This window comes from Lampetra fluviatilis, chromosome 37 (genome assembly GCF_964198595.1).
Source record: "Lampetra fluviatilis chromosome 37, kcLamFluv1.1, whole genome shotgun sequence".
Taxonomy (NCBI): domain Eukaryota; kingdom Metazoa; phylum Chordata; class Hyperoartia; order Petromyzontiformes; family Petromyzontidae; genus Lampetra; species Lampetra fluviatilis.
The window spans coordinates 6,536,215-6,768,150 of record NC_136311.1 but is presented as its reverse complement, the minus strand read 5'-3'; the positions used below and the strand labels follow the sequence as shown (position 1 = coordinate 6,768,150).

At 49.2% G+C, this 231,936-nt stretch overlaps 3 protein-coding genes across 4 annotated transcripts in view; 1 reads left to right on the top strand and 2 right to left on the bottom strand.

The window, feature by feature from the left end:
* Positions 1–13,845: 13,845 nt before the first annotated feature.
* On the bottom strand, positions 13,846–137,439 carry LOC144945299 (uncharacterized). Of its 2 annotated transcripts, XM_078873708.1 has the most exons (15): positions 136,053–137,439; positions 131,620–131,742; positions 126,755–126,858; positions 41,485–41,546; positions 33,142–33,301; positions 32,448–32,492; positions 30,511–30,609; positions 21,414–21,584; positions 21,195–21,281; positions 20,773–20,816; positions 19,767–19,829; positions 18,263–18,298; positions 17,609–17,644; positions 16,346–16,436; positions 13,846–14,283 (listed from the first exon to the last, which is right to left on the bottom strand). In XM_078873708.1, exons 1-15 carry the CDS (start codon positions 136,244–136,246, stop codon positions 14,171–14,173), a joined length of 1,428 nt encoding a protein of 475 aa, XP_078729834.1. In that variant the 5' UTR covers positions 136,247–137,439; the 3' UTR covers positions 13,846–14,170. The 2 variants fall into 2 exon arrangements, with proteins under 2 accessions (XP_078729834.1, XP_078729835.1); XM_078873709.1 differs by lacking the exon at positions 13,846–14,283 and having other exon boundaries at positions 16,386–16,436; positions 19,775–19,829.
* Positions 137,440–149,230: 11,791 nt separating this feature from the next.
* On the top strand, positions 149,231–201,739 carry LOC144945298 (protein yippee-like 1). The gene is made up of 5 exons (XM_078873707.1): positions 149,231–149,689; positions 156,768–157,146; positions 191,465–191,508; positions 195,017–195,125; positions 196,571–201,739. The coding sequence occupies exons 2-5, from the start codon at positions 157,030–157,032 to the stop codon at positions 196,661–196,663; spliced, it is 363 nt and encodes a 120-aa protein (XP_078729833.1). The 5' UTR covers positions 149,231–149,689; positions 156,768–157,029; the 3' UTR covers positions 196,664–201,739.
* Positions 201,740–221,608: 19,869 nt separating this feature from the next.
* Positions 221,609–231,936, bottom strand: part of LOC144945421 (glutathione hydrolase 1 proenzyme-like) — a 15,814-nt gene continuing 5,486 nt past the window's right edge. The window contains exons 5-13 of the mRNA XM_078873938.1: positions 231,880–231,936; positions 230,802–230,962; positions 228,916–229,065; positions 228,218–228,351; positions 227,499–227,686; positions 225,964–226,091; positions 224,222–224,334; positions 223,444–223,557; positions 221,609–222,136 (exon numbers count right to left, since the gene is read on the bottom strand). The exon at positions 231,880–231,936 is cut by the window's right edge and continues 136 nt beyond it. Coding sequence (XP_078730064.1) covers positions 221,990–222,136; positions 223,444–223,557; positions 224,222–224,334; positions 225,964–226,091; positions 227,499–227,686; positions 228,218–228,351; positions 228,916–229,065; positions 230,802–230,962; positions 231,880–231,936 — 1,192 coding nt within the window. The 3' untranslated portion in view covers positions 221,609–221,989. The remainder of the gene's footprint in view (positions 222,137–223,443; positions 223,558–224,221; positions 224,335–225,963; positions 226,092–227,498; positions 227,687–228,217; positions 228,352–228,915; positions 229,066–230,801; positions 230,963–231,879) is intronic.

Below are 231,936 nucleotides of genomic sequence, written 5' to 3'. Positions count from 1 at the left end.
ACCCCCCCCCACGAGCCCCAGGAGCGCACAAACACCAAAGTGGCCACCACGCACACACCACACCCCTACAGTATATGACACACACTCACACTCATACAAAGGACAAAGACCCCCCCCCTTCACCCCCGTGTAGCCTACAGAGAGTGCTGGTTAGCGAGCGCCTATTAAATGAGGGTGGCGGTGGTTTGGTCAAAACCACGCCCGTCCGCCTTTGTCTCCCACGTGCTGATAAGGGGTTGTTGTTGTTGTTGTTAACACAGCGCACTCACTAAGCCCCCAGCACAAGATTGATGATATGATAAGATTGATGATATATCGGCTCGCCACTGACGTTACCCGCGAGCGGGAAGCGAACCGCGGATTCGCCGGGTGCGTTGCGCAATGCGCTATACACCGCGCCTATACAAAGATAAAGATCCTCCGTGTAGCCTGCACGGGGTGTTGGGGCAAGTGCCGGAAGAGCGCACGAGGTGGGGTGGTCGTCCTCACGCCCGGCCGCCTTTGTCTTCCCCCTCCCCCCTATACAAATACAAAGATTCCCCGCATAGCCTGTAGGGGCAAGTGCTCTCAGCGAGCACCTATGAAGGTCGGCGCGGTACACGAAGGGGGGTTGTGGGTGGCCAACACCACGCCCGGCCGCCTTTGTCTCCCCAGTGGCGCTGTTTGCTACACACCGCACCAGCTAACTCATTTGAATTTGAGTCGACCTAGGGGAGGAGAGGCCCCAGTAACCGGTTCAGATAATCGTCACCGGCGTTGGTCCCGTGAGCGGGAATCGAACTGGGGTCGCCGGTTTCGTAGCGCAGCGCGCTAACCGCTGCGCCACCGCTCCCCCCCACACACACACAGATACGCGAACTACTACATGATATATATACTTCAATACGGTGCTACATCAGCTCTCCCCTAACTCCTTCCAGTCGCCGTTATCTAGTTGAGTAAAACTACCGCAACCCACCCAAGAGTTGAGCGACTTAAACGCGACGAAATGAACGCATGACAATTAAGCAGAACAATAACGAGACTGCAGCCACCGCCTATCCGCCGACACGCGCGCACAATAACGTACAGTCGAGAGGGCGAGCGGCATTGTTTAATTATTGAATGCTCCGAAACGCGCGGAATAGTTTATTTATTATTTAGTTCGCCGCGCTGTCCGTGTGGGGGCAGGAAGGGGTTGGGAGCGACGTTCATTTTCGAGAGACGCGCCCACGAACCCCTTCATCCAGCAGTGGATTGATCGTGGCTGATGATGACGACGAGGCCCCCCAAAATCAGCCCCCCCCCCCTTTCAACCCTTCAACCCCTCCTCTTAACCCTCTAGCCCCTCCCACTTTACCCCTCTAGCCCCGCCTCGTTATCGTCAAGTCCCTCCCCTTCACATTCTAGCCCCCCCCCCACCCCACTTCAATTTTCATCCGTTCTCAATGATCTTTAAACCAAGTGGTTCTTAAACCTGTACTGCAGCCTTGCACCTTCTTGGTTATTAATCGTAAAAAAATATTTAATGTTTAAAAATACAGAGGTTTGATGAAACAAAGTGGTTGTAACGTACGTGCGTAATTTGTCTTTGGATTATTATTTACCTTCTAATTAATCTGGCACGTCTCGCACCCCCAGAAAGGGCATCTCGCAGCCCATGTTAAGAACCACTGGTTCTTAATTGACAGACACCCAGCAACTCATACGCAGTACGCATGGCCGGCACGAATCTACCCTGCATTGGACAAATTAGTTTCGTCATCGCCAACCATAATCTGCCCAGTGCTTGCATCATCATCATTACCCACTCGTAAAACGTATTGCAACGGACTAACGTTTTGGGCAATTACCGTACATGGATATTGTTATATATAAATACGGTGATTACTGAGCGAATGCAATTAGTGCCGAATGGGTGGACTGGTCCCCATCATGGCAATGTGGAATTTCCATAATTGGCCCAGTTCCACCTAAAGCAGTTCAGCACTGCCCTGCTTTCGTTTGAGCGCTAGGGGGTTGGGTGCGGAGAAGTGGTCATGGTTTGTTTTTTTGGCATTCAGGATGTACATGTAAAATATGGTCCCTGCATTGAACTCGCATTGACCAGCGTGGTGAAGTACGATCAAACAACTCCCACGACCGACCGGCAGAGCACGTGGAGGCCTTCATCTGGCAGTGGATTGACAAAGGGCAGACCATTTAATCTTTTTTTTAAATAATACAATACATAATGCAGTACAATATCATGTACGTCTGAGTGATTTATTATTTACACAACGACGCTCATGATTTTGTTGAGGGTGTTTTTGTTATCACAGATCTCTCAATCCGCTAATGGGTGAAGGCAGGGGGTCGGTTACGCGGTGTTGTTTGACCATACTTCACCACGCTGGTCAGTGCATGTTGGCGGTGGCCCGTACGGGTTCAGACATCATCAACTCCTCACGACGGCTGGGAATAAGAACCAAGGTCACAACGCAGTCGCATAACCACTGCGCCACCGCTCCTCCTCCTGTGATTCACGCACGCGCCATTTACGAAAAGTGCTGTAATTATACTAAATCGTGTTGTTTTCGTCGCTTAATTTCCGGGTGAGAAATTAAGGAGTGGGTTACCGTTGACAGCGCAAGAGAGTATTTGCAAAGGTCGCAGCAGCCGCTGCAGGCAAGAATACAGTGCAAATATGATGATAACGATGTTTTTTTTGTATTGTTGAATTTGGTGTGGGGAGGTGCGCGCGCGCGTGTGTGTGTGTCACAGCGTCACACGTGCACCGCCTTAGGGAATGTTACCACGGTAGGTGAGGCAGAGAGAGGATCACTGGTGTGGCGCTCGGAATAAGCTACACTAAGCAAAAGCATGGTGCCTCAAGTAGTTGAAGGGGTTCCATATTAAATTTCGATTTAAAGCTTTCGTGACTGCAGGGATTCATCTTCTTGGTTCTTTTGGTAAAGTCGCGTAGAAGGGAAATAATAAAATAATAAAAATAAAACATGTCTCCCCGACAGACCTGGTCTTCACCTGATGACGGCTGCTTGCGTTGTGGCCGAAACGTCGTGAGAATTATTTTATTATGTTTTATTTTATAATTTTTATTGTTTCCATTCTACGTGACTTTACCGAAAGAACCAAGAACAGGGTTCCATAATCAACGATTTTTGGGTTTAGATCGCGTTATTTATAAATGTGTCGTAACCCTCCACCACCCGACACGGCCAATCAGTAAAAAAAAGTGTCACGTTGACAAAAGACAAATAGTTCACTGCTTTAGCCTATATCAGCTCGAACTCAAATCCGAATTAATGTGAAATTTTCATTAAAAATAAAATGAATGTCAAATCCTTTTTTTGCCTGCACCTGTCACATGTTACGACAACTGTCTCGTACGTATATCTCATCTCATCTCATGACGTATCTCTACTTTGACCACATTCCTCTCATCTCGCTACATCGCCGCCCCTTGTAATCGTCGGTTACTGGTATGAACCTCCTGGTTACACCAGCCCACAGGGGATTATTGTGTCCGTCCGTCCGTCGTGCAGGGAGGGGCTGGGTGGGGATGGAGAGGCTGGGTGGGGAGGGGAGGGTGGGGAGGGGCTGGGTGGGGAGGTTGGGGCTGGGTAGGGAGGGGAGGGTGGGGAGGGGCTGGGAGGGGAGGGTGGGGAGGGGCTGGGTGGGGCTGGGTGGGGCGTGGGAGGGGTGGGGCTGGTTGGGAAGGGGCTGGTCACCCCGTGGTGTCCTTAGAAAACTCAACGTGTAACCTACTCACGCCGGCTTGTGCCCGCCCTCACAGCCGGGCATATTTGCGGAATACACCACGCCGCCGTTGACCCTGACCATTGACCGAGCAACCCAACGTTCCTACCAGCTCCCTCGGCAGGAATGTGTTATCACTCGGTGTTTAGATGCCAAAAGGAGAGGAGGAGGGGTCTAAACTAACTTCTGCTTTAAGCGCCACCAATCGGTGAGCACCGTCCATTGGAGGAAATTGTGGAAAATTGCTTCGTCGCTCATCGGATTCCTCGAGTCTAAATAGAGATTCCGATTCTGAGAACACGGGAGAGACACGGCGCGAGGTGGGATCATGAGAGGGAGGTTACGCGCGAGAGACGATGAGACGGTGATAGCGATCCAACTTCCGGAAGAGTTCCTCAGATCCCTACGCTCATGATGCAATGGAAATGAATCGTATGCATGGGTATCAATTATTTACGATTTTTTTTTATGTTGCACAATTTCCTGTACTGTAATTGATTCACGCGTGACCTCTTCAGCCACTGGAGGCGCTACGATCATCACAATAGTAATAGGTTTTTACCCTTTTAAACTGGTACAAAACTGACACCTTTATTCAAGGCATCATGTTTGCAATAACCACAACACAAGTAGTCAAAAAAGCAAACAAAAAGAAGCAACTCTGATAATGATAAGTGCATATTATTATCATTATCAGAGTTGCTTCTTTTTGTTTGCTTTTTTGACTACTTGTGTTGTGGTTATTGCAAACATGATGCCTTGAATAAAGGTGTCAGTTTTGTACCAGTTTAAAAGGGTAAAAACCTACTACTATATTTTGCCACTGGTAAAAGAGATCTCATAGTGATCATCACAATATTAGAGGAAAGAATCGGTCCTCAGATCCAATTGCAACCCCGAATCTTGATTATTAATCGACGGGTAAAGTAGGCAAAGTTGAAATGTTTTTAGAACTTGGCCGAAGTATGCTTTTGCTTTCGTGTTTATATGTATACAGTATGTAACTATGTAAATGTATAATAGAAGTGTGATCTCAGAGTTGACATTTTATTGTTGCAGTTGCTGCGTTGGCAGTGGTGCAGAAGCAGAGCCGGCCCAGCCACTAAGCGACCCTTGCAATTGCAAATGGCCCCGTGGCCAGCAGAGGGCCCCCTAGAGTCACTGCTAGCTAGTGGGTGAAAAAAATCATACATCAAAGGGGCCTCCAACCAAATTTTGCTTAGGGCCCCCAAAGGTCTAGGGCCGGTTCTGTGCAGAAGCACAAATAACAATAAATACTCAACACGCCAATAACACTGGCCTTACAAATATGTTTCATATAATTAGATAATAGGCGACGTTTTCAGACTACTGATTTATGCGCTCTGAAAAAGGGCCATTGCCCGAAACATCGCTTATTGTCTAAAATATTTAACTTTTCAAGCCACGGTGTTATTGACGAACGTGTTAAGTGTTTTGTTTGAAAATTGCACTTGTGCACCACTGCAAACGAAGTGTTCTCCAAATAACGAATACAATTACATATAATTATCCTTAGAATGTGCTAATACCCCTGCGCCCAGGAATAAATTCTGCTTTGTGAATATTAAACAGCATTTAGTCGATGGAATATGAATCACTCGTTAATGTTTGTCCTGGTCGCGAGTATGCTACTTTGTTTTTATTACAGTGACCTAAGTCTCTCGTAACGCGTCCTATCTCGTTGGATCTCGGAATCTAAGCAGGCCTTGAGGCTGGACAGCGCTCGGATGGGCGACCACCGTGCGTGCATAACAGGTGCTATAGGCTGCTTGCTGCTGCTGGTGGGTGCTACGTCGTGTGCGGCAGAGGTCTGTGCAGCAAAGTCAATCGTAGCATTGGACAGCACTCCCATGCTCGCTGCTTTCGTCAACGCGCATCGACCAGCGTGGTGAAGTATGGTCAAATGGCAGCCCCCACAACTCGCGCGGCGTCAGGGGGGAGGCTCCCCCTAGACCGACAAAAAGTGGCCCCACGTGTACGTCGCCCGCCTTCATTTTTTAAAATCCTTTATATTAAGTTCACTTGCTTGCTTGCTTGCGCGCTTACGACCGTGCAAATATTTCGGTAGTTTTTTAACCCACTTCCCGTGATCCAATCGAGCTGACATTTTGCACACAGACTCGTTGTGCGTGACAATTTATTTTCGTGAAAATTTTTTTCCAAAATTTTACACTTTTTAGGAAAAAAAATATATATATTTAATTACCAATTGCTTAATGGTGGCAGGCAATCATCTGACCCATAGGTGGCAGCCATCTCAAGCCAGAGGACGAGAGGACTCTAGCCGCCACGCATATAAAGGATTTATAGTGAAATACTTTGTTTTTACGGCATAATTTTTTTGCCACGCGTTACATTTCGTTTGGCAAAGAAAAAAATACAATAATCTTTGACGGACCAAACAACGCTGTATTTTTTTAGACGCGCGAGGTGGCCGAGCGACGTTGACACTGGGCCGCTTGGTGCGAGTGGCAACGGGGAGGCAGCAGGCAAGTTGACGAGCTCCTTCGCAAAGCCCTGAACCACCCCGCATGGCGGCCACGCTGCTAAGAAGCCCCCTGACGCCGCCGCCGCCACCGCTGCTGCTGTTGTTGTCAAGGGGACGGCGCGAGGAGGGATTGAGACCTAGGCGCGGATGCGCGATGGGCACGCGGGCACTCGTCTCTCTGGGGGGTTTGGGGGGGGGGGGGCAGGTGTGGGGGGAGTGGGCCGGGGGTGGGGGGGAGGATGTGGGTGCAGGGGGGGGGTGAATGAAATGGGTAGCGAGGGCAGGGTGGGTTGGTGTGGGAGAGAGGTGCGTAGGTGTGTAGGGGAGGGGGCAGGTGTGGAGAGAGGGGGGGGGGCGTGTGTGTGGAGGAGTGGGGGGTAGGTGTGGGTGGAAGCGGGGGCAGGTGTTGGAAGGTGTAGGGGTGTTGGAAGGCGTAGGTGTGTAGGGAGAGAGGCAGGTGTGTAGGGAGGGGGGCATGTGTGGAGAGAGGGGGGGTAGGTGTGGGTGGAAGCGGGGGCAGGTGTTGGAAGGTGTAGGTGTGCAAGAGAGGGGGGTAGGTGTGGAGAGAGAGGGGGGTAGGTGTGGAGGGAAGGGAGAGGGAAGGGGGGGGGCAGGTGCTGTCGGACGTAGGCTTGCAGCGAGGGGCTGCATATGTGGAATTGGAGGGGGGTAGGTGAGGAGGGTATGGTGAGGAATTGGGTGGGTGGGCCATGTGTGGGGGAAGGGCAGGTGTGGTTGTTGAGGGGGTATGTGTTGAGAGATCGGGGAGGAAGGGAGGTCAGTGTAGGGGTATGGTTTACGTATGGAAAGAGGGCGGGGGGCTGGGTTGGTGTTAGAAGAGAAATGCTCGCGAGGCGTAACCATCGATATGAATCAATGAATCGATGCCTCCTTGACGAACGCCCCATCAGTGACCGCTCTCACATCCCAGTGCGCCGTCTGAAAAGCCCTCAGTCAAATCGCTTAATTGTAAATCTGACTCGTGCTCGTTAGCGCTGTTATTTTTATACGTGCGGCATGAATGACCTCCTTCATGCTCAAGGTCACTCACCCAGCACAGTGCTTACCCCCCCTCCAACCCCCCCTCTCCCCCCATATAATTTACCAGCAATCTTAATGTCACTTTGATCGATTTTGATTGCTTGTCCTGGTTTTTTTTCCGGCCTGCCATCGACAAACAGGTCCCCTGGCAGAGATGAGTCGGCCCCCCCATAGGAATGTAGAATTTCCATCAGGGCTCAAGCGCAACTTTCCCACGCCGTTGTCAGAGACGTGTGCATTGCATGGTTCAACCTGACATGTCGAACTCCTCGGGGAAAGAATGTCGGCAAATATTGAATTCTCAAAGCCGAGTTGAGTGCAAAACCAAATTGAACGTTGCGTTTTTTGTGTGAACGGAGCCGAGTCGATCATCTCACTGCACTTAAACATCCGATGTCATCATGGGCGGCTGGAACCTGGACTCGAACCCAGGTGGTTCGTGGTCTTCTTTTATCGCGTGGCTGATGTTGATGTACAGCAGTGTTCATCAATAATTTCCAGAGGTCGGCGGGAGGAGGGGGGAATCTTCTTGGTTCTTTCGGTAAAGTCACGTAGAAGGGAAATAATACAATAATAAAATAATAAAATAAAACATAATAAAATAACTCTCACGACGTTTCGGCCACAACGCAAGCAGCCGTCCTCAGGTGAAGACCAGGTCTGTCGGGGAGACAGCGTCTCGTTAGGGCTGTTATTTTTCATTCAGACTCTGTCTCCCCGACAGACCTGGTCTTCACCTGAGGACGGCTGCTTGCGTTGTGGCCGAAATGTTGTGAGAATTATTTTATTGTTTTATTTGTATTATTTTATTACTTCCCTTCTACGTGACTTTACCGAAAGAACCAAGAAGATGAATCCCTGCAGTCACGAAAGCTTTAAATCGAAATTTAAGGAGGGGGGCACTTTCGCCGATAAGACATCAGTGTGAGGACCTCCACACCGCCTGCAAGATGTGTTTTCGCACGTGCTGTGTATTGTCTGGGGTCGTATGTCAGGGGCCGCGCTAAAGGCCACCAGGGGACCCCAGTGGCCCGCGGGACTTGCAATGAAAAATCACTGAAGTTGAGCAACAATCGGACTTTTATTTTGAGGTCGCCAAGCCAGAAAATCGTGTCAGGAATACATTTCAAGCTCTGACCACTGAGCCATCTCTGTAACCTTTTTTTAATCTTCACCCTTATTATGTTTCTGCATCTTCGAGCCCACAAACCCCGTGACTGCGGCCGCTCGGCTCTTCTTTATCCATGAGCTTCTACGATTCTCTGCCTCTTCTCTGTGTCACATCCACGCTCATCAAATATCATTCCACCACGTCCTCCCAGCGCACCGTCGATCTCTCTCTCTCTCTGCTCCGTCTACCCTGCACCAATGGCAACTCCATAGCCCTTCTCATTTCACGCTCCTTGTCTCTTTTTAATTCGTGCCCAAATCATCAACGCCTCGTCACCCTTGTCTTCTCAAGAATAATAGTGACCCCTTTTCCTTAGAGATTCACGACATCTATCCCAGCATTCTCATCTCTGCCCTTTCATGCCACTCTCTCTCGATATATATTTTCCCAATACCATCTTTTGTATTTGCCACACTTGACCAGTTCCTGACTTGCAGAGAAAACCTGCGATAATGCATGGAGCCGGATTGAGAAATTGGATTCATAAAAGTACAATTATGAAGGTGCAGCCCTGCAATTGCCTACTCGTGCCACAGCTGGAGGAAGGGCTTCAACTACAGGGAGCACTCCGCAAGAGAGCCTATGCAGAGGGAAAGTTGGTCTACTCTCCCACACTGGCCAGACGTCTTGGAACAAGTGAGAGTGCCCACATTTCACCCCACCACCTGCCGATCGAACTTAACTGTGGTGGGTGGGTGGGTGGACAGAGGTGGGTGGTGGAGGGGAATTTAAAAAAATTGCCCCATTTTTTTTTCAGTCGCCGCGCCGAGAGATTAAAATTGAACCGGCCACCTCTGGATTGCAAGTCCTTTGCGTTTACCATTCCACCACTGATGCAGCATGTGCTTGTTTTTTTAAATATGTGAAATCAACCTCACGAAAACCGGTGCAAAATCCAGTGGGAGTCATGGTAATTAATTAGAAAAAGAAAAAAAACCCAAAAAACAAATCTTTAATTCAAAGTCTACAATAACAGCAACAATAATCACAGAGCTCACAAACGAGTCGTAATTGAACAAGAAATTATGACCTTAAAGAAAAATGCAAGTACAACAACAACAACAAACAACCAGCCGTTATTTTGAGATAGACACAGCAATGCAGTCCCAAGCCAGTTTTCATGATTGTAAAACATAATACAGGGAGACTCTTGTCAAATCTTGCTGCAAAATATTACCACGTGATAAGCCACTTTGCCGAGCGATCATTCGTGACCCCAAGGTCGCTTCTGAAAACGAAGTTAATAGTTGAGTGGGCTTTACCTGGTAAGATAAACATTGTTTAGTTTTAATCTTGATTTGAAGCTTTCGTGACTGCAGGAATCCACACTCTTTGGTTCTTTCGGTAAAGTCACGTGGGTAGAAAAAATAATAATAGATCATGACATTTCGACAATCAGCTGGCCGTCAGCAGTCCTCCTGCCGTGTGTTTGTTTCACACCTGATGATGGTTGCTTGTGTTGCCATCGAAACGTCGTGATCTATTTTTTATACCTACGTGACTTTACCGAAAGAACCACAGAGTATTGTTTAGTTTTATTTGTATATATTTTAAAGTGATTTGTTTACCTTGTACTGTGCACTCCTATCCTATGTTTCGTATTGTTTGTTGTTGAAACTGTTTGACCCGCCCCTACTGGACATCTATGAAACAGAACTTTAAAGCTCGTTGGATTCCTCCAGTATAACTAAATATTCTGACTCTGATCCCATTCAATGTTGGTAGGAGGGTGGCACGCGCGTGGAATGATATTTATTGTGCGTGTGTACATGCACTCTCTACACATCGGAACCAGATTGAATCACGGGTCGCTCAAACACGGACTCGAACCCAGGTTCTCAGCGATACTGGCTGGTCCGTCTCTGACCTCTGGGCCACTGGGCCACCACGAAAGGCCAGTTTGATATTTACAGGAACATATTTGAACTGCTGCCAGATTACCGTGAATCGATGTTATTTCGGTAATTACATTTAAACTACTTAGGGAAAATTATGCATAAGCATGGATCATGTAGCACTTTTCAACACGCGTTTGCCTTTGGAGGTATTTATAACAATAAATATCAATAAATACCTCCAAAACGCACCAAGAGTCCTTTTGTACTGGATGGAGTCTGCAATTTTTTGGCAAGCCCTTTTATCAATGAGGTAAGTTTGTAATAGGGCAAGCCCTTTTATAAAAAAGGCCATTTTGTAATAGGGCAAGTCCTTTTATCAATAAGGCCAGTTTGTAATAGGGCAAGCCCTTTTATCAATAAGGACAGTTGGTATTAGGGCAAGCCCTTTTATCAATAAGGCCAGTTGGTAATAGGGCAAGTCCCTATCAGCAACACAATTTTGAACGAGAGTTTTGGTAACATCATCGTTACAGGACGGGATGAATGCGTAAATGCTTTGAAACGAAGTCGTTTTTGTTGTTGCTGTTGCATTTTCGCTTAACGCCGATGTCGTGTGCACGAAGCGGCATTCAAATTTAAATAAATGCGCAGCTCCGTAGCTTCAAGTTAAAACAAACATTGAAAAAAAATCAACGTGTAAAAATATTATTGTACAAAAAATTATTACGAGCACCAAGAAATTGTATTTATCAAAAAACACACGTCCCTATACTGCTTGATGCACATTAAATTCACTTCCCACTTGCTATACGGCACAATGTCGCATATCTGACTTTGCTCGGGGACTTGAGGTATAGAAAGATAGTGAACATCAAAGAGAGAATGAAGGTTGTTCCCCTCCACGTCTTAAAACACGGGGAAACGCTCGACTGTGCTTTAGAAGTGACTGAACAATCGCGAGATTGATTTGCGAACGTCTTACCTTAGCAAAATCTCAGCGAGATATAAAGTCAACTGGAATATATTTACGCGGCAACAAAAGCCAAGGTGTATATGAACCGACACGTGGGGCTTCGAATGTTGGAGCATGAGACAATCCGATGAACGAAAAATTAGCGACTGCTCGCTGAGACTACAGAGGAGAGGTTTCTAGACTTCAGGAGCAATGAGGCGCGGCGCAGTGAGAGAACGACTGGGGCATGGGGTGACACTGATCCAAGAGAGAGACTTCTCCGGTGGTTTGGAATGGATCTGGAAAGAATACCGCAACTTGGCGTTACACTACAAAGACAAAGACCCCCCCGCGTAGCCTTGACGGACTGTTGGGGCAAGTGCTGTTAGCGAGCATCTATGAAGGCCGGAACGGTACACGAGGGGGTGGGTGGCCAATACCATGCCCGACCGCCTTTGTCTCTCTAGTTGCGATGTTTACACCCCACATCAGGTACTCATTTCAGGCTGAATCGACCTAGGGAAGACCCAGGACCGGTTCAAATAATCGTCACTGGTGTTGGCTGTGAACGGGAATCGAACTCGGGTCACCGGGTTCGTAGCACAGCGTGCTGACCGCTACATATTGCTCACACACGCATGCGCACACGTACACGCATGGAGATAAAAACTAAACTATCTTTTTTTTATTTTAACGGGTAAGGCCCAGTGAGATATATAGCTCTGTTTCAGTAGCGTCCTGGCCAAAAATGAAAGCTAAACGAAGTGGATTACGATGTGGAAATGTACAGCAGCCATATACTCCAAAAGGCATGTGTCTAAACGTGAAGGGAAGCCCTGGAGTAAAAATCCACGCGACCACGGGGAGAGAGACATAAAAACTCCAAATTTACAGCAGCAGGCGTCAGGGTCGGGGGTCGAACACACGACCTCCTGCACACCCGGCGAGGGAGTTAACATCTCCTAGCCACCGCGGCACCCGATATGTAAAGCAACGGAGGGAGAGCAACGGTCCGCTGAATTGACGGATATTAAATAAGAATTCAGAACAAAATAAAAGTGCGACACAAGGGTGGAGGAGGGCGTGAAGCTGGCGTGAGACAGGGAGGGGGGGGTGGAGAGATCTCATTCGGCTTCATCGTCTGAACACGAATAGAGGACGGGAACTAGAGACGAACAAGATCGAAACATGTCAGTAACACCACGCTGATATAAAAAAAAAATCCTCCACTCGGCGTGGGCGGTTAATTGGACAGGATGGATAAGAGGATCAGATACGCGACGTTGCACCGTTAACCGTGTCGCCAACACGAGCGTCGAACATCATCACTGCCACGGCGGAATCCTGTGGACGACCTATCTAGGGGGTGATAAAATATATATACCGCTTTGTGGGATGTGAACAAGTGACCGTCCTATGGAGAGACTGACCCCTGCCATGGAAACGTGGAGTTCCCACAGCTGGTCAGGGAATGGCAGTGTAGATGATCTGGGATGTTATGGGGACATAATGGCGGGGTCACTACACGCGCTTGGCATTTCTGCCCTTAACCGTATTATCTCTGCAAGGCGAGGCAAGACCGGCTTAGTATTAGGGTTATGCTGTGGACAGACCGGCCCTTGCCATAGGAATGTGGAATTTCCACTACCGGCGAAGGACCATCAAGAGAGAAATGAGCAGAGAGATACAAGACATGAAAACATCCCCCATACAGCCTTAACAGACTATAGGGGCAAGTGCTGTTGGCCTTTGAAGGCCGTGGACCAAGCATGTACAGGAACTCCTCTACTTAAGAACGAGTTACGTTACAGAGTTCTGTTCGTAAGTCGATTTGTTTGAAAGTCCCAACTTTACCCCTGTTTATTCCAAACGTGATGTTACGGCGTGTACTCTAAAAGTTGCATAATGTCCCGTAGATGTTGATGCCACTGGCTCTTCATGTTCTGTAAATACAGATGCAATCACCGCCATCTATTGCGCGGCAGTTGAACTTACGACTCTCAGTCCGAACAGGCAACTGGACAAGTTTCAAATCAAGATCAATTCAAGATTGCACAAGTTTGTTCGTGTCTCTGAAAGTTCGTAAGTAGCGGAGTCCCTGCACACACTTCATCCAGCTGACATTTGTTGGTAGCAATATGCAAGGGGTTGACAGAAGACAGCCACTATTATCAACCTTCTGCTTGGTCTGCTTGTTCCTACCCTTAACTGAAAACCTAGTGCCCCCCCCCGCCCCCATCAAATATTTATTCAATCGGGTTTCTGCCTCTCGACTAAAGGGCAGCATTGCCCCCTTACTCCGTGCCTCTTCCCCCGTTTAGAGGCAGCGCTTCGAGCCAAGTGGGGAGAGTTTTACAGCCATGGGCCAAGTTTGTCACCGAATGGTTTTCCGAGTCGCTGGTCGCGTGCAGTAGGGTGGCACGTGACTCGTAGTAGTAGCCAGAGCCATAGTGAGAGGGACACTGGATGTGGTGTACAATCCCCCCCCCACATCACCCTCCGCTAAGAACATACAGCTGTCAATTTCACCTTCCCCACCACTCCCCAACCCCCCCCCCCTCCACACCACCCCTGCCCCATAGCTAAGGTTGCCACCTATGAGGTCCAAAAAAAACCGGGATGTGTCATGGGAATGAGAAGAATATCTCACAATACCGCGAGAGGGGAGAACCACATGTAAATGCATTGCCTTGCGCTGTGTACCACTATTATTATTATTCGTACTGTAACTACGGAACTGAGACTTTTGATATCCCGGGAAGGTTTACATAGTTCCCAAGGACAGCAGCTACCTCCAAAAATGAGGATAATCCTGGGAAAACCAGGACAGGTGGCAACCCTAACCCGTAGCGCGCAAGCTCCAGTACCGGGCCTGCCGTGGCCTTTCCAGTTTTTTTTTGTGTTTGGTCGCGCCGCGCGGTTCAGGCCACCGAGGTCGCTTGTCCGGGCGTGCGTGGAGCCACCCTCCTCCTCCTGAGCTCCAGGAGACGACCAGCGTCGACTCCACCTTCTGCCTCACCGGCCGGGAGTGGCTCTGGATGTCCCGGTGGCGAAGGGGGGGGGGCAAGAAGGAAGAGATGGGGGATTGGCAAGGTCAAAAGGTCATTTGCAGGCAATGCCATAGATGCCACTGTACCCACCTTCCTGCTGCTCGATGAAGGTTTTCCCAACAATCCAGTGTGGTCATTGCTCACGGGTAATCTCTCCTGCATGCACGACCGCCGCCGTTCGGATACGAATTCAATCGGCGCACACCGCACGCGCCCGATGGTTACTAAACGTGCCCCGCGTGCACGTAAGAGGGTAGCCCCGATTCAGCTTGAGAGATGTCGTGCGTGCACGTGTGTACAGCGCTCGCGCGTCCCACGTGACCCAGAGAGTTGGACATCTGTGAAAACGATCTTCGCAGCTCCTCGGATTCCTCCAGTACGAATACATATTCTGATTCATCTCCTTGGTTCTTTCGGTAAAGTCACGTAGAATGGAAATAATAAAATAATAAAATAAAACAAAATAAGATAATTCTCACGACGTTTCGGCCACAACGCAAGCAGCCGTCGTGAGAATTATCTTATTATGTTTTATTTTATTCTTTTATTATTTCCATTCTACGTGACTTTACCGAAAGAACCAAGAAGATGAATCCCTGCAGTCACGAAAGCTTTACATCGAAATTCATATTCCGATTCTTAGTTCCTCGTGAGAATCGTGGGACGCGTTTGGCGACCGCCAGCGTGCACGATTGTGAGGACTGGCGCTCGGGGAACCTTGTGCCAGGGCCCGTCGTCATCACTGGCACTTCATGGATTTTACCCCCCCCCCCCCCCCCGCTGACATGGACGAAGGCCTCCCCCGCGATCTGCCAAACGCCAATCTCGCACGCCGCGGCCACCGTCTCGTTGAAATCGCAGCCTGCGACGGTCGCCCGCTGCCACCAGGGGGCGCTCCCGCCTCGCGATGCATCGGCTATCAAATTCTATTCTATTATTTCGCATTGATTTCGCGCCCTCTTCCAGGTGCGCTTTAAGATGCAATCCGACGGTGTTCAGTGAGGAAGGCGATGGAATGGGTGGAGGGACAGGGGCTGGGAATGGAGCTGATGTTGCAGGGGTATGCGAGGCGGAATAAGGTGGAGTGTGATGGTGAGTGAGGGTGTCTGATGGGTGCAGCGTGAATGAGAGGCAGTCGGGTATAGGGGTCGTGCGTGAAGTTGAGAAATGGGCACGGATGAGGATAGTTGGAGGGTGATCCTAACCTGAACACACAGGTGATCTCAGCCGAAGGCACAAAGTGATCTCACCTGAACTCACTGGTGATCTCGCCCGAACTCACAAGGTGATCTCGCCTGAACTCACAGGTGATCTCACCTGAACTCACAGGTGATCTCACCTGAACTCACAAGGTGATCTTACCTGAACTCACAGGTGATCTCACCTGAACTCACTGATCTCGCCTGAACTCACTGATCTCGCCTGAACTCACAAGGTGATCTCGCCTGAACTCACAAGGTGATCTCGCCTGAACTCACTGATCTCACCCGAAGGCACAAAGTTATCTCACCTGAACTCACTGATCTCACCTGAACTCACAGGTGATCTCACCTGAACTCACAAGGTGATCTTACCTAAACTCACAGGTGATCTGACCTGAACTCACTGATCTCACCTGAACTCACTGATCTCGCCTGAACTCACTGATCTCGCCTGAACTCACAAGGTGATCTCGCCTGAACTCACTGATCTCACCCGAAGGCACAAAGTTATCTCACCTGAACTCACTGATCTCGCCTGAACTCACAAGGTGATCTCGCCTGAACTCACTGATCTCGCCTGAACTCACTGGTGATCTCACCTGAACTCACTGATCTCGCCTGAACTCACAAGGTGATCTCGCCTGAACTCACAAGGTGATCTCGCCTGAACTCACAGGTGATCTAACCTGAAAGGCACAAGGTGATTTCGCCTGAACTCACAGGTAGCCTCACCTGAACTCACTGGTGATCTCGCCTGAACTCACAGGTAGCCTCACCTGAACTCAGTGGTGATCTCGCCTGAACTCACAGGTGATCTCACCCGAAAGGCACAAGGTGATCTCACCTGGCCACACCATCTCCTCCAGTAGAGTCACGCGACGCAACAGCAGCTGAAACTCGGCCTGTAGCTCCTGGAAGGCCTGCCAGCCGTCGGACTGTTGAGGGGGGGGGAGGGTCACAGTGTTACATTTTCTTAGTCAGCATTCTTATTTCACGTCAATCTCAGTCGCACCTCCGATGAGAACGGTTGGCTACGTACGGCGCGAAAGAAGTTCAATGTGCAGTACGACGACAACCTGGGTGCAATTCTAGCCAAGTCTGTGGATTCCATTGACTCATTGCTCTTTCTCTGACGCAATTCTGAGTTCCGATTTTTTTCAAGAATCGTTTTTTAAAACGACAAAAATCACCCAAACACATTGCGGCGAATGCAATTGCTGCAGGGAGCATCACATGAGCCCAATAAACAGACAACATTAAAACCACATATGTTGACAAAACGCACCATTATAGCCAACTGGAAAGAGTCACGTTCCCCCAACACTGCAGGAATGGTCCAATAAATTGTCAAAGATTGCTGCTGTAGAGAGCGTCTTGAGTGCACAACTAAGGGGCAGGGAGGAAGCTCACCACCAAACACGAAACCCCTTCACTACCTCTCCTCCAGTGGGCATGGATTCTTAAGAGCATTCACGAGGGCATTTAGGCACCCCCCTCTCTCTTCCCTTCTTCTCCTACAGGGGTATCAGAACTTAGGAAGGCACCGGGGGGTTGTAGGGTTTATTTAAACATGCGGATTTTGGCAGGTTTCCATTGCACCGTAATCCGTGGGTTGTGCTGGTGTCACAACCCCCTTTCATATCACGTGTTTATCGTTTTTTTTAATAATAAAATACTTTGGGACAAAAAAAAACCCGACATATAATAGAAACTAATACACTCTTGAAAACTCAGGTCACTCTTGCAAATGAGACTATGCTGGCCTCTTTCATTCTCAACCGGGTTAAACAGGTGACATTGACGTGATAATTTACAACTCTTTGCCAATCCACAAGCAGTGCCGGTCATGGTGGGGTGAGGGGGTTGATTGACCAAATGTCACTATGCCGGTCAGTGCAAGTGTTGAAAAATGGGGTGTCAAAGAACGTTTCGAATATCGCTCGGCACTCATGTTCCAACATCACTGACATCTGTAGCATTAGAAAGAACCGATTTAGCCAAACATCCCAGGCAGGACTTTGCTAAGCACGAGTCTCGAGACGCGGCAAGGCTTGCCTGGACAAACGAAGGATTTAAAAATGATACAAACAATCCAGGTTCCACTCACGGACTCCCCCTTGCTCCCTTTCGCTCCAGTGTCACCCTGCACAACGAGAGAAACACAACGCCGATTGTAAAATCTGACAACGCAACACCGACAATAACGCCATGAGCGGTAGTCACAGGCTTTGTAATTGGCCGGTACTCATCGACATTTAAGGCTTCTTAACAGAGCAAAGCTCTCTCTCTCTCTAGCTCACTCGCAACCCCATTCACCGCCAGCGTTGCGTTGTTCACACGCGGCCCACACCGGAGCATTTTGACTGCTTGTGTTGTGGTTATTGCAAACATGATGCCTTGAATAAAGGTGTCAGTTTTTTGTACCAGTTTAAAGGGTAAAAACCTACTACTATATTTTGCCACTGGTAAAGGAGGTCTCATAGTGTAATTGTAGTGCGTATTTAATGTGGCGCTGCACTCTGATATTGTAGGAGAAAACATTTATTAAAAAGTCTATTTAATTAAGTAGAACGTGTTGTCTATATTTATTTAAAGTTGCACATTTTGATGCGACGTCACATTTCTCAACCCCCCCCCCCCTTGTCACACATCGTCACAAACGTCTGACCCCCCCCCCCCCCAGGTGCGTGACGTCATTTATGGACGTCCCCTAAGAGACAGACTGAAGCCGAGAGAATGGAGGTTATTCTTTCCTCTGTACCTGGGGACCACGCGATCCTCGCTCTCCGCGCTCCCCCTGGTGGCCGAAAGAGACATAGCACGCTTACAAATCTGCCGGGCAGCTTCACCGAACACGTGGTGTGGGATGTGAGGCTATACCATATCAGCATTACAATACTCACAGCCAAAATTGTGAATCTTAAAAGACTTTGATCATTTATGCCAATGATAGTTATACCAACGGTCATTCATAATTGGTGAAAGTAATGCGTCATAACAATGACACAAATCGACGTTAATCGGTGTCAGAAACTTGCACACGAACAACGATGAATGGGACGACGGGTGGAAAAGTGCGCAAAGATGCAAAGGGAGAAGCGGCATGCTTGGCATTACACTGAGAAGACTGACGGAGACAACACACGGGGTCAGGAACAAACATCAGGTCAGAAATATATTGCTCGGCTAAGTAAGGGGGGGGGTCATGCTCTGAACAAGTCTGTGCAGGATTTTGCTGCCGTGTTTAAGGGCCATGTTGGTGAAAAAACAAGAAGAGGCTTTATCCCTTTCTGGCAATACAACAGGCAGGAGGGGCAAAGATTTTCAAACACCAAATACAGACACATTGCAAGGCATTTAGTCTGCATTAAGCACGCATACTTGTGACGACACATGCAGACAAACATGCTCTGGTGTAATGTAGTATGGGCTTTGAAACTGAGAGGTCTACACCGGCGTCAAATCAGAGAGGACGCCAAAAGGCGAACAGCAAAAACCACAAAGCAAGTATCGAAGTGTTAATAGCTCGGCTTGAGCAATGATATCTATGGGACATTTTTGCCAGTATCACAACTCATGAATAAATAAGAAGTGTTTATCCTTTCTGGCAATACAACGGGAGGTATTCTTGGTTCTTTCGGTAAAGTAGAAGGGAAATAATATAATAAAAATATTTAAACAAGAACAGCATTTATTTTATTTTATTATTTCCCTTCTATGTGACTTTACCGAAAGAACCAAGAATATGAATCCCTGCAGTCACGAAAGCTTTAAATCGAAATTTTACAACAGGAGGTGTTGAAATGTTCAACCACCAACTAGATAGCTATTGCAAGGCATCCTTTTTGGCGTTCTCTGGCCTGACACGGGTGAGACGAGGGCTTAAAGATGGCTGTCTCTGGCGTAAGCCAATCAGTTTCGAAGACAACGCGTTTATTTTTCAGAGCATGTTTGATTGCATGCTTTGTTTTACGCCACAACTGCGTGTGGTCGATGCAGGCTTGATGCCTCGCAACAGGGATATCAATTTGGCGTTCGAACATTTTAAAACCTGTTTTATTGCAAGAAAGGTTAAAGCCTCTTCATAGATTCTTCACCACTGTGACACTGCACTGGCAAAAGCATCCCCGTAGATAGAAGGGCCATTGCCCGAAATGTTCCCGAGCACAGTAAATATTTTTTATCATCTTTGGGGGGAATCGGTGTCACGGACGAATGTGTTAGGGTGACCGTATGGCACGGCTACTACAACGACTACTACACACCAGCTCGCCTTTCTCTCCCCTAGGTCCCAGAAGCCCAGGTCTCCCCTCCGGCCCTGGGAGACCCTGACAGAGGCGAAAGAACCAGCACGCGCGGTCGTTATTCTCGCGGGCGCGATAAACGCTCGGTCACCAGGGAGAGCCCTTGCTGAGAATCACGACTCTCTTTCTGGAGGGTCCTGCCGAACCTTCACAGCAGGCGGCGATGCTGCTGCTGCTATGGGCGTAGACATCTGCGTGTATGAGATTTGATCCTTGTGCATAATTAACGTACAGCGTTGTGGGATGCCGCTGGCATGAATGACGCTATATAAAATGATGAAACAGTCATAACGCGAATTGGATTTCACGCGAAGAATATATCAGGGAACAATTCTAGATTTGAAGCTTTCGTGACTGCAATGATTCATATTCTTAGGTTTTTTCGGTAAAGTCACGTAAGTAAAAAATTAAAATTAATAAAAGTAAAATAAAAATAAAATAAAAATCACAAATTACGGAAAAAACCCTAAGAACATCAGAGAACACTTTTTTGTTCATAACAGACGCGAATTGGATGTAACGCGATTGAGTGAATGGAACCGCGTCGCGCGAGTAGTCGTACGGCTGCCTCGGCGTAGCAGCGCACAAGACGGGATGCTGCTGGATGCTTCTAGATGCTACCCACACGCCTCAGTCTTTGTTCAGCCTGCGTACGCATCTCGCGTGCTATCGCGGACTGTGATTTACTCTTTATTTTATATTTTAAAAGGCGTTTTTTTCCCATAACGCAGCGTTCTTCAGGAACGCAACTACCGCTTTGTAGAAGAACAGACATTATTATTGCGGGCAAACCCAATTTGAGTAATTTACTGCAGATTTTTTAAAATTGATATTCAAGGGTTCTGGTGCAGTCACTCGAGGCGTACAGTCGATGATTACCCCCCCCCTCCCCGGTGCCCCCGCCCCCCGCGCCCCTCCCTCCCCCGCCCACCCCCTAACCCCGAGAGAAGGGGTCAAGGTCACTCACATCCCTCCCTGGGAAACCACGAGGGCCCTGGGGACCGGGATCTCCTGTGCACACAGAGGCAGAGTGGGGAGGGGGAGGGAAGATAAGAATCACAATGTAATCTTGACTTAAAGCTTTCGCGACTGCAGGAATTTATATTCTTTGGGTCTTTCGGTAAAGCCACGTAGATAGAAAATAAATAAATAAAAATACAAATTTATATTTGTATGTAAAAATAAAATTGTATTTATTTATTTTTCTGTCTACATGGCTTTACCGAAAGACCCAAAGAATAATCACAATCATCAGATAATGACAACGATGATGATGGTGGTGGTACCGGTGTTGAAAACAGTGGTGCGGTAAGGATGATGATGATGAAGAAGATGATAGCAGTGATGGACTGATGATGATGATGTTGATTGTGGTGACAGGTGATGTACCTGGGGGTCCGATGGGTCCGGGGGTGCCGATGGGCCCCACATCCCCCGCTCGTACCACGTCAGCGTGCACGTGGGGGAGGCGGCTCCCTGCCGAACAGTCACGTGACGTTGATCAATGAGCTGCGTGATCTATTCGACGGATTTTTTTGTTTTTTATGAATTTTTTGAATTCGTGAATATCGAACGCAACGATTGACCGCGTCTCCCGCGATCACTTACTCTCTCCTCGAGCCAGAGCCACGTTCTGGTTGCTCGACGTGGGACTAGAGGGTCCAGGAGGTCCGGGAGACCCCGGGAGTCCGGGGGGGCCGGGGACCCCTATTCCTCCAGGCGGTCCCACAGGACCCAGCCCACCGGTGGGGCCGGTTCGCCCCGCCACGCCGGGCCGGCCTGCAATGCAACAGCAGAACGAGATGGACACACTGTCAGTACGTTACAGCGAGCGCCGTGAGCGGTGTCCCAGAAGGGCAATGTTGTCCGCTCCGTCTATATATTTATTTTCGTGCTTAAATCTCCAATAACTGCCAGAGGTGACGCAAGACACATCAGACGCGCGCCGCGACCGTTGTCAGTGGCAACTCACGGGTACGGGCTGAGGAGGGTAAAAAGATAAAGGGGCAGCCCTGCAATTGCTTGTTCATTCCACTGCTGGTAGAAGCCTCCCCCCCTCGCCCCACCCCCCCCGACAACTAGGGGGCGAACCCTCAAGGGTAATTGGTCTACTCTTCCACATTGACCAGACGTTGTTAAAAGAGGTGTGTGCACCCCCCACACGTTACCCCACCACGTGCCATCTCTTGTGGACCGGCGGGACTACTCATTTGTAACCGCTGGGTGGTCAGAGGCGGAATAAACTCGCCCGGTGTTTTCAAACTGCCGCCCCGGGGAATCGAATGGGAACGGGCGATCCTCGAGGATTGCAACATCCAGTGTGGCTAAACCATCACGCAGCGGGGTCCTTCATTCCATAATTATAAAATATATATATAAAAGCTGAGTCGACTGGGACAATATGTCTCATCTACACGAGAGATATGGTGGTGGTGTGGGGGGGGTGAAACGAAAACGTGGCGGGTTCATAGAAGAAAACGCAGTGAACGCAGAGAGATACAAAAAACCGATGGAAATGTAATAAAATGAAAACTTACGTGTTGAGAATATCCGCATTTGATTTGCATTACTCGTGAACAGGGACGCTGCCGTGGTGTCATGGCTAGCACACGGGACTTGCATTTCGATTTCCCGGCGCGGCAGTTACCCCCCCCCCCCCCCACCACCACCACCACCACTCCGGCCCCTCCACCCCGACTCTGTCCACTCCAGAAGTACGGAGGGTCACCCCGCAGTTAGTCCATGTGGGTAACTCCCACCGACTCCAAGACGCCCGGGCAGCGTGCAGGAAAGAGTAGGCCAAATACCCTTCGGCGAGGGCTTCTCTATGGGCTCCAGAGAAGTTGAAGGCCCTTCCGGTAGCAGGGGCATGAGCAAGCAGCTGCAGGGCAGCGCCTTTACCTACTTGTGAAACAATCGATCGATGCATGTGTCGTGAGCGTAGGAATCAGATGAGGTTTTTGTGCGTCTTTTGAAATCGACGATGAATCGATGATTCGTCGCATTCCGACCCGTGACGGAATAAAAACTCTTGTAAAACCGTGCCATAATTAACATCGAGAACTCGATCTACGGAACACAGAGTACGTATGTTTTTGTTTTATTTGTTGTTGGGTCAGCCATCTGTGCGCAGATGTGCGACCATGTGTTTATGAGCGTGTGTGTACGGGCGTGTGCATGTGCGAGCGAGGGTGTGTTATATGTATGTGTGTCGGTCTTCGCCACCCACCCACGCCCTCGTGTGTCGTTCCGGCCTTCATAGGTGCTCGCTAAGAGCACTTGCCCCAACAGTCTATTAAGGCTATACGGGGGGTTTTTGCCTGTGTGTGTGGAGGGGGGTGTAGCGGTTAGCTCACTGCGCTGCGAACCCGGCCACCCGAGTTCCATTCCCGCTCACGGCCACCAACACCAGTGACGATTATCCGAACCGTTTCTGGGCCACACGCAGATCGACTCAGCCTCAAATGAGTACCTGGTGCGGTGTGTAAACATCGCCACTGGGGAGACAAAGGCGGCCGGGCGTAGTGCTGGCCACCCACCCCCTCGTGTGCCGTTCCGGCTTTCATAGGTGCTCGCTAACAGCACTTGCCCCAACAGTCTACTAAGGCTATATGGGGGATCTTTGCCTTTGGACGCGGATTTATGTGTGTGGGTGTTTGACATTTAAATTAGCCCTCGATTCCAGCTGCCTAAACAGCCAATAACGACCCGGCAAGGCAAAAGGACACTTACTCTCAACGTTTACTCAAAATCCACACACACACATACACTCTCGCGCAGAAACACACGTACACAGACCGGCACACTTGCACAGATGCCCGGCTACATTTGTCACCCAGAGTAACGATGTTTACACACCGCACCAGGTACCCATTTAAGGCTGAGTCGACCTAGGGGAGGCCCGGGACCGGTTCAGGCATTTTGGCAGTGAGCCAACATATCCGGCTTATAGCAGTGGCCACTCTAAAACACAAAGACAAATATCCCCCTTTAGCCATAACAGACTTTTGGGCAAGTGATGTTAGCGAGCACCTATGAAGGCCGACACGGCAGACGAGGGGGTGGGTGGCCAGCACCACGCCCGGCCGCCTTTGTCTCTCCAGTGGCGATGTTTACACATCGGCACGAGGTACACATTTGGGTCTGAGTCGACCTCGTTGCGACCCACACACACACACACCCAGCCATGCACAGAGCCTTGATTAAACATTCGTGACCTGTAACATGCTGGCGTTTTGCTACCTCATTCGCAATATCCTGTGACCGCACTTGACCGCCATTGTTCACTATAAACACGCAATTTGCCTAATTACACGCATTGCTTACATTAAATAAACAAATGATTGGACGTGAAAAAAAACCACACACACACAGACACGGAGGTCCACTCTCCAAACACAACCTCTCTTTAAAAAAAAGAAAAAAAATCCGTCGGTCGTTCTCCGGACCCTTTCTATTGCCTCTTCCCACACACTCGGAGACATTGGCCCAAGCGTAAGCAGCAGGCACACGTACAGGTAGAGACGAGGTCAAGGGGCAGCCCTGAAATGTTTTGCTCATGCCACTGCTGGCGGATGGGCCACCAGCTAGAAGGGAGTTCTAGTTGGTGGGTATTTTTGGGTGGCAAGTACCCGCACTCTGCCACGTACCCACACTTTACCCCACCACACGTGACCTTACCGATCGACTTAACCGAGGTGGAAGGCGGCGCGGGGTCTGGGGGGTGATATAAATAAAAACGTCGCATCATTGTTTCGACTGCCGCGCCGGGAAATCGAATAGAAACCGCGCCCTCTGGAAATCAAGTCAAGGAGCAGAAACCATCAACCACGCGAACTGCGCTGCATCGTCGCAGCAGCTTGTGGCCAACAATTCGAAAACCAAGGCGGTGGTCACCGCATCGCGCGCTTCCAGATGCGTTTCAGCGGCCCGTCAGCAACGCGCTTCCCCTCCGATAACACTGGTCAGCACACTTTTTCTGGCATAAGGTATTGCAACGGTTTTAAGGTATATCAAATATTGCATTTTCAATAAAAACTGCAGAAGAAAAATATTAAATAAATGTGGATATCTACATAAAATTATATTATAAACACACTATCCTAAAAATACAGCACCATATTTTAACACTAAAGCAGTCACTGACTCACAACAACTTGCAATCATAAGTGACAGAGTTAATTTCGGGTAAAATCAATTAAAATGGGGTATGCCGATAGTATAAAATGAGATGTGATAGAGCAAATCTGAGATCAGATTTGGAATCAGCACCCTGAAATTAGTCTGAAACAGCTGCAAAAGTCCAGGCCAGAATTTTTTTTTTTGTTGACCAGTGTATTAGGAAGCCGCTGCAGCTACGCCCTTTGAAATAATCGAGATCGAAAACTGACTTCTTCAGAACTACCGACTGTCTTTAGTTTGTTGTCCTTACCCCGGCACCTGCGACGAGCACGGTTGCCTACGTACGGTGCGAAAGAAGTTCAACAAACGTACATACCAAGCCCGGCTTGCTAAATCATGACACTGTAAATATTGCAGTTTGGATTCATCGTGGGACAGAAATAAAAATACATGAAAATTCTGAAATGATAAATGAACGGTCGCTCGAACGTGCAACCGAAAGTTTTGTCGGATCGGCTGGCGGGGCAAAAGCACTGCCCGGGAATGCTCGCGAAGCAGTCGTGGAAATTCCACATTCCCATGGCGGCATCAGGCCGCTCTTGTGCATGCTGTGAAGGATTGTTGTTGTTAAAACAACAGCAGCAGCAGCGTCGTGGTGGCTGTTGCACGCCAGGTGTGGTAATTGAATCCCGGCATAATGGTCCTCTCCCGAGTATAAGCAAAGTCAATAAAAGCTTCTAAAGCCCCGACTCTGCACCCCACGACAGCTAGACTTAATGTCGTCCCTGTTAATTACGCCATTCTTAGGACCACTTATGCCCAATTATGTTTACTTTGTATAATGGGCCATTTCCCCTATCGTGTTAGCACACGGACGTCTACATTTGCGCGCGCGCGTGTGCGCGTCAGTGGTTAAAGCGCCACGCTGCGCTACGAACCCGGCGACCCGAGCTCGATTCCCGCTCACGGCCACCAACACCGGCAGTGACGATTATCTGAACCGGTCCTGGGCCTCCCCGAGGTCGACTCGGCCTCAAATGAGTGGCTGGTGCGGTGTGTAAACATTGCTACGAAGGAAACAAAATGCGGGCGGGCGTGATGCTGGCCGATCTTTAAATAGGTGCTCGCTAACAGCACTTACCCAACCAGTGTTAATTAAAGACTACACGCGATGTGGTCTAAGTGGCGTTGACGTTACCACGGCGCTTGTGCCAGGCTAAGTGCACTTTGAGGTCACGCGACGTGTCGAAGGCTCGCTGGCAGGATGGTCAACGGGACCAGACCCAGGTGTTATGGGTTGACTGACTTGCGATGACTTTGGCAGGGACAACGTACACAACACGAGACAAATACTCCCCGTGTAGCCTAAGAACGGGCTGTTGTGGGGAAAGTAGCGCAGATACCGAGACGCGTGTGTTTTTAAAGAGTGGAAAATTACGCAAAAGTAAGGAGGGCGGATTACGTTAAATCCCTGTTTATTTTTCCCATCTCGTTTCCCCCATCGCTCTCTCTCACTCTCACCGTCTCAGCCGTCTCGCCTCCATCCCTACCCCTGTGATGTGTGGGTGGTGGTGGTGGTGGGAGCTCGGGGTTATTGGGCGTCGTTGAGCCGTGACCCGCTCTGAAAACCGCACCCAGACCGCGTGGTCGTCACGGCGAATATTGCACGGAGCGAGGTACAGGGCACAGGCGGACACAGAAACGGCAGGTAGCAGATACAGACAGGTGGATGGACACACAGGTGGGCATACAAACGTACAGGCAGGCAGACAGACAGAAGGACAGGCTGACGTACATACAGACACAATTATAGATGGACGGACGAACGGATGGACATGCAGATAGACAAATAGACAGACAGATGGACATAATACGGATACACAGACAGACAGGTGAGCAGGCAGACAGACACAGTGATAAACAGATGGACAGACTAAATGATGGAACAATAAACATCACAGTAAATGGACAGAGCAGACAGAGACGAGACAGACAGACGTATGGATTAACAGACAGCCAAACAAAGACGGACACAAGTTTGTCTGACGTGGGGCTCGACAGAGCGAGAGAGGTGCGGGCAGCACATTCGACTAAACTCTATAACTCATTACCCCACCTCTATCGTCCCACCCGATTATAATTTGCATGTTGTTGTTTTTTTTGTAGAGTAATAAATGCCGACCACTTTAGTACCCGTCTCGGATCTGCGCTGCTCATGGCGAGGATTGCGATTCACGTCGGAGGGGTCAAGACTCTTCATCCAGGAACTTTTTGATCAAGAGACCCAGTGTGGAGAGACCCAGTGTGGAGATACCCAGTGTGGAGAGAGAGGCAGACGACGCAGAAGAAGACAGGAGAGACACGGAGGCGGAGAGAGTGGTAGATGTATGCATTATATGTTGAACTTCTTTCGCACCGTACGTAGCCAATCGCGCTAATCAGAGGTGCGGGGGACGAGGAGAGAGAGAGAGATAAGTGAGACACAAGCATTTTGGAATTGAGTCGGAGACGACAAATCACAGCCAAGCAGAGACACCGAGAGGGTGGAGACACAGAGACACAGATAGGGTGGTGGGTGAGACACGGGGATTACGAAGTGTCATTCCTTACTCCACCATCGTATGCCCTCGTCTTGCCGGGCTAGGCAACAGAGGCTTAATCAACAGTGTGGTGGGGAGGGTCCCAAGACAACAATAGCGTCGTCTCTCTGTGTTGGAGAAAGCTTGTGGAAATGAAATCATTGTACGGCTATTTGTGACGCGCATAATGTAGTTGGCGTCGCTCGAAATCCCGGGGGCAGTAGTGGGGACTTTGAGGCAAAGTCTATTAATAATTATTTGTAAGGCGCCTTCCACTAATGTCTCAAGGATTGACTGCTGCTACTGCTGCTGCTGCTGAGAATGTTCAGCAGCAGCAGCAGCGGGGAGACGGTGATGATGTCCGCGTCCCAGACGGCCGGGCTTGCCACGGAGAAACGACGCCCGGCAGTGACCATGGACCCGGCACTTGGTGTACAGAAGACGAGGAGGAGGAGGTTGTGGTGCAGACAGGGGGCAGGAGTGCGGAGAGCAACGATGAGTGGCAGTGGCGGTGCTGGCCCTTGGAATATGTATGTAGTGTAACAGCGCCGGCTGGTGGACAGCAGCGGCAACTGCGGCAGACGGAGAGCGCACACGCCGGTGAGGGCGTGCACGGTGTGTTGGCAGAGCGGAGGAACTGGGGCAAGGGTCACGGAGGACCCTGTCTGGAGGCCCCTGGAACCTGCTGGTGGGTTCGAGAAGGGAGGCGCGGTCAGGGCGGAGCCAGGCCGCGCTGGGTGGCATAAAAGGAGCCGAGAGAGGGAGCTCAGGGCTGCCGGTTCTGGGAGTGGACTCGTCTCGCCGTCGCTGCCGTCTTCGCTGGATGTTGCGCGGACAGATAGTTCTTCTTGGTTCTTTCGGTAAAGTCACGTAGAAGGGAAATAATAAAATAATAACAATAAAACATAATAAAATAAAATTATCACGACATTTCGGCCACAACGCAAGCAGCCATTGTGGCCGAAACGTCGTGAGAATTTTATTTTATTATGTTTCATTTTTATTATTTCCCTTCTACGTGACTTTACCAAAAGAACCAAGAAGATGAATCTCTGCAGTCGCGAAAGCTTTAAATTGGGACAGATAGTTGTTGGCCATCTCGGTCAGCGCCATCAGTGTTAGACGATGAGGGTTGTGGTCAGGCTAGGCAACTATGGAGAGTGCGAGGACGAACCTGTGAGGTGTGGACTTGTTAAATAAAGAAGGTGCCTCCTGGAAACCCTTGTCTCCGAATCACTGGCACTACACATACAGTATATCGAGGAGGTTGTGAGTCGCTCTGCTACTGCTGCTACTGCTGCTACTGTGGAAAGTTTTACTGTGAGCTGTCACCCCTTGGTAAATCATTTCGCCTCCTTTAAAACAAAAAAAACTGGCTCGGTGCTGCTCAATATTCGCAACCATCCCAGCCACCTCGTAAAGTCCAGTTTCTAAACAGAAGGCGCCCTTCATAAACACTCGCCTGGTGTCTTGTCATCACAAGCCATTGGGCGATGTCACATGGCCACAAATGGCGTGGCTGATTGTATTTATATAATAAGATACATCGATCGCGAGGGCGAATTCTCCGTTCGCCTTGTCAGCCTTCATAGGTGCTCGCTAACAGCACTTGCCCCACCAGTCTGTTAAGGTTATACGGAGGATCTTTGTCTCTGCGTGTTCTTCTCTTTCCCTCTCGACTTTCTCTCTCTTCCCTTAGGTCCCGTCCAGTCCAAACACTTAAATGGAAACAGAACTGGTCCTGGCACCGCTAAATGTGCGTACGCATGTGTGTGGGCGGGCGCGTGCAAACTCGCACGTGTCTCTCTGTGTGTGCTGTGTTTATGCAGACGTTCGTATGTTACGTACTGAGCGGTATACACGTGTGTATGTGTGTAAGTGTAATTACATGTTCACCCCTTGACACGCGGGTCCGTCCCACGACTTCCCGCCAGACAGCCTTCGACACTTCACGTGATAGTCTAAAAGTGTACCGAGGCTGGCGCAAGCACCACGGTGGTGATGTCACCGCCACTGAGTGGCGATCGGCGGCTGCTGTCGTGCGTGTCAGGTGTGCGTAGCTTAGTCCCGGAATGCGCACGATGCGTTCACGGGTGAGTTTTCAAATTGTGGGAAGTCAATATTTGGTTGTCGAATGTATGGAATGGCCAGAGCCACGAGAACGTGGAATGTCCACCATTGGCTGAGGACCACACTCCATCGCCCACAAAGTTCACCTTTTGAGTTTGTCTCCGTCAGGGTAAATGTTGGGGTTCACATTTTAATTATGTGAAAAAAAATTTGTCCAAGGTTAAACGTTCTGAAAGAATGTGGCCTATATGAAGACATTTGGTGTATATTTTATGTGCCCATATTTCACTTTTATAGACTGGTATAATATAAATAACTTTTCTGGGACTACTTGCTGACCGAGTGAGTAACATCATCATCATCATCCTTGTCAGCAGCAAGAGGATTAGTTATCGTGTTATTCCAGGTGTTGAGAGACCAATAGGGATAATTTATAACGGCCATAAATATTCAAACAATGATCAAAACGAAAACGTAAACCAGACCTTTAAAAAGCTTCCAAGCGACCCAAGGAATTACATAAACTGCTGCGAAAATAAACCATTCGCACAGCAAAACCCAAACAAAAGCTTAGAAACGTCAACAAAAACAGCCTCACAAACAAACATAAACACAGGCATCCACTCAGCCAAACAAATATCCAAACAACCGAACTGGCTGCCAAAAAGTTAAACACTCAAACGTGTGGACGACCGTGGCGTGCAGTTTGCGGCATTGTACGACTCTTCGGCGCGATGTCCGACGTTTACGCTCCGCCTCCAGCGCGTGCAGCGGATTCAGTTCCAGCGTGCGGCACGAAACATCGGGCATCGCGCCGAGCGAGGGGCACGTGATCAACACCAGAAAAACGCTTCGCAGGGTTACGTAAGCATCCACACAGACAGCAAGACAACAAACACGCGCGCACGCGCACGCATGGACGACCACACACTGGCCTGTGGGTCCCATGGGTCCTGCTTTTCCACGGGCCCCTTCGGTGCCAGGTCTCCCGGGAATTCCTGGGGGTCCCGCTTGTCCAGCCGGTCCAACAGGGCCTGAAAGCCAGGGTCAGGGTTAGGTTGGTGTGACACGGGGAGACAAGGAATCGTGTTGATAGTGGCGGGGGCTGTTTGTGTGGATAGGTCGAAGGGCTGTGGATGGGGGGGTTGTGGAGGGGAGGTGGTGGTCGGAGCCAATTCAGGCATCACGTGTGTGTTGAACTTCTTTCGTCCCTTACATTGCCAACCGCGCTCAAAAAAACAGTGGCAAACATTTGGCTCACTGTCGTTAGCCATGGCATAGAATCAAACTCGGATCACTGTGGTTCACAGTTCAGTGCTGCCAACCATCGCCTCTCCCCACAACCCCGGCCCCCATCGCACTCTTTCTCCCCCATCAGCAAGTCTCCTTCTAATGATGCTGATAGCCACAATCGGGCCAATTATTTACCCAGGAAACCCCCAACGTGTAGGCAATTTCAAAATTAATTCGTGAAAATAAATCACGTGTTAATCTTCAATGCGGCATGCATGGGAGGCCCTGCTAAGAGACAGGCAGACAGGGCGCGTGCGTTCAACAGCGATTCCAACGGGACGAACGAATTCCTCCGCTAATGATGATGATGATTTACTACAGCAACTGGCAGCCACGAGACACCGAGCAATGAAATTCGGTTCGGTCCACTTGCCTATGTCTGGCGGCTTTACAAGATTACTTTTTCCCCTTCTCCCCTACCCGTTCTCGACTCCTGGATTGTTAGGAGAGTTTTACTGCTCTCTGTCTGGCGGGCTATCCACTTCCCCCACCACTCACTCTCCCACTCAACCACCCTATCTACCCACCCTGCAACCCTACCCACCACCACTGCCAGCTCTAACCACGACCTCCAACGGATAACGCCCAAATTATTGTCGATCCCATCGCATGTCCAATATTAGTCAGCTTATACTGGACCGTAGGATAACATAGCTGAGCCATCCGATTATTTGAGTAATCGAGTACTCTAATTGTATTAAATCGGATGACCACGAGAATAGTTGGGGAAAAAATCTGATCCCATGGTGGCCGGGGCTTGGTGACATCATCGGCATCATCAGCTGACCGTGGCACCATCGGGGGTTTCCTGCCTTCCAGAGGCGAGGAGGTGGCGAGCAGCCACCGCTTTTGTTGAAAGGCATGCGATGAATCACCGATAAACAAAGCGGAATAAATCAGCGGACAAATACGCCCCCTTCACATATGGCATCGCTCGGCGTGAAGAAAAACAAAACAGTGTATATATTTTTTTTTTTACAAACCATCAGTCGCACACGGCCTTCTTGGGAGTGCATATCTATTTCAGCAGCATTGGTTCAATCCGGGCAAACTCTGGGCCGGTTGTGACAGTCAGTGTCTCATCATTAGCAGAGTCAGGCTCGCCTGAATCAATGCGGGTGAACTGGCCGATCTTACAGGCAAAAAACCCTCCTCTATTTACAATATGGTACCATAAAAAATTCAGTTAACGGCCATTTTACCTCAATGAATCAACTTAATCAACAAACAGTCCAAGCTTGAAGCTATATATTGGTCACATGTGACCGCCGCTCAGGATACTGCACACAAACAGTGGCCTTGTTTATTCTTCATGATGTATTACACAGAAAGATAGAGAGACAGTCATCGACAGAGAGAAACGTAGGCCTCAAGCCTGGACTTGAACAGGGGCGAAGGGAGTCGACGTCACGAATGGGAGTCCCAGACTGGCGGGCAGGTCGGCACTACAATAGTGAATGTAGCGGCCCCTATTAGTTTAAGGGCTCGCACACGAACCAATTACATATAACGAATATGAAAATAGCCGATGATATTATTTAATCGAAAATGAATGTTTGATGGATTTAACTTTTCTCACCTTGCTTCCCGGGCTGTCCGGCCGGTCCCCTCTCCCCTTGGAGCCCTGTGGGTGCACGCGCGAAGACACGCCACGGATCAATGAACGCATGTACCACGTGTCTTACATTAGTTAACAACTTTGTGCATAGTTCGGCAATTGTTAATTTTGGGGCAGAACACACAAAACTGAATCTGACCAGGTGGCATTGTTCGTAGCACAGTGCTCTATCCGCCGCACCACTGCTATATGGACGCAGAGACAAAGATCCCCGATATACATATCCATACAGACTACATCATTAGATCTCCTTTGCCAGTACCCAAATATAATAATAGGGTTTTGTCCCCTTTTTCCCCAGTTTCAAGGACAATGCATATATTATCATAGTATGTTTTTTGTTTGCATTTTGACTGCAAGTATTGTGGTTAATGCAGACATGAATCCTTGTAAAAAGGTTTCAGTTTTGTTGCCAGAAAAAAGGGGAAAACCCCTATTATTATTCCATACAGACTGTTTGGGGCAAGTGCTGTTAGCGAGTTCCTTGACGGCCAGGGCCGGTTCAGATGTCACTCGCCATTGATGTCAGCCGTGGTCAGAAATCGAAGTCAGTCGGCACACTCCATGGCACAGCGCGGTAACCCACTGCACCGCCGTCATACGGTACCACGCATCACAAACGCACGCGCCGCGCGCATACGCGGACGCTTCTGACCTTGAGGGCCAGGCAGCCCCATGGGCCCTTGCGGGAGGAGAGACCCGAACGCGACCTCTGCCGTGACCTCAGGCCCGTGGGCCCCTTGACCCGCGGCTTCGGCCGGGAGCTCGTTGCTCGAGTCCCCTGCCGCCCTGTCCCCCGACTCCATCAGGCGCACCTGGCGGAGGGAGATTTGGGGGGGGGGGGGGGGCGGCGGACACGGCAACGTGAGCCGACGGAACCAAACCCGCAAGCAAAGCGCGCGCGCATTCACAGAACCCACTCGACCCTAGCGTTGCATACACTGGGTTTACAATTACACAGGTGATGAGAAATGGCGATGGTGCCGGGTTGACTTAGGCCTTAGGGGGTCTGTGAGAGAGCTGTGTGAACATATTTTTTAAAAATGACTTTTAGAGGTGGCTGGAGTGGCTCAGGGGATTCGAGGTCTGAGCACCGAGGCCTGTGCAGCTGAGGTCCTGGGTTCGATTCCGAGTTTCGGCCACCCGTGATGACACCACCAAGACATTGTGTTGGATTGAAAGGGCGAAAGAACAAGTTCAGAATACGTATAATGAAAATAATAATAATAAAATAAATAGCGACATCGCAGAGGTGGAAGTAACGCATACAGAAGACTGACCACGGCTCATTTAAAATCGCTCTCATTCTCCAAATGTGTGCTCCAATCAAAGCACTTCCTTCTTGCCAGAATATTTTCTAAAGCCTAGTGAACATAGACAAAAAAAACCCCATCACAACGAATATCATCTTCGCATTTTACTATAACGTATAAAAAATCAGGTTCCTGTGAGCACTGAAGGATTATGAAAAGAGCGTCGTGAACATGACAGCTGTCTCCTAATTTCCCGTTGCAAAGCAACAGCAGCTTCTCTCCTCGTAATTGTCAAAATAATTCCTCCCTCTTTGACACACGTGGCACGACATCCGAAAGCGTTCGTTACTGGTAGGAACCTCCTGGTTCCACCAGCCCACAGGAGATTATTGTGTCCGTCCGTCCGTCGTGAATCCAAAAATGGGAGGGGTGTGGCTGGGTGGAGAGGGGAGGGTGGGGAGGGGCTGGGTAGGGAGGGTGGGGCTGGGTGGGGGGTGGGAGGGGTAAGGCTGGGTGGGGAGGGGATGGTCACCCCGTGGTGCCCTTATAAAACTCAACGTTTAACCTACTCACGCCGGCTTGTGCCCGCCCTCACAGTCGGTCATATTTGCGGAATACACCACGCCGCCGTTGACCATGGCCATTGACCGAGCAACCCAACGTTCCTAGCAGCTCCCTCCGCAGGAATGTGTTTAAAAGAGAACCCACGGATATGTAGATACCTGTGCTGCTCTTAGAGTGGAGACTATCTCCAGTAGGAGAGAAGATATCGGCTGAGCGAGATCCCGCAGTGCCTTGGAGCAGGGGTCGTGAACAGAAACAACAAGAAGAGCCATTTCTGTTCGAATTCGGTAACACCCCCCGCCCCAATATTTCAAGAGCCACAGTGCACTGTGTGTTGGATACGAGAGACGGTGGTGTCCTCAATAAATACCGGTCACGAGGCAGTCCTTAACGAGCCCCATGCGGATCCATAGCCGCAGGTTGCAGACCCCTGGGTTAGAGTACATGCTCAAAATCACGAGTTTGGGATTTTAGATTGGAAGTTTTCGCGACTGCAAGGATTCATACTCTTAGCTTTTTTCGGTAAAGTCACGTAGGCAAAAAAATCCAATAGAATTTTATTTATTTATTATTATTTATTTTTTACCTATGTGACTTTACCGAAAAAAACCTAAGAGTACGAGTTTGGGTGTTCGATAAAAAAATGTTCTATCAAACAAATATCAACTTGGGGGCGGGAGTGGGGGAATATGTCAATAGCGGCTGTGAAATGAAAAGACTCGCCCCTGGCAATGTGGAATTTCCACCGTTGGCTCAGCGTGAGCCATTAGCGTGACCTTTGTTTAAAAAGGAGGGGAGGGGTAAGGGGGCATAACTCTGTGAGGGCACGGCGCGGTCAATGTTAAGTAAACTTTAAACAAACGTTTAACGTACTCTGGTGCTTTCGGTAAAGTCACGTAGTTAGAAATAAAATAAAACAAAATAAAACAAACGTTGAACGCTGAACAGAATGAGTGACGATGCTAAACTAAACGATTTTTTATTATTTTAACCAGGTAAGGCCCACCGAGCAATGCAGCTCTTTTAAAACCAGCGACCTGGCTATCACAAACGAATGCTCAACGAGGTTGCTGATAATTGTTTTTTTACCCTTCTATCTGGCAACAAAGCGGACACCTTTTTACAAGGAGTCATGTTTGCATAGACCGCAATACCTGCAGTCATAATACAAACAAAAGACATAACTCTGATGCAGGTATTGCGGTCTATGCAAACATGACTCCTTGTAAAAAGGTGTCAGTTTTGTTGCCAGATAGAAGGGTAAAAAAAACAATTATCATATTTTTACTGGCAAATGAGGTTCCCATAGTGAGGTTGCTGATGCCATCATCACGTGGACGTTTATGGCGGCGGCCAAGATGCAACCCGATGTTGTCCATCCAGCAATCGGCTCTCGTGCCCTGTGCTGTACAGGAGGCCGCCACTGCTGATAAATATTTCGAGAGTTTAGAAAAGGGGGCCGCTGAACCTTCAGCAGGGCGTGGATGATGATGGGGGGGGGGGGGGCTCAGTCAATGGTGGTACCAGCTCATTGGGGGGCCGGACCTAAGCATAAATGAGTTTTTTGGGTGCGTCATGTGACAAACAAACAGTCTGCTGGGAAACAACGCAACTTATATTAACTTGCGTTTCAAGTTTCAAGTTTATTTATTAGGTGTAGCCCCGTGAGCCATGTGGCTCTTGACTCGGGTGCAACCGCAACAAACAAAAACATGGACACAGAACATCTTAAAATGACGACACGCAAAACGAATGCTCAGCGTAGTGGCTGATATCATCATCGGCGGTTTTTGGCGATTATACCGACGTGTGAAATAACAAAGGCTATTGATTAATTACAAATATTTGTAAGTGTGCCATTAGAATGATGGGATTTCTGTATGTATTTATTGACATAAGGATCTGAGTTCGAACTGACATTTATTCGTTTTTTTTAAATACATCTGGGAACCCCTTTGTTTACTTGGGGCCCTAAGCTTTTGCCTGCATTCCTAGCGCCACACCAGTGATCCTCTCCCTTACGTGGGTGGGGTGGTCAGGGATTGCGAACACGAGACGAATGATGTAAACTGTTCAGAATCAGAATATTTATTTGTGCTGGAGGAATCCGTTGGCTACGGCCATTCGACGTCTGAACATTCGCAGACGCAGGTCAAGTCGGACTGGGTGGCCGTCGCTGCTTCTGCTGCTGCTGCCTCACTCGCGTGGCTGTCGCTAAACCGCGTGGCGATGGCAAAAAACGACGACGCGCATCTCACCGCACGCGCGATGCAGCCGCCGCTGTCTCTGCGGTGCGCTGGGGGAGGTCTCGCAACAGACGTGGAACGGTTCAACTCCCACCCCCGCCACCCCGCCCACACCCCACCACTTCCACCCCACCACCCCCGCCCCACCACCTCCGCCCACCACCCCCACAACCCCCACCCCGCCCCCCACCCCCACCACACCACCACCCCGCCCCCACCCCACCACACCCCCACCCCACCACACCACCACCCCGCCCCCACCCCACCACACCACACCCACCCTACCACCCCCCCACGCCGCTCCCCACCCCCCCTAACAAGCCACCCCGCCCTCCCCCACGGCACCCCCCCCCCCCGTCCCGAATTAGACGATTTGCCAGAATTGTCATAATTCGCAAGAATGTTTTTTTTCTTTCATTTACACTGCGGTTATTGGCGAGCAGAAGTGATTCATATTGTTTTTAAAATGGTAATTATTGTTATTAGTATCATCATAAAAAGCCGCTCAGGGGTTGACTTGGTTCAGCGTCTTTCCCCGCGATGCCTTAAAGTTTGTGTTCAAGTAGAGCCTTTCAGTTCAATAATACAAATACAAATTAATATTGATTATATATAGAAACCTTTTGTTAATCCACTGTTGGATGAAGACCTTTGAACCAACAGTGTCAGTCACGAGGGTTTGTTGGACCATACTTCACCACGCCGATCAGTGCGAGTTTCTGATCGCGGGTGGACACCCACGACCGTTTTGGATACCGCTGGAAATTTGAACTCTGATCGCCGGGTTCAGAGCACAGCGCACTAACCACTAAGCAAACCGCTGCACCTCTGTACTCATTACTCGCAGCGTATACAAATGGAACGACGGCATCGATCATTTCGCGCGAGATTTGATGCACGCGGCAAGGGCCGAAGAAGAATCGGCGTTATTCGCAATGACCACGGGGGAACCCGCTTGCATATAGCGATCAACATCCAGATATCACCCACGGGCCAATAATGATGTCGGGTACCATCATCACACATTGCCATCACTTCCTTCCTCCTGCCTGATCCGGCAACTGTCACACAGTCGACACCCAACCTCTGAGGATCCATTGTTAACGCCGCCTGGCTTCAGGTCTTCCCCTTCGCCGCAAAACCTCCGGGTGCTACTGCAGCTCCGGTCTCTGGGACCTGCCCCCCGCCATCCTGGAACACGTTGTCCCACCCATCACAACCTCCGCATCCTGATTGTAGCTTTAAAATTGATTCCCTGTCGCATCCTATTTTGAAATTCCATGTCGAAGCACTCTTCACTTTTCCTGCCACCTTTGGAGGATTACAACAACAACAAAACTCAACTATTAAGAAAGTGAAGAATAATTAATTTTAACAAAAATGTTTAAATGTTCTTTCGAATCGGTCAAATAAATGCAGACTTCCACTCACACATAAACGAACGCACCCACAACAAGATGAAGACCGCACTGAGACGTCTTGATGCGCACCTCCGATTAGCGCGGTTGGCTACGTACGGTGCGAAAGAAGTTCAACGTGCATACGTACTCTTGAGGACAAGGTCTAATCACAGGTGGCCAACCCAGAATCTTAGCGGTGTCCGATTAACGCTCGAACCACCCGGTCACCTAGAAATGTTGTTCAATCCATTCGAAGGATTCACATTGTCCGACTGAACTGACGTGGACTTACGTTTTATTTTTTATTTACTTGGGACAATGATGCGTTTGGCCAAATGTGACCGATTAAACCTCTAATGTAATGAATGGGGCAGTGAATGTGAATAAAGGACTTTTTGAAAGCCACAGAGCCACACTGCCGGGCTGTGTTTACTCCACTGCTCGCTAGCGGGTAGTATAATCAATATGTTATTGTACGTTACGCCTAAGTTCATTCAAGCAGCAACTTCATAAATCACACGCACGAACACACGCGCACACGAGGCCTGTAAAGATGCCTCGGTTTAACTGATACGGTTGCTTTGAGACGCTGCGGATTTTAAACGCCGTTTGAGCGAAAATCCTCGAATTCTTATTCAAATAAATGTTGACGCTCACGACATATGCTTTGAATCGTTCTTGCAAGCAACGATTGTCTGTCATTTCTGCAAACTATATGCACATGTATGTACTTATAATATAATGACCCTTATGATAGTTGTTGTTGTTGTTATTATTTTGTGTTCTTTACTAATATAAACTCAGCTCGTGTGCAGGAGCGAGGTGGACTGTCACACCGCAGGATTTGTGAGAGATGGTGGCGGCTTGGGGTGGTCTTATCCCAGCAGTGGCATGACCTTGGCTAATAAATATGATACTAATATCACGAGGCATATCAACAAACACCAAGACACTGATCCCTGCCCCCTATAGCCTGAAAAAATTGTTGGGGCAAGTGCTGTTAGGGAGCTCCTATCATGGCAAATGCGGCACACGAACGGGTGGTGTTTACACACCGCACCAGGTACTTGTTTGAGGCTGAGCAGACCTAGGGGAGGCCCAGGACCGGTTCAAATCACCATCACTGGTGTCGGCTGAGAGCGGGAATCGAACTCGGGTCGCCGGGTTCGTAGAGCGAGTGCACAAACGACCGCTCCCCGACTATAAACACACACACACTCTCTCTCGCACACACGCGAGCACACAAACACGTGTGCACACAGATGTCTGACCCAACAACAACAAAAAAAATAACACGCCCTGTGTTCCGTAAAAACGAGTTTACGATGTTAAATTATGGGACCATTTTAGAAGTGTTTTCTATTGCCAGTCATGAGCATTTAATAGTGCTTCGATTCATTCTGTTCTCATTAAAATGTACACACAAACTTGAATACTCAATTGCATATACAAAGGCGAAGATTCCCCGGCTAGCCTTTAACAATCTGTTGGGGCAAGTGCTGGTGGAGAGCACCGATTTCAGGGCCGGCCAAAACCTCACCCGGCCACCTTTGTCTCTCCCCCCCCCCATGTTTATGTTTCACACACTGAACATGTAAGGCTGAGTCAACCTAGGGGAGGCCCACGGCCGGTTCAGATATTCGTCACCGATGTTGACCGTGAGCAGGAATCGAACTCTGGTCGCCGGTGTTGCAGCGCAGTGCGCCAACCACTACACTACCGCTACCCACACACGTAAACACACACACATACAAAGACAAAGTATCCCCGTATTGCCTTAGCAGACTGTTGGGGCAAGTGCTCTTAACGAGCACCTATAAAGGCCAACACGGTAGCCAGCACACACACACATAAATACCCAAACACATACACACGCCCACACACACACATAAACACTCAAACACATACACACGGACACATAAACACCCAAACACATACACACACACACAAACACCTAAACACACATACACACGCAATAAACACCCAAACACATAAACACCCCAACACATACACACGCACACATAAACACCCAAGCACACACATACATAAACACCCAAACACACATACACACGCACACAGATAAAGTCACCCCCGTCCGGTATAACCAGACGGGCTCTTGTGGTAAATGCTGTTAGCGAGCACCTATTAAGGCCTTAATAGGAGTGGCGTTACTTACACCACGCATATACAAAATCAAACACACACACACGTGCATACAGACACATGCACGAATGCACAAACGCACATAAATTCTCGCAGATGCATCGCCCGAGATTTGAGCCGACGCTTGCCGGGTGTTCGCTGCAAAACTTCCGCGTCCGAACAGAACGACGCAGCATTTGCTCTGTAACGGGCGCCATCCATCAGCCTGGAGCCTTGCTTCAGTTTTTTTTGTCTCGAGACGAGGCCCTGGGTTTTGTCAAGAAGCTCTCTGCTTCGTAACTTGTTAAGCCAAACGTTGAGCAACCCCCCCCCCCACACCCGTGACTGACACGGGGCCTTCGTCCAGCAGTGGATTGACCAAGACTATTTACATCGCCGTTGAGATCCGGGTTGCGTTGGAACGCTGCGTAAATCCGAATTGAAACGCACTGCATTGTCCGGAGGGAATGCCACCAACCAGCCATGGCGGTGCTAGAGGAAGGAAACTGAAGGACGTGGAGGGGGGGACTGGCGTAGGGGAGGAGGAGACACAAAGACAAAGATCCCCCGTATAGCCTTCAGCAGGCTGTTAGGGCAAGTGCTGTTAGCGAGCAACTATGAAGGCCGGCACGGCACACGAAGGGAGTGGGTGGCCAACACCACGACATTTCTCTCCCCGGTGGCGATGTTTACACAGCACACCGGGAATTCATTTGAGGCTGAGTCGACCCAGGGGAGGCATAGGACCGGTTCAGATAATATAATCGTCACTGGCATTGGCCGTGAGCGGGGCTCGAACTCGGGTCGCCGGGTTCGTGAGCGCAGAGCGCGAACCGCTACCACGACCGCTCCCCACGAGCACAGCAACCCTGGCAATAGATGGGATGATGATGATGCTGCTGCTTGAGGTTTATTGATCTAGCAGCGTCCTTAAGAGAGGCTGGACGGGAAGAAGAAGAAGAAGGTACTGACGTGGCCATTAAGGTGTTCTCCAATCTACCAATTTAAATACCAGTGTAAATACAAAGGCACCAGCAATTGCGCAAGCTCTGCGATCCTTAATACACGAACGTTTTCAGCCAATGAATGAGTGCGCATACAACAAGTGGGAAAAAAACCGGAGGACCCGGTGAAAACCCACGCGTGCGAGGGGGCAACGCTCTATCCCATGCATAAGGGGCCGGTGGAGATGAGTCCACAATTTTGCCCTGCCACCTTCTCTTGGCGAGCCGTGGTACGGGCTCCTCCACGATGCCCATGGAAACGAGGGAGTTGTGCAACGTTCGTATGATCCAGCAACCCTAGCTGCCTTAGCAGTGCACCACCACTCCCGCTCGGCTTTCGTAGCAAAGCCCCACCATGTTTTGTGGTTACGACCTTCCTCTGGGCTCACCTTGGCCTCCATGTCCTTGAGTTTGCTCGTCAGCTCGGTGAGGCGCTCGCAGTCCATGCACCCTGCATCGCACAGCGCAGGCACAGGAGGAGGCATTGAGACATCTGAGAGGTTTATTTTTTTTTTATCCGTTGCAAAGTGATATACTTTTTGAAATTCATAATTCGAGAATGAAACGAATAACAACACAGTCGCGGTGGCCGAGTGGCTCGCGAGTTCAGAGCGAGGAGCCGGCACCACTAAAATGCTGGGTTCGACTCCGGGGTTCGGCCACCAATGAGTGCTCCCAAAAAAACCAAACCCATCGCCACTTAATTATACAACAAATTATAAATCTAAGAATTAAATATGCGTCTGGCTGTCACGTGACGAACTTTGCCCTCATATGGCAAAGCGGGTGGTAAGGTTATGCCATTTACTGTGTGGAGCAGGGGTCACGTGAAGGAAATCTCAGAGGTAGCTCTGCAGTGTCCACTTCTGCGGACCATCCTCTAACATAAGGCGTTGCACTGCTTTGCGAGCAATCCGCATGGATGCTGCGTCTCGTGACGCATGATGTTGACGGCACAAGTTGGGATTATAATTGGGGCTACACTTACATCAACAGCACAAAACAGAGCTTGCTGAATCGGGACAGATTCCTTAACTGTTATCTGCTGCAAGTTACACGCTATGGTGTGCGAGACAGGCCAAGATCACCTAAACTGGGCCCACCTCTGAGCATCAGTTGGGCCACTGAATTGCTCAACTGCAATCGCCTGCAACTGCTTCGTCCACATCTAAGTGAGTAGTTGCGCAAAAGGGCAGTTAAACGGCATGCTCATGATCGTAACAACCTATCCTAGTTCGCAAACATTCCTCTAATTTTGTATTCAGCAGATTGCCGCTCGACTGTCGAGTCTGTATTGTAAGCAACTGTTTGCCCAACTGAGACGTCCACGTGCAAGCGATGCAGTTGCGTGCAACCGAGTTGTGCAACTGATCGCTCCGGTGGGCACCCGGCTTTGAAAGATTTAGTGTCCGGGAAACGCCGGTGGAGCATTTACAACCACGGTGTCTGAGGAAAGCCAGGAGCACTTCGAACGTCCGCGGCTGGCAAATCCGTTGCTGTTTGTTGCACTCGGAAATCTCTTTAACACGTGCGCACGAGGCCACTGCAAGAGCCGTTTTGATAGTGGATTTAGTCCAGAAGGTTGTTTTACACAGACCGCTCACCGCCACGGCCCACTCGGGCCCACGCCGGCCATAAAAAAGTCATTTATTTAAGAGCGCTGACACACGCGCACGTGAAACACATTCATTGCTTTGTATATTTTTCGAAAACAACGTTCGGCTGGCCGGCTGTCTGGCCGCCTGGTCGGCAGACTGGCAGACTGGCCAGCAGCCTAACGCCGCTGAATTTTGTCCGAAATGTATCTGTCGCTTGAGTGTTCCCTCACACCGACAAGAAACAACACGTTCACTAAACAGCGTAGCGAATTACGAGCGATGAAAGTGCCTGCCGCTCACGTGGTCGCGCTGGCAGCTGATATGGGCCGTTAATATTTGGGCAATTTCTCTCTTATTTGTCCGCGCAAAGATCTCGCTGGGTCTCGACTTTGTCTGATGTGAAGTCACCCCGGGGTCTAGACTAGAACCTGGCGCCCGCATCTCTAGCGACACCACCAGGTTGGCTCTGCGTGCCACGAGGATGTGAGGATAGTTGCGCTCAAAACTGCAGGTCGGAGCAGATACCATGTTACCAGCTGCAGGGTGCAATCAGCTGGTATACACGTGGTGCATCAGCTGGTATACACGTGGTGCATCAGCTGGTATACACGTGGTGCATCAGCTGGTATACACGGGTGCATCAGCTGGTATACACGGGTGCATCAGCTGGTATACACGTGGTGCATCAGCTGGTAAACACGTGGTGCATCAGCTGGTACACAACGGGGTGGATCACACGACGTGGATTAGCTCGCACAATTATTAATACTACTTGCGTCCAGCCTGTACGCACATTTCTGTCCAATACGTTTATCATCGTCTATATTCTATAGAAAGTGTTTTAATCGGTCACTCATATATCTTCTTTCCAGTTCCCCCCCATTAGCCGTATATATTATTGTCAATTTGGTTACGGTTCCTATCATCCTAGCCTTTTTTCGTGGATGAGAATAGGTCACTTAGAAGTTGGGGGAAATGTATCCTCATATCTGTGTTTATCCACGCTTTACGGATACACGGACTCATTTGGGTGCATGGTGATGGGATGTTAACTCCCTCGCCTGGTATACAGGAAGTCGTGGGTTCGATGCTGACTCTGACTCCTGTATGTTTGGAGTTTGCGTGTCTCTCTTCCCGTAGTCACGTAGGTTTTACTCCAGGTCCTCCTGTTTTTCCCTCCACATTTAGAATCAACAACGCGCGTTTCGAGTATTTGGCTGCTATAAATGTCCACATGCTAAGCCACTTCGTTGAGCTATCATTTGTGGCGAGGTCGCCTCTGAAAAATAGCTATGTAGCTCAGTGGGCCTTACCTGATAAAAAATATTTGTAAAGTTAATAGTTTAGTTGTAATTTGTGTTGATAAATTAGATCACAGGATTCACCCCAAACCCACCCACACCAATCTCATGAAATCGGCGATCTTTCACTGAATCCAACTCTACCGTATCTAATTCAGCCGCCTGCCGACTCTAACCCTTCTATAAATAAACACTTTCACCCTCAGTTGGAGAGCGTTGACAAAATATCTGGCTAATAGATCTGGCCTTCGCGCACAGCTGTTCCGCCCGATACCTGCTTAATGAGACGAGTAATCAACACAGCCGTCTCACACTCAGTGACAGCATGAACAAAACATCCCCAACTACTTAGGACGAAAACTATATCACTGGTCAATACACTTTTTCTGACATAAGGTATTGCAACGGGTTTAAGGTAATTTTGGGGTGCTGATTCCAAATCTGGCATCAGTTTTTGTCTATCACATCAGGTTTTTGAGATATCAAATATGCATTTTCAATAAGAACTGCAGAAGAAAAATATTAAATAAATGTGGATATCTACATAAAATGATATAATAAACACACTATCCTAAAAATACAGCACCATATTTTAATACTAAAGCAGTCACTGACTCGCAACAACTTGCAATCATAAGTGACAGAGTTAATTTCGGGTAAAATCAATGAAAATGGGGTATGCCGATAGCATAAAAATGAGATGTGATAGAGCAAATCTGAGATCAGATTTGGAATCAGCACCCTGAAATTAGTCTAAAACAGCTGCAAAAGTCCAGGCCAGAAATTTTTTTGTTGTTGACCAGTGTATATTTTTTATTTTACCAGGTTAGGCTCATAGAACTATGCAGTTCTTTTTTATTAGAAGCGACCTGGCCACAAACGATAGCTCAATGAAGTGGCCTGTCAGCGCGTGGAAATTCATAGCAGCCAATTTCTCTCAACGCCCGCGCTTCTAAATTCGGAGGGAAAACCGCGGAGGTTTCGGAGAAAAAAATCCACGCGACCATGGCGTGAACACGCAAACTCCAAATATACAGCAGGCGTCAGAGTCGGGATCGAAGCCACGACCTCCTGTGTACCAAGCGAAGTAATGAACATCGCGCCACCCAGAGTGGCAGGAAACTCCTGAAAACGAGTCTTGAGATTCTGTGAGGCTTCCCTGGACACAACCTCTGTAGCGCGAGATGTTTTTAATGCGGTGGGGGAGGGGGGGGTCGACGAGAAAAGTGGGGGGGGGGGGGATTGGGGGCAGAGGGAGGGAAACTCAGGGTTGGTCACGACCCAGTCAATGTTAAGCAAACATTTCAAAAACAATGTTAAACTCTAAACAGAATGAGTAACGATAGGAGTTGCTTTGGTCTACGGGCACGCTGCTCTGGTTCTCACCCACTGTGTGTGCGAGGAGAGGCCTAAAAAAACACCCCGCCACCGGTGATTAATATCGTTACAACAGTTTTTGACTTGACTCTTTAAGAATTTAGAATGGAGGGGGACGCTGATAATTCATCAGGATGGTGGTGGAAGGGGGGGGGGGCTCAGTCCCCTCCAGCCCCCCCCCCCCCCGATGCTACGGGCCTACCTGGATAAACTAAACAACTTTAAGATCGAATTATCTCGCCGTTTAAACGAAGATAGACTCTTCTCGGTCGGGCGGCCCTGAGCTTGGAGAGGACATTCCACATTCCGATGGCAGGTGCCAGCATGGTAAAACATAAACCCATGAGCAACAGTGACCTGACAAAGCTCTTCCTCCAATCTCAATACACTCACTCGTTTGTAAACCTGCACCGTTCTCCTCTGTTAGACATCGAGCCATCGCTTTCCCTACATTCAATCACAAGTTGAGGATACACTCGGAGGGTCATGAGGATTCAGGGGCAAGACAGGACCTATGAATAATAAGAATAACATTTGCATTCATACGGCGTGGCTTAAATGCCTCAGCAATTCGAACGTCCAAAGGGCACCCCCCCCCCCCTCAGTGGCAGCTGTCGCTGTGCGGCACAAGGTGATACCTTCCACCCTCGCTCCTGTAAGCGTTCAACGTTGGGTCAACGTTGTGGTGGGGGAAGGGAACGGCAGAACCGGCCTTGCAAGCGGGCCATGAGCCTCTCAAGTAGGGCTTAATATTTGCTGTTTTTATGTTACCAGGTAAAGCCCCCTGAGCTATGTAGATCTTTTTCAGAAGTGGCCTGGCCAATAATGATAGCTCAACGAAATGTCTTATCACGTGGAAATGTATAGTAGCCAAATACTCTAAACGCGTGATGTTGATTCTAAATGTGGAGGGAAACCCGGAGGATCCGGAGAAAAAAATCCACGCGACCACGGGGAGAGAGACACTCAAACTCCAAAAATACATATTCTTAGGTTTTTTCGGTAAAGTCACGTAGGTAAAAAAATTAAACTACATGGCAGAGGCTCTGTCTCATATGCAGAATTTTGTTATGTAGGCTAGGCGTAGTCACAAACCGCACCTCTCCATAATAAAGGCTCAGTCATTTGTTATGTAGTCTATTCATAGTCTCAAGCCGCACCTTACCATAATAATAACAAGTAAACCCGTAAAAACAAAGTTTTTCACTCTAAATCCTATATATGCGTGGCGGCTAGAGTCCTCTCGTCCTCTGGCTTGAGATGGCTGCCACCTATGGGTCAGATGATTGTCTGCCAGTATTAAGCAATTGGTAATTAAATATTTAATTTGTTTTCCGTAAACAGTGTAAAATTTTGGAAATTATTTTTCACGAAAATTAATTTTCACACACAACGAGTCTGTGTGGAAAATGTCAGCTCGATTGGATCACGGGAAGTGGGTTAAAAAATGAGCGAAAGATTTGCACGGTCCTAAGCAAGCAAGCGAACTTAATATAAAGGATTTAAAAATATATTCACCTGTGGAGGACGCGGGGATCGATCCCGCGACCTTTGGCATGGGAAGCGAGGGCGCTACCAACTGCGCTACTCCGCCACGGCCTGTGGAGGGGTTACGCTCTGGGCTCCTACACTGTGACGTTCAGCCAAAGCCATGAATGAGTTCTATTTGAATAAATGTGAAATACTTTTTTTTGCCTAAAAAGTGTAAAATTTTTGAAAAAAATTTTCACGAACATTAATTGTCTCGCACAACGAGTCTGTGTGCAAAATGTCAGCTCGATTGGATCACGGGAAGTGGGTTAAAAAACGAGCGAAAGATTTGCACGGTCGTAAGCAAGCAAGCAAGCACGCAAGCAAGCAAGCAAGCGAACTTAATATAAAGGATTTAAAAGTGGGCCGTTCCTGGCCCTTCCCCCCCCTCAACCATTATATATACGGAGTAGTATCTCTTGTAATCTCTCATTTACTTGATACAGCTGTCGGGCTGTGACGGTTCCACCTGAAGACGGAAGCTTGTGTTGCCTCCGAAACGTCGTGATTTTTATTTTTATTTTACTTTTATTAATTTTAATTTAAAATTTTTACCTACGTGACTTTACCGAAAAAAACCTAAGAATATGAATCCTTGCAGTCACGAAAGCTTCAAATCTAGAATCCAAGAATAGAGCAGGCGTCAGGGCCGAGATCAAACCCACGACCTCCTGTAGACCAGGCAAAGGAGCTAACATCTCGCCACCGTGGCGCCCCTTAACTTAACTAACCTAACTGAACTATTTTTTTTGTATTTGACTAGGTAAAGGCCCACTGAGTTATACAAGTATGTATCAGAAGAGACCTGGCCACTAATGATAGCTCAACGAAGTAGCTTATCATCATGTGGGAAATTCATCGCAGCGTAAATATCCTGAGTAGCATCACCTCGTTGGGGAGAATCACAGGCGGTCGACACACAGCCGCGGCCTGTATGTATGTTGAACTTCTTTGGCACCGTACCTAGCCAATCGTGCTTATTGGAGGTGCGGGGGAAGGACAACAAACTAAGCAGGAAAATAAGTTCTAGAGAAATGCGTGGGGGAGGAAAAGCGAGTTTGTGTGTAGGGGGGGGGGGCTGCCGTTGCCATCTTGTGGGGGGCACGGGGCTAGCTCGGGGTAAAACGCAGAACAGTTTTCACAAAACGAGAGATGGGGCAACAAAAACTGACGGGTGGGGGGGGGGCTACAAAAATCAAATAATGTTTTTTTTTTCTTTTGTTGTGGCGGCCAAATTTTCTCTTTTCCGCCTCCCGTGGCGGAAACCCCCAAAGCGCCCAGCAGCGCTCCCTTCAAGGAAGAATGCTGAGAGATCGTTGGACTTGTGTGTGTGTCAGGGGGGACGTGTGTGTGTGTCAGGGGAAACGTGTGTGTGTGTGTGTGTCAGGGGGGGCTTGTGTGTGTGTGTCAGGGGGGACTTGTGTGTGTGTGTGTCAGGGGGGGCGTGTGTGTGTGTGTGTCAGGGGGGACGTGTGTGTGTCAGGGGGGACGTGTGTGTGTGTGTCAGGGGGGACGTGTGTGTGTGTGTCAGGGGGGACGTGTGTGTGTGTGTCAGGCGGGACGTGTGTGTGTGTGTGTCAGGGGGGACGTGTGTGTGTGTGTCAGGCGGGACGTGTGTGTGTGTGTGTCAGGGGGGACGTGTGTGTGTCAGGGGGGACGTGTGTGTGTGTGTGTCAGGGGGGACGTGTGTGTGTGTGTCAGGGGAGGACGTGTGTGTGTGTCAGGGGGGACGTGTGTGTGTGTCAGGGGGAGCGTGTGTGTGTGTGTGTCAGGGGGGACGTGTGTGTGTCAGGGGAGACGTGTGTGTGTGTCAGGGGGGACGTGTGTGTGTGTGTCAGGGGGGACGTGTGTGTGTGTGTCAGGGGGGACGTGTGTGTGTGTGTGTCAGGGGGAGCGTGTGTGTGTGTGTGTCAGGGGGGACGTGTGTGTGTCAGGGGGGACGTGTGTGTGTGTGTGTCAGGGGGGATGTGTGTGTGTGTGTCAGGGGGGACGTGTGTGTGTCAGGGGGCTCGTGTGTGTGTGTGTGTCAGGGGGGACTTGTGTGTGTGTGTGTCAGGGGGCTCGTGTGTGTGTGTGTGTCAGGCGGGACGTGTGTGTGTGTGTGTCAGGCGGGACGTGTGTGTGTGTGTGCAGGTGAGGTAATGTGTGGTGCGGAGTGTGGGCAGCGGTAGCACAACAGTTTGCGCGTTCCGCTACGAACCCGGCGCGCCCGAGTTCGATTCCCGCTCACGGCCAAAAGCGGTCACGAAAACCAACGTGGCGTTTCCGCCACTGGCTCAGGACTCTGAATGTACGACGAGCAAGAGAATCACTTTAAATCTGAGTCTAGAGCGGTATATACACACACGCTAGTGTGTGCTGCGTGTTTAAAGTATATAGCGTGTACCGTGTGGCATTGAGTGCCGATAATGTGTGCTTCTTAGGGGCATATTTGCGGGCTATAAGACGACTGCGTGTGTTGGAAATGTATATATATATTTTTAATAAAAGTGCCTTTTCACATCGAAATACCTCAGTGCGCTGTATACGTATTTATGAATGTCCACGCATATACGAAGGCGTGTGCCTCATTTGCCCATATCAATACGGTGTTTGTGTATGTGGCTATGTAACGTGTATGGCTCAGACGAAGGTATTTAAGGGGCCCCCAGTGGATGGCATGCTCTATTGACCCACCCTTGTTACTGACAAGTGTGAATATCAATACACTTCATTTCAATTATGTACTTCTTTCAAAGCACACACACACACAAGGTCCTTCACCTGGGCTGCGGTGCCGTTGATACAAATTTGGTCCAGTGTGTGTCTGTGAGTGTGTGTGAGTGTGTGTGGGTGTGTGTGAGGGTGTGTGTGAGTATGTGTGAGTGTGTCTGTGTGTGTGAGTGTGTGAGTGTGTGAGTATGTGTGAGTGTGTGAGTGTGTGTGTGAGTGTGTGTGTGAGTGTGTGTGTGAGTGTGTGTGTGAGTGTGTGTGTGAGTGTGTGTGTGAGTGTGTGTGTGAGTGTGTGAGTGTGTGTGTGAGTGTGTGTGTGAGTGTGTAAGTGCGTGTAAGTGTGTCTGAGTGTGTAAGTGTGTGAGTGAGTGTGTGTGAGTGAGTGTGTGTGAGTGTGTAAGTGTGTGTGAGTGTGTGTGAGTGTGTGTGTGAGTGTGTGAGTGTGTGTAAGTGTGTGTGTGGCTGCTACGCTAACCAACACGGCCACCCGGCCGCCAACACCGGTGACGAATATCTGAATCAGTCCTGGTCCTCCCCTAGGTCGACTCAGCCTCAATTGAGTACCTGGTGCGGTGTGTAAACATCACCACTGGGAGACAAAGGCGGCCGGGCGTGGTGTTGGCCACCCACCCCCTCGTGCGCCGTGCCGGCCTTCATAGGTGCTCGCTAACAGCAGGATCTTTGCTGCGTGGGTAGTACGTATGTATATGCTGCTGGTGCATCCATTTGTGTGTTTGCGTGCGCGTGTACATTCGTGTGTGTGTGTATGTGTGCGTCTGGTTGTAATAGTCTGTCAAGGCTACACGGGGGACCTTTGTCTTTGTGTACGTGCGACGCATCCTCTTGAACCACGAGCAAACTCGCAAAGACAAAACCAGCAGAACACCATCACACGATACGATCTTGCGGAGGCCAAAAACGTCCCTGCCAACACGCAAAAAATGTTGTTCTTATTTTTATTTGGCCTAAGCGAGCACCTCTAAGAGCGAAGCTCCAAAAGTCGCCCGCAAACAATTTTTGTTTTGCTTGCCAAAAAAACTCACACCGTAGTTCTCAACGTTGCGTCGTCCAATACGTTGCAGCGAGCCAAAACTCGAATTTGCAAAGGTTGTGAATTAAACAAATGGTTCTGGCGTCCCATCTCAGCTGGTCATCACTTCCGGGGTCATTAAATTTGAGTGGACCACCTATTTATTGGGAAGCACAGTGGATGCATTGACCTCCCTCCGCAACCTTCACAATTGGACGAATGGTCACATTTCAGGGTCACGATTTTCAGGATTAGTAGGTGCGCTTGTGACGAGGGAAAGGGGCACAGAAGAGAAGGCGGGGGAGAAAGAACCGATTTAAAATTACTTTGTAATGTTGCTGCTGCTGCTGCGTTGGCAGTGGTGCAAAAGCACAGTCCAACACATTCGTCAAAAACAACCTTTCAACATGGAGTCTTCGACATTCAGGTTTTGACAACTAACCAAAACCAATTAACATAATTGCCCACGTGACGACTTCAATGGTTTGGCTCTGTCGGGTGGTGGAGGCCTTTATAGGGCGGCCTTCTTCATTGCAAGGCGGCTCCTGGTGGCCTTTAGTGCGGACCCTGACGTGCGGCCCCCGACAAGACACAAATGGTCAACACCACCCCCCATCATCATCATTGTCGTGCTGCTGTTAAACCCAGCAATGGTTTCAGGTGTGTGGCGGCACTCACACACTGATGATGGCTTATCGGCGAAAGTGACCCCCCCCCCCTTTCTCTGAAAATGAGTGAAGAACACTGCTTTATTGTATGCAGTACCTACATGACGTAACACAAAAATAAACGAATTGTAATTTTGGCCATAATAAATATGCACACCCCATATTAATAATACTAATTATTATTATTTAACCAGCAAAGCCACACTAAATCCAAGGACTATTCTTACATTGTTTTTTTTCTTAAACCACTTCGCGATGAGTTGTTTATTCTCCACGTTGCGGGAAACCGAAGCGCCCGAAGAAAACCCACGCACGCGAGGGGACAGCGCTCGATCCCCTTACAGATGGAAACAGGGTGGAGATTATCCCAATTCCTGCACCGCCTTCTCCTGGCGAGCCAGGGATACGGCACCTCCTCGACGTCCACGGGAAGGAGGCTTCACAAGTGGGACTCCGTGAGATGATAGCGCAATAGTCTGAGTCCGTAATTGGCAATAAGTAACGGCAAAGCGGTTATAAGTGACTCACAGAATTGTGCGCAGTTGCGTACACAGGACACGACTTCCCTGAAGGCATTCACCTTCAGCGAGCGCGATGCCGATCACACAACGCGGTTCGAATTCGACCCTCGATCTATGGCTGCGCCATCGCCGCACAGGCGTCAAATAAAAAGCAAGGGACGAGTCCTTACTCACTAACAACTCCTCTATCATTTTTCATTGCTGGAGGGGTTGCCCCCCCCCTCTACCTGAAAATCCTGGCTCCGACATTGTTCACAACCATCTGTGCTGTGATCTACAAACTCTCGCTGTTGCCTCCGCAGTGCTGGATTACAGCCAGTCACGTGCAGCAGCATGGCCACCATCACCAGCAGCAGCAGCAGCAACCGCCCGGCTATTACGGACGGGTTTGGCAACCCTAAGACTGATTCAGACATCAGTCACCACTGATGTTGGCAGTGGCCAGGAGTACAATTTGAAGCCGCTAGATTCACAGCACAGCGTGCTGACCATGGCACCACCACTGCCCCTCCCCCCAACGCCCCGCCTACCCCCCACCCGCCCCCACCCATCAAGGCAACCTTCGGCGTGTTCGCGTCTGAACGTTGGGACTCATCAATCAAGCGAGCGCTCGCACGTGCTTTCACGGTCGCATCGGAAATTAAACCCCCGCCCTCCAATCGCAGCTGAGCGACCGGCCGCTCTCAAATCACGAGAAAGAATAAGAAGAAAACGGGGGGGGGTAGAGAAAACGCGAGACGTTTCTTCAAAAGCAGAGCAAGAGATGCATCGAGCGATGGTGCGGACGTTTCAGCCCAGCCAACGTTGATGTATGGGCCGCGGGAGTCCCACTGGGGGGGGGGTTCATCCGAGTTCCCGACTGCTTCTCATTTTACAAATTCCCGCGGCGTCCGGCCAAGGCGAACGAACGAAGCCTGCGATGGGCTGCGGGGGATGAGGAGGAGGTGCTGGCGGCGAGACCTGACTGACTGACTGACCTGGCTGACCGAATAAGCGGTTGGCTGGCTGACCGGTTGACCAGCTGACTGGCTATCTGGCTGATCATCTGACCGGCTGATTGACCGTCCGACCAGTCGACCGGCTGGTTGACTGGCCGACCAGCTGGTTGGCTATATGACTGACCGGCTGACCAGCTGACTGGCTATCTGGCTGATCAGCTGACCGGCTGATTGACCGTCTGACCAGCCGACCGGCTGGTTGACTGGCCGACCAGCTGGCTTGGTTTATGACTGACCGGCTAACAAGCTGCCCAACCGACTAAACTTGCTGACTGGCTCGCCGATTTGCTCGTCAGCTGACTGGCTGACGACCGGCCGACCGGTCACGTGAGCCGCGGGTCCGTCTGGCCGAGGGCTGCCGGGAGGAGGAGGAGGTGGGGGGGGTGTTGATCTGCGGCGCTGTGCGATATGCGCCGACGCCGGCCTCCCGCTGCGCGGAGAATGGCAGGAAGAAAAATGCGGCCAAAAGTAAAAAAAAATCTGAAAAGGCTGTGCGGAGTTATGATGAGCGGGGTGGGTTGTGCGGGGGGGGGGAAGGGCTGGGGGTAACCAGGGGGGGGGGGGGCGAGCTTGCCAGCCAAGCGAGAGTTTTGCCACTGACCATAACGCGTTTCAAAGAATACTCGAATCAAGGCCGCAATTATAATATATTTTTGAGCATATATATTCAAATATGCTCAAAATGTCCCCCCCCCCAATATATTGCTTTAAAATAGATTTCTGTTTATGTGATTGTGGTTATGGTTGTACTTTATTAATCCCTAATCTCTGCCATTACATACAATGAAACAAGAAAAGGTAAAAAAGAAAAAAACTGAAATGTAATACAATACACTATTAGACATTATTGTAAAAAATAAATATAAAGTCCATCATATGTGTTAGTGCATTGTTTTTTATTTTTTAGGCAGAAAATGGTAGGAAATGAGTTTACAAATTTAGATTTTTTTTCTGGGGGGGGACCCCCAGACCCCCTGGAAGACTTGCCCCCCCCCCCAATGTTGACTCCATGGCTACGGCCTTGACTCGAATCCTCATTATCTAGCCAGCCACCCACTATTACAGCCACAATCCTAGCCACCCGAGCCACTACGACGTCCACTACTACTACAAGTCAACAAGCCAAGAGTGGCAGCCACACCCCTAATCGACGAGAATCCACTGTTTATCATCATCATCATCATCAAACGTGGGGACATATTGTTGCAGGCAAATATTGTCCTCTGAACGCGCGTTGATTCTAAATATGGAGGGGAAAAACCGGAGAAGCATGGAGAAAAATTCCACGCTTCGTCAGAATCTTGATTTGAAGCTTTCGTGACTGCAGCAATCCATACTCTTTGGTTCTTTCGGTAAAGTCACGTAGGTATAAAATAAAATAAAGCATGATCTGCTGCTGAGGCAGGCCATGCTTTACCCCCCTGATGACGGACGCTTGTATTGCGCCGCCCGAAACGTCGTGATTTATTTTATTTTATACCTACGTGACTTTACCGAGAGAACCAAAGAGTACGCTTCGTCAGGTTCCGGGATCGAACCTACAGCCTCCTGGGCACCCGGGCGAGGGAGATAACACATCACCATCGCGATAACAAACGTCTATAACCGACGTGGTATTGGGAGGCCTTCATCCAGCAGTGGACTGAACAAAGTGCTTGAGAATTTATTTATTTATTTTATCATCAACCCCGCTAGCTCACGAGATCGGCAGGCAACGTTAAAGTCTCATCTGGCAAAACATAGCATTTAATTTAATAAATAACATTAACCCCCCCCCACTCCCTCCACTCCTAACAACCCACCCCTCTAACCCCCCAACAATAATAAGACACGCATACACACACACAAAATTATATTAAACACGCACGATCCCTAACATTTGTCTGGGTAATCTGAGAGCTTATGTTGTTGTTGCTAATCCCGGGGAGAGGCCGAGCCAGCGGAGAGTTTCCTCGCGACGCTCCGAGCAAGGACCACGCGGAGCTCACGCGCAACGAGAGTTCGCTCAAAGTTCCATTGCTAAAGTTCCATCGATAAAAGTTCCATCGCAAAAAGTTCCATCGCTGGGAGTTCCATCGCTGCCTCCCTCCAGATGTTCTGTCTACGTCAGGCACGTCCCATTTCCTCCAATTCCCCCCCCCCACCATCACTTCGGTCCGATGGGAATCACGAACCCACGATTTCGATGTAAAGAATCAATAACGCATTTTTGTTTCGCGGTATCCCCTTGTGCTTTGTCCGAACGGCCTCGTTCTTTAGACCTCAGTACTGAGCGTCTTAAGGGTCGTTGCTGTTGTGCGTTGCTTTTGTACAGAGTGGTCCAGATGTCTTGTGACACCCCCCCCCACCCCGAATTCAATTCTCTAAAACGTAATATTGTTTAAGCAAGGTGTATTTGAAACAGAAATGAACATGCAAAGGAAACACGAAAATAGGGGCTAATTAATTGGGGGGGGGGGGGGGGGGAATCACAAGACATCTGGACCACCCACAACTTTCTTGTCTCATCTGGGATGTTTTTGCTTGTACGGTCTCATTAGTACAGCGCTGACTCGCTGGTATGACGCTGTCACTTCCGTATCGCTTCCTCTCATCTCCTGTGGTGTCTCTTCTGTTCAACGCTTCGATGGAGGCTAATGATGATGCATCGGTACCCGTATCTGGTTCACACACACACACGGCCGAGCGCCTTGACACTGAACAAACGTTACGCCTAAATGCCCGAAATCATCTGTGCGGGAACAGAGAACAAACGAGAAAACGAAAGCGAGCGAGCGAGAGAGTGAGTCCAGATGATGGCGAGATCACCGCGAATGTTTTGTAATGAGCAGCCATCAGTCTGGGGAGACCGGCTGCTTTGTCTTGGGTTCGTGGCAGATTTGTTTAATCCCCGGGCCTGAGATTGAGGCGAATTCCGACGGCCCGCAGTCTCTCACATTTCAGCCCACAGCCTAATTGGCCCTCACATTTTATTTGCTTTTAAGATCCCTCCGATTCACCCTGGTGGCTCCGCTGTTTGTCGGTACTTAACGACTCAAGACGGAGGGTTGCGAGTTCAGATTATGGTTCAACTCAGCTCAACACCACCACCACCATCATCATCATTATGCCCCAAGGTCAGGGTTAAGAGGTCATCACGGCAGATGTCGTTGATGTCATCACACCTCAACCAGCGCTTCCTTCTGCCACAGCCTATAACTGGTGCCCAATTGACGTCAGAGCCAGCAATATTCGACCACGACTGGACGTTTCACGATACAGGAAAGCCTCCTTATTGCATTTGTCTCTCCTCCACTTCAATAACGGTACGCTTTGCACAACCCCAACGGCCGCACGGCCCTCTGGGAGGGCAATCCTATCAGTAGTGTAGAGGTGTAATTGTGTAGATGTATGGGCACGGATGGGTAACAAACACAAGGGGCGTGGTTAGGGCCGTACACAGAGGAGGTGCTCACACCGACGTCCGCACCTGCATCCCCCACGGGCCCCTCCCGGGGGCCGAGTGCTATAAAAGGTGGTGAGCCGGAGGGCTCGAGGTCGAGTGTTAGCTTTAACCAGCGAAGAGTGAAGACCAGCTAGAATAGGCCCCGGAGCTCCCCTGGCTCGCTGTCCTTGTCAGGACCGACCAGGGCAAGCCGGTGGCGTGGCCCCGAGAGCCCAGACTGACGTTCTTATAAGAGCCGGTCTGGAGACTCAGGGTGCCGGGATCCCAGCTTGACCAGGGCTGGGATAGGTAGCCTCCCCTAGCTCCGTAGTGGAGGACTCGGGCGTAGGTTAGCGGGGTTAGATGTTGTGTCTCCCTGTTAGAAGAGTGAAGGGGACGATACCCCTCTAAGTGCTGTGTGTACCCGTTACTGTACACAAGTTGGTATTAATAAATAAGTGTGCCTCCGACCCCGTCGTCCAAGCCTCCTGCAACTTACTACAGTAGCATTGGTTCAATGCAAGCAGCAGCTCTGAACCGGTGCGGATGGACATTCAGTGCCTAATTCTAGATTTGAAGCTTTCGTGACTGCAAGGATTCATACTCTTAGTTCTTTCGGTAAAGTCACGTAGGTAAAAAAATGAAATTAAAATTAATAAAAATAAAACAATAAAAATCGCGACGTTTCGGAGGCAAGACGGAAGCTTGTGTTGCCTCCGAAACGTCGTGATTTTTATTGTTTTATTTGTATTATTTTTTATTTAATTTGTTTACCTACGTGACTTTACCGAAAGAACTAAGAGTATGAATTCAGTGCCTAAGACATCAGCAGAGTCAGCCTTGCTTGAATCAGTGCTGGTGAACTGCACGATATTTACAGGCAACGTTCCAAGATTAACATAACGCTGCCTCGCCATGTTGTATCTCTGCTCATAAAACTGTCAAGTGCCGCATCTCTTTACGTAAACCATCAAACGTGCGGCCCTCAGGGAGGGCACCTTATCAGCAGCGAGAATATGCTTTTGATAATTCCTTGTAATTTATTTTGTTTCACGTGGAAAGACACAAACTTGGGAAGTTGCTATTTCACATTCTCCCGCGGGCCACTCTGCAACGATGCTTGTGTGCCATGCCTCTCCGACCGAAGCTGTGCCCAGGCATCTCACAGTCGAGTCGCATGTTAGGGGAGTAATCCCGAAGACGCAGATCGCCTTCGAGGTGCTGATCACGCTGAGTGGAGCTGATTTGTTTCATTAACGGTGGGGATGGAGGGGTGGGGGGGTTCTGTTTGGAGTGGTGGGAAAGACACTAAAGTTTCCATCTGAGGATTCACTTTCGCAGAGACGAGAGTGTTCAGTTGGGAGGCGGGCAGCTGGGCAAGCGCAGCCAACCAAAGCACATCGTTAGCCGCGGGCCTAACGCTCACACTTAACCCTAGCCAACCACAGCACAGGATTCATTGTGGGTCTAACACTAACCCTAGCCAACCACAGCACAGGATTCATTGTGGGTCTAACACTAACCCTAGCCAACCACAGCACAGGATTCACTGTGGGTCTAACACTAACCCTAGCCAACCACAGCACAGGATTCATTGTGGGTCTAACAATAACCCTAGCCAACCACAGCACAGGATTCACTGTGGGTCTAACACTAACCCTAGCCAACCACAGCACAGGATTCACTGTGGGTCTAACACTGACCCTAGCCAACCACAGCACAGGATTCATTGTGGGTCTAACACTAACCCTAGCCAACCACAGCACAGGATTCATTGTGGGTCTAACACTAACCCTAGCCAACCACAACACAGGATTCATTGTGGGTCTAACAATAACCCTAGCCAACCACAGCACAGGATTCACTGTGGGTCTAACACTAACCCTAGCCAACCACAGCACAGGATTCATTGTGGGTCTAACAATAACCCTAGCCAACCACAGCACAGGATTCACTGTGGGTCTAACACTAACCCTAGCCAACCGCAGCACAGGATTCACTGTGGGTCTAACACTAACCCTAGCAAACCACAGCACAGCGTTCATTGTGGGTCTAACACTAACACTAACCCTAGCCAACCACAGCACAGGATTCATTGCGGGTCTAACACTAACACTAACCCTAGCCAACCACAGCACAGGATTCATTGCGGGTCTAACACTAACACTAACCCTAGCCAACCACAGCACAGGATTCATTGCGGGTCTAACACTAACACTAACCCTAGCCAACCACAGCACAGGATTCATTGCGGGTCTAACACTAACACTAACCCTAGCCAACCACAGCACAGGATTCATTGCGGGTCTAACACTAACACTAACCCTAGCCAACCACAGCACAGGATTCATTGCGGGTCTAACACTAACACTAACCCTAGCCAACCACAGCACAGGATTCATTGCGGGTCTAACACTAACACTAACCCTAGCCAACCACAGCACAGGATTCATTGCGGGTCTAACACTAACACTAACCCTAGCCAACCACAGCACAGAATTCATTGCGGGTCTAACACTAACACTAACCCTAGCCAACCACAGCACAGGATTCATTGCGGGTCTAACACTAACACTAACCCTAGCCAACCACAGCACAGGATTCATTGCAGGCCTAACACTAACACTAACCCTAGCCAACCACAGCACAGGATTCATTGCGGGTCTAACACTAACACTAACCCTAGCCAACCACAGCACAGGATTCATTGCGGGTCTAACACTAACACTAACCCTAGCCAACCACAGCACAGGATTCATTGCGGGTCTAACACTAACACTAACCCTAGCCAACCACAGCACAGGATTCATTGCGGGCCTAACACTAACACTAACCCTAGCCAACCACAGCACAGGATTCATTGCGGGTCTAACACTAACACTAACCCTAGCCAACCACAGCACAGGATTCATTGCGGGTCTAACACTAACCCTAGCCAACCACAGCACAGGATTCATTGCGGGTCTAACACTAACACTAACCCTAGCCAACCACAGCACAGGATTCATTGCGGGTCTAACACTAACACTAACCCTAGCCAACCACAGCACAGGATTCATTGCGGGTCTAACACTAACACTAACCCTAGCCAACCACAGCACAGGATTCATTGTGGGTCTAACACTAACCCTAGCCAACCACAGCACAGGATTCATTGCGGGTCTAACACTAACACTAACCCTAGCCAACCACAGCACAGGATTCATTGTGGGTCTAACACTAACACTAACCCTAGCCAACCACAGAACAGCGTCCATTGTGGGTCTAACACTAACCCTAGCCAACCACAGAACAGCGTTCATTGTGAGTCTAAGACTAACACTAACCCTAGCCAACAACAACACAGCATTCACTGTGGGTCTAACACTAACCCTAGCCAACCACAGCATTCATTGTGGGTCTAACACTAACCCTAGCCAACCACAACACATCATTCACTGTGGGTCTAAGACTAGCCTTATCAGCGAGGAGGAGTTATGTTTACTGTGGTTGACAATAATAGTTGTGGTGGTGATGTGGATTATAGTAAAGATTATAACTGCAGTGATTATTGCAGCGACAAGTGGTGACTATGATTGTAGCGATTATTGTGATAATGGTTCATGGCTGTGGTGTTTGATATTCACTAAAGTGATGAAAAGTACTGGAAATGACTAATGATAACGATGACGATGGTAATGATTGTTGTAAAACAATGGTGATTGCAGTGATGGTGATTGTAATAATGGTTGGTAATTGTAGTGATGATGATTTTACGATTGTAGTGATCATTATGATGCTTATAGTGATACATGATGATGACGGTGATGATTACATCGTTCATTTTGAACGATTGACACTTCATATCATTTCTGCTTCTTTTCCCATCGACAACAAATGTAACGTTACTCCGTCGACTGCATATGGAACAACGCACGTGGCAGTCTGAATCCTCCCAAATTAATCCTCACACATCCTCCATCTCTCGAGAGGCCGAGCAGGGCAGGAAGGAGATAGCATTAAGATCCAGAGAGATATACACGCACACACGCACACAGAGAGAGAGAGATACAGAGACACAGTGTAAGGCAAGGACAAAGAGAGACATAGAGACACACACAGAGTCAAAGAGAGGGAGAGACACACACATGGACACAGATAAACACAGAGACAATTAGAAAAACAGTCGAAGATAGAAACAAAAGCAAATATCCCCCGTATAGCCTCAACAGACTGTTGGGAAAAGTGCTGTTAGCGAGCACTCATGAAGGCCAGCACGGCACACGAGGGGTGGGTGGCCAGCACCACGCCCGGCCGCCTTTGTCTCCCCAGTGGCGATGCTTACAATGCACCAGGTACTCATTTGAGGCTGAGTCGACCTAGGGGGAGGCCCAGGACCGGTTTAGAAAATCATCACTGGGTGTTGGCCGTGAGCGGGAATTGAACCCGGGTCGCCAGGTTCGTAGCGCAGCGCGCTAACCGCTTCACCACCGCTCCCCACAGAGACAGGCACACACACATACAGAGACACACACATACAGACACACACACAGAGACACACACACAGACACACACATACAGAAACACAGAGACAGACACACACACAGACACGAACAGGGAGAGTTAAGGAGAGAGCGAGAGAGTGGGAGCGGGGTGCTACGTGGGTCACGGAGTCGTCTCGACAGGGCCTGACAGCACGTCACTCACCGAGCACGACACAAACAAATGACACAACAACACAAACAACACGTGCTGCCAGCAGCCCAGGGGATTGAGGAGAGGGGGGATGCAATTTCATAATCGGTACAGCTCATCGTGGGAGCTTCTTCGAAGGTCAGTTTCACTGCGTGTTCTGTGAAATAAATTTTTGCCCCCCCCAACTCTTTTCCTCCACCCCCCCCAACTCCCAGTGCACTATCGGCGTCATGTTCTTGAGACAAAGAATCCATTTAGCAATCTCGCAAAGTGGTTTCACCCCGTGTGTGTGCGTGTGTGTGTGTGCTTCAATGAATATGCCGGCAAAGAGAAATGTTTCACAGGGATTTCTCCGGAACAATCCTGGCAAGGGCCTCGTTATTCTTCACACGGTAGAGTGGGGGGGGGGGGGTGCCCCCCCCTCACGCCCCCCCCCCAACCCTCGGGGTCCCCCACGATCCCCCCACTCCCGCGTGACAGTCGCCCCATGTCTTGTTTTACATCATCAGAGCTTGGAAATTAGCCAAATCGCTTCGAGATGCTGCCGTTGGCAGCGGTGCATAAGTACGAAAAAAAGTCACGATAATTTTAATGAAAACCTTACCACGTTCGTCAATAACACGGCGGCCTTAAAAGGGAACACATATATAACAGGCGACGTTTCGGACAATGGCCCCTGTTCATGGAAGTGTTATCGAGGGATGTGTCGAGATTCCTTGGAATTCGGTCTAATCGAGCGCAAAAACAAAGCTGAACATGATGGGAGTCTCGGGTGATCGGGCCGTGAACATCAACTCGCTCCACTCAATCACAATTGACAATAGACCGGGGTTCGAACCCAGGCCCTCAGCGGGTGCCGGCTCCGCGTCTTTCACCTCTGAGCCAATCGGCCACCTCCGCGGTCACCCCGTTAAAAATGTTGCAAAGTGCACAAAGACAAAGATCTCCCGTATAGTCTGTGACCGACTGTTGGGGCAAGTGCTGTTAGCGAGCACCTACGAAGGCCGGCACGGCACTCGAGGGGGTAGAGGTGGTCAGCAACCACCCCCGGCCGCCTTTGTAGAGTCTATTCACACACACAAACAAACGAATATCTTACGTCTGGCTTTCTAACAGCAAAACTATCGGAGTGGTTTCGTATCCTTAGGTGTCATCAGCAAGCCCCGCAGTGTGCTGTATCTCAAAGCGTATTTCACATGACAAGGGACGCAACATTAAAGGTAAATTTAAAACACAAAAAAATCTTCACCAAAAAATGTCGCCCCATGTCCCAAAATCAAGTGTGGGCACGAGTGCTGTGAGGGAGCACCTATTAAAGGTGGGAACGACACGTTCTGTCTCCCGAATGTTGACGTTTACTCACCACACCAGCTACTCATTTCATCACGTGTGTGGAGCGGTTAGCGCGCTACCCTGTGACGGTGATCCCCGAAGTCGACTCAGCCTCAAATGAGTACATGGCGTGGTGTGTAAACATCGTCACTAGGGAATCAACCGAGTTGGATGCTCAGGTTTTGTTTCTTTGTTCGGATATCACTTGCCATTGCTGTGAGCTGCGGCCAAGAATTGAACTCGGGCGGACAATTCCCTAGAGCAATGCACTAACGAATCACTTTGCATTCGCTCCACGGTGGAGAGATGTTAACTTCCTCGCCTGGTATGCAGGAGGTCGTGGGTTCGATCCCGACCCTGACGCCTGCTGCTGTATATTTGGAGTTTGTGATGTCTCTCTCTCCCATTGGTCGCGTGGATGTTTTTTCTCCATGTGCTCCGGTTTTCCCCTCCAAATTAGGAATCAACATCACGCGTTTCGAGTATTTGGCTGCTATAAATTTCCACGTGATAAACCACTTCGCCGAGCTCTCGTTTGTGACCAGGTCGCTTCTGAAAAAGAGCTATCGGGTAAAATAAAAAATAGTTTAGTTTTAGTTTAGACGTAGTCACTCACACAAACTCACTCTCACTCGCACGCGGTAAAACATTCTCTCTCATACATAAACACTCTCTCACACAGTCCATCAAACTCTGTTTCCCACACACACTTTATCTTGCGCGCAGAATTTCTCTCCGCACACACGCCCTAGCCTAGACACGCGCTATCTCTCTCACATAAACAAAGATAAAGATCCCCTATGTAGCCTTAACAAGACTGTTGGGGCAAGTGCTGTTAGCGAACATCTATCTATGAAGGCCGGAAAGGCACACGGAGGTCGGGGTGGTCAGCACGTAAACACTCTTGCACACAGACACACACACAGTCTTGTACACACACTCACACATACAAAGACAAAGATCCCCCGTATAGCCTTACCCATTGTTGAGGCAAGTGCTGTTAGCGAGCACCAAAGATGGCCGGAACGGCACACGAGGGGGTGTGGGTGGCTTGCACCACGCTCGGCCGCCTTTGTCTCCCGAGTGGCCGTGTTTACACGTCGCGCCAGGTACGGCACGCACAGTATGGACGTGCCTTCGTCGTTTCGCTAATAACTGGAGATCCCAAGGGTCTCTGATGCTTAGCGGCAGCAGCAGCAATACCACCACCACCACCGCCACCACCAAAAAGACAAAGATCCCCCGTATAGGCTGTAACAGACTGTTGGGGCAAGTGCTGTTCGCGAGCACATATGAAGGCCGGGACGGTACACGACGGGGTGGGTGGCCAGCAACCACGCCCGACCGCCTTTATCTCCCGAGTGACGATGTTTACACACCACACCAGGTACTCGTTTGAGGCGGAGTCGACCTAGGGGAGGAGGCCTGGGACCGCTTCGGACAATCGTCGCTGGCGTTGGCCGTGAGTGGGAATCGAACTCGGGCCGTCGGGGTTCGCACCCCACACACGCACACACACTCTCTCTCTCTCTGTCACACACACGCACACTCTCTCTGTCACATACACACTCTCTCTGTCACACACACACACTCTCTCTCTCTCTGTCACACACACACACACTCTCTGTCACACACACACACACTCTCTGTCACACACACACTCTCTCTGTCACACACACACTCTCTCTGTCACACACACACACTCTCTCTCTCTCTGTCACACACACACACTCTCTGTCACACACACACTCTCTCTGTCACACACACACTCTCTCTGTCACACACACACACTCTCTCTCTCTCTGTCACACACACACACACTCTCTGTCACACACACACTCTCTCTGTCACACACACACACTCTCTGTCACACACACACGCACACACTCTCTGTCACACACATACACGCACACTCTCTCTGTCACACACACACACTCTCTGTTACACACACGTACACACTCTCTCTGCCACACGCACACTCTCTATCACACACACACTCTCTCTGTCACACACACACATTCTCTGTCACACACACACGCACACACTCTCTGTCACACACAAACACACACTCTCTGTTACACACACTCTCTCTCTCTCTGTCACACACACATACACTCTCTCTGTCACACACACACACTCTCTGTCACACACACACGCACACTCTCTCTGTCACACACACACACACTCTCTGTCACACACACACGCACTCTCTCTCTGTCACACACACGCACTCTCTCTCTGTCACACACACACGCACTCTCTGTCACACACACACGCACTCTCTCTCTGTCACACACACACTGTCACACACACACGCACTCTCTCTCTCTCTGTCACACACACACAGGCTCTGTCTAACGGAAATACAAAAAAAAGTATCCTCTTCCGTCAGATCGCCACATGGCTCGATACGAGTCATCGCAGACGTGGGGTGAGCGCCACTGTGGCAGGAAGAACCACCGGGAGAGAGAAAGAGACAAGAGAAGAGATGCCACTGAGCAGAGTCGAGTACCATCCGCCTGGACCAAGCTGCCACAAAGGCCATGCTCGACGCATCCATTCCAGTGGCGTAGAGCCACAGCTGAAGCCGGCAGCGTCATCCACGGTGCGGCGTGGAGGTGGCGGTGCAGCGGGTCGCGCACGGCGTTCTGAACCCGGTGACCTCTGAGGTTGTTGATTCTCCGCCACGGCGAGTGATATATGAACGGGTCCCGAGCACTTCCTGGGCCCCCCCCCCCGTTCCCCGGTTTAGAGAGGCCTTCATCCAGCAGCGGATAGATCATGGCTGCTGCTGCTGCCGATGATGCTTCAAACCACCAACCCAGTTGCAGCAACGTATCCGCTCTCGAGCGAAAAATCTGGAAACTCGAACATCGGCGATGCTGGCCACGTGGGACGTTTTGCTTCGGGTACAGATCCTCGCCACCGGCTATCGATGTCCTGGACAGTAACGGAAGCTCGCTCGTGGCCAAATATATGAACACACGGAAAGTACAACGAACACCGAGATTACAGATTTGAAACAGCAACAACAATAACAACAGAAGCCTCCCTGCGGTGGTGGTTTAGACGAGCGATCATCAACATTTGTTCCAGCGGTCGTCACCGATCGTCAACCTTACGGCCGTGGAGTTTCCACGCACGGTCTGGCACCTGCCCTGTGAAGGTGGAATTTCAACCCACTGGCCGCATGGCTGTCTAAATGGACCAGCAGTTTTTTACACTATGAGATCTCTTTTACCAGTGGCAAAATATAGTAGTAGGTTTTTACCCTTTTAAACTGGTACAAAACTGACACCTTTATTCAAGGCATCATGTTTGCAATAACCACAACACAAGTAGTCAAAAAAGCAAACAAAAAGAAGAAACTCTGATAATGATAATAATATGCACTGTCCTTGAAGTTGATTGGTCCACACCCGAGACGGCTTTGTGCCAGTTTAAAAGGGTAAAAACCTACTACTATACTGGACCAGGAGTGTTCACCCCAATGTCCAGTTCGGGCGTTGAGATAAATCGTGTTGCTGGACGTGGCTTTGGTCGCGCAGTTGCCAATGCCGGGAGGGGAAAGATGGCGCAGTGAGGAAGGGTTAGAAAGGGTAAAGATGACAGACACACGGATAATTCCATACGTAGGCTGCCACAAACTCCGATTAGCACGGTCGGTTACGTGCGGTGCGAAAGAAGTTCAACATACATACGACGTACCCTACGTACATTCGTCATTGGTGTTTTCTTGGGGGGGGGGGTGGGTGGTGGTTAGATCGTGCCGTGTATGATGTCAACAAAAAATAATTGTAACCCTCCACCACACAACGGAGCCACTCAAATCAAGTTCTCACGTGGGGGCAAAAGTGCCAATTGATGTCCCCCCCCCCCCCCCCCAGCAACACGGAGGAGGATCGTTGAAAAGCAAAACCAAATGCAGGCAACTTTATGTCCGACGTTTCGCTCGAGATTACAGTGAGCAACGTTAGGCGTAGACGAACGCTCAGGTCTCACGTGACGTTCTGCCTCACACCACCCGACCCACAAGAAACTCGTTACGAACCAAACACGCGGTTGAGCAGACAGACAGACAGACAGTCAGACAGACAGACAGACAGTCAGACAGACAGACAGACAGTCATTCCTCAGGTGGACGTACAGAGAGACACACACGGATGGATGGACGGACAACATTGAGTAGTTAGCAAATCAAACAGACGGATAAGGATTCTGGCAGGACGGACGGGATAGACATTTAGCACGCACGAACACACTCGCACGGACACACGTACACTAACACGTGAACACACAAGCACACACGCACACATACAACACTGCTCCAAAGGCTGGCAGCCCCATAACCCACAACTTATTGGCCTTTGGCATTGAACTCAAGAAGAGAACGAACCAGACCGTGCACTGCAACTCGCTCGCCACAACGCTCGGCGACTTGGGATACCACGCACCATCAAATCCTCCAACCCGACATCCTGCAACCCTCAGGGTTGCCACCCCCCGAGCAACAAAACACCCAGGACACATCTTGGGAAGAGGGACAATCTCACACTACAGGATGGAAGAAGGGAGAACTGCCCGTTAATGCATTGTCTTCAGCGTGGTGTCGTGATTATTATTATTATTGTTATTACTACACCACTGACAAAAACCGGGACTTTTAGTGTCCTGGTAAGACTCATAGATTTCCCAGGACAGCAGCTGGCTTCTCAACAAAGGAACGATCCAGGGAAAACCAGAACAGTTGGCAACCTCGTGTGCCCCTTCTCAACCACTCCTGGGTGATTAAAGCCCTCCGTTGGATAATATTTGAGCTTATCCAAGGGGGGCTTAGTGGTGGTGGCGGTGGTGAAGAGGGTGGCGGTGGGGCACTGCGTCGTGCGTTTGGCATCTTTAAGACCGAAACGGGAGGAATTCTCCATCTCTCTGGCTGTCGCCTGATGCGGCTGGTTGTAATTACCGGCGAAGCGTCGTACTCCAATTGTGAATGTCGTGGGTTTACTCTCCAACACACCGGTGTGCTGTGCAAGTAACTAATTGCCATGTTTTGTTTACGTGACGAACCTTACTAATTTGCTTTGTCGGGTGGTGGCGGGTTTAATGGCACATTCGTATTTACGCGATCAAACCCAAAAAAAAACCTCTATTATGAACAATAATATTGGTCACGAAAGCCTCCTGCGTGTTAAACAGGCCCTGTCTTCATGTCTCCCCCCTCTCTTCGTGGCTCGGCACCTGGGCCACTCTGACCTATGGGCCCCGGTGCAGTGGCACCGCCTGCACACTCAAGAATAACTAACGCCGCTGTGGTGGCATGCGTCGGGATGATTGGTCGGTACCACTTTGGGTAGCAAATGCTACGAGCACCCACTTCGTCGGGCAGTGTCTGTCCACCATGGGTGGTGTGCACCATGGACAATATCCACCACGAGCTTAGCGTGCATACTGTGAATTTTATGCACGAATTTTATATTTTGCGTTCAAATTCTCATATCACGTGTTTCATATCGCGTTGATTTTTTTCTCTCTCTCAAAAATTATATTCTTACACACTATTGTACCATTTAATGACAAGTTCTTCATAATCAGCTACCTCGGGGACATTGCTATCATACAGATTCGTAATCTAGAGCCAAAATGCTTAGAGGAAATCATTGGTAACATTTGCCACCCGCCGTGGTACCAATAAGCCATGTTCGAGCGATCGGCTCAAAGACTCCGGGAAGGAGTTTATGGGGAACCGGGCCCCTTGATTGCAGCATAAGTCACAGTTCAACTGCTGTAGCCAATTAGAGGGGAATGTTTGAAAATCAGAGCCTAATATTTCTCCAGGGTCTCTGGCAGACTTGAGAAAATACATAAATATATAAATGGAAACAGTAAAAGTATTTTTTAAAATATTTTTTTTTCTCGTGAATAAGCGCTGCCGGCAAACGAAGGGAGGTGCCTCTCGCAGCGGGGGGTCATGTAAACCCGCGTGGTCATCAAACATTCGCCTGCGGTGCGTTTGGTGCCGGCTTCGCCGACTGCTATGATTTGACCGATGGCCCCTTGATTTAACCGGGTGGGGAGAGCCCAGTGAGATCTGTGAGTCGTTTGGCAGGCAGCTGACGGGGGAGAAGGAGGGGGGGGGGTTCTTCAAAAATTGCAAGCTTTCAAAGTTGGGCCTTGCATCGATAATAATAGTAATAATAAATAAATTAAACCTAATGGCTTTTCATACTTTGTATATATTTATATATTTTTACGTTTTTCTGGCTGACTGGCCTTGTATCAGTAACAATAAATACATAATTCGTTGTGCGTTTTTAGACTTTATTATTATTTTTAAAGTTTTGCTGGCTCACTGGCCACGCGCCGCCCAGCAACGCAGAGAGGAAGGGGGGTGGGGGGCGCGTGTTGGGGGGGGGGCATCGAGGGGAAGTGTGGGTGGGAGGTGCGTGGGGGGGGGGGTATGCGGGGGAGGGGTTCGGGTGGGGGGGATATGCGAGAGGGGGGCACCCATGGGTGGAAAGGTGGAGACGTTGCTCCCATAATAATAATCATAAAACCTGTTCATAAGACTTTTGGGAATATACGGTAAAAGTATATAGGATCGTTATGAATATGCACATTTTTTTTTATTCTCATGGTAGCACCTTGTATGATTATTCCTATTGCAAGCCCAGCCTCGCGGCGTTCCAGGAAAACATCGGAGTGAGAAATTAAGGCCCGGTCGCAAGGGTCTCTAAGGTTCACCGAACGGTTCTGGACAGGATTTGACCAATAACCCCATAAATAACCGGTGTTGAGTTGAGTGTGAAGGGGCGGCTGATGGTGTTGCAGTGAAGCAGTGCACAGATGGAGGGGAGGGGGGGGTAGAGGCAACATCTGGCCAAGGGATAAATGGATGAAGGGGGTGAGGGAGTTGATGGAGGGGGGTATAGCATCAAGGGGGGCATGGGGTGGGAAAGAGGTTTGCGTCAGCGTCATCATCGTCGTCGTCATCAGCCATGGTCTGTCCACTGCTGAAAACGATCAACGGAAATGAAATGATTCCATGAGAAGTTCATCTCTGGTGTGAGCTCAGGGGAGGTTAAAATCTCTCACGCGGTCCCCCCTTGTCTCTCAAGGAAGAGGGAAGGGACCTAAAGAAGGAACCAAGGGAGCGTGCCGCCCCCCCCCAACAAACCAGCCGTACCCCCCCCTCCCCCACGCCTCCCTTAACACCACCAGTTCTGCTTCGAGATTCAACACCGAGTTGAATCAAACCTCCGAATGTGTGAGCGTTGGAAGCCGTGCGTGTTTTCCAAGCAAAGCAAAGTCCGCTGGAGAGAAAATATTATTGGATCTCACCTCCCAGTGAGGGCTTCTTACAGATGGCTGTGAGATTTATATATATGTGTGTGTGTGTGTATATATATATATGTGTGTGTGAAGCACACACATATATATATGCACACACACACACATATATATATGTGTGTGTGTGTATATATATATATGTGTGTGTGTGTATATATATATGTGTGTGTGTGTATATATATGTAGTGGTGATACGCGCTGGGTGTATATGTCGTGTGCCAGCGCGTATGTACGGGTGTGTGTGTGGTGACGCGCGCTGACGGGGAGGAGCAGGCGTCAGTGCGCGGGTGGGGGTAGTGCTGCTGATTGGCTGTGTGCCGGTGACGCGCGCAGAGGGAGTGATCGGGTAGCAGCGCGGTGTGATTGGTCGGGGAGTGGAAACACGCGCTGAGCGGAACCGGATCGTAGGGATAGCGCGTGGGGATTGGGTAACTGAGGAGCGGTGCCGACGTTGAGGTCCGCATCCGCTCCGTCTCCCGGGAAGAAGGGGTATATAAGGTGATGCACAGAGGAGCAGGGGAGAAGTGGAACCATCTAAGAATGAAGACGAAGGTGCAGAGATAGAGCCCGGAGAGGAGAGTAATGGAGAGTAATGGAGAGTAGAGGAGAGTAAGGTATAAGTGTGTAGCCAGCGAGAGAGAACGGTCTACACGAGCTGAGTAATGTATAGTGTGTAGCCAGCGAGAGAGAACGGTCTACACGAGCTGAGTAATGTATAGTGTGTAGCCAGCGAGAGAGAACGGTCTACACGAGCTGAGTAATGTATAGTGTGTAGCCAGCGAGAGAGAACGGTCTACACGAGCTGAGTAATGTATAGTGTGTAGCCAGCGAGAGAGAACGGTCTACACGAGCCGAGTATGCATACGGTGTAGCCAGCGAGAGAGGAAGGTCTACACGAGCCGAGTATGCATACGGTGTAGCCAGAGAGAGAGATGCAAAGTCTACACGAGGCGAGGGAGGCCGCGCGGCTTAATTCGCGGGCTCGCCAAATTGCTAATGAACGGTTGCGGGCACGGAAGGTGTCCATGCACGAATGGAAACCAGGTGACAGGGCCTGGCTGCATTGCCCTCAGGCACCCTTGGCTACGTCGCCTAAATTGTTGAGACCGTGGAGGGGACCCGTGGAGGTCGTGCGCGTTGCACGGCCCCAGTGCGTTCAGATAAAGTGGGGAAAGCGCCGGTGGTACGTTCACCCCTCCCGACTGAAACCGTTCTCGCCTCCATATGGCCTCCCCTTGTGTCGTGATGGCCGGGCGTGTGACGTGACCGGCGACCCAGAGGGGGAAATGTCTCTGCCTGATCCACACGTATTTTCGCCTGATCTGCTCCCAGGTGTCTCGGAACTGACAGCTGCCGATCACCGGCGGCCGGATCTCCGCGGCGGGGCCGGCCCTTTCAGGCCCGTTCCGCGCCGTCTGGAGCAGCCGGAACCGCCGGACGGTCGTCAGTGTCCCGCCCCATACGATGGACCAGCCAGACGGACTCGCGCCAGGTCGTGCTACTTTGCATGACCTGCCTCGTGAGGAGTCGGGGCAGTTGGAGCGCCTCGTCACTGCGTGTAGTCGCAGGGACGTGGGGCGCGTTCGTTTCGAATTTGCTCGTATCGTGTTATTGTTGACTTTTCGGGTTCATTGTCAATCTGTACATAGTTATTCTTGTTGTTGTTGTTGTTGTGTTATGTTACGGGGCACACTCGGGGGGTTACGGGGTTTTTTTTTGTTGGTTGTCGTTTTATCGTCGCGGTTGGTTGTTGTTAGCAGCCGGGCCGGCTGCGAGCTATGTGGGAGGGGGTGATGTAGTGGTGATACGCGCTGGGTGTATATGTCGTGTGCCAGCGCGTATGTACGGGTGTGTGTGTGGTGACGCGCGCTGACGGGGAGGAGCAGGCGTCAGTGCGCGGGTGGGGGTAGTGCTGCTGATTGGCTGTGTGCCGGTGACGCGCGCAGAGGGAGTGATCGGGTAGCAGCGCGGTGTGATTGGTCGGGGAGTGGAAACACGCGCTGAGCGGAACCGGATCGTAGGGATAGCGCGTGGGGATTGGGTAACTGAGGAGCGGTGCCGACGTTGAGGTCCGCATCCGCTCCGTCTCCCGGGAAGAAGGGGTATATAAGGTGATGCACAGAGGAGCAGGGGAGAAGTGGAACCATCTAAGAATGAAGACGAAGGTGCAGAGATAGAGCCCAGAGAGGAGAGTAATGGAGAGTAATGGAGAGTAGAGGAGAGTAAGGTATAAGTGTGTAGCCAGCGAGAGAGAACGGTCTACACGAGCTGAGTAATGTATAGTGTGTAGCCAGCGAGAGAGAACGGTCTACACGAGCTGAGTAATGTATAGTGTGTAGCCAGCGAGAGAGAACGGTCTACACGAGCTGAGTAATGTATAGTGTGTAGCCAGCGAGAGAGAACGGTCTACACGAGCTGAGTAATGTATAGTGTGTAGCCAGCGAGAGAGAACGGTCTACACGAGCCGAGTATGCATACGGTGTAGCCAGCGAGAGAGGAAGGTCTACACGAGCCGAGTATGCATACGGTGTAGCCAGAGAGAGAGATGCAAAGTCTACACGAGGCGAGGGAGGCCGCGCGGCTTAATTCGCGGGCTCGCCAAATTGCTAATGAACGGTTGCGGGCACGGAAGGTGTCCATGCACGAATGGAAACCAGGTGACAGGGCCTGGCTGCATTGCCCTCAGGCACCCTTGGCTACGTCGCCTAAATTGTTGAGACCGTGGAGGGGACCCGTGGAGGTCGTGCGCGTTGCACGGCCCCAGTGCGTTCAGATAAAGTGGGGAAAGCGCCGGTGGTACGTTCACCCCTCCCGACTGAAACCGTTCTCGCCTCCATATGGCCTCCCCTTGTGTCGTGATGGCCGGGCGTGTGACGTGACCGGCGACCCAGAGGGGGAAATGTCTCTGCCTGATCCACACGTATTTTCGCCTGATCTGCTCCCAGGTGTCTCGGAACTGACAGCTGCCGATCACCGGCGGCCGGATCTCCGCGGCGGGGCCGGCCCTTTCAGGCCCGTTCCGCGCCGTCTGGAGCAGCCGGAACCGCCGGACGGTCGTCAGTGTCCCGCCCCATACGATGGACCAGCCAGACGGACTCGCGCCAGGTCGTGCTACTTTGCATGACCTGCCTCGTGAGGAGTCGGGGCAGTTGGAGCGCCTCGTCACTGCGTGTAGTCGCAGGGACGTGGGGCGCGTTCGTTTCGAATTTGCTCGTATCGTGTTATTGTTGACTTTTCGGGTTCATTGTCAATCTGTACATAGTTATTCTTGTTGTTGTTGTTGTTGTGTTATGTTACGGGGCACACTCGGGGGGTTACGGGGTTTTTTTTTGTTGGTTGTCGTTTTATCGTCGCGGTTGGTTGTTGTTAGCAGCCGGGCCGGCTGCGAGCTATGTGGGAGGGGGTGATGTAGTGGTGATACGCGCTGGGTGTATATGTCGTGTGCCAGCGCGTATGTACGGGTGTGTGTGTGGTGACGCGCGCTGACGGGGAGGAGCAGGCGTCAGTGCGCGGGTGGGGGTAGTGCTGCTGATTGGCTGTGTGCCGGTGACGCGCGCAGAGGGAGTGATCGGGTAGCAGCGCGGTGTGATTGGTCGGGGAGTGGAAACACGCGCTGAGCGGAACCGGATCGTAGGGATAGCGCGTGGGGATTGGGTAACTGAGGAGCGGTGCCGACGTTGAGGTCCGCATCCGCTCCGTCTCCCGGGAAGAAGGGGTATATAAGGTGATGCACAGAGGAGCAGGGGAGAAGTGGAACCATCTAAGAATGAAGACGAAGGTGCAGAGATAGAGCCCAGAGAGGAGAGTAATGGAGAGTAATGGAGAGTAGAGGAGAGTAAGGTATAAGTGTGTAGCCAGCGAGAGAGAACGGTCTACACGAGCTGAGTAATGTATAGTGTGTAGCCAGCGAGAGAGAACGGTCTACACGAGCTGAGTAATGTATAGTGTGTAGCCAGCGAGAGAGAACGGTCTACACGAGCTGAGTAATGTATAGTGTGTAGCCAGCGAGAGAGAACGGTCTACACGAGCTGAGTAATGTATAGTGTGTAGCCAGCGAGAGAGAACGGTCTACACGAGCCGAGTATGCATACGGTGTAGCCAGCGAGAGAGGAAGGTCTACACGAGCCGAGTATGCATACGGTGTAGCCAGAGAGAGAGATGCAAAGTCTACACGAGGCGAGTGGAGAGTGTAGCAGAGGCGCAGAGTCTACACGAGGCGAGAGAGGAGTGTAGCCGAGGCGCGGAGTCTACACGAGGCACAGAGAGCCGGCAGCACAGAATCCAGAGTCAAGAGAAGCGCATTGTGAAGAAGAGAGGCCACGCGTTGTATTGTTACAAGTCAAGATTTAATAAAAGAAGTGTGTTCCCGTCAAGGAGTTTCCTGCCGTCATTTTCCAATACTTCATATATATGTGTGTGTGTATATATATATGTGTGTGTGTATATATATATATGTGTGTGTGTATATATATATATATATGTGTGTGTGTATATATATGTGTGTGTGTGTGTGTATATATGTGTGTGTGTATATATATATATGTGTGTGTGTATATATATATATGTGTATATATATATATATATGTGTGTGTGTATATATATGTGTGTGTGAAGCACACACATATATATATATGTGTGTGTGTATATATATATATGTGTATATATATATATATATGTGTGTGTGTATATATATATGTGTATATATATATATATGTGTGTGTATATATATATGTGTGTGTGTATATATATATGTGTGTGTGTATATATATATATGTGTGTGTGTATATATATATGTGTGTGTGTGTGTGAAGCACACACCAAACAAGAAAACAATCGCTCGTGAACATTAGAATGGAGTCAAGAGGAATGTTGTCTTAGCCGTTGAATTCATTCGTTCCTGAGCACTGTGTTTTTATTTCATCATTATCATTATTAACGTAAAGCACATTGACTGGCCTGTTTGTACTCTATGATACCAATAGCGTAATTGAACAAACACAGAATTGCGGATAGGGATGCTCATTGGTTCGGATTCTAATAATAATTAACATTCTTCTTTCAATCCACTGCTGGATGACGGCCTCACCAAAGCCGTGTGGCTCCCCTTCATCCTCCTCCCCGACGACGCTGGTGATGGTGGTGGAACCATCAATCGCTTCAGAACATCGACGCCGACAGGATGATGCGCACATCGCCACCGTAATTGTAAAATTTAAGACGCGAGCCACAGGAGTGCGACTGTGGCGATGCAAACCAAAACTATGGACCATATTGTAAACCCACAGAGACACGGAGATACATAGAACCCTGCAGAGATGCGTGAAGCCACAGTCGTGCGATAATTGCCACGCAACCACAATTATGGACCACATCGTAATTCGCTCTCGTCACCGCTCCTTCATTGGAGGATGAATAGGAAAACGACACGAACTCTCTCTCTCTCGCTCTCTCTCCTGAAGCTCTCTCGTCGTGGCCAGGACCAGCAGACCTCGACACGGACATCGAGAATCCTGAACGCATCGCTGCTGCCATCATTCGCAAGAGGAGAAGAGAATAGAGTGGCCGAGCACCGGGCAAGGTGGTGGCGAGTTGTTAACTACCTCGCCTGGTGTATACAGGTGGTAGGTTTGATCCTGACCCGGACGCCTGCTGTATATTTTGAGATTTCACGTTCTTCCCTCGGTCACGTGGATTTTTCTCCAGGTCCTTCGGTTTTTTCCCTGCCACATATAGAATCAACATCACGCGTTTAGAGTATTTGACTTCTAGAGATTTCCACATTGATAAGCCACTTGTTGAGCCGTCATTTGTGGCCAGGTCGCTTCTGAAAAATAGCTACCATAGCTCAGTGGGCCTTACCTGGTAAAATAAAAAAAATAGTTTTAGTTTAGAACTCGGACCACCGGGTTCACATGGCAATTTTAACAAGTGATTTTTTTCTGTGGAGTATATATTAGTTTAAATCACACCGATCTGGTCGTGTGTGGGTTTAGTAACCTGTCCTGTCCCTAAAAGGGCACCTTGCGGTTAGAGGCAAAAGCTAAATCTTAGGGCCCCAGGAACTGAAGGGGGGCCCCCTCCCAGATTAATGAAAAAAAATTGAGGTGCATCAAATATCGACTCAAATTCATCCTTAACCCTAATAAACAAAACAGGTTCCTTAATATAGAAAGCAATTTCATCTCATCTCTACCACGTCTGCATCTCTCATCTCATCTCGCTACATCCACATTTTCGTGCACGTTTCTCAATTCTCACTCTGCATCTCCATCTCTCGTCCATATCTCTCCCTCCTCTCATCTCACCGCGAGTTTGTCAATTTAAAGGAATGAGTCGGTGGGGGGTTTCAGGGCCCCCAATGGGCCAGCTCCACCACTGATGGCGGGCCAGGCCGTGGTGGGGCGTGGGGGGGGTCACAAAGGCGCTGCTGTGTCTCTAGCCCCGTTGCCTCCAGCACCATCGCTCCCCCCCCTAATAGGATTTCAACCCCGTGTTTATTTTTCTTTGCTAGCGCAGAGTCCCCCCACGCGCACACAGCCCCCCCCCACCCACCCCCACTCACCCCACCCCCCGTCTTCTCCTCTTCAAAGGCGCCAACTTTTTAAATTCGCCGCTGCGAGAAGAATGTCGGTTGTTTTTGTTGTTGTTTTATTTTATCTAACACGTCGGTTAACGGCTCTTTGTAGTTTCGTGTTGCTTTCGAAAGTCCACAAAGTGCGTCGCTATTAATTTTGAAGAGCGTCGCTGGGGCGGTGGAAAGTCCACGTTCCTATGGCGAGGGCGCGGGGTGACGGTTGGCGACGCTCAACTTTGCCAATCCGAAGGTCGCCAATTCGATTCGATCTCCCAGCGCGGAAGTTGATACAACGGTGGGGCAACTTATCTTTGGTTCTTTCGGTAAAGTCACGTAGAAAGAAAATAAATTAAATAATAGAATAGGACGTTTCGATTGCAACACAAGCAATTATCATCGGGTAGAAAACAAACCTAGTGAACTTAGAAATACAATGCAATCCAACACAGAGAGTCGGCTAACACAACAGTCAGCACCTCACCTGGTTGATTACGTTCTTCCAAAGATTGCTAAATTTGAGAGAGTCTCTGTGTGTCTATGTTGTGTGTCTCTCTCTGTGTGTCTCTGTGTGAGTCTCTCTCTGCTTGTGTGTCTGTCTGTGTGTCCCCGTGTCTGTGTTATGTCTCTCTCTCAAATTTAGCAATCTTTGGAAGAACGTAATCAACCAGGTGAGGTGCTGACTGTTGTGTTAGCCGATTCTCTGTGTTGGATTGCTTTGTATTTCTAAGTTCACTCGGTTTGTTTCTACCTGATGACGATTGCTTGTGTTGCAATCGAAACGTCGTATTCTATTACTTAATTTATTTTCTTTCTACGTGACTTTACCGAAAGAACCAAAGAGTAATTCCTGCAGTCACGAAAGCTTCAAATCAAACCGGGGGCAACTTTATTAAGTGTCCACCCGCCGCTGTCCACCCAGCAGCATACGGTAGATGGGTGATGGGCACGTGACGCGTGGTGGGGTAAAGCGTGGGTACACTACCATTTCTTCCAAGACGTTTTGGGTGGCGCTCATCATTCTCGTACAGCCGTTCATACAGCATTTGGTGTCGGCCGCCGTGAGCGGTAATGATCGAACTCGGCTCGCCGGCTTCGTAGTGCAGCGTGCTCCCGTAATCGTCTTAACAGGACCTTTGGGAAAAAAGTGCTGTGAGCGAGCGCCTATGAAGGCCAGCACGGTACACGAGGGGGTTCGCTGGTCAGCACCACGCCAGATCGCCTTTGTCATCACATACTAGGTACTCATTTGAGGCTGAGTCGACCTTGGGAAGGTCGAGGACCTGCTCAGATAATCGTCACCGGTGTTTTTACATGAGACTACCACTCCCCCTAAACTCAGATCACACACAAACACGCGCTATACAAACACATACGTACATACAAAACCATTACACTAATTGCACCTCCATATTATGCACACACGCACACGGTGCCATATTTTCTATGTCGACCTTGTAATGTGGGACCGCATCAACTGACTCACGCGGGATTTAAATACAATCCCAGAGAGCGATTTTTCTTTGAGCTCAGAAAATTATTCTCATTTGTATTTAACCCCACACAAAGACCCCCCCCGTATAGCCTTAACAGACTTTTAGAGCAAGTGCTGTTAGTGAGCACCTATGAAGGCCGGCACGGCACACGAGCGGGTGGATGGCCAGGACCACGCCCGGCCGCCTTTGTCTCCCTCGCAGCGATGTTTACACAACCGCACCAGGCTGAGGCTGAGTCGAAATAGGGGAAGACCACGACTGGTTCAGATCAGCATGGCTTGCTACGTACGGTGAGAAAGAAGTTCAACATACGCGCATATGTATGATGGTGTCGTGAGCGGGAATCGAACTCGGATCGGCGGGTTCCTAGCATAGCACGGCAACCACTGCACCACCGCTCCCCAACACACACACACACACTCCATACGTGGCACGGCATATGAAAGGCGTTCGGCTTAGTTTTATTTTGCCAGCTTCGTGATGGATTCGGACCCAGTCGGCGGATCGTTTTACGCACTCCACTATTTATTGTTTTGTTCGAAAGTAAAAAAATAAAGTTAAAAAAAGAAAATACGTTTTGCTCCACACACAAGCCAACGGCGGCAGGGAGGACTTTAGTCAAGGTCACGGGAGGCAAAGTTTCGTTCGGGGGGGGGGGAGGAAAATGTAGAAGGGATGGAGTCTGGGATTTCAAGTTGCGGTTGTGGGGTGGGTGGAGATCTTAACTTCGCCAAACGACCCCCCCCCATCACTCCCTCCACACCGCCCCCAGCTCCCAGCCGGGCCCCATTCGCCTCTACCCCTTTAGCGTTTGTTATAAAACGAGACCTGCCAACGCTGTGATATTCCAACCAAGGCTGTGTAATTAAGGGCGTGTAAGACCTGTAATTTCGGGCAGAATGTTTATTGTTGGAGCGGTACCGTGCGTCGGAAAACGTGCGCAAAGAAAATGAAAATCTCGGCAAAACATTGGCCATGTTAAAAAAATATATACAAAAAAATAAAGCTATGTGTTCATGCAGTATGCACACGTACAGGCCTGTTGTTGTTGTTGTTTGTCAATCCACTGCTGGATATGACGGACTTCTCGGCGCTGCGCTGCGCTTCGAGCCCATCCACCCCAGTTCGATTCCCGCTCCTGGCCACCAACACCCCAGTGACGAATAATCTGAACCGGTCCTGGGCCTCCCCTGGGTCGACTCGGCGTCAAACGGGTACCTGGTGCGGTGTGTAGTCATCGCTACGCGTGAGACAAAGGCGACTGGGCGTGGTGCTGGTCACCCACCCCCTCGTGTGCCGTGCCGGCCTTCATGGGTGCTACTCGCTAGCCGCACTTGCCCCAACAGTCTGTACGCGGGATATTTGTCTTTGTATTGTGAGTGAAGTGTGTGTGAGTGTAATGTGTATCTGTAATGTGTGTGTGAGTGTAATGTGTGTGAGTGTAATGTGTGTGAGTGTAATGTGTATGTGTAATGTGTGTGTGTAATGTGTGTGTGTCATGTGTGTGTGTGTAATGTGTGTGTGAGTGTAATGTGTATGAGTGTAATGTGTGTGTGTAGTGTGTGTGTAGTGTGTGTGTAATGTGTGTGTGTAGTGTGTGTGTGTAATGTGTGTGTGTAGTGTGTGTGTGTAGTGTGTGTGTGTAATTTGTGTGTGTAGTGTGTGTAGTGTGTGTGTGTAATGTGTGTGAGTGTAATGTGTGTGTGTAATGTGTGTGAGTGTAATGTGTGTGTGTGTCATGTGTGTGTGTGTGTCATGTGTGTGGGGCGTTCCACAAGGCAGCACGTGCGCTGCAGAGACGTAATTAACACCAGATGTGGAACAGAGCTCGAGTGAGTGAGTTATCGGGTGGGTTAATGATGAAGTGGCCGGGGTAGTGAGTTATGGAGAGAGCGAGGTAGTGGACATAGTCAGTGGTAACGTGAGTGAGCAAATAAGTGAGCGATGGAGGGAGAGAGCGAGTTAGTGAATGAGTGAATAACGGAAGGAGTTCGTGAGCGAACAAGTGAACTATCGAGAGAGTGAGTTCGTTCGGGAGCGAGTTAATAGATTGACGGGGTGATGAGGTGAGTGAGCGTCTGATTGAGCAAATGAGTACGTGGTGGAGAGAGTGAGTTTGTTGAGACGGCGAGTTGCAAAGTTGGTAAAGACGTGAGTGAGTCGGTGATGAAAACAGTGAGTGACACACCGTGGCAGATGTGTCTCGCGAGCCTCCGAGTGGAATGTACAGCAAGTGGATTGGACGGTTAGAGAGAGAGAGCAATACGGAGTGGGCCCTTGACCACTCCGTGTGGACCTTTGAGTCTCACACCCCCCTTCATGCCTCTGGGTTTTTTCCTCCGGCTTCTCCCGTTTCCTCCCGCATGCCAAATTCTCATTACTGCGACTGGCCAAACATCCCGATGCAGGACCCTCCTGAGACTCATTGAGGCTTTTGTGGATAAATAGTGGCTTAACTCGACATTTACTTTTCTATTTCATGTACGTGTGTGATGTATTTATGTGTGTACACCATGTGTGTTTATGTGTTCCTTATTTATGTCCGTCTCGACGTATCTTAGTGTGCGTACACACTAAAATACACCCAGACAGACGTACAAAGACCCTCCGTATAGCCTTAACAGACTGTTGCTGTTAGCGAGCACCTATGAAGGTCGGCACGGCACCAGTGAAGTTTACACATCGCACTAGGTACACATTTGAGGCTGAGTAGACCTAGGTGAGTCCCTAGGACCGGTTTGGATAATCGCCACTGGTGTTGATAGCCGCGAGAGGCCGGGTCTGCAGCGCAGTGCGCTATTCGCTGTGCCACTGATCCAAAGACAAAGATCCCCCGTATAGCCTTAACAGACTGTAGGGGCAAGTGATGTGAGCGAGCACCTATCAAGGCCGGCACGGCACACGAGGCGGTGGGTGACCAACACCACGCCCGGCCGCCTTTGTCTCCCTAGTGGCGATGTTTACACATCGCACCAGGTACTCATTTGAGGCTGAATCGACCTAGGGGATGCCCAGGACCGGTTCAGATAATCGTCACTGGCGTTGGCCGTGAGCGGGAATTGAATCCGGTTCACCAGCTTCGTAGCGCACACACACACACGCAGGAGCTACAAGGAAGGAAGGGGCTCTAAGCCCCCCCCACCCACGACCGCCCTAGCTCTAAGCCACGCGTGGCCTCACTTTAAAGAGATCGCAGGGTCATTGAGGACCCGCCGGGACTCACGTTTGACCTTCAAGGGAGGCCCAGACCAGATCACCACCACCACCAGCACCACCTCCTACTACTACACACTGTAGCCATTGTGCCTGGCGAGCAAACAGATGTGTCGTGGCAAGAGTACGGAACGCGAGGCGCCCCTCGATATCATCCGCCCGTCGTGGAGTATCAACTCGCTTCAAGTCAGCGGGGTTGACACGCAGACGTCACCGCGATGCATGGACACGCGGGCGCATCTTCGTGCTGCCGCCGAGCGCATTTACGCACAGAACAGCAGCCGCATCAGATGCGAGTGGTTGCTGCTGCTGTTGTTGTTGCAAAAAACCCGAGTGGTTTCGTGCAAAGCTGTTCCATTCATTGACTCTGCCACGACCACGAACTCGGACTTATTATTCAACCAAAGCATTCGCGTCGGTGTGGAGAATATAAAATCACAAACTATAATATGAATCACAAATATCAATACTCTTAGGTTTTTTGGTAAAGTCACGTAGGTAAAAAACAAAATAATAAATAATATAATTGAAAAAATAATATAAATAAAATACATTTCAATTATATTATTTATTATTTATTTTTTACCTACGTGACTTTACCGAAAAACCTAAGAGTATGAATCCTTGCAGTCACGAAAACTTCAAATCTACAAATATCAATCACAAACTATAATATAAATCACAAATATAAATGACAAACGATAATATGAATCACAAATATAAATGACAAACGATAATATGAATCACAAATATAAAATCACAAACTATAATATAAATCACAAATATAAATCACAAACTATAATATAAATCACAAATATATAATCACAAACTATAATATAAATCACAAATATAAATGACAAACTATAATATAAATGACAACTATAAATCATAAACTATAATATAAATCACAAATATAAAATCACAAACTATAATATAAATCACAAATATAAAATCACAATCTATGATATAAATCACACATATAAAATCACAATCTATAATATAAATCACAAATATAAAATCACAAACTATAATCGGCAGGCGATGCATCCCCTTCCCATGTCCGTCCTGCCACTTGAAGAACGAAACATCAAAGTGTCGCAGCAGCATTGATTCAAGACAAGCAAACCCGGCACCTGGTTTCGACATACACACACACACAGCGTCTCGTCAGCAGCAGAGTCAGGCTTGCTGGCGAGTAAAATGCTTGCGAAATGCCACTCTCATTCAATTAGTAGTAATTCTAAGTGTCAATGCAACGATGCATTGATAATTATAATTAATCTCGCGACACAGACACAGACATCACATCGCCGGTGCCTGAATCGCCTCGACTCGCACACTGTGTAGATGTTAACGTTCAACGTTTTACCCGTGTCACGCCACGGCAAGAGACACACACACGGCCAAGGATACAATGCATGGAAAGAGAGAAATAAAGAAACGGGAAATGGGAAGGCGGGGGGCCGGGACGGAAGTCGCCAGGACAGACATAGAAGGAAGAGGGCACGGCTCGAGATGAGCAGCACGGAGAGAGAAAGCAGCAGGAGGAGGAGTGGCGGTGCAGGAAGAGGAGAAGGATTGGGTGGTGGTGGTGGTGTTGGTGGGGGTGAGAAGGAATAACCGAGTCAAGATATCAAGGGACGAGAGGGTGATGATGAGAGGAGATGGAACAGAGGGAGAGGGAAGGAAAGAGCAAGTAGAAAGCGAGCTGCACGGAGCAGCGTCTGTTTTCGCAGAGGGCGGGGACAGGCGAGGCATTCAGAGTGGGGGTGGCCAAGCATAAGTCACGTGATTTACGGGACAGGCTTGAGCCGATTTAGATGTAGCTTCGAGATGTTTTCACGTCATAGCTTTTCGTCAACCCTCCAACCACTAGAGGCGCTAGCTACCACTCACCACAGTGTTCATAGAGTTAGTATCATAAGAATAAGTAATATTTAAAAATACTTCTTTTAAAACACGCTTTAATGAAATGTACCGTACTCGTAATGGCAAAACTCCAGGAAGTGGCCCCGAAGCTTGCCATAACGTAAGGAACCGTGGTGATTTACAGCCAACGTCAGTTGAGCGTGGACAATTAGAGCCAAGGCAAAACATAACATATTAAAAAGATGGTTTAAATTATTTTTTAAAACATTTTTTATGATCATCAGTATGACATAAGTATACGAAGTTTGCAGTCAATACCACATTGGGAAGTGGGTTAAAATTGAGTTACAAGATTTGAGGATACGACAACAACAACAGAGTGAGTTAATAGAAAGCATGTAAAAAGATAGTTTAAAAAAGTGTTTTATGTTTTATGATAGAATATAGTATTGTCATCAGTATGACATAAGTATTCGAAGTTTGCAGTCAATACCACATTGGGAAGTGGGTTAAAATTGAGTTACAATATTTGAGGATATGACAACGACAACAACAGTCAGAGTGAGTTAAATACAAGCGTGTAAAACGAATCCGTTCGGAACTCTTGCAGAATTAGGGGCTCGCGGAATGTTACATCACAGAACCTCTTCTGAGCTCCTTTTTGAGTGACCTCTTATCCACACTCGGGGCGTCGCACTTTCCCCACACACCCCGCTCATAGAAATGCCCATCACATGTGGCGAGATATTATCTACCTTGCCTGGTATACAGAATGTCGTGGGTTCGATCCCGACCCTGACGCCTGCTGTATACAGGGTGCTTCAAAAATGTTAACACTTCTATGAAACCATCGTTTTTCATGAAAAAATTATGGATTTAAACACTGTAACACGATGACAAATGTATGTTAATCATTGTCAACGCATGCCTGGAATCTTCTCCAGGTGGTCGGAGGCACATTTCTTGTGGTATTGCTGCAAATTCTCGGAAGTGTTAACATTTTTTTGAAGCACCCTGTATTTGGAGTTTGCGTGTCTCTCTCCCCGTGGTCGCGTGGATTTTTCTCCGGGGTCTCCCTCCACATTTAGAATCAACATCAGAGTATGTGGCTGCTATACAGTTCCACACGCGATAAGCCACTTCGTTGAGCTATCACTTGTGACCAGGCCGCGTCTGAAAAAGAGCTACACAGCTCAGTAGGCCTTAATTCTAGATTTGAAGCTTTCGTGACTGCAAGGATTCATACTCTTAGGTTTTTTCGGTAAAGTCACGTCGGTAAAAAATTAAATTAAAATTAATTAAAGTTATTATAGATTTAAAATAAAATAATAAATCATTACGTTTCAGAGGCAACACAAGTCTCCGTCATCAGGTGGGACCGTTACAGCTAGATTTACTGTATCAAGTGAGGCAAAAAATTTCAAGATACAAGTTCTTAAATACAAGTTAAGGGGGGGAGGGGGGAGGAGCTTATCTGAGTGTGGTAGCCAATGAATGGAACGTATTGGGGGGGGGCGGGGCTAAAAGAGAACAACAGGTCACATGCTAAAGGTGCACATGGTGCTAGAAGAGAACGACAATCATTAGGCCTTACCTGGTAAAATAACAAAAAATTGTTTAGTTTCGTTTAAAGCGACGTTTTCATTGTAATTCCCCGAGCCAAAACTGAGCCAAATTAAGTTAAAACCCCATACGTTTAATGCGATGTGATTTATGTATTTTTGGCGCAGTGATTGATGACCGGGAAGGGTGGGGGCTGGGACCGTCCACTCGCTCCACTCGAGAAACTCTGGTGTTTAATCACCATAGGTGGCCAAAATCCACGTTCAAATCCAAGATCTCAGGGGTCCCGTGCTGGCTCAATGATTCGGGTCCTAAGTCACCCAACCACCTTGCCTCTGGGACGCTTTTAATATTGGCCGATGGGAGCTCTAAAAAACTCAGAAAGCAAAAGGCTCTCGCTGGGCCCACAGAGAGGATCAACTGGCGCAATGCGTCACGTGGTCTGGTTGGGTGTTAAAATTTTCATTTAGACTTTTACGATGTTTCTTGTCTTACATTTATGCTGCTGTCAATCCTTTATTTCGCTTTACGTAAGCAGGAAAGCTTCGATCGGCATTAGGGCTATCGGGGTGTTGGGACGAAATATCGATTCGTCGATTCAAATTGATTCTCACGCGTCGAATTGTGCGTCAGAATGATATGTTATTAAGAGGAGCCATTGGCCAAAACGTTACCTATTATATATTTCCCCTAAGGCCACAACACAGTGTTATAGACGAATGTGTGGAGTTTTTAAAAAATTGTTATTTGTGCTTATGCACGACTGATAATTCGGCAGCGGCAGCAGCACCGGATGATTTGTTTCATCCTATAGCAACTAGAGGCGCTACTACAGTGCACCACAATGTAAAAACAACAACCGATTCTTGCTTGGATCGACCCAGGATCGTGATAATTCAACAAATCATTAGTAGGAGGAGGTGGGGTCAAATCGGGATAGGCACTCGTTAACTTTGTCCGGGTCTGTCGAGGTCAGCGACGCGTTGGCGAGATGTTAACTACCTCGCCTGGTATGCAGGAGGTCGTGGGTTCAACCCTGTGGTCGTGTGGATTTTTCTCCAGGCACTGCGGGTTATCCCTCCACATTTAGAAACACGCGTTTAGAGCATTTGGCTGCTATACATTTCCACATCATGATAAGCCACTTCGTTGAGCTATCATTTGTGGCCAGGTCGCTTCTGAAAAAGAGCTACATAGCTCAGTGGGCCTTACCTGGTAAAATAAAGTAAAAAGTTTAGTTTAGTTCCGTAGTGTACCTCTAGCTATGGTCATGGCTACTACGAGTGACGTGTCACCTACTGCAGTCTCACCAGCGATCCCGAAAACATTAAGTGACAAAATTAAGGCCCCTGGTGACAGGCCTACTTGTAAAGGCTGTATTTTTAAGTGAGTCGATGGTTTTTGGGCGGGGGGGGGGGAAGCCTTCATCCTGCAGTGGATTGATTCTGGCTGATAATGAAGATGATGAGGATTTAAGCGAGCCCTGCTTGTGTGTGTTTTTTTAACCAAAAATAATGCCCTTTGTTTATCCGTGAAAAAAAAAACAACCCAACCACTGAATTCTCAAGACAATTTTTCAGGAAGGGTCCCGCTACATTGGGATTGGGGATTTTTCCCCTTCCAAATTCCCGCACGGGGAAGGAGGAATATTGAAAACTAATCGACAATCTTGGAAACGATCTCTCCCAGGCAGGAGGGGGGTGGTGGTGGTTTTCTAGGAGCGGGGCAAAAAACAAGGATCGGTTGATTTTGTTTTACTGCTGAGAGGTTTAACAAAGGCCCCCCTCTTGTTTACAGCTCTCAGAGGGCCTCAACTTTCTCCGAAATGATTTTAGCCGAGAAGCGAATTTGCTGAGAAGACTCCGACCGCCTCGTTTCACCCCCACCCCGCCGCTCCCAAATAAAATGAGACGTTAAACGCGTTCTAAAACGGGAGCCGGTGCATTTCATTAAACGAGTGGCAAAGAACTGGGAAAGGTCATTGTTTTATTGTCGTTTCTGATTTCACATCCAGATGCAAGGTCTCCTCCCGTCTCTCTCTCTCTCTTTCTCTCTGCCATTGATTAAACGAACAAAAATGTTGCAGGTCTTTGTCGATCCACCGCTGGATGAAGGCCTTTCCCATGCCACGCCGGTCATGGTTGGTGGTGGCTGTGGTCGGATAATACCTCGCCACGATTGTGTGTGGTTTGTTGAAGGCTCTGGTGGCCGTCGTGGTGGTGAGAGGGGGCTCTAGGACGAGCTAGTTGAGACATAATGTGCGACTCGTGTTAGCCACGGCCGTGACTCGAACTTGCGTCTCGAGGTGTAGAGTGCAGGGCCCGAACCACTGCACTCGCCACTGCTCCCCACCGGTACACCTATACAGATAAAGTACAGAGACCCCCCCCCCCCGCCCACTGTGTAGCCTCCATAGACTGACGGGGCAAGTGCTGTTATCGAGCACCTATTGAGGCAGCACGACTATCGACTTTAATTCTAGATTTGAAGCTTTCGTGACTGCAAGGATTCATATTCTTAGGTTTTTTCGGTAAAGTCACGTTACCGAAAAAACCTAAGAATACTATCGACTTTGCGGTGGTGCTTCACCAGTGAGGATGTTTGCACGTCGCACCAGGTACTCATTTAAGGCTGAGTCGCCCAAGGGGAAGCTCAGGGCCGCTTCAGGTATCACTCGCTATGCCATCGCCGGTAATGGAACTCAGGTAGCCTGAAGATTCGGAGAGTTGGGTGCGATAGATTAATGGCGATTCCTGCCACCCGTTAGCCGCAGCGAGTCGTCTCGCTCCGTCGCGGCGACTTAATTATCGCGATCATTAACGTGGAAAACGTAACGTTGGCTCGCTTCCGCTGGGAAATTGGAGAGCCTCTTTTTAAGTTGAATTGTGGAGCAGGCCGACCGTTCTTCCGTCTCCAGGAAGCGCCGTTGCTTAAACCAAGTCGCTCGAGCCTAAGGCCATGTAAGCTCGCGACTAGAGCGAGATTTTTTTCTACAACATTTATCTACAACTGCGGAAGAACAAAAAATGCACCCGATATTAGCGCCAAACATTAAGATGCAATGTTTCAGCACGCCGGGCTTGAAAGCCAGAGGATCGACTGATCCACTCAATCTCCCGGCGTGGGAAGTTGAAAGCAACGGTACAGGGTTCTTAAATTCCAAAAACCCCACCACCTCTGGTCGACCCAGCAGTAACAACATGGATATCACCATAGTTACTCGATCGGCAGGTCACGCGTGTGGCGGTGGTGGTGGTGTTGGGGAAAAGCGTGGGGTACTCCAACATCTTACAAGGAGTCTGGATAGTGTGGAAGGGGACGCCAAATAACCCTCGAGAGGGGCTCTCCCAGAGCTTCATCACGTGGAGGCCCTCCCGCCCGCAGTCGCGTGAGCCAGCAGTTGTCAGTAGAACCACAGCGGCATACCAGATGATTACAAGTCTACCGTGCCAACCGTGGCACCACAGCGGCATATCAGATGATTACAAGTTTACCGTGCCAACCGTGACACCACAGCAGCATACCAGATGTCAAGTCAGTGAAAAGAAAATCAATGGCAGGTCACGTGTACTTTTGTGAAGAGTTGGTATTCTCGCAATATATAAAACAAAAATACGGGTTTCGTATATTGTGTACGGAATCAACAATATTTTATTTTGTTTTCTTAGGAATACGTCCACCGTGGAAATGGAGTAATGCCATCGGCTCGTGTGTGGGTGCTCAGGTGGATCATTATTAAACCCTTTCCCATTCCGAGACGTCTGCATGTTGCAGGGTGGGTCCCGTTCACTGCTGAATCTCGGAACGCACAAGTGGTCCATGGTTCATTGTATTTAGAGATGTATAGCGCCGCTGCTTTTAAAAACATTTTACTGTATTCACCGCAGAGAACTGTAGCGACACGACCGCACTCTAAGACAGCTGGTGCTAGACTGTGCCACAGGCCCTCCCGCATGGCCTTGTGGGAGCCTCGGTACCGGTGAAGGTATTTTATTTTATGATTCCGCTCTGATGACGTACACACACACACGTACGCGGGAGTGATTGTGAGCGGCTTGGGAAGGCCTTCATCCAGCAGTGGATTGACCATGTCTGTTGTTGATGATAATGATGTTGAAAACAAATGCCAGTTAGCCCATGATGACCACCCCACAAACACAAATTCCACACCCCGGTCTAAATCTAGCGTTTATTTATTTATTATCTCTCTCTCTCGCTTAAAAAAGGGGGCATAATTTAAAAGAAAACAGAGACCAAAGCAGACACACCGCCACCACAGCACCCACCCACCCACCACCATCTCAGCTGACGAAATTCATCTCAATTAGCGGCGAGCAAGGCACGTGGCTTGCCGCCTCTTGCGAGTGCGGCGTCACAGCTCCATCACAGCCGCGCGCTGTGTCACGCTCCGTCGAGGGTGACATTCCCTCACCTCCCATCAAGCCACACTCCCCACTCCCCCCACACACACACACCTTATTGAGGCCATTCGTTGGAGTTGTTTGGAAAGAAATTGCTTAAAAGCTCCCTCCAGCCGCCGTAGTGTGTGTGTTGTGTGTGTGTATCGTGTGTGTGTGTCGGGTGTGTGTGTCGTGTGTGTGTATCGTGTGTGTGTGTATCGTGTGTGTGTGTATCGTGTGTGTATGTATCGTGTGTGCGTGTGTGTATCGTGTGTGTATCGTGTGTGTGTATCGTGTGTGTGTGTATCGTGCGTGTGTGTGTATCGTGTGTGTGTGTGTATCGTGTGTGTGTGTGTGTATCGTGCGTGCGTACGTTTGGCGGTCGTTGCCCGCCGTATTGGGAGGAGAGGGGGGGTCAATGAGGTCACGTCGTGCGGAGAGAAAATTTTTGTTCAAATGGGTGGTGGTGGTGGGGGGACAAAAAATTGGGAGCAGATTTAGTGTTTTCTTTCGAGGTCACTGCCCCTCGCCGCCGCTGCTGCAGCAACAGCATCGGCAGGAACAGCAGCAGCCGCAACAGCATCGGCAGCATCGGCAGCAACAGCATCGGCAGGAACAGCATCGGCAGGAACAGCAGCAGCCGCAACAGCAGCAGCAGCATCGGCAGCAACAGCATCGGCAGCATCGGCAGCAACAGCATCGGCAGGAACAGCAGCAGCAGCATCGGCAGCAACAGCATCGGCAGCATCGGCAGCAGCAGCATCGGCAGGAACAGCAGCAGCAGCAACAGCAGCAACAGCATCGGCAGGAACAGCATCGACAGCAACAGCATCGGCAGCAACATCATCGGCAGCAACAGCATCGGCAGCAACAGCATCGGCAGCAACAGCATCGGCAGCAACAGCAGCAACAGCATCGGCAGGAACAGCATCGGCAGCAACAGCATCGGCAGCAACAGCATCGGCAGCAACAGCATCGGCAGCAACAGCATCGGCAGCAACAGCATCTTCTTTGTAGAACTCTGATGCTAATAATGAATGGGGGGAGACTAATGGGGGGAGACTTGTGTTGCCTCCGAAACGTCGTGATTTTTATTGTTTTATTTTTATTAATTTTTATTTCATTTTTTACCTACGTGACTTTACCGAAAGAACTAAGAGTAAGAGAATGAATCGGTGCATTACGCAGCGAGGGCTACGCTGCTGCACGTGGCTGCCTGTAACCCAGCACCGTGGAGAGGCAGAAGCGAGGGTTGGTGGATCACCTGCGCGGACGGACAGCGTGTCGTGCGGAGGCAGAACTCGCTTCTCTTTGCCATCGAGGTGCAATACTCCGGGCTCGTCACGGGGCTATTCGTTGTCGCTGCCCGAGAAGTTGTCAGCTGATGAGTCAGACGGCGCACGTCACCCACCGCATCATCAAAACGACACTCGGCTGCCCAAATCTCCTCCGCCCCCTCCCCACACACACAGACCACGCAAAGACACGGATCCCCCGTATAGCCTGTAACAGACTGTTGGGGCAAGTGATGTTAGCGAGCACCTATGAAGGCCGGCACAGCACACGAGGGGGTGGGTGGCCAGCACGACGCCTCGGCCGCCTTTGTCTCCCCGGTGGCGATGTTTACGCATCGCACGAGGTACTGATGTTTTTAAGGCTCAGTCGACCTAGCGGATGGTCCCGGACTGGTTGAGACAACCGTCACCGGTGCTGGCCGTGAGCGGGAATCGAACTCGGACCACGCACACACACAAGTCGCACTAACCAGACGCGCTCCTGTGTGATCTCTATATTTACCCTCCTTCTCGCTGGCAGCTGCATGCCCACTGCTGTCAACAAAGCCCCAGCAGCGAGAGCCATTCTACCACGTGCAGTCAGAGTCACTATTAATGAGTTCTAGATTTGAAGCTTTCGTGACTGCAAGGATTCATATTCTTAGGTTTTTTCGGTAAAGTCACGTAGGTAAAAAAATTAAAATTAATAAAAGTAAAATAAAAATAAAATAAAATAAAAATCACGACGTTTCGGAGGCAACACAAGCTTCCGTCCTCAGGTGGAACCGTCACAGCACGATAGCTGTATCAAGTGATACAGCTATCGTGCTGTGACGGAAACTTGTGTTGCCTCCGAAACGTCGTGATTTTAATTTAATTTTACTATTATTATTTTTTTTACCTACGTGACTTTACCGAAAAAAACCTAAGAATACTATTAATGAGCTTTCTTTCTTTACATCCGACTGTTGGACACAGCCCCAGAGGTCCAGCCGCGCCATGCTGTCCGTAGCGGGGTGGCTCAGTGGTGGTGAGATGTTAACTACCTCTCCTGGTATGCAAGAGGTTCGTGGGTTTGATCCCGACCCTGACGCCTGCTGTATATTTGGAGTTTGCGTGTCTTTCTCTCTCTCATCATCAGAGGTGTGGACTCGAGTCATGTGACTTGGACTCGAGTCAGACTCGAGTCATGAATTTGATGACTTGCGACTCGACTTGGACTTGCATAACAATGACTTTGTCCCACCTATGAGATGTGGACTCGAGTCATGTGACTTGGACTCGAGTCAGACTCGAGTCATGAATTTGATGACTTGCGACTCGACTTGGACTTGCATAACAATGACTTTGTCCCACCTATGCTCATCATCATCACGGTGGCTAGGAGATGTTAACTACCTCTCCTGGTATGCAGGAGGTTCGTGGGTTGGATCCCGATCCTGATGCCTGCTGTAAATTTGGAGTTTGCGTGTCTTTCTCTCTCTCTCTCATCATCATCACGGTGGCTAAGAGATGTTAACTACCTCTCCTGGTATTCAGTAGGTTCCTGGGTTTGATCCCGATCCTGACGCCTGCTGTATATTTGTAGTTTGGTGTTTCTCTTTCTCTCATCATCATCACGGTGGCTAGGAGATGTTAACTACCTCGCCTGGTATGCAGGAGGTTCATGGGTTGGATCCCGACCCTGACGCCTGCTGCTGTATTTTTGGAGTTTGCGTGTTTCTCTCCCTGCGGTTTTCCCCGCTACATAAAGAATCAACATCACGCGTTCAGAGTGTTTGGCTGCCATACATGTCCACGTGATAAGCCACTTTGTTGAGCTATCATTTGTGGCCTGGTCTCGTTTGAAAAAGAGCTGGTAAAATAATAAAAAATACTTTAGTTTCGTAACACGAGTGTCCTTGCAACAAGAAGGTCCTGGGTTCGATGTCTGACTCGGGCGCCCTTTCCGTGGGAAGTTCGTGTGTGTCCCCTGCCCTGTTCTACATGGGGCTTCTTCCGTACTCTGTGGGGTTCATCCCATAGCTGCAAATATAAATACTAAACTAAACTCCTTACTGAGGTTTCCAGTTTTTTTTTTCCTTCAGAAGCGACCTGGCCACAAATGACAGCTTTAACAAAGCCACTTATCGTGTGCAAATGTAGAGCAACCAAATCCTCTGGGCGAAGACCCGGGGGGGTGGCAGGCCCAGGACACGCTGCTGCTGACGGGACGACGTCGCTCGGCTGGCCTGGGAACGCCTGGGAGTTCCCCAGGAAGAGCTAGAGTCTGTGTATAGTGTAGTGTATAGTAGTGTATAGTGTAGTGTAGTGTATAATGTAGTGTATAGTGTAGTGTAGTAGTGTAGTGTATAGTGTATTGTGGAGTAGTGTATAGTAGTGTATGACAGTGTACTGCATAGTGTAGTGTATAGTGTATTGTATAGTAGTGTATAATGTAGTGTATAATAGTGTAGTGTAGTGTAAAGTAGTGTATAATGTATTGTGTAGTAGTGTAGTAGTGTATAGGAGTGTATAGTGTTGTGTATAGCAGTGTATAGTAGTGTATAGTGCAGTGTATAGTAGTGTATAGTGTAGTGTTTAATAGTGTATAGTGTAGTGGATAGTAGTGTCGTGTATAGTATAGTGTATAGTGTAGTGTATTGTAGTGTATAGTAGTGTATAGTGTAGTGTATAGTAGTGTATAGTGTAGTGTGTATAGTAGTGTATAGTGTAGTGTATAGTAGTGTATAGTGTAGTGTATAGTAGTGTATAGTGTAGTGTATAGTAGTGTATAGTAGTGTATAGTGTAGTGTATAGTAGTGTATAGTCGTGTCTAGTGTAGTGTATAGTGTAGTGTATAGTGTAGTGTATAGTAGTGTATAGTCGTGTCTAGTGTAGTGTATAGTGTAGTGTATAGTAGTGTAGAGTATTGTATAGTGTAGTGTATAGTGTATATTGTATAGTAACGTAGAGCTAGAGTCCGTCGCCAGGGAAAGGGAGGTCTGGACCACCCTACTCAACACGCTGCAGCCACGACCCTCCCCAGGACAAGCGGATTGAGAAACTAACGAACTCTGAACGCGTGCCGCCGATTCTCAATGTGGAGGGGGGAAAAACCGGAGGACCCGGAGGAAAAATTCCGCGACCACGGGGAGAGCATGCAAACCCCGCGGCAGGCGCGAGGGTCGGGATCGAACCCACGACCTCCTGTATACCAGGCGAGGTAGTTAACATCTCCTAGCCATTCTAGATTTGAAGCTTTCGTGACTGCAATGATTCATATTCTATAGTTTTTTCGGTAAAGTCACGTAGGTAAAAAATGAAAATTAATAAAAGTAAAATAAAAATAAAATAAAAATAAAAATCACGACGTTTCGGAGGCAACACAAGCTTCCGTCTTCAGGTGGAACCGTCACAGCCCGACAGCTGTATCAAGTAAATGAGCTGTGACGGTTCCACCTGAAGACGGAAGCTTGTGTTGCCTCCGAAACGTCGTGATTTTTATTTTTATTTTATTTTTATTTTACTTTTATTAATTTTCATTTTAATTTTTTACCTACGTGACTTTACCGAAAAAACCTAAGAATATCTCCTAGCCACCGTGGCGCCCTATATCGTGACGATTCATCAAACCGACAGAGAGAGAACGTGGTGGTGATGGTGGTGTTGGGGGTGGGGGGCATATAATCACGACAGCCCTGATACAGACAGACACCCCGCAAGGGACGCTCGTTTTGAGATGTCATTCACGCGCATTTGCGTAGAGATCGCGGGAACGTTGGAGCCGGGTACGTGCCCCCCCCCCCCCCGACGGTGGAAACCAGGGAGGAGAGTGGCAGTGGCCCTCGGGAATCGAGTCGAGGGTTTTCCCGAGGCAATGAACCTGTCCTCTGACTGCGTTGACATTCCCGACAGCGCCGAGGTTTGAACAAAGGCATCCTTTCTCCTCCGACTTGTAATCACTGGGGTACACGCACTGCACACACACACACGGACTACGCAAAGACGCAGGCCCCCCGTATAGCCTTGGCAGACCGTTGGGGCAAGTGCTGTTAGCGAGCATCTAATGAAGGCCGGCACGGCACGCGATGGGGGTGGTTGGTCAACGCCACGCCCGGCCGCCTTTGTCTCCCCAGTGGCGATGTTTACTACACACCGCATCAGGTACTCATTTGAGGTTGAGTCGACCTAGGGGAGGGAGGCCCAAGACCGATTCAGATCATCGTCACCGGTGTTGGCCGTGAACGGGAATCGAACTCGGGTCGCCGGGTTCTAGTGCCGTGCGCTAAGCACTGCGCCACCACTGATCCCCATTGCACAATCGACACACAGCCTCACTTATACCCGTGCACAATCTGTACAATACTGTATAGCCACACGTACACACATGGAGTGTATACACACACACATATATACAGTCTATGTAGCAAAGACAAATATCCTCCATGTATCCTTTAACGGACTGATCGGGCAAATGATGTTAGCGAGCACTTATGAAGGCCATCATGGCAAACGACTGGGTGGGTAGCCAACAAACGCCACGTCCGGCCGCCTTTGTCTCCCCAGTGCTGATGTTTGCACACACCGCAATAAGCTCCACATCCTTCTGCATTGCATCAGCTCCATCTATTCTCTCCCCCGTGCCGTGCCCGTTTAGCAGCCCCCCTCCCCTTCTATCCGGCCAAACAGAAGCTGCTTGGTCGTGCGGTGGCTGGGCATGCGCGGGCTACGTGACCCAGCCTCGCCTGCCGGAGGAGCTCACTGATGACGGGACCGTGTCCAGATCTCCGATGGGTCTGTGAGCTCCTCTGAAATCCAGGCTGGTTAAACCCAGGATGAATGTTTCACTCCGGCGCAGATTTTTCGGAACCACAAAAATCGCCCGTATAGCCTCTAACAGACTCTTTGGGCGAGTGCTGTTAGCGAGCACCTATTAAGGCCGGCACGGTACACAATCCAGTCTCGTTAAACCCAGGATGGATCGTAGGCAATCCAGCCTGAATGTTTCAAACCGACGCAGATGTTCAAGAACCACGCACACATACACACACACGCGCGCGCAACCCCTCCACACTATGACCTAACCCGTGTCAGTTTAGCACACATGCTGCATCAACTAATGCGCAATGGGTTGTGTTTTCTGGCACAAATACAGCCAGTATGAATATCCCTCATCCTGGGATTACAATTCAACCCTAATCACGAGGACGGGAAGGCTGCGATGTCTCTCTCTACCCACCCCCACCCCCATACCTCACAACCAACAATCGATGAGCCGTCGCGATTCAAGGGGGGGGGGGGGTCACAAACTAATTGAATACATTTTTTTGGAGCGCCTCTACCGGCTGGAGGATGACCACGATGACCTCCATCACACAGCAACGAATGCGCATCGGATTACGTTGGTTCTCTGCACGAGTCGGATTCACGCGAACAATCGTGAGTAATGAGAATCGACATTCAACGGTGAATGCATGCGACGTTTCACCACCAACATAGCGACGTCAAAGACTTTCGTCGTTACATCGGTGGCGGCTTCAACAACCCGCACTCGTGACGAGCGTGGGGAAGTGTCGTCAAACAAACTCACCCATGACCGATATGGTGTGAAGATGCCCTCCTCCAGCAGTAGATTGACAAATGAGTGTAAAATAATAATCATCAGAAATAAAATTCGTATTAGCTTAACATAACTCGAAACAACGAGGCACAACCTTACCCCAAACCCTAACGTTTCATTCACAACGAGAAGGTCAAAAGGTCACATCCTGGTCAGGGTTCGACCTCGGTCCATCCTTCCTCTGCCTTGGTAAAATGAGAATACTTTTGTTGGTGGCGGTGGTGGAGGAGTGGGGGTGGGGTGGAGTCAATCGCGATTGTCCTGTGGGTATACCGGCTCCTGCCACGGAAATGTGGAATTGTAATTTCCTGGCTTGGGAGATGCCGAAAGAAATGAGCGCCGCCTCCAACGCTCACTGGAGCGAGGCGAGGCACCAAGCGAGACCCGCATTGATGGCTTCCTTTGTCACGGCGTTTGTTATGGCGCAGTGGCAGGCGTGTGTCACTGGCCATGCTGTGCTGATGAGCTCTTACGGCAGCGAAACCCTCCTTTGGTGTCTCCCACGTTGGGGCAAGTGGCTATCGAAGGCCTGCGACCTGAGTTTTTTCCTGCAACAAAACATGCGCTGTCTTTCCGACAGACATGTTCTTCACCTGAGAGGACGGCTGCTTGCGTTGTGGCCGAAACGTCGTGAGAATTGTATTTTATTATGGTTTTTTTTATTATTTTATTATTTTCCTTCTACGTGACTTTACCGAAAGAACCAAGAAGATGAATCCCTGCAGTCACGAAAGCTTTAAATCGAAAACATGCATTTATTTGATTTCAAGCGGCACAATCCTGACTCAAGAGGTCACGAAATCGATCAAGATGGTTGTACTTTAGCATTCTATACCTCGTATTGTGTGTGTTGTCTACATTTGGCTGCTAGGAATTTCCACACGATAAGCCACTTCCTTTGTGCTATCATTTGTGACCAGGTCACTTCTGAAAATAAGCTATATAGCTCAGCGGGCCTTACCTGGTAAAATGAATAATTGTTTAGTTTCATATGTATGTATGTATCTTGAAAATATTTTGTATTCATCGACATCTTTGAACAGTGATTGTGATGTTTCTATCTTCTTGGTTCTTTCGGTAAAGTCACGTAGAAGGGAAAAAATAAAATAATAAAAATTTAACATAATAAAATACAACGTGATGTTTCTAACTTGCATCTATTCTTGAGGTCAGTAGTTCTTGCCCTGGGGTGCACGCACCCCCTGGGGAGCGAGATGCCCTTCATGGGGGTGCGAGGCATGGCCAGATTTGTTTAGAAGGTAAATCATCAAAACACAAAGTAAGCACGTGCACGTAAGTTACAACTACTTTAAATCTTGACTTAAAGCTTTCGTGACTGCAGGAATTCAAAGAAAATAACAAAAAGTAACAAAAAAAACTACGACGTTTCGATCGCAACACAAGCGATCGTCATCTTTTCTTCCTGACGTCGAACGCTTGTGTTGCGATCGAATCGTCGTAGTTTTTGGGTTATTTTTTGTTATTTTCTTTTGATGGCAACACAAGCGTGCGTCATCTTTCTTCCTGATGTCGAACGCTTGTGTTGCGATCGAAACGTCGTAGTTTTTTTGGGTAATTTTTTTGTTATTTTCTTTGAACCTATCTACGTGACTTTACCAAAAGACCCAAAGAATACACCTACTTTGTTTCATTAAACCTACGTATTTATTAATATAATATGTTTTTTTACCGATTGAGAACCAAAGGAGTGCAAGAAGAACCACTGATCTAGACCCGTGGCTGTTAAGAAAACCAAGTGTGGCTGAGCAGGATACATCGCTAGCAGGGGGGGGGGGGGGGGTGACGGCCGGTGGTCGAGCCTAACTACAGAACGGCAGCCAAAGGAGGTGAACTCGCCCGAGGGAGTGCGGAGCGCGGAGCTGGGGGGGGGGGGCCTATCCACCACGGAGATGGAGCGACAAAATCAGCCTGGGCAAGATGTCACCCGATGGGATGAAGTTAAGTGCTGTGGTCGAGAACGACGGTGAAATGGCAGCCCAATGACGTCCACCGTGCAGATGCAGCTACAAAATCGGCTCGTTTGCTTTGAGCACAAATTGTGTGGCTTGGTGGGACATTCTTCCATCAGTAGATAATGGCTAATGATGCTGCTGCTGCTGATGGATGATGATGATGATGAGACATCTCCAAAGCGGCAATCATAATCCAAGCTTAGTGTTTTTTTCGCTTGCTGTGAGTAATACATTCGGTTTAGATAAAGGGGATCGGCTGGCGGGCTGATCGTTTTATCGTCAAGAAAGGAACCGTTAATTATCAAACGCCCCCCCCCCCCCCTTTGCATTGACGACACAGAAGAGAGAGAGAGAAAAAGCCTCAAAGAGCACGTGCGCGCGGACGCGGGGGCCGCGTGTTTTCCGTGCTCATTACGGAGGCCATTCATCTCAATAACCAGACGCAGGCACGCAGCAACGCAAACAAATAAACTCACGGAGCAGAATGCTACGTAAATTACAAAACAATTCGGCGAAAACCGAGATCTGAGCCGAGGGGCCCGCCGGAGCGGTGCAACAAAAAATAAATTAAGCGAGATTGCCCGTAATTGAATTTCGTCCCCTTCAAATGATTTCGTCAAAAAATTTGCAGCGGCGTAGGGGAGCGGGGGGGCGGAAGGGATTCTGGTTGGAGGGGTGGGGGAGAGACTTAGTGGCGGTGGCGACGGCTGTTTTCATTTAAAGGCCCGGAGAATGGAAAAAAAGCTCAAGTGAGGAAGGACCGCCCGTAATTGTTCTGAGTTTTGCACAAAAAAACACACGTGGACGGCATCAAAACATGGGCGCGGTCCTCGAGCCTCGCCACGCTCGGCCACGGCGTGACCGGCGTGACCGGCGTGACCCGGGACCCATTAACGCAGCGGCTTTAGGGGCAACAGCAGCAGCGGCAGCAGCAGTCAGCAGTCCAGGGCCTCGTATTTAAAGTGGCACTTCCCCACCCCCCCCCCAAAAAAATATATTTGTGAAATGCCAACAATGTAACTGTGCAGCCATTCAGTTTCCTGCCCAGGCCACCGCTAGTCAAAGCGCCTCCACTGGAAGAGTCTCTCGAGAGGGAACTTTGGCCTACTCTTCCACCCTGGCCAGAGGTTAGGCGTGCTTTGCTTCACGTCACACGCGAGCCTGCGGTGTAGTCATTTACACCGCTAGGTGGGTAGAGGAAGGAGGACTTTTTTTGTTAAATAGCATCGTTGTTTCAACTGACACACCGAGAGATTAAACTGGTGAATTCTGGATTGCAAGTCCAATGTGCTAACCATTACACCACGACAAAAACCCAATATATGTGCACAGCTGTATAACGATTGAAACGCAATACTGTATTTGTAGCACGGTGATAAATGCTTTCGGTAGTTTTGGTAATGAAAGCCATCGCGTCGCTATGTGCATTACCACCGGTTATGTGCCAACACAATTAAATCGTTCTGTTCGTTTTAACTTTGATTCTGCTTTACAAGTCTTCAATTAAATTAAATGAAAACGGAACTGAAATAACCCAGGTGAATAGCAATGGAGTGTTTGGCATTCGGCATGGGTGTTTATAAAACAGTCGAGGTGAAGGAGGATTTTAATGCACAGAGAGGGACCCCCCAACCCAATCTACATAATCCTTCCCAGCATGCAGCAGTCACCGACAGGTAACGTCACCAACCGGGCAAACCCTGGGCAGTCGAAATATTAGCATCGAATTGGGCATAACCCTAAATATTTCATGACCACACACACACGCACACACACGATTCGGTGCCACGTATCGCGACCAGAAGGTTCGATTTTAAATCCGTTGCGTCGTTGCACGAAATTGCAGCCCCGGGCCACCCTCCTCCTGGTCCTCTCTAAATCGCATGCGCTGCGTAAATGTCATGGTCAGTAAAAATGTACACGTTCCACTCGTAGATCGTAGTTGGCACAATGCTATTAGCAAGTACCGAATAAGGCCAGAAATGCACTCGCTGGGGGACGTGCGTGGCCTCCAACGGCACCGCTGCACCGACGTCATCGCCAGTGGTGATGTTTACCCGACGGTGGCAGGTGTTCATTTGAGGCCGAGTCAACCTAGAGGAGGCCCAGAAGCGGTTCGGTGCCATGTGATGTCATTTCACGGACGGCAATGGAAACCCGGGTTTCGCGGGCCGCGGGGCAGTTGTTTGTGTTTGTTTGCGCAAGTCGCTTGCTCCGAAGCGATGCGTTGAAAAGTGGCCCAAATATGGCGAAGATTGTTGAAAAGAGCGCTCAGTTTAACACGTAGTAAGCTTTCGCGACCAATATCATCCACAATAGAGGTTTCTTTGGGTTACAATCTGGGTACGACGTTTCGCCAGTAATTACAACTGGCTTCATCAGGCGACAGCCAGATTTGTGGAGAACTGTTTCGTTCCTTATGTCGAAACGTAGATGTGGTGACCAGACTTGCGCGCTCTTCTTGCGCAAGGCGGACTTCTCCACAAATCTGGCTGTCGCCTGATGCAGCTGGTTGTAATTACTGGCGAAACGTCGGACTCAGATTGTAAATGTTGTGGCTTGGATCTTCAACACACCGGCGTGCTGCACTAGCAACGAATTGGCACGTTCTGTTTACGTGACAACCCTTATTAGTTGGCTGTGTCGGGTGGTGGCGGGTTTAACGACACATTTATACAGTTACGCGATCTAACCCAAAAAACCTTTATTATGGAAAAAGTTATGTTAGCGAGCGCCTAGTCTGGCTGGAATGGCACATCTAAAGTTTGTGTGGCCAGCACACACAACAAAGACAAAGATCCCCCGTAAAGCCTGAACGGACTGTTCAGGCAAGTGCTGCTAGCGAGCACCTATGAATGGCGACACGGCGCACGAGGGATGGGTGGCCAGAACCACGCCCGGCCGCCTTTGTCTTCCTAGTGGCGACGTTTAAACACCGCACTGGGTACTCATTTGAGGCTGAGCCAACCTCGGGGAGGCCCAAGACAGCTTCAGATAATTATATAATCGTCACTGGTGCTGGCGTGAAGGGCATTCGACCTCGTGTGGTGGAGCGCGGCGCGCTCGGGCACATCCGTTTAGTTCGCACGCAGAAAATCTGTCACAACTTGACTCCTCTCCGCCTCTCTGTAGGCACGCGGACTTTTTGCACCCCCCCCACCTGAGTACGTACGCTTGACGCACCCCCCCCCCCTCTCTCTCCCGAATCCTATAAAACGGCTGATATTTAATATACGAAGAAACGACCATTGATAAATAATATTAACATGTTTAAGCAAACAGATAGTCCACCAACGGCTGCATTATTATCGAGGCTTCACCCCCCCCCCCGTTTCCTATGCGCACATTGTCAGTAGACCCCCCATACGCAAGCGTACCAATTTGGGTTAACACCCCCTTCCCCCCTCCATACGTAATTACTAAATGGATGGCCCCCGAACTGCTACACTACCGCTCCCCACGCTAACACACACAGGCAGGCACACACACACAGAGAACACACACACAGAGAACACACAGAACACACACACACACACAGAACACACACACACAGAACACACACACAGAACACACACACACAGAACACACACACACAGAACACACAGAACACATACAGAGAACACACACACAGAACACACACACACACAGAACACACACACAGAACACACACACACACAGAACACACACACACACAGAACACACACACACGCAGAAGACACAGACACACACACACAGAACACACACACAGAACACACACACACAGAACACACACACAGGACACACACACACAGAACACACACACAGAACACACACACACAGAACACACACACACAGAACACACAGAACACATACAGAGAACACACACACAGAACACACACACACACACAGAACACACACACAGAACACACACACACACAGAACACACACACACACAGAACACACACACACGCAGAAGACACAGACACACACACACAGAACACACACACACAGAACACACACACACAGAACACACACACAGGACACACACACACAGAACACACACACACCGAACACACACCGAACACACACCGAACACCCCACTCCCACCCCCACCCGCTCCTGAACCGAGCCACAATCACCGCAGAGCGGCACCGCAACGCATCACCCCCAACTCCACCTCCCACCAGCCCCCCTTACTCCCCCATCACACTGCAGCCCCCCACCTCCCACACTGACGCCCAGCTCCCCCTACACGTTCATCCCCCCCCACACTCACCGAACCCCCACTCCCTACCCCCAGAAACTCCCCCACACTGACTGATAGCCCCCCCCACCACACCGACCGCCCCCCACCCCCGCACCTCAGCAATGCCTTTCTCCCCAAACAGGCGCTGATTGTTTTCCGACGCGTCGCAAAAAATTTGCGGAGCAATTTGCGCTCAAAATTTTTTTTTTCATTAATCGCGCGCCGCCTTCAACAGAGAGGCTCTCCCACCCACCCCCCTCCCCCCTCTTCACGAAGGCGGCGTGGCCGAGTTCGGGCTGCCGGGCTCGGAGCGGGCGAACGCAACCGGCGCGCTGGGGAGAAGGAAAAGTCGCGGGCCTCGCTGAGCTTTCCTCGGCGTTGTTATTGCGCGCACGGATGCGCGGATTTGGCTTTCGTGGGGTGGGCGGAGGGTGTTAATTTATCACGGCACGCACACGTTTGTGCAGCAGAAAATATTGGTCGCAATCGCCCTGCGTAATGAATACAGGGTGCTTGAAACAAAAAACAAGAGATGTTGATATTTCTGAGAATTTGCAACAACGGCACGAGAGATGTGTCTCCGGGCTCTGGAGACCACCTGGAGAAGATTCCAGGCAATGTGTTGACAACGATGGCGAACAAGTGGAGACTCATTATGAGACCTCCTTTGCCAGTAGCAAGATGTGGTAATAGGTTTTTACCCTTTTACTTTGCAACAAAACTGACACCTTTATACAAGGGATCATGTTTGCATTAACCACAACACTTGCGGTCAAAATGCAAACAAAAAATGACAACTCTGATAATGTATGCACTGTCCTTGAAATTGATTGGTCCACACCCGAGACAGCTTTCCTTAGAGCCTAGTCTCACATGGTGTTGGACCAGATGACGCCAAAAGGCGCACAACTCAAAGACAACGCACCATCAGAGTATTGAGAGCTCGGGGTAAGCATTTACATTATGAGACCTCTTTTGCCAGTAGAAAGATATAGTAATAGGGTTTTACCCTTTTACCTGGAAACTCTTTTAAGCAATTGTCATACATTTATTATTTTGCAGTGTATTATCTGTTCTTTTTCCATTAAAAACGATAGTACCATGCGAGTGTTAACATATTTTGAAGCACCCTGTATAAATGCGCGTCTATCAAATAGGTTTAAAAATATACATACATTATATATGATATTGGTCGCGAAAGCCTACGTGTTAAACTGATAAATACACGTCTGTCTGTGTGTGTGTGTCTCTCTCTTTCTTGTTTGCTCTCTAACCGCCGAGGGCAGGGGAGAGCGAGCGAGCGAGTAGACTCGGAGACGATGAGCAGGCCCGGCCAATGCGGCTATTGGGGAGGTGAAGCAACACAAGGGGTGTTATTGTTGGCTGCACCGCCAGGCACGCGGTTAAGGCCTCCTAGAAACAGTGGCGCCCGCACTCATTGCGCTCGCTTCGCCAGGGTCGCGAGTTTAAATCACGGTCGGAGGGCGCGCGGGGAGGGTGTGGGGGCGGCGGGGAGAGATGTTGACTGCTCTCCCTGCTGTCTTTTATTTAGAGGGGTCAGTACAACACCGTGCTGATCTGTGGTTTCGTTACAGCGAACCAGAGGTCGCAACCGGGTACCCGATACCCGTACCCTACCCGATACCCGGCTACCCGTACTCGGCCGGGTACGGGTAGCCGTTTGCGACCCTGGTGCGGCCGGGTAAGGGTACGGGTAAAGAATCAAAACCCGTTTGCGACCTCTGCAGCGAACTCCGGTCATCCCGCAGCAGCAGCAGCAGCAGCAGCGGCTTTTGGATGGGCATCGAACAAAGACGGCCACCGCATCGCGCGGCGCTTTCAGATGCGCTTCTGCGACCGTCTGGAACGCTCTTCTTTCCGATATTAGGAAGCCACTGGAGCTATGCACTTTTAAATCGTCTAGGTTGAAAACTAATTTCTTTAGAACTGCTTTGTTGTGTTTAGATTGTTGCCCTTCCCCCGCACCTCCGATGAGCATGGTTTGCTACGTACGGTGCAAAAGAAGTTCAACATACATACAAATACCAATAATTACGTGAATAACGCCGCAATTATGAATGGCGCAGAGCGCGACGGAGTTCACCAAACCCAAACCACGGAGCACGTAGCAACACCGCTCACTCGCCCACTGCGATCATTTGCCAGCAGCGATTCAGAAGAATCCCATCAAGTACGCGTGGTTTCAATCTGAGGATTGATCAATCACGGGCCCGTGTCACATCTCACACAAGTTCAGCAATTGTTTCGAAATTGACATATTCAATTAGAACTATCAGGAAGTTGTGGAGCCCAGTGTAGATGTAATGAGGCCACATTCTAATTATCAGATGTGGATTTGGAGTTTGCATGTTCTCCCTGTGGTCGTGTGGATTTTTCTCTGGGTTCCTCCAGCTTTTCCCTCCACATTTAGAATCAACGTCACGCGTTTTGAGTATTTGGCTGCTCTAAATTTCCACGTGACAAGCCACGTGGTTGAACTTTCATTTGTGACCAGGCCGCTTCTGAAAATGAGCTCTATAGCTCAGTGGGCCTTACCTGGTAAAATAGAAAAAATGAATATTCTTAGGTTTTTTCGGTAAAGTCACGTAGGTAAAAAATGTAAATTAATAAAAGTAAAATAAAAATATTTTACCTTTATTAATTTTTATTTTTATTACTTTTATTAATTTTAATTATAATTTTTTACCTACGTGACTTTACCGAAAAAACCTAAGAATATGAATCCTTGCAGTCGCGAAAACTTCAATTCTAGAAAAAATATATAGTTTGATAGGTTTAGTTTGAGCTTTGCTGCTGCCACTACCGCCCATTCGTGTGCTGCGTCAGTGTTTTGCTCGCTTTTCCGCGATCGTTCAGCGTTACCTTATAATTGTAAATGATTCAGCCCACGGGACCTTGACGATGGCCGGTGAAAGTTCACCGAATCCTGTTTCCTCACCGTGCACCGTTCGTGTACAAAACATTTCGGTTGAGATCGGAGCGTCGCACACTCCGTAATGTGTTCCTTTGTCAGCGGTTTTCTTCTTATTATTCTGCCGTGTGGGTTTGCTGCAGAATCACAGATGTATTACAGGGGAGTGGCAAGTTGTCCAAGGTTCACGTGAAGGGTCTTTAGCCAATTCACACGGAGCCTGAGGTCGTGCATAGATTCTATACCTCCTCCGAATGAGCGGGAGAGGCGCGCATGCAGCGATGAACTGAGGAGGTCTGGTCCATTTATTGTGACGCTTTCGCAGTCACACAGAGTGTTGGTGGGCGGGGGCAGGGACGGGACTGCTTTGAATCTTCCACTTAACGGAGAAGCTAAGCGCAGCGACTCTGAGATGTGCGGATTGTCAACGGTTGCGGCTCACAGCTCTGAGCTCTTTGCGTACCGTGCCGACTCCCACAGTCCATTGCGGTGGCAACCCTTTGCGGTTTCGCGTTTGAGGTTTTGCAGCCGATGCCTCGTGCGATGTGCAAACGTTGGCGTTGTTGGCGTTGTTGTTGTTGGCGTTGTTTGTGTTGTTGTTGGCGTTGTTGTTGGCGTTGGGGATGCGCAATGATACAACGGTCCGTGCGCTGATTGAAATTTAGCGCGGTCGGGGATGTGGAACGAGGTCGGCTTATTTCTTTAGCGGATTTTTATTCCTTTAGAAGACATCGCCAGCGTTTTATTTTTCTTGAAATTAGTTTTGTTGTGTTTAATTCAAAAGGTTCGGTCATTCCACAAGATGTTGAAAGAATTTGCCGCCAGTTTCTTAAGTCGCTCACCCCACCGCCTCGCAAGTGGTTAGTCGATCGGCAGTTCGCGCCGATGGTGGTGGTGGTGGTGGTGGGGTAAAACGCGTGCTCTCCAACCTCTTCCAAGACGTCTGGGCAGTGTGGAAGAGTAGGCCAAACATGCACGAGAGGAAGCTCTCGGGCAGTTGTCGGTAGCACGGGGTGGGCGACCTCACGATTGCAAGTCGATTAAAAAACTAATTTCTTTAAAACTCATAACAGAGGGTTTTTTTTATTTAGATCGCGTAAATGTATAAATTTGTCGTTAAAACCCGCCACCACCCGACACAGCCAACTAGTAAGGGTTGTCACGTAAACAGAACGTGCCAATTCGGCACTAATACAGCACACCGGTGTGTTGGAGAGCCAAGCCACAACATTTACAAACTAATTACGACGTTTCGCCAGTAATTACAACTAGTTTCATCAGGCGACAGCCAGATTTGTTCTTCACCTGAGGACGGCTGCTTGCGTTGTGGCCGAAACGTCGTGAGAATTATTTTATTATGTTTTATTTTTTATTATTTTATTATTTCCCTTCTACGTGACTTTACCGAAAGAACCAAGAAGATGACTCCCTGCAGTCACGAAAGCTTTAAATCGAAATACTACCTCCTTGTCAATAAACCGGCGCAAAAAGCCCTTGCCTGGAATTCTGCCTCCCTAGTCTTCATTCACCACGCAGCAGTCGTGTCGGTCCCCTATTGGTTCTTTCGGTAAAGTCACGTGGGTATAAAATAAAATAAATCACGACGTTTCGATCGCAACACAAGCGGTCGTCCTCAGGCGGAGAAAAATCGAATCCAGCAGTGGAACTGCTGAACCAGCGAGAGAGCTGCTACAACAAAGTTATATACGTGGCGATGGGCAAGCAAGCGGGGTCTGAGCTGGAAAGGAATTCCGTCCACGGACGCAAGCACGTCAGTTGTGTTAATGGGGGAGATTAGGGAGAGAGGGATTCGGGAGGGAGATTAGCATGAATGAGCTTCCGTCGCCGGATAAGAGCATCATGCCCGCATATGCGCACAACAGCAGTGTTAATGGGAGATTAGCGCCCTGAGAGTGCAATCCAAAGGACGTGAAAAGTCGTATCGGTCCTCGGCTAACATCTGGCCCGGCACCCCCTCCCCCCAAGCCCCTCCCCCCAAGCCCCCAAGCCCCTCCCCCCTAGCCCCTCCCCCCTAGCCCCCCCGCAGGCAAGCAGGGCGCACGCTCGGCGCTGCAGGGTGCGGTGGATAAATAAACAGTGGGGGGGGGGACGTGAGATCACGGCCGGTGATGCGGGGGGTAGGAGGGGGAGGGGCGATGTCGTGTTATTCTCCTGGTCGGTGTTTACCTCTCCTATACTCAGCACCCCCCTATCGCGGTGTTTGTATTTGGTTGTTGTTGCTATAACGTTCTGACGCCCCACGCGGACCCTACCGGACGTGTGTGAACAAAAGCGTCGTAGCCCATCAGATTCCTCCCGCAGTATAAACGCAGTTTTCTGATTGAGTGCCGGATCGAGGCGGGGGCTGATGAACCGCCCGGCAGATGAGGTTTTCTGTTTGTTTGTTGGGCGGCCCGCATTCAAAACGACCACGCGATTTGTCCGTCCGTGCGTGCGTATGAATGCTCAAGGTGCACATGGCCTGGCACAGGCGTCGTGGTGACGTCACCACCACTTAGTGGCGAATGGCGGTTGTTGTTGACGTATACTCAACTTCTTTGGCACCGCGCATACAGCCGACGTGATGAGCACAGCGGTCGAAAAGTGTCTCTCTCCGTCTGCCAGTCGTGTGCACCCGAGGCCGGATTAAACAACACGCGCGAATGAGACCTTAGGCCCTCGTATGTTGTAGGCCCTCCTTTAGTTCCATGTTGAAGTAAAAGCTAACATTATAAACTAAAACTATTTTCATTTGACCAACTATAGACCCACTGAGCTACTACACGGCTCTCTTTCAGAAGCGAACTGGCCACAAATGATTGCTGAACGAAGTGGCGTATCACGTGGCAACGTGTAGCAGCCAAATCATCCGACCGTAGGTTGATTACAAATGTGGAGGGGGAAAAAACCGGAGGATCAAGAGAAAACCCACGTGACCACGGGGAGAGAAATAGCATGCAAACTCCAAATATACGGGCGTCAGGATTGGGATTGAACCCACCATCTCCCGTATACCAGGCGAGGTAGTGAACATCTCGCCACAGTGGCACCTGCGGATGTAGAAGCCCAGGTACTGTAATGTGACCACCGGATTATCGTTGATCTCAGAATTACAATGACACTTTTCCACAGCGGCTAAAGCTTGGGGGAAATCGTGTTTTATTGTTTGAAGAAATTGGTGCAGTGAAGGATTAATGTTTGATGAATGTACCTTGAGTCGAATACATTTGTTCATTGTACTTAGATAAATAAATGTTGGATGACTTCATACACATTTTGCAAATATGTAATACATACTTAGGCCCTATTTGTACACATGTGTAGGATGGACTACAACAGGAAAATTAAAAGTGTGTTGTCCAGAAGAATGGAATGAACGGGAAAGAGAAGAAGACCCAACAGAGAACGGCTTGATGACGACAGACGAGATTGGTGCCATAAAGAAGTGGCACTACTTGAGCACATTGGCGCAAGACAGAAGAAAGTGGAAACATGACGAAATGTGCAGTGGACACCTGTAGGATATCTGTCCATGGATCCTGATGATGAATGCCCTTCCCTCCTATTAGCATCATTATACAGGAGGGAACATGCGCCCAAGAGGACCTTCCCCGTGGAGATGGAGCCATGAGATCCGCCAGCGTGCAGCAGGCGCCGGCTGCAAGATTTTCGCATCGCACGGCCGCGGCGGATGACGCAGCGTCTTTGGGAGTCCTTCATCCAGCAGTGGACCGATCGTGGCTGACACGAGCCCTACATTCAGCCATAACCACACTCGCCAGCCAAACACGAGCCCCGCGTTTGCCGCATGCCCAACAGAAACACCGGCGTTTATTTTTGTTTTGTACACCGGGCCCACACATTACCCTGACCGTGCCAGGCAACAACGCGCACCGCATTGCAGCCCGCCCACGCGCCACGCAGCTCCGCCGGCCCGGGAAACAAGAGTCCATTTAGCTGTCGCACACAGTGTGTGCTGCGTGAGACGACGGAGAGGGACGGAAACAAGAGAGGTCCTTATTCTGATAGGGCGCTTTGTCCGACGAGCAACAAAGCCCAGGGTTTTGGGAGAGCGACGGCGCTCGGTTAGGGGGGGGGGCATCTCGGACGGCGAGCCGAGGAGGAGAGTCCCCGTCCTGTTTTTTTTATACAAAAAAAGTTACCGCCCGCGCATCGCAAGCGGCAAGGGTGAAAAGCGAGAGGCGGAACGTGATTTTGTGTAAAAGGCCACACACTTGGTTGTCAATCAAGGGGTGCGGGGGGGGGTGAGAATGAAGAGTTGTGCCAGAGATTTAACTTAAGCCAAGATATGAGAACTTACCCTATAGCCACTCTAGCCCATACACACCCCAGTCCAGTGGCATAGTAACTACATGATCAGCTCAGGGGGTGCAGCAATTGGTTATCTGCCCCCGTCCCCGCCAATATTTTATTGTGACTTAAATGTAATCAAAACGTGGAACGTAAATTAAAGCATTTTCATTAAAAAATGTAAATTTAATTCGCGTTTTAGATACGTTTGTGTTCTTTCACACCGTTGTTGAAATCAGATCTCATGGTGGTGGTTGTCAAGGGAGCACCAACTCGTATTCTTGGCTACCCTGGGGGCCCAAGGCACCCCCTGCCCCCACGCTCGCTACGCCACTGCCCCAGCCACAATGCGGGCCTCTCGCTCCGACACAGGAACTGCCAATATCCCCGAGCTTGGTAACCAGGCTCGCCAAATGGACGCTAGCTCTCAGCGACGCTTGCCAACCGGACCGTAAGCCATATAACCCTCGCCACCGTCTAACCAGACACTATCCCCTACCCTGACCATACCGACATCCATCAACTGGAATATAACCTAATTCTAGATTTAAAGCTTTCGTGACTGCAAGGATTCACACTCTTAGGCTTTTTCGGTAAAGTCACGTAAGTAAAAAATAAAAATAAAATTAATAGAAATCATAATAGAAATAAAATAAAAAACCACGACGTTTCGGAGGCAACACAAGCTTCCGTCTTCAGGTGGAACAGTCACAGCACAATTGCTGTATCAAGTAATACAGCAATTGTGCTGTGACGGTTCCACCTGGAATATAACCCTCATCCATACCACCAGCCAACTCAGACTCCAGTCCTTCCACTAACCCGAACTAGACCGGTCAACCAGAATCTAGCCCTACCCTTAGCCACGCGAGCTAACCGGACACTAGCCCTGCCCTCTAAACAGCAACAATCATAACTTTATACATGGCTCTGTACCACTGATCCTGACCCGAGCCTACTTCACCCAAACTCCTTTTTCTTTTTTTTATTCGAAATTCACTTAATTTTGTGGGGGTTTATTATTATTTTTTAACGGTGACCCCCCCTCCCCGATTCTCTTTAAATGCATTTTGCACTGCTTCGACTGGTGACGTTTCGTTATCACATTTAGCATACCCGCCAGAGAAGAAAAGCGGGCAGATAGAAGGTGCGAGAGAATGGAGAGAACGGGAGAGAACGGAGAGAGAGAGAGAAAGAGAGAGCGGGTTAGAAGGGCAAAAACTAAAAAAAATAATTGCGAGAGAGCGTGAGCGAGCCAGCAGGGTTGAGAGAGAGGGTAAGACGTGGGTTGGATTTTTTTTTCGTCCTTGCGCTCGAGAGGAAATTTAAAATTAAAAACCGCGTGCTCTCTCCGTTTCGGCGGAGTTCCAGGTTTCAGAAATTAATAAATCGGCGGGTCGGAGCGTGCGCCCGTTGCACTCATTCATTCACTCAGCCGCTCACTCAGGCGTGTCATCGGGAGGTGGGGAATGCGGGCCGTGAGTGCATCGGTGCTGACACAAAGGGGGTATACGATAGCAGACTCGCAAAAGACCACCCCCGGGACAGAGGCTCCACCGCGACCTGGCCGCAGCTGTTACGGTCGCTGCCGCGGCTGCGGCGATGCCGCGATAACATCGTGCGAAGTAAGCCCCGCGACAATCGCGTCGCCGATTCGTAAAAAAAAAATCGTGATTGCCTTTACTCGTTTAATATTCTTTCATTGAATATTAAAATTCCTGAACGAATTATATTTCGTGACAATTAAAGTGATCAAAGTCCACAATTATAATTGAGAATCAACTTAAAATATATATATTTTTGCAAATACCAATTAAATGTAGTGGTTTGTAAATACAAAAAACACGTCATCTCGAGTAATGCAACAGCGTGATGGTCACATGACATCGTCGTTTCTTGAAGTCCATTGAATCATCCCTTTGCGTAACTGGCAAAAGCCCTAAAGGGCGCGGGGAAGCGTGCAGAGAGGGCGCGTGTTCGGAACTGCACGCAGAGACGGAGCGGAGGACGAGGACCCAGGGCCTTCGAGAACACCAGCGGGGCTGGGGGTGGGGTGGGGAGTCGACATCGTGTTGAATTGAGAGAAAAGTTCGGGCGCTCGGGCAGAACGTGACACCAAAAGGGAGATCGAAAAGGACGATGGGAGGTGGCAGCCGTCGGAGCGATGAGATCTGCCCGTGCGCAGCGACGGCTGCTCGCGGAACTGCGTTGCATCGCAAAAGCCACAGAGAGAGAGAGAGAGATAGCGGCGGCAAGGTTGACGCCTTCCTCCAGCAGTGGATTGGTCGTGACTGACTGACTGACGAGGATGATTATGAACATTCAAAACATTACCGCACCATTGTCTCGTTTTGCCCGGTGTATATTTTCGTCACATCCCTTGCTCCGTCAGCTGCTGCCCCGTGACATTTCAACACCGTCTATTTCAACACGCACGGTTATTATTATTGTGACCATCATAAAACCCAGGCGTAGTGGTGGCTACGTGCCTGGAATCCAGCGCTGGATCGCACGGACATCGGCAAAGACATGGTCATTGCGGATCGTGAATCCAGGTTTCATTTTGTATCGATTCGGCTCAGTCGTATCCGGCAGTCATTCAAAGTTGATCGGGCAGCCATCCTGAAAATATCGATTCATTACGATCCATTGGCAATCATTGGCAATGGATTAATTGGAAAGCGAAGACTTGGGATCGAGTCGTGGTTTGACCCCCCTCCCCCCTTTATTTGATTGGCTAAATATCAGCACGATCGGTGATTCCATCACAGTCCGCTTTTATTGTTACCACAATAGTCCACATGTCTGGGACCCGGAACCCCTCATCCCCTCATCCCCTACGAAAACTGAGCCTACTAAAAAAAAATTGAAACTTTTTTTTGTATGATAAAAAAAAATGTAACCAAGACATCTTCTTCAATAAATAGATTTAAATTACAAGGACACGCACAATGTGTATACAAAGAGGCAGAGTCATGGTTTTCTTTTTCATAAGGTGAGAGAAATTAACACCGGAGATTAACTTTTCGAGATTTTTTCCCATTGCAAAATTAGCAATAACATGGTGTTTCTCTTCAACACAAACAATCTCATTCTCGATAGAGAGCAGTGCCAATGGGAGACAAGGCGGCGTTGTCGTCCTAAGCATGAACCAAGCGGAGTGACATCGGCCATAATAGTCACATGGGGCAACAGCAGTACCAAGTCATGCCGAGAGCAATCATTGAAGGACTACGGCGCAGACGTGCCTAGGGCCTGCAAGAACCTTGACGCAGTCCTGCCTCCCCCCACTTCCTGCCTTCCATGCGGACCTTTTAACTACCGCCAATTAGCACATCCACGGCGTGGGGGTTAATGGGGTTAATTTGGGGCACTCGACGGAGATTCCGTGACCCCGCTTCACCGCCCCCGCCCCGCCCGTGTGACGTGAACCGGTCATTAGCGAGCCGGATTCCTGCTGATTTGTTATAGAGCGACGGCTCCACCTCACCCACTGCCCACCCTCAACCCACTGCCCCCCCCCCCAACGAGCGGGTCATTCAGAATTCGGCTTTGGCTTCCCGTCGAACGGCCGTGGCACCACGGTCGTTCCCGCCTCACATCAGGCGCAGAGTCGTGAGAGGTATTACGCGTTCAAGTCCCAGATCGGGATCGATTCGACGAGTCATTATTATGATCATTATACTGGTAGGAACCTCCTGGTTCCACCAGCCCACAGGAGGTTATTGTGTCCGTCCGTCCGTCGTGCATCCAAAAATGGGAGGGGTGGGGCTGGGTGGAGAGGGGAGGGTGGGGAGGGGCTGGGTGGGGAGGGAGGGGTTGGGTGGGGAGGGGAGGGTGGGGAAGGTGGGGCTGGGAGGGGAGGGTGGGGAGGGGCTGGGTGGGGAGGGGCTGGGTGGGGAGGGTGGGGAGGGGCTGGGTGGTGAGGGTGGGGCTGGGTGGGGGGTGGGAGGGGTGGGGCTGGATGGGGAGGGGCTGGTCACCCCGTGGTACCCTAATCACGCCGGCTTGTGCCCGCCCTCACAGTCGGGCATATTTGCGGAATACACCACGCCGCCGTTGACCCTGGCCATTGACCGAGCAACCCAACGTTCCTACCAGCTCCCTCCGCAGGAATGTGTTTATTGCTGCTGTTATAATTCCATCCGTGGGTCAGTTGCGAAAGCCAAGGCGTTAGATATCACCATCGCATCATCACGACGGATCGTCGTTGTGATGTGCCTATCGATGCCATCGACCGGTTGATGTGAAGTTCACGATACTCGCATCGAAGGGTTCGTTTGTAGAACTCGATGTTTTTTTTATTCGTAAATGTTGCTTGGAACGAATAGTTCTCACGTCACGCCTGCAGCCACTAGAGATCCTGATTTTCACTAAAAAGCTTAACAGCAAAAAAATACTCTAATCGATTATTGTATGCAAGTATGTTGAACTTTCGATTTAAAGCTGCAGGGATTCATATTCTTGGTTCTTTCGGTAAAGTCACGTAGAAGGGAAATAATAAAATAATAAAAAATTCTTGCTGTGGTTTTCACACCTGATGATGATTGCTTGTGTTGCAATCGAAACGTCGTGATAATTTTATTGTTTTATTTTTATTATTTTAGTATTTCCCTTCTACGTGACTTTACCGAAAGAACCAAGAATATATTGAACTTCTTTCATACCGTACGTAGCCAACCGTCCGAATCGGAGGTGCGGGGGGGGGGAATCGTCATCCTAAAATACAACGCCTTCATTGAATCCCCCTTGGATCGATCTATCTATGATTTACTCTTTATTTATTTTCAGTCTCTGTGTGTCTGTGTCCGTCCCACAGCGGGGCAGGTGTGCGGGGGCGGTGGTGACGTCACAATGCCATCTACGTGATGACGTCACCCGAATCCCACAGCGTCGGCGTCACGGGATACGCTATCAGACTATTCTACAAAGTATTTAACATTTATGTAACAACTAAAAAGTTTTGCTCGCTGGCTGGCTGGAGGGAGGCGAGGATGGTCACGTCCAAGCCACGTGCAGGCTGCTAGCGGTTAATATCTGTGCATGCCCGTCACCGCTCCACATGCAAAGTGTGGCAATGCCGAAGCGTTTGGGCCGATACTGAATGTGTCGCTAACGTACCGAACGCGTATTGATGTTTTGTGTGTGTGTGTGTTTTGGACGATGCCTGGTGCTGGTTACGTGGATAAAACAATTAAATAAGTAAATCAAACGGAGTCCGCTACTCTTTCTCTCTTCTGCAGCGTTAGTCGCTGGTGGTCTTGACCACAGCCCTCTCTCACGCGAGACCACGTGGTTTTTTTTTGCTCTGAAACCAATAAAGCCGCAAGCTCCCTTCCACGCGCGTTTACCACAATTACCCAGACTCCGGATATTTTATTACGAAAGTTACTACAATTACCATTAGCGGGCACCATCACCATTATCTCCCTTCACATGTGTTTCATGATTCATCGTCGTCGTCACCATCATCGTCACCATTGTCGTTTTCGCTCTTCGCGTTAAAAACCGCTGACAGCCAGCGGCAAAAGAGCGTTGAAGCGAAGCTCATCGCCCGTTCACGTACCCTGAGGCAGTGGTGGAAATTCCATGTTCCGATGGCAGGGGTCGGTCTCTCCGAAAGGCAAACCGCTATTGATTTGTTCCGCAAAGCGGTATCTATTTTATCGACCCGGCGGGATGATAGGCCAAGCCAATCGCCAGCCAGGATTTGAACTTTCAGCCTTGCGATTGCTACCGCCTGCTCTGCCACTGAGCCACCAGCGATGCTTAACCACGTGGTTTGGTCAATAACACCGTGGTCGTAGGGGGAATAATATATAATATGCAACGTTTCGGGCAATGGGCCTTCTTCATAACACATAAAGAGGGCAACTATGGTTGTTACGAGTGAATGGGTGGACCAAAACTTGCTCCACCGCTGAGCCACCCGGCCTGGCTTTCATCTCGAGAATATTGACACTGATGCCCTTTGTTTACAACAATGGATTTTGTGGCACTGCCCTCTGCTGCCCATCACATCGTAGCCCGTGTGGCATCGTCGTCATGATCGTCAAGATGAACTTATTTTCAATCCCGGCACCATTCCCATCACGACCGCTTTGACCTTTCGCCACCCCCACCTACTCCTCCACCTTGATCATCGCCATCAGCCTGGCGAGCACAACAAAGCGCACGCCAAGCAAGTCCCAGGAGGCGCGTTAAGTCTCGGGGTCACCGCTTGCGGTGTTTATCCTCCGGAGTCTGTTTTGCATTAAGCGCCGGCGGTCACCGAGCATTATCGAGCCTCGGACAATCCATCTCTTCCCCCCACCGCCCCCCGCTGAGACCTCTCTCCCTCACCTTCTCTTCTTACGTTTTTGTTCACCTCCACAGCATCGTCAGTAACCGCACGCTGCCCTGTCCGCCACCGTGCCCGTGCACAATCGTCCCACTTGCTGGTTCCCATCCTTTTCTGACTTCCTAACCTCCACCCCCCACCCCTCTTAGACAAACTCACACGACAACGCTCGCGAGGGGGCATGACCCATTCGGTTACGACGGCGGCCTCGAATCATCTCACGCACCAAGGGTCGGGGAAGAAAGCCGGCTCGAGAGAGCCGGAAGAACCAAAATTGAACTAATAAAGTCCAGGAGGCAGAAAACAGCAGTAACGGATTAAAGGCGTTCGCGGTTGAGGAACGTGAAGATTCTGTCTCTCTGCGTGTGACGTGAAAAAAAGTTACGATGGGTCAAAATGAAAAAAATATAAATTTTTAAGAAGAAACACACGCGAATGTTTTCGATCTGAAAAAAAATTCTAATTCAAAGCGGAAGAAGAGGAATTTCGTAGAAGATTTTTAGGATTCAGACGTTTTCCAACCCAACCATCACCATTATTATTACGAGCAAAGCGCACGTCCTTTTGCACGTGACCGCCCGTACCTCCAGTCAGCCACCCAGAAAGCCAGCCAGCAAAACCTTGTTCTAATACGGCCCTCGAAATGATATGATAGCGTATCCTGCTGTGGAATGCGGGTGACGTCATCACGCAGATGTGCGCGGTGACCTCACCGCCGCGCACCCGTAACTTGGCCGCGCCAGCCAGCCAGGAATCCAGGCATGACATCCAGCCAACGCACTTTTTTTTTGTTTCTAATATAGTATGACGATTATTATCATCAAAGTGTATTTGCACGGATGGTTTCGCTGGGAAATGTTTACTTGCCACAAAGACAGCCTTTGAACACTGAGCTGCAAATATCGGTTGCTATATCGAGCAACGGGGCAGTGCTCTTCTTTACTGCCTGCCCTGAGTCAGTGATAGCCATTTCACATTACTACGACAGGGTGCCAGTATATCCAATCACTGCTGAAGTCCCCAAGTCGTTACTTATTTAATTGAACACGGAGGGTGATAATTATGACAATGATAACATTGGTCAACACACTTTTTCTGGCATAAGGTATTCCAACGGGTTTAAGGTAATTTTGGGGTGCTGATTCCAAATCTGGCATCAGTTTTTGTCTATCACATCAGGTTTTTGAGATATCAAATATTGCATTTTTTATAAAAACTGCAGAAGAAAAATATTAAATAAATGTGGATATCTACATAAAATGATATTATCAACACACTATTCTAAAAATACAGCACCATATTTTAACACTAAAGCAGTCACCGACTCGCAACAACTTGCAATCATAAGTGATAAAGTTAATTTCTGGTAAAATCAATGAAAATGTTGTATGCCGATAGCATAAAAATGAGATGTGATAGGGCAAATCTGAGATCAGATTTGGAATCAGCACCCTGAAATTAGTCTAAACAGCTGCAAAAGTTCAGGCGAGAAAAAAAAATGTTTTTATTGTTGACCAGTGTAATGGGAGACCCAGACTGGGATTTAAACTCGTAACCGTCTGGCTGATGGAGGAGCATCCTGGAACAACTTGACTAGCCACGTGATCTCATTGTCCAGAGGGTAAGTTTTTGTTGAGAGAGAGACGATCGAGTGGATGAAAAAAGTGAACTATTAAAGTTCATTTGGGAAGTCTTTCAATGATGCACTGTCTTTTTTCTATCGAGCTAATGTCACTTGTGGCAGAAGGGTCTTCACTCGGGAGAATCCAAAATATCCCCCCGTCGAGGCTATATATTTCGATATATATAGATATGTGTGGGTTATCAACTTTTACCAGGACATACCACAAACGTGCCTGCTCTGAGCGCGTGGTGCTGACCCAGGCTGGGTGATGAAAGGGAGAGAGGTATTCTGGAAAAAAGCTCCTCTGTTGTAGCGACGGGGGCGGAGGGAATTCGGGAGCTTTGAACCTGACACGGAATCGCGGTCTCGCAGGGAGGATCAGAGTCGGGCTGAGCGAACGCTCCGAGGATTTTTATTTAGAGCCGGGGGTCCTCAATTATAGTTGCTGGGGGAAGATGGGAGACGCTCTGTGGAAACTAAAACCTCGCCATGCTCCACAGCTCTCTCTTTCAAAATAAAATCCTACTCCACAATTGTATCCGCGCTATTGGCGTCAAGCCATGGGACTATGAACTCTGGCAGGGCAGAGAAGCCCTTCGTGTTATAGAACCGCCCACGGAAGCGGATATCACAGATCCCTTTTCAATTATCGCTTGTTAACGCAGGCGGTGGCATGGCAGCACCTGTCCAACTACCATGCCGCTGATGGTTATGTTCGTGACATGGCAGTCAAACCGATAGAATTTTTTTTTTATCAGAGCTGGCTTTTAGTCAAATTCCGCGCAGGGCCAAACTTTACGTATTGGCTTTGTTTGTGCTGAGACCGTCAACTCGCTTCACTTGAGGTACCCGGTTTAATCAAAGGCAGTGGCTGAAAGCTGGATTCGAACCCAGGCTCTCAGTGGTGGCGGCTCAGGGCTCTGACCTCTGACATCTGACCCACCCGACGGCCACCTCAGCCTTTTTCCTCTCCAGTGCCTCTTCTCCCTTCGCGGAGGTTGTTGACGATGCATCTCCACCTCTTCACCTGCTCCGTGTCAAAGACCCAAGCACTACCAATCTATCCATTCCCTGTCTTCCTCTCATCCTGACCGCCCCCCATCTGCCCGCACGCCCGCCCTCTACCATTCCTGTAAACAGGACAACCCTAGCCCTGACGCGAGAATGCAGGAAAAGGCTCTTTTTTTCTCTCCCCCGGCACAAATTGCCATTACCCGAGGAGTGGGTTAGAGAGGTCAAAGGCGCAGCCCCTGCAATTTCCCTTCAGGGGCCACCGCTGGCAAAACGATCTCTGCTCAGGCGGGAGCGCTGCAGTGCCCTCGAGAAGGTCTGTTCGGCTGCTCTTCCACGCTGGTCAATTAGCGACGTGACTTGACCAACGGTCGCCCCGTCACCGGAACCCCCTCCGGGCCAGGTTGACGGGTGAAGGAGAACCGGTCCGCGCAGGTAAAGGCGCAGCCCTGCAATGTCCTTGGTCACGCCAATGCCAGCGGAAGGGCCTCCCACTTTGGAGGGAGCTCTAGCGGGAGCACCTTTGGAGGGTATGTTGGGCCGACTCATCCACACACCGCCAGAGGTCTTGGATCTTGCAAGAGGTGGGGAATACCTATAACTTTACCCCGTGGGGGAGGGGCTATGGGGAGGGGGGTGGCAGGGAGTGGCGGTGGCGGTAGGATTTAAGAGACTTGCCACGCGATTAACCGGCATATGCGAATTTTCCCATGGATCGGAATCTGCGGCACTCTGCTAGTGCGGCTGATGCAGCGATAGCGCCGGTTTCTCAAAGGAGATCTCGAAGCTGCACGCTCAATTCAGAGCAACACTTTTTTTTTTGCCGGAAAACAGTTTTGAAATAATTAGCACAGATCCGAACCGAGATGCCAAACTCGCCACGCTGAGTCCACGGCCATACAAACTGCGCCACTACTTGTCCGGGCACACGGCAACGTTGTTGGCATTTTGTAAAGGCGGCTGCGCGCTGCTGATGATGCTCAGTGAAGTAAAAACCATTGCACTGTGTGTTGCCGTTCGGGACCCTGAGCCCTGAGGTAGAGGTGGAAATTCCATCTTCTAGTGGCAGGGGCCAGCATATTAACCCATGGGCCAGAGCATAAATGGGGGTACCCCTTAATGTAGCAGATAATTGGTATTCCCCAATTGTTTACATTACTTATAACAGTGCATTATTGGATAACCCCATTCCTTAGAAGAGAGTTTTCGCACAATCATTTTATCTTTGACACTGGTGTAACCGTCCACCGCATCAGAGCATCAACAGGCCTCTGCACGCAGATCAAATTAAAGACAAGCCACAGTGGTACAATTCTGGCTATGCAACCGAAACCGTGGACCACATCGTAAACCACCGTAGTCTGTGCCCCTTCAATAGAGGAGTAGAGAAGCGACACGAACTATCTCTCTCCTGAAGCCCTCTCGTGGCTAGCAGACCTCGACATTAGCATCAGGCTCCTGAACGTATTACCATCATACACAAGAATGGAATCGCGAGATGTAGCTGTTATTGGCCACGCAGTAAACACATTGGAACCACGAAAGAGATGTAATCTCAGGTGGCACCGATGCTCATGGACCTTTATCTGTAAGACAACTGCTATTGACTTCCCACAAATGTGGTGCTTCGTTTTTATTCTACGCCAGAGCGATGACGATGAGCGGTTCACTCCCAAACATGATTTGAATTAATAAATTCCAACTAAAAGACAAAACATTCTTCCACCTTTGCTGCCCAAAAGAAAATCTAAATGTATGTTAAAATGGTTTCCCTGCTCAAACGAGCACTGGTTAGCCCTCACCAACATCAATGCTGGAAAATCCACATTCGCACGGCGAGGACGCATCTGTCCACAACGCGATCGTCAAAACAATAACGCTCAGCCACATCAAGTGATGCACACCGATGTAATCCCCCTTAACCGGCATATCTTGCCCCATCGACATTCCCAACTCTAAAAGCAGCATGGCAATCTCCCAGCACTATCAATACTCTCCCCACCCCGCCTTCCCACAGTGGCCACATTACCACAAAGTCCCCCCCCCCACCCGCTCCTCTGAACTGGGAGAGTGTGCACCATCTATTCCCGTGAGACCACCGCTCAAAACAGCCGCCCCCGGTCGGCCAGCTCGTTAGCAAAATCGCCGCGACTCTCTCGGGGAAACGGGGAAATCCGTCACGTTAATGGAGACAGGTCGAGGAGGAGGAGGAGGGCTCACCAGTTAACCCCGTGAATTCCACCTCCCCTCGTCTCCCTCTCGCACCATCTCCAGCCTCCCGCCTTTGCTCCGGTTTGTTTTGTCCTCGTGATTTTGTAATTCTTAGCCTTTTTCTCTCAAACCATTTATCACCCGTTAACTCTCTTCTTTAAAAAAAATAAGTAAATACATTTCTCGCCACCCCCCTCCCACCACTGCCCCCCCCCCACACCCTACATCTTAGCTCGGTAGTGTTTTTTGGTTGTTGTCGGACCCTCTGTCCCTCCCTGCCTTGCGTCGCCGTCCGGCTTCTCCCGTGTGGCCTCGGCTCGCTCGGCCCCCCGAGGCGACGCTCTCGAGCGCGGCGCCACCGCCGCCGCTACCGCCACCGCTCTCCGTGTTTAAAAAAAAAGGGGGGAAACGCCGAGACTTTCAGCATCAATCAACTCCGAAGAGGTTTGGAGTTTTTTTCTTTTCCCGCTCTCTCTCTCTCTCACTTAAAAGTGGCATTCTGCTTTAACCAAAAAAAAATCCTTGGAGCAGGGCTCTGCAAGATGTCATTTTTACGACGGGAGATTTGTTTAACTTACCAATTTTTTTTATTTCCCCCCCCCACCACCACCCCGTTCATAAGTTGTCCGTCACTTTGCCGTTTGTGTTTGCACGACTGACGGACCCCGGTGGTTGGAGCGCACACGGCTTGAGACGTAACAGGAGGTGGCAGTACAGCAAATAGGTTGCTGAGCTGCATCTGTCGAGGCTTATCGGCGATGCGCCTCTTCGGAAGAGGCAGCAGCCACTCGTGGGTGCTGTGGGTATCTGCACTTGTGGTGGGGGTTATGATGCCCCAATGGGGGGAGGGGGGGGGGTACCCCTTTTAATTTATAAGCTCTGATAGAGAGATGACAGACGAGACAGGCAGGAGAGAGTAACAACGTGACGTGAGAGAGCGAGAGTGGTTTGGAGGAGAGACGAAGGTTGAACGAGGTGAGAGGAGAAGGGAGATTGCATCGGTCGACAGCCAAAACGCTTCCCAAATAAATGTAGTCCAACTTTACTAATTATGGGTCACTGAGAATGAAAATGATGCTTAAAATTGTTGATCGGCTCTAGTTTTCAAGATATGCTACTGGGTCAGTATCTACGACCCTTGATTTGGAAATGGCAGAGGATAAGTGAGTTACATTTTGATTTAAAGCTTTCGTGACTGCAGGAATTCATATTCTTGGTTCTTTCGGTAAATTCATGTAAGAAGGAAACAATAAAATAATAAAACAATAAAATTCTCACGACGTTTCGACTGCAACACAAGCAATCATCATCAGGTGTGAAAAACACAGCAAGAAAATTTGAAAAAAAGTGGCGGTTTTTTCATAGATAAGTGAGTTATGAAGGGAAGGGACCTCAATTTCAACCAGAAATGACTAAAATACATCTTTGACTAGATCTATGAATAAATATATGACTGGGTTTGGACAGTACTTGCTTATTGAGAAAATCATGAATGATGCAATCTGAACCTGGTATTGCATCATACATCATATGAATTGCATCATGTCATTCCTAGAAGTCATGGATGATGCAATCATATCTAGGCTTACATCCCTCTGCTGAACAAATTGCCCTATATCAGCTCTAGAAATAATGCAGTGTCGTGCTCTCTTATTTGTCAGTTTTTGATTTTGCAAAGGGACCCATTTCTGTTTAGCGAAAGTGAGCAGAGAGATACCACGTACTTGTGTCAACAAAGCAGATAACTTCTGCAATGTTTGTGGTGAAGTGACTTTTGCGTCACAAAAGCGCAGTATAAACCACTATAGTTAAGAAAACCTATCACCTTTATTTTGGCTGTAACATTGGAGATCAGGACAAAATGTGGGCCCCACCACTTGTTGAATCAAGGAAGATGTTGATACCACCCTTACACATAAAGCTGGGTCTGATGAAGAACTTTGTCAAAGCCATGGACAAAACACAAGTAGCTTTCAAGTACCTCCGTGGAAAATGTCCAAGGTTAAGTGAAGCTGAGATAAAGGAAGGTGTCTTTGTTGGTCCTAAGATTCGTGAACTTCTTCGAGACGATGAATTTGACAGTGCACTTCGTGGCAAGGAAAATACGGCATGGAACGCCTTCCAGTTAGTGGCAACACATTTTTTCGGAAACAAGGCAGACAACTTCAGGGAGTTGGTGGGAAACCTCCACAAGGCATACACAAGCCTGGTTGCAACATGTCACTAAAGATACATTTTTTGCACTCTCATCTATATTTTTCCCCACCGAACTGCGGAGCAGTGAGCGACAAGCATGGCAAGCGATTCCACCAGGACATTGCAACAATGGAGACACGCTATCAGGACAAATGGAGCCCATCAATGCTTGCAGACTATTGCTGGACAGTGACAAGAGACGCTCCGTTTAATGAATACGAGAGACAAGTCAAGAAGCGCTGAGTAGACACTGAACAAGGACTAAACTACGTACTTATATATACATCATGGTTTTTTGTCTTTCGTTTCATAATACATTTGATTTATTTTACCCTTTTGCTGATTTTAAAGTGTTACATGAACAGGACAGGTGACGTGCTATCATGTAAAGCAAACATTTTACAATTTATGAGTCAAACTCTACTATCTACACAATATACATAGACGTCAAATATAGAAACTTAACTCTCTTGGGAACAGTAGCCAATCAGTCGTTTTAATTGTCATATTTAAATTCAGCACATCAAAATCCATAATAAACAACACATTTCATCTCTGAAGCAGACGATGTCTAAAAAAATTGGAGACCAGTGTTATCACGGGCAGGCATGAGAGGAATTCATTAACTTGTAAAATGTTAATTACTCGTTCTGGATTTCCTGCGATTTAAAATCTCGCTGATGATTGGATGACCCCTCTTCTTGGTTCGTTCGGTAAAGTCACGTAGAAAGACCTGTTCTCCACCTGAAGACGGCTGCTTGCGTTGTGGCCGAAACGTCGTGAGAATTATTTTATTATGTTTTATTTTTATTATTTTATTATTTTCCTTCTACGTGACTTCGCCGAAAGAACCAAGAAGATGAATCCCTGCAGTCACGAAAGCTTTAAATTGGATGACCCCTGTTTTTTTTCTCTCTTTCTTCACAAATCCGTGGGCCCTTCAGCCGTCCGGGAACTCTTACGCTTTTGTTTAGTTTGCTTCTGCCTAGCAAAACACCCCTGGGCGTCTGGATGCCCTGAAGATTGTTTTAGGCAAGGGATAAAAGACGCCCGCGGCGTTTCGTACGAAAATCACAAATATGTTTCCGCGATTGTTTTATCTCTCCCTTCTAACTGCATCGACGACGGCGCCTTTAGATATCGCCGTAGCGCACGAACCGTAGGTACCGAACCACTCTTATGAACTCCGGGTGAGATGACAGAAGAGTTACAGCCACGGGAGGGACGTGAGATGCGGTGAAGGGATGGACTCGGAGTCACGTGATGTAGGCGCCATGGTTGCAAGACGTTAACTACCTCGCCTGGTGTGCAGGAGGTCGCGGGTTCGACCACCACCCTGACGCCTGGTGTATATTTGGAGTTTGCGTGTTCTCTCTCTCTCTGTGGTCGCGTGGATTTTTTTATCCGGGTCGTCCGGTTTTTTCCCACCACATTTAAAAATCAACATGTGCATTCAGAGTTTATGGCTGTTGCTATACAGTTCCACGTGATGGGTCGCTTCTGGAAAAGAGTGATATAGCTAAATCGGGCCTTACCTGGTAAAATACAAATAGCTTCTATTTTACGTGGGTGTCGGCCATGTTTGAAACTTAACCAATTATTTGGTGATGCTACCGCGTTCATTGACAGTCGCGCCCACAATCTCAAACGGCAGCAGACCACAACATCGCCCCAATTCATGACATGACTTATTTCTTCCCAACAATACATCACATTTTAAAAAGTAGAGTCATCGACGTTTTCAGATTCGTGTATGGCATGTTATCGGTTGGTCGTTTGGCAAACGTATGTTTCCATATAAAAAAAACAATAATATCCACTCTTATTTTTGCATTTAATTTTTTTGGAAAATTATTAATAAATTCCAGTTTTCCCTATGGACCGTTCCCGGCTCAGCTACACACACATACACTCACACACGCAACAACAACAACAACCGCCATTCGCCACTAAGTGGCGGTGACGTCACCACGACGCTTGTGCCAGGCCATGTGCACCCTGAGGCCACGTGAAGTGTCGAACGCCCGCTGGCAGGAGGTCACGGGGCAGACCCAGGTGCCACGGGTCGACTGACCGAGATGACCGAGACGACTGGCTGATGCACCACCTGTGCCCCCTACTGTGCCAACTTGCTGTGCTTTAGCCACCCGGCGCTCCGCTCGTTGTTGTGAGCGTCGCTCCTCTGCCCTCCGTTGTTGCTGCTGGAGGGCGACTGCCTCCAACTGCCCAGTAGCGTCCTTCACGAGCCTCCTCCACTGAGGCCGATCTTGACACCGCTGGTACCAGTCATCGGCAAGTCCACTCAGCTCCACGTCCTCCTGTACCACATCACTCCATCTCTTCTCTAGCCCGTGCCGCGCCCGTTTAGCCCCCTCGATCCGGCCGAACAAAAGCTGTTTAGGCATGCGGTGGCTGGGCATGCGGGCTACATGACCCAACCACTAAGTGGCGGTGACATCACCACGACGCTTGTGCCAGGCTATGTGCACCCTGAGGCCACGTGAAGTGTCGAACGCCCGCTGGCAGGAGGTCACGGGGCAGACCCAGGTGCCACGGGTCGACTGACCGAGATGACCGAGACGACTGGCTGATGCACCACCTGTGCCCCCTACTGTGCCAACTTGCTGTGCTTTAGCCACCCGGCGCTCCGCTCGTTGTTGTGAGCGTCGCTCCTCCGCCCTCCGTTGTTGTTGGAGGGCGACTGCCTCCAACTGCCCAGTAGCGTCCTTCACGAGCCTCCTCCACTGAGGCCGATCTTGACACCGCTGGTACCAGTCATCGGCAAGTCCACTCAGCTCCACGTCCTCCTGTACCACATCACTCCATCTCTTCTCTAGCCCGTGCCGCGCCCGTTTAGCCCCCTCGATCCGGCCGAACAAAAGCTGTTTAGGCATGCGGTGGCTGGGCATGCGGGCTACATGACCCAGCCACTAAGTGGCGGTGACATCACCACGACGCTTGTGCCAGGCTATGTGCACCTTGAGGCCACGTGAAGTGTCGAACGCCCGCTGGCAGGAGGTCACGGGGCAGACCCAGGTGCCACGGGTCGACTAACTGAGATGAGTGGATGATGCACCACCTGTGCCCCCTACTGTGCCAACTTTCTGTGCTTTAGCCACCCGGCGCTCCGCTCGTTGTTGTGAGCGTCGCTCCTCCGCCCTCCTTTGTTGTTGAAGGGCGACTGCCTCCAACTGCCCAGTAGCGTCCTTCACGAGCCTCCTCCACAGAGGCCGATATTGACACCGCTGGTACCAGTCATCAGCAAGTCCATTCAGCTCCACATCCTCCTGTACCACATCACTCCATCTCTTCTCTAGCCCGTACCGCGCCCGTTTACACCCCTCGATCCGGCCAAACAAAAGCTGTTTAGGCATGCGGTGACTTGGCATGCGGGCTACATGGCCCAGCCAACGCAGCCTTGCTTGCTGGAGGAGCTCACCGATGGAACTTTGTCCAGATCTTTCAAGGATTTGTGAGCTCCTCACACAAATCCAGCCTGGTTAAACCCAGGATGGATCGTAGGCAGGCCAGCCTAAATGTTTCTAACCGGCGAAGATGCTCCATTAGGGGGGTCCACGTTTCGCAAGCATAGAGAAGGGAGGGAATAACCGTGGCCTAGAAGACCCGAAGCTTCGTGCGGAGCGACAGACCAGGTAGCTTCCACACAGCGTTACGCGCCCGATGAAAAGATAATGCCGCTCGACTGATTCGGAGTGAGACGTCTGCTGTTAAACCTACACACACGCACACACAGACACAACAACAACCGCCATTCGCCACTAAGTGGCGGTGACGTCACCACGACGCTTGTGCCAGGCCATGTGCACCTTGAGGCCACGTGAAGTGTCGAACGCCCGCTGGCAGGAGGTCACGGGGCAGACCCAGGTGCCACGGGTCGACTGACCGAGATGACCGAGATGACTGGCTGATGCACCACCTGTGCCCCCTACTGTGCCAACTTGCTGTGCTTTAGCCACCCGGCGCTCCGCTCGTTGTTGTGAGCGTCGCTCCTCCGCCCTCCGTTGTTGTTGGAGGGCGACTGCCTCCAACTGCCCAGTAGCGTCCTTCACGAGCCTCCTCCACTGAGGCCGATCTTGACACCGCTGGTACCAGTCATCGGCAAGTCCACTCAGCTCCACGTCCTCCTGTACCACATCACTCCATCTCTTCTCTAGCCCGTGCCGCGCCCGTTTAGCCCCCTCGATCCGGCCGAACAAAAGCTGTTTAGGCATGCGGTGGCTGGGCATGCGGGCTACATGACCCAGCCAACGCAGCCTTGCCTGCCGGAGGAGCTCACTGATGGGACACACACACACGCACACACACCGGTCCTCACCATCTTGGCAGCGTTTTCCCGTGAAGCCGGGGCAGCAGCGCCACTCCAACACGGACGCGAGGCGGTACGCGAGTCGGTACGTCGGTCGCACCGCGCTGCGGTAGCTGCCAGGACGACACACACACACACACACAAAGATAAAGATCCCCCGTATAGCCTCAACACACTGTTGGGGCAAGTGCTGTTAGCGAGTAGCACCGATAAAGGCCGACACGGCACACAACGAGGGTGGGTTGCGAGCTCGACGTTTTTTACACACCGCACCAGGGGAGACCCAGGACCGGATCAGATAATCGCCACCGGTGTTGGTGGCCATGAGCGGGACTCGAACTCGGGTGGCCTGGTTCGTAGCGCAGCGCTCACCGCTACACCAGAGCTCCCCACACGCTCACAGACGCGGGTACGGGCACACACGCGGGCACGCGCACACACACACGGGCACGCGCACACACTCGGGCACACGCACACACGCGGGCACACGCACACACACGCGGGCACGCGCACACACACGCGGGCACGGGCGCACACGCGGGCACGCGCACACACTCGGGCACACGGGCACCCACACACACGCGCGGGCACGCGCACACACACGCGGGCACGGGCGCACACGCGGGCACGCGCACACACTCGGGCACACGCACACACTCGGGCACACGCACACACGCGGGCACACGCACACACACGCGGGCACGGGCGCACACGCGGGCACGCGCACACACGCGGGTACGCGCACACACTCGGGCACACGGGCACCCACACACACGCGCGGGCACGCGCACACACACGGGCACGCACACACACGCGCACACACGCGGGCACGCACACACGGGCACGGGCACACACACGGGCACGCACACACACGCGGGCACACGCACACACACGGGCACGCACACACACGCGGGCACGGGCACACACACACGCACACACGCGGGCACGCGCACACACACGCACACACACACGCTGGCACGCACACACACGCACGAAGATAAACAAACTGATTCTCCCCCATAGCCACTGGTGGCTATGGTCCCAAGCAAACTCGGCAAAAGCGTCGGGCCCCAAGCAGTTTAAGTGGATTTATTTTTGGATGAAAATGGGATGCACAAAATATCAACTCGAATGCAACAAATCCGATCCTAATGAGCATGAGGCAATTATATAGTGTTGTTTAAGTTTAATCATACTCTCTATTTTGTTAATTATACTATATAATTGCCTCTTGTCGACATCTGTCCCATTTCACTAAATTTCTGTCTCATCTGCATCTCTCTTCTATCATCTCATTACACTTTTCTTTTGTTCACATTTCACTCATCTCACTAAAATATGAACTAACGGCCCAATGAGTCATACAGCTCTTTTTGAGAAACCACCTGGCCACAAATGATAGCCCAACGAAGTGGCTTATCATGTGGGAATTTATAGCAGCCAAATACTCTAAACGCGTGTTGATTCTAAATGTGGAGGCAAAACCCAGAGGATCCGGAGAAACATCGACCACAGGGAGAGAAACATGCAAACTCCAAATATACAGTCGTCAGGGTATAGAAACCCACGACCTCCTGTATACCAAGCGAGGTAGTTAACATCTCCTAGCCACTGTGGCGCCTAAATCCCGTGAATCCATCCCCTCACTCCATCTCACGTCCCTCCCCTGGCTAGAACTCTTCTGTCATCTCACCCGGAGTTCATCAACTGAATGAGAGGGCCCCCAAAAAAGTAAAGTCTGCTTTAATCAACCCCCAATAGGCCCATCAACCACCACCGACAACTTTAAATATCCATGCATATAGATATACACACTATAGCAATTGGGTAAGTGTTGTATTTGATCCTCAAGTGCTGTAATTGTAGCCAACACTACACCCGGCCTCCGTTGTGTCTCCAATGCTGATTGTTTACGCAACGCTTCAGTTACTCTTTTAAGGTTGATTCAGCCTTGGTGAGGCCCAGGATCGGTTTAGATCATCCCCACTATGGGGCCGTCCATAAATGACGTCACGCGATTTTGGACGATTTTTTGACCCCCCCCCCCTTCGTCACACGACGTCACAAAAAGTCAGACCCCCCCCATCAAATATGACGTCACAAAATTCTGCCCCCCCCCCTCCCCCAAAACCATATTTTGAAAATAAAACATGCTTCAAATCGCTTTAAACTATTGTCATTGTAGTGCGTATTAAATGTGGCGCTGCACTCTGATGTTGTAGGAGAAAACATTTATTTAAAAGTCCATTTAATTAAGTAGAACGTGTTGTCTATATTTATTTAAAGTTGCGCATTTTGATGTGACGTCACGTTTCTCAAACCTTCCCCCCTCGTCACACATCGTCACAAATGTCTGACCCCCCCCCCCCCCCAGGTGCGTGACGTCATTTATGGACGGCCTCTAATGGCTGGGAATCAAACTCGGATCACTGGTTAATAGCGCGGCGTGCTAACCACTACGCCCAGGCTCCATCCACAGACGTTTTCTGTTTCAGTTTCACTTATTAGGTATAGCCCTGTTAGCCATTCGGCTCTTGAATCGGGTGCAACCGCAACAAACACAAAACTAAAACATGAACAAGAAAACATCTTAAAGTCAGACATTTGTGACTATGTGTGACGCGGGGGGGGGGGGGGTTTGAGAAATGTGACGTCACATCAAAATGCGCAACTTTAAATGAATATAGAAAACACGTTCTACTTAATGAAATCGACTTTTTAATAAATGTTTTCTCCTACATCAGAGTGCAGCGCCACATTAAATACGCACTACAAAGACATTTACGATTTGAAGCATGTTTTTTGGGGGGGGGGGGCAGAGCTTTGTGACGTCATATTTGAGGGGGGGGTCTGACTTTTTGTGACGCCGTGTGACGAACGGGGGGGGGGTCAAAAATCGTCCAAAATCGCGTGACGTCATTTATGCACGGCCCCTACGGCAGAATAAGATGGAATGTGATGGTGAGTGACGGTGTCTGATTGGTGCAGCGTGGATGAGAAGCAGTGGGGGTTTGGTGAAATGGGCATGGATGAGGATAAGTGGTGGCAGGGGCAGAGCTCTGGTGGCAGGACAGTTGAGCCGATGTAGGAGCACGGCGTAGGGCTGGGGGAGAGATGTGGCATTACGCACACATAAAGCGAGGCTTTGGAGCTGGGTCAGGAATTAGGGTCGTCTGGGGAGGGTATAAAACAAAGTAACCATCATTGCCGCCCTGTGTCGTCACATCTCGGCAGCTCAGTAACGTTGATCCAGGCTCGTGCTTTGGTGGGTGTGGATGGCTTACAAATTTGCGCGCTAACTTCAGATGTAATGGGCGTTTACAGCAGCAGAAGGCAGTGCGGTAAAACTCATTATCCTGTCCCCCCCCCCACCACCACCTTCACCAACCCGCACAGACCAGACCGGTGAAGTCTGTTCGAATAAGCCATCACGACGACAGGCACGGCGCGCGGGGGGGTGGGGAGGGGGGGGGCTCGTCCAGTAGTGGATCGAACTAAACAGGCGGTGCGCGTGGCAATGTACCCACACATCATAGGGCGTGATCGAAACGACCTTCGGTGGGTAACTGAAACAAACGAAATTCCGATAGTTGTACAACCATTACGGGGGGGGGGCGCCCTCTAACAACGGGAATGCAGCAACGCCCCAACTGAGCATGCCCCCCGCCCCCCGCCGCGCGCCCCCCTTCTCAAAATAGCGCGGAGTAACTCAATGCCTTGCAGACCCCCGTGTCTTTCGCGAACCCCGTGTGTGCGCGCGTGCGTGCGCGTGCGTGCGCGTGCGTGTGTGTGCGTGCATGTGCGCGTGTCATCTCCTGCCGCTAACGAACCGCCGAGTTTTTATTTCCTGGCATCGAAAGGGTGACGGCGGTGGCAGGCGGCACGGCTGCTTAAGAATGTGGCCGCTACGCTCGCTCCAAATGCGAGAGACGAGTGAGGGGGGGGGGCTAGAAAATCCGCGCAGAGGATGGAGCTCGATTCGAGCCGGGAGATTGTTCTCAGCGTCACGGAGTGTAAAACCATCGCCACGTGGAACTTCGGTCGTTGTCCTCGCGGTAGCAGCGGGGACTTTTGGTTGGACCGCCCTCGAACGAAGATCCAGTAGTCACCGCATCGCGCGCTTTCAGATGCGCCTCTGCAGGCCCGTCTGGAACGCTCTTCCTTCCGATATTCGGATGCCAATGGGGCGATGTCGCTTTTAAATGGTCTCGATTGAAAACTCGCTTCTTTGAATCTGGCGTTTTGTGTCGAGTTTGTTGTTCTTCGCCCCGCACCTCCGATTAACGCGATTGCAAAAGTACGGTGCGAAAGAAGTTCAACATGCCGTAGATACATCTCCACGGTCAGACTGGCTGCTGTGTTTCGCTAACATCGCCCCCTCCTCCCTCCCCCACCACCTCAAGTTCCTATATTAACATTGCTCTAGTGCAAGTATAATAGCGCTGTTTATTGCTGGCCGCTTAGCGTTTGGGTCTGTGCTCACAGACATACATTCATAGATCGTAGCCCGTGTGAGGCAGAGGAGCGAGCAGCTCTCAGCACGTGGTTGTGAAACGTCAGACGTCACACCAAACGTCACGCGCTTTGGCACGATCGTTTTTTTTTTGCCATCCTTAACCATTCCGCGGACTTAAAATATCTGCATGTAACCCGAGGAGCAAAACGGGCAAGGTTCTACGCGTCTCGTTGAATGTATTGCAATGCCTGTGTCAGCACCCTTCCTCTCAACCTCGGAAAATATCCGAATCTAGAGCGAACGGCGGCTGCTGCTGCTGCTTTGATGCCGCGGCGCGTTACAAGTTGACGTCGTCGTTGTTTTTGTTGTTATTGTTGTTATTGTTGTTATCGTCATGGTGACCCGCTGGTGAGCTCACCTGATCTTGGGGGAGCATCCCTTGGCCCAGTGGCAGGGGTGCAGCACGCGCCGCACGTAAACCTCGGTGCCGTTGTGCACGGGACACGGAACCCTCCTGCTCACCGGGTACGGGCACCAGTTCCTGTGGCGAGCGGAGAGGCAGAGAGGGTCACGGTCGACACATAACAAGAGAAACCCTTCAACTGTTTTACTTGAGCAGGAAGGGCTTATCGTCACGTGGAAATGTATAGCAGCCAAATATGATAATTGTTTTTTTTACCCTTTTATCTGGCAATAAAACTGACACCTCTTTTTTTTACGAGGAGTCATGTTTGCATAGACCACAATGCCTGCAGTCATAATGCAATATGACTGCAGGTATTGTGGTTTACGAGGAGTCATGTTTGCATAGACCACAATACCTGCAGTCATAATGCAATATGACTGCAGGTATTGTGGTCTATGCAAACATGACTCCTCGTAAAAAAAAAGGTGTCAGTTTTGTTGCCAGATAAAGGGGTAAAAAACTAATTATCATATTTTTTACTAGCAAATGAGGTACCAATGATGCAGCCAAATTTTATTCGTGGTTCTTTCGGTAAAGTCACGTAGATATAAGTTTTTTTTTACGAATTTTTATTTTTCATATAAATAAAAATAACAATAAAATTCAAGAATATGAATTCCTGCAGTCACGAAAGTTTTAAGCAAAAAAAATTCAGCCAAATACTCGAAACGACATGTTGATTCTAAAAGTGGAGGGGGGAAAACTGGAGGACCGGGAGCAAAATCCACGCGACCACGGAGAGAGAGGAACACACGCCAACTCCAAATATACAGCACTCGTCAAGCTAGTTAACATCTCGACAGCGTGGTGAGATGTTAAGAGTCCGGCTTGGGCTGGGGGCGAGGGGTTGAAGGCTCAGGGGTACGGAGATCTCTCAGCCACCATCGCCTATCCTCTCATCGGGCGACCAATAAATCACGCCGGCCACTGTCAGTGAGGACGTGGGATGAGGTCATACACAGGCGTAACAAAATACAAAAACTCCACACGTCCGTCACCAACAATGTGGCCTTAAAAGGGTGAGTATATAATAATAGGTGACGTTTCATGCAGTGGTCCTTCTTGATAGCCTGTAAATAAAGATGCCAGAGAGAGAGAGAGATAATACGAGTTGGAGACTGCACTTTTACACCATGAGGCCTGGCTAGAATTAAATTTTAAAAAAATTTCCTAACAGTTTTTTTTTTTAAGTACAAATACGAATAAGTGTATCTATTCGAAGCTATTTGAGAGACGCAGCAGAGGTCTTTACGGATCAACTCAAGCAAACTCCAGCTGTCCACGGGATAGGGTCATGGTCAAATATGTGGATCGTGGGATGAGGGCGAGGTGCAGGATCACGGTAAGGGCTGTTGCCAGGATCGGTGGGACATGTAAGCAGCATGTGGACAAAGTAGTCAGAATGTCCTCGATGGATGCCAGTGCCGGTCCCACACTCGCCTACGACTGCAATGCAGCGTAGAGATTTGCACAGCAGCGTCTAACTCTGTGATCGTGTCACAAGACGATGTCTGCAAACAGTGGGTGGTGTTTATGTTCTAGAGGGGGGCGGGGGCAAGCGGTTCATGGACAGGAAAGAAGAAACCACTGAAGATGTTGAGCCTGAACGTGAGCAGAGGTGACAGGGAGTCGACATAATGAGACTATATTTAATGGTGCTGGAGGAATCCGATGAGCTATGAAGCTATTTTTTCACAGTCGGGGCAGGGTCAGAACGTTACAACAACAAACAACACAAAAAACACGATAGGAGTGCAAGGTAAAGAAAAAGATAAACAAATTACTTAACAAATATATAAATACAACTTTTTTTTATTTTACAAGATAAAGCCCACTGAGATATTAACTTAAATTTCAGACGCGACCTGACCACAAATGATAGCCCCAACAAAGTGGATTTTCGCGTGGAAATTTCCATCGGTGCATGTTTCTAAGTGTCCAGAGGAATGGAGTTCAAGACACCCCCCCCCAATACAATTCGCTATCAATGTTCTGTGCTGCCACTGTGAGTCTTCATTTCCCGCTACCCCAACCCCCGCTGTCCACCCAGCAGTATAAATGAGTTACACCAAACATTTCATCGATCGGCTGGTGGGCTGGAGAAGAGATGGACTGACGCGGTACAGGAGGACGTGGAGCTGAGCGGACTTGCCGAAGACTGGTACCAGCGGTGTCAAGATCGGCCTCTGTGGAGGAGGCTCGTGAAGGACGCTACTGGGCAGTTGGAGGCAGTCGCCCTCCAGCAGCAACAACGGAGGGCAGAGGAGCGACGCTCACAACAACTAGCGGAGGGCCGGGCGGATAAATAGAGAAAGTTGGCACAGTAGGGGTACAGCTGGTGTGCATCTAGCGATCATCTCAGTCACCCAACCCATGGCACCTGGGTCTGTCCCGAGACCTCCTGTCAGCGAGCCTTCGACACTTCACGTGGCACCTAGCCTGGCACAGGCGCCGTCACCGTCACTTCGTGGCGAATGTATTGGTATTGGTGGGGTAAAGCATGGGTTATCAATCCCACCTCTCCCAGTGTGGCAGAGTGGACCAAACAACCCTCTTTAACGCTATAGGGAGTAGAGGGGGGGAGGGGGGCCTCTGTCAAGCGAGGGACCTTCCTCAAGCAGTGGCGTGTGTAAGGAATTGCAGCGCTGCACCTGGCCTGACTTCACTCCCTGCCATACTTACCGGGACAACACTGACACTTTTGTTGCACTTTTTCGTCATTTATTTTTGACCCAAGGAATCGAGGGCAATTACGCAGCGGAAAAGGATCGAATGTCCGTCACGCCGCCTCCCGCCGTCAGCCAACCCACGCACGCACCCACCCTCTCTAGCCCTGTGGTTATTCCTCACGGTCAGTGCAACAGGTGTGTGTGTGGTGTACTAATCATAGTAGGGGAGCGGTAGTGTTGCAGTGGTGGATATCGCTCTGCGCAATGAACCCGAGTTCGACTCCCGCGCACGCGGCCACAAACACCCAGTGACGATTATCTGAACCGGTTCTGGGCCTCCCCTAGGTCGACTCAGCCTCAAGTGAGTACCTGGTGCGATGTGTAAACATCGCCACTGGAGAGACAAAGGCGGCCGGGCGTGGTGCTGACCACCCACCTCTTCGTGTGCCGTGCCGGCATTCATAGGTGCTCGCTCACAGCACTTGCCTCAAAAGTCTGTCACGGCTATACGGGGGATCTTTGTCTTTGGATGGATGTTGGTGAAACAAATGCTGGCGGTGATCGCGATGGAGATAGTAATGGTCGGTCGGTGATTGATGGGAGCGGTGAAAGTTTAGCGGAGGCCATAATGGTTGCGGTAGAAACGGAGCTTCTAGTGGAAGATGATGATGATGGTGACGGAGGAGATGGTGATCAAGAAGATACAAGTTGGTGGTAGTGGTGGTGATGATGGCGATGGTTATGAAGTTTACAGTGGCGATATGAGCGGCGGTCCCGAACTATAAAGCTTTTAAAAACAATGTCCCAACAATGGTTCGGGCACCTGGTAAGGATCTACCGGGTAGTAGTGGATAGTGGTGTATAGTGTAGTGTATAATGTAGTATATGGTAGTGTAAAGTGTAGTGTATAGTAGTGTATAGTGTAGTGTATAGTAGTGGATAGTGGTGTATAATGTAGTGTATTGTTGTGTATAGTGTAGTGTACAGTCATGTATTGTGTAGTGAATAGTAATGTATAGTGTAGTGTATAATGTAGTGTATAGTGTAGTGTATAATAGTGTATAGTTGAGTGTATAATAGTGTATAGTGTAGTGTATAGTGTAGTGTATAGTAATGTAGAGCTACAGTCTGTCGCCAGGAAAAGGGAGGTCTGGACCGCCCTGCTCAACACGCTGCCGCCACGACTCTTACCAGGACAAGCGGACTGAAAAACGAACGAATTTTTTTAAAACATCAATGCATTTTTATCTGTGCGGAGTGATGATTGCGATAGAATGATGATTAGTGTCGCTTCCTTATGTCTCAGCTGCTGAGCTGCTGCAGAGTCGATCCTCAGACCCCAGAGTCAAATGATTCCAAAGCCACTCCAACCTTACGAGGTGGCCAGGAGATGCCAGTAAAACAATGGATGTTTAGACACGTCTGTTTTGAGGCTTAACGTTCCAACTCGTATCGTCGACACACTAACTCCGGTTATTATACCTCGACACTTTCTCACCTTGGAAATTCTCTCTCATCTTCTTGGTTCTTTCGGTAAAGTCACGTAGAAGGGAAACGTCGTGAGAATTATTTTATGTTTTATTTTTATTATTTTATTATTTCCATTCTACGTTACTTTACCGAAAGAACCAATGAGATGAATCCCTGCAGTCACGAAAGCTTTGAATCGAAATTTGACTCCAACCAACTCGCGCATCTCGACGTTCTAGCGCTTACCCGCTGCTCGCCGTGGGCAGCATGGATCGAGGCACCGCGAGCTGGCCTCGTGCCCAGGGCGAGCGCTGTTGTTGCGCAGAGGTCGCGCCCCACGGGAGCCGATGAGGAGGAGGAGGCTGCGCCCAGCAGCAGCAGCAGCGCAGAGCGAGTAGCAGCAGCGGCAGCGGCGGCACGAGAAGAGGCGACCCCATCATCTCCCTCTCCTCCCTCCTCGTCGTCTTCTGTCTCTTCGTCTTCCTCCTCTCCTCTTCTCCGCTGATGTTGCTCAGTCCCCCCCACCCCCTCTTCTTCTCCCGATGCTCTGCCGCCTCTGCTTCCCGTGTCACTCCTCCGCGGCGTGCGACTGCGGCGCCCTCGGTACGCTCCGAAATGCAACGATCAGGCTCAACGGTGCCACCTCGGATGTAAACGTAAAGCCGTTCCTCGGCATCAACGTCAGCCACGCGCAGGCGACGGAGGCTCCTCTAACGTTGCTCCTCGCCCAACCTCCTGCTCCTCCTCCACTCCTCGCTTGCTCTTCAGCCTCCTCCTTCTCCCCTCCACTGCTGCACCTCTTACTCTCTCTCCTCCGCTGCTGATCTTCAGCCTCCTCCTCCTTCTCCCCTCTCCTCCTCCACTGCTGCACCTCTTCCTCTTGCTTCCTCTTGCTCCTCTCTCCTCCGTTGTCGATCTTCAGCTTCCTCCTCCTTCTCCCCTCTCCTCCACTGCTGCACAGCTTCCTCTTGCTCCTCTCTCCTCCGTTGTCGATCTTCAGCCTCCTCCGTCCTCCCTGCGCTCAGCCCATGAGCATCACTCCGCTGCTGCTGCTGCTGGGGACGTGCATGCGGCTCCTTACGTTGCGCTGTCGTTTAGAACAAAGCGGCGACTCGTGTAAGAGTGAGAGTCTGCGTGTGTGCGTGTGTGTGTATACGTGCGGGTGTGTGTGAGTGTGGGTATGTATTGTATGTGGATGGATGTATGAGGGTTGCTTTGTGTATATATATTTGGGGGGGGGGTTCTGTGTGTGTACGTGAATGTGTGCTTGAATGTGTGTGTGTGTGGCCTGCGTTTTTGTGTGTATGAGATTACGTGTGTTTGTTGTGAGCATACGGGTATGTGTGCGTGTGTTTGTGTGTATGTGTGTACGTGTTGTCGCTAACAGCCCAACAGTCTGGTCAGGCTATACGGGGATCTTTGTTTTTGTATGTATATGTGTGTGTGTGTCTGTATGTCTATGTGTGTCTATATATATGTGTGTGTTTATTTCTACTTCTGTGTTTGTATGCTTGTGCCGATGTGTATACATGTATGAATGTGCGTGTGTATCTGCGTGTGGGAACCCAGCAGAAATCGCGAGCTACGGTTAAATCTGGAACACGCCGTCGGGATCAACTCTGCATCTGTTGTGAGTCGCTGAGCACACGAGGTTTAATTGTGCCCCCACCTCCCCTTCCTCCTCAGACCCCCACCCCATCCACCCCATCTCCTAGGACCCCCCCCATCACCCACTCTGAAAACACAAGGCGACAGAGTTCGGGGCCAAGTTAGGAGGGAGGCACTGACGATCCACAATAGGCTGTGTGTGTGTGTTCGTGTGTGCATTATGCACCGTTAGCGAGCACCTATTAAGGCCGCGTGTGTATTAACCATTCAGAACGACGACGGCCGATGGCCAACCACACTGATGCTGTACTGTGCGGCTGTGGCAGCCAAGGAATGGAACGCGTCTCACAGGGATCGTCAGCCGAGGAGATGGAGCGATGAAATCACTTCGTGTCCAGGTGCGAGGTGGATCAATTGTCGGGTTCGTGAGAGGTGGCAGCGACTTGGGGTCTTCATCCAGCAGTAGATTGATTATTGCCGACAATGATGTGTATTACCAAGACAAAGACCCCCTCCCCCCCCGTGTAGCCTTAACAGACTGTTGGGGCAAGTGCTGTTAGCGGACGACTATGAAGACCGGCACGGCACGCGAGGCGGTGGGTGGCCAGCACCACGCCCGGCCGCCTTTGTCTTCCCAGCGACGATGTTTACACACCGCACCAGATATTCATTTGAGGCTGAGTCGACCTCGGGGATGCCCAGGACCGGTTCCGATTATCGTCACTGGTGTTGGTGGCCGTCAGCTGGACTCGAACTCGGCTCACCGAGAGTGTAAGCGCAGCGCGCCTTCTGCTCCGCATGCGCACACAACTTGGCACTCTCTTCGACTTGTGAAAATGCCCACCTGCAATCAATGAGCAGAGCCGACTGCGCGATATGTATATACTGCCTGCGTTGCTGCGTGTGTGGTGGCGGGGGTGGGAGGAGGGCACGTGGATGGCATCAGAGGGCAGTGAACCCCAGTAAATATGCAACACTGGAGCCAACGTTAGCACGTGGTTGGTCCATAACATTGTTCCCGAGGTTTCGTATTTGCTGGGAAACGAAATCCATTGTTGCACCGATTCGTGCACGCTCCCGTACCTGCTTCCCGCCTTCACCAACTCGCTCTGACCGGCGTGGCAAAGTGTGGTCAAATAATCCCCCCACGACCTGCACTGCCTCGGGAGGTCCCCCATCCAGTAGGTGGATTGATTGACAGACATGGACTGCATATTGGACGTGAACTGGTCTTAGCAGGGTCCGCCAAATTGCCATTTTCCACGACGCACCACGATTACATGATCGCATCAGGTTGACCCACTCACCTCCGTTCAAGTACACATTGAATAGTGGTGGCACGCTGCACACGCGCCTGATGATTGCTAAACGCGTCTCCACGTGCAGGGCACTCGCGAGGCGCATCTCAGTTTGACGCGTCTCTGCGTCACGTGGGGGGGGGGGGGGTGTTGTTGAACAATCATCGGGCGCGTGTGCAGCGTGTAATGACGCACGCGTCTTCCATTCGCAAGAAGGTAACTTTGCGACGTTACGCGGTTGCGCAGCGAGCAGGTGAAGACGTTTCGCGATCGACCCGGGGAGACGGTCGTCTCGAGGTTTTAAAACTTCGTCTTTGGCTCAGCGATGACCCCTGGCGGGCAACCCTCCGATGAGACTCGAACGACGCTTGAAGCGTCCGACATTCATCCGCAGACAGTACATTTGGCATCCCGATGGTTCGACTTCGTCACAAAACGTGTCGACGGTGCGTCCGCGCGCGCGAGAGCGGTCCTCCTGGGGCCTGAGTGGCCGAGTGCGAGGGAGGAGAACGGCTGCGGCGGCAGATCCGTGGGGACACCGTCGACCCAGCCTCGATCTCGATGCGCAAACTCCTGCGGACAATCCCGAGGTTCAGATGGCGGTCGACGGTCGAAGTGAGGACTGCGACCCAGCCCCCGTAATCCGTGGATCAAACAAATCACTCGAGACGCACGTGTCTGGCAGCCAAGAGGAGTTTGTGGGAACGCCGTCGCGAGAGGGGTCACAGTTCTTGTGATAACTGTTTCATTGATTTTATGGCTTTATTTTGGTGATTTTCGAAAAGTTGTTTGGTTTGGCTATGTTTGTTTGTTGTAGTACAGAGTTAGACTGATGGCCTTAATCTAAGTTGTCTTGTGGTTGTTGTTGTTGTTTGACTTGCATCCCACTGGGATATTTGCACAGGGTTGGTGTACGGTGATTTTTCTGCAATATTTAGCTGTCTTTTCTTGGATTTTCTGTTTGCATATAGTCACTTTAAGATGTTTTTTTGTTCATGTTTTTGTTTGTTGCGTTTGCACCCGATTCAAGAGCCGAATGGCTCACAGGGGCTATACCTAATTAATGAACTTTGAACTTTGAACACGCTTGGCGCGACAGCTCCTTCGCTGACCATGCGCGCGATGAACGAATGAATGAATATTATCCGCATCAAAGAAAATACAGTTTATATTTATATATATACACACGCAACTATTGTTTTACACGTCTCGTCAAGCACAATGCCTTCTCAGAGTGCATAGTCTCAGCAGCATGGTTCAAGACAGGCAAACTCTGGACCAGCTTCGGCACACACGGTGCCTCATCGGTAGAGACAATCAACGAGGACAGCGTGGCGTCCTGTACATAGTTGGTACCTCGTCTTCTTGGTTCTTTCGGTAAAGTCACGTAGAAGGGAAATCATAAAATAATAAAAATAACATAATTCTCACGACATTTTGGCCACAACGCAAGCAGCCGTCCTCAGGTGAAGAACAGGTCTGTCGGAATGACAGCGTCTGAAAAGCATTTTCAAGAACCAAGAAGATGAATCCCTGCAGTCACGAAAGCTTTAAATCGAAGTTGGTAACTCGTTTGCAATTCAAGATGTGCCCTTGTTGGCTGCAATGTAACATTTAAACTACACGTGAAATAAATGTTTTAATAGCAGCTACCGCGCATTAAACTTAATAGTTCACCTTTTGATCCACTTGCACTATGTACTCTATAAAGAAAAGCCGAGTTTTTGCACCGTGCTATTTTGTGGGGTAAGCTTTCGCCAGGATACCCCATTAAAGCACAACACGCACAGCGAGCCTGGATCGCTGTGCGTTATCTACAAACGGTGTCGGGGCACAACAAATTAACGCTTTAACTAATACACTGGTCAACAACAAAAGAGAATTTTTTTCTGGCCTGGACTTTTGCCGCTGTTTCAGATTAATTTAAGGGTGCTGATTCCAAATCTGATCTCAGATTTGCTCTATCACATCTCATTTTATACCCCATTTCATTGATTTTACCCGAAATTAACTCTGTCACTTGTGATTGCAAGTTGTTGCGAGTCAGTGACTGCTTTAGTGTTAAAATATGGTGCTGTATTTTTAGGATAGTGTGTTTATAATATCATTTTATTTAGATATCCACATTTATGTAATATTTTTCTTCCGCAGTTTCTATTGAAAATGCAATATTTGATATCTCAAAAACCTGATGTGATAGACAAAAACTGATGCCAGATTTGGAATCGGCACCCCAAAATTACCTTAAAACCGTTGGAATACCTTATGCCAGAAAAAGTGTGGTGACCAGTGTTCTAGCACTAGCGTTGGCACACACCACTATTAACAACATGCCATTGTGCTTGAGGCGGCGTGCTCGGTGCCAGATGCCCTCTCCTCACATCCCTTATGCCACAGCCCGTGCCGTGGCTGTAAACTTGAGCTTGAATCCTAAATGGACTAATTAATAAATAAATTGTCAGATACAGTTATGTTTATTTTTTATATACTGTCTTTTTTAAGTCGCGTGTATGTGACAGTAGGAGGTTACGTTGCCTGCTTATTTATTAATGTGTTACTTTTTATTCTGTGTGGAGTGTGTACTTTTGTGTGCTGTGTGTTTGTCAGATTTGGAATCAGCACCCCAAAATTACCTTGAAACCGTTGGAATACCTTATGCCAGAAAAAGTGTGCTGACCAGTGTTATTTATTTTACCAGGCAAGTCCCACTGAGTTATATAGTAGCTCGTTTTCAGAAGCGACCTGGCCACAAATGCTAGCTCAAAGAAGTGGCTTATCTTGTGGAAATGTATAGTAGCCAAATACTCGAAGCGAGTGTTTCTAAATGCGGAGGGAAAACCCCGGAGTAGCTGGGGGAGGGGGGGGAATCCACGCCACCACGAAGAGAGAGAGACGCAAATTCCGAATATATGGCACGCGTCAGGGTGGACATGCAAACTCCAAATACTGTGCACAGGCGTCAGGGTCGGGATCGGGATCGAACCCACGGCCTCCTGCATACCAGGCGATGCAGATAACATCTCGCCACCGCGGCGCCCCGCCAAATGTTTTCACCGTAAATTCGTCGTCCGTCTAAGGTTTAGAATGAGAAATGTATTTCCCGAGTAAATCCCCGTAGACCTAGGAAGCCCTTTTTCTCAAGTGCGACTTGGCCGCCGGCAGACAACATCAAAGCATTACTACAATGACAGTTCACGGAGGAAGAGAAGGGAGCCGGGGGACTTGGCCGACAGGAAAGAGCAAAGATGAGTGCTTTGCACAAGCGAGGGCATTCTCCTGCAAGAGACAGGGACATGTCTCTCGGGGGCTCTTACCTGGCTAAAGCCAAGCACGGATGCGTTAAGAGCATCCAGGCAGTTTTGTATTCTAACAGAGGCTTGGGGTTGTTATTACACGTGGCTCCGCATTACTGAAACATCTGGATACTTGAGTAAGAGCGTGGAATTGTGAAGGATTGTTGTGAAAACGATATAAAGTAGACTAAACGTGCGATTCATTGGCTGTTGAAGAGCGGAGGTACAATGGTTAATTCGTTGCGCCATGACTCCAGCAACCCGAGTTTTAATCCTGGTCATGGATAACATCCGTGGCCGGTGGCATATTGAAAATTACTGAAATTTGTTGTTGTGTTTATAGTAAGTTATATAAACATTAACTACAACATTCAAAATTATGACAACTCCCAACCCGTGAGCAGTCGTATCGCTGTCAGAGAGTTTAAGGGGGCAATGTAGATACATCATGGGATCTCCTTTGCCAGTACCAAAATATGATAATAGGTTTTTCCCCTTTTTTTGTCAACAAAATAGGTGTTAAGATGTTAAAACACAAAACTGAAACCTTTTACAAGGAATCATGTCTGCATTAACCACAATGTTTGTGGTCAGAATGCAAACAAAAAACATACTTTGATAATATATGCATTGTCCTTGAAACTGATCGGTCCACACCAGAGACAGCTTTCTTTTGAGCCTCGCCTCAAACGGTATTTGGCGTCCTCTGGTCTAACATATATTATCAGAGTATGTTTTTTAATTGCATTCCGACCACAAGCATTGTGGTTAATGCAGACATGATGATTCCTTGTAAAAGGTTTCAGTTTGGTGTTTTAACATCTTCACACCTGTTTTGTTGCCAGAAACAAAGGGAAAACCCTCTTATCAAACATAGATACGTTACAGTGCAGTATCACATGTTATGTCATCTATAAGTCTCCACAAATTAAATGTAATGTAAGTTAATTTAAATATTACAGTCATCCTGTATTGTGGTGAAGACACTACGGGGCTCACAATAAGCGCTGGGTGCAATACTCAGTCCTCGCCACAAGGCGGCAGTCATGAGGTCGTGGGTTCAAATCCCACCTCCGTTATAACTTATTATTTTTTCACTTAAACAATGTGATTTACTTAGTGGTTTGTTGCAGTGTTTAACAGCATGATAACATTAAATATATAAATTCTAAAAGTATTTAAACTAGATGTGTTATATAATAATAATAATTGTATGCAGCATCGGGCCGCGGGAAAGGTAGCAGTTATATAGCCGGTTATTTCTAACTAGCCCAGGCTTAGCCCTTTGCCTTGTAATTATGGGGCTTCCCGCCTGTTACGGGAGCCACCAAATTCGTAACTTGCAATTAAATAATAATTAATTATATTAATATTACAACCCTCGCCACAAGGGGGCGGCAGCAGTTAAGAGGTCACGGGTTCAAAGATCCGCGATAATGTTTGTATTTATTAATCATATTTTTTAAATTAAGTTTGTCATTTGATGCAATTCTTATCAGCGTGGTTGCATACGTAAAAAAATTTTAAAAGTATTGACACTGAATGCGTTATTGTATTTAAAAAAAAATGTTTTAATGCATCAACGGTTTCATGATTACTGAGAGCAATATTCGTTTCAAGGTTACTCCCTCTGCCAAAGCTTTCATGTGCAAAACATACACACACGTACAGTATAACATGTTACGTCATGTATAAGTCTCCGCATGTGAAATCTAAGTTAATCATTTCAAATTTACAGAAATCCTTTGCTCAGAGTATGTGGCTGCAATACATTTCCACATGATAAGGCCGCTTTGTTGAGCTATCATTTGTGGCCAGGTCGCTTTTGAACAATAAGTGAACACCTCAGTGGGCTTAGCCTAGTAGGATGGGGATGGTGTCGTGGTGTATTTGCACGTGTTTGGGTGATTTGTTTACCTCTCCTGCGCTTTGCACTCCTATCGTGTTTGTGTATTGTGTTTGTTGCTGTAACGTTCTTACCCGCCCCTACTGGACATCTGTGAAAAAGAGCTTTATGGCTCATCGGATTCCTCCAATATAAATACTCTGGTTCTGATAAGTGCAATACTCAACCGGCGCCACAAGGTGGCGGCAGCCAAAAGGTCGTGAGTTCAAATCCAACCTCCGTTATTAAAATATAATTTAATTATATTTACATAGTCATTTGTTGCAAGACGTGTAATTACGTAAAATAAAAATGTTTTTAATCCATCAACGATTCCATGATTACTGAGAGGAATATTAGTTTCAGAGTTACTCACTATATGAAAGCTTTAACATGCAATACATACACAGATACGTCAGTACAATATCACACGCCATGCCATGTATAAGTCTCCACATATGAAATGTGGTAAGTTCATCATTTAAATATTACAGTAATCCTGTACTGTGGTAAGGGGCCGTCCATAAATTACGTCACGCACCTAGGGGGGGGGGGTCAGACATTTGTGACGATGTGTGACGAGGGGGGGGTGAGAAATGTGACGTCACATCAAAATGCACAACTTTAAATAACTATAGACAACACGATCTACTTAATTAAATAGACGTTTTAATACATGTTTTATCCTACAACATCAGAGTGCAGCGCCACATTAAATACGCACTACAATGACAATAGTTTAAAGCGATTTGAAGCATGTTTTATTTTCAAAATGAAAAAATGGTTTGGGGGGGGGCAGAGCTTTATGACGTCATATTTGAGGGTGGGGTCTGACTTTTGTGACGCCGTGTGACGAGGGGTGGGGGTCAGAAATCGTCCAAAATCGCGTGACGTCATTTATGGACGGCCCCTAAGACACCACGGGGCTCACAATAAGCGCTTGGTGCAATACTCAGCGCTCGCCACAAGGCGACAGTCAAGAGGTCGTGGGTTCAAATCGAACTTACGTTACATGTAGTTTTTCATTTTATAAACAATCATATTTACTTCTTTGTTGCTCTGTAAGTAGCCAACCGTGCTAATCGTAGGTGCGGGCTCGAAGGTTGTCGCTGCCATAGCTGAATAGAATACCAGGCCTTGAGTTGCCCTCTTTTTAACTTTTATTACTTTTCGATTTAAAGCTTTCGTTACTGCAGGCATTCATCTTCTAGGTTCTTTCGGTAAAGTCACGTAGAAGGGAAGTAAAAAAATAATAAAAATAAAACATAATAACATAATTCTCACGACGTTTCGGCCACAACGCAAGCAGCCGTCTGAAGACGCTGTCGCCTCGACAGACCTGGTTTTCACCTGAGGACGGCTGCTTGCGTTGTGGCCGAAACGTCGTGAGAATTGTTTTATTATGTTTTATTTGTATTATTTTATTACTTCTCTTCTACGTGACTTTACCGAAAGAACCAAGAAGATGTTATTACTTTGTTTAAATATATTACAACCCTCGCCACAAAGTGGGCGGCAGTCAAGGTCGTGCGTTCAAATCCAACCTCCGTTATACAACTTCACGAAATAAACAATAAAATGTACTTTGTTCTTTGTTGCAACGTTTATCAGCATGACAGCATGAATAAAAAATAGCTAAAAGTATTTCAACAATATGCATTATTGTTTTCAAAATATTCAGTACAGTCAATGTCTTTAAACCCCGGCTTTTTGAAATTTTAATGAAATTATATTCATATATTAATCCTATATTTCAGAAAATACAATACTTTTTATATTTTAATACTATGTTTTAAACTTGTTCGTGAACAATATATCTTTATTTACTTGGTTTACTTTGTTTAGCAATGCGTTTTTGTCGAATTTTTATTCTTGACAAATCTAGCCGAGTTAACATGCCAACGTTAGACCAACGTTGTTGTACGTATCGAAGTTGAATTTCTTTACAGGATTACAGTGATAGTGGAACAACGTACGGTGGTTCTGCGGTGGCTAGGAGATGTTAACTACCTCGCCTGGTATACAGGGGGTAGTGGGTTCGATCCCAGACCCTGACTTCTGCTGTATATTTGGAGTTTGCATGTTCTCCCTGTGATCGCGTGGATTTTTCTCCGGGTGCTCCGGGTTTTCCCTCGAAATTTAGAATATTCGTGCCTTCAGAGCATTTGGCTGCTATAAATGCCACGTGATAAGTCACTTCATTGGGCTATCATCATTTGTCGGCAGGCCGCTTCTGAAAACGAGCTATACAGCTTAGTGGGCCTAACCTGTTTAACACGTGGTAGGCTTTCGCGACCAATATCATCCATAATAGAGGGTTTTTTTTGTTTAGAGCGCGTAAATATATGAATGTGTCGTTAAAACCCGCCACCACCCGACACAGCCAACTAGTAAGTAAGGGTTGTCACGTAAACAGAACTCGTCACAAATACAGCACACCGGTGTGTTTGAGAGCTTATGGAATGGCCTAACCTGGTAAAAAAAATTGTTTATATCATGGGACCTCCTTTTCCAGTACCAAAATATGATAATAAGTTTTCCCCTTTTTTATGGCAACAAAACTGGTGTCAAGATGTTAAAACACCAAACTGAAACCTTTTACAAGGAATTTTCAAAGAATGCATATATTATCAGAGTACGTTTTTGTTTGCATTCTGACCACAAGTATTGTGGTTAATGCAGACATGATTCCTTGTAAAATGTTTCAGTTTGGTGTTTTAACATCTTAACACCTGTTTTGTTGCCATAAAAAAGGGGAAAACCTATTCTCAAAATTGTTTATAATTTAGTTTACAGTGGAAGCAACGTTCAACAAACACACGTCCCTGTCATAGGAATGTGGAATTTACACAAATAGCTTGTGATAAAATCACATTAGCACCCACTCGTTTAAGTTATAACTCACTTTTAGTGCATACTGTATACTGTTTTTGTTAATTGTATCGATACCAAACTTAAACACGAGATGGCAATCACGCCCAACTTACTCAATACCAGAGCTTTGCCGCCACGTGTTGAAGTCGCTCGCGATTGGTCCAAACGTTGTCAGCCGCTCATTGTTTACATCACGTGACAGCCGCTGTCATCGGTAATGTCTAAAAAAATCACTATATACATACTTAATCATTGTTATCTTCTTAGATATAAAATAAACATAGCAATGTTTGACATGAAGACTTTAAATATTTTGTCCTGATCAAATTATTGTTTTCTCCCTTCATACCACCAGCAAACGTTTACTCAAGATCTTGCATTCTTGGCACAAACAGATTTTCCTAACAGCTTATCCTTTCTCGAACGCACGTTGTTTAATTGATTATACGGATGTAATCACGCCTCCTTACCAGGAATGTAGCAATGCATTGAGACATCATCGACTAATATTGATTTTTGTTTACGATCGTCATGATACATGTCCATGTTTTACTGATGCGTGTATATTTCATACATATACACGCATCAGTATGTATATGAATGAAATTCTGTTTACAAGCACTGTGAAAAATATTGTTACTGTACTGTACTTAAATTGGGTTCTGCGTCGAGTTATTTGGCACATTCATTTTGTGTGAATGCTTCCAGCAGCGGATACACAAAGGGCTGATAAATCATTACCATCGTCAAATCAACCGATGTCTACGTGCACATCCACCCACCATCAACACTAGATGGTGCCAGCCCAAACTACTGTCGAGAAAAGAAACACTCAATCCATGTCTTGATATCACTAATCATCAGTTCGTGTGAAGCTGCTTGGTGGATTGTTACATCGCAGCTAGGGTCGTGAGGTGTCACAGTGGCTTTGGGTGAATGTCCAGCAGTGGATAGACCATGGCTGAAGTTTACGGCATTGGTGTAACCATCAAACGCATCAGAACATCAACAAGCCGATGTACATGCCTTCAAAAATGGAACTTTAAAGACGCAAGCCACAGTGATTGTGGCAATGCAACTCTAAATGTGGACCACATAGTAAACCACTTTTACCTGCGCTCCTGCAATGGTAGGAGGAACAGCTAAACTACACCAACGCTATCCTTGCTAGCAGAACTCTACATTGGCATTTAGCTCCAAAACATATTGCCATACGGAAGAATCGAATAGAATCCAGCGGTTGGAATGACAATGGCTGTAAATCATTACCAGCATCATTACAATCTGTGTCGTCTTTTTACATCAACATACACGCATCAACCACCACCACATGTAGCCAACCTTCTCACTACTACTACAGTAAAACAATACATCCAATTCATTATATCACTAATCAGTCCGTGTGGAGGCGATAGGTGTATTATATTATTACATCGCATCTAGCTAGGGTCGTGAGAGGTCATGGTGTCTTTGGGTGAACATCATCTAGCAGTGGATTGACCATGGCTCTTGATGATGCACATGCTGATTGCCACAACTCTCATTTCCAATTGACAACATCTGGTCCGTGAAGATGAAGTCTCCTTTTACCAGCAGTGGGATGACGAAGGGGGGCTGTAAATCATTACCACCATCACCATCATCATTGTAAATATTGTGAGTTTATTCCTCCAATACACCGGTATGCTGTAGTAACTGATTGGCACCTTTTGTTTACTTGACAAACATTACTAATTGATTGTGTCGGGTGGTGGCGGGTTAACATCTCGCACGGTGATGAGATGTTAACTACCTCGCCTGGTATACAGGAGATCGTGGATTCGATCCCGACCCTCTCACGCCTGTTGTATATTTGGAGTTTGCGTGTCTCTCCCTCTCTCCTCACCGGGGTCGCGTGGATTTCCCCCTCCGCTTTTCTCCCTCCACATTTAGACTCAACATTACGCCTTAACGAATATTTGGGCCGATGTCCCTTTCCACATAACGATAAGGCCACTCCGTTTGAGCTCTATACATTTCGTGGCACCAAAGTCGCTTCCGAAAGAGAGCTACATAGCTCAGTGGCCCTTAACAACACAAAAAAAACCTTTATTACGGACCCATCATCACACGAACCCTTTGTCTCTGTGCATCCCAGCCCATCAACCACCACCAAATCCCACGTGCCCCCCCATCTGCTTTACAGCAATCAAAACACAATTCCAAGTCGCTCGCTTCTGATTGGCCACTGCCGCACGCTGCTCGCCCTCCTCTCTCGTCGCCGATTGGCCGGGTGGGTCGCGCACGTGGGAGGGGTAGGGGGGGCGAGGCCCCGCCTCCTCTCTCGCCGCTGATTGGCCGGACTGGTCGCGCACGTGGGGTGGGGGCGAGGTCCCACCTCCTTCCTCGCCGCCGATTGGCCGGACGGGTCGCGCACGTGGGGTGGGGGGGGGAGCGAGGCCACGCCTCCTTTCTCGCGTCAAAATAAACCCAGGCGCTGCTGCTGCAACCATCATCATCAGCTGTTGTTGTGCCTACTTACCTAGCTAGCCACTTACCTACCTACCTAGCCCTGTGACCACGCAGTGGTTGCTAGAGCAAGCTAGCAGTAGAGACACAGAGATATACACGGAGTGAGAGAGAGAGATAATTCTATTGTGTCTGCGTCTCTTCGCCTCTCTGCGGTCTTCCGCGGGTTCTCGCGATCGCCGTGTGGTTTTTTGTTTGTTATTTTTTAGTTTTTTTTTCTTCGCCACGTTCGTTGTCGTCCTCCGACATCGTCTCTCCCGCAATCCATCCTCATTTCTCCCCCCTGCGTCGCTTGCCTTTTCTGTTGCGAGGTGTGCGCGGGATAGGAGCTCGCAAACTCTGTTATAGTCTTAACAGCAGCACTACCCACCACCACCACCAACAACATCAACAACCCTTCCTCCTTTTGTCGTCCCAGTAAGTATCAAATGCTGTGCAGCAGGAACAACGAGTTTGTTGACGGTGTGTGCACGTACGTAGCGCCAATGTCGTCGTCTTCCCCCCCCCCCCTTTGTGAATAATCTTCTGCGTGTGGTTTGTGTCTTCTTTGTTGTGTTGTGTCCCCTTTGTGAAGGTGGACAAATGCGTCTTGGTTCTCTCCTGCCTTTGTGTGGTGTGTTTTGTGTCTATTTGCGCATTGTGAGTACTGTATATCCGTTGCTACGTACGTGTGTGTGTCTATCCCCGTATGTCTTGTGTTTGTGTCTATGTACACGTGTTTTATTTGTGTCTGCGTGTGTTTAATCGGTACGTTGTCCTGGTGTGTGTGTGTGTCCTGGTGTGTGTTTTCTCTGTGTGGCGATGTGTCTGTGTCTTTGTTTCTGTCTGGTTGTGGTGTATGTCCTGGTGTGGGTCTGTATGTCATGGAGTGTCTGTGTGTGTTACTGTCTGTGTCATGGTGTCTGGGTGTGTTACTGTCTTTGTGTGTCACGGTGTCTCCTGGTTGTGTCTGTGTCCTGGTATGGTTGGGTGTGTGTGTGTATCCTGCTGTTTTCTCTGTGGCGATCTGTCTGTGTCTTTGTTTCTGTCTTTTTGTGTCTCCATTGTCTTTGTGTCATGGTGTCTGGTTGTGGTGTATGTCCTGGTGTCTGTGTATGACATGGTGTCTGTTTGTGTGTGTCCTGGTGTGTCTGTCTGGGTGTGTTTTAGTGTGTGTGTCTGGGTGTATTACTGTCTGTGTCACGGTGTGTTTGGTTGTCTTTGTCCTGGTGTGTCTGGGTGTGTGTTACTGTCTGTGTCTGGTTGTGTCTGTGTCCTGGTATGTCACGGTGTCTGTGATTGTGTCTGTCCTGGTGTGTCTGGGTGTGTTACTGTCTGTGTCACGGTGTCTGTGTGTGTGTCTGGGTGTATTACTGTCTTTGTGTCACGGTGTGTTTGGTGTGTCTGTGTGTGTTACTGTCTAATGTGGTTATACCGCATTCTGTTCGCATAACCCCCCAACTCGAGACGTGTGCGCCGTGTATTGCCGCAGATGCTGTCAACAACACACACAGACTTGGCAGTGTTACGGCCCTATGCAGTGTCCACATGCGTGTTTATGTCGATTTGATTTTAATAAATTGCCTTTGTCACGGTTGTTCAAAGCTTTTGTGTGTGTGTGTGTGCGTTTGATTCTACACCAACACCGATATTTTTGTTTGTGTGTTTTATTTACTAAAGAATAGCCATTAAAGTTGTATTTTGCTGTTCATGTCCACGGTGTGTGTGTGGTTTTAAATCTGAATGTTAAGTTGTTGTTGTGGTTTGTAAATTGTACAGCGTCGTGTTCTTCTGTTTTTAATTACTGTACAGTGACGTAACGTGTGGTTTTGTGTGTGAGTGTTTAGCATTTCTGTTGAGTTTGTATTCGTGAATGTTGTTTTGTGTTTCGGTGTGTAAGTCTGATCCTTGTAATGATTGTTTACTGTAGTTATAACCTTTTTGATGTGTGTTGCTACACGTGGTGTTATCCTTATATTGCGCTGTCTGCTATAGTTTATACCTCGTAACACGTCTCCTTTGTGTCGTCTTATCCTTTGTAGTGATTGTGTTGCGATGTTTGTGTCGCTCTGTCGTGTGTATATCTCCTGTATTGTCTCTTGCTGTGGCTTTTGTATAAAAAATTGTGTTTGCGCATTGTTCACCATTTACCACGTTCCGATACGAGGTGTAGGGGTACAGTCTAAACACTTTCATAACAACGCCACACGAACATTATCATTATCTCCACCACGATTACTTTAATAGGTTAATATAATCATGCAGATGGGTTGTGTGATAATAAAAATAGTTGATGCTGTGTGCGTGTGCCCGTTGTAGCAACGTGGCCCTGTGCACGGTTACTGTACGTGACCACACGTGTTTGTCGATGTGGCTTGTATCATGTATGTGCCTTTGTTGTGTGTGTCTGTGTCTCTGCCATCTCTATCGCCCCTGTCACCCAAGCCCATCGTCTAGCAGTGGATTGATCAAGAGCTGCGAATTATTTATCGCACGTCTACTGTACATCAATCTGCTACATTTGTTTTGTTTTTATGACACACGTGGCCACAGTACATGTGTGTGTTGTGTGTCTTTATGTGTGTGTTGTGTGTCTTTGTGTGTGTGTTTATGGGGAGCGGTAGTGTAGCGGTTAGCGCGCTGCGCTATGAACCCGGAGACACGGGTTCGATTCCCGCTCACGGCCAACACCAGTGACGATTATCTGAACCGGTCCTGGGCCCCCCCCCTAGGTCGACTCGGCCTGAAATGAGTACCTGGTGCGGTGTGTAAACATCGCCACTGGGGAGACAAAGGCGGTCGGGCGTGGCGCTGGCCACCCACCCCCTCGTGTACCGTTCTGGCCTTCATAGGTGCTCGCTAACAGCACTTGCCCCTACAGTCTGTTAAGGCTATATGGGGGATCTTTATCTGTGTGTGTGCACCTAGCCTGCCATGAATGTTATGGTAAACATCGCTTAGTTGCGAATGGCAAGCCGTGTATGTATGTGTCCGTGTGAATGTAATTGTGTGGTTCATATCGTGCCAAACCCATAGGGTTAACCCCGTATTCTTGTACAGGGAAGTTGAGTTTTCAGGTCCATATTGGCAACAAAAATAAACTCTCTTATTCGGTTGTGTTTCTCTCCTTGTGATGGGACTTTATATGATGAACGTTGATATTTCTAAGTGGCACGGGGTGACCAATAAGGTCTAAATTGGTCTGTGATAACATAGGGCACCGATACGGGATTGACAGGTAATTATGTTTGGTGTCTACCTAATGGCTGTGTTACCTACGCATGTGTGTGCACGTGTAAATATCAATGTCTGCGTGTGTTTCTACTGCGTATGACTTGCACGGCGTGTCTGTACTGCATGTGTATATCCACGTGGTTATTTGCGTATGGGGGTGTCTCCCTGTGTGTACGTGTTCGGTCTTGTCTGTAACACCCCCATCAATCACCACCACCACCATCGGTCCGCATGTCTACGTGATCCTTGTACCTGCCCGCTCACACCGCCACGACATTCGATAACAACTATTATATTTGGAAGGGCATGAACGTAAGCGGCAGCAGTATTTATATTTTACAGTACATCACGTTGGAGACGGTGGCTCTAGTAACGCACAGATATAAGTAGATAAAAGTACAAAACAATGCCCGATACTGGGTAGTGGCGCATGGTGTAGTATTACATGCGCCCCGCATTAAATACGCGGCACAAAATAGGAATTTGGCCATTAGATGGTTTGGCTTCGGCAAATCCGATTTAAAAACACAATTTGTGTACAAAAACAAAGCGCAGTTGTAGCGCCTCCTAGTGGCGGCAGGGGTTACGTGACGCCACTTACAGACGGTCTGAAGGATGCTGTCAACTTGGTAGGCGTCAACTTAAAACACATTCCTGCTGCGGAGGGAGCTGGTAGCAACACGTTGGGTTGCTCGGTCAATGGCCTGCAGGATCAAATGCGGCGTGGTGTATTCCGCAAATATGCCCGACTGAGGGCGGGCACAAGCCGGCGTGAGTAGGTGAAACGTTGAGTACTCCTAGGTTTTTTTCGGTAAAGTCACGTAGGTAAAAATAATAATAATAAAAATAATAGAAAATAATAATAGAAATAAAATATTAAATATTTTATTTGATAAAAAATAATAGAAAATAATAATAGGAATAAAATAAGATTTATTTTATTTTTATTATTATTTTTATTATTATTTATTTATTACCTACCTGACTTTACCGAAAAAACCTAAGAGTTATGAATCCTTGCAGTCACGAAAGCTTCAAATCTAGAAACGTTGAGTTTTTTATAAGGGCACCACTGGGGTGACCAGCCCCTCCCTCTCCGACGGACGGACACAATAATCCCCTGTGGGCTGGTGTAACCAGGAGGTTCCTACCAGTAATTTTCGTCAATAGAGCTGGTCATGAAAGTAGCAAAATCTTCTAGGCGACATTTCGGGCAATGGTCTTTTATGTATGTGCCATAAAGTAGGTCCATCGCCTGAAACGTCGCCTGGTATTATACCCTTTTCGGGCAGTGTTGTTGACGATTATGAGTTTGCTATTTCTGCTTGTGCACCGATAGCCATGCGGTATCACCAATATAGTTTGCAACTTAGACGTGTGTGTAATATATAGTTATGTGTAAGTTGATTTACACGTTCATAAAGTCGTATTTGTGTAACCGGGTGAGAGAAACTCTACGTATACCAGGATGAGTCGTTTTAAAGTAAGCTTCTGGTGATTTGGAAAATTCTAATTAGATAAAATAATACAGAGTGATGAATCATTTGTCTCTTTCACATTGTTGCTTAGCTAATTTCTCGCTTGTACAGGTTTGGTGCCGGTCGTTGGCTCAAAACTAATTATAAATATTACGCGTGTGTGAACTCTCTCCCACGTTCCAAGCAATGTCTAGTGGTTTGCATAAGCAGTAATTTCCATAATTTGTTTTCCAAGTAACGTAAATTAAATTATAATACTGTATGCTGCTACGTGCATGCTAATAGAGCCAACTAAAACTGCAGACGAAAAAAACCCCAGTACAAAACTAGGCAGTCTTTACAAATATATCTTCACATAATGGAAACCTTCGATTTAAAGCTTTCGTGATTGCAGGGATTCATCTTCTTGGTTCTTTCGGTAAAGTCACGTAGAAGGGAAATAATAAAATAATAAAAAGAAAACATTAAATAATATAGTAAAATATAATAATATCAGATTTTTTTTATTTTTATATTTCCCTTCTACGTGACTTTACCGAAATAACCAAGAAGATAATGGAAACCATCGGAGGATGTGGGTGAATTGGTTATGAAATGCAAATGTGCAGCCCATCAATTGCATTGTGACGTCACTGCTGGCAGGAAAGGGGCTCCCACTAGACGGCGCTCCAGGGTGTTTGGCCTACTCTTCCATCGCACTCGATTGCCCAGTCGATTGTGTTGTTGTACCCAGGTGCGCAGCTGGCAGAACAAGAATACTAGGGGATTTAAGGGGGGGGAATGTCCATCGCATAAGCTGCCATACCTGGAGATTGACTTTTCCACACCCGGCACTCCACGTCCAGTATTCATCTCACTATAGCTGTGGCTACTCGATTCGGGTGCCTCTTCATCTGCCAGCGAATTCATCAAACATCTTCAGTGACATTGGACCCTGATTATAATCTTACAAATCATTTCAAACGTGCCTATAGCCCTCTCATTGGCCAGATAAGATTACTAGAATTAACGAGGCTATTTCGATAGATTGTCCCTCTTGGGGGTCTTTCTGTAAACGGTGTCTGTTCACTGACAATATAAAATGTGTATATATTTTTTTACTGTACCGAGCGGTGGCTGTACATCCAATGAATTATAAAAGAAAACACAGACGCACAATAGAAGATTCCACGTGCGGTTGGGCCTTTCTGAAAGAGACGCCTTCGTGTATTGTCTGGTTTGTTGACCTTTGGTTTTGTTTGTTTGTTGTACTAACACGGGAGTGGCACGTGGGTTGAGTGTGTCCGTCTGCTGTGGAAACTTGAATAGGCCTTCTTTTGTCCACTTGCTGCCAGTGCTAGCTGTTGCAGGTGCAGACTTTATAATGATCATCATTGTCACCATGAAATCAACAGCAGGTTTTTTTTTTATCTCCATGGTGTAGTATGGTTAAATAACCCCACCACAAGGCATGGAGAGGCCCTCATCCAGCACTGGCTTAACCAAGGGCCGACAATTATTTTGAACACTTCCCGACATTGCGAGATGAGTATTGCATACTGCTCAATTGCAGATGAATTGGTTGAATTCGTTTTTTGCAGATTATGACCTTTGACCAAATCGGAATCTTTATTTATATGGGAGGAAGCCAATGAGCTATGAAGCTCTTTGGCACAAATGTCCAGTATGGGCAGATCAGCAAGTTACAACAGCAACATCACTTGGGATGTTGTTGTACCCTTGGCCATGAAATCTTGGAAGCGGAGCAGGTTTGAGCCTGCACGGCCAACCATTGGGTGTCGTAGGCGTTGTGGGCAGTAGAGGGCACTGCAACAAATGTCATTGAAATTCCCTTCACCCAACCCGCACTGATCAGTGTGGTGAATTATGAGCTTTATTTTTGTTACAAAAATGTAATATATTCTGTAATTTTTTTATTTTTAAATAAGTGCTGTATTACACGTGTGCATGCATTTACATCAGTGCCAGACTATTTAAATTAGGATGTAGACTAATGAGCCAGATCTCCTGATGGCGTCTCGCATAATATTGTTTGATTATGCTAATGTGGTTGTCTACAATATTCAAATTTGGCATTTGGTCTGTGTATCTCAACTCCAGTCTTCCAAGATGCTCCCACACAGTCTACCCTTTTGTGATTTAGAAATGTATTTTTTTAAATTAATACGTAAATTAAATCGCCACACACACATCTGATGGCTGGAAATCGCGGGGAGCTGCCGCAGAGGTTTGCGATGACTGGAGTTGAGAAACTGATCTATGGCACTCGTGCACTTTGCAGCCCAGTGGCTTTTACACAAATAAAAAAAACATTACTTTACAACAGCTGGTGTGTTGGTTTAACGCAAAGATTACTTGGCAGGCTGAATCTGGAATGGAACCTTGGCAACCACGTGAACAGACAGGTTCAATAGCTTGCATGCTCACTTGACACTTGCAAAATGTAAACGTCGCCGTGCTGTTGTGCTATGGATAGAGTGACTGAGACTTGTCATAGGAATGTGGAATTTCCACTGCCAGTGGAGATTAATTCCACCCCACACTCATTTTGGTTGCAAGTACTTTGCAAATTAAAATTTTCTCCCATTTTATAAATGTGCTGTCGATGTCACGTCATGAGATGTATGTAACCTTCCACTTGGGACTTTCACAGTGATCAGCACAACACCTCGTATCAAAAAACGCCCAGGAAGGAGATGTCATAGAACTTCTGTGATATTACATTTTACATGCCTTGGAAAAGGGTGTTTGTCACCCCCTATTCAATTGCTAAATGGCCCCGTGATTTCATTTTTTGTCGACAGGTACCGGCAGACTCGTGCAGCTGATCCAAACTGCCGAGCAGAAGGAGCGAGCGGGTGCGAGAGCTATTGAGCAGCGAGCCGCCCGGGCGAGCGAGAAGGAAAGGAGGAGAAGGAGGAAGAGGGACCTTCGTGGTGGAAAGAGAGCAAGTGAGCGAGAGCGAGAGAGAGGGAGCCGCTGCAGCTCTAAAGTTGGGACCGGGAGCAGCCAGCCTGCCCGCGCGCGCGCCGCCAGGGGAGAAGGTGACGGAGCGACCCTGGCACCATGGTGAAGCTCAGCAAGTCCAAGACCTTCCAGGCGTACCTGACCAATTGCCACCGCAAGTACAGCTGCGTGCACTGCCGCGCCCACCTGGCCAACCACGACGAGCTCATCTCCAAGGTGAGAGGGGCGCACATGTCACACGCCACGCACCATGCGACCGCCACGGGGAGTGGCCACGCCACAGCGTCCGAACGCATTGTGAAGGTGGCTCGGAACGCGTGCCGTGTTATCCGCGCCCTGGCGGAATCGGCCACACCACTGCGCACCACGCACTGTGCGTTGGAGAGGCGGCCTCAACGTATATCGCACACCGTGCAGACGAATGAAGCCTGTACTTTATACAACACCGCGCAGCATGCAGAGCCAGCCTTAATTTGCACCATTTATCTTACACCATGGATAGTTAGCCTCCACACACGATATATCACGCACCATGGAAAACGAGTCTCAACGCACACCACGTGTCATATATCCAGCCTCGAGAAACACCGTACATCAAATACCACGGATGGTGAGCCTAGAAAGACACACCATCACACACTATGGATAGTGAGCCTACACACAAAGCAAAGATCCCCCTTGTAGCCTTAACAGACTTGGGGAAAGTGCTGTTAGTGAGCACCTAATGAAGGCCGGCATGGTACGTGAATGGATGGGTGATCAGCACCATGCCTGACCACCTCTGTTTCCCCAGTGGCGATGTTTACACATTGAACGAGGTACTAATTTAAGGCTGAATCAACTTGGGGGAGAGCCGGGACGGGTTCAGACAATTGTCACTGGTGTTGGCCATGAGCGGTTATCGAACTCGGGTCGCCCGGCTCGTCACGCAGCGTGCTAACCGCTTCATCGCTCTCACACTTTGCAGTGACAGCCTCAACATACACCATACATTACACCACTCGGAGTAATGCACAGCGACGAGGTCACAGCATGAACGACCTGGCTCAACGTTTTGTCATGTGTCGCACATGGAGCGCTCTCTTCAACACCTCCGATTTAGCACGGTTGGCTATGTACGGTGCGAAAGAAGCTCAACATACATACAACACACATCATACGTCATGCAGATCCAACCTCGTCACACACCACGCACATCCAACTTCAACACACACACACCATACACCATGGACAGCCATACACCACACCTCATGCTTTCGGCCTGTACCAAATGCACCACACGCACACGAGTACACACCACGTGCTACAGGGATCCAACTTTCACACCTCGCTCACCGCACATATCACACACCTCACTACCAATGGTGCTCGGATATTTTATATTTTTCTCTTATCACCGTCTCCTCCTTATCTGTTCAATGTGTACTGTCGTGCCACCCATCTCAAGCCTGTCTACTGTCTCTTCACATTCATCTTTTATTCATATGCACGCCTTGTTCTCTCTCTCTCTCATTCCATCTCAGTGTTTTTTTATTTTTATTATATAATTTTAATCTCATTTACATCAATCGCGCGATGTCGTTCCTTGCCTCTCGCCCTGCAATGAATTCACCCCCACATATCCCGTCCCTTGCCTCGCTCGGCCCTGCCGCACTTCAAATTCAGACCAGCGTCTCCCACCTTCCCTCCCTGTCTGGCTCTCTCAAGCTTCCAGAAAGAAAGAAAAAAACTCTATCGGTGCTGAGAAATTAATGCCAAAAACACAAGCCTGAACATTCTGTACATTTACCAAATACAGGTCGCAGAAGTGGACCGGGTTGTGTGTGCGTGTGGTTTTTTTTTGGTCTGGGCAGTTAGGAAATTTGGCTTCCTTTTTATTTTATTGTTTACGTCTGCGTGATTTTTTTTTCTCTCTTTCGGACATGCACCGCTAAGTAAATCGGCAGGAAATGAGCAGAACAATGTAATGACGTGCATTGTCTGCCCTGTGCTGGTGGTGGTTGTTGTTGTTTTTTTATCGTTATTAAGACTGTAGGGATAGCTACCGTGGCGTCATGGTTCGCGCACTGCACTTGCAATCCAGAGGTAGCCTCCTGTTCGGTTTGATCTCCTGGCGCGGCATTTGAAGCGGTGGTCTCAAGTTCAATTCATCCCTCCCCATCTCTGCCCATCGATCGGCATGTCGTATATGTGGTGGGGTAAAGTGTGGGTCCTCCCACGGTCATCCGAGACGGTCTGGCCAGTGTGCGCAAGTTCGTCAAAATTCCATCTCTAGACGGGGCCCTCTAGAGCCATCCTCTGGTGGAGGTCCTTCCGCCAACAGTGGCGTGATTGAGCAATAGCAGGGCTGCACCTTTACCTCTTATTGTAACGCATGGGGGTTTTCTCTGAAGCCGCCAGGAGTATTGTCGTCAGCGGCGGTGGCCCCATCGATCTGCTGCTGGTCAGCGCTGGGACAAGTACGAGAATGCGGTGTGTTCTTTTAAATGGGGCCGCGCGCTTGCGAAACAAAAAGGGGATCGCGTTTGGCCCGTACCGAGTTGGCGTGTGTTGATTATACCATTGGTCGACCTGCGCCGGTTTGGAAGCCGGCGAGGGCCTGTTGAGATGCAGCACCGCTCCTGTTTGTCAAACGGGTTCTTCTGGCTCCGATCTCTCTCTGGGTCACGGTCAAGTTTGTTTTGAGGAATCGGACACTGTTCACGGAATATATTCTCTAGAGGTCGGGTGGTTGACCTTGCCAGCGATTTAATGACTTTTCTTAATGAAGGGTCATGATGCGATTCAAGAATTGATTATTGTTTTTTTTATTAACGGTGTGGTGAATGGTCGTGCCTATAGTGGCTGAAGGGGTCAAGTGAACCCATTGCCTACAATGAGTTGATGAACAGTGATTTGTACACGCACGATTCAATGCGTGCAATGTTAGCTTAAGCATGAATGTTAATTGATTAATTTACACTCTGTTCCTAATGTATTGCAATTTAGTCATAGATCACGTGACTTCTGTGTGGCCACCCCAATTCTGAATCCCTCCCCTCTCCCCGCCTCCTGTGAAAACGCACTCTGCTCCGTGTAGAAGCGTCGAGGCCCCTTATTTGGCCTCCTCCTCCCTCTTCTCCATCTCTCCTGACCCCTTTGCTTCCATTTTTCCATTAAATTTTCCCCTTAATTACCATTCTTTCTCTTCCCTCTCCCGCACCTTTCTGCATATATGCCCCTTCTCGTGGTGTGGCCGCAGGTACAACGTTGCTGTTATAATTACTCTAATAATGATCGTTTCAAGCCTCTTGTCATTCCACTACTTGAGGAAGTGGGCATAGCTTGGGAGTTGTTTCACCATAATTCACCATCCTGATCTGTGCAGGGCGTTGAGCGGAGGACTTAAAAGTGGTTCCGATATCACTCGCCACTGATGTTAGTCTTGGCCAGCAATGGAATTCAGGTCGCTGGGTTTATAGCCCAGTGTGCCAACCACTGCCTCTGTTCCACCCATGTATATTTTTACACCACTGTAAATTCTATCCCTACCCTAACGGTGAAAAGTATGTTCACGTACCGAATCTGGACCCCGAGTCTTAATCATGGTCCATATCATTACCACGCTCCTGGTAAACAATGATGCATTTCTCATTGGTCCGCTCCCTGTCTCTTATCCTATTACCCCAGCCACCCTCCCATCAATCCGCTCTCTCTCTGACTCCTGGGTAATAAACTCTGGTGTCTGATCTTGTTGTACTTTACCCACCCTGAACTTATAACGTCACGCATGGCTCGGCGGTAAACAATGTATTTTATTGATGTCTGTTGACATGTGCTCTGACGTGAGCAGTGGAAACTATAAAGTTATATTATTGCGTATGTCAATTTAGCTGGCCTATCCTCTGAAAGGTACATAATGCTAATAATTAAACACATTTTTACAGAGGAAAGCATCGCTGAGTCTCAAGACTCGATTTCAGGAGGGCCCTTCATTGGGATATTTGGACGTTTCCATTTCTAATTAATGTTTGGCTTCATGCGGGAGAAACCTGGAGAAGTCTGAGAAACCCCACCACGCATATAAATATGTAATTATTAATTTAATATAGCGTCGTTCATGCAAATTGCATCTGTAACATTTGCTAAGTAGAAACCACAAACAAGCTGCCAGGCGGTGAGCTGGTGCCAACAATTGTTCTGCAGTTCTTTCCATATATAGTTCAATATGTTTTCAGTCAATAGGTGTTGATACATGTGTGAAGGAACCGGTGCACTCGTCGAAAACCCACCCGTGCGAGGGGGCAACACCCTATCCCATAGGGGAATAGACCGATCATATCGGCACGGCCATGTCCTGGCCACTCCTCTCAGCCCCACGCCTATAGCGCCTGGCAAGCCCTGGTTCAAGTTCATTTATTAGGTATAGCCCTGTGAGCCATTCGGCTCTTGAATCGGGTGTAACCGCAACAAAAGAAACATGAACAAAAAATATCTTAAAGTGAATATGTGACTAAGTGCAAACAGAAAATCCAAGAAAAGACAGCAAAATTTTGCAGAAAAAAATCGCCGTACACCAACACTGTGCAAAAATCCCAATGGGATGCAAGACAAACAACCAACAACAACCACAAGACAACTTAAATTAAGGCCATCAGTCTAACTCTGTACTACAACAAACAAACATGGCTAAACCAATACACTTTTCGAAATCACCAAAATAAAGCCATGAAAGCAATGAGAAACGGTGATCATAGGAACTGTGACAGAATTTTCACAATAAATGGCATAAACCACATGTACTACCAAAACCCTACAGCCATAGCTGGCTGCATGAGTCACTCCACAACAGTGGTGATGGTGGCCGCCCATCGTCTGCCTCCGAGAGCCGACGACATTGGGCTCATTGGGGCCTATGCAGCCGTAGCTGCCGCCCGCGGTGGGGGTAAATAAATAATGAACTGAGTAGTGTACTTGCCACACTTGGCCCGGTGTGCCGAGCCACGCGTGTCACGTACACCGCCAGCGTTTATTGGAGCAGCGGCCACAGCAGCAGCAGCAGTGTGAAAAGATGCGGCTCGTTTAAATATTCATGGCTCGGGGAGTGGGGAGGGAGGGCTCCCTCGCACGCACACAGGCCTGCCGCCAGGATCTTCTTCTTCTCCTGTCCGTGCCGGCGTGTGTGTGGTGGGTTGTGGCGAACTCTGCCGCCCATCCACCCTCCGTCCCTTAGCTCTCCCCCCCCCCATCTCGCCGAGCAGACGTGACTACGGTAAATTTCGATTTAAAGCTTTCGTGACTGCAGGGATTCGGCTTCTTGGTTCTTTCGGTAAAGTCACGTAGAAGGGAAATAATAATAAAAAAACATAATAAAATAATACAGGTCTGTCGGAAAGACAGTGTCATTCAGCCTGTCTGTCCGACAGACCTGTTCTTCACCTGAGGACGGCTGCTTGCGTTGTGGCCGAAACGTCGTGAGAATTATTTTATTATGTTTTATTTTTATTATTTTATTATTTCCCTTCTACGTGACTTTACCGAAAGAACCAAGAAGGTGACTACGGAAATTAAACTTTTTTGCAACACCGCGAATGTCCCATCGTCACATCCCCAGCTTTGCAAAGCACGTTCGATCCGTGAACCATAACCACACAACTGAACTTTCCCAAACCCTCAACTGTCGGGCTTGCCAAAGAAGATTCTGTCTCTGACTCGTAACTTTGCGTGGTAGTGTACCACCGTCACCTTCCCGACTCCTCCAAACAGAATTCGTTCCCTCTGAATCATTGCTATAAGAATATTCGGTTTCTGAAGTATTGATTTTCCCACTGGTTGTCTCTCATCATGCCTCCTGGCATCACCACCAGCTGTCCCGTTTGTCCAGGCAGATTTACCTCGATGAACCATCGCTACCATCGAGAATCTCCTACCCACGTCTCGCCAGCTCTCAAGTTCGCGAGGAGATGTGGCTAATTGAACCCTCGCTACACCGAGAGTCATCTCAACACGAAGCAGAACCCTGTGCAGGTTTCGGGGAGGGAAGTAACACAAATCCCTTGACAGACATGCATCAGAATACAGGCATTCAGGGTGACCTGCAGCGAAATCGATAGGGAGAGATCCAGAGAGGTGGACGATGAGAGGGACATAAAAAAGGCAGGTATAATGACGAGACGGACACATGGATATAGAGACACACAGACATGAAGGGAAGGAAATGGTGGGAGACGCCAAGAGAGACACACAGACAAATGGAGAGGTACATACCAACACAAAGAGACTAGGACAGAGACACGACGTGAAAAATAGGCCAAGAGACTTGCAGAGCTGCAGCGAGAGACTGACGCAAGGCCACAGAGAGCCACAGAAACAGGGGGAGAGACCCAGAAGGAGGCATGATGAGAGACAAACACAGATCGTTTTGAAAGCCCCCTGAACAAGCACAGACCCTGTGCTTTGTGGCACGTTGCACAAGCGTGGAGAGGCGGCGCTGGCTTCACTGAACCGTCCGCTCCACAACGAATCAAAGCCGACTCGAATTGGAAAACGATCCTTCCCATGCCCCTCCTTTCGCCACCACCCTCCTTCTGCTTTGCACCCCCCACCCCCCCCCCAACATCACTGAGTTTGACCAGCCAGCCGATTGGTTTGCCTACGTGGGGCGATGCACCCGTCGCTCGTCACGTTGCGGTGGTCACATTACGATCGTGCGACCGACACGCAAGATGCTTCACAGCTGCGGTAGCAGATGTGGATTAGGGGGCCCCCCCCCCCACGTGTGTTTCGTCATTCATCGTTGCTCGTGGTTCATCGATCCAGTCGATACATTTTTTTATTTTAAATGTGATCTAATACTTTTTTTGTGGTCGATTACTTGAGCCGCTTGAAAAATGCCGGCCACTCTTGCAGCCTGAAGGCAGGAAAGCCCCCGACAGGCCATGGCCAGTGCGACGCGGCTGATGATGTTGACAAAGTTGCCAATTCCCACTTGTCACCTCCCGTTCAGCAGCACACGTGGGAAAAGAGGTTAAACTTATACTTTTTTTCTTACAATTTTCGTGCTATCCAATTCATCGTGTTAATCGACTCTCTAATAGGCAGAGCCATTGATTACTTAAATAATGAGATCGTGGCTCTACAAAAAAAATTCTATGCTCAGATTACTGGAAGAGTGCCTTTGGTCACATTATGCATACGACTGCTTGTGATTGGCCACCAATACCTTTTTTTTATTAACTGGCTAACGAATCTTAGAAACACTGAAGACTACAGTAGTCTTGTGTGAAGTTACAGAGTGGGGAGAGGGACCGACTATCACATTGATGTATTTGAAGACCAAACAATATCATCTCAAAGGGACAAGGTGATGTATAGTATAGGAAGAGTGATCATCGTCTATTTGCAGCCCTGAGCAAGTGGTGGAAGTTCCACATTCCTCTGTCGGTTCATCTGCAGGGCAACCAGCCGGGGCTTAATATCAACCGGTTTTCTTCGGGTCCGTGACCCAAAAAATATTTCCACACCGAGCATGCCACGTCCAGTATACACATCCCTCTCTATGGCTGTGGCTACTACTGGTCACATGCCACCATACCCCGGTCTTACCAGCAACGGGGGAAATATTCGGTGGCAAATGAACCTTCGACAAACCACCGTTGACTTACCGCAGAGTGTGTGCAACGCTGCACCGCTGTGCCTGGGAAATCTTGAGCGGTGAGCACGCAAAAGTTTTTTTTTTAACGAACACACTACCTTCTTGCAGCAGTGTGAATTGTTGCACGATGCTGTTACCGCAAGCCTAGGCCACGCAGATGGAGGATCGTGCTGTTCCGAAACTTTTGTCACTACCGTGACCCTGACGTCTGACTTGATATTTTTTTATTTGCTTTCAAAAGAAGAAGAGAGAGGGCGGAAAAAAAGCGCGTGTTTAAATGTTTATCGTTGCCCTCCCAGCCGCTGGACGATGTGTGGGCAGGCAGGTGGGTGGGAAAAGTTATGCCCACTTTTTTTCTTTGGGACTCGGCGCAAAGAGAGGGAAAACATGTGTGGTTTGTGACATCCACCGATGGTCCCTTGGGAGGTGTGCGGTGCAACCTCCTGCGCCTCCCTCCACCCCGTATCGTCTGGCACCGTTTGTCTTGGTCTGACGCTACAGCCCACGTGGCTCCCACACTATCTCGTAACCCAACTCTACTCAGCTTCATAAAGATGTTATATTATCAACATCATCATCATCGGCTGAATACCTCCGTGAGGCGTCACCGTTTCTCGCCGTATTGCAATGCGCAACAATCCATCTAGCACCGTACACACCAACCGGTTGATTTAATTGTTCCATGACAACCTCTTGGGCGTGTTCCCTCCTTCGGCTGCCACTCTGTGGTTGTTCTCGACCATTGGCCATCAATACGATGTCTCACAGTGGGTGTGTGCTCCCTAATCGTTGTTTTTTTCCCCCCTGTTTCTCTAATTCCAAGTGTACCCCTCACCATTCTTCTTTGTCGCCCATTTCAGCTTCGTTTTATCGATGTGCATGTTTGTAATCCGTACAAATTTTTCATTCGTTTCCATTGGGATATTATTCCAAGTCTCCCGTGGCCACAGGTGGTGTCCCTTCATAGTGGAAGTAAACCGGAGTACCTAGATAAAACACACCACACATACGAGGGGTTACCGCAGAGGGACGATGTGCCTTTGGTTATTCAGGCCCTTGGGTGATCGTTAATACCCACAATACACTCGGTAATGAGTGTGCACAAATAATGTATGCGTTTTTAATTAAGCGACTATAATGAGATTGTCGTGCAATGAAGCAACATGCATTTCCATTATTTGTGTTTTTTTGCCAACACCCATCCAACCTTAATGCTAACCCTTAGGCTACGGTTTGTGTCATCACAGCAGTAACAATAGAATTCTGCAATAGGTTTCCATGAAAGTGATTGGCTCTCGTGCCTTGTTGCTATAGCCTTCCTAGTGTGTCTGTGTGTGTTGTTGCTGTTATCATCGATTGTTTGTGTTATTGTTGCGAGAATCGTTTTACGGAGTAGATGATCCATTCCAAAGGTCGTGGATGAATTGATAATCGGATCCAGTTCCAGTGTTGGTAACAATCAAAGCGACTGACTTTCGCAGCAACCATGTGCTTTGTCCGGGCGTTCGTGGACTGAGGAATAGAGACATGACACTAATGTGAAGGCCTCGCAGTGCCTGCTAGTGATTGCCCTTTGAGCCCCGTGATGGACGGCGCATTCAGCCGAATCAATTGATACGCCTTTTTTATTTTTGTCATTGCTGTTGGAAGGCCACAGATAAGGCCCCCCCCCCCCCCCCATGGAACACCCTGTATCGTTCGTTATCGGGGAAAAAGCAAACGCGTGCTGCCCTGCACGAGCAAAATTAGGTGGCGCGGCATGTCTCCATCTCTGGTGGTGGCCCCCCCAAGCCAGTGGTCGAAATTCCTCGTTCCTATGGCAGGATTAAGTCTCTCCGTGATACAACCGAATGAGGTCCAAGGAGGAGGTCTGGAATGGTTGTCCAGTGGGCAGACTGCCCCCTCGCCGGCCCATAGCAATGTGGTATTGCCATGTGTCTTATGTCCCAGGGCTGCTGTTATCCGTGGAAAATGCAAGTGGTGACATCTAGAATGAGTCTTAAGTTGTGCAGATGCCAGCCCGATTTCTTTGCCACAGGACCGTCAGAGATGGTGATGGCTTGGGAAGGCCCTCATTTGGCAGTGGATAGATTATGGTCGTTGCCGATTTAACGTAGGTCAAATTCGACAGGGCGAAAAAAAAACAGACGGGCAAACCCGCCTGCGTGTTTCCTTAAAAACAACGCTTGGGGTTAAGCGGCTTTTTAGCAAGAGGAACACGAACGCACAAACACGTGTGCGCGCACACACACACAGAGTAGCAAAACAAAGGAAAGGGGAAGGCGTGGGTTTTGCGGGAGTGGTGGGTACAGGGAGTGACGCACAGCAATACTGACCTCTCTGCCCACCCGTCCACCTGTTCAGGTGTGCGCAGTCGACAGGGGAGTAGTAATGTAGCAGTTCGTGCGCTTGGCTACGAACTCAGACCCGAGTTTGATTCCCGCTCATGGCCAACACCAGTCACGATTGTCTGAACCGGTCCTGGACCTCCCCTTGGCTCGACTCTGCCTCATGAGTACCTGGTGCGGTGTGTAGTAAACATCGCCACTAGGGAGACAAAGGCAGCCGGGCGTGGTGCTGGCCACCCACCCCCTCGTGTGCCGTGTCGTCTTCATAGGTGCTCGCAAACAGCACTTACCCCCCCTCCCCCCAACAGTCTGTTAAGGATATATATGGGGGCATCTTTTTCTTTGCACTCGACAGGTGGAGTAGGTTTGTGCGCAACAAGGACCTCCCTTTGGGGCAAGAGCACAACCCAGGACTGGTTGTGGCAGGATTTAAGTTCGACTGCTGCCCAAGATGTTGGCAGTAATGCCGCACAAGCTCTCCAGTTTGGCACGGCGTCCAACGTTTTGCTCCACGGGCATCTTCAGGAACGAATTATCTTCTGAGTTCATGGCATCAGTATCTTCTGAAATCCAGTGAGTTTGGGATGTTTTGTTACTCCAGTAAACTACATTTTATTTACCAGGTAAAGCCCACTGAGCTTTGCGAGCTCTTTTTAAGAGGCGTTCTGGCCACACATAATAGCTCATCGAAGTGGCTTTCATCATCATCAAATATGAGCATTTTTAGTAGCAGCCAAATAATCGAAACGCGTGTTTATAAATATGGGGGGGAGGGGGCGGCTAAAACTGGACAAGCTCGGACTAAAATCCACGCGGCCACCAACGGGAGAGAGAGAACACGCGAACTCCAAATATGCAACGGACATCGTCAGGGTTCCGATGGAACCCCTGACCCCCTGCATACCAGGTGTGGGACGTAATATATCCTGGCCATCGCGAGCTTTTTCAGTGACGCCCGGCATGTCGAGCGAAACGTTGGACATAATTCTGAAACGGCATACGGTACAACCTTGAAAACACATCGGCGATATAATTTAATTCGATTTTTTTGTGTTTCACTCGTAGTTGTAGTGCGACCACGCCAGTGTAAACATTGCATTGGCCACAAATATCCTGATTTTTCCAGTGAAAGTCGGCAGGTTAATACCACCTGATGTCTCCACCGTCGCCACACCTCGCCGTCGCTTCCTTCCTTCTGCTCGTGCCCACAGTCTACGCCCGCCCTCCCAAGAAGATCTGCTTTTACAGTTTCACCATCAACGCCACCATCTGGCTTTAGGTCTTCCTCTTTTTTTACATAGTTGGCTTGCCCTTAAAGGACTTGTTACAGTCTCACAACCACTCTCTGGCATAGCAAATTACGTCCCTTGGTTACCAAGGGAAGCCTAAGTCGCAGGACTCAAGAGGGCCCTGCAACGGGATGTTTGGCTTTGTCGGAGGCGAAAACCCACCACGCATAAGAGAGGGGGGGGGACTGACACTTGCCACTGGCCACATATAACAGCCCCACGACTACAACACCTGGAAAGCCTTTTGGTGGTGGTGGTGTTCACTCCATCCGTGTTCGAACCCATCCTTAACTCGTGCTTAGCTTTGCAATATCCAATGAGGCTGAGCACATTCCGGGTGATTTTGGTCTTGGGCACGCTGCCGCCGTTCCTTCTGCGGTCATTTGAAGTGCCGTTCATCTGGAAAGACCACGTGTCTGCTGTGTGTTTCACCTCCATCTTGATTCTATTTGCGCATGATCGTTTGTATGCACGGGCTCTATGTGTTTGTGTACCCTAAACATGTTTTGCATTATTAGCGTGCATGTGTGCATGGCGCGTGCAATGTGTGTTTGTGTGTGTATATATAAAACGCAGAGTTACTGAGTAACCTTTGGAAACTGGTCTTATCACTTCACGAGTCTTATGATGGCCTTGTACCATCGTGGCTGTACCAGAAACTTTGCTTGCGTCACTCACAACCGGTTGGGCCATTTGACCATACGTACCTTTTATCGCTTGTCCACGATTGCACGCGTGAAAATAAAGTGATTTTTTTTTTAAACAAACCGAGGTTGTAAAAAAAAAAGAGATTGTAAAAGGGAGCAATAGTTTTCTGACTGTTAATTAAAAACGAGGAAGCTGTGGTTGTTTAATTATTTGCTTCATTTTACTGTGTTTTTGCTTATTTTGGGGGTCGGGCGGTCGAGCAGCTGCCGCTTTGCATAAGAGGCACGTGACAACGTTGTTTTGACAATTGTGTGGGGGTTGCTGGCCGTCTTCGGCAATAATTTTACATTGAAGTGCTTGAGCCAGATACTTGCGCCTGGAGGATGCGGAGTGGATCGCTGCGATGAGCGTCGTTGCTCGTGTGGTGGTGATATCGATGGTGGTGATTTGACGATGCTTGTGTTGGTAGTAGTGATGATGGCATTGCCTGTCGTCACGATGGTCCTTTTGTTTCTGGTAGTGGTGATGACGCTGGCGGTCGTGTTTGCCTCGGTGGTGGTAATGGTAGTGGTGGTGACACTGTTAGCAATGGTAGTGTCCAGTGGTGGTGCTGGTGTTCGTGGTGATGGTAATTGCAGCCGTGACGCTGGCCATCCATCCCCTTGTGTGCTGTGCCGGCCTTGATCGCAATTACCCCTACAGCCTGTTAGAGGCTACACGGTGGACCTTTGTCTTTGTTTTGTAATGATGGAGATCACCACTTCATATTAGCTTAATGTACACAAACATTAACCGTTTAGAACCCGAAAAAGACTTGTGAAGTCGATACAAATTTTGTTCTGTGTTTTATCCGCCCGGCGTGCCGTTCATTGTTGTGAGCGTCGTTTTCATTTGGAGGCAGTTGCAAAATGCAACTGCCTCCAAATGGCCCGTTAGTGTCCTTCGCATGCCTCCTCCGCATGAAATATACAACACAGGGAGCCAGCAATGGCGCACATACCTATCTATATTGAGTATAAATAAAATAAAACAAATCTACAAATGAGGTTTCCTTTCAATTCTCAAGCAAGTTTATGTATTTATATAATACCGCTCGCACCGCTGCTGGCTGCCGCCTCTCTGCGTTGGCCATTTCAATAAGTGTTGGCAGACCTCCTTGAGACAAATTTGAAATGCCGTACTGTACGCTAAGGAGAACTTTCATCTCTGTTTCGTACGGGGGAATGTTTTTGCCCGGTGTCATAGCTATTGAGTGTGCAACTGCACGGGGCCACATGGGCTGGAGGGTGACCCCAGGTGCCGAGTTACAAAGAGATGGGGTGATGGGGGGGGGGCCATAGTGGCGAGATGTTAACGACCTCGCTTGGTATTCAGGAGTTTTGTGAGTTAGATCCCGACCCTGCTGACGCCTGTATATTTGGAGTTTCCGTGTCTCTCTCCCCGTGGTCATGTGGATTTTTGTTTGGGCCCCCCAGTTTTTCCCACCACATTTTAGAGTCGTCGTGTGTTTTGAGTGTTTGGCTCTAATTTTCCACGCGATAAGCCACTTCGTTGAGCTATAATTTGTGGCCAGGTTATTTCTGAAAAAGTGCTATATAGCTCAAGGTGGGTCTGAGATTGGTAAAATAATTTTTTTGTACAAATATTTTTTTGTACAAATAGTTGAGAATTGGACTACTTCCTTGCAGCAGGGTCAATGACAACCACACTATATACCTTTGACTTTTCCCTCGGTTGTGAGAGTTAGGAAGTACTTTGAAAAAAAATCATCGGCAAGAATGGGGAAAAACACCCTGAGCAGGAACCTCCCAAAAAAACTTTCCTGAGACTCGATCAGGACCTTACATAAGCATTGTTTGTAGCATTGTCCTATGGATAGGCTTGCTGTTGGCATCCTAATGTGGAAATTTAACTCGCGTGTTTGGACCACCAACAACAACCATATGAAAGGCCATCCAGTGCTCGCTTCAGTATCATGACACTTAATTTAATTATTAACTAAAACATAAAATTATATCTGCCTGCATACAAATATTTATTGGAGTATCATCGGCCAATTGTTCTTCCGGACTAGTGTTTCACAACCAACGTTTGTTTTGGCAGAAAACATTCTGGAGTGATGTCAACCTTCTCGGGCGCATGCGCTGAATTTGACCTGTTTAAAACCAAAGCTGTTATGTTTCCCAGATGTTATAGGCAGTGCCCATTTTCATTTTGGCTATGGGGCCACTTTGGACAAAACAATAATACTATATAACACTTAAAGTAATTCGTAACTTTTGACAGTCCGATAAATTGGGAGAGCGGGTTGGAGCGTTGTACTCTAACCCCAGCGACCCGAGTTCGACTCCCGGCTACGGCTAACACCAGTGGCAAGTGATACTTGCGTAACTGGCACTCGCCTCTCAACATAACACACCCTGCACTGACCAGCCTGGGGAAGTATGGCCAAACAACTCCTGTGATCGACACAGCCAGCATAAGGGGAGGCATTCATCCAACGCGCACCAAATTAACTTACAAAAGGGTCTAATTTTTTGGAGGGGGTTATTTAAAAGTGCTCTCGTTAGGATGCGAGATGTTTTATACCGACCTCCGTCTACACAAATAACGCAGGTTTCAATCCGTCGGCCAACTGGCTTTCCAGAACCAATATTATGATGCAGCACGTTTTTATACAACCACAAGAACACTCCAGACTGGCTTCGAACTTTTGGGTTCCATCCGCAATGCTGCGGCCGTTATCCCACCACCCTTCTGGCGAGATGTTAACTGCCTCGCCTGGTATACAGGAGGTCGTGGGTTCAATCCCAACCCTGACACCTGTATATTTGGAGTTTTGAATGTTCTCCCCCCCCCCCCCCCGTGGTTGCGTAGATTTTTAAATCCTTTATATTAAGTTCACGTGCTTGCTTGCTTGCGTGCTTGCTTGCTTGGGACCGTGCAAATCTTTCGGTCGTTTTTTAACCCACTTCCCGTGATCCAATCGAGCTGACATTTTCCACACAGACTCGTTGTGCCAGACAATTATTGTTCGTGAAAAAAACATTCCCAAAATTTTACACTTTTTAGGCAAAAAAAAAATATTTTACATATATTCAAATAGAACGCATTCATGGCTTTGGCTGAACGTCAGTGTAAGAGCCCAGAGCGTAACCCCTCCACAGGCTGTGGCGGAGTAGCGCAGTTGGTAGCGCCCTCGCTTCCCATGCCAAAGGTCGCGGGATCGATCCCCGCGTCCTCCACAGGCGAATATATTTTTAAATCCTTTATATTAAGTTCGCTGCCACGCATATAAAGGATTTATAGTGAAAAACTTTGTTTTTACGGGTTATACTTATTAAACCCTTTATATTAAGTTCACTTGCTTGCTTGCTTAGGACCGTGCAAATCTTTCGGTCGTTTTTTAACCCACTTCCCGTGATCCAATTGAGCTGACATTTTCCACACAGACTCGTTGTGTGTGACAATTAATGTTCGTGACATTTTTTTCCCAAAATTGTACACTTTTTAGGACAAAAATATTATATTTAATTACCAATTGCTTAATGCTGCCATGCAATCATCTGACCCATAGGTGGCAGCCATCTCAAGCCAGAGGACGAGAGGACTCAAGCCACCACGCATATAAAGGATTTATAGTGAAAAACTTTGTTTTTACGGGTTATACTTGTTCTCCTTTTATTTCCACCCCCGCATTTAGAATCGACCGTGCGTTTTCGAGTATATGGCTGCTGCTGCACATTTCCGCAGGATGATGGCCTAGGTCACTTCTGAAAAAGATCTTGGACAGCTCTGGGGTGGGCCTTACCTGGTAAAATAAAAAAAAATAGTTTAGTTTATTGGCAAGAGAGCTCCCTCCAACCCCAGTTGCCTCTCCCCCCCGGGTTGTCTGCTGGTGGTTTGACTGACCGATTCGGTGGTATGGCGTGCGTGCCACTTCCACGAAATGTCTTATTTTTAAAATGAGCTTTGTTTAAATAGCCGCTGTCGCTTTACTACCCACCACCACCACTATTGTGAAAATGCGGACCTCCTGTGCATCGGAGAAGGGGGTTGAGTAACACTTGGCCCTTACCCTTCCCACAACACTGTCGACACTGTTTTCATAGCATTGCGCTCCCCTCCCGCCACTGTTCTCGTGTCGACACGTGCGTTGCTGTGTAGACCTTACACGGGGCTGAAATGTAAATGTGTGTACTGTATAGATGTCTCCTCTTCTGAACACACAACGGCTGTTCACTGAACCACACACACACACGTACACACAAATCTATTTCTCTGTGCGGGGACGCTGTTGTTGTTGTTGCTGCTGCTGCAGCAGCGAGAGTTTGTTTTGTTTGCGAGTGCCCATTAAGGCCGGCGTGACACGGCACAGATTAAGGTCGGGCGTGGGGAGCGGTGGCGCAGCGGTTAGCGCTACGCTGCTATTCGAACCCGGCGGCGACCCCGGGTTGGATTCGCGCTCACGGCCAACACGGCAGCGACGATTATCTGAACCGGTCCTGGGCCTCCCCTAGGTCGACTCGGACACAAATGAGTACCCGGTGCGGCCGCGTTGTAGTAACATCGCCACTGGAGAGACAAAGGCGGCCGGGCGTGGTTGCTGGCCACCCAGCCCCCTCGTGTGCCGTGCCGGGCTTCATAGGTGCTCGCTAACAGCACTTGCCCCAACAATCTGCTACAGGCTACACGGGGGATCTTTGTTTTTGTGAGTTTGTGGTTGACTGCATTTGCCCACCACATAACAAACCGGCTGAACAGAGTTCGAATTCCGGTTAAAAAAGGTTGTGGCGAGTTGACGTCGGAAATCAACCCCACCCCACTTCATCAAACACCCGGCCGCCTTTGTCTCCCCAGTGGCGATATTACTACAACGCCGCCGCACCGAGTACTCCTTTGTGTCTGAGTCGACCTAGGGGAGGCCCAGGATCAGTTCAGATAATCGTCGCTACTGTGTTGTCCGTGTGCGGGAATCGAACTCTGGTGTGGGCCAAGGTCCGTAGCGCAGACGCGCTAACCACTACACCACCGCTCCTCCCCTACCACAAACTCACACACACACGTGTTAAACATACAGACACGTGCTAAACACACATACACACGCGCGCAAACCACACACACACTCGCACAACTCCCCCAGCCTCCCGTCTGGTTTCCTTTCTTCGCCACAGCCAATCAGCGTTCGAGCTCGTGCACCCACAAAGGGCCCCCACCCCTCCTCCACAACTCCCAGTCTGCCCATTGGTCGGTAGCACGGTATGCAGAGCCCTTTCACGCGATCCCATTGGCCGAAACCCATTGGCCTGGCCGCCCAGTGTTTTGATTGTTGTTGCCAAGCGAAGAAAAGTGCTCTCGCTCTTTGGGTCTGCAGGATCAGAATTTGCGCCGTGTGTGTGTTTATATATATTTGTGTGAGAGAGGGAGCGGTAGTGTTAGTGGTTAGCGCACTGCGCTACGAACCCAGCCACCCGAGTTCGATTCCCGCTCACGGCCAACTCTGAACCGGTCCCGGGCCTCCCCTATGTCGACTCAGCCTCAAATAATTACCTGGTGTGCGGTGTGTAATCATCGTCATTGGGGAGACAAAGTTGGCCGGGCGTGGTGCTGGCCACCCACCCCCCTTCGTGTGCTGTTCCGGCCTTCGTAGGTGCTCGCTAACAGCACTTGCCCCAACAGTCTGTTAAGGCTATACGGGGAACCTTTGTCTTATGCATCATATAAAGACAACGAACCCCACCCAGGTATCCTACAGAGGCTGTTGGGGCAAGTGCCATTTAGGGGGAGCGCCCATTTAAGGCCGGCATGGCACAATAGGAAGCGGTGTGTGGCTTTGCCCCACTGCCGGCCGCCTTTGTCTCTCCTGTGCTGATGTTCATGTGATGTACTGTATGTTAGTTCGCACTGCACGTTGCCAACCGTGGGGCAGGGTGGAGCAAACTGAACACACAAAGTAGTTCTAAATAAATTAGTTTTTCAGTCTAGATTTAGAAGTGGATGGCTTCAGTGGCTTCCTAATACCACGAGAGGCACACTTTAATTGGAATTGTAGATGGCGATCATAACCCCCTACTTGGTGAACTTGGCAAGACCATTCTGACTGAGAGCCATGATACTCGGTAAGGACTATTCTGCGTTACAAAAAAATTCTGCCCATTTAAGGCTGAGTCGATCTAGGAGCCCAGGACTGGTTCACATAAATGCCACGGTTTTCCGTGGCAGAGAATCGCACTCGGGTTGCCAGGTTCATCGTGTGCTGTGTGCTGGTGACTCCACTCCCGCACCCCACTGTGTGTGTATGTATATACAACACTTTATATAAATGTGAACATTGTGTTCTAAATTCTTACATTTTAATCCTCATCGTCATCAACTGTGACATGCACAGATACCTCAATACACCTCTGAGATAAAGCTATTGTTGATTATTTACAGACCTTTGTTTATTCACTGCTAGAGCCGAAGGCCTGCGGATGTTGTATTGGTGGTCATAGGGCTTGTTTGACCATATCTCACCATGCCTGAGTGTAGCCTTGTTGAAGTTGTGGCTGGGGCAGTGGGTGGACGTGCAGAATCGGTTCAGATGTCTCTTGACACTGATGTTAGCCGTGATCAGGAATCGAACTCGGTGTCGCGAGGTTCGTCGCGCATTGCGCCAACAGCTGTCACCGCTCCACCCATTTCGTACCACCACAACCATATTCCAGAATCCAAATACTGGAGCTGTAGACATACCAGTGACAGTTATGGGAATGTTTTGACAGGTCAATAAGCACTTGCTACTTCGTGTCTAAACACACGCGCACACAGTATGTGACATCAGAGGATCTTTGGATGTCAGCTCCTTATAAGCGTGGGATTTCTCCAGTCGTCTGTGAAAAAAACACAAGTTCATCAGCAGCAATGGTCAATTGAATGCTGGATGGAGACTGTTGGATATTCCACATTTTTATGAAGCAGCCAAATTACCAGTCGAGTTAAAGCAGATCCCTGCTCAACCAAGCTATTGTGTTGTGCTAATCTGCATTGGTGGATCATCATCAATGTCTAACCTCGGCCATTGATGAAAAAAAATCTACATTCCCATGGCAGTTCCAAGTCCGTCCATAAAACGACCTTCTCTCGGGCACATTTGCGCACGTGTTTTGTTATTTTCGCACATGTGGGCGAAAGGCTGGTGGAGGATGTGAAGATGGCAGACGAAGAGAGCGGTGTTACGGGTGGCAGGGCCGGATGAGATAGGAGAGGAGAGGGAACTACAGAGACGGGCCGATCTTTGGCAACCAACGAGATTAAAGGGTATGTGGCTTTTAAAATCGGTGGGCTTTTAAAAGCTTTGGTAAGGAGAGCGAGGGCTGGAGGATGGATAGAAGGGGTGGACGGGAGAGCAAGAGGAGTGGTGGGGGAGGTTGTTGCTGAGCTACTGCGATTGTGCAAATGCGATCTCGGGATAGCACCGTTTTTGGCTACAGACGGTAATGGTCCAGCTGTCGGTGGCAAATCGTCAGGCGTTTTGCAAACAAAGCTTGTCCCCCCCCCCACCCCTCTGTGACCTGATGGTAGGTTCATCCGAAAAGACCTGCATGCCGATCTGTTGGTCAGGTCACTTTGGTCTCCACATGGCCAGGTTTTCCACTATCCCATCTCAACAGTCTGACCCCAAACACCCCCCCACCCCCCCTTCCAAAAGCGCCTGCCACCTAGGGCCCTGCTGTGATGCCAAATATTTGAGCAGGCTGTTGTGTTTGCTGTGTCCCACGCAATTGCGTCTACAGTCCATTCGGTGAAACTGTAGAAAAAAAGGGCCTTTATTGATGGCTTCTCGCAGACCCACCGTCTGCCCTGAATAATACAATTCTTTTGATGTAAAATAATACATGGATGAGCACGACTTTGTCATCCGTGAATTGACCAGAATTATCATCCCCATCATCAGCAGCTGTGGTCAAACCACTGCTGGATTAAGGCCCACTTTATCCGCCACCCTCTGTCACGTTCTTACGATGTAATAATCCGCCACGGCACCTGCATCGCTCCATCTCTCTTTGTTGGTTGTCTAGTCGGACGAGTTATATTTCATGGATGAAGCCCTTAGGTGTAGCTTCTCATCTTCTTTATGTCCATATTTAGGAGGATTATGAAATATTAATGTATGATAAGTGGGGGTGGTATGGTGCCCCCTCCTCTCTGCCGATTCAGCTCAAGAATTAATTCCTGCTTTTGTGATTGTCATATAAACGTAGCAGCCTCTAATGGCTGCAGGGGCCATATTAACCCATTACACACAATGTATAAGTATAGCTTCAAATCTTGCACGTGCAAATTGTTAGCTGTTATCGTGAGCTGTGTTTTGCATCGCTGTACCATTTTTAAAGAATAGCGGTGACTTAGGAAACCCTTTGTCCAACAGTGGATGACGACGATGCCCGTCAGCATAGAAATCGATGTTAATTTAATCATCAAAAGTATCCTTCCGGGGAATAATAATTTACAGGGCTTTGTCAATCCACTGCTGGACGAAGGCCTCCCCATGCCAGAATAGGGGTTTGTTCTACCGTACCTCATCACCCTGGGCAATTTGGGATGGCGAGGTGGGGGATCGAAGGGAGGGGGGGGGGCTTGCACTCAGAATCGGTCGCGACATCACTCGCCACTGATTCTTAGCTGTGATTGGGAATCGAACTCGGGCCACCGGGTTCGTAGCACGAGACACTTTTTTTTTTCCACAACTGCGTGGGTCGCTTCTCGTCGCCCATTCTAACGAAGTTCGCTCGTTGCTCTGTTTTATTAAATATTTACGCACACGTACAACCACTCTAAAGGCACTCATTGTTTTTATGACTACAGGAAAACTGCTTTAGCAAGACTCCCATTTATTAGTGACCCCCTAATTAATTAACGAAAACTCCCGAGTGACTGTTTATTCACAAATAAGATGAGTCGCTTGGCAAATGTGTCTTGTTATCCGTGTGTACGAATGCGGTAGAGGCAGAGCCAGAATTGATGGCTGCTGGCGCTAACGTAATCCTAATCATGTTTACATTTTAACAGATAGACGGATTCACGTGGAAAATTAATCCTATTTCACAAATAATAGGAGTAGTTTAAAATAAAAAAAAATATGTTCGAATATTAGGATCTGACAGCAGTTCAGCCCTGCACATCAATTCCGGATAAAGGGAGTTTGACTGCACATTCGCACAGTACAATACCTCTTATCTGCCACCATATTAGCTGCCAGCGATGTTGTTTGTGGGAACTGTAGGGTCTGCTAAAAACTCCTATTATCCGTGCCCCTATTTCTGTTGTCTCTACTGCATTTCATGGATAAGTGGAGTGAATTCGCGGATAACAGGATACGCGAGCAGTCACGTAGAAGGGAAGTAATAAAATAATAAAAATAAAACATAATAAAATAATTCTCACGACGTTTCGGCCACAACGCAAGCAACCGTCCTCGGGTGAAGACCAGGTCTGTCGGGGAGACAGCGTTGTGGCCGAAACGTCGTGAGAATTATTTTATTATGTTTTATTTTTATTATTTTATTACTTCCCTTCTACGTGACTTTACCGAAAGAACCAAGAAGATGAATCCCTGCAGTCACGAAACCTTTAAATCGAAAGGATACGCGAAGTTTATTCCCCGCACCACTCACGGATTAAGAGTTCTACTGTGCGCACGTTATTGCCGGTCGATTCAAAATGACCCCGTCCGTACTCAGAGGACCACTCACTCGTGTAAATTCCACGTTCATATGGCAGGGGACCAATCTCTCCCCAGCCCCCTCCTCCCCCAATGGACAGCCACTATTGTGATGTGTGTGCCCAAACAAACACAACAAAAACAAGTGGTCGTGGAGCACAATCAGCTGGTGCCAGATTTCAATGGGTCTGGTGCCAGGTGAAGCCTTAGTCTGTGGCCGTGTGGGCGAGCTGTGTTGTTTTTTTTCTTTGGCTTTTCCCAGAAATGGGCAGCGAAAATGTGGCCAGCTCTCGCTTTCCTTCCACAGTCCGCCGAGCAATTGGAAGCCCAGACGGGTTAATTCCTGGGCGCATATTTGTTTTCTTTCATCGCGGAGTCGGTCACTGTTCCGTCAAGCCTGTGCTGATACGCTAACCGCACGCACGGATGCGTGCGCTTGTGCGTGCCCGCCCGTGCGCACGCGTAATTGTATAAATGCACGTAGACACGCACACATAATGCATAAAATGCAGCCCCCCCCCCCACGAGAGACACGTGTGCTGACATGTATAGGTAAGGACACGCTACACTAGCACATGTGCATATACACATCGCATAGAGGCACAAAAGACAAAGCTCTCCCATGTAGCCTTTAGCAGACTGTTGGCGCAAGTGTTGTTTGCGAGTACCTATTGAAGGCCGGAATGGCACACGAAGGTGAGGGTGGCCAACAAACATGCTTCCCGGCCACGTTTGTCTCCCCAGTCCTGGTGTTTACATGCTGCACAAGGTACCCATTTAACACTGAGTCGACCTAGAGGAGGCCCAGGATGGGTTAAAATATTCACTGCTGTTATTGGTTGTGAGCAGAAATCAAACTCTGGTCGCCAGGTTCGTAGTGCAGCACGCTAACCGTTGTACATCCCCCCCCCCAGACCCCATCCTGCACAAATGCATTAGTACACGCACGCACACACAAGTGTACACACAAGTGTTCAAAAACACACGCGCGCGCATGTTCTTACAGCCAAATCATGTGGTTTGTGACACTTTTGGATCAATAACACTGGTCAACAAAAAAAAATTCTGGCCTGGACTTTTGCAGCTGTTTTAGACTAATTTCAGGGTGCTGATTCCAAATCTGATCTCAGATTTGCTCTATCACATCTCATTTTTAAATCCTTTATATTAAGTTCACTTGCTTGCTTGCACGCTTACGACCGTGCAAATCTTTCGGTCGTTTTTTAACCCACTTCCCGTGATCCAATCGAGCTGACATTTTGCACACAGACTCGTTGTGCGTGACAATTTATTTTCGTGAAATTTTTTTTCCAACATTTTACACTTTTTAGGAAAAATAAATAATATTTTATTACCAATTGCTTAATGGTGGCAGGCAATCATCTGACCCATAGGTGGCAGCCATCTCAAGCCAGATGACGAGAGGAGTCTAGCCGCCACGCATATAAAGGATTTATAGTGAAAAACTTTGTTTTTACGGGTTAATTTTGTATGCTATCGGCATACCCCATTTTCATTGATTTTACCCGAAATTAACTCTGTCACTTATGATTGCAAGTTGTTGCGAGTCAGTGACTGCTTTAGTGTTAAAATATGGTGCTGTATTTTTAGGATAGTGTGTTTATAATATAATTTTATGTAGATATCCACATTTATTTAATATTTTTCTTCTGCAGTTTTTATTGATAATGCAATATTTGATATCTCAACCTGATGTGATAGACAAAAACTGATGCCAGATTTGGAATCGGCACCCCAAAATTACCTTAAAACCGTTAGAATACCTTATGCCAGAAAAAGTGTGGTGACCAGTGTTCTAGCACTAGCGTTGGCACACACCACTATTAACAACATGCCATTGTGCTTGGGGCGGCGTGCTCGGTGCCAGATGCCCTCTCCTCACATCCCTTATGCCACAGCCCGTGCCGTGGCTGTAAACTTGAGCTTGAATCCTAAATGGGCTAATTAATAAATAAATTGTCAGATACAGTTATGTTTCTTTTTTATATACTGTGTCTTTTTTTAAGTCGCGTGTATGCGACAGTAGGAGGTTACGTTACCTGCTTATTTATTAATGTGTTACTTTTTATTCTGTGTGGAGTGTGTACTTTTGTGTGCTGTGTGTTTGTATGCATGTGCTTGGTATGCTGTGTGTGTACCGTTGCTGTGTATACTGGTTGTGTACCGTTGCTGTGTATACTGGTTGTGTACCGCATGTCCTCTTGTTTCACCTCGTGGGCCTAAAACCTGTGGATTCGCAGGTCCTTGCGTGGGTTGCGGTGTGCGATATTTGACTGGCATTTAAAAATATAAATTAATACATTTTCAGTTTCGGTAAAAACACCGTTATCAAGCCCATGCAGTTCAGACGGCTCACTGAATACACACACAGGTTGTTACATACAGGCACCATTGAAACATTTTCACAAGAACAATTCGGTTCCTCCCAAGAAGCTTCCGGCACGTAGGGCGAAACGTCGAACATCATGCCGGACAGCTCACGGTACAAGCCGGATATCTGAACAACAACACTTTGAGCAGAGTAACGAAGTCGGGTACAACAAAGATCCCCCGTATAGCCTTAATAGACTTTTGGAGCAAGTGCTGTTAGTGAGCACCTAATAAAGGCCGCATGTTGCACGAGGAGGTGTGTAGCCAGCCAGCACCTTGCTCTGCCGTCTTTGTCTTCCTCGTGGCGATGGTCACACACTCCACCAGGTACTTATTTGATGCCGAGTCGACCTAGGGAAGGCCCACGACCGTTCGACACTGGTGTTGGCCATGAGCGGGTTGGTAGTGCTGCTCGCTAACTACTGCACTACCGCTCCCCACATGCACTCGCGTATATACCCGTGTGTGCACACACACGGACAAGAAGATGGCCCTTTTGTTCTGTGTTTTTGTTTTACGGATGATATGTGGGTCACGCGTGATGTGATTGAAAACATCTCCGCCTCCGTGATGTGGTGGTAAACATCACTTCCACCGACCTCTTTTGTGAGGAATGAGGTCGACGAGTTATTATTAAACCAGAAATGTCAAGCGACTTGCCCGTATTAACGATTTACTCTTATCGGGGAAAACACTTGAAAACAATACGCAAGTGCGCTGAGACGCATCGTAATCGCACCGTAATAGCTACATAAATAAGTAGTGCGCGCACCCCGGTTTCGATTTCACCGCTGGATGAAGGCGCTTTGCCTTTAGCGCCTGGCAGCGTGGTGGCAACTCGTGTAATGGGCCGCACGCTGCTGATGACTCTCGAGAGGGGTGGAAACCGGCCCAGTGTTTGGCTGCTTATTAACAGTCGTTGCTGGAAAACCTTCGATTGTTTGAGGTCGGTAATGAAAGCAGGCGTTTTGATCACGATGTTACGAGTTCACATATCGACTGTGGTCAACTCTGCCTCATCACTTATCAATCTCCCTTTTGTCAATCCACTGCTGGATGAAGGCCACGCCACGTTGCTAATGAGATTTTATTTGACCATATTTTATTAGGCTGGTCAGTCAGTGGTGGGTGGGTGAAGTGGTGGGAGGGGGGGATGCACCCAGAACCGGTTCAGATATCGCTTGCCACTGATGTTTGCCGTGGCTGAGAATCGATGAACTCAGGTCATTGGATTCGAAGCACCGTGTGCGAACCACTTTGCCACCACTCCATCCCAGAGACTAACCTAATCCACTTCTTTTATTGGAGGATCCTATTATCTGTGCCTATCTGCGAAAATAACTCGTCCAATTCCGAGTGGTTAACCACTGATCAACGCTTGCAATAGGATTTAATAAGAATCCATTTGCGGATAATGTCATTTTTCCTATCGATCATGGCTGCGGTTCGTTATAGTCACGGATAATAGGGCCGCGGATAAGAGGACTTTATACCACATGACAGAAGTGCGTGAAAACATGCAGGCGAACGAAACCAAATTCCTTACACAACTACCACCGACGAGATGACCCCAGGTAATATCGGTGCGTGTGCAGGTGCTTGATGGACCGTTACTTCGCAGGATCGTGAGAGGTGGCGGTACCGGTGGCTGGGGGAGGCCTTCCTCCGGCAGCGCATTGGCCATCGCTGATGATGATGATCAGAATGATGACATGCACCACAGCCATAACTTGCACACGGGAAGAGGAATCTCTAATCTTGAGTGGCCACGTTACGTTCGAGAGTTCAAAAGTTGAAGAAGCGCACACAACTACAGACATACACACAGACACGCGTGTGTGTGTGTCTGTGTGCACTTATTGTGTGTTGTGAGCAACCAGCACGTGAGTTCAGAGACACGGAGAGAAGGGGGCGGTAGCTGCCCATTTCCAAGAGATTTTCCTGAAAACACCCCCACAGCATGCAGCTTGTTTACATCGCAGATAAGGCAGTGGGAAACGGGGGGAGGGGGGGTTTGGATTTCAGACACGACACGGTTGACAGATGGGTGCTCGGTGGGTGGGTGGGAGGATTGGCTGGTGAACAGATTGGAGCTGGCGTTGGTTAGATGGGGGATCGTGGTGGTTGTGGTTGTGCGGATGGGGTTTGACTGAGCGCAGTTGACCCGCGCGTGCTCTGGTTTTTTGTTTTGGGGATATTGGATGCGCTGTTGTGGACACAGGATAATCGGCACCGCGATGAGATGTGGTTCGGGGTCTTGGTAGCCCGAGGCACACACGAATGAGCTCCTCCCATATATTTTCGCAGTCGTGTCTTACGGCTCTACGACGTTTTTGTTGTTGTTTTCAGGTTGTGCCGCGTGTTTGTATTTCGGCACGACGTCCAACGTTTTGCTCCACGTACTGCTGGGAGCTTCTTCACTAACCGAAGCTCCCGATTCACGTGGAGCGTAACATCGGAACGCTCCCAGCATTGTGGCGTGAAACGTCGGGCATTGAGCCGGACGGACACGCGGTACAACCGGAAAACACTTGGGAGCGTAAGCTGTATTGAGAGCTCCGTGTTTGGTATCTGAGCCCAACTCTTGAAATGTACACTACCGGCAACGTTTATCGCGATATGATGTGTGTTTGTGACATCATCATCATTATCCATGTAATTAATTGCGATTTGGTAACGTGTTGACGTACCGTATGCATTTTGAAATGTCGCTAACATGCACTTTATTAATTACAATTACATCAGGACAATTGCATCACCTTGGCCAAAAATATTTAAAAATAATGACCTCATGTGATATCATCGTTCGTGACACGAGGCCATTGCGAGCCGGTGTCGCAACCCAAATGCCGACTTGGTAAATCGGCCACAGCTAAATAAATGATTGTCTCCCACGCGAGTCGTCTATACATTTACACGGAGATTAATTTCTCACCGAATTTTTTTCGGGTCACTGGTGGACTGGAGTAGGTAGGTAGCAGCGGCGGCACATGACGAAGTAGTCGCAGTGAGAAAGTATACTGGATGTGGTGTGCTGGTGGTGGACATTTGTTGGGTTTCTGGTCCAGGCAGACCCAGCTGAAAGTCACCCCTGCGTTTAATAGTGCTAGTGCTTGTGGACGGCACATCCTACAGATGGGGTGAAGTGACATTTAGCTGACATCTGACCTTCGCAATTCACCTATAACCTAACACTCACCACTCAACCACCGGTCATCAACTCTCCTGACCCGCACCACTCACCAGTTCATACGTGAATGTATACTAAACTAACTAAAACATGTATTTTACCAAGTAAGGCCCACCGAGCTCTATACAACTCCTTTTTCAGAAGAAATCTGGCCAGAAATTATAGCTCCAATGGAGTGAGTGCCTTCTCATGTGGACATTTATATCAGCCAAATACTTAAATGCATGTTGATTTCTAAATGTCGATGGAAAAACCGGACGACCAAAGTAGTCGTAAGCTGATTCGGTGTCACGATTCGATGCAATCACGGATTCCTCTTGTGTACGTGTGTTTTTTTTACTTGTGGTGAATCTAGCGGCCTTTCGTGGCTGGAGGGATGTGATCCCAGTACACACACAAGGCTAATAGAAAACCATTTACAGCATTCTGACACCTGCTATTCTATTGGTGCATTATGAGCGGGGGGGGGGGAAACTTCATTAATAATGAATCAAAGCATCGGTCATGATCAGCCGTGATCGATCTGCTGCTAGATGAAGGCCACCCAAAGCCATTGCATCGTTAGATTCCTTCTAAGAAGGCTCTCACTGACGACTGTACTTGCCCCTGTGGTCTATAGAACTAAATGGGAGCCTCTGTGTGGGTGGGTGTGTGTGCTTGCGTGTTTCCCGTGTTAACAGTACTCCGGTTATTTGCTGAATTAGTGAATTTTACTACCAGTTACTCAAAGTGTAAACTCTTTCAACAAAGCACAGCCTCGGGTGCTAATGTGGTGATCAAAGGGCGACCATTCACGACCAGAGGCTTTGGTTGCACAGCTCCACCACAGGGAGACAAAGACGCCCTGTGTGGACTGCTGGGGCAAGTGCTATAAACGAGCACCGATTTAAGGTCAGAACGGCGTACGAAGGAGGTGGTATAGCCAGCACCGTGCCTGTCCGTCTTTGACTCCCCGAGTGCCGATGTGTACACTCCACGACGGGTACTTATTTATGGCTTGGTCTACCTAGGGGAGGCCCAGAACCAGTTCAAATGCCACTCACAAATGGTGTCATTAGCCCCCGGCTGGGAATCGAACCGACGTCGGCGAGTTCGCAGTGCTCAAAACACTGCACCACCACTTCACACACACAGACAATAATTTTAACTGGCACACACAACTTATGTGTGTTTTTTGCTTTCACTTGTTGACCCAGGAAAGACTCGCTGAGTCTCGGGACTTGTTTTGTCAGGGGGCTCCTGCCTAGTTTTAGTTTTGCGGTAGGGGGCAATGTGGGTGCTGCCATCCAAATTGAGTAATTTCCTGGTAATGTTTCAGCATTGGGACGTTTGGCCAATACCGATTGCATTGTCGTCTATGGGAGGCAACAGCAGAACCCGGATGATGAAGCGCACGCAGAACAGACGTACAAGCTCCTAACCCTATTTGCGCAGACTCGTTCTTCAATAAGCAAGCGACGTTTCAGACAATGACCCTTCTTCATGGCAAAAAAAGAAAGGTCCTTTATCCAAAATGTCACCACTTTGTTCTATTCCCCCTCCCTCCCTCTTGCTTTAGGGGGCAGTCTTATTGACGAACGCGTGACACAACTGCATTGTTGTTTGCGAGTGTGCACCCCTGCCTGCGGACGCGGCATCACGGATTGCTCGGACTTTCATTCCCCCGTGTACTTCCATCCTGTGTTCGTCGTCTCCTCTGGGGACTATGAAGGCCGGTGAATATTTTTTTCGAGCGAATGGCTGCGTGGGCGCCGAGGCTGCGGGCTCTTTCTAGCTTTAACGCCGGCGCCGCCGCCGTGGTTATTTTGGCCAATGTTTTGAAAATCGAGATGAGCTGGGGAGGAGGAGGAGGGGGGGGCTTTGTACAGAGTCCGTTACCCGGATGGCACAGACACGCGGTCGCGATTGCGGGGGCTGTGTGGTCCAGCGTGTAGGGGTCTAGCGGTGGTGTAGGATATTGGTGTGCGGTGTGAGATGGTGTGGGGTAGTGTAGGAAAGTGGTGTGAAATTGTGACTTTGGATGTGCGGTGGTGTGGGATGGTGGAGGAGATTGGTGTGAAATGGTGACTTGATGTGGGATGGTGGAGGAGATTGGTGTGAGATGGTGTGGGATGGTGGAGAAGATTGATGTGAAATGGTGACTTGGTGTGGGATGGTGGAGAAGATTGATGTGAAATAGTGACTTGGGGTGTGGGATGGTGGAGGAGATTGGTGTGAAATGGTGACTTGCTGTGTGATGGTGTGGGATGGTGACTTGGGGTGTGAGATGGTGTGGGATGGTGGAGGAGATTGGTGTGGGATGGTGACTTGGGGTGTGAGATGGTGGAGGAGATTGGTGTGAAATGGTGTGGGATGGTGGAGGAGATTGGTGTGAAATGGTGACTTGCTGTGTGATGGTGTGGGATGGTGGAGGAGATTGGTGTGGGATGGTGACTTGGGGTGTGAGATGGTGGAGGAGATTGGTGTGAGATGGTGTGGGATGGTGGAGATTGGTGTGGGATGGTGACTTGGTGTGTGGGATGGTGGAGGAAATTGGTGTGAAATTGTGACTTTGGATGTGCGGTGGTGTGTGGTGTGGGATGGTGGAGGAGATTGGTGTGAAATGGTGACTCGGGGTGTGAGATGGTGTGGGATGGTGACTTGGTGTGTGAGATGGTGGAGGAGATTGGTGTGGGATGGTGCGCGGTGGGGTACGATATTGGCGTGGGGTGTGAGATGTTGTGGAGTATTATAGGATTTTAGCGTGGAGTGGTGTAGGAGAATTGGTCTGGGCTGATGCGGGCATTGGTGGGGGGAGCGATGTGGTTGGTTGATGTAGTGGGTGGATGGAGTGTAGTGGTGGTGTATGATGGGGGGGGTGTGGATGTTGTGTAGGAGTGGTGTTATGACTGTGGTTGGGTGTGGTTGCTCGGACATGCGGGGGCATGTGCGGGCCCGCAACTCGCTCGGCACATGATGCCTCCACGTGCCACTGTTGCTGATGTTGTCAAGACTAAGAAGTGGCCAATTGAATATCGCCGTTAAAAATAAAGAAAATTACCCTGCAACTCTGGGCAACTCCCTGTGCAAATGGGAGCGATGTATCCAAGCTGTGTAAACACGCACGCGAATTAATACGTAAACAAGTAAACGGCAGCCGGACATAATTCTAATGTAATTATAAACATGGTGGGGGGGGGGTCTGTCTAATAATATCAACCCGACTCCGTTTACTGTATGTGTTCGTGTGTGTTTTCGCGGGCGCTCCCCGAATTCTCAAAACTTTCCCCGTCTGCCTCGCTGTCAAAGTGCCATGTGGTCTGAGTGCCGTGTGGTGAGTGCAGTGTGGTGAGTGCAGTGGGAAGCGGTGGTGCAGCGGTTAGCACTACGCTTCGTTACGAACCCGGCGACCCGAGTTCGATTCCCGCTCACGGCCAAACACCCAGTGACGATTTTCTGAACCGTTCCTGGGCCTTCCTCCCCTAGGTCGACTCGGCCTCGAATGAATACCTCGGTGCGGTGCGTAAACATTTCAGTTTCATTTCTTTTGGTATAGCCCTGTGAGCCATTCGGCTCTTGAATGGGGTGCAAACGAGACAAAAACATGAATAAGAAAACATCTTAAAGTGACTGAATGTGTGCAAACAGAAAATCCAGGAAAAAACAGAAATATTCCAGAAAAAGCACCGAACACCCACGCTGTGTGCAAAAATCCCAGGTGGGATGCAAGTCAAACAACAACAACCACAAGACAACTTCGATGAAGGCCATCAGTCTAACTCCGTACTGAAACAAACATGGCCAGACCAAAAAACGTTTTCGAAATCACCAAAATAAAGCCATAAAAGCAATGTAACAGTGATCATAGGAACTGACCGAAATTTCACTAATGACATAAACATAGCCACGAGGAAGACAAAGGCGGCCAGGCGTGGTGCTGTTCCACCCACCCCCTCGTGTGCCATTCCGGCCTTCATATTTGCTCACTAACAGCACTTGCCCCAATGGTCTGTCAAGGCTATACGCGGGATCTTTGTCTTCGTAAGAGTGCAGATTACTGTAAGTTTGTGTGTGCGTGTGTGGTGACGTACAAAGTATGAGCGGCATGTGAGGTTGGGATAGAGGGTGTCGATGTGTGTTTGTGTGAAATTTTTATTCGTTTGTTTGAATGACATATACAGTCGAGCTTGCAAAGTAGATGGAAATAGATGTCTTTTGTTTAGTGTGGGGAGCAGCAGTGTAGCGGTTAGCGTGCTGCACCACGAACCCAGCCACCTGAGTTCGAACCCAGCGGACCTGGGTTTGATTCCTGCCGAACCGGTCCCGGGCCCTTCCCTCTGTCGACTCGCCCACAAATTTGTACCTGGTGCCAGTGTGCAAGCATCCCCACTCGGGAGACAAAGGCGGCCGGGCTTGGTGATGGTCACCCGCCCTCTCGTGTGTCGTGCCGATCTTAATAGGTGCTCGCTAACACAGCACTTGTCTCGAAAGTCGTGTCTTTGTCCATGCTTGCTATCTGCACTTGCTGCCCCAACAGACATGCGTGTCGGCTACATGGAGGAGATTTGTCTTTGTATTCTTAGGTTTTTTCGGTAAAGTCACATAGGTAAAAATGTAAAATTAATAAAAGTAAAATAAAAATAACATAAAAATTACGACGTTTCGGAGGCAACACAAGCTTCCGTCTTCAGGTGGAACCGTCACAGCACGATAGCTGTATCAAGTGGATTTTTAGGTTCCACCTGAAGACGGAAGCTTGTGTTGCCTCCAAAACGTCTGATTTTTTTTTTACTTTTATTAATTTACATTTTTTACCTACGTGACTTTACAGAAAAACCTAAGAATATGAATCCTTGCAGTCACGAAAGCTTCAAATCTAGAATTTGTCTTTGTGTTGAAGAGGGCATGGGCAGGCGTGGGCTATGTCAGAGGACAGCCCTGGACCGATCTTGAGCCGCGTGTGTGTGAGGCTTCTGACGGGACTCTGTGGAGTCCCGATGCACTGGCCATCATCTCATCATCAGGCCAAGTGAGGGTGTCCCTATAAACAGCCGTGCGGTCCCAGAGTTGCATTAATAGAACGTACACGCATATATATACACCCAGGGTGTCCGAAAATCAATATACCAAAAAGAACATGGAATAGTTTTGTGTTTTTCGAGATACTGATATCAATGTAATATTATGAACACGTGTAATTTACTTTGTAAGTGTAAAACCGTGCCTCGCCTGCCCGCGCCCTGTCAGATGGCCGCTGGGGGCGGTCGAGTGGAAAGTGGAACTTCGCCGAAGCCAATCTGTGCGGCGACGTGCGCTCACTTGTATGCGCTTATGTATGCTCGCGTGCATATACTTACACCTTAAATACACTTGGGTACACACGCACACTGGTGTGTGTATAGCAAGCGTGTACCTTCATATGAATGTATTTTGCAAAGAAAAAAACACCGCCCGTATATCCTTAACAGACTGTCGGGGGCAAGTGCTGTTGGAGGGCACCTATTCCATATATATATGTAATACGCACGGGCACAAATACACATGCAGAGCGCACGCACGTAGAAACACAGACGTGCAGATACACGCAAACGCACATATACATACAGGCACGCACACGATACAGATAAACATGTGCATAGGCGTACGGATACACACGCTAATAAGGTTAACGGTTCGGTCAACAGAACTGGTTCAATTAACCTGGACATAAACAACAGCTCGTGTCCTTGCTTTTAAATGTATGTTAATTGCACGGTTTTTGTGTTGCTTTATTTGATTACTGAAACAACCCATGATGAGTTTGAATAACAACCAGTGTTTTGTGTGCGTCGCCTGCCTAGACTGTTAAGTGTTTTAATCGTGTTTGGGTATTGGACTCTTGTATGTGTGGAATATTCTCTGGGCATTCAAATTTCCTCCTGCACAAATTGAATTATTACCATCAGCCATGCCCAATGGACATTTCACTGCTGGATGAAGGCCCCTTCTTTCCACAACCGTTCAGGGTCGTGGTAGGTGGGGGGGTGTGGAGGGCGGTTGGCTATGCTTCCCCATGCTGGTCAGCGCAAGTTGGTGAAGGCCCAGGGCCCAAGAGGAGTTGGGTAGATCTCACTCGCCACTCACATTAGTCAATGTCCGGGAATCGAACTCTGCTCGCTGGGTTCAGAGTGTGGCACGCGCCACAGCCCACCCCCCTCCACCCCTCACCACTTCCCGAAACAATCACCGCACTGCGGTAAAAAATGTTCCAAAGTCACACTCTGCTGATGAGACTTGGGAGGTCAAAACCTGGACTGGGTTCCATGTTTTTTTATTTACATTTTTCCGTGCTTTTAACAAATTCTGGAAAACATTGGCCCAGACGGGTCCCAGAGGCCGACGAACTGAACCAAAAGTGTTTTGGCGGGGAAGGCGACCCCCCCCCCTTTTCCTGTTTATTTATTCCGTTATTAAGCTATTACTCAAACATCCCCAAAATAAGACCTTACAAAACCAAACAAAGAAAACAAATATCGCGACTCGGTGAGGGCCTTCTCTGGGCAAATAGAGAAAAACATTTATTGTTACTGTTTTTAGTTTTCCAGGTAAGACCCACTGAGCTATATAGCCCTTTTTTTAAGAAGCCACCTGGCCACAAATAGCTTATCGTAGTGGCTTATCACGTGGAAATGTATAGCAGCCAAATACTCTTAAACGCATGTTGATTCTAAAGGAACCGTAGGAAAAATTCACACGACCACGGGGAGAACATGCAAACTCCAAAATATACAGCAGGCGTCAGGGTCGGGATCGAACCCACGACCTCCTGTATACCAGGCGAGGTAGTTTACATCTCGCCACCATGGCATCCACGCTGTTGCGTGAATTGCGTGGCCTTCAAGGCTTGAGTCCCAGAAGAGTGGCCGACTGCTAATCGACGTTAACATGGCTTAGTTTCAGCTGGGTTTGTCCAGGTCCGACACATCCAGTGTTAGCTCCCCCAGTGGCCATGGTTGTTGGTCTCATGCTGCCTAATCCCAGTCTACCAGTGACCCGAAAAAAAAATATTTATGCACCCGGCACACCCACATCAAGTGTATACATTTTTGCTGTGGCTCTTGTAGTTATGTGCCACATACTCCACTCTACGAGTGACCTGAGAATATCCGCTCAACCGGCACACAACATCTAAGTGTACGATTTGTATAGCAGGATGAAGAGAATCCTTCTGATCTGCATTATAATAGTAAAACACCATGTGGATGCCTGTGTGTGTGTGTGTTCGTTATATCGCATCTGTAGTCTGTGCATGCACCGACATGAACCCAAAGACCTGGGTTCTAACCCTGCCTCTTCCCATCTTCTCGTTTGCAGTCTTTCCAAGGAAGCCAGGGACGAGCCTACCTCTTCAATGCTGTGTAAGTGACCCCTTCCTTGAACTCGTCGCTTTTACATTTTGGGACACAGCGTGGGAGAGGTGGCAGCCAGGGCACGGCTGGCTGGTTGATTGAGGGGGCTTGGTGGGGTACTTGGGAGGTCGGATGACTAGGTGGGTGGCTGGGTAAATGGATAGCCAGATAGGTGGGTGGTTGGGTGACTGGGTGGCACGGTGGGTGGCCGGGTATGTGTGTGGCTGGGGTCGGTGGTTGGCTGGTTCGGTGGCTTGGTGGGTGGCTGGGTAAATGGATAGCCAGATAGGTGGGTGGTTGGGTGACTGGGTGGCACGGTGGGTGGCCGGGTATGTGTGTGGCTGGGGTCGGTGGTTGGCTGGTTGGGTGGCTGGGTGGGTGGGTGGCTGAGTGATTGAGTGGGTGGATTACTTGAGGCCACTCCGGTGTCACCCATAGATGGATCACCTTGACAGTTTTTTTTGGGCGGAGACAAAAATAGTCACAAGGCAAAACGATTGTTGTGGAAGGTCGCATGGATTGGAAAAAAGCTTTGAGAGGACACGGATGAACTTGCGTTAACGTCCCCCATGGGACTCCGGATTGGAGCCCTCTCCATCCTCTCCCCTGTGTTTGTCTTGTCCAGGTCTCCCATGCAAAAGAGGCTCGTTGTCTCGTTAGGTTGTCACCTGCCAGAGTAAAAGGCAATCAATTGATTAAGACGCTCCACTTTTCACGAAGGTTCTGCTGCAATCGGGATGATTTTTTCCATGAATGCCATTTTTAGTTGAGAGTTTGACTTGTTGGAGGAAACGGGGAGAACCCGGAGAAAACCCATCACCGCGCGTAAATACGACGGGGTGACACTCGGCACTGCCATCTCCTGGCCACACCGTGCTGCTCCACACCGACATTCGCCTGGCAAGCCCTGGTAGCAGTGGACCCATCCAAGTACTAACCTGGCCAAATCCTGTTGGTGGTATAAGGTCCAAATGAAGTCGGGTGCATTTCCAGTGCTTTGGTTGTAGACGGTAATCACAATGGCACACAATGCACACATGGACAGAACTCTATTCAGTGTGTACAGACAACAGCTATTTAGTGTTTACAGACCACGGCAAGTTTAATGGTGTTCCACCCGAACCACACTCCTCTCGCGATTTAAACATACACAAACTCGTGTCACCCTGGGGCAGGGGTCTGCAACCTGCGGCTCCGGATTTGCATGCCGCTCATTAAGGACTGCTTAATGATGTTATTTATTAAGGACCCACCGTCTCGTATTCAAATTGTATTGCTGCTTTTAAAATTGGCTTTTTTACCGAATAGTAAAAAATGGCTCTTATTTTGGATTCTGACCCCTGCCCGGCAGCATCATGGGTAAAAACAAATCTCATCAGAACTCCATTCTCCGTCCACACATATAAACTTAATTTAACTCCCCATCAGCTTTCCGGCTTTCCAGACAAACATAATCGAGCAGCATTTCCTCAAGCAAGCAAACCTCGAGACCGGTTTTCAATCTTCTGGGCCTCATCAGCAGAATGAGGGCTCGTTAAACAAATGCCGCTGAAGTACAGGATGCCGTTGGCAAGAGCACTCCGTATAAACCACGGCAGCCCGTTCAAAGCAGAAAAGAGTAATACTCTACACGACCTCCCGCCGTGCTTTTTGCCCAAGCTTTACACGCTTGGCGTTGACACCTGTCAAACTGATGTTATTGCCCAAACCCCCCTCACGGCGCAACGTCAGTGCCTCCCAACAAAACAAAGCGTCTTTAGCAATGTTTTTGTTTTGTTTTTAAACCGGTTGGACCCCCGCTTCCAGAGCCTGCCCTCCCACCCGTTTGACCATAAACTTGAATTCTGGTGAAGGTTTTTGTTTTGTTTTATCACCGCTGTAAACATTAACCCCGGGCAAGCTGCATGAGCTAAGCTTTCGCAATAATGCCTTGGGGCCCCCCCCACCCCCTGCATTGTGCTGGTCAAAGTCTGTGTGTCTGACCTCCTTCCGTTTACTCTTACTCTTGAGTAAGCTAGCAGCTCAGCCGCCAAAAACTTCAATCATTAAACCTGTGAGCATTGGTGCAAAGTGCCGGGTTGTGCTTCACCGGTATCCTGTGTGGGTGCCCGCGCGCGCGTCTATGTGTGTGGTCGACTGGCCTCAAATAAGTTCCTGGTGGTGCGATGTGTAAACATTGCCACTTGTGAGACAAAAGGCATCGTGCTGGCCACCCAACCACCTCCTGTGCTTTGCCGGCCTTCATCGGTGCTCGCTAACAGTACTTTCTACAAACGTCTGTTCAGGCTATTCGGGGGATTTTTGTCTCGTGGTGTAGAAATTCTGTTTGTCGATGCACCGATTTGCTTTCGCGTGTTTGATACAAAACACAAATCTGTTCTTTGTTCCCCGGTGGTGGATAAGATGTCATTTGAAGAAGGGATCTCGGAGGTAGTTTTGTGATATCTGCTTCCGCAGGCCACTCGGTCCTAACACAAAGGGTGGCACTGTTCTGTGAGGGTTATAGTTCTTTGCCTCAAGGCGTGCCTCTGATTTGAGATCATTTTGGGAAAATTACACCTTTTTACGTAAACCGAAAACAAAACAAACCTTTCATGTAGAACAGGACGTTGTGGAGGGTTGAAGGTGGGTGTGCGCAGTGTAGATTGGGACATAATCTGCTCATGTCGTGTGTATTGCCGTCCGTCGATCTGACACGTGACGAGCGTTGTGGCAGATTTGTTTTGGCAAAGCGAGAGTGACTGACAGCACCCGGAGCCGTGCCTAGCCTCTTATAGCTTTTGTAAACAAACACCGCCAGCCCCTCCTACAGTCGAGAGCGCCTGGGGTCGGAGTTCAGTGCTTCAGTGTTTCCACAGAATTAAAAGTTAAATGAAGTGCACGTTCTTCCCATTTTGGTATAGCTTGTTAATCTTGCAAGGGGTGCGTGAGGCTGTTATTAAATTAAAGGTGATTTTGCGAACGATGATAGATGTTACGGTTTTAATCCACGTCACACAGACATAACAGACATCTCGTTTACGTGCCAGAAATGCTTGTGGTACGTGAGTCCCTACAGTGATTGGGGATCACACATTGTTCAGATGCAATAGGCATGACTCTCTCATTGCATCCGAGACAGCCATAGGCAAAGGGAAGAAAGTAAAGGGCTTGAGCTTGGACTTGAACAGGGGCAGGGAGTCGACAGCACAGATGGCTGGGAGAAGAGATCCAGACGATGGGGCGAGCAACAGAGAATTCGCAACCTCCCACTGCGCTTGGACAACTATTAATACACGTCGTTGTTGTGTGTGCTTGTCACGTGACTTCCTGCCAGCGAGCCTTCAATGTTTCACGCGGGCCCCAAAGCGCACCTAGCCTGGTACAATCGCAGTACCGACGTCGCCATCAATTAGCAGCGAAGGACTGCTGTCAGTCATTGTGCTTCGTGCGCTGCTTAGCTCCTCGCTAACAACCGTGCGTAAAGGGCCACGTGGGTGATCCGTGCGTTCTGTGATGCGTGTGTGCGGTTGTGCAGGGTGAACGTGGGCTGCGGTCCGGCGGAGGAGCGACTGCTGCTCACCGGCCTGCACGCCGTCGCCGACATTTACTGCGAGAACTGCAACACCACGCTGGGCTGGAAATACGTGAGTGCTCGCCGCCTTGCTTATTGAAGCCCCCAGACAACCTTCAACTCCAGTTGGGGGGGGGGGGTTGCTCATTCTCCGGTTCTGCCTCCCACCCCAGCCATCCGTGCTTTTGACACCCTGGCCCCAAGCTCAAGTCCAATCTCAAGAACTTCCTATATTTTTATCTCTGCCTATGACTGACCGCCTCCGTCTAAAATAAATGCGTCCACCGTGTCTGTACTGAGCCTTGGGACGCGGTGGCATTTGGACGCTACGTGAATTCCAAATCGCATTGTATTTGTATTGTGAGCGGAGGAAGGGGCATGGGCCGGTACTTAAAAGGTTAATGGAGTTGTTGGCACTGCAGGCATCCACCGAGGGAAGGAGGAGGGAGGAGTGGTTTCCAGACGGCAAAGGGCAGCAGAGGAGGTTGACTCGGAGGTTTGCCGAGAGGCCTGGGATGCTGAAATGAAGGAGTCTTTCTTGAGAGATCTGGCTCTATTGAATGTTTGAAGCGCATCGTTTGAGTGTTGGCGGAATTTGAGATTCCCAGAGAAAACGCACAAATGCGTAAGAGGGGGGGAGGGCAAGCCAAACGTCACACGGACAAAAAAACTACTCCAGAAAAATAGCAAGTAATTAAAAGTGATTTGCTGGCAACCAACATGTACATGGGTCACCATAAGTGACTAGCCACTACGTAATTGTGTTTTTCTACGAATAAATGTGGGTGTAAGAATGCAACAATTCGTAAATGAACGTAATTTTTTTTTTAGCTTACGATAACGTGTTTTGAATCGTGTGTGATAGAATGTAATGTTTGCGATTGGTCTGTGTTGAGCAGTGAGCACAGTGGTTAGCAGACTCTGCTGTGAACCAAACAACCCGAGGTTGATATTCAGCCACAGTGACGAGTGATTTTTGAACCGGTCCGGGCCCCCACCATCACCCCACCCCCCTTCACCAACATGAACTGACCAGCGTGGTGAAGTATGGTCGAAATAACCCCTATAATCAATATGGGCATTGGAAGTCCTTCATCCAGTAGTGGAGTGGCTCTGGGTACAGGCCCAAAGGCCTGTAACGCTGGGTAGCGGGCAACAAAGAGTACTCACGATGAAGGATTGGGCGATGCATCGATTTGTAGGTTAATGCCGAGTTGGTTGATGGGCGCTAAATGGATTTTTGTATCGCAATACTGAGTAATGGCGACGGCTATGAAGAGGTCCTCCTCTCAAGCAGTGGATTGACCAGAGAAGCGTTAAATGTAACACGTGTTGTTATGTAATTGATGCACGTGATCCCCTCCAGCCATTGGAGGCCACTTAACGTTTATTGCGGTGTAAACAAATAATATCTCGAATTTAAGTTTGACAATTCCTTCTGCGGGGCGGATCGTTTAAGCCGCTTGAAGGGCTCAACGCGAAATATAAAATGGCGCCCCGTCCCTCTTGTTCCGACAGGAGCACGCGTTTGAGAGCAGCCAGAAGTACAAGGAGGGCAAGTACATCATCGAGGTGGCGCACATGATCAAGGACAACGGCTGGGAAGAGTGAGACACGCGGCCATCGGTGGAGGCGCGGCGGTCGGGACAAACGATGGAGTGGAGGAGGAGGAGAGGAGGAGGAGGAGGAAGACGACAGGGATTTGTTTCTTCAGCAATTTTTTTTATTTTTATAATTCCGTGATATTTATTTTTGTTTTCTTAACCGATCATTATTTCTTTCCTTTTGTTTTTTCAAAACGCTACGCCCTGAACAGACCTTTTTCCGAAACAAAATCGCAGAGCTTGCGTACGCTACACGAAGACCGCTGAACGACGAGATGCGAGTTGTGGCAGCGCAAGGCTCGGAACGACGGAGGGGAACGGCTGCACTGGGGAGAGCGCGGCCCCTTGTTCCAGGCGGCGCCGTTGGCACGCGACGCGATGCGGTGACGCGCTACGGTGCGGCGCGATAACAATGCGACCCCCCCCCCCCCCCCCCCCCCCCCCCGTGTGTTCCCACGTTGTTCCGTCTTCTCCTTGGTAGCCCCCTCGCCACCCCCTCCCCCCAGTGTGTGGCGCCTGTGGAGAGTGCTACGATCACAGCGTGCGGTGCTATCGTGCCACTTCCGTGCTTAAATGCTCGCGCTAAAGTCACACGACGACAAACGACGCGGCCGCGGTAGGTTTTCGTGGTCGTGCTGCGCCGCTTTCCCCGACGCGTTTTGGGGTTTGTACCACGCGTGCCGTTGTTCGCCACGACGTCCGACGTTTCGCTGCACGTGCTGGTATCTTCAGGAACCTGTCATCTTCATGATCTGTCCACCGGCACAGGACAAAGAGCCAAGCCATCGCGATATCGCTTGCTATGTCTCGGCGGCTGAAGAAACTCGCGAGCACAAAACGTCGGACAGCGTGCGGAACAGCGCACAGTAACAACCTGACGACGCATCGAAGAGCTGTCCCACAACTCGCAAAAAAACACACAATTGGTAGCGAAAACCAGTACAGCTTTTAGACCGTGTCGGTGGCATTTGTGTCTCTGGGTTAGAGGTCACTGCAAGGTTGTCAGGTTGAAGGCTTTGATGGGTTTTTTGGTTGTGGTAGCTTAAAAATCCGTGGGTGGTCTGACTTTATCGGCAGCGAAACAGGAAAGAACACTCTGGTCTTTTGATGTGAGTTATTTTTTTTCTCTAACCTTGGAGGCTGAAAAGGAAATAATCGTGCCTGATTGATAGTGAAATTTGGTTGCCTTTTGCATTTGTAACGTGGATTTTTTTGGACTTTTGGCATATCCTTCCTCAAGGCACGCATTACCGAATACCTGCTTTTAGCAAAGCAACACGCACCGCAGAGAGAGCGAGCGAGCGTGATATAAAGTACAACTGCTGGCTTTTCACGCACCGTAGTTCTTTGCGACAAAAATCCTAAACTCGCAATACTTTTCTTTTTAAATCCGTGTAAGAAAAACAGCGAGAAATGTGAGAAGAGTCTCTCAAACATTTTTCTTGAGTGCTCCGGTGTAGTTCGTTGCAGGGGTGGGGGGGTTTTCTTGAATCGTTGAAGTGAGATCTACGACTGACTGTGCGGGGACAAAAAAAAAATCTATCGCCAGTCAGACCGATTTAGTTCAGGGTGAAAAGCGCTTTGCTTTTTTATTTTATTTTGACAGCGGCGGCCACATTGGCTCCCGCCAGTCAACCAATACCCCGCTCGTAACTTAATACAAATTTATTATGATGATTATGTTAACCTTCGTGGCGTCTTTTATTTTGTCGAGCTGGCTTGCATCTTGTGACGTTGCCAGACCCCCATCTCGAGTCTCTTATCGACCTCTCCTGCCCCCTCCCAAAGCGTTTTTACTTGGGTTGCCACCTGTCCTGCTTTTCCCAGGACCATCTCGTTATCTTTATTATTTTAGTTCACCATCCGGGGAAATCTGACAGTCCTTCCCACGATATTAATAATAGTCCTGGTCGTTGTTAGTTGCATAATAATAATGTTACACAACTCCAGGCATTGAATTTACAAGTTCAGTAGTTCTTCCTCCTCCAGTATTGTGAAGTATTCATCTTTCCATGATACTGCCCAGTAAGTTTTTTTTGCCATTCTCCGAGGTGGCAGCCCTAACGCGCGAAACTACATGCAGTTGAAATATATATAACTGTCTCCAGCCATGATCAATCCACTGCTGGATGAACACCTCCCCAACCCCCTCCTCCCCGTTGCCCCCACGTGTTTATGGCACGGCGTTAGTGACAAAGGGAGCTGGCATCTCGCACTGCGCGTGCGTACGTCTGTATGTTACCCAACACCCCTGTCCTCTCTATTTTAGGGTTAGGGTTATGTTTGGGTTTTTTTAAATTAATAAAACTATTATTTGCACCCCCCTTCCCCCTCTATACTTTATCTTTGATAGAAAAGTTAGTGGTCATTCTTTTGTTTTTGCACAAATTAAGCAGTGCAACCCCCCCTCGGCAGAATACAAAACACGATGGACGCGCCCTCAAATCGGCACCCAACCAACCAACATCGCGTCGCGGCTTCCTGCGTAATCCGCGTCTCTCTGCACGCAGAATTTTGTCCGAACAATAGGGAGCAGTTGTTTTTTGGCTAGTTTGTCAAAGCTTCGTTTAGGAATCCGTGTGTGTGTGTGGCGGTGTCTCGAAGCCAAAATCGGTTTGTGGTTTTATCGTGGACGTTCGGGAGGATGTGATTTTTTTTTCCTGATTTTACGCGACGCGTGCCGGTAGCCGCAGCGCGGACGCGTTTAATTTAGCTCGTGCGTCGCGTGAAGTGTTTGAGAACGACTTGGCCGCCACCACTGCACGTTTGCAGATTCTCGGGCTACAATTAGTTAAGTAAAACACCCCCTAAAGAAAAAGAATCGTATTAATTTGAGCCTTGGGTTGCATTTCTTAATGTTCCTGTTGATGTTTTTTTTTGTATTCGGTGGTCATGCACATAGTTTTTACATATTAGCGTGAGTGCGTTGCCTTACATTTAAGATTACAAAAACTAAAAAAAAAAACCTGTAAATATTTTTTTAATGCTATCATTACATTTTTTCCGCCTCGCTCCACTTGTATTTTTCAGGGTTATCCCATTTAAAGCATCCTACCGGATCTTAAGCACTTTGTAACGACGCCGAAGCCTCTGGCGTTCTTTTTTTTCCTTACCCTTTGTTCATTTGAACCGTTTCTCTTCATTTGGCCGCTCGTGCTGCCATCGCTTTGTCGTTCATTGTGGGTAAAAGTCATTTTGTAGTCAAGAGCAGCGGGGGTCTTCAACGAGTGCTGCTGGGTACCGAATCTGCTCCCCTGTGCACTACGCCGAATCGCAGCTCGAGTGTCGGAGCGGCGAAACAACAACCGGATGGGTTTCCAATTCGGATTCATTGTTTTGATGAATAAAATGAGGTGCTGTCGTATTTCGAGCGCAGAAGGGTTTTGGGAAAATTGGTTGGATTGATGAATATTTGTTCGCACCTGCTTGAAGCTGTCCCTCTCAAGACGCGGACGTGCGTGTGTACCATATTTACACGTCTCCCCTTGTTTTCGTGATTCGGAGGGCGGGGTTAACGTGGGGAGAGTGGTGGGAGGAGTGGTGGCGCACTGCTGCTGGTGCACTGTGAAGCTGGCGGCCTCGGTTAGATTCTCCGACGGGTCCAACGTTGGTGCTGAGTGATTTGAATTGGGCCTGTGCCCCCCCCTGCCACTACACACTTCTATAGAGTGGCGAGGTATGGTGTAAACCCCCACGACTGGCACGACGTAGGGGAGGCCATCGACCAGCGGTGATTTGACAAGGTGCTGATAATATTTTATTTTGTGATGAGGAAATTATATTTTTAACTCCTGGTAAGATGATCTTGATTTGAAGTTTAAGATTAAATCTAAACTTTTTTATTTTACCGGGCAATGCCCGCTGAGCTATGTTACTCAACAAAGTGGCTTATGTGGAAATTGATAGCTGCCAAATACTCTAAACGCGTGTTGATTATAAATGTGGAGGGAAAAACCGGAGGTCCCGGAGAAATATCCACGCGACCAAAGGGAGAACGCTGCTAACTCCAAATCTACAGGCGTCAAGGTCGTCTGCATATTTGGATATGTAAGCGGAGTGATTTATCCTACTTCTAATTGGAAACGCAACAGATGAGCAGATGAATTAGCCCCGTATAGTATCCCGGTGTGAAATGAGTTGCAGGATTGGATTGCATTTAAATTGATTTACTACACCGAGAGACCGTTTCTCCGTTTCTCATCGTCCAAACATTTGCATTGAGTCAATCGGAAGGTCACGTGACCTTGTTGAGGTGTGGGTGCTCCCACCTCTTCCCAGACATCTGGCCAGTGTGGAAGAGTAGACCAAGGGTGCCCTCCCAGCGGAGTTCTCTTAGAGCTGTTAGCAGAGGCCCTTCCGCCAATATCCTGCTTCGCGGCTGCACCTTTACTCGTGTCCAAACATTGACCCCCCCCCCCCGACCCAAGCGAGCGTGTCCGGTCATGCTAATGGGGCGGCGCATTATCGCCCTGGGTGTTGAGCGGTGACGTTGACACGCATGCTGCTGCCATCGAGACCACCAGAAATGGAGCTATAACCGATGGTCCTGGGATAGATTTGTCGTGCCTCCCCGTCAATCATTTTTCATGCACTCTCCCCGCTTCCCTGCTGCTCCCCCAGTTCCATCTCCGGCCCAGCTTTCCGCGCCTACCGATCTAGACGCAGTCGCACGTGTCCTTTGCCGCGTTACTGCGAGCGACTATAATAATCGGCACGTCGGCGGCAAAGATAAGTCTGAAGCTTCGTTGTTGTTAAGAGGGAACTGCTGTCCTGGAGCTTGAAATCCACCCTCCCAAGCTTCTGATTGTTGACTCGGGCATCTATGTAGATAATGCAAAAACCTTCGCTTGATTTCTCCCTTTCCTGGGGCCACGGTGGCCTCAGAACCGGCCATGCGTGCGCGTCTCGCCTCTGGCTGTACGCTTCTCGTCGTACACACTTCGAGGTAATGTTCCACTTGTACAGACTTTGTATTTGATAATTTGTATTTCTGTATAAATATTTATCAGTATTTGACATACTTATACATAAAGGATTTGCTGTGTTGTGCATTAGTTGTGACAATAAAGCCTGCTTTGGAAAATGCAAGCGCCTCCAATTGTCCTGTCACGTGTTCGGCTGGGTTTTGTTGTTGAGGTGGTTTGTTGCAGAGCAAGACTGGCACGGGGATGTCTTCATCCAGCAGTGGATAGATCAGATCATGTTTGTATATGATGGGTCCGTGTGCTAACGATGTCATGCCACAAGAGCCCAACCCAAATCCCATTGGATCTCTCACAAACCAACGGTCCCTCCAAGTGGCCGGATCTAAACGGTAGTGGACAGCGGGCAGCACTTTCCCACCCACGTTCTGCAACTGAGAAGTCGCGTTCGTCGCATGCATGGCAAACACTCCGATGTGTTTTCCATTTCTCTTAAGAGAAGGAATTTGGCCAAATTGAGTGCAGACTAAAAATTAACCCGTAAAAACAAAGTTTTTCACTATAAATCCTTTATATGCGTGGCATCGGTTTTATTTTATTATTCATTTCTGTTTTTCTTGAGTAAGAGTTTCATTTTTATCACATTGGTATTTTAAATTTAATATAATTTTTTTTTCCTAAAAAGTGGAAAATTTTGGAAAAAAATTTCACGAAAATAAATTGTCACGCACAACGAGTCTGTGTACAAAATGTCAGCTCGATTGGATCACGGGAAGTGGGTTAAAAAACGACCGAAAGATTTGCACGGTCGTAAGCGCGCAAGCAAGCAAGTGAACTTAATATAAAGGATTTAAAAACAACGACTTTTTGTGCGTGCGGTAATTGGTGACCGAGCTGAGACCGTGAACTCGCTATGAAGACTTAGACCAGTCGGTTCTCGGCCTGTTAGTGTGCACCCCCCCCCACCTCCAGGTTACAACAATACACAGTGCTCGCAGGTTCATGCCTCGCGTAGTCTTCTCTCGTCAAACGTGACGTTAGCCATGGCTTTTGTTTATGTTGCGTGTTCGTAAGGCAATCGCTTAATGCTGCGTATTGGTGTGCGCGTGATTTGTGTGAGTAATAAGGCACTGGCTGCTTTCATGTCGTGCATCGGTGTGGCTTTTTAAATCCTTTATACTGTATTAAGTTCACTTGCTTGCTTACGACCGTGCAAATCTTTCGGTCGTTTTTAACCCACTTCCCGTGATCCAATCGAGCTGACATTTTGCACACAGACTCGTTGTGCGTGACAATGTATTTTCGTGAAAAACATTTTTCCAAAATTTTACACTTTTTAGGAAAAAATAAATTATATTTAATTACCAATTGCTTAATGGTGGCAGCGATTCATCTGACCCATAGGTGGCAGCCATCTAAAGCCAGAGGACGAGAGGACTCTAGCCGCCACGCATATAAAGGATTTATAGTGAAAAACTTTGTTTTTATGGGTTAAATTTTTGCCAGCGCATTCCGCATTTCTCCCGCACGGTGTCCATGCCGCAGAGGCTCCTTGCTCACATTTCCGCTGCGTTTGGCACTTCCCACTAAAACCCCTTTACACCTATCCTGTTTTGAGCTCAGGGCACCAGCGATGCGCTGATTTTCACTCCCAACCGACTAGTGTGGTGAGGCTTTGGTGGGTAACGTGTTGACCTTCACCTAGAGACGGGCGTGCTTAATGGAAATAAAACAGGTGAGCACGAAGGAGATTCCATGCATCCAACGCAAACTGACCGCGCCACCTGCACGGCGTGGCTTCTCTTTGTGTTTGCCCGGCGTTCTGCTGTCGACACGACTTTGCTACGCAGGTCGGGGTTGGAACGCGCGTTTTTAAATGAAAGAATGAAAAGGCGAATGAGTGAACCGAAGCGTTCGCGTGGTGGAGGGGGCTGGGGTAGTGGGGGTGTGATGGGGGGGGGGGGGTAGTGGGGGGGTGTGAGGTGGGGGGTGATGGGGGTGGTAGTGGGGGTGATGGGGGGGTAGTGGGGGGTGATGGGGGAGGGGGTCGTGGGGGGTGTGTGAGGTGGGGGGTGATGGGGGTGGTAGTGGGGGGTGATGGGGGGGTAGTGGGGGGTGATGGGTGGGGGTAGTGGGGGGGGGGTAGTGGGGGGGGGGGTGTGAGGTGGGGGGTAGTGGGGGGGGTGTGAGGTGAGGGTGATGGGGGTGGTAGTGGGGGGGCTAAGGTGGGGGGGGGGTAAGGTGAGGGGGGGGGGTGTTATGGGTTGGGGGGTGACCCGCTTTCAGTCACTGATTAACTCAAAATGTCAATCGCCTGCGGCGGATGCGGTCAGCCAGGCACGGCAGGAAAAACAAATGGCTAAACCGACTGATTGACAACAAGTTTGGTGTAAACTCGTCAGGAATGTTTAATAGCCATGGGTGGCTCATTGCGACGGTGTATTGCAGGCGAGGCGAGAGACAAACACGGGGCGTGGAATGAAGAGCATGCCCACGCAAGTTGCTTTCTGTAACGTTTTCCAACGTGGGGGTTTGTTTTTGTCTGCTTGTTCTGCGGAGGAAAGTTAATTTAACACGCGGTAATGATGCCAATTGATTAACACAAAGGTGTTGGGTAACAACAATCCAGCCGGTTCACTAGAACAGGAGCAAAACATACCTCAACGCATTCGTCAATAAGACTGCAGCGGCCTTAACAGAAAACTTTTTTTTATGATAGTTGACGTTTCGGGGAATGGCCCTTATTCATAGCACATAACATTTTGGGCTCTACAATTATTATGCTCAGGGGGGATGGAGGGGGGGGCTCGATTAATTCCCGAATCGCGGATTTTCGCGTGCGGATCGCGGATTTTCGCGTGCGGATCGCGGATTTTCGCGTGCGGATCGCGGATTTTCGCGCGCGGATCGCGGATTTTCGCGTGCGGATCGCGGATTTTCGCGCGCGGATCGCGGATTTTCGCGCGCGGATCGCGGATTTTCGCGCGCGGATCGCGGATTTTCGCGTGCGGATCGCGGATTTTCGCGCGAGGATCGCGGATTTTCGCGCGCGGATCGCGGATTTTCGCGCGCGGATCGCGGATCGCGGATTTTCGCGCGCGGATCGCGGATTTTCGCGCGCGGATCGCGGATTTTCGCGCGCGGATCGCGGATTTTCGCGCGCGGATCGCGGATTTTCGCGCGCGGATCGCGGATTTTCGAGCGCGGATCGCGGATTTTCGCGCGCGGATCGCGGATATTCGCGCGCGGCCGTGCGGCAAGAGCATCGCCACAACAGCCGAGGGTTTGCGTCTCAATGGCTCGCCTCGGATTTAATAGTCGAGGGGGGCGGGGGGAGGGGAACACGTCTAGCGGCGCAAAAGCGAAGGCTGCGTGTTGTGTGTGTGTGTTGGGTGTGTGTGTTGGGGTGTGTGTTGGGGTGTATGTGTGCTGGGGTGTGTGTGTTGGGGTTGGTGTGTGTTGGGGTCGGTGTGTGTTGGGGTCGGTGTGTTGGGGTCGGTGTGTTGTGTGTGTGGTGTGTGTGTTGTGTGTGTGTTGGGGTGTGTGTGTGTTTTGGAGTGTATGTTGGGGTGTGTGTGTGTTTGTTGGGGTGTATGTGTGTTGTGTGTGTGTTGGGGTGTGTGTGTGTGTTGGTGTGTGTGTTGGGGTGTATGTGTGTTGTGTGTGTGTGTTGGTGTGTGTGTGTGTTGGGGTGTGTGTTTGTGTTGGGGTGTGTGTGTGTGTTGGGGTGTATGTGTGTTGGGGTGTGTGTTGGGGTGTATGTGTGTTGTGTGTGTGTTGGGGTGGGTGTGTGTTGCTGTGTGTGTGTTGGGGTCGGTGTGTGTCGGGTGGGTTTGTATGTTGTGTGTGTGTTGTCTTTGTGTGGGGGCGAGCGGTGGCGCAGTGGTTAGCACGCTGTGCTACGAACCCGGCGACCCGAGCTCGATTCCCGCTCAGGGCAAACACCGGTGACGATTATCTGAACCGGTTATGGACCTCCCCTAGGTCGACTCAGCCTCAAATGAGTAACCGGCGCGGCGTGTAAACATCGCCACTGGGGAGACAAAGGCGGCCGGGCGTGGTATTGGCCACCTGCCCTCTCGTGTGCCGTGCCGGCCTTCATCGGTGCTCGCTAACAGCACTTGCCCCGGTTGTCTGTTAAAGGCTACACGGGGGATCTTTGTCTTTGTAGTGTGGCGTCGCCTGCCAGGAGGGGAGAGATGGCGACAGATGGGAGATGAGGAGAGGAGGCCGAGGGAGGAGGGTGTGTCGTGTGTGTATGTGGTGTGTGTGGTGTTATTGTGGTGTGTGTGTGTTATTGTGTTCATTGTGGTGTGTGTGTGGTGTTATTGTGTTCATTGTGGTGTGTGTGTGGTGTTATTGTGGTGTGTGTGTGAGGTTTGTGTATGTGTGTGCGATATGTAAGATGTGTATGTGTGTAGTGTGTTCTATATGTGGTTGTGGGATGTATGTGTGAGGTGTGTGTTTTGTGTATGTGTGGTCTTTATAGTTGTTCTCTAACAGCACTTGCTACAACAGTCTGTTACGGCTATACAGGGGATCTTTGCCTTGTGTATGTATGCGAGATGTATGTGTTGTGGGTGTGATGAGTGCAGTGTGTATGTGTGAGGTGTGTGTATGTCTGTATGTATGTGTGAGGTCTGTGTGTGTATGTACGTGTGGCCTTCATAGGGGCTCGCTAACAGCACCTGCCACAATTTTGCGGACACAAAGACGGCGCGATTCCGTTGGCAAGCGGAATACAGCAACACCCCGATATACGTCTCACATTTTTTAACGTCGTTTCGCAAGAAACGTCGTCACTTTGGACATCTGTGAAACAGAGCTTTATAGCTCATCGGATTCTTGCAGTATAAATAATGACGATTCTGTCTTCATTAACACCACTAGCTGATTTCCATCGCCTCAACCGGCACACTCGCTGAAAGCATCGTCCTCCTTTCTCGTTATCCGCCTCCACCTAACCCAGTAAATCGCTCTACGATTGACGTCGTTTCGATATTCGTCGTCGCACCTTGCAGGGACGCAACGCCGACGTAAACCGGGGTGACTCAAAGTCTGTTGTTGCTCATTAAATCCTTCATATTAAGTTCACTTGCTTGCTTGCGCGCTTACGACCGTGCAAATCTTTCGGTCGTTTTTTAACCCACTTCCCGTGATCCAATCGAGCTGACATTTTGCACACAGACTCGTTGTGTGTGACAATTTATTTTCGTGAAAAACATTTCCATAACTTTACACTTTTTAGGATTTTTTTTTTTATATTTAATTACCAATTGCTTAATGGTGGCAGGCAATCATCTGACCCATAGGTGGCAGCCATCTCAAGCCAGAGGACGAGAGGACTCTAGCCGCCACGCATATAAAGGATTTATAGTGAAAAACTTTGTTTTTACGGGTTAATTTTTTTTAATTCATGCGGCTGTTTCACCTCGAGTGGTGTCGAGTCTGCGCTTTCATTAATTCCCACTGACCCCAGGACGTGACTAATTGAATGTGTGTACGAGCGGCGCGCATAGCCTTGTAGCACTTCACCTACCCAGCCACCGCTGCCGTTAGATCACTTGACATGATTCCGATTAATCATTGATTAATATATCTTTATTTTAGGGGTCAGATCGCGCAAATAAAATGTGTCGTAAACCCCTCCCTCCAACCCGACCGATGGGGAGAGAAGTGATGTTTTTTTATTTGAGTTATGCATTGTACAAGTTTGCGTCGAACTCAGACCCACGTCGTAAATATAGGGTCCTTGCCTGTAACGTTTGGCAGTTCTCCAGCATCGAGTCAAGTGAGCATGGCTCTGCTGATGATGAGACGCTGTGTTTTGAAAGCCAGCCCAAAGTTTGCCCGTCTTGAATCAATGCTGCTGAAGTTACGTACTCCCAGAAGGCCGTGCGGCCGATGGGTTGCGTAATAAATATTGAAATTGTGATAATAGGGTTTTCCCCTTTTTTCTGGCAGCAAAACAGGTGTTATGATGTTAAAACACCAAACTGAAACCTTTTACAAGGAATCATGTCTGCATTAACCACAATGATTGTGGTCAGAATGCAAACAAAAAAACATACTCTGATAATATATGCATTGTCCTTGAAAATGATTGGTCCACACCAGAGACAGCTTACTTTTGAGCCTCGTCTCAAACGGTGTTAGACCAGAGGACGCCAAGAGGCGTCATATATGGAGACATTGCTTCTCTATTTTGACTCGTGTGTGGACCAGAAGTCACTTGAATGAATCTCAGACGTAGCTCTGTGATATCAGCTTCCGCGGGCCGTTCTTAATAACGGGTCAGTTGCACCGCACTGCGATATTTCCTAACGGATTCCCGGTGTCATCATGACATGACACCGATAGCACAATTGCGGGATGAGATTGTGGGGAAATGTTTTTTTTTTAAAGCTGTCAAGATGAGCTCTATTTACAAAAAAGGGACCCAACGAAAATAATAACACACGCCCCACTCTTTTTCCACTTCTTTAATTACGAATATATATAGCAGGCACTGAACCCTAATAATACACCGTGCATGCCGGCCGTGTCAACGCAACATGCAGGCCCACCAAGCAGGACTCAAGTTATTTTATATCGGTCATCATCATCATGATGAGGCCGCACTCATTACACAAAGTGATTGCGACAAATGAACTCCAAGACCTTGTGCCGGTTGGACTGCTCTCTGGAGCTCCCTCTAAGCAGAATCGCCCTTCTGCCAGCAGTGGCTTGAGCAAGCAATTGCATAGCTGAGCCTTTATTATTTCCTGAATCAACACGGGGGCTTGGCAGATTTAAGTCCAAGCGACTCGTTACCAGGAGACGGATCGTGCCCAGTGAAAGGGCCGTTGATGTGCCCACAGTAATATAAACACGATGACAAAGATCCCCCGTATAACGTCAATAAACTGTTGGGGCAAGTGCTGTTGGCGAGCACCTATGAAGGCCGGCACGACACACGAGGGGGTGGGGTGGCCAGCTCCACTCCCGGCCGCCTTTGTCTCCCCAGTGCTAATGTTCACACACCGCAGCAGGTACTCATTTGAGACTGAGTCGACCTAGGGAGTAGGCCCAGGACCGGTTCAGATATTCGTCACTGATGTTGGTGGTGAGCAAGAGTTGAACTCTGTTCGCCGGGTTAGTAGCGCAGTGCGCTAATCGCTACACTACTCCCCCCCCCCCTCCACAAATATAAAGACGCGCACACAAACAAAGTTAGGAAATCACGTTCGATTTTTTTCACCACGTAAATATCCTTGGGATATTTCTGTTGTGGGGGTGGTGAGGTGGTGGAGGGGGGCTGTGTAGGATTGGATTTCAGCCACTCGATATGAACTTGAAAAAGGGCAGAACGGAGAAGATTCATGACGTGTGAGCGATGTGGCCTCATGCCTCCATCAACTGGCTTACTCGGTGTCAAGCACGGCTGTGTAACGACACATCGATTCATTCAGAGGGTAACCATCATCACCATCGTCGTCGCTTGGCTTTAGATGTTTAGCTCTGTAACTTACAACCTGCACGTGATTTGGACGAACCCGTCTGTCCGTCTCTCCCTCACTTCGCACGTGATCGCCCTTTGAACGGGACCATTTAACAAGGAGATTGGCTCGTAGGAGAAATGCAATAACACGCCAGCCAGCTATTTTTGTTTAATTATTATAATGTATGATTCATGCAATGCACTCAATTTAAATATAATCTCATCATCATCAGCCATGGTCAATCCACTGCTGGACGAAGGCCTCCTGTAGCCTTTGCCCACGATCCGGCGATGCGAAACAAAACCACCAGGTACCTGCGGCACACGTGACGATTTCATCGCTCCATCTCCGGTGTTGGACGGCCTATCGGATCGCGTCCCATTCCTTGACTGCCACTCAGAATAAAAACACATTCCTGCGGAGGGAGCTGGTAGGAACATTGGGTTGCTCGGTCAATGGTGTATTCCGCAAATATGCCTGACTGTGAGAGCGGGCACAAGCCGGCGTGAGTAGGTTAAACGTTGAGTTTTATAAGGGCACCACGGGGTGACCAGCCCCTCCCCACCCAGCCCCACCCCTCCCACCCCCCACCCAGCCCCACCCTCCCCACCCAGCCCCTGCCCACCGTCCCCTCCCCACCCAGCCCCTCCCTGCACGACGGACACAATAATCCCCTGTGGGCTGGTGTAACCAGGAGGTTCCTACCAGTAATATTGATTTATACTGGAGGAATAATACCACTGTGTGTGTCGCCTCAAAATAAACATATATACCAGGCAACGTTTCGGGCAATGGCTCTTATTCAATCACAGCACATACATTTCATTGCATATATTTCAAGTGTTATGAAAATATGCATGTGTTTGTTAATTGTCCTCGTGCATCACTGCCAGCGTTAACAACGGCGTCACCAAATTAGATTTTGTGTATGTTTCATCTCTCCTAACCATGTCGCGTCCTGCCCTAAGCAACGCTCTTCTTGGAAGTCAATGTTGCGTCTTTAACCCCTGCGTATTGTCTCTAATCCACGCGTTCCTCTCTAACGTTCTCATCGTCAATACCCATTTCTAATACTTACACCCGTATACGAGTTTTCAATTGATGACATGTAGACCGGTTCGCGTTACCCCCCCTCCCCTCCCAGCCACTAGAGGCCGTTATATTCACCAAAATGTGCGTGCGAAAAATAAATCGATTCATCAATCAGATATCAACTCACACCTGGTGGAGCCTGACTGTGTCTCCCCTAGGTCGACTCGTCCTTAAGTGAGCACCTGGAGCGGCGTGCGAACATCAGCGGTGGGGAGACAAAGGCGGCCGGGCGTGGGGTTGGGTACACCACCCACCTCGTCCGTCGAACCGGCCTTCGTAGGCGCTCTGACTCAAACAAAGACAAAGCTCCCCCGTATAGCCTTCGCAAACCGTCGGGGCAAGTGCTGTTCGCTAACAAAGACAAAGAACCCCCGTATAGCCTTCACAAAATAACACAAATCCCCACACCCCTTTGCACACACATGCAACTCTACACACACAACAACAACGCTATCGCATACACGGCACCGTATGCATTACCCGTTACGTAAGGCACGAGTCGAGAGACGAGAAGGCGCATGGTGATGTTGATGATAATGGCGAGATGGGTGATGTAACGCCACTGATGCCAACAATTTTGCTAGCGGTTTCGCGAGAAACCTGCGGTTATTTATATGTAAGTCTGATGATATTGACGACACGCACAAAGATAAAGACCACCCGCATAGCCTCAACAGACTCTTGGGGCAAGTGCTGTTCGTGAGTAAAGCAGCACCTATGAAGGCCGACACGGCACACGAGGGGGTGGGTGCCCAGCACCGCGCCCGACCGCCTTTGTCTCCCCAGTGGCGATGTTTACACACCTCACCAGGTACTCATTTGAGGCTGAGTCGACCTAGGGGAGAACCAGGACCGGTTCAGATAATCGTCACTGGCGGTGGCCGTGAGCGCAGTGCGCCAACCACCCCCACCACACACACACACAACGACACACGAACAGACACACAAACGTGAAAGGGCATTCTGAGAATATCAATTCCTCTGTAAACACTGCACGCACATGGATTCACACTCTCCACTTGCAGCTACTGCAGAGGATAGATGCAATGCTGCTCCGACCACCCCAACGCTCCGTTGCCTGCCTTACCGACATCAATAGGTGCTCGCTAATTATACTAGGCTCCTTATATAAGGCTTGCAACGGGGATGGTTTTGTTGTTGTGTGGCCATACATTTGGGGAGCGGTGGCGCAGCGGTTAGCGCGCTGCACGACGAACCCCGCGACCCGAGTTCAATTCCCGCTCACGGCCACCAACACCCGGTGACGATTATATGAACCGCTTCCGGGCCTCACCTAGGTCGACTCAGCTTCAAATGAGTACCTGGTGCGGTGTGTATATATCAGCGTGAGGGAGACAAAGGCGGTCGAGCGTGATGCTGGTCACCACCCCCCCTCGTGTGCCTTTGTAGGTTGTTACTCACAGCACTTGCCCCAACAGTCTGTTGAGGCTACACGGGGGATCCACGTGTTTGTGCCCATACAACACCATCCGGCCGATGTTGCACTGTGGTTATAATTGAAAGGTCAAATCCTCGCTGGGGATAAACTCAGCGCATCATCACGGACGGGTCGGTAAAGCGGGTACCGGTTTGTTGAACATTCAACAGTTTGCGTCGGCCTAAAGATGAGAATATAGAATTTCCACGGCGGCGATGATGATAGTGGAGCTGACTTGACCACAGGCGAGATGTGAACCCATAATGTAATCCCCTTCATCAATAATCCACTGCTGGATAGGGGGCCTCCCCACGCCTTTCGGGAGCTATTTGACCAAACATCACGTCTGGGGTCAGTGGCGGGTTGGTGGTGACAGCGAAGAGCACAGTCGTGGAAGCACACAAGTACAGCACAACAATTATATATATTTTGCAACACTGTCCTCTAATACCCACCACGTTCATTCAGAGGCCCGTGGCAACCTGTTGGTACCCGATGTTGCGATGGTCATATTTACAACTCTTGTTTTGTTTTCAGCTGGTGGCCTCAACGAGGCATAATCAGTTCCTCTGAACTGGTGGCTTAGACAAGGCTAAGAGCAGCGTGGTACATTCATGCAATGTGGTGGTCGCATGACACACACACACGAGGCACATATACAGGGTGCTTCGAAAAAAATGTCACACTTCTGAGAATTTGCAACGATACCACGAGAAATGTGCCTCCGGGTTCTGGAGACCACTTGGAGAAGATTCCAGGCCACGTGTTGACAACGATGGCGAACGAGTGGAGACTCTTTGGACTTTCTGAAGCTATTAACATACATTTGTTATCATGTTACAGTGTATTATCTGTTCTTTTACTGGTAGGAACCTCCTGGTTACACCAGCCCACAGGGGATTATTGTGTCCGTCCGTCGTGCAGGGAGTGGCTGGGTGAGGAGGGAGGGTGGGGAGGGGCTGGGTGGGGAGGGTGAGGAGGGGCTGGGTGGGGCTGGGTGAGGAGGGAGGGTGGGGAGGGGCTGGGTGGAGAGGGGAGGGTGGGGAGGGGAGGGGCTGGGTGGGGAGGGTGGGGAGGGGCTGAGTGGGGAGGGGCTGGGTGGGGAGGGTGGGGCTGGGTGGGGGGTGGGAGGGGTGGGGCTGGGTGGGGAGGGGCTGGTCACCCCGTGGTGCCCTTATAAAACTCAACGTTTAACCTACTCACGCCGGCTTGTGCCCGCCCTCACAGTCGGGCATATTTGCGGAATACACCACGCCGCCGTTGACCCTGGCCATTGACCGAGCAACCCAACGTTCCTACCAGCTCCCTCCGCAGGAATGTGTTTCCATTACAAAAACGATAGTTCCATATACGTGTTCACATTTTTCTTGAAGCACCCTGTATATTATATATATGGATGGGAGTCGTAACGTTCTTGCTGCTTGGAATCAGCGTCACACCGTTGTGTGTCGGTCAATGCAAGTGTGTCCAGCCCACGTGCGTTCTACTGATTGTGGCGTGGAGTATAACCTCATTGCTTACGGAAAGAGATGGCTTTGAACCAAAGCACTATCCAGGCTCAAAGCCTGATTGGCTTACAAGGTCCTCAGTGTAGCATCGCCTGGTATGCAGGAGGTCGTGGAGTTTGCATGTTCTCCCTCCCCGTGGTCGCGTGGATTCTTCTCCGGATCCTCAGGGTTTTCCCTCCGCATTTAGAATCAACACCATCACGTGTTTAGAGTGCTGCGCTGCTCGATATTGCCACGTCGTAAGTCACTTCGTCGAGCGAGCATTTGTGATGGGGCCAGGTCGTTTCTGAAAAAGAGTCCATCGCCCAGTGGGGCCTCGCCTTAGTTAGTGGAAGGCGCCCTGCAAATAAATGTGAAATTATCATTATTATTATCTGGTCAAATAAATAAAGTTTTTTTTAATAGGACGCATTACCAAGTTGTCCTGGCCCTCGCTGCTGCAGCTGCTATTACTGCTTCGGCGGTTGTTAGCATATGCGGTGCTGTAGCGTGGGGCACTTCCTCATTGCTTTGAGTTCAAGGTTCCGACCGCCGTGTTTGTGTGTGGTGGTGTGCGCGTTCCTTGCTGGGCGGGACATGTCAGGTCGCCCTGGGATTAAGGCCTCACTGGGGTTGAGGTGACCCCCTTACTCTCTCACTCCGCTAAGGCGGATTATAGAGACACGGCGGGGGGGGGGGTTGAGTGTATTTGAGGTCTGGTTTGCGTTGATAGGCGATTTTAGGTTCTGAATCAGCCGTCGTGGTGGTATGGTCACATCTTCAGCCAGGTTATATCCACTGCTAGACGACGACCTTCCCTCCCCCCCCAAAGCCATCGCCACACCTCTCGTGGTCTCGCGATACAACAACGCATTTGGCTTTTCTTAACAGTCAATGTGATTGATGTCTGTATATCCACGCTTCTTTGCACGATGTTTTCGCTTTTGTTCCATATTCGTCGCAAGTGTTTCGTGTTTCTGGTCCATATACGTCATGGCGAAATATATGCACCGATTGAAAAATTTAATAGTATCCGAAGAGGTTCAGAGTAACAAACCAATAATGGCCACTGTGTATCCAATTATTCACTGTTGTTTTTATGAACTTTCATTTATAGTAATATACAACATTATTGTGCCAATTATTTTCCTGGGTGAATAATTATTTTTCCTGGGTAAATAATTGGCAGAATTTATTTAACAGGTCTGACTCAACTCAAGGCTCAATGGCTGAGACACTAAAGTGTTGATTTTCTTTATTATAAGAGCCAGAGTCTCGCCTATTCCTCCAAATACTTTAATATTGGATCTTTATACAGTACATAGCGCCCTCAACCAGCAGTGGATTTACAACAGACTGTATCTATTCTTTGGGTATTTCTGTAAAGCCACGTAGATAGAAAAAAACAATATATAACATCTACGTGGCTTTACCGAAAGACACAAATAATTTAAATTCCTGCAGTCACGAAAGCTTTAAGTCAATACTGTTTTCCCTCACTCCACTTTTGAGACCATGTGAAGTGTTGAAAGTTTGCTGACAGGTCACGGGACATACACCCACGTCATAGGTTGAACAACTGAGATGATTGACAGATGCACCGCCTGTGCTCCCCACTGCCAATTGCTGTGCTTTATCCGCCCGGCAATCCGCTCGTTGTTGTGTGCGTCACTCCTCTGCCCTCCTTTGTTGATGGAGCGCGACTGCCTCCAATTGCCCAGTAGCTTCCTTCACGAGCTTCCCCCACAGAGGCCGATGTAAACACCGCTGGTCATTGGCAAGTCCGTTTGGCTCCACATCCTCCTGTACCGCGTCTGCCCACGTCTCTAGCCAGTGCTGCATCCGATTAGCCCCCTCTGTGCGGCCAAACAAAAGCTGCTTAGGCATGCGGTGGCTGTGCATGCGGTGCGACATGACCCAGCCAACGCAGCTTCGCATGGTGGAGGCGTGAGAGACCCCTACTGCCAAACTGTAGGCATAAGCACACTCCTCCACGCTTTTCACAACTCTCCCATTGGTCACGGAGAGTAAAGAGGGTTGTGGTATTTGATGGCATAAGAAGATGCCTAGGCTGATGCATTGTTTTTGGTGAGGTTGATGGTTAAGGACCCATCTCCTCGTGGCACGCTCCAGCTTTAGCAGGTGAGTCTCAATGTTGCAATTGCCGGGTCATGAGCATGCAGGGAATCATCCCTTGACCACACCTGGGCATCGATCAGCCTCCGATTGTGTCTGTACCAGATGGAAATTCCTTTGGTAAACCCACGGACAGCTTCTTGAACTATGTGCTCAAAAATATGTTAAATAGTGTAGGCGCCAGAGAGCATTCTTGCCGCACCCCAAGCTGAAAAGGAAATGGCTAAGTCTCCCCACAAACAACTTTACCTGAGACGCGGAACGCATGAAGAATAACCCAGAGATCTGGCCTCAAAGTGGCATCATAGGCCTCGACCAGGTCAATGAAGCAGGGATGTCGGTCCTCTTGAAACTTCGTACGCCTCTGCCGTAGCAGACGGACATAAAATGTGGTGTAAGTGCATAATCGCCACCACCGCTCAACAGTTCTCTCTTTATAGCGATTTATCCGGTCTCGTGCTCTGAATCGCTCTGCGCATTTCAACACCCGGTGGCACATCAGCCAACCACTCGCAGCGTCTGGCAACTTCTTCCAATATTTCAGGCATCGCAGCCCCAGCACCCAGCAGGGTCAACCTCACCCTGCCCCACGATGTTACGAAGTGCATCAGGCCTATGGACACTGCGGTGAAATCACAGCCACTTGGGTTGCGTGTGGTGGCTGTTGTATCGTAACTTTCACGGCGGTATTATACTGCCATCTGGTGGAGCGATTGAGTAATACAGCAACTAAAGGCGTAAGTGATTCCTGCTCAAATTACCAGAGGCAGTATTCATCTCCTGTTTACAGTCCTCTGGTGTCGGTGGGCAATTCCACATTACTATGGTAGGGGACAAGTCCATCCATATGACAACAGTAATCGATATAGCATTTATCCCTTTATTTAAGACCGAAGCAGGAGGATTTTGCCACAACTCTGGCTGTCTGCCTGATGATGCTAGTTGGAAAACCTGATGAAACGTCGTACTCGAATTGTAAATGTCGTGGGTTTACTCTCCAACACACCGGTGCGTTGTGCTAGTGACGTTTACGTGACAAGCCTTACTACTTGGCTCTGTCGGGTGGTGGCGGGTTTAACGACACATTTATATATTTACGCGATCTAACGCAAACACCTCTATTATGGATTTTTTATTTACTGATATGATCAGTGCCGGATTAAGCAGGTGCGGGGCCTGTAACACATGTTATAAAGTGGCCCTAAATATAAAAAAAAACGATTTGGGAGATGTGGACTTGTGTGTGTGTGTGAGGAGGTCTCATCCGTCAGTGGATTATTATTTTGTAACCAGCTGGCAAGGCAGAAAAAGAACTCGGAAATCGATTTTGTTGAAAAATACTGTGCATGTATATTTCCCCATTGGCGAAAACGTTTACACGTGAAAATATAAGTATTATTTTCTCTCTCTGTCTCTCGCTCTTCCTAAACAGCAGGAACCGTGAGATGTGCACTCACATTGCAGGCGTCGTGACCGGCGCTGTCAGGGCCACTCTTTGACACCGCGACTGCGAGCGTGTTGACGGGTTGTTGTTGTTAAACATCGCACGTCACGTGTCATAGCCACGTGTAGGCACCGCCACCGCCACCACCACACGCAATACGCACGTATCACACGAGTGATGGTTCGTGACGGTCTGAGAGCGATCTTCTTATAAAGAACAACAACGCGACCGTCATCGTGATCGCAGCGCACACTGGCGGTGACCCACGTCTGACGTCTTCACGCGATGTCCGACGTTTTGCTTCACGCCTGTGCAAGTTTTCCATTGGGTCTCGACTCCTCGAGCTGTCCGTCCAGACATCGGTTCATCTTTAAGGAAGACGACAATTTCCATTGTGCACACAATGTCTTTTGGCAACTTTCCGTACGCGGCGCATCATTTACTCCAAACACGCGTCTTTGGTCCGTTTGCGTTTGCCACAATCATTGCTCGGTGGCATCCTACAGCATTCCCACGAAGCGCTTGTTGCTACGTTGCACAACCGTGACCACACGAACTAAATCTTGCAATTATTCAGGAGTGACGATAACAACATTTCTGGCAGGCTCAACTGGGACACGTGGTGAGGTGACATCCCCCCCCCCCCTCTATCTTATCTAGGATTTTATATTTGACAATAATTATTAATTGTACATTAGTATTGGCATGGACACTGATGAGAGCTGTTCACGCGTAGGAGCGAGACGGATTGTATCGTAGGATCGTGATGGCATGGAGCGGCCCTCATCCAGCAGCGGAGAGATCACGGCTCATGATGATGGTAAACCCTGTCCGCCAAGTCACACAGATCCCCCTTCGCGTGGCATTCGTTTTAAGCTTCGCAGTTCCGTGAGCGCACAAACCTTCGCTCGCAACCCTAGCTCGACCCTTTAACCAAATGAAGTGGTCACTTACGAATTAGTACAGACCAATTCGCATTTGCCTTGGCATTGCGCGCCACGGGAGCTGGCACAATATATACTACTTTTGAATGGACAATTTGATACGATCATCGACACAACTATAATACACGACTACAAATTCCCACGTGCTTTTTACCGTTTTCTCCAGATTATAAAAAAACAAGACTCCTCCGGATTGTCAGACGCAATCCACAAAGACAAAGATCCCCCGTGTAGCCTTAACAGACTGTCGGGGCAAGTGCTGTTAGCGAGCACTTATAAAGGCCGGCACGGCACTCGGGGTAGGTAGCCAACACCACGCCCGGCCGCCTTTATCTCCCCAGTGGCGATGTTTATTACACACCGCACCAGGTACGCATTTGAGGCTGAGTCGACCTAAGGGAGGCCCATGACTGGTTCAGATAATCATCCCTGGTGTTGGCCGTGAGCAGGAATCGAACCCGGGTAGCGCAGCGCGCTAACCGCTACACTACCGCTCCCCACACCGCACTGACACACACACGCCAGAGTCTTTGCTTTAAAATCCCAAGGGTGGCACTGTCGGATTTTTTACAATCGGGTTTAATTATCTTTTTATATTAAACCCGATCATCTGAGATTGGGAGAAATCCGGTTTAATTGGTTCTAATTGCGGCATCCGAGCGGAACTTCTCAACGATGGGCTTCATCCATTCCAAGCTGAGGGACTCACTGGCGGTGCCCACGATTGTGGAGAAGCTCCTCATGTTCATCAAGACCAACCTGCCCGCCGCATTCTACGACTACCCCGTGCCCGACGGCCCCCCGAGCACGATAGCAGCACCGACGAGGAAGCAGCCTAAGCCTTGGATCAGAGTTTCGTATTCATTAAACCAGGTTTTAATTCCCCGAAATCGGGTTTAATTGTATAAAAAAAAACCCCGATGCCTGCCGCTGGTGAAAACCAGGTCTGTCGAGGCGACAGTGTCTGACAGACCTGGTTTTCACCTGAGCACGGTTGCTTGCGTTGTGGCCGAAACGTCGTGAGAATTATTTTATTATGTTTTTTTTTTGTTATTTTATTACTTCCCTTCTACGTGACTTTACCGAAAGAACCAAGAAGACTTGGAAGACTGTTTCACACGTAGGTTTTCGCGACCAATATTATTCATAATCAACGTTTTTGGGTTAGATCGCGTTATTTAAAAATGTGTCGTAACCCTCCACCTGATGAGTTAATTGATGACGTCACCCTGCTGCTGCTCTATTTAAGACCGGGAGCAAGAGCAGAGCCTCACTATTCTGGCGAATTGCCCGATGATGCTGGATGCAATTACCAGCGAAACGTCGTACTCAATTTTTTTTTGTAAATGTTGTGGTTTCACGCTTCAACACACCGGTGGGCTAAAACAGTGAACTATTTGTCTTTTGTCAACGTGACACTTTTTTTGCTGATTGGCCGTGTCGGGTGCTGGAGGGTTACGACACTTTTATAAATAACGCGATCTAACCCAAAAACGTTGATTATGGACTTGGAAGACTAATTACTTTGCGTTCAATGCCCCCTGGGATGTGAGCCCACTCCCCCATTGTAACCCACCCGCTAGTTTCGAATCAATGTTGGTCTGGCCGCTGTGAGCCTCTCTCTCCGAGTCGTCCACTCTAGCTGGTGGACAAGCGGAGCAAGCAAGTATTGTGTGTGTGCGTGTGACTTGGAGGCCCCTTTGATGTATGATTTTTTTCACCCACTAGCTAGCAGTGACTCTAGGGGGCCCTCTGCTGGCCACGGGGCCCTTTGCAATTGCAAGGGTCGCTTAGTGGCTGGGCCGGCTCTGTATACACGGACACTCAACCCAGTGGCGCGATGTAAAATATTCACAAGCTACACTCGCCGATGTCAATGAGTCCTTGGTACTGCAACCCCCCCCCCAGCTCCCATCGTTGGTCCTCCGGGGGCTTCATTGGCGCTGTCACCCTCTGCACCTCACCGCCCTTGGTCCCTTCGCCATCTTTGAACCTCATCTGCAACGAGCGACATCGTGCCGAGGCCCCACACGTGTGCTTCGTCGGTGTCGGACATAAACTATTACAAACTACATCATGGGACCTCCATTGCCAGTAACAAAATATGATAATAGGTTTTTCCCCTTTTTTCTGGCAACAAAACAGGTGTTAAGATTTTGATTTAAAGCTTTCGTGACTGCAGGGATTCATATTCTGGATTTCACACCTGATGATGATTGCTTGTGTTGCAGTCGAAACGTCGTGAGAATTTGTATTGCTTTATATTTATATTATTTTATTATTTCCCTTCTACGTGACTTTACCGAAAGAACCAAGAATATAGGTGTTAAGATGTTAAAACACCAAACTGAAACCTTTTACAAGGAATCACGTCTGCATCAACCACAATGCTTGTGGTCAGAATGCAAGCAAAAAACACACCCTGATAATATAGTGCATTGTCTTTGAAACTGATTGGTCCACACCAGAGACAGCTTTCTTTTGAGCCTCTTCTCAAACGGTGTTAGACCAGAGGACGCCTTTTGGCATCTTAACACCTGTTTTGTTGCCAGAAAAAAGGGGAAAACCCTATTATCATATTACAAACTAAACTATTTCTTTTATTTTACCACGTAAGGCCCACTGAGCTACGTAGTTCTTTTACAGAAGCAACCTGGCCCACAGATGGCAGCTCAACAAAGTGGCTTATCGCGTGGAAATTTACTCCGCACGCACGTTGATTTTAAATGTGGAGGGAAAAGCCGGAGGGACCTGGAGAAAAGTCCACGCGACCACGGGGAGAGAGAGAAACACGCAAACTCCAAATATACAGCAGGCGCCAGGGTCAGAATCGAACCCACGACCTCGTGTATACCAGGCGAGTTAGTTAACATCTCGCCACCGTGTCAACCTTTGCTACATCTCTCTGTCTTGTGACGGTTATCTGCCTACTCGTTTTTAGCTGTCACCCAGCTACTGTCCGGGTTACGGTAGCTCCTCGCTTAACGCACAGTGTTCACACAACATAACGCTGAACGCGCAACCGTTATAACGCGGTTTCTGAGCGGTCAACGACGAAGTACTTTCTTGAGTTGCGGATACAGTACGCGGAATGATCGAGGAACGCGGCGGCGTACCCTCAGTGATTGGTCCCGCCATCTCACTCTGTCTGTGTGTCCATTGTATCTCGCCGGCCTTTATCGTCGCATTACTTTTGGGTAATTTTTTTCGCTTAACGGGGTTTTCGCTTAACGCAGCACTTTTCAGGAACGCATCTCCTCCTAGCGCGTCAAACCCGGACTTGTACTATCTGGCTGTCTTATAACTACTAGTATCTGTCTGGTATACAGCTGTATTCAGATAATGTCCAGCCAATAACTGGCTACCACCTGGTTATCGCCTGCATCGTGTCTGCCTTATTATTTGGTGACTACCCTGGCGAGCACCTGGCTCCTGTTCAGCTATTCTATTATTGGCTAACATCTGGAGTGCATGTGGCCAGTAATCCACACGGCAATTGGCTTTACCAGCTCCATAGGGCCCAGCCATGCGGCACATGCTCCTGGCCACGTGCCGTCTGCCCTGAGTCCTGCTGCTCACCGCCGCCTCCTCCGGCCACGAGGGATCGTGTCCACGCTGTCCCGGCTCCTGCGGTGGCCTCATTGGCACCTCCTGGGACCCCCTTTGTCTTTCGCTTCATAACTCTCGTTGATTCTGGCTTGCATTTGTGTTGGTACCTGGTTTGTATCTGCTGTGCAACTGACTTCAATCTGGATTTTATTTGTTTTGCATCCACATTGTATCTGGATAACATCTGATTTGTATCTACCTTACACCTGACTAATATGTGGATAGTTTCTGTTTTACTGGTAGGACCGGCCAGGTTATAACCGGCCAACAGGGGATTATTGTGTCCGTCGTGTAGGGAGGGGCTAGGTGGGGAGGGAGGGGCTGGGTGGGGAGGGGCTGGGTGGGGAGGGTGGGGCTGGGTGGGGAGGGTGGGGAGGGTGGGAGGGGTGGGGAGGGGCTGGTCACCCCGTGGTTGCCTTATAAAACTCAACGTTTAACCTACTCACGCCGGCTTGTGCCCGCCCTCACAGTCGGGCATATTTGCAGAATACACCACGCCGCCGTTGACTCTGGCCATTGACCGAGCAACCCAACGTTCCTACCAGCTCCCTCCGCAGGAATGTGTTTATATTGGCCTTGCATCCATGGTGAATCCGGCTAGTATCCGGTTGTGATCCAACTTGGATCCGGCTTGCATCCGGCTTACATCTGGTTCATATCCCGGTTGCATCCACCTTGCATTTGGCTTCTATTCATCTGGTATATCTGGCTTGCATCCACCTTGCATCTTGCTCGTATCTGGCTAGTATCTGGCTTGCATCTGGCTTTGTTTGTGTCCGACTAGAATCCTGCCGGGTAGCCCCCTTTGCGGGAGTCCGACTGGGCCGTCCAGTAGTTGCCATCGCGCAGGATGGCTTGCACCACGGATCCGGCTGAGTCTGTCCACTCAAGGTCGTGGTTCCTCTGCTGCAGTCCGCTCGCCACAACCTGCAAAGTCATTCGCGCGCTGTCACGAAGGGCGCAGTGTCTCGCAGGTGAGAACAGTGTAGTCAGCAGTGGGTTTCACAGTCGGGAGCGATGTAAGGCGGGCACTGTGGAGGCGCACGGTTGATAGATGTCGCGAAACTCCCTCCCCGTGAGAGTCGAGAAGGTGCTATACCCTGGCTTGCCAGGAGGAGGCAGTACAGCGACAATGTGGGCTCCACGTTCGGGTTTTCTCCAGGTGCTCTGGTTTTCTCCAAAACGTAAACACTCATTAATTGACCGATAACACCGCAGAGCTTGGGTGCCTTCCTGCTCGTCTGCAGTTCTATCACGCCTCTGAGTCGTTCTCTACGGGAGTGAGCGAATTCCGCGTGGAGCTTTACAAATTTTATTTTTATTATTAATTATTCTGCTGTGGCTTTACCCACTTAAAAAATGCGCAAGTATTTATTTTTTGTAATATGCAAAATTAGAACCGTGATATGACACGGGCACACGTGGCCGACTCTCTGGAGAACAACGTCACGGCATCTTTGACGTACACCGTGAAGCAGACGGGCCCGCATGTTTTACGGCCGATTCAGCCTGCAGTATTAACCAGGGCGGACACTGGGCTCAAACCGCGAAGCTCTGCAACGAGCGGCAGCTAATGCGCTACCGCTCGGCCACTTGAGCTGTGGCGATGGTGGTGGCAGCAGCAGCAGCAGCAGCGCAATGAGCCCCAAAAATCCCTCCAAGGTGTGACAACCGCGATATTTTTGGCTGAGATGGACATGAGTGGCTTGTCAATGATCCAGGTCTCCTCTTCCAGCAGCCAAACCGTGAGCAAATCATCGCCATGGCTCATGGATTCCCTTCTCGCGGATGGGTGGGAAGAATTTATTTTTAGCCAAGTCAATCGACAGGCGCGCGACGTGCGGCTGACTTTCCCTGCCGTGAGCTCTACGTGCCACCTCCGAGAGTCTGTTTGCCTCGTGTGGCGAGGGTTAGTGGTAGGGCTAGTGTGGTTCATTGTGGCTAGGGCAATTGTGAGGGTTTGGTTTGTTATCTTGGCTAAGGTTAGTGGTAGGGCTATTGTTCAACTGGGGCTTATCGTGGTGCGGCTAGCATGACATTGGCTTCAGAATCAGAATATTTATTATACTGGAGGAATCCGATGAGCTATAAAGCTCTTTTCTCACAGATGTGCTCCAGCCACTGACGACACCGCGCTCCTCCTCCTCCTCGTCGCAACACCAAGTTGGGTCCTTTCCCCACTTTTCGTTCACTCGTCACGCGGTGCCGGGATCGCGCTCGCGGCAGTCTCTCACCTGGTCGAACCCTTTCTCGACCTCCGTGACGTTGGGCATCAGCTGGTTGTGAAGCCTCTTGTGCTCGACCGAACCCACCACGTCCATGCCGAACCACAGCGCGTTCGCGATGACCTGGTCGCGGTTCGAGCGATAGCAGGGGGGGGGGGGGGGGTGTCACAGCGAGCCCCCGGCTAATACGAACGGCTCGCGATAGCCGACAGCGGCCACGTAGCGCCGGTGGCGGGAGGCTTGGGGTCATTCGCCACCGACGAATGACCCCAAGCCGGACTCGGCAAGAGATGGGGCAGGGTCATCGCTGGCGGAGCTGGTGGGCTGACCTGACCGGTAAACCCGGGGCCCTTGGACGCCGTCGGCCTACAGCGACGTGGCTTGGCCAGCAGAAACTTTGCCCTCCCTTGTTTTCAGATGTTCATTGTCTTAAAAAGACATTTGTCAAGTCAATTAATGTATGAAATTATTTATTTCACTGCCCCCCCCCCACCACCTGCCCCCTCTCCACTCTCCACCCGCCCCTCCCGCCAAAAAAATTATTTATCAACTCAAAAACATTTGCGTTTGGCTCGCACGATACCTGCTCACCGATTCACTCACCCGCTTCACCAACTCAACCACACACCCACCCACTCAAACACCTCAATTGGACACATGCTTTCCTACTCGCTTACACACGCAGACCCACTCTCCAACTGACCTGCCCGCTCTTGCCTTCTCTCTACCTCTCTCGCCCACCCACTTACCAGCACTCTCTCACTCTCGCTCTCTCTCTCTCACTCACCAGCGCTGTGCCGGTGGTGATCTTGGTGCCTCCAGACGCTCCCACGATCAGCTTCACCCGGCTCTGTTTGTCGACGATCAGCGTGGGGCACATGGACGACAGCGGCCTCTTCCCTGCACGCAGAGATCCACAAAGGCAAAGGGTCTCTCGTGTAGCCTTAACAGACCGTTGGGGCAAGTGCCGTTCGCGAGTCGCACCTATGAAGGCCGGCACGGCACACGAGGATTGTGGGTGGCCAGCACCACGCCGGACCGCAGTGTCTCCCCAGTGGCGATGTTTACACATCGCACCAGATACTCATTTGAGGCTGAGTCGACCTAGGGATGGAGGCACACTACCGGCTCACATAATCATCACCGGTCTTGGCCGTGAGCGGGTATCGATCTCGGTTCGCCGGGTTGTTTTAACGCCGACGGCCACGGGACGGAATGGGGACCAGCGGCCTCTGTACGCGGTTAACGAGACGCAAAACTGGGGAGAGTTCTGACCCACCCGTTGCTAGTTGGCAGCAATGTCTGCCGTGTAGCAAATGATAATACTAACTTAATATAATAATGTACACTTGTTTAGCGCCTTTTATACCCGGAGGTCACCAAGGCGACTGTACGAGACACACTCCCCACACATACACGCAGGCTCACAGCAATCCGATCCAACTTCAAAAAGCAAAATGATTCACGGAATAGAAAGCGCCCTTAAAAAGAAGTTGCGTCTTTAGGCGCGATTTGAAGTGCGTCCCAGGGGAAGTGAATTGTATAGCCTGGTGGCGTGGGGGGGGGCACACGAGGAACAGGTCTGATCACCCATCATCGTCGTCGTACAGAGTCGCGTGGTGAACTATGCGCGTAAGGCTTTCCCACCCCTCACCCCTCCACTCCTTCCCGTCCCTCCCCTACAGCACTTTCGTGAGCCCCACGTGACCTCTGTTACGCTCACTCGTTCCTCAGCCCTTGCGCACCCCTTGCCATGGAAGGCACTCTTGTTTTTGTCACCGCTTTTTTAACTATATAAACCGCCTTGAACTACGGCACTCTACAAATATAAAATAAGATGACTCACGGGGCATAGGGAAAAGGTTGGGAATATTTATTTTATTTTCACACTTCCACCACTCACATTGCGTCCCCGCACTAAAAACAAACCTCATTCCAAGGTCGTCCGCACTGGCGGTCCTGAACCATTGGTGGAAATTCCACATTCCTTAGGCAAGGGCCAATACACCCATTATGAAAACTCCCGACTGACTTCCGAACAAAGTGGTAGGGTAGTTGTTTTATCGATCTGTTAGGGATGATGGGCTAGTGTCTCTCCACTGAGTTCACGGACTACAGCCCGTATGTATGCTGAACTTCTTTCGCACCTTACGTAGCCAACCGTGATAATCGGAGGTGCGAGGGGGAAGAACAACAAATGCGTGACCTCGGCACGCGTACACACACAACAGGCCAGACTTGGAAGAACCCCAGTGCTCTTGTTGTTGCAACACATGGTGCGAAGGAGGAGGTCCTGGTTGGCTCCGTGGCCTTTGCCTGGGAGAATGGGGATGGTTTAGTTTCATTTGGAAGTTTTTGGTGATTTGTTTGACTTTCCTGTGATTTGCACCGCTATCGTGTTTTTATCTCACTTGTTGTTGTGACGTTCTTACCCCGTGCACCGACTGGACATCTTCAAAACAGAGCTTTATAGCTCATCGGATTCCTCCTCCTGTTCTCAATAAATATTCCGATGATTCTGATCCTCACCGGGCCTGATGAAGTTTGCCGGCGACGGGGGCACCCCGAAGCCGTTGACGATGTGCGGCGAGGAGAAGTCGTCCATCTCGTTGTTGAAAATGATTCCGGTGGAGGGGGACCGCACCTTGGAGCCGAAGCTGCGGGGGGAATGAAAATAAAGAAACGGACGGAGCGATGAGGCGGACCGGAGAAAACCCGCCCGGTCGCCCGCGATCGACGGCCGCGGGCGAAATCTCGCCGTGGCGTGGCAGATTCTGCAACGGCGTCAGTGAAGGTGCGAAAGCGACGAGGGACGATGCTCAATGGCGACGGTGAAAAGAAGCGGCGCAAAAAATAGCAGCGGTGTGACCCTCCCAGCTATTATTCGCATGATTCAAGTGGCAGGCGGATAGAGGGGGAAATTACCGAAGAAAGAGGGAGACACTCCACATATTTACTTACCCTATATTTATATTTGACTCTATACAGGGCAAGGGGCAGGAGAGGGAGGGGAGGGAAGTGACGACGCAGAGGTGAGGACACTGCCCTATGAACCCGGGTACATGAGTGCAATTCCCAGCCACGGCTAACCTTGTTTGATCTCGTCAAGGATCATAAACCATCATCACGTGAATTCCGGTCATCCTCGCAGCAGCAGTTTTTGGCTGGCCATCGAACAAAGATGGTCTCCGCATCGTGCGCTTTCAGAAGCGCTTCTGCGGCCGTCTCTACCTTCCGATATTGGGAAGCTACCGGGGCTATGCATTTTAAAATCATCTCGATTGAAAATTCATTCCTTTAGAACTGCTTTTGGCGGTTTGTTTGTTATCCTTCCCCCATCCCCCGCACCTCTGAGTAGCACGGTTGACTACGTACGGTGCAAGAGAAGTTCAACATACTTTCATTTATTTGCCCTATATATATGTAATTCTATATGCGCTGTGTATATGTTTCGGCCAAGGGGCAGGAGAGGAGGGGGGGGGAAGCAGCGACGCAGCGATTGGGACACTGCACTATGCACCCGGGCACATGAGTTCCATTCCCACAGCCACGGCGAACGTGAGTGGCGAGCGACATCCGAAGCAGTCGTATTTGGTCAAAAACTACAACAAAAAATAACCCCTTATATATTCTGTATATATAACTCAGTGTGCCTTACCTGCTAAAATAAAAAAATAGTTTAATAGTTTCAGATTTCCAGGAACTGATCAATCGCTGCGGTGCTGATATGTTAACTATTTTGCCTGGTATACAGGAGGTTGTGGGTCGGATCGCGTCCCTGACGCCTGCAAATTTGGAGTTTGCAAGTTCTCCCCGTGGTCGCGTGGATTTCTCTCCAGGCCCTCCAGGTTTTTCCCTCGACGTTTAGAATCAACATCAGCATGCGTTCAAAGTATTTGGCTGCAGCAAATGTCCACGCGACAGGCCACTTTCGTTGGGCTATCATTTGTGGCAGCCAGGTCGCTTCTGAAAAATAACTAGCTAGCTCAGTGGGCCTTGCCTGGCCAAAATAAAAACATGGGAAAAGAATTCCTCCGGCCGTAGCCGTTGCGGCGGCCTCTCACTAGAAGTTGATGGTGCTGGTGACAGAGACGGCACTGCCGTCAGGCCCCACCACCGACAGGTGCGCCGTGCCGCTGTCGTCCGGCACGTAGAACGTCGGCTCGTAGTACTCCACGCCGTGCGTCGCATTGTCCCAGATCTTCTGCCGCAGCGCTTCGGCAAAGTCCTTCGACGTGACGTTCTTCATCAGCTGATGCGACGCCGGGGAAGGGGGGAAGAGACGTGGCAGGGAGAGATGAATCGATCCGATCGCTCCGAACGTTTTAAAGCTTTCGTGACTGCAGGGATTCATCTTCTTGGTTCTTTCGGTAAAGTCACGTAGAAGGGAAATAATAAAATAATAAAAATAAAACATAATAAAATAATTCTCACGACGTTTCGGCCACAACGCAAGCAGCCGTCCTCAGGTGAAGAACAGGTCTGTCGGAAAGACAGCGTCTGAATGACTTTCCTGTCTTTCCGACAGACCTGTTCTTCACCTGAGGACGGCTGCTTGCGTTGTGGCCGAAACGTCGTGAGAATTATTTGATTACGTTTTATTTTTATTATTTTATTATTTCCCTTCTACGTGACTTTACCGAAAGAACCAAGAAGACGCTCCGAACGTGTTTTTACAACGTCCGATTATTTAGGTCGCTCGCGAGTGCTTGCGCACGCGTGCACGTGTGCGAGCTAACGAACGAGCGAGTGAGGGGTTGTGGGCCGGCTCGGAGGTCCGTACGTCGGTGAGGTTGACGAAGTTGGGGTCGCCCAGCTCGGTGCGCTTGGCGTAGGCGAACTTGAACGCCTCGACGATGCGGTGGTAGGTGAGGGACTTCTGCTCCTCGCCCAGGCTCTGCGGCGTCATCTTGTAGCCTGGAGCGCAGAGACCAGAGGCGCTCGATATGGGATTGTCGTCGTCGTCGTCGTGAAATGATCTATCCGCTGCTGGATGAAAGCCTCCCCAAGCTGTCGCCATCTCTCAGTTGTGCGACGTATCAATCCCCACCTAGCACCGCCACGCGAGCTCACTCCCCCCGCGCTAGCGTCGAGGAGATGCCATGAACTTGGCTCACCAGGAGAAGGCAGGAGTGTGAATATTTATTCATACTGCAGGAGGAATCCGATTAGCTTCAAAGCTCTGGTTCACTGATGTCCAGTAGGGGCGGGTCAGAATGTTACAACAACAAGGAAAGACTTTACAAATCTACAAATAAAACGATACTTTTTTTCATCTTTCCAGGTAAAGCCCACTGAGCTGATTAACTTATTTTTCAGAAGCGACCTGGCCCACAAATGATAGCTCAACAAAGTGGCTTGTCATTATGCAAATGTATAGCGGCCAAAAAATGTATAATACTTGTCTAAATAAAAAACAAGTTATAATATTAAAAGCACGTTTCTGGGGGGGGTGGGGGGGGGTCGACGGCGGAGGCTCACCGGCGAGGATGTTGAGGATGAGGGTGAGCACGGGGCCGCTGGAGGGGGCCGGGGGGGTGAAGATGACGTAGTCGTCCAGCTCGGTCCGCAGCGGGTCCAGCACGAGCTCTGCCTGGTACCGCTCCAGGTCTTCCATCGTCACGATGCCACCTGGTGAGAGACGGCGACTAGAGGGTGAAGATGACAACCCCCACCCCCCCGTGTTGCCCTCTGTTGGGGCAAGGGCTGTCAGCGAGCTCCGACGATGGCCGGCAGAGCACGGAAGGGGGTGGGTGGCCAGCACAGACCCGCCGGCCGCATCGCACACCAGGCTGGGTTGACCACGCACGCGCACTGGCAGGCACCGCACAGGACGCACACACACAGGTAACGCTCAAGGTCCTTTCATCGTCACGATGCCACATGATGAGAGATCGCGACAAAGGTTCAAAGGTAAAGATCCCTCCCAACCCGTATAGCGTTCCGTTGGGGCAAGTGCTGTTAGCGAGAAGCTACCAAATGAAGGCCGGTACTGTAGCATGCGAGGGGGTGGGTGGACAACATTACGCCCGGCCGCCTTTGTCTCCCCGAGTGGCGATGTTTACACATCGCACACCAGGTACTCATTTGAGGCCGAGTTCGATTCCAGCTCACGGCCAACACCGATGACGATTATCTGTACCAGTCCTGGGCCTCTCCTAGGTCGACTCAGCCTCAAAGGAGTACCTGGTGCGGCGTGTAAAAACATCGCTACTGGAGGAGACAAAGGCGGCCGGGCGTGGTGTTGTCAACCCACCCCCTCGTGTGCCGTGCCGGCTTTCATAGGTGCTCACTAACAGCACTTGCCCCATCAGTTTGTGAAGGCTACGCGGGGGAACTTTATTTTTTGTTTGTGTTAGCTAACAGCACTTGCCCCATCAGTTTGTGAAGGCACGCGGGGGAGCTTTATTTTTTGTTTGTGTTAGCTAACAGCACTTGCCCCAACAGTCTGTGAATGCTACACGGGGGAGCTTTATTTTTTGTTTGTGTTAGCTAACAGCACTTGCCCCAACAGTCTGTGAATGCTACACGGGGGAGCTTTATTTTTTGTTTGTGTTAGCTAACAGCACTTGCCCCAACAGTCTGTGAAGGCTACACGGGGGAGCTTTATTTTTTGTTTGTGTTAGCTAACAGCACTTGCCCCATCAGTCTGTGAAGGCTACACGGGGGAGCTTTATTTTTTGTTTGTGTTAGCTGACAGCACTTGCCCCAACAGTCTGTGAAGGCTACACGGGGGAGGTCTATTTTTGTTTGTGTTAGCTAACAGCACTTGCCCCAACAGTCTGTGAAGGCTACACGGGGGAACTTTATTTTTTGTTTGTGTTAGCTAACAGCACTTGCCCCAACAGTCTGTGAAGGCTACACGGGGGAGCTTTATTTTTTGTTTGTGTTAGCTAACAGCACTTGCCCCATCAGTCTGTGAAGGCTACACGGGGGAGCTTTATTTTTTGTTTGTGTTAGCTGACAGCACTTGCCCCAACAGTCTGTGAAGGCTACACGGGGGAGGTCTATTTTTTGTTTGTGTTAGCTAACAGCACTTGCCCCAACAGTCTGTGAAGGCTACACGGGGGAACTTTATTTTTTGTTTGTGTTAGCTAACAGCACTTGCCCCAACAGTCTGTGAAGGCTACACGGGGGAGGTCTATTTTTTGTTTGTGTTAGCTAACAGCACTTGCCCCAACAGTCTGTGAAGGCTACACGGGGGAGCTTTATTTTTTGTTTGTGTTAGCTAACAGCACTTGCCCCAACAGTCTATGAAGGCTACACGGGGGAGCTTTGTTGTTGTTTTTCCTAGCCCCACCCCCCACTCACTGCCACGCGACCCCATGAAACGTAACGCGAGGCAGCGCGGCAAGCAGGTCGCCCACCTTCCCGCTGGATGTCGCGGCTGATGTTGCGCGCCAGCGAGCCGGTGTAGAAGGCGTCGGCGCCTTCCCTGGCGATCACCTCCAGCGTGTCGGCCAACTTGGCGAACCTCACCGTGTCGTTCTCGCGCCGAACCTTCCCCGACTCGTCGCAAAACACCTCGCTGCGAAGCCACGCGGTCGCGACATCGACGGCAGACAGCGTCGACGAAACAAACGCTGACAACAACGCCGACGACGACAAAAGCAAATCTTGACTTAAAGCTTTCGTGACTGCAGAAATGCATATTGTTTGGGTCTTTCGGTAAAGTCACGTAGATGGGTTCAAAGAAAATAACAAAAAAACTACGACGTTTCGATCGCAACGCAAGCGGTCGTCATCTGGCTGACAAAAGAGAGGAAAGCTGCTGAGGAAGGCTGTTTTAAAGGTTTTAAATGGGTGTAGCCCAAGGGTCATAAACGAAGTGGGCGGGGCTATTTATGTTAATGTGAGAAATTCGCGTGTTAATGTAAGATCGGAGGGCGACCTCCACGATGTTAATGGTTTAAATTTCTCAGCCACCTCGTGCGCCGAAAGACCCAATAAAAATAAAAGTGGATGTTTTTTGTTTGTTTGTTCCTTCTCTCTCTCTCTCTCATCGTGTGGGTATTTCCACGGATGACCGTCACTCGATGTTGAACTCTTTTTGTTCGCTCTCGGCCAGGGTTCTAGCGACGTCGCGGGCCTCTGTGAGACTCTGCGGCTGCTGCGGCAACGTCAACGTCTGCGGCAGCAGCAGCGGCACGACGACTCCCGCTCAGAAGTCGCAACCGGGTACCCGATACCCATACCCTACCCGATACCTGGTGCGGCCGGGTACGGGCAGACCATCAGTCACTGGTGAGTAACCGTTTGTCACTCATTTCCCAACGTCTTGTCTCTTCTCACAATTCAAGTTCCTAGAATCAAGCCACCCGCGCCTGCAACATGGCTTCATCCCAGAGGTCGCAATCAGGTACCAGTTTGCGACCCTGGTGCGGCCGAGTACGGGTAAGGAATCAAAACCCGTTTGCGTCCTCTGCTCCCGCTCGAGTCCCTCACCAGAGCGACGGCCTCGACTCGATCTCCTCCCGGGCGGACTCCATGGCCGCGGCGAGC

Coding starts and splice junctions, on each gene's coding strand:
- LOC144945298 (XM_078873707.1), top strand. CDS start 157,030: ATGGTGAAGCTCAGCAAGTCCAAGACCTTCCAGGCGTACCTGACCAAT. Junction 157,147..191,464: donor ACGACGAGCTCATCTCCAAG/GTGAGAGGGGCG, acceptor TCTCGTTTGCAG/TCTTTCCAAGGAAGCCAGGG. Junction 191,509..195,016: donor GCCTACCTCTTCAATGCTGT/GTAAGTGACCCC, acceptor GCGGTTGTGCAG/GGTGAACGTGGGCTGCGGTC.
- LOC144945299 (XM_078873708.1), bottom strand. CDS start 136,246: ATGATGGGGTCGCCTCTTCTCGTGCCGCCGCTGCCGCTGCTGCTACTC. Junction 126,859..131,619: donor GGATGCTCCCCCAAGATCAG/GTGAGCTCACCA, acceptor TCGTCCTGGCAG/CTACCGCAGCGCGGTGCGAC. Junction 17,645..18,262: donor GAGGATCGCGTGGTCCCCAG/GTACAGAGGAAA, acceptor CTCGTTGTGCAG/GGTGACACTGGAGCGAAAGG.